This window comes from Patella vulgata, chromosome 7 (genome assembly GCF_932274485.2).
Source record: "Patella vulgata chromosome 7, xgPatVulg1.2, whole genome shotgun sequence".
NCBI lineage: Eukaryota > Metazoa > Mollusca > Gastropoda > Patellidae > Patella > Patella vulgata.
Genome location: NC_065885.2, coordinates 33312461 through 33560099, shown reverse-complemented (window position 1 = coordinate 33560099; position 247639 = coordinate 33312461). Strand labels below are relative to the sequence as shown.

Sequence of the window (247639 nt, the reverse complement as noted above, 5' to 3'; positions counted from 1 at the left end):
TCAGAAAATCATGAATGTATAGTGTGAGCAGGTTTAGTCAGGTTCAAGTGGATTGCCTCAAAGTCAACGAGATTTGACATTTCTTTGAAAACATATCAAAGAGTATCAGATATTTCCTCGCAGTTAGAATAAAATGTTCTAATAGCATGCTACAGAGATTAGCCATTCCAAATCTTTAATCTGAACACACACAGAGCATGTATACTTGACGGATCAAACACTGGTTAGCAGAGATGATCTCTTGTCGGGACCATCGGTTAATGGTCATTTCAGATGATAACGGGGTCATCCACATGTCTTGATAAACCCACCATAAGATACACATAACGATATCGCCATAACCGAAATCGAATTAATTTTATTCGTTTTCAAAGCTAAATAATATTTAGTATTTCGTGTAGACGTTCGCATGGTACGAAAAACCAAGGTGATCACGTGCACGTAGAAAAGCCTTGATAGTTGGAATTCGACAAAATATTATTTGGCGTTGATGGAATAGTATTACGTGTAGTCGTTCGCATGGGACGAAAGAACAGAGGTGTTCACGTGCACGTAGAAAAGCCTTGATAACTGGAATTCGATGAAGATTGTCCGACTTATTTCCATCGTAATTAGACCTGTTGGTGCAGAAAGGTCGACATTAAACGCAATTTCAATTTATTTCCTGTGCATTATCTATATTATCTTCATGTAACATCACACTTACCTTTATGATGTGAAGAGAAATCCAGTGGTATTGTAGAAACCTTCCTGTAAAACACATGTAGCAATTGCAGCTGTAACCAAACTAACTAAATCAGTGATTCCAATACTTCTAGCGGTTTATGCAATATCTCCGGCTTTAATTAACTACATCGATCAACACGCTAAAAATACTTTTAGTTTGTCGTCATTCCCGACCCCTTCACACAACAGAATGATGTGTATTCTAAAAAGATTTAGACACAATTTCTAAGAGTAATATGGTACGTGACTGTGATCACTGAAATAACCATTAAGCAAAACAAGTCCGTGCTCAGAGAACGGGGCACCAAGGTAAGGAGGGATCACCGTCACTGGATTACCGTTTAGCAAAACATCGACGCCGCAATAATGACAAAGTAAATCACTTCGAAAATGAGTTATTTTGAATCCATAGTGTTTCTTCTATTTTGTGAACTTGTTTTTATCCGACTCTATAGTGTTTTCTTCTATTTTGTGAACTTGTATGTGTTGCCAGAAAAGTCCATTAAATCTGAAAAGAAATTCACTAATTTATTTCTTTCTTATTTTTCTTTCTTTTTTTTTTTGTTTTTTTTTTTTTTTTTTTGTTTTTACTCTTGCCCCTGATTCAGAAAATGGCCCATCTGCTCTGTTGTTGTTTTGCGCAAAAGGATTTCGTCGGCACGATGAAGATTACGATTACGAATACCTATCGTTGCGCAACTTCTCCACATAAGTGGTATCAACAAATAATATCAATTTGTTGCCTCATTGTTTCGGGTTATTATTAGTAAAACTTGATCAAATTACTTCAATGCTCCATAAACATGTTAAATAATTTGTTTTACATCCGGGTAAAGTGGTTTTTATTATATTGGATTTTAAGATTAAAATTTTATCATTATTACCACCACTTAAAATGTTAGTATTGTCGAATGTTGGTTATTGCCGTAATCAGCCTAAATCATCTGCATAATATTCTTTAATGTGTGGTAATTAATTTGGGTCACCTTCAAGATAATAAGTGACAATCTCTGATTGATCATAACTTACTACGTTGATGTTATCGTATGTAAATGTCCCATCCATTTTTTATAATGTATCAGGCGTTAAATTTGTTATAAACAACATTTTCTTTTTTATAATTGTATCATTGTTGCTTTATAGAAAAAATAGAGAATCACTGTCGAAACTTTGCTTAGTAATGACGTAATGAATAGTATATAATTGTTCTCCATATTATGTTTCACTGTTTGGTATGTGCACTGCGCGGTTATTAATTGAGTCCGATATAAATCCCAGCCAAACTCTTAGATTACGAAACGCTGCCACGCGAATCTAGTTCTAGCGACCAAAGATTCGTCAGGTGTAACTATTTTGGGTCGAAAAGATGCCAAAACGAACAGGTGTGGATGTTTCAGTCTGTGCCATAGCAGTCTATGTTGTCAAAATAAATAGAATAGATTTGCAAATTAAGTAATTCTTTGTATTTGAATACTAGAACATCGTCAGATCCAGGGGCGGATCTAGGAATTTTGAAAAGGGGAGAGGGCACGCCGCTGAGGGTTTTTTTTGGGGGGGGGCCAAGAAAATTATCCGTCATTTCCTTGCATCTGTAGCCATTCCAAGAGCTATTTGGCTGATATTTTCGTCTAAGTAAACGTTCGGAAATCGTTGAAAAAGAGCCTTAAAATCGAGCAAAAAAGCCAGTTGAACATGCGACTCGAAAATTGTCCAGGCCAGCGAGGCGTTATGATGGGAAAAAGATGAATCTATTCCCTAGCCACTTCACTATTTAAGCCTTGTAACTTGTACTTTGTACTGTCCACACATGAAACAATGCTACATCAAGTTGCGCTCATGCGCGTCGGTGATGGGCATGAGTGTATACGCCGCCGATTCCACAAGATGTCTGTCTATAGTCACTCTATAGGATTAGGGCACCGTCAGCTAAACAACAAGAATTCGTTTGAAATTGGAAGCATTAATTAGACCAGATTGATGTGTTTGAATCGATGGTTTGAGTCATTTGGGATCCCTGCAACGGGTTGGGAACGGACATATTTGGGTCTGAGAAAAGACACTTTCAGCAGTAAAAAATGGCACTGTCGAAAATTAGGGGGGCGCGCGCCCATCGCCCCCCCCCCCCTTGAATCTGCCTCTGAGATCTAAATATTAATAGAATTTCATGAAATTGCTTGAAATATGGGTGCGAAAACTGCTACATGGGTTACGCCAAATCCCTTCTTACAAAGATTCCCTTATATATACATTGGAAAGTGAGCAGTAGATGGAAAACAAACAAATCCCTGGGAAAATTGTTCACAGTTAAGAATCAACTAAGAACCAAGAATAAGACAAACCTCACAGCAAAATTTCATTTCCGGTTCATTGACTTATGTTTTGTATTTATCTCTTAAGGTGATCATCTACTGGGGAGTTTTTTGACGACAATCGCTCTTGACATTAAGTATCAATGTATATATGGCCAAGATTTAATATCGTAAAATTGACAAACGGTGCCGAAATGATTTCCTAAAATATCATCGGAAGAAGACCCCCGATGATCAATGACTTGGTCGTTCAGATACGGGAACAACTCGGGATCCACAGTCATGTACATTACAAAAGCCTGGGCATGTGCAATTTGGTGAATGGTGTGTGTGGATGCCTCTATTCCGGTAATGTTCTATGTCATAGCAGTGCATACGTAGTTATAATCTATTTATAATTTAACCTAAACTGTTGTTTATATTCATAGAATTGTGACCTGTGTATACCTTATCTGACAGTAGTCATTTAACTTGACAGTCTTGCATATCATATTAATAGTAACCTGTCACTGGGTAATTGAATTTCAGATCCGACTGACTAAAAAATTAATTTACCTTTGGTTGAATTTTTTATCATTTTAATAGTTTTATTTTTTTAATACTTCTCTATGTTTATTTAATCGGCATTATGTGACCTACTGCAAATAAAATTACGTATTGAAAACCATCTTGTCGCTCTGGCTGGTTTTCTGTTTTACCTATGGTACTATTGTACTTAAAGACTAGATGTCAGCTTGGCTGTCAACAAGGCAAAACATCATTGTTCATTGTCAGTCTTTGAAATCAGCTCGCACGTGAGTTAAGATGAAAACATGTGATAAGTTATTGTTCTGGCTAATGATAAACCACACATTGGAGATCTATTGACTTAAAATTGTACATTGTATTGATTTTGTATTTTATTATGATTTGACATAATACAGTATTGGAACTTAAACTCTCTCTTCTGTTTTAATTCAGGAACACAAAATAAATGAAATGAAATGAAATGAAATGGGGTTTAACGTCCTACTGTTTTGCTTCGAACTGGGATAATGAAGACGGGCATACGCCATACAGTGTGCTATGAGGGAAATTTTGCCCGGGCAGCGGCACTATCGCCTACTCTTATATCGAATTCCAACTGCCAAGGGATCTTTTACGTGCATTCTAATGTATACACGGGACCTCGGTTTTTCGTCTCATCCGAAGGACTAGACAGCTGTCCTTTTCAGGCCCTCCGTCCTGCATCACTGACAAGGGGGACCTACGCCGGAAAGAACACAAAATAAGAAATGACTACAATGTATGACACGAATACGCCCCTTTAAAATATTATTACAACACAACTGGGTGGGAATTTTCCTTTTTGTAGATAGGATATCATTACAAAGCCCAACCATCGTATAAAGATCACAATAACTAAATACTATAAATAAGACGCGTTGACAACAACAACTAAAGAATATAAAACTAATTAAAAAGCTTCGCACTGTTATGTCCATGTACTCAGTGACCAATTAAATTCAAACTTCATGCATGGTTGTGTTGTGAACTTTACTGCAGTATTGGAATCTTTTCTCTCGGCAACTATTCATTCGAAATTGAGCATAATTGGATTATATGGAGTTAAACATAGACGATTTACTTATCCCTTTAAACGATGGACTGAATAAGTTGTGATATTATTATCACACTTCATCTTTTGGGAAAACCGATCCAATAGTTTGTTTAAGAAGTATACTACATGATTATTAAACCAATCACAACATGAGATGGTGTTGGGGAAGCATTCTGGAAATATTATCACATCTTTAACTTTTTGAAGGTCCCATAGAGCTTTTTGTCTCCATGTCACATATAAACCGACTAATTTAACAACTGTCAGAAATACATCAAGGGAATTTCGCAAGAATATCGTCTTTCTGTAGCCCGAGTTTATCAGCAAATTATTTTACCCGTTGGAAAATCAGAAAATCATGAATGTATAGTGTGAGCAGGTTTAGTCAGGTTCAAGTGGATTGCCTCAAAGTCAACGAGATTTGACATTTCTTTGAAAACATATCAAAGAGTATCAGATATTTCCTCGCAGTTAGAATAAAATGTTCTAATAGCATGCTACAGAGATTAGCCATTCCAAATCTTTAATCTGAACACACACAGAGCATGTATACTTGACGGATCAAACACTGGTTAGCAGAGATGATCTCTTGTCGGGACCATCGGTTAATGGTCATTTCAGATGATAACGGGGTCATCCACATGTCTTGATAAACCCACCATAAGATACACATAACGATATCGCCATAACCGAAATCGAATTAATTTTATTCGTTTTCAAAGCTAAATAATATTTAGTATTTCGTGTAGACGTTCGCATGGAACGAAAAACCAAGGTGATCACGTGCACGTAGAAAAGCCTTGATAGTTGGAATTCGACAAAATATTATTTGGCGTTGATGGAATAGTATTACGTGTAGTCGTTCGCATGGGACGAAAGAACAGAGGTGTTCACGTGCACGTAGAAAAGCCTTGATAACTGGAATTCGATGAAGATTGTCCGACTTATTTCCATCGTAATTAGACCTGTTGGTGCAGAAAGGTCGACATTAAACGCAATTTCAATTTATTTCCTGTGCATTATCTATATTATCTTCATGTAACATCACACTTACCTTTATGATGTGAAGAGAAATCCAGTGGTATTGTAGAAACCTTCCTGTAAAACACATGTAGCAATTGCAGCTGTAACCAAACTAACTAAATCAGTGATTCCAATACTTCTAGCGGTTTATGCAATATCTCCGGCTTTAATTAACTACATCGATCAACACGCTAAAAATACTTTTAGTTTGTCGTCATTCCCGACCCCTTCACACAACAGAATGATGTGTATTCTAAAAAGATTTAGACACAATTTCTAAGAGTAATATGGTACGTGACTGTGATCACTGAAATAACCATTAAGCAAAACAAGTCCGTGCTCAGAGAACGGGGCACCAAGGTAAGGAGGGATCACCGTCACTGGATTACCGTTTAGCAAAACATCGACGCCGCAATAATGACAAAGTAAATCACTTCGAAAATGAGTTATTTTGAATCCATAGTGTTTCTTCTATTTTGTGAACTTGTTTTTATCCGACTCTATAGTGTTTTCTTCTATTTTGTGAACTTGTATGTGTTGCCAGAAAAGTCCATTAAATCTGAAAAGAAATTCACTAATTTATTTCTTTCTTATTTTTCTTTCTTTTTTTTTTTGTTTTTTTTTTTTTTTTTTTGTTTTTACTCTTGCCCCTGATTCAGAAAATGGCCCATCTGCTCTGTTGTTGTTTTGCGCAAAAGGATTTCGTCGGCACGATGAAGATTACGATTACGAATACCTATCGTTGCGCAACTTCTCCACATAAGTGGTATCAACAAATAATATCAATTTGTTGCCTCATTGTTTCGGGTTGTTATTAGTAAAACTTGATCAAATTACTTCAATGCTCCATAAACATGTTAAATAATTTGTTTTACATCCGGGTAAAGTGGTTTTTATTATATTGGATTTTAAGATTAAAATTTTATCATTATTACCACCACTTAAAATGTTAGTATTGTCGAATGTTGGTTATTGCCGTAATCAGCCTAAATCATCTGCATAATATTCTTTAATGTGTGGTAATTAATTTGGGTCACCTTCAAGATAATAAGTGACAATCTCTGATTGATCATAACTTACTACGTTGATGTTATCGTATGTAAATGTCCCATCCATTTTTTATAATGTATCAGGCGTTAAATTTGTTATAAACAACATTTTCTTTTTTATAATTGTATCATTGTTGCTTTATAGAAAAAATAGAGAATCACTGTCGAAACTTTGCTTAGTAATGACGTAATGAATAGTATATAATTGTTCTCCATATTATGTTTCACTGTTTGGTATGTGCACTGCGCGGTTATTAATTGAGTCCGATATAAATCCCAGCCAAACTCTTAGATTACGAAACGCTGCCACGCGAATCTAGTTCTAGCGACCAAAGATTCGTCAGGTGTAACTATTTTGGGTCGAAAAGATGCCAAAACGAACAGGTGTGGATGTTTCAGTCTGTGCCATAGCAGTCTATGTTGTCAAAATAAATAGAATAGATTTGCAAATTAAGTAATTCTTTGTATTTGAATACTAGAACATCGTCAGATCCAGGGGCGGATCTAGGAATTTTGAAAAGGGGAGAGGGCACGCCGCTGAGGGTTTTTTTTTGGGGGGGCCAAGAAAATTATCCGTCATTTCCTTGCATCTGTAGCCATTCCAAGAGCTATTTGGCTGATATTTTCGTCTAAGTAAACGTTCGGAAATCGTTGAAAAAGAGCCTTAAAATCGAGCAAAAAAGCCAGTTGAACATGCGACTCGAAAATTGTCCAGGCCAGCGAGGCGTTATGATGGGAAAAAGATGAATCTATTCCCTAGCCACTTCACTATTTAAGCCTTGTAACTTGTACTTTGTACTGTCCACACATGAAACAATGCTACATCAAGTTGCGCTCATGCGCGTCGGTGATGGGCATGAGTGTATACGCCGCCGATTCCACAAGATGTCTGTCTATAGTCACTCTATAGGATTAGGGCACCGTCAGCTAAACAACAAGAATTCGTTTGAAATTGGAAGCATTAATTAGACCAGATTGGTGTGTTTGAATCGATGGTTTGAGTCATTTGGGATCCCTGCAACGGGTTGGGAACGGACATATTTGGGTCTGAGAAAAGACACTTTCAGCAGTAAAAAATGGCACTGTCGAAAATTAGGGGGGCGCGCGCCCATCGCCCCCCCCCCCCTTGAATCTGCCTCTGAGATCTAAATATTAATAGAATTTCATGAAATTGCTTGAAATATGGGTGCGAAAACTGCTACATGGGTTACGCCAAATCCCTTCTTACAAAGATTCCCTTATATATACATTGGAAAGTGAGCAGTAGATGGAAAACAAACAAATCCCTGGGAAAATTGTTCACAGTTAAGAATCAACTAAGAACCAAGAATAAGACAAACCTCACAGCAAAATTTCATTTCCGGTTCATTGACTTATGTTTTGTATTTATCTCTTAAGGTGATCATCTACTGGGGAGTTTTTTGACGACAATCGCTCTTGACATTAAGTATCAATGTATATATGGCCAAGATTTAATATCGTAAAATTGACAAACGGTGCCGAAATGATTTCCTAAAATATCATCGGAAGAAGACCCCCGATGATCAATGACTTGGTCGTTCAGATACGGGAACAACTCGGGATCCACAGTCATGTACATTACAAAAGCCTGGGCATGTGCAATTTGGTGAATGGTGTGTGTGGATGCCTCTATTCCGGTAATGTTCTATGTCATAGCAGTGCATACGTAGTTATAATCTATTTATAATTTAACCTAAACTGTTGTTTATATTCATAGAATTGTGACCTGTGTATACCTTATCTGACAGTAGTCATTTAACTTGACAGTCTTGCATATCATATTAATAGTAACCTGTCACTGGGTAATTGAATTTCAGATCCGACTGACTAAAAAATTAATTTACCTTTGGTTGAATTTTTTATCATTTTAATAGTTTTATTTTTTTAATACTTCTCTATGTTTATTTAATCGGCATTATGTGACCTACTGCAAATAAAATTACGTATTGAAAACCATCTTGTCGCTCTGGCTGGTTTTCTGTTTTACCTATGGTACTATTGTACTTAAAGACTAGATGTCAGCTTGGCTGTCAACAAGGCAAAACATCATTGTTCATTGTCAGTCTTTGAAATCAGCTCGCACGTGAGTTAAGATGAAAACATGTGATAAGTTATTGTTCTGGCTAATGATAAACCACACATTGGAGATGGTGTGAGAAATGGTGCCATTATTTTTAACTTGTAAGCCGTCAGACTTATTATCTCTTCCACCCGAAGACAGTACAATGGCATAACAAACCTTAAAATAGCTCAGGCAGCTAGAAACATTGTGAGAAATCCGCCAGAAATAAATATGTGCAAACAGTTATTTGTATCATTTACCTAACAGACACGATAGTGAGATAATTGCACAGAACAGATTTGGGTTTTTAACAGAATTCAGCTATAATAACTGGAAGATAAATATTATAATCTTTTTTTTTTTTAAAAAAAAAATACAGTTTTTAAAAAGATTGCGTTGTAAGCCAATTTTTTTGTGACAAAATATTTATTTCCAATGCTTAAATATGACTATGATTGATATTTTAGGATTAAATCAAAATTTGGATTCAGACAACTTAGAGTCTCTGTTAATCATTTACATGTAAGGGAAGTATAATCCCCATCAAATCGATAACTATAAGGAAAAGAAACATCAGTCCAAAAATGGACCAGTACCAATTACAATCTTCCTGAATACAGTCAAAGTATCACAGCTAGTGACTGACCTTAAGTGTTAATCGTACGCTACCCAGAGATATTGACACAGTACACCATTACTCTCCCCAATCAACATGTTAATTCTCTGTTTGACCGGCACTAACTTTTTCCAAAATGTTCTTAGGGTCGAACGCTTTCCACCATAAAAATATTGAGATACACGTACTGGAAGTAGCATACTAGTAGACGTGAAACTGTCGTCCCTACACATGCAGTTCAACGTAACCAACCTCTTAACTATCTTATTCTTCTATCTCAAAATTATCAATATTCACTTAAACCTGGCAGAAAATATATATTCATATGGTGTTATATTCGATTCAAAATTCTAACATGCTATCGTCTAATTTCTAACTTGTATTCATGCAATTTCTAAATTAAGACAATGTATAATCCAACTTCTTTATTTGTTCAGTGTAAATTTTAATTCTGTTTCATATTATTTCTATTATTAAGACGAAAACTGTCTACTTCAATGTCGTTTTACATGTTTAGCGTGAACGTCGAACGATAGCACGTTAGAATTCTGTATCAAATATACCGCCATATATCTGACAATTCAATAAAGTAATTGAATGTCATTAGATAAGAGAACACGAGAAAAATAGAAACAGTCCGTACATTCCCTTGTTTTTATTCATTCTATACCTTATAAAAACATGGTAATGCACGGACTTTTTCAATTGTCAGTCAATTCTTTTTATGAATTGTCAGATATCCTCCCAGTTGCACACAACAGCTTTTGGTCTTCGAAGGATTTATTAGTGAGCAGAAATTCGCCCATATATCTGTTATCACTCGTCACTTCAGTAGGTTATACAGAGGGATAACTCGTGTTTTCCTTTTGCGTTCGTCACTTCCGAAAATTATATTTGGAACGTGTTTTAACCAGTTCTATCACATATGTGATAATGACTGATACCAATATTATTGTCCTTTAACAAAGCGAACCAACTGTGTGTACTTATCCAAGTTCCTAATAAGGGCTTATTCACTATAAACGTGGAGTATATTTTGAAATACATCTCAACTGTGAGCTTCAATATTACAAATCAAATCAAAATGCAAATACTATTCGGTGCCTGTGGAATAAGAATACTTATCTGATTTCCCTCTTGTAAAACATTCATATCATAACATGGTCTAGGTGTATCTCCCCCGCTTACCGTAAAGATCAATTTGTTGTCGGACTGATTTTAAAACCCGAATTTAATGAATATAATGTCGAATCCAAGGAGTCTGGAGAAGATATCGCGATTTGTCTCGGTACCCAGTTCGTTGTTCAACATGACCCAAGTGAAAAAGTATTAATTTTGTGTTTTTCTTCTTTCATATGGTGAGGGGGCGGGGGCGAATTGTTAGAGCGTACGTGTTGTATAAGGTCTGTCGTTGAGTCAGCTGGCGTGGTTTCGATTCCCCGGTTGTACGTGACAAGGGTCGCCTGTCCAACGTCGTGGGTTTTCACCGGCTCCTCCGGTTTCATCCCACTGCCAAAGACCCCTACGCGCAAGCGAATTATTGAAAGAACCATATTATGTTGGTCTCGATATGACCTATTTTGTGTCGAGTGGACGTTAAACCTCTCTCTCTATCTCTTTCTTTCTCTCTCTCTCTCTCTCTCTCTCTCTCTCTCTCTCTCTCTTTGAATTGGGGTTGTACTGTTATTATGTCTACCCATTGACTACTCATTTGACATTATGCCACGTCTAAGTTCGCAGTTTTTGTAATAAAATGCAATTTAAAAAACAATTCAATATGCAATTAAGCAAGTGAAATCGTGTATTGAGCCGAACGAAATATCTACCAGGATCCTCGAAATCATTGCAAAACATGACTACTCTATCGACAATAATTCAAATAGAAGGACTGTTTATAATGCACCTTATTTAGCCCATTCATATTACAAAAACAACTACACAGATCAAGATATGTTTAAAGTTTGTATTATGCGGTTTTTAGATTGTACTGTGAAATTTAAAATTAAGAAAATACAGATCTTGATGATTTACGTCGAAAAACATTAAACGTTCCTCCTCCATCCAAGGTACTATTACTTTTGCTTTGTCTGTGATATCACTTTTGTGGAAGCAGAACTTACACGACCAAGGTACTAATAATAGCCGAACACCTAAGAAATTAAGGGAGTCATTAATACTCTAGATAGTTAACTCTATCAAAAATCTCGTCGGACTCTGGGACATTCCTGTCGGTGTCTCTCAGAGCAGTCTACTAAGGCCTTTATTGTCTTTATTATATATCAACGACACTGTGAATCATATAAAATCAAACATATAGACATAAATTACTGTACATAAAAATAAATGCTCCAGAGTCATGCTTGTTCACCTTTGATAATAAATAAATGGGAGAAAACATGGCTCATAACCTTTAATCTCCCCGATCAAGACCGAAACTTTAACCCTACAACAAATAAATATTGGAAAACCATCCCTTTTAAGAATATAAATAAAAAACGTTACTGAACATAAACACCTTGGACTTATTTTTTAAATTAGCATTAGTATACAAGTATTCAAATTAATAAATTGCTTCCGTTCTTTGAAATATGACTTAAATATAAAATCCTTAAAGACACATTAATGCAGATCTTTCGTTTGGTCTCAAATGTTAAATAATTAAATAGATTTAAACACGATTGGCAGTTAATAATTTAATCAAAAAGTAATGGACTTTGATTATTGTCGCAACAAAGATAGCAATGACAATCGAGACTACACTGTTCTCCAAACGGCCATAACTTCTCTCAGAATGGAGTAATTTGACTGAAATTTTTAAAATGTTCCCTTTTCATTATCAATTTTTTAATATTAAAGCGAGAACTGTCTCTTTATCTAACTCTTACATAATACAATACAATATATCTTTCTTTGGTTCTTCCGCACTTTGATTATGTCGGTTTTATTTGGGACGGGCGCAGTAACTACTTATGAAATTATCTTGAATAACTACACCTTGACGCACACCGCACAATTTGTGGGACAGTTGAGGGTGTCAGCTAGTTTCTCCCTCTCTGTAGCAACTGGGTTTATTACTTTCAAAGAAAGACAGAATGGGGGGGGGGGGCGAATGGTTAGCAAGTGCGCGCTGTATCATAAGGTCTGTCATTGAGCCAACTGGCGTGGTTTCGATTCCCCCGTTGTACGCGTTCAACCTCGTGGGGTTTTTCCGGGTCCTCCGGTTTCCTCCCACTGCTTAAGGCCCCTAAGCGCAAGCGAATTATTGAAATAAAATTGAAGCATATGTTAGTCCCGAAATGACCTAGTGTTTGTCGAGTGGGCGTTAAACCCCATTTCTCTCTCTCTCTCGCTCTTCAAAGAAAGACGCAAACTGATCAGCAGTAAATAATCGCTACTATCACTGAGAGGGTTGACATGGGGGAGAGTTAATTAGGTCTTAATATTAACTTTATTTTCTTCTACAAATTAAATTATAAAACACTTTTTTTAAATTATTAAGAAAAATATTTAAAGCTGTTGGGAGTATATCTGGGTAAAACATATTTCATATTTGCGTACCAATTCTGCCCGGACCAGTTTGTGTTACAACGTATGATGTGACGTCACGAAGACAAGCTAAAATTACTTTACAAAATTATTAATTATTTAACTCCACCGGGTCTTAAGAATCTCATAAATCTTGAATATAAAGATAAATTTAAACAATTTCCATGCCGCACTGGTCTTATTTTGTAAATCATTTTTATCCCATCCAGTAAAATAAAGTAGAATAAACTCCGTACACTTGTCCTAATCTCAATAACTCTTGAAATATTCTCTGACCATCTCTCGAAACCAATCTAAACATAACTCTCGCACTTAGTCGTTTTTCAGTGTATCCGATTCAAGATTTCCGTGGTCTAGTGAACATTTGATAATGTCTGTAAAAACATTATCTTTACAGTTGAAATCCAAATAAATTAGGCGGAAACACTGTTGTCCGGGTTTTATTGCATCCCGGTATATTGGTAACGGTAAATAAAAATCATGTCTCAGATTTACCAAGTATTGTATTAATGATATTAAACTCATTTAAACCCCTTCCCGCCGCGTAAGTTAAATGCTAATTTTGTGGATCGCTAGACACTTTTAGATTGCATTTAATATTATTAAGTTATGCTATTTTGGTACTTGTTTGCTTAATTTCGGCAATAAAACAAACCATTTTCACCGAGAAAAACAAATGATTTATCTTTCACCCTACATGATAGACTATTACTTATCTTTTTGATATCTAAAAAACATCAAGAAACAACTTAAATTGGATGCTTAACACAGTTCTTGTCAGATTACTTTTCCAGAGTTCCTCCTAGGTCAAATGTAAATCTGTGCGTTTTACAAATATAGAAATATGGTAATTATGGCCGCTGACACGAATCGGGCACAGAACCATACATCATGTGTTTGATATATGAGTAATAAATTACTTAACATAAACAATGGTGCTATATTTACTATCTACATACATACAGGGTGAAATACGAAAAGAATAAAGGAAATAACGCTTGGGTTAGTTTTCATACAGTATAATATAGCTACCACTAAAGGGACAATCAACCACAAATCTATAACTGTTTTAAAGATCGAAATATGTACTATTTTATGTAAAGCCGTTGGTCGTCATTTTCATTTTTCGGACAATATGTAATACATTTTAATCCACGTTAAAATGTATTCAAATTGATTATTTTCTGGCTTGAATTCGTTTAGCAAAATTTAAGGTGGTGCTGGCTTTCTTTGACCATTTCCCGTTAATATCGTCCGCTGAAATGAAATGAAATGGAGTTTAACGTCCTACTGTTCTACTCCGAACTGGGCTAATGAAGACGGGCATACGCCAAACAGTGTACTATAATGGGAAATTTTGCCCGGACAGCGGCATAACGGCCTACTCTTATATCTAATTCCAACCGTCAAGGGATCTTTTACGTGCACGCCAATGTGTACACGGGACCTCGGTTTTTCGTCTCAACCGAATGACTAGACAGCTGTCCTTGTCAGGCCCTCCATCACTGACAAAGAGGAACCACGCCGGAAAATCTGGATGAACTTTCTCGGCCAATGCAGGGATCGAACACCCGACCTCCAGGCCAGCGATCCTGCGTCTTACCCACTTAGCCAGCGAGATCCCAAACATCGTCCGCTGATGATGTCCATTATTTTAATTAGTTATATCTGTGTAAATACTGAACGGATTTAAAACAATTTTAGAATCAGGTCCCTTTTACAGATTCAATTTGTACATTATTGTAATTTGCGATTTTAATAGACTTCTATTTTTTAAGAACATAGAGGTACACAAAATCTTCCATAGCATAATTTTTGATATTATTGTTTAAGAACTTAGGCGCAGAAAGATTTCGGCTTTAAATGAATATATGTATAGAGAACTAATGTCAGCTAGAAATTGACGAATTCAGAATTTAAGTCTTGTAAACTTGTAATACTAGGCCTTTAACTGATATTCTGGCATATTGTCCCATTAAGCTTGGTACGTAATCTGTATTCTTTTTCCAACCTTTGATGATAAATTGTCTATTCATTAACGGGTGAAGAACGAATTTTAAGATAATAACAGTTGATATTTTATCCTTTGCCCCTTCAGTTCTACTTTTGCTTTATGGTGACTAAAGCAATAGGTTCGCCTAAACCTAGAAACAAACATGTATAAGCGGGGAAGTCAAAGTCTCCTAAATTATACTTAAGTCTATTTTAAACCTCTTAAAGCAAAAACATGTGATTATAATGCAGACATTTAATGGTTTCCAGATTTAGAATAATTTGTTACGTCGTTTAGGGTATTTTACGAGTATATCTTAGGCTGCATTAAGGAGATGTTACTTTTCAAGATATTTTTTTTTTCAAATTAAAGACACGACCCCCGTCTGCGCATGGTGACCATTTAAGGATTGAAATGATATGAAATGAAATGAAATGAGGTTTAACGTCCTACTGTTCTGCTCCTATACTGGGCTAATGAAGACGGGCATAAGCCATACAGTGTGCTATGAGGGAAGTTTTTCCCGGGCAGCGGCACTACTCTTATATCGAATTCCAACTGCCAAGGGATCTTTTACGTGCATTCCAATGTTTACACGGGACCACCCGAAGGACTAGACAGCTGTCCTTGTCAGGCCCTCCGTCCTGCATCACTGACAAGGGGAAACCACGTCGGAAAATCGGGATGAACTTTCTCGGCCAATGCAGGGATCGAACACCCGACCTCCAAGCTAGCGAGCCAGCGCCTTACCCATCTAGCCACCGTGGCTCCCCCATTTAAGGATTGATTAAAAAATAATAAGGCGTTGTATTCATGTACTGTATGTTCAGTGCTCTTGTTTAACATTTTAGCGGCATTAAAATGTCTATTAAATCAGCCAGTTATCAATATACTGACAATTATAACTTGACAAGGGTTCTGAAATGAAATGAAATAAAATGGGTTATTACCCTTGTTTACTTTTTTTTTAAATGCTTGTGGTAGTTCTATTTAAAATTGATGTAACATTTACAAGCTTTGTTTATGATAGTGTCAGAAAGAATCCGATCAAATTGTGAAGCTTATTTGTAATTTCTTGTGTCGAATACTACATTTGATCTCGTTCCCGTGGTATATTATTTGTATTCCATTCTAGACCGTATGAAGTACACACGGACGTATATTATTCATACTTTATTTCGTTTTAATTTCGTTTCAAACTATCACATAAACCTTGTCATGCTAAGGACTGAACAAAGTTATATAAAATTATTAATAAGCTTGTAAAATTTCAAAAGAAATGGCAAACTATGTGTATGTGCATTTGGGTGGTTAGAAATGATAATAGTAAAGCTGTAAGCCTACTCAGTATTTTTATCCATTTTATTATTTGGTAAACCACATTTCATTTCATTTAATCTGTTTTTAATTAAACATGCTTAATGAATCAAACTAGGAAAGATAGACTTTTGTTCTGCAATCGTCTGTAAAAATGCTAATTATGTCTATTAGACGGGATGGGGGGGGGGGGGTATGAAATTTGTGTTGCGCATTGTAATACGTGTGTGAATAAATTGGCGCATGGTATGTAAAAATGTTGGACACCCCCGGATTAGAGCATCCCCGGTGGAGCCTTATGTGCTGCTCACGGAAAAGTATCAAGAGCGGCTTGTTGGTTAATTTTTTAATATCCCCGTCGATGATTTTATTTCCACTGCTGTGATCCAGTCTGTGAAAACAAAAGATAAAAAAAATGATATCATACAGGGCCAATATAAATAACGATATCTCGAAATACGTGTGGGTTAGCGAAGATGTGCATTTGGCATATATGTAACCAGATGTAATTACCGTTTCAGTTTCTGTCATAATAGACGTTTTGTGTGACAGTTAATGTTTATTATAGTTGCATGATAAATTGATAGTTCTGGTTCAAATTCTCTGTAGTATTAAATTATACATGTGAGTATAAAGACAAACAGCCTGATGTTTTAGTTTTTTTGCGGAGTGATTTAACACCCCAACCATCTCCTGGATAAAACTTTAGACAGAGAATAAATATGGCTCATGTTAAATACATGTATACATAAATAAATATACAAAGGAAGATATACCCACAATGCCTTGTCTTTCAAGATTTGGCGTTGAAACCCTAAAAATGATTCCTTTGAAACCAAATCTGGTTTGCAAGAATACATCTTCGACAGTAAGTAAGTTTTCAAGTTTTGAGATTTTGATTATGATTCTGAAAAGAATTTCTAGATGCCGTTTTCAGCCAAATAAGAAATCAAAATAGGTATCCAGGTGCAGAGTTCGAAACAAAATTTAACATCGTTATTGCTCGTCAAAAATGTTATTTGGAGTCCACAGATGACAGGATCCAGCTTACAAACATGTGACTGGTACCCCCAACCCATTACTGAACCTCCGCCATACGTGATCGTAGGTCTTATATGTTCCCGAGTGTGTATACCGTATTTTTATGCCTCCAAACTCTCATTCGGCCATATGTGACATGAAACCGGAAGTGGCTTTCGTCGGACAAATGGATTCTTCGCCAGGTCCTCAGTTTCCAACCTTTCCGGGTGCTCCTATGATGATTAGCAAGAGTGGGACGCTTAATTACACTTCTGGCCTTTAATCTCGTCAATTTGAGACGATTCCTCATGAATCAGGTTAACACCCGTCTATTGAGAAACCGTTTCCTCTTCAAAACAGTAGACGCTGCAAAGAATTGACGACGTACGGGTGGAAGCTCAGAAAGATATGGTGGGGTCAATGTTACACAAGTAACACTATTTTGTATTGTATTCTGTAGGCTATTGGTAGCCGGTGTATAGAGTTTATGCCAGGGGTGATATGTAATTGGTATTTTGTTCCAGAAATTAATCGTGTCGCTGAGTTTTGGACCTTTTGAAGATTATCAATAAGTTTAAGTGGAAAGCCTGTGAGTAGGGGGTTACAATAAAAAAAAAATACCAAGCTTTGAAGTTATGAATTAACTGACTGAAGATATTGTTGCATCTGGAGAGATGAACTTTCTGATTTTGCCAAGACAGCGTATATGATAATGGCAACTTTTACAAGGGTTATTGACATGGACTTCAATATTCATGTTAGAATCAAATATAATTGCGCCGATATTACGTGCTGATTTGGATGGGGATGCTAGGCAGGTTCCCACTGAAATTGAATTGTCGTTAACATTGGGTAATTGAGTTTTCGAGCCAATAATAAGATATTCGTTTTTCCATCGATCAATTTTTGTCAAATTTAGTGACATGCAGCATCTAATTAATATCAGCAATACAATTTTCAACATTAGATTTGGTGTGGTTAAAATCCCCATTTGATGTAGGTTTAAATGAACATTATAACTAAGAGTCCTGGGCCTATAAATGGAATGACAAACCATAGTTCTTTACAGTAGCCATCCTATATTTCAGCCTCTGATAACCGTCGACGTACCACATTCAACTATCACCCTTCAACACTGCAAGACAGTGGCCACTATTACAGTGTACTGATACTGCAGTTGGAAAAAAACACGTGGCATGATGCAGTTGCACCTCGTTCTGTTGTTTGACATCTGGCAGTTCTGTCTTGCCATTTCGCAGTTTTTACGGATAAATGCGGTGCTTTTTTTTAAACGTTTGCTTAATATTTCTTATTCTCAGCTAATTGACTCGATTATATATATATGTTTACAGAATATGTCATTTTACAGCTAGTAATTAAACCGGCACATTAAATGGCAAAGTAATATGCCATGTTTCTTGTACGTTCAACCCTATATATAAATACATCTTCCATCTAAACTGAAATTTTACGCCACTAATTCAGAAAAAAAATGGCGATGTGTTTCAACAAAGCGTCAAAATGCTGTTACAGCGCATCAATTATTGGAAATGGCATGATAGCAGTAAATTATTCTTTCTCGTCCGAGGCGAAAATCCTGTCATAAATCTGTCAAATGCAATGGTGCGATATTGACAAGGGCTATAATATGATAGTTAATTTGGCACCGGTTTCACGGGTTGATTTGGTACCCGATTTGGTTTGGATCCTTGTGAATGGCACGACTATAAAATCGCCTCAGTTACGTTTTAATTTCATACGGTACCTATTTTAATCGGTGACGATTCATCCTGTTGCTTCATATCTTTTCATTTTTTTTTTTAAATTTTTGTATGTAACTCCCTAATGGATGGCTTTTAAATGCCTCGACTGTAAATAAACCTTTGCTTTGGTGGGCTGATAAGTAATGTGGGTCTTATCGTTTAGATGAAACGAAAACCGGGCTCCACTTGTGTTTACGCTTGCGTGCACGTAAAAGAAACCCTGATAGTTGGAAGTTGATGAAAAGTGGGTGGAAACGCTTCTATAGGCAAATTTCACCACCCTAGCATTATACAGGTAAACATAGAAAAACAACCGTTTAAAAATGACGATTCCATTCGATTCCCTTTCCTCTTTCGTTTTTCCTTATAAAGATTAAACATACATTATTAAGCAAGAGCTAAATCTGCCTATTGCAGCTCTTTCTTTGGGCCTGAAATGTTTTCTAAATCATTAATTAGACATTAATTAACTGATCCAGGCCATAATCAACTCTCGATGGCATCGGATTTTTCCCATATTAAATAGATTAGTAAGGTTCAGCCATATTTTAATTTAATTTGAAAATGGAGGAGCGAGACTTAGCTTCGAGCAACCAGTACGGTGGTTGCAATTATTGCACACGTCTTGTCAAACCTTCAAAGGCTAATATCTTCGCTCGCCATAGAGTAATTGGAATGAAATTTTCAAATTATTCATTTTTCATTATCTATTTTTGAACTATTATAGCAAGAATGGCTAGCTCTTTATCTAAAGCTTACATAATGTATCTTTAAGTAAACTGAGTATTGCATTGCATATTATGTAAGCCTACAATTATATTAGCGAAAACGCATCTTATATTATAAATTCAAAAAGCAAGGTACCGTACTAAACTGGGTACCGTGCCACACCGATTGCACTGGTAAAAATTATACAATACTAAATGTAACACGAAGCTAATATTGATCGTTATCCACACAGACAATTTTCCGTGCTAATAACCCTGGTCACAATTTGACACCTACAACCCATTTCACCTTTCTTAATTATTGCACTGACGAGTTTCCTTAAATTATGTGCTATTTATTAGTACGATAGATTCCTCCGCGATTTAAAGGGTTGTAAGTAGGAGAATGGAATGGGGTTTAAAGTCTCGACAAAACAACACTTTGTTCATTTTGAGACTAATCTATAAAAATAATTTTCTTTACAATACTGACGTGTACAATGCGAGGGGTGGGTATTTTTTTCCGGAGACTGGAGTATCAACAAATTCTTCTTCGAATTACAAATTCCAGGCGTTCGCTTATGTGCACACCGATTTATACACGGATGGACCTTGGTTTTTGTATCATCCCACATTGACGTGCACGTAAAAGATCCCTTGGTGGTTGGAATTCGATATAAGAGTAGGCCGCGCCGCTTTCCAGGCGAAATTTCCCTCGTGGCACGCTGTATGGCGTATGCCCGTCTTCATTAGCCCAGTCCGAACCTTGGTTTACACCCCGAAGATAATAGTCTAGAGGCCAATGTCCTACCGCTCAACCACCGCGGTCTCTATAATAAGTAGATTATATAAATCGGGTTTTGATAATCTTCTCCGATTTCAATGTTAAAGGTGTTTAAATTTACATGAGTACAATCTTTGAAGCTTAAGGTCCAACAAATCAGACTAAAAGTAAAATAAAGATATGAAGACTATACACAATAAAATGTACTTGTATTTTTTAAAATTCCAAACCAAATATTAACTTACGTTATAGCCATTTAAGTTCTCATTGGTTTCTATTGATTTCACCTCGTCATTTTAATTTGTCTTAGATAATTAAAGACATACAAATTTTGGTATCATTTTCATACAAGTCAGCCCTTTCGTCATACGCGGATGTGGTTCATTACATAACAACACACGGGCGTAGCGTGGCAACTGGGACTCAAAGCAGGATTTACAACAAACAACTTACTTTATCGTTGAGAATCTGGACACAAATTTACTTTAATACCAAGTGGAAACGCGACTATTCACAACAGTACAACAATACGGCTAATTGAAGTGATGGAAATGATCGCGATATCGGGACAATGAAAATATTGCTTAACAACAATTACCTAATTTTAAACACTATTATACTTTTTATCTCAATTATGTATCAAATTCTCTCCTCAGCTGACTGTCTGTAATTGGTTTCTATAATAGAAAGTATCAGAATTGAGAACAAAAACTTGCGATAACATTATGAGCCAATAAAAATTGGGTACAGTAGTATTTTTTACATTAACAAAAGCTTGTGTATTAAATAACTCCAATTTCGTCCCACATTCCAAATACAATCTAATATAATTGATCTGAATATTCTATTGTGTGACTTCCAACCAGTAAATCTATCGTCTTATGCTTTATGAACACACTAAAAAAAGACACTGTATAATCTATCATCTTGTGTTTTTAAACACACTAAAAAGGACACTGTATAAGATATTAAAAAAAGCATGTGTATTAAATAACTCCAATTTCGTCCCACATTCCAAACACAATCTATTATAATTGATCAATAAATTCTATCGTCTGATGCTTTTAGAACACGCTAAAAAAGGACACTGTATAAGATATGGAAGTAGTTTAAATTATGGTAAAAAAATTGCCAACTTGGTTTTTTTCAGTCTTCATATCAAGTTTAAAACAAAAAATGCAAATTATATTAAATCAGAATCATTACTCTACATGAAATTTGTCGAACAATAAAAAGATAAATTAAATATTAGGATTATTTGAATTTATCATGAATGGTATATTTTCGACCAACATTTACCAGTAGAGGTATACATAAAACATTCTTATATAAAGAATATCCAAGTTGCAGTCCTAGATATGACATAAAAGTAACATTAAGTCTATCTGGAAATAATTAGTAGTCTTTCTCCATACACCGGTTATTACGTCACCAGACTCTTTCAATAACGATTAAAATATTAAGATATACAACGACTATGCTTCTCCTTATGTGTTTCGTGTTGTGAATTGGTTGAAATGATGTCAATACTACATGTACATGTATATATATAATAGATAACAAATAATTTCTTCAGAATCTTCAACGACTTGACTATTCCTTTACTTTTTTTGTACTTGATGTTGAGCATTAGCTCAACTATTTCAGTACTAGATAACCAATAAAATATTAAGAATCTTTAACGTGCTGTAGTGGACAAATGTTATGCGTTAGAAATGGGTGCTATCAATGGCACTATTACATCATAAACAACAGTCATCAATTTGGTGGAAAATGGGAAACGGAAATTGATAAAAGCTCGTCTTGCAGGAAGCTTTGATTGCGGAAGCCTTTTAGCAATGTTTTAAAGCATCAACTTTTTGATATAATCAATAAGAACATGATGTATCGCTAGTTAAGTTGAATCCCCCGAAAAAGCAAACAATTTTAACTTTTTTTAGCTTAAAGGGAAGATTTCTCATTTGGAGTAAGTTTGCCTACTTTCTTATTCAAATATCAGTTTTAAAAATTCAAGCACAAAAACAAATATAAAACCTTGATGTAAATGGATTAAGTTTAAAGGAAAGGCTTCTCATATTATTTTAGATCACTCTAACTGTTTTCTTATTTTGTGTGATTTGAAATACAACAGTACAGAGATAAAATGATCCAATATTCTAATATACTGAGTAATTCAACCTATTTTCCAATGTTTCTCTCTTAGAATAATAGGGTTTTTTTTATAATTTTGAGGACAAAAAAAGCGAAGTAATGCGGAATTTTTCCTTTTTCGGATGTTTACATTCTTGTTAAACATGATATTTAAATAAATAGGAAAAAATATCAAACCTTGATGAAAATAGATATATGAACGAAATTGATAGAGATTGATGGACGTAAACCGGTTGTGTTCAGCTTAACTTTTGGACATACTTTTTTCTAGATTAAATGATATGATCTTGCGTATTCTGGGGCGTTAAACTTTTAAATATAGATTCCTCCATGGTTCATTAGGACATTTCTAATGTTCTGAAACCTCATCTCTATTTTATCTATAATAATACCGGAATTTCTCATGATTAAGAAAAATATATTACCGGCATGATAAACTGGCACAAGGAAGCCAACCAATACATTAGACAAGCACATTTTGAGTGTCTTGGCAAATTGTCACAGCCGGTAATCAGTTCTTTACAGATTTGAGTCACAAACATGGTTTTTCGAATCCTAATTTGATTTCATTAGGCTAGTTTTTTTAAAGATGCGTTGTGTAAGATCTGCACAAAGACCTGGTCGTTCTTGTAATAATAGTTCAAATATAGATAATGAGAAATGAATATAGTCACAAATTCCATTTAAATTACTTTATTCTGAGCAAAGTTATGGGTGTTTTGGATCCTAACAAGATAGTCATTTACCGTTAAATTATTAAATGACGAAGTTTTCTAATCCATTCCATGCCTAAGCCATGGGCTGGGGGGTGGATGGCCGAATGGTTAGCACATGCGCGCTGTATCATAAGGCCTGTCATTGAGACAACTGACGTGGTTTCGAATCCCCGGTTGTACGTGACAAGGAGTATGGTCGCCTGTCAAACCTCGTGAGTTTTCTCCGGGTCCTCCGGTTTCCTCCCACTGCTAAAGACCCCTACGCGCAAGCGAATTATTGAAATAAAAATAAACCATATGTTAGTCCCGAGATTACCTAGTTTGTGTCGAGTGGACGTTAAACCCTCTCTCTCTCTCTCTCTCTCTCTCTCTCTCACACACACACACACACATGGTCTCTCTCTCTCTCACATGGGCTAAGCCTGTTCACCAATAATATTCTATCCCGAATAAAAGGATTGTTTAAAAAAGAACACAGAAATGTCATGACCGCTATTTTGAATTCGATGCATCCGCGCCACTAGACGGATCTAAAGATTCGTGTATCTGCGTGCATCCGGATTTTTAAAAAACAAAATCAGGAAACAAACAGAATAGTATTGAATCTGAAAAGAAACTAGATTAGAAATGTAAACGAACATGTCTATAGTATTGTCCATTGCCGCTTTGTTGATCTTCATTATTTCATAATCATATTGAACATAATGTCAAACATATACCTTGGTCCAGATATGCTACAAATCGAATCCAGCATGTTCCTTACACCCCAAAATGTCTCGGGGAGGACAACTCAAAACGTAATAAATATTCCATATCATGCCCCACTGAGCCTGCTTCCTCATTCCCCATCACGTCCGTGTATTGAAACTCTGTACATGTATGACCTATATTATTAACGGCGTAATTTCACATTTGTAATAGAAAGGATTTCCCTGCAAACATAATTCGTAACATTATTACTCTTAACAATTTTATTCCCGAGAGGTTTGGATAAATTCCCGAGTCGACGATTACATAATTAGAAACTAAATTATGGTAACAATAAAAAAAAAAGTTTATTGACAGCAAATAATAAAATCTCTACGTCACATAAAAAAATGGCAATCCATTCCAATATTATAACCGGCTGTCAATCATTGTCACCTGACTCGTTTTTCTTTGAATAATTAATGTGTCAATCAAAGTCAGGAAATGGGGGCGTTTTTTCTTTAAAACCACTTAGTAAATTACTTTCACGTTGACATTATATTTTAGCATACTGGTAATAATAACCATGAATGATATATAGATAACAATTTCAGACCTTCCCTTCAATTTCTGCAGTTAAGAATGCTAAAACAGATTTTACATTTGTCGCTTTAAATTATACTTTCAGTTTCAGAACACACTTCGTGTTATGCTAGGTTCCCACTGCCGTGCGATCCGCTGCGAACGCGAAGATTGACCATTCTTAGCTGATAGAGGGATTTTTATTTACTTCTCCGAAATTTCATGGCTGGATATAGGCTACGTTCTGGTACGATTTGGTGCGCTTAGATGCGATATTGCAGTGCATCTTAAACATGCATTATATTGCAGACCTACCCTTTCCATCACCTGCAATGGTGTGGTAAAGTTGATAGATTGAACCTGCTTAGTTCGGGAAAATAGATTTCTTGATTGACAACACGATAAGGTTTAAATAAGTTTATATAATCCACAAATGACACATGATACAGTTTAAAACAATTAAATGAAACGCGTAAGCGCGTAGTCGATGTTGGTCGATCTAGATGTATTTCAATTCACCATAACCATTAAACACCATTTCTGTTGGTACTACACATAACTATAACACAAAATACATTTATGCTCGACAAGTTGGCCCTGAAAATACAATAGTTGCCATTATCCATATATTCGTAACCAACAGTTCTATTGGCTACACATCCTACAATTTTTACCTTACAGTATTTGAATTACATATATAATTATATATCAAACACTCATGAAACTCACAGTCCACTTGCAGTCATCTATTACAAGAAAGTTAAATTAAATAGCTTACCCATTTGTGGAAAAGAGCCGGTATTGACCTTCACTAAATCTGTAACATGTGGTACTGATGCATGCGTGTAATTTAGTTTTATCCCAGCTAAACTTCTGAATAACCAACCAGGACAAAGAATTACTAATCACCTGATAAACAATATTTCAGAAAGAGACCACCTTCAGAACTATAAAGAGTCCAACGAGTTATCCTTTCAACTATACCAAAAAAATATTAAAAGTAAACCCATATAAGAACTAAGACATTTCAACCACTAAAATAAAACACCATAATCCGGACAATACAATTCCAGACCCATACAACTGAAAATCCATCCCCCAAAACATTTTAATGAATTTACATTATCTCACAACCAAAACTATAAACTCACTTATTAAAAACTTCCAACAATCAAGACACTGATCAGGACATTCTTCACCAACATTAATTGACAGAGTCCCAAAATATGACCCTGTTACATACTTCCCCCCACCGTAAAAATGACGTCCCGTCATTTACTTACCAGTAATTAACGACAACAATGCCGTACTAACCTCTGGAGCCATTTTGCTTAAAGAACCTGAAAGATGTAATGAATGAATATAGTTAGCTTTCTCATACCAATCTGACGGATTATTAATTTGAGCCATAACAAAATCACCACTCTGCATCCATTGAGGTTGGTTACATGTTCGGCGAGGTCTTGTTTCAATAGATACATCTGCCGGTAGAGGACTTGGATTATTATCTACGGCGTCACCTGAAACATTAACTTCAATTGATTTTACCTCAGTATTTTCATTACTTACAGATGCGTCATTAGATGCCCCATGAAATATCTCGGTATTGTGATCCCCCTCAACAATATCCTCGATAATTTCATGATCACCTTCCCCTCCTCCCGTAAGAATAACCTCCGGGTAATTCTCATTTACAGGATCATTGGCTTCCACATAACTAAATTCTTCATCAGAACTTGAATCTAATTCAACACATTTTTCCGCAGCTACTTTAGACTCAATTACTATTTTTCGCTTTCTCGGTTTTGGAGTCGGAAAATACACGGGTTCAACGCTATTGATTGATAACAAATTATTTCGATGTAAAGTACGCGATCGTCCACGCCCAGACTCTGGTCTGACCACAAAAACAGGAATTTCCAAATTAGGTTGATCCTCAACAATGTAAACGCCAGGTTCCCATCGATCAGCTAATTTGTGTTTTCCCTGAAACGCTAAAGTACGTACTAAAACACGATCACCAATATCAAGACGAATACCTTTAACTTTCCGATCATATTTTGTCTTCTGTTTTTCTTTACAATTCTCTGATGATTTAATCGCTAATTCATAAGAACGTTGTAACCGTTCCTTTAACGCTTTTACATACGAATGTAATGACACATTAGACACTTCTCGACTCACTCCAAACGCTAAATCTATTGGAAGACGAGGGTGGCGTCCAAACATTAAATAGAAAGGTGAAAATCCAGTGGTTTCATGTCGTGTGCAATTATATGCATGTACAAGAGGTGCTACTTGTATTTTCCAATCATTTTTCTTCTCCGGCGTAAGTGTACCCAGCATATTCAAAAGTGTCCGATTAAATCTTTCACACTGCCCATTACCCATCGGGTGATAAGCTGTGGTGCGGGATTTATCCATACCTACTAAACTACATAATTCTTTAATAATTTTACTCTCAAAATTAGCTCCTTGATCAGAATGTATCCGACTTGGTAAACCATAATGAACTATAAAATTATTGAAAAATACTTCAGCCGTTGTGCGAGCTGTCATATTCCGTGTAGGTATTGCTTGAGCATATTTTGTGAACAGATCTGTAATAACTAGAATATACTGATAATTACCTTTAGATGGTTCTAGTGTTAGAAAATCCATCGCAACAACTTCAAGGGGGTGAGTAGTTTCTATATTCACCAAAGGGGCTCGGATATTTGTAGGAGATTTTCGTCTCAAACAACGTTCACAATTCTTGATCCAAAGTTCAACATCACTTGCCATACCAGGCCAATAAAATCGTTCCCTCATTAATACCATAGTTCTATCTCTACCCATGTGACCAAGATCATCGTGAAGAGCCTGAAATGCTAATTTCCTATAATGACCTGGAAGTACGAGTTGTTCAATTATCTCCCCTTCATGTTCCACAGATCGATATAAAACTCCCTGTTTCAGCTTTAAGTGTTCTAAACGACGACATAATACTTGGACCTCTTTGTTGAACTCCTTGTCAAATGGCTTTATTCCCGACCTTAAATATTTAAGAATAGACAATATAGAGGCATCTTTTGCTTGTTCCTTTCTCCAATCACGTGGTGTCATACCATTTAGACCTAAATTTACCTCCGGCACTAATTCTGGTGATATACTTAAACATTCGGCATAATTACTCGGCTGAATAGAATTACAAATTACATGTACCTGTTCATGTGAAATATATTCCGATTCTTTATGTAATCTTGACAATAAATCGGCGTCCAAATTATTTTTCCCGGGTCTGTATTTTATTTCAAAATCATACGCAGAAAGAGCGGCGAGCCATCTATGACCTGTTGCATCTAATTTAGCGGAAGTCAAAATATAGGTTAATGGATTATTGTCGGTATACACCACAAACTTGTTCCCATACAAATAATCATGAAACTTTTCTGTAACGGCCCATTTTAACCCTAAAAATTCCAATTTATGAGCAGAATAATTTTGTTCCGATTTATTCACACTTCTGCTCGCGTAAGCCACAACTTTCAATAAATTATCTCGTTTCTGATAAAGAACTGCACCCAGACCAGTTTGACAAGCGTCAATATGTAAAACGAATGGTAACGTATAGTCACAGCTTGTAAGAATTGGAGAACTACACAAATGATCCTTTAATTCACAGAATGCATTTTCCTGCTCAATATCCCACTTCCACTTGACGGAAACATTACTTTTATTTTTCTTACCCGTTGTGGGCATCAAAATAGATAAAGGTTTTGATATTTTCGAAAAATCTTTCACAAAACGACGATAATAACCAGCAAATCCAAGAAATTTTCTTACCTCGACAGAATTCAATGGGCGTGGCCATTTTTGGATCACCTCAATTTTCTCTGGATCTGGTTCAATACCCGCTTCGGAGATAACATGTCCAACATAGTTTACACGTCTTTTAAAGAAACTACATTTATCAGGTGCTAATTTTAAATTACACTGACGTAAACGCTCTAAAACCTTATTTAAGCGCTGTAGATGCTCCTCGAATGAATCTGCAAAAATAATCAAATCATCAATATACACTACACATATCGTCAAATGAAGATCTCCTAAGCAATCTTCTAAAAGCCTCTGAAACGTCGCGGGAGAATTACAAAGACCAAAAGGAAGTCTGTTATACTCATAAAAACCAAGCGGACCAATTGTGAAAGCGGTACGCTCCTTATGTTCTTCGGCAACTTCGACCTGGTAATATCCGGACTTCATATCTAACTTTGAATAAAATTTGTTACCTGCTAAATGATCCAATAACTCATCAATTCTGGGAAGAGCGTACGAATCCTTGATCGTTCTATTATTCAATTGTCTGAAATCAGTGCACATGCGTAATTTACCGTTCTTTCTACGACAAAGTACCACGTTTGATGCCCATGGACTATGTGAATTTCTTATAACACCACATGCTAACAACTGCTTTAAATGATCTTTTACTTCAGTAAACATCGATGGAGGTATACGGCGGTGCCGTTGCTTAAACGGTTGTTCATCTATAAGTTCAATTCTGTGTTGTACTCTGGATGTATGTCCCAAGTCCAGATCATTATGTGCGAAAATATCGTCAAAACTTAACAACAGGTTCTTACCTTGAATTATCTCTTCCTCTGATAAATCGCTTTCGTCAATTTCTACTTTATTTAAGACCGAGACATTGGATCCATCTGAAGTAACTTCGTTATCTTCAATATTTACCGGCTGTAGTTCACACACAATAGCTTTGGGTGAAATAACAATAGTATTTGTAGACACATTTGAAACGTTAACTGAAATATAATCTGTATTATTGTAATCATACATCATTATGGATGGAGAAACATCTAAATCAGATGAAATACTGGAACGTTGACATGGGTGTACCATCACCGACACCTTCGGGTATCGTAACTTTTTATCAACATAACATGGTAACGTTATACGAGAATTTGGACGAACTAGTATCCTATTGACTGAGGCACTTTTCACTATTCCTAAACTGAAATCTCGTTTGACTAATTCTTTTTCTGATAAATCCATACTACGAAAAGATAAATACCAAGAAGTGGTTAATTTCGCTTTTTGGAGAAAAGATTTCCCATGTTCATCTTTACATTGTTTCATCAGAAGAGTCAATACATTTGTTCCAAGTAAAACCGGAACCAATGAATTATATCTACTCACCGGAACTACTAATAAAATACAAGTTATTGTTTCATCTGTCAATTCTGAAAACTGTAAATCTGCTTCAATATATCCTTTATACGGCAATGGTTTACCATCAGCACATTCTATATCCAACATAGTTTTAAGCGGTTGTAAAGGTAAATGTTTTAATTTAGAATTATATAACTCTTCACTTACAGTAGACACAGTTGATCCAGTATCTAAAAGTGCAGTACAACAATTTCCCTCAACTTTAACATTGGCTTCATTAGGTTCACCAACTACAAAATTCGATTTCAACGTCGCTCTGGGAAGTCTCTGCGTGGAGTACCCCAGGGCGCTTCCCTTGGCCTGAGGTTGTGAACGTTTAAAGAACGATTCTGGTTAAATGCTGCTCTGCAACCCAACCTAATATGACCGTACTGACCACAAGCCCAACACTTGGGTCCCGGTCCTTGACTACTACGCCGATTATCCCGGTTATTACTACTAAAATTATTTGACATCTCACCTCTTGAATCATTTCCTTGTGACTGCCATCGTGGAACCTTAGGTCTGTCAACTTTATAAGCTAATTGCGAAACTTGATCCTTCAATCCACTAACTTGTGAAGAAATACTGTGAACTATCCCTTTAAGTTCCTGAAATTCAGAATTAGAAGACTTTGTATGTATCATGTTAAAAGGATTTGGCTTCGAAGTAGCGGTACTCGCTGATAAGTTTCGTTGGTTAACATCATGCTCTATACGGCGAAGTTGAACACGTAGTGTGTCGAAACTTGTTGATTTATCATATTTGTGAGCAGACAAATCACGTAAGTGTGGCAACAATCCACGCCAAAATACATTCCTTAATGTCTCATCGGATTCTTTAGGATCTGGACTACCCTCTCGAGTTACTCTTGCGAATATATCTTCTAACCGGCATGCCCAATCTGTAACCGTTTCAGATGGATATTGTTTAGCACTGTAAAAGAGTCCGATTAAAGATTCTGCTTCTTCACATGTACCGTAAACACTATGCAATTTGGCTAAGACAGTTTTAACATCAACATGCGGACCTAACCGCATTATAACCTTACCGGCCTCCCCTTTAAGTGATCGGCGAATAGCCAACAGTATTACATGGTTATCATATACACCTTCTGAAATTAAACAATCTACTTCGTATCTCCAAAGGTCGTAACTAACTTCACCTTTTCCTGGTTCACCATAAAACATTGACAACTTCGGCATCGGATTAACTGGTGGTCTTGATTTAGTAGACGACTCTGTTTCATCATCCGATTTAACCGGCCACTTACCTTTAGATTTCAAAACATCTTCCATCCACTCAGCAACGTCATCTTCAGTCTTACCTATACGCTTTGGAAAAAGACCCAACTTTCTTAGTGTGTTACCCAAGACCACAACTTCTTCCTCCGACATATTCAAACCAATCAACTGACCAAACTACTCTAAACTCTACATAAAAAAAACTCCACTGTTGATAAAATAAAGACAATACAAGTTATAGTGTTACTGGGATAACTGTTATATATTTTAGTATAATGCAATGTGTATTGAATGATGTTCTAAGATTATCAATAGTTACGGAATTTTATGCCCTAACTTATTTAAACTTGACCTATTTATTTATTAGTGCTGTCAACATCCATACTTACAACCATACATACCAGGTTTACCGACACTAAAAATAAATGAAAACAAACAAATTAACACTAAATTAATCAAATTAACACTAAATTAATCAATAGTTCATAATATTAATGTTCAATATTCACTGTTACACAGTTCCAATCTTCATCCAGAATCTGTTATAATTTCAGTTCCAGTGGTTAAACACTGTCACAAAGTCACGAGAATTCAAGCTTGATGATAATGTGCATATAAATTTGAATGTCAGTAATTAAACGCCATCGGATTCACTTTAAAGTCTAACGATAAGTTAATTGAAAACTAAACAGTTCAACTTGTTACTGGTACAACCAAGAAAATCTACTCCTCCCTGGGGGCTCCATTATTGCAGACCTACCCTTTCCATCACCTGCAATGGTGTGGTAAAGTTGATAGATTGAACCTGCTTAGTTCGGGAAAATAGATTTCTTGATTGACAACACGATAAGGTTTAAATAAGTTTATATAATCCACAAATGACACATGATACAGTTTAAAACAATTAAATGAAACGCGTAAGCGCGTAGTCGATGTTGGTCGATCTAGATGTATTTCAATTCACCATAACCATTAAACACCATTTCTGTTGGTACTACACATAACTATAACACAAAATACATTTATGCTCGACAAGTTGGCCCTGAAAATACAATAGTTGCCATTATCCATATATTCGTAACCAACAGTTCTATTGGCTACACATCCTACAATTTTTACCTTACAGTATTTGAATTACATATATAATTATATATCAAACACTCATGAAACTCACAGTCCACTTGCAGTCATCTATTACAAGAAAGTTAAATTAAATAGCTTACCCATTTGTGGAAAAGAGCCGGTATTGACCTTCACTAAATCTGTAACATGTGGTACTGATGCATGCGTGTAATTTAGTTTTATCCCAGCTAAACTTCTGAATAACCAACCAGGACAAAGAATTACTAATCACCTGATAAACAATATTTCAGAAAGAGACCACCTTCAGAACTATAAAGAGTCCAACGAGTTATCCTTTCAACTATACCAAAAAAATATTAAAAGTAAACCCATATAAGAACTAAGACATTTCAACCACTAAAATAAAACACCATAATCCGGACAATACAATTCCAGACCCATACAACTGAAAATCCATCCCCCAAAACATTTTAATGAATTTACATTATCTCACAACCAAAACTATAAACTCACTTATTAAAAACTTCCAACAATCAAGACACTGATCAGGACATTCTTCACCAACATTAATTGACAGAGTCCCAAAATATGACCCTGTTACATACTTCCCCCCACCGTAAAAATGACGTCCCGTCATTTACTTACCAGTAATTAACGACAACAATGCCGTACTAACCTCTGGAGCCATTTTGCTTAAAGAACCTGAAAGATGTAATGAATGAATATAGTTAGCTTTCTCATACCAATCTGACGGATTATTAATTTGAGCCATAACAAAATCACCACTCTGCATCCATTGAGGTTGGTTACATGTTCGGCGAGGTCTTGTTTCAATAGATACATCTGCCGGTAGAGGACTTGGATTATTATCTACGGCGTCACCTGAAACATTAACTTCAATTGATTTTACCTCAGTATTTTCATTACTTACAGATGCGTCATTAGATGCCCCATGAAATATCTCGGTATTGTGATCCCCCTCAACAATATCCTCGATAATTTCATGATCACCTTCCCCTCCTCCCGTAAGAATAACCTCCGGGTAATTCTCATTTACAGGATCATTGGCTTCCACATAACTAAATTCTTCATCAGAACTTGAATCTAATTCAACACATTTTTCCGCAGCTACTTTAGACTCAATTACTATTTTTCGCTTTCTCGGTTTTGGAGTCGGAAAATACACGGGTTCAACGCTATTGATTGATAACAAATTATTTCGATGTAAAGTACGCGATCGTCCACGCCCAGACTCTGGTCTGACCACAAAAACAGGAATTTCCAAATTAGGTTGATCCTCAACAATGTAAACGCCAGGTTCCCATCGATCAGCTAATTTGTGTTTTCCCTGAAACGCTAAAGTACGTACTAAAACACGATCACCAATATCAAGACGAATACCTTTAACTTTCCGATCATATTTTGTCTTCTGTTTTTCTTTACAATTCTCTGATGATTTAATCGCTAATTCATAAGAACGTTGTAACCGTTCCTTTAACGCTTTTACATACGAATGTAATGACACATTAGACACTTCTCGACTCACTCCAAACGCTAAATCTATTGGAAGACGAGGGTGGCGTCCAAACATTAAATAGAAAGGTGAAAATCCAGTGGTTTCATGTCGTGTGCAATTATATGCATGTACAAGAGGTGCTACTTGTATTTTCCAATCATTTTTCTTCTCCGGCGTAAGTGTACCCAGCATATTCAAAAGTGTCCGATTAAATCTTTCACACTGCCCATTACCCATCGGGTGATAAGCTGTGGTGCGGGATTTATCCATACCTACTAAACTACATAATTCTTTAATAATTTTACTCTCAAAATTAGCTCCTTGATCAGAATGTATCCGACTTGGTAAACCATAATGAACTATAAAATTATTGAAAAATACTTCAGCCGTTGTGCGAGCTGTCATATTCCGTGTAGGTATTGCTTGAGCATATTTTGTGAACAGATCTGTAATAACTAGAATATACTGATAATTACCTTTAGATGGTTCTAGTGTTAGAAAATCCATCGCAACAACTTCAAGGGGGTGAGTAGTTTCTATATTCACCAAAGGGGCTCGGATATTTGTAGGAGATTTTCGTCTCAAACAACGTTCACAATTCTTGACGATTACATAATTAGAAACTAAATTATGGTAACAATAAAAAAAAAAGTTTATTGACAGCAAATAATAAAATCTCTACGTCACATAAAAAAATGGCAATCCATTCCAATATTATAACCGGCTGTCAATCATTGTCACCTGACTCGTTTTTCTTTGAATAATTAATGTGTCAATCAAAGTCAGGAAATGGGGGCGTTTTTTCTTTAAAACCACTTAGTAAATTACTTTCACGTTGACATTATATTTTAGCATACTGGTAATAATAACCATGAATGATATATAGATAACAATTTCAGACCTTCCCTTCAATTTCTGCAGTTAAGAATGCTAAAACAGATTTTACATTTGTCGCTTTAAATTATACTTTCAGTTTCAGAACACACTTCGTGTTATGCTAGGTTCCCACTGCCGTGCGATCCGCTGCGAACGCGAAGATTGACCATTCTTAGCTGATAGAGGGATTTTTATTTACTTCTCCGAAATTTCATGGCTGGATATAGGCTACGTTCTGGTACGATTTGGTGCGCTTAGATGCGATATTGCAGTGCATCTTAAACATGCATTATGCAAGAGCTAAATCGGCCTATCGCAGGTCTTTCCTTGGGTCTGAAATGTTATCACAATTGGACATTGATTAAATTATCCAGTATCCAGCCATAATCAATTCTCGATCCCATCGTTAGCCTGCGATATTTAGTGGATTTGAATACATTTTGTGATGGATAATTTAACGTAAAAATGGATAATCGAGACTTTGTTTATTACCGTACCAACATTAGTAACGACGATCGAGGCTAGCCTAAAATTAAATCACTAATATCTCGGTTCAGAATATAGCAATTTTACAAAAAAATTCAGCATATTGTCCAAGGCTGACCCCGATCACCACGATCTGGAAGCACGATTAAGTGCGATATGTCGCCTTTTGTTATGTTCCAATACGATCTGAAGCGATGATCACGATTGATAATTAATCGTGCGTTGATCGCAGAAACTTTTTGAACCGGCCAAACTTTTTTACGATCAAAAGGATTGCTACGACTGACCTCAAGATATGATAAGTCCTGATAAGATCAACACGATTACACCACAATTAAAACCACGATTTCAATCATAACGCGAATCGTGATAGTGGGAATCTAGAATTAGCAAGTCAGCGTCTTACACAGTGAGCCAACGCGACCCCAGTTACTACGGGTTACAACCTAACTATTTTAAAGATACATTATGTAAAAATTAGATAAAGAGCTAGCCATCCGTGCAAAAATAGATAACACAAATTGAATATATTGAGCGACAATATTAGACTTGAAAGGTTTGACAAGATGTGTGCATGTAACCACCGCACTGGTTGTTTGAAGCTTAGCCTCGCTTCTCCATTAAATGACCGAACCGTTGTAATCTATTTAATATCCAAGATATCCGATGGCACCGAGAGTTAATTATGGTTTTGCCATGTTAATAAATGTCTAATTAATAGTTTATATAACATATAAGGCATAAAGAAAGACCTGCAATAGGTACATTTAGCTCTTGCAATGCCTTTTTATACATGATGACAGATTAAACACGTTTTCCTCATTCCGAAAGTTCTGCTCGACTTACAGCTTGAAAAGGGCAGTCGGTTAAATTCATACCTTTTAGAATATTCAGTACGAATTGGTGAAAGTCTATGGTCAATCATTTCTAAGATTCCCAACATTTTTAATCTAACAGAGAGAACAAATCACTAGAGAGTTCGATGACAGCATCATTAAATCATTAAATTAAACAAGTCGTGTATTTTTTTAGGGAGGCATGATGTTATTAAACTCAGCGGGGTGTAAGTAATATCGTGTACAATCAATGTTCGCTTATTTGAAATCTGATGGTCATCCCATTTATTTGGAATGACTTTAACTATTTATTTCACAGAAAATCACATCTCTGTTTAATGAAGTACAAATCTTTCAGCGATTTCTTGTTCTTGTTTTTGTGTGATTCCAATCTTTGTTAATGCTTTCTCAACTCATAAAATATATTAATTTTAAATCTCTAGAATCACAAGTCATTCACACCAGAGAAGATTACGGTGGTTTTTCAATTTTTTGAACACATTGTAATTTGCAGAGTGTTTATTTTTTATTAATCGTTTTCTTCAAAATACGCATTTATGTATTAATTGTCATGTTGGTATATTTTTAATACACCGATTCGTGCTATGTCGATCAAATTGAAAAATCTGTAGTCCGGAAATTGCTTTTTACGTGAACTATCATAATTGTCTTCGGTTTGTACATCAGAAGAAATGGAGACTCTTTTGTAAGTGGAAGAACAAAGACGTTCTTGTATCCCAGCTACATGTAGCGAATACCAGTATAGATAGGGATAAGGGATTAACGCCCAGCTAACACTAAATAAGTCATTTCTAATCGTATATTTATTTCAATAATTCGGTTTGCTCTTTTAAGCAGTTGTTGTATCTGGGCCCTGTTTCACAAAAACTTAAAATCGCTAAAATAGATTTTAACTAAAATCAAAATGAAATTTTAAATTTTATACGTTTCACGAAGATCGATTGTAACTTAAAATGCAATTTTAATAGATTTTAGTAAAAATTGTGTGCGCCCGCGCAGTGCACATTTCCTGTGCGGGCACTGAGGGTGTAAGCAAGTACGTTTCGAAACTGAAAACTGTTGACAGGTTGAATTAACGGTTATAATATCAATGGGGAGAGTTTCATACGTTGTAGATATTTTGCACATGACCAGACAATCGTAGAGAGGTGAAATAAATGAGTTTATTGCGTATTATTTGTTTCGAAATGTATCGATGGGTTGGCCTTGAAATTGCAATTGAATTCGTGACCTTGGCATTTGATTTACTCGCAGGCTTCACTGGAAATAATGTCTATCGATAAACTAAATCGCTTGAATTTCGTAGTTTTATGTTATGTTGGATCACAGAAACTATTGAGAATTGTCACAAACATATGATATTTGTCACTCAAACGACTAATCTAGGCTGTAAATTGTTGTCGAATTTTACAAGTATTTAACAACTTTGAAACTAATCCAACTAGCCAATGTTCCGATGCCTAGATTTGAAATATCATCCCCATATATACTTTGAAATTACCAATGGCCAAGTGATAGTTCTTCAGGGTTGATTTGTAATTAATAACGCTGTAGAATGACAAATTTAATTACATTGGAAGCTGTATAGGGATCAAATGAAACCCCGTTGGCAATAAAAAGGACGGGAAGTGCTATAACTAGGGAGTATTGTGAGATGATAGCATACGAAATATCGTTAACAGGTCAAAACAAAATGGCAGGTGATAAACTTTGTTAATACTGTAATATATAGTCAAACAGTAGTAAGAAATTTTATTGTAATCCCTTCAAGTGCCTGTGTTTGCATATGGCATGTCTAGTATTATAGGCCTTTAAAGTTTAGGCCTTCTAATACCAAGAAGCTGGCCATTTTAAACGAAGATTTTTTTATATATAAGAGTGCCTTTCCTTCTATGACATTAATTAGATATGAAGTGCGTTCAGATTTTCTTTTAGTAATTATTTGAAAATAGTATAATTTATACTTGAATCATATGGTAATATATAAACAGTAACAAAGGACTTTGTTTACTGGGGTTTTGGGTGGTTTTTTTTTTTGGTTGGTTTTTTTTCTTTGAGGTTTCAATTTTGGGCGTCATCTAATTGTTTAAATTGCCTTACAATAAAATAAACGGGTGGAGATTTAAGTTTTTGTGAAACAGGGCCCTGAAGAATAACAGTCGGATTAACAACCAACCTACTACAATAATCTTTGAATGACATTCAGCAATTGAACATAATATAGCACAGCACAGTTCTATGGAACTGTGTTGTGTTGTAATAGATTTATAACACAACACAGTTCTATATTTGTTCTTCCTTAAGTATGTGTCATAGTCTATTGTTCTATAAATCTATTACAACATTACGGTATTAACCAGGGGCCTGTTTCACGAAATTTTAACTAAAGATAAAATCCAAATTTTAGTAGATATTTCAATTTTGATTGGCTTAGCACTAAAATCAATCTAATATTATCCAATCAAATTACTAAATTTGGATTTTATCTTAGTTAAAATTTCGTGAAACAGGTCTCAGAGCTCTAAATGTTAACGTTAAAGTGTATAATGACAATCGCAACTAAATTATGTCACAACCCGCGAAATTCATTATGAGTGATTAACGATTGTTTCAGGAATATGAGTGGGAGTGTGACTTGAAAGAGAATTTCGTCATCTACTATCAAATTTTAAGGATTTTTTAAATCGATACTACGCTATATGACATTATGCAGAAGATAATTTGAACGTAATATATACTAGTATGGAATAAAAGTCTTATAGAACCACGTTGTTTTATTTGGAATTAAACGGAATAATGTTATATAGTGCAACAAGTCATTTAACCCAGATTCTGTTACCAATTTATGAGACCAAGTTTTTGAGGGGTGTTTTCGAGATATGGAGGGTCCAATGTCTACAATTGGGGGAAAATGTGATTATGTTGACATAAATGATGACCATGTCATATATTAATAAAACATAAATTTCTAAGACTGCCCATCTCTAAATAAGTGTTTATGGTGGGGAGGGGGGGTAAAATTGGCGGGAAATGAATTCAAGTCGATTTAAAAGATGATTTTCTTAGAGCTTGATGAAACATCTCTAAATATGTTTATAAGATTCCATTGCGGTTTCTCGTTAGCTTTTTCGTTCAGTACCTATTTCGTCATTCAATATATTAAATTATAATGGCACTTTTCAAGCGATCTCGAAATGTACATAAAATACACAGTAAAGAGAGAGAGAGAAATGGGGTTTAACGTCCACTCGACACAAACTAGGTCATTTCGGGACTAACATATGGTTTAATTTTATTTCAGTGTACCATACATACACTGGGAATCTTACACACGTATTTAGAGATGTGCAGCGGAACTAAAAAGTAATGTTTTTACCAAGCTCCAAGAAAATCATCATTTAAATCAACATGAACTTATTCCTGTCGGAGCCACGGTGGCTAGGTGGTTAAGACGCTGGCTCACTAGCCTGGAGGTCGGGTGTTCGATCCCTGCATTGGCCGAGAAAGTTTATCTGGATTTTCCGACGTGGTTTCCGACGGAGGGCCTGACAAGGGCAACTGTCTAGTCCTTCGAATGAGACGAAAAACCGAGGTCCCGTATATACATTGGAATGCGCGTAAAAGATCCCTTGGCAGTTGGAATTCGATATAAGAGTAGGCGATAGTGCCGCTGCCCGGGCAAAATTTCCCTCACAGCACACTGTACACGCTCACCTGCTACCCCCACCCTACCTCCCCACAAATAAAACTAGTTGTCCAGGGGACAGTCCTAGAAATTTATGTTTTATTAATATATAACATGATAATCAGTTATGTTAACATAGTGACATATACCCGGATTCGGAATCTACGCAAAAAACTGGTCTAGAAAAACTTGGTCTCATAAATTCACAGCTCGGGTAGCCAGATCCCCCACACCCCTTTAGCCACCGGACTAAGGCGGCGTCGACTGCAAATGGTGAAAGAGTGTTGTTTTTGGTTTCTACAACCGTTTTTCTAAGGATTTAGCGGTAAGTTACCATTTGTAAGTTTCTTTAGACATTTTATACGCCTGCATTTTCATGTGGACGCATTATGCCGTCGTCATGTCCGTCCGTTCATAATTTGTTTGTGGCCACAAATATCGGCCTTTCTCCCAAAGATCTCGGTTTCTTTCGATATTGGCATGTATCGGACCATAACTTCATGGATTATGGCCCCTGATTGTACGAAAAATTACGTTTTTAGCTTGTGTACACTCTAGAGGTCACTATTTTCATCCGATTTGGATGAATCTTGGCCTATGATTGTACGAAAAATCGCGTTTTTAGCTTGTGGTCCCTCTAAAGGTCACAATTATTATCCGATTTAAAAAAAAAAAACGTTTGAATATGTCACCATTACACCGTAGTGTCGGTTGAGTTCGAATTTCGTGAAAATCTTACAAAAACTGCCGGACAAAACGGCAGCCCCACGTACGCAAATAGTGTAAAAAAAATATGGTATATCAAGGTTGTGGACCCTCCAGAGGTCACAATTTTGACTCGATTTGGATGAAACTTAAACTACGTGTTTATAACCCAAAGATCTTGGTTCCTTTCGATGTTCGCGCATATCGGATCGTAACGTCCAGAATTATGGCCCTTGATTGTACGAAAAATCGTGTTTTTAGCTTGTGGTCCCTCTAGAGATCACAATTTTTACCCGATTTAAAAAAAGACATTCTAATATATCACCGTTACACCGTAATGAAGGTTGAGTTCGAACTTCGTGAAAATCGGACCAAAACTGCCGGACAAAATGGCCGCCCCTCATTGGAAATAGTGTAAAATTTTGAGCCGATGTTGATAAAACTTGAAATACGTGTCAAAGATCTTGGTTCCTTTCGATATTCGCACATATCAGGTCGTAACGTCCTGGATTTTGGCCCCTGATTGTACGAAAAAACGCTTATGTTTTTAGCTTGTTCTCTATCCATCTCTTGCAAATGTGGGCGTATCTTACCTGGCAACCGCTGGAATTTTATAATATACATTTGTTAGGCTGCAAATAACTGACGAAAATACGTCCGAAGTAAAATAAACACGATCTAACCATTCTAGGCCTATAATATGCTTTTTTCTAATAATAACAATAACATGTCAATCAACATCATGTTTTTATCTTCATTACTCTTGCTTTATTTGGATTTAATACTTATAAATGTTATTGACATCAATTATCAGTGGCGGTTCTAGTTGGAGGCCTTGGCATCTGATCCCCTCATGTCGGTATAATAGTTTAAAAACTCACCTACTGTCTGTTCCAGGCGACACTACGACTCGAAAATTGCTTGCTATTTCTTCAATTTTTAATTAAAATGGTTAAAATTTAACGACCTACCTGAAATTGTCACCCCTTTACTTTCTACCGCACGTTAACTAATTTCAGACCAAGCTATATAACCTTTCTGTCTTGAAAAATCGTTGTTTATTTCTTTCGCGGTAATGAAGACAGCCATGCTTGACCTAGTTATTTGGAATAAACCAAATCGAACAGGGGTGTGGATTTGACTTGGGGTTGTTTCGTCCTACTTGCATGTTTAAATAGTTGTTTAGGCTCAGTAGAATATAATTTGCTTTATGAGCTATTTACGGGAGGTAATATAAATTTGCTATTTGGTTTCAGACCACCGTTGTTTACTCCACTGCCATAGATATTTAATTGGCGGCCCCAGTCCTGTGGCTTTTGGAAATTGATATAAACTACATACAAAGTTTGACTCCATATTGTAGTGACACGTCATGGAAATTTGGAAGTAGGCTAAATGACAATTCAAACGAATTGTCTATCTGGCTTTAGAATAATAGATATATAACTGTCGATTTTATTTGGCTTTGTACGACTTTTAATACTATTTTCAGACCGCCAAATCGTGGTCTTGTAGCACTTTTAAGAAAGATATATACCTTGGTGGACCACCATAGTTGGCAATATATTGATAGAGTTTTCTTTTCTTTTTTAAAAGTTTTAATCCAATTGTAAGGGGGCGCTCCTAAGGTATTTTTATACCATGGAAAACGCATCACTTAGTTTTTCGTATAACAAAATGATCCTGTAAACATATCTTATTTATTTTGCTTCTTATTGTGAACAATATTCAAATGGGAACACATCAATAACAACACATTTGTACACTTATGGATGTTTAATCTGTAATCAACGGTACAAAGTACGACACAGATGTGTGTCCTCCACGTGCTCTTACGCACTCTGTGCAGCAACGTCCCATGGAATTTACCAATGTTTGAAAGAAGGCCTTGGGCAAATTGCTCCATGCTTGGACAAGAGCAGCTTCTAAAGCAGCAATGGTGTGCATCTGTGGTCTCCGATACAGACGGCGTCCAATCTCATCCCAGACATGTTCTATCGGTGCCATGTCCGGAGACATGGCTGGCCAGTCCAAGACATTGATGTTGTTAGCAGCCAGGTAGTCCATACTAAAACGGGCGGTATGCGGACGTGCATTATCCTATTGGAAGTGCTGACATTGTGGGTGCGCTCGAAACATCGGAACAACAATTGGTTGCAAGACATCATCACGGTAGGCTACAGCATTAACGCGACCCCTGCAAATGTGTAGGGCGGTTCGGTGATGAAATGTGAAGCCTCCCCACACTATTACACTTCCCCCATCCCATCGATTCGTTTAGAAGACGCAGCAGTCTGCAAGACGTTCCCCAAGACGTCTCCACACACGTTGACGGCCATCAGCGTGATAAAGATGAAAGCGACTCTCATCACTGAAGAGCACACTTTGCCAGTCTACTCTTCTCCATGTCTGGTGTCCTTGAGCCCATATCAAACGCCCATATTAGGTCGTCGTGCACAGAGTCCTACTTCTCTTAGACGACGTCTTGCGGTGTTGGCACTAACTGGTCCTTGTCTTCCGACGACTGCTGCACCTGTTCGAGTCGCTGGGCGGAATCTGTCACGCAGATGAGTGACCCGGATGTAGCGGTCTTGAGCCTGGGTTGTAACGCTTGTGAACCAGGACTTACACACAATGCTGCATGTGAATATTTTTTTTTTATGTGCATCTCGTGCAATTGTTTGTGCACACGGGCCGATATTTTTTGCGTTTGGGAGCATTGTGTGAAACAATAGTTCATAGTATTGCATAATATTATACATACAAAACCACCTAGTAATAAAATATTTGGGAAAAAAAGTGATGCGTTTTCCATAGCGCTCAGTATATATAGCCTACTCTTTTTCTTGTTTGATTTTGTGAAATGTCCCTAAGCAAGTGATAATATGACAGAAAACGGAACGGCGTGTCAACTCCTGATAGATCAAGGGCACGTAAATGCGTGTGTTCAGACCACGGGTGTTTTTTTTTTGTTTTACATTTTATGTATTCTTTTTGATTCATCTTGAACTCAATTCAATTTCTGCAAGTCTACCTTTTAAACAAGAAAACGGAAAATAAACTGTTTTACACAAATTCACAGAAAATTCCCCGACTATATATACAATATATATTACAGAAGTTGTCTGGCCTACATTCACGCTATATCTATCAGATAATTTATGCACAATATCTACACACTTCACCACACTTGCGCTTACTTCAATCTCTTTCCCTGTACTTTCACATGCATCCACCTTTCACACAAATCACAGCCCACCCAATCCACAATCGCATCCGATTCACTTCCCGGTGGGTTCTCATAATCTCATACACTACACAGTTTATATCATCATCACTCGAATCTTCATTCGCAACAACACAGCCATCAATATTCTCACCAACATTTTCACTATCACACTCTCCACTGAAATTGTCGCCCAAATCCTCACTCTTACACTCATACTCGCTGTCACTCCCGAACGAAATCACGACTGGTGGTACTTCCTCATTCAATCTTCTAGCTTCCCAAAACCGATCCTCCACCTTGTCTATGACGTGTTGACATTACTTAGCCCAGTCTAGTTGTCACACTAACCTTGGCCTCCAGAAACAGACGCTTAACGTCTTTGATTTTAAAATTGGTGTTTCTTCGGGCGACAAAGGCCTTTTCTTGTGCTAAAATTAAAGTACCCACCTTCTTATATACACACAGCATCGTCAACTTCCAAATGCATGTGATGAAAGGATGATCCATTATTCAAGGAATTATATTTTCTACGATTCATTTTTTTCTATCTGCTCTACGACAATATCTGAAACAAATCTTGTGTGCCTTTGGAACGCAAATATAAATAAAAATAGATACCGTTAATCAAAACTATTTTAAGTCCATAAAATTATAAGATATCGTACAAATTTACACTTTATCAGAAAGGTTACCATGCCATCTAATGCTGAAAATAAGTGTTCTGTGAGGAATATTTTAGGAGACATGCAATACTATGAATATCTCTAAGGAATATTAAAATACCGGTAACCAAATAAACCTACACACACACACACACACTTACGCACACCAACACCCCTTGCATTGCCGCAAAACAAACGGGCGAATCCTCCCGCATAAATATTATTAACCGAATGCACCCGATTTGTGGAATACTTTATACCCCTACCTGATATACGAGTGACCCAACTTACGCAAGCGCAGTGATAATGTTTATGTTCTGAGAAATTGATTAGTGTCGAAAAATGTGAAATTTACAAGAGAATAAAGGATTTTATCGAATTTATAAACGTTAAGGTTCGACGAAGAAAGTAATGGGGTGACAATTCAAGGTAGGTCGTGAAGTTTTAACCATTTTAATTAAAAATTGAAGAAATAGTAAGCAATTTTCGAGTCGTAGTGTCGCCTGGAACAGACAGTAACCCTCGATCAATACTAGTGAGTTTTAATCGTCTAAAGGATAGAGACTTGGTTTTGGGTACTGGTCGTAAATATGTGAAGTCAGCTGTGAATTCTCAGATTGGAATAGGGGAAGATTTTTCCAGTCGGGTGAGAAGCATTCGTAGGGCTCTAATACCAAAGTTAAAAGAAGCCAAAAGCAACCTTGTTTATCATCGGTAAATCGGCACAGTACAGAAATCATTTAGGACCATCCAGTTTAAAGGTAGTTTCTTAGAATATAGAAGGCATGCATTCTAAATTAAGGAGTAATATAGACGATTGCAGTAAAGTGGTTTTATTTAATTTATGGGTATTTTAATATCGTCACAATGCTAATTTACACATCACTGCATCTTTAAACTATCCTGTTCTATACACTCTTCTGAAAGGTATCCAGTTAGTTCGAGTTCACTGATAGTTTATTTCAACTTTGACCTGAACTGTTCTTAGTTTTGTTACATCATCACCATGGTCACTCTTAGTACTGATTTCATGAAGGACAGGGACTATTTTCATTCTCCTTTTAAAGTTTGGTCTGTCTTTAGTTTTATAGTTTTGATAGTTGAATATTCTTCAATTTGATATAATTGTGACATTTGATATGATCTGGTGCAGTTGTTTTCAGTAAAGTTGGAGTAGTAGAATTCAGAGGTGTGTGTTAACTTTCAGATGTTTTATATTTCCTAAGTCTTTGTTAAAGTGGCGGCCATGTTAGTTTTTAGTAAAGTTGCCATAGAAGTTTATATTAATCTGGTTTTGTTAAATGCATTCTCCAAATACATCGCATATAGTTAATAATTTTAACGCTATTTAAAGCATTTCGCTTTAAATATACATTTATTACCTTTTCACACAACTTATATTTCGTTTTAAATATACATTTATTACTTTTTCACACAACTTATATTTTATTACAGACTTTATAAATGTACTTCACCTTTTTGCAAGTCTGATTAGCCAGGAAAAACCCTTTTCGGGGTAAGATGTTATTGTATTTTATAAATTAGCTTTATAACAATTAAGAGTAGCCTACTAGTATGTACAATTCATACAGGGTATTGAGAACTGCTTATCAGAATCAATGTAACAGTTTACTAGCTTTTAAATTAAATATGTAATATATTATTTTACATCATAACTATGTGTATATGCTTTTATATTACTTGTATAGCCTTGTTACTCACTGTTTCTATTTGTATACTTTCAGCAGGGCCGTAACTAGCTCAGAGCAACGAAGGGGTGTGGAAGTGTTCTCGGGGGTGCTGTAAAATTGACGGACAATGTATATCTATTGTTTTTATGGTCGACAAATCTTTCACAGGGTGGGGGGGGTGCGAAACTTTTTGCAGCCCTCCCCCACCCCTAGTTACAGACCTGACTTTCAAGGATTTGTTTTACTATCATAGAATAAATAAATCATTAGAACTGAACCCTTGTGTGGTCATCTTTGCTACAATAACTTGACCCCCTACAAAACTTTTCATAAACCGCAAGATGATTTTAGTGAACTATTTACCGATTACTTTAGCGTATCTTTGCTTTAGTGTGTTACGTTTAATTTTCAATGTACGTGACAAGGGGTAGGGTCGCCTGACCAACCTCGTGGGTTTTCTCCGGGTCCTCCGGTTTCCTCCCACTGCTAAAGACCCCTACGCACAAGCGAATTATTGAAATAAAAGCCCAAGCGAATTATTGAAAAAAAAGCGCATGCGAATTATTGAAATAAAAGCGCAAGCGAATTATTGAAATAAAAGCGCAAGCGAATTATTGAAATAAAAATGAACCGTGTGTTAGTCCGGAAATGACCTAGTTTTTGTCGAGTGGACGTTAAACCCCATTTCCCTCTCTTTTAATTTGCAATGAGACGTCTTCAACATGATGAACGTCTACGTGCTATTGGCATTCTTAATGTGTCACAGTCTGTGATCAGCAGACTGTAGAACCGGTACCAAACACACACAATGTTGATGATAGACCTCGTTCAGGTCGTCCTGGAGCCACTACACAAGCCCAGGATCGATACATTCGTAAACGGGTCCTGCGAAATCGAGGACAACGGCCAATCAGCTTTCTGTAAACTTGTACCAAGTTACAGGAATTCGAGTTACACCCCAAACGATTAGAAATCGGCTACATGCAGCTCATTTGCATGCGCGAAGACCGCGTGTTGGCAAACAGGCGTCAATGGTGTAGACAGCGTAGAAATTGGGGTAATTGTCGATGAGCGCGTCTAATGTTCTCAGATGAGTCCAGATTTACTCTGGATTTCACCGATAGGCGTGCTCGCGTTTGGGGGCGTGCAAATGAGCGTCATGCTAACGTTAATGTCAGACGTGTACTGGCAGAACGGACTTGCATATTGTTCAAGGAAGGGTCACTGGTGTGTACTACCGTGACCACATCCTGGCACCGATAGTTCTGCCCTTTGCTCAACGTGCAAGTCGACGTTTCATCTTTCAAGATCATAATGCCCGTGCCCACCGCGCTCGTGTCGTAAATGACTACCTCCAGTGTCACCATATTGTCCATATGCCTTGGCCAGCCATGAGTCCTGACCTTTCCCCTATAGAGCATGTCTAGGACATGATCGGGAGACGTGTTCGTCAACGTCAACCGACAACACTGCAAGAATTGGCCGTGGCACTGCAAGATGAGTGGGTCAGATTGTCCCAAATCGTGATTGGACGGTTGATTAGGTGAATGCCTCTTTGCGAGTGAAATGGGGCCGTCAGATAAGCCGTCCATATGAACTGTTTATGTTCATGTGTAGGCAATTGACCTGTTATTAACATACACTGGTTACCTCTAATAAAAACAGCAGTGGATTTCCGCAGTTTTGTATTGTTTCTGAATATCCCCCCTTTTTTTAAAGAGTATATATGGTTAAAAATATCTAACAAATCTTGGATGCGAAAAAAATCTGATTATTGGTGCTGTGTTCATTCCACCAGAGAGGTCAGTTTACTACAATAATAAAGATGTGCACTGTGGTATTGAATTAGTCGAAGCTGTTGTTTATGAGATTAAAAATAAGTAGCCAGTTAGTGATGTTGTGGTTATTGGAGATTTTAACGATCGGACAGGCGAACTCGGCTTTATTCGAAGTGAAGATACTGATCATGTTCCGAAACTCAGGACATGCTATGACTTTGGGAGTGAAACGATTGTGGTTATAGACATACGCACAAGTAAAGATAAAATTAATAATTTCGGAAAGGTACTCGTAAACCTTTGAAAATCGCCTTATTGCACACAGTAGCTATAGCACTAATCGTATCCCAAAGACGAGACTATTATCTTGCATAGATTTTGAGAATTAAATTTTCCAAGACCTCATAAAATGGGTAACAAAATAAGTATACTGTGTAGAAAAAAGCAAGTTAAAAGTTTGATATACCTATATACAGGGTGACACAAAAAAACGTTCATCAATAAAAATCGAATAACTTCCAAAATTTTATTTGATTAACACAAAAATTCAGCTATATTAGGTTAAGTCTATGCAGCAGACATCTCTAAAGTTTCAAGTCTGTACCACAAAAACTTTGTTTAACTGGTGCTAAAAAAATGTGCTCTAAATTAGCTCCCCGGTGCTGCAAGCACATTTGGATCCGACGGGAAAAGTTCTCGATGACCCTCACACATTCTTCCCTTGGGATCGCTTTTATTGCTGCTGTGATTGCTGCCTTCAGATCAGGGATAGTCTGGGGGTTGTTGCCATACACCCTGTCCTTAAGGTATCCCAACAGATAAAAATCTGGGGTGTTCAAGTCCGGTGAATGCGGCGACCACTCGGGGTCACACCTGCGGCTGATCAGTCGGTCAGGGAAACGCTGCTGTAGCCATGCCAATGATTCGTTTGAGGTGTGGGGGGTGGCACCATCCTGCTGGAACCACTGGAGGTCCCTGACGACCCCTCTTCGTTATTCAAGTTTAGGTGATGAACGCTTTTTTTTGTGTCACCCGGTAAATGACCAAATATTTAACAATATACAATATAAAGGCTGGACACGACAAATTTTGACTATATTGTGTAATTTTAGCTGATTTCAAAATTTGACAGATCAATTTATACAGTGTTTTATAAGGTAGTGTCCTGCCTTAAATGTAGTTTAGCATCAAAAATACGTGGAATCTGTAAATATTATGATTTTATGCGCTCGCAAATCACCAAAAGTTAAAAAAAAAACCGCCAAAACATTGACTGCCATTCACCACCATTCTATAGCCGCAAGTTTGTTTCTACTGAGCGAGGCCATTCTATTAATAGACTCGTATAGGCTGAGCACTTTCTAGTATTAAAGTATCAATCTATGTTAGTGCCCAACGTGTGATGTTGTTTGTACTTCCAATTAACTCGTAAGGGGAACTTAACGAACAACCCACGGTAAGTCGTTTCATTACAGAAGAACGTGACTTTAAGTAATTTTAATATGAAGTGTGTGTTCTATTCAACCGTTATGCGAAATCAAGCGCGTTGAGAACTTGGATATTTTTTTTAAGAATTCGTCATTTTGTCTAGTTTATCAATGTCTATACCCAATATAAATACCCGACTTCCGGTTAGCAATGCCAGCAAAGTAAACTTGGCGTCCCGTTTCGGTGGTACGTTTTGTTCCAAGACAGTATATAATAGTAAAAAAAAAAGAAAAAAGGTCAACGAGTATAATTTTGAATGTTTGATTTGTAAGTGTTGTAATAGCATAAATGGCGTTAATATGTATAAATGTGTTGGTGTTATGTGTACACTAATGAGAAATGTGGGCGAATAGTAGTGAATGTTAAAAAACCAAGATTTTAATCTTAGTTCATTAGTTACAATTCGCTACGAATAATCTTTCATTCTCGTTTCAAATGGATTTCTTGGGTGGATATTGCTTAAATAACCAACTTTTAACAATTAAGGAAGCAGTAGCGGTAAAGTAAAGGGGTGTTACAAACATTCAGAATTTAAATGTAGAGTTTTACATTAAAAGTGCCCACTAGCCATCCGGGTATTTATGTACTTAATAATCGAATCCCTATAGTATCCGGATAATCGTGTTTTTAAGCATGCAGTATGCAGTGTCATGTTTATCATATCACTCATGACCTGTATTGAATCACTCGTCTGGAAAATGGCGCATGTCTTTACTTTATATCGTTTAATTTGCATCTGATATATACGTTTGTTGTTTGTGGTGTCTGTATATTGTATCTTGTCCGTAGATATGTCTTGTATATTTGTGTGTGTGTGTGGCGCTTGCGCGTAGGGGTCTTTAACAGTGGGAGGAAACCGGAGGACCCGGAGAAAACCCACGAAGTTGGACCTTGTCACGTACAACCGGGATTCGAAACCACGCCAGTTGACTCAATGACAGACCTTATGATACAGCGCGCACGTGCTAACCATTCAGCCATCCACCCCCCGAAGAATATAGAAAGCTTGATCTCGCTTTAACTCAGTACATTTGATCAAGTCCTTCGCGTAATACCCTGCATAATTTAACACGAAGTCTTGCGCATTCCAGCTAAAATATCTACCTGTGATAATCGAGTTGCAAAGTTCAGGGTTCGTTCAATGTCAAAGTTTCCGTGGGGGTCGCCATGTTTGATTTGATCGTGTTTGTGTCACCTCTGATTGGACGCTATCGTTCACGTGTCTGCGTTAAAGGGAGGTAACGTAGCTATAAGTTCGGGAATTGCAGATCATTCTAGCAACGTCTAGATGTTGTAAAATCCCGCGGTCGTTACTTTAGGAACATGTATTCATATAAGCTCTATTGATACATGTATTGGTATGCATAAAAAAGCGATGCTTTGAATTCTAGAGATTTAATATTCCATTGAGAGCCACCCGGTTAATACAATGGATATAAAATGGTAATATTTATCGTTCTTCTTGCCTGTATATAGCATTATATCACATCCAATTACAATGTATATAAAATAAATAACAAATTTCATTTTTGACAAATTAATCTATAGCTAGCAGTGCTTTGAATAATGTGACGTAAAAGGGCATAGTAAGATAAACATCTCATCCGTCCACATGTTACAGATTACCTGTAGACATTTATTCACAGAAACTGTATTTGAGAACACCTTCTCCATAAAAATACAATACATGACATGTACATAAACCACAATCAAAAGTTTAGCATTTCATTCATTCATTCAGAATCTCTTAGAATCTTTGGGAGATGTCGAGGAAGTTATGGACTACAGAAAAAATATTCTTCAGAATTTTTTTAGGTCTTCAGTTTCAGATAATAGATTTCGAGGATTTTGATAAAATGTGGAAGTTTGGTTATTGTTCCAGATTGTATATCAGAATGTAAGGGGCAGTTTATAAGAGTCTTCAAAGGCGTGACCACAATTGCAAGTAGGGCTGTCAGAAATGTGTCTGAGAAAAAGATGTCCGTTCAAATCACTGCAAGAGAGTCGAAGGCGAGAATGGTGAATTTGATTTTTCCTGCTGCCAGAGTAGTAAGTTTATAAAGGTAGCCGAGTTGAGATTTAAAAGAGAATATACAGTAGTAGGTAAATTTCTGGTAGAAATACCGAGTTGATTCCATTGATCCATTCTCTAATTGTATAGATGGGATCAAAGAAGAAGTAGGCTAAATAAAGAAGTTCTGGGGCATTATGTGGCTGAAATAATATCATACAACCCAAGGTTAAAACAATGAAACATTAAGTTTGGTATGCTATAATGTTGCTAATTTTGCAACTAGTGCCTATAGCTTCCCTTTTAACGGATTTAACCAACAAACGTAAACTAGCTAAAATTCTTTGCTTTCTGAACGTGTAAGCACCCATATTGACAACAAGATCCATTCACAAACAGGTGTGTGTGGGAGGGGGGTGGGTGGGCATGCGATTATCTGAAAATCATGTTTTTTGTTTGATGTCGGTTATATAAGTTGGATGTTATAAATCTGTGAGTTACCCTGAAGTTTAGTGTGGCGCAAGCGATATGTCTGATATCTACATTTGGGCGCGAGTGTTTGACTCGGTGTTTGTCGAGAAAGCTCATCGAGATTTTCAGGCGTGGTCCCCACTTGTCATTGGTGTAGGACGGAGGACCTGGTAAGGGAAACATAGTAATTCGAATGGGTCAAAAACCGGGGCCGTGTGTGCAAATTGGCGCGCACGTAAAAGAACCCTTGACAGTTGGAATTTGAAATAAGAGTAATACATAACACAGCTGTCCGTGCCGTTTTTTTTTGTTTTTTTTGGAATATAAAAATGTTTATATAAAATCTGTAATTGGATTAAGCCGATAGCCTGTATCGTTTTAATACAGTCCCGCAATATACGTAAAGAAACCTTGCAAGAATTGTGAATTTAATAAATGAAATTGTCGAATTAAAACCCACGCAAGGATGCAGACATGCCGATTTATATTTTGTTGACGAATACCAGAAGATAAGATTTATACATAAGGGGATTTCCATTTTGTTTTGGAGGGTTATGGTATTAAAAATTAATTATCTTATTTTATTAAAAATAATCTTAAGCTGGTTGTGCTTAATCTCGCTTAGACATCAAACAACATAAAGATTTTTACATTGTCGGTTAATCACTTTTGTAAAGCAGATCATATATATTAGACTATTTGTAAATGTATGTTATAATCTGTAATCACCTTACTTTGAGTAAAAATAAACTAATTTAAATGAATTGTCCTCGGAGTGAACTGTTTCTTTGATAGCCTTCTTACTTATTTAATATTTCCATCAAACACAAATTCAGCGCATATATAAAATTATATTGGGAATTGATGTGAGTTATATTCTTTTAATAATTTCAAATATCTATTTTAATAAAAAAAAATTACAAATTAAGTTCATACTATATTTAAAGCAGGCCCAGACACTCTGGACATGTCCCCGGACACATTCACTATTATATTTCTACCATGGTTTGGAATTACTTTGACGTCTGCAAGATTGTTTCACGGGTATTTGTGGGGTATTTTTTTCGTTATGTCTAGGACATGACACGATTCGGAAGTTGTAGATGAGAGTTGGGGACTTTTGCGTACGGAAACACTTCACTAATTAATATCCAGATCAAATTGTGAAATTAGTAATCCCAGCATTAGAAAATGAAATGGGGTTTAACGTCCTATTTTTTTTTTCCTGCACACGGACTGGACTAATGGTAAAAAAGTGAAAGCATGCTTGCTATCATCTTGTAACTTCTTGATGTTTTCCTTTAATGCCCATGTCTCCCTTATGATTTTAAGTGTAGCAGCCTGATCACCCCATGCCAGTGCGCCTGTTACAAACTACTGAGCGGCCTGAGCCCTACCAGTAAATTATGTCCATGTGTGAAGTTAATCAATCAGTTTTTGTCAATTAAAGTTCCCTTTTCCCTGGTTTTCTACAAGTTGGGCCACCCTGTAGAAAATACGTGGAATTACATGTGTCATTCTAGAGAGGTCTGTCAGTGGTATCCCACTGCAGAAATGAAATGGGGTTTAACGTCCTATTTTTTTTCCTGCACACGGACTGGACTAATAAAGTGTAAATGCCATACAGTGTGCTAAGAGGGAAATTTTGCCCGTGCAGTGGCACTAAGCCTAATCTTTTATTGAATTCCAACTGTCAAGTGTTCTTTTACGCGCACACTAACGATTACACGGGACCTTGGTGTTTGTCCCACCGGAACGACTAGACACAGACCTCCCAGCATTAGGGCTAAGTATGATATTATACAACACGAACTCCCCTTCGCTGTTTTTGTTACTTTCATTTTTATTTCCATCAGTGGGTAATTGTATGGACCTCAGACCTCTCAAACAATCTATATTAATAAATATATGAAACTGTCTTAACATGTTTATATAGTTATTAAATCACAGGATATTACACGCCTGCTCTACCAAACAGAACATTTTATTCTGGAACTTCATTCGAAAATGACAGGTGCGTTAGAGAAGAAATCTGATTAAAACACAGATCCTATTTCGTTTCGTTTTTTATAGTTCAAAGTTTCGTTTTACTTGTCTTTACTACACTAGGATCTGGAAGAGTTGCCATAGTGTCAAAAGCCGCTCGTACGACCCTGACGCCACCTTCCATTACAACCGGTCAGATCTTCATGTACTGTCAGCCATCGAAAGTATAAAAAAACAAACGAAATATATATCTGTATTTCAATCAGATTGTCAGAGAAGGGTCTGGCCTCGATCGCTGCAGCCTAAACCAATTTTGACACTATGCGTTGTCGTGGAAGTGCTATCTGATTAAAATACAAATCTATCTTTCGTTAGCTTTTTATACTCTCCATAGCACCTACTAGATAAAGATCTGACCGATAGTCTAACTAAATTTTATGCTTTAAAAAACGAAACGAAATACGATATGTGGGGTTTTTTTTTAATCAGATTGGTCAAAGCTGGGAGACTGGTATGATCAAGACTAAGAATACTCCCACAACATTTGATATAGACGTAGGGTTACAGATATTATTATAAAACACAATTGTAATCTATATTTTTGTTATTAACTTAAACTTTTATTGGCGATATATGTGACAAGAGAAGAAATAAAGAATCACCCTTCTACATCATCAATAACAATATTGTTCAAACATTGTCAGTAAATGAATGTTTATCGAGAATAAGACTCCCTGGAGTAATCATAATTACTGTCTTGGATAAAAGATGTCCCTGGTTCTTAAGATTCTGCAAGGTAGAATATATCTAATCAAGAACAGAATAACATGCAATATCAGTTTATCTTTAAGTCTATTCTAGTTAACGTTTTTATAATTTGAATAATAGAATGACATTTATTGTGATTGAATTACGGTATGTATATGTAGCCCAATCTTACTGTCTACAATGAATCTCCCGATCAATCCGACTAGCTCTATATCATGAGAGCTTATTATTTTAACAATACTCGATATAATAATGCATTATTATATCGAGTATTGTTAAAATAATAAGCTCTATATCATGAGAGCTTATTATTTTAACAATACTCGATATAATAATGCATTATTATATCGAGTATTGTTAAAATAATAAGCTCTCATGATATAGAGCTAGTCGGATTGACAGATTGGTTTTGATATACAAATGTTAATTCAGAAATGGTGTTGAACGTCGTATGCATCATCCTACCGATTGAATTCAATTTAGTACACTTTGCTATCTGAAAGATGTTGGTTTGTGGAAAACATGTCGACGAACACTGAAATGGTGAAGAAGTACGTTTTAGTGGCGGATAGGGGCAGATATTTTTCAACCGAAAAAAAATCGAAATCATTTATAATTAGTCTGACAGGCCTGGCAGACCCTACATAATAAGTATATTAGAGATGGTTTATATGACTAATTAGTACATAACGAATATATTAGAGATTTTCATATTGGTTATGGTGACGCAACATGCACAATGCAGCAAATAACAATATAGTATAGTACGGTTGATATGCGCGCTGTCCATTGGTGCCTGTTCTCTGGACAGTGGCATGAGTGGAATAGTTGTTCCCGTTAAGCTACGTAAGTTTAGACACCCATGGATGTCCCACTATTCCACAAATTGAAACGCGCCACACTGGTTGCACGGAACTAGCAGAAGTGAAGGTTATTCACATCCAAGAGTATACTAGGAGAGATCACAACTGTATACATATAATGTTTCATTCCTAGTAAAAAAGTGAAAGCATGCTTGCTATCATCTTGTAACTTCTTGATGTTTTCCTTTAATGCCCATGTCTCCCTTATGATTTTAAGTGTAGCAGCCTGATCACCCCATGCTAGTGCGCCTGTTACAAACTACTGAGCGGCCTGAGCCCTACCAGTAAATTATGTCCATGTGTGAAGTTAATCAATCAGTTTTTGTCAATTAAAGTTACTTTTTCCCTGGTTTTCTACAAGTTGGGCCACCCTGTACAAAATACGTGGAATTACATGTGTCATTCTAGAGAGGTCTGTCAGTGGTATCCCACTGCAGAAACTGTCTGACAGCGGTCATTCATGATTCCTGGGGCACTGCTGAACAATTTACAATCAGTTTAGGTGGGACAGACTTCAGCTTATCTAGGCTAGTTTGGGAGGCGTGGAATACCACAACTTACATTCTGATGATGCCAGATATGTATGCATTAATACCATACAGGAGAAAATTGGTACACGTCCGGAGTTGGCCTGCCCCACCCCTGAGGTCTAGGGGTTAAATGATCAGCCGTGATCTGAACACACGATATCTTTATAATTGGATTTTTAACTGGTTATGTTATTGCAGGCCATACCGATATGTAGGCCATACCCCAACTGATTGCAGAATATTGGCCCAATCAGAAAACACACACGTTTCTCACCAAGCGATAAAACGGAAGTAGAAGTGAACATGCGCACAAAGTTATTTGTTTCCGGTAAACCCGATGATCTGAATCAAAAAATATACCGACTCATTATTTCACATTCAATTGTACACATTGGTTTGCACATTTAAAGGACAATCTTGGTGTCAGTCATTATAAAATATGTGATAGAGCTCGTTAAATACATCCGAAATATAATTTTAACACAGAGATCATTGCAACGGGAGTTGTGTAACAAGCACGTGAAGAAACGGGAAGTGATGTCAAACATGACAAACATAAGTTGTCCTTCTATATAACTGACTGAAGTAACGAGCGGTAACAGACAAACGATCGAATTTCATTTCACTGATAATTCCGTTGAAGATAAAAAGTTGTTATATGAGACGATGAGAGGATATCTGACAATTCAAAAAAAAAATTGGCTGTCAGTAGATAAAAGATAACGAACAAATTAGAAAAAGTTCGTGCATTACCATGTTTTTATTAAGAACAGAATGAATAAAAACGGGGGAATGCACGGGATTTTTTCTACTTTTTCTCGTGTCCCTTATCTAGTGACAGCCAATTCTATTCACCGTCCCATATAATAACTTTTCAACTTCAACGGAATTATCAGTGAAATGAAAATCGATCGTTTGTCCCATTACTTCAGTCTGTTATATAGAAGGACAACTCGTGTTTGTCATGTTTGGCGTCACTTCCCGTTTCTTCACGTACTTCTTACACGTCTCCCGTAGCAATGATCTCTGTGTTAAAATTATATTTGGAATGTATTTAACCAGTTCTATCACATATGTAATAATGACTGGCACCAATATTGTCCTTTAAGAACCCTTCGCCCTTGAAATTCGTGCATTTTGCACACTTATAAACCTGTAACGGTAAATCTCTTTGATCTTTGGGGTATATTCTTTGCCCAGAATAACTTGCGGTCTGAAAGTCAGGGGTGGTTTTGGATATATACAGGGAAATTTGGAGTTATTCTTCTGAAAGTTTTTATTTAAACCTGTAACAGGTTATTCTTCCAGGGTAGGTTTTTTTCCATAAGAAAACGTGATATAAGGTTTTTCTTGTGGGAATTCTGGGATATTTTCATCTTGCGTACAATGAAACACGTAACCATTGAACTGAAAGATTACCTTGTCTCAAAATGGCCGAGGTATTGTGTCGATAAGACGTTAAACCTCATTCCAAATCAATGATCATTGTTTTGGATTGTTTACAACTTGTATCGTGAAGCATTCTTTAAGAAAATCTTAGCTACGAAGTTTTAAACCTGTCACGATACAGGTCTCCTTTAATAATGGAAAAAGATCACATCTCGTGAACCGATGTTATTTTTCGTTTGGAATAACTGAATCATATAAGATGGAAAACGATTTTCAGATATTATTATACTAAAAAAAATAATATTGTTGATAGCTGTAGCATTAAAAAATATAATGTAGTCAGAAAAGTATTATGTTTACCCGTTGTCATGTATAATATGAACTATCGAGATTGTTTAACATGCCTTGTGTAATAAAATGTCAAACGCTTGGATTCTGAATTAATAAATGACGTTTACGGTGGCAGCAAAAATATAAATATCACATTTCATTTGTTTTCCATTTTTGTGTCAGTCAAGTTGAAAATTTTTTTTGAACGAATTTAAGTATGCTTTTAAACAACTCAATTTAGATCTATGAACATCATGATATATCTCATAATTTATTCTGTTCACACGATTCATATAATCTAACAAAAATTGGTTTAATCAGAGGATTGTAATACGGAAATAACATCGACAGACATCTAGAAAGGGGAATAGCAAACGATCACAGGGGCTGGTCCAGGATTTTTTGCAGAGGGGGGTTTGGCAGGTTCGTGTTAAGGAAATTTGACAATAAAACAATGCATGATGTCGTCATCGTCTCCAAATTACGTAGACATACATACCCCTTTTAACATCAATTTTTATTATGAATTTATAGGATAACATTGTTATTCAATTTTAAGTCGATTTTTCAAAATTTAAATTATCAATAATTTTGGTAATCTTATCATTTGGATATAATGTGTGGAATGTGCATATATCTATAGAATATCGGTCACTGTTTGCAGTACTTTGAGGGCTATTGACAAAAAAAGTTTAGTCGGTTCTTGTCGTTGACTATTTGGACCGGATTTAATGATGTATAATAAAAGAGGTTACTTTATAATTAAGTCAGAAGTAATGTGACCGCTATTTCGTTTGTGGGGCTTAACTTCCGCTTCCACTGGGGGTGACCTCACAGAAAGCCAAATATTAGTGTTATAAATAGATCCGCGTCGAAGTAGCGCCTTTAATGGAGGGAATGAGTGTGACATTTTTTTTGTTTCGCCTACCTTTCCCACCGCATATCCTCTCAACCATCAAGATCGGTCTGCCAAGCAAGTGTTTTAATACACGTGTGTCCGTGATATCAGTTTAGATGGAAGTTAGTGTAAAGTCACACAAGAAGAGGACGATGGAATCGTGTTGCGTGACTAACCAACATATAGGATTTCGATTCAGAATATCAAACTAAAGTAAACGATAGAAATTAAAGCTCTTCCAGATTTCAGATACCATAATTCTAAAGTCGATTGACCCCTCCGTTTTCGTAGGTTAAATCCGCGATTTTGTTATCAGAAATAAAATGTATACATGTACCAGATTAAAAGAAAAAAGGAAGATTAAAAAACACTTTCTTCCCTATTCCTTTCCATATCATTTCCGTTTTGTCTGGTCACAAATGACATTAATTCCAATAAGATTTCCTAAATAAGCTCCATTGATTCCTGGTAGGCTCTCAAGCTGTCAGAACCTAGATAATCAAGAGAACGGTAAACAGGGTTGCTTTGACTCCCATTTCAAGCCGCCTGTAAAATTTTGTTAGCTGCCTTTGATAGAAAGCGTGTTCGTGCGTTACGTAAATAACTTTGTAATTACTTTGAAATGTATTCCCCAGAAGCCGTTGATTCAAGATTTACTGTGTGAGTTAACATTTTGGAAATATTTGCGGAAGGGGCTACAAATAGGTCAGCTCAAATGTCATATTCTCTTCAAAAGATTGTCTTCAATTCGGTGTCAATTAGGGAAACTTGTTAGTGGGATGGGCGTTGAGGCGTGGGACATATTCTTTGTTTTCTAATGAGACTCTCTTGGTTCATCGTCACATCATAAGGTCTGTCATTGAGTCAACTGGCGTGGTTTCGATTCCCTGGTTGTACGTGACAAGGAGTAGGGTTGCTTGTCTAACCTCGTGGGTTTTCTCCGGGTCCTCCGGTTTCCTCCCACTGCTAAAGACCCCTACGCACAAGCGAATTATAGAAATAAAATTGAACCATATGTTAGTCCCCAAATTACATGGTTTGTGTCGAGTGGACGTTAAACTCTCTCTCTCTCTCTCTCTCTCTCTCTCTCTCAGTTCATCGTCACAGATTGTACCAAGTGGGCAGAAACCAGATCCTCGTCGGTATTTGTCCATAATGATTGACATCTAAAACACGTCACTTATTGAATTGAAATGACGATTCAAGTCAGATAAAATGTACTAACAATAAGCAACAGATGTTTTCTCTATGTCAGTAATAAAAAAAATCAACCAAATACTTATTTTCGACCAGATCTGTGTGGTAAATCCCACCACAGCACTAAAGAAACTTCTGTTTTAGTTCTATTCTGGGTTAGAGCTCTCTCACTTGGTGAGTAAGGCGCTGGATCACTAAACAGAAGTTCCCGGATTCGATCCCTTGGCAGTTAGAATTAGAAGAATAAGCGGAAACGCCGCTATCCAGGCAACATTTTCATGGCATACTGCAAGACCTGTGCCCGTCTCCATTTGTCCGATTGGTGCAAACTAGTAGGACGTAAGATCCTATTTCATTTAATTTCATTTTTTTTTTATTCTAGACATCTTACTTTGAATTACATAACATGTTTGGCAGGTCTTCTTCCGAATCTGACCTCTTTGTATACGCCCACAATATTCGCGCATATCATACCGTAGATTCGTGGATTATGGCCCATGATTGTACGAAAGTCGCTGGTTTGTTTGTTTTGTTTTTTTGTTGTTTTTTTTTTTGGGGGGGGGGTTGTAGCTTGTTTCTGTCCCTCTTGCAAAATGTAAGCGTATCTTGCATGGCAACCGCTTGTTTACAAGATGTTTCGTCTTCGAATTCGTCATTTTTGTAATTCAGCATTATCCATAACCATAATATTCATAATGTGTAGCATCGGCGTTTCGATTTCAAATTTGACCGGAAGAAAATAAGTAGAAAATACGTCCGCTAAACACAAGCTGGGTTATTTCTGCATTAATATGATAAATCTTTATTCATTAATACGTCTGCACGTAGCACTTAATCGGGAGTGGGGGTGTTGCACTGGATACAGACAACCGTCACATACAAGCATAGGGTCGCATCCACAAAATCTGATTAAGTGACAGACTCAACGCGTTAAACCACTCAGCGGTTCTACTCTTGTTAGTTGAAAATGTGATGCATTGATCAGTCATTTATGGTTATCACATATGCGCGCAAAAAAGTAGGAAGTTAAACCCCATTATATTTCATTTCATTTTATTATTTCCCAGTAAAGTTTATAGGCCTACGCAGATATCATTTCGTGATAAGTCTAACTTGTCTTACTTCAGTCCAAATCACTAAACAAAGGAGATGTAGGGAGAAAGTTTGAAATGTTTATGGTCTGCAATCTACTTTCTATTTAAGAAAAGGGGGGTTATGTACATTTAATGTACAAAGGCAATCTTTTTCTGTAATCCGGTCAAAATAGTGAGTGGTTCGCTTGAGCACATAGAGATCGGCGTCAGAGCTCCAGTGCTGAGGAAAGATAAACTCGGGGTAAATATTAAGTAACAGAATACACGAGAACATTATCACGCGAGCTTTTTTTCTTGTCAGAATTTATCTGTTTATCAGACACAAAGTTCCCAACTCCATGGACTAACTGGTTCATTAAGTAACCTCATACACTTTCCAAGATCTTTGTCGGAAAGGTGGATAGATGTCCAGATTTTGCATGTAAGGGACATAACTCCATTTAGATGTATATATATGTGGATGCAGACCACCATTAATTTCCCCATTGACTTCAATGTTAATTCTGGCCTCTTTGCCCACCTCCAACCTTTTCCCCAAATTTTCGTTGGGCTGAATGCTTTTCTCTACAGACAGAGGAACAAATGGTCATGTCTTTGCACTAAATTTGTATGAGGTTGATCACCAAAATTTTGAGATACACAAACTTGAAGAAGCATACTAAAAACATGTAACTAGTTGCCGTACATATCACCTTAACCAACCTGATAACTCTGTTATCCTTCCGCCTCAAAATGATGTATATTCACCAAAACCTGTCAGAAAATGTTAATTCTAGACCAAAAAATCAACAAAAATGGGCATCCAAAAGGGGAGAAAAGAGACAGAGAGAGAATTACTATAAATAGACGAACTACAATTGGTGAAATTTAGTGGTGGTCTGGTAATATGAATGTAGGGTGAGCATAGTGTTATAAATCTACAGTATATCTCAAGGGGGAAGGGGGTCATTTCACCAACCGGGTACGAAGTTCCCGAGCAGTTATTAAATGGTTTTAAACACTTTATAAGTATGCGTTTAGAGAATAAATGAAATAAATAAAATAAGTGTGGTTAAGAAACTATAGAAAAACAACTAGTGGTGCTATAAAATGGTTGTCATTGTCAAGTCATGTGTGTATGGTGACCTATCCTTATCATTCAGGAACTTAACAAAAAAATTAAAAAACTAAATAAAAGGAAATGAAAATGAAAGATAGGCTTTCAGGCAACGAAGCATACGCCTACGGCATGTAAAACGTCCGGGGAGTCAACAAGGGTTGTGGCATATCTATTCTTTTATAGGTAATTGGGGGCATTTACAAGACAATTTCATACAGATCAGATTATAATTTTCGTCGTTTTAGGGTTCACAAGGTTCTACAAACTAAAACAAGGCTCTTATCTCTGGAAGTAATTGGCGGATATTGATGAAATTCAATAGACCTCTTCGTTTCACTAATTTAAATGATGTGTGTAATTGGCGGAAATTGATGAAATTCAATAGGATTCTTATTTTCACTAATTTAAATGAGTTCACAAGGTTCAACAGTGAACCGAAGGCCATAACTCTAGATTTTAAACTCTAGATGTAATTAACCGAAATTAAATAGGCTTCTTTATCTCACTGATGTAAACGAGGGCGACGGCAATATACGACCACATTTCCATGTGGGCGTAGAAACACAGGGTCAAAATCAAAAGTAAAATAGAAACAAAATACTTATTCATTTTTATTTCGTTTTAATTAGGTTTTTAAAGAAATTTCGTTAAATTCACGAATGATAACGATAGATCACCATATAGATGTGTAATCCTATTCCTACAAAGTTCTGTGTTATTCTATTGAAAACTAGTATACCCCTACAGAAAACTGTAGTGGGCCAAAACTATACCTAAAGACCTACTACAGTAATCCTTTCAACAGAAAATTCAGTTGATATCTATAGAATACTACCGGTATACCGTATTTTCTCCATAGGAAAAGTGTTCCATAAATCTGTAGATATCAAATTCTGTAGAATAGGCTACTGTAGATTTTTATACGCTCACATTTTCATGTCGACGTATATTGTCGTCGCCCCTTGAAATGTATGTTTATAACCCAAAGATCTTGGTTCCTTTAGATATTTGCGCATATCGGATCGTAACTCCCTATAATTGCACGAAAAATCGCGTAATGAGCTTGTTGTCCCTATAGAGGTCACAATTTTATCAGATTTAAAAAAAAAAAACGTGTGAATATATCACAGTTATACGCTAATGGTGGTTGAGTTCGAATTTCGTGAAAATCGGACAAAAATTGTACGCAAATAGTGTAAAAATATGGTATATCAAGGTTATGGAACCTCTAGAGGCCACAGTTTTTATCCGATTTGGATGAAACTTTACATATATGTTTTTATCATAAAGATCTCGGTTCGTGTTGATAATCACACGTATCCTAACGTAATTTCCTGGATTGTGGCCCTTGATTGGTCGAAAAATCGCATTTTTCGCTTGTGGATTCTCTAGATGTCACAATTTTTTTTTTCCGATTTTAAAAACCGGCCCCATTTGAAATTGAATACAAAGTTCTGTAAAATCTACAATGTGACTAAAATCATTGTAAATAATTTATTATAGATTTTACAAAACTTTGTATTCCAATGGGGCCTATTCCTAGACTACATTCTCGAATTATTATTACAAATCATTGTTAATTTTGCAAATAAATAGAGATTTATTTTTTTTTTATTTTTTTATTTTTTTTTGGTTGTTTTGGGGTTTTTTTTAAAGTTTAGAACTGCTGGTTAAAAACTGTGTGTGTAATGAACGGTCCCTTTGTCTTTTCAACCAACCGGATATATTGCAGTCTTGCTGTTTATTTTTGTCATACGTTATCATGTCGTTTTCGGAAAAGCCATCCAATCCAAATAACCCGATAGTTTTCTTTGATATAAAGATTGGAACTGTGGTAATTATCTCATCTTTATTGTTTTAAGTATTAAAAGAAGTAATTTAAATGGAAAGTATGTTTCAAGAAGCAAATCAAATGAACATATCTAGCGCCGGCACAAGGGAGCATTCATTATTATCAAACTTCACAAAGCATTTCTGAAATGATATTTTCGTTTTCAATTTAATTGTATTACAGACACTGTGAAATAAATTCAATTCCACGGAATGATGTTTATCTGAGAATACGCCTGCTGTCTTAATGCAGTGATCGTAATGCCAAAAGAAAACGTTTATCTTGAGATTAAAGGGGAGTAACTCCAGACATTGTGACATGAAATTTAATAATAACTTAATTTCAAGTAGGCCTATATAATAATATAAGTTTACATTTAAAATCTATTTCAGGAAGCTGGGCGTATGAAATTTGAATTATTTGCAGACACAGTAGCAAAGTCTGCAGAGAATTTCAGGTGATCAAAATTTTCATTTTAAATTTAAACTGCACACCTGACCTGTCATACTCATTCTGAGTGGAAACTAATCATTTATTTCATTTATAGTTTACTCCAAGCATTAATTTTCGAAAGGTAGATTTCATTTCAAGTATAGTTCTCAAGCAGCTGGTCCCTTTATCCGATGGTTGGGATAACCCTAATTAATAGAGTGACCACCTTTGCTTGATCATATTGCGGGAAATTTCAGAAGAATAGGGCCTATAGGCTACATGTATGTTGCTTTTTTCTGTGGAGCAGTGGGCGACAGAGCTGCTCACCCCGAACGCCGTAATTTTGAAAACTAGAACCCCGGAAACGCCATTCCCAGCAATCTGAGACACGAAATATGGTAGGCCTAATAAAATACTCTGATTTTGTAGTGATAACTTGTGATTTTCTCCAGAATGCATTACAACTCCAGAAAGTTTAACTTTAATGAGTTTATGATTTATGATGAAGCAAAGACAACAGACATTGAAAGATATGCAAATGATACATCGAATAATTTTCCATCGGTGAAAATATGCACTCAACATAAGCATTGCAAACTGGCATGGAATGAACCAAGGAAACTATGATTTTATTCAATTTGCTGGTGTAGCGCACAACACATTAAATGAAGGATTAATCACTTTCATCATGAACATTATATTATAAAGTCCTGTTTTCATCCATTTCTTGCCCACATTTAAGAGATCAGAAGCCATGTCATTTGTAAAACAAGTCTGTTTCTCAAAACTACACGCAAGTCGTAAGTTTACACGTAAATATAAAATATTTAAGAAGGAATTTTCCTTTATGTACAGTACTTTATACTTACAAATGCTATGACACATACATAAACTTACTAATCATGTTGCATTTGCAGAATGTTTGAGAAACAAAATTATAAGTTGTATATTAAGTCTAAAATGCTTGTACGAATTTTTGAAAAAAGTTAATGTTACACTCAAATAGACAATCATCGCGAGACTAGATTAAACACATATTACTGTATATAAATCTTGCATGTGAGCAATTGCAGGACATTTTGGCTGCTTTTCAGGACCCGGGACTGTCCCGCGAAATGTGGGACGGGTGGCCACCCTACAAATTAAGGTGACTCAGTAATTAATCTAAGGTGCTATAACTAAGCTTGTTAACCAGGAGTTAGGTGAGAACACTGCTGTGTGCGCAAAATTTCTTCTATAGCACAACACCTGGGGTTATACCTATCTTTCAATAAATCAATCAGTGCAGAAAAGTAGGATGTAATTCCTATTTCATGCCTTGGTGTACATGCTCTATTCTAGGATTCATGCTAGGATTCCTAACTGGTAGATAAAAAATATGCCTCTATATATTTTAATATATATATATATTATGTCTAACATTTTATGATATTGTTTGTTATAGACAATTCTGCACTGGTGAACACAGACGAGATGGGGTACCAATAGGGTATAAAGGAGCTGTATTTCACAGGTAAGTCTCTGTAACTGCTCTAGAACTGCATCCCATTCGATATGGATTCAATCTTTGGTTAGACATATCAAATGTAACATGCAGTCATCATGTGTGAATATCACATACATCTGATTTGTCTTATTGACACACAAACAAATTGTTGCAAAGATAGAGCCAGGAAAAGGGTTCTAGAATTCAGTTAGTATTCTTATAGTGGATGGATGGTAGTAGTATTGCCAAGAAATGTTGTTGCCTTTTATTATAAATTGTTCTATTAATTTAACAGATTTCCTGCATATCAAAGTAAAACAACTTGTATTGCACTGAAAAACTCTGTCATGACAGTATATAATAATAAATAATAATATTCAATTTCTATAGCGCTGAGTGTTCCAGCTAATAAGCTGCTCCAGGGTGCTATGTTAACAGAGTATCCATGTCCTGCCATAAAAACATTTATTTATTCAATATCGTGACTAAGGACAAAATATCAGTCACTATAAGAAAACAGATTCTGAATTATTCGACTTGACTTACAGTATTCATTTTAAAGGTCATACATGTAATAGAAATCTCATATAAATTTCACATACCAGATATCTCAAAGGTTAAAAGTACTATTTTAATGTAAAGGCTGATCATATTTTATGTAAGTAAGCACACCCAAGTAGCATGGACTGGCTTGTACAAAAAATGGTAGTGTAAATCAATGTAAACTTAAAATGTTAATAACTTATGTAAGAATTATCTATTTTTCGACCAAAACGTTTTTTTTTTTAATAAATGGTTTTATGGCATAAAGCTCGCAAACGTTTTCCTGGCATGTTGGTTGTAATAGTACTAGTAAATTTATGGCCAATATTTATTTACTTAAATAACATTAGAAGTTTGAGTTAGATCATATTTGAACATTTGTAAATTTTCTCTGCTCAACAACACAAACTGACTTAACAGCTCATATTTAATTGGAGCAGCAGTGACTTAGTGGTCAGTGAGTATGTCCCTGACTCACTATCTTAGTATCTAGTAGGTCTCGAGTTCGCTCCCGCAGTGTTGACCAAGAAAGTTCCTCTGGATTTGCTAGCATGGTTTCCCATGTCAGTGGTGCAGGGTCTTACAAGGACAGCAGTCCAGTCATTTGGATGGGACAAAAATGCAAGATCTTGTGTACACATTGGGGTGCAGGTAAAAGAACTCATGTTGGAATTGGATATAAGAGTAGGCCGTAGCGCCATAGTCTGTGCAAAATTTCCTTCATATCACACTGTATGGGGTATGCCCTTCTTCATTTCATCTTTAATTTGCTTATTTCAGAGTTATAAAAGATTTCATGGTACAAGGTGGTGATTTTGTTAAGGTATTGTAATCTTACTTATGATACATCATAATGTTGCACATTGTCATAAAATTCCTTCACTTGATGTCCTGATTGACTGCACATCTATGAAATCTGCCAGTCCCTGAAAGTCCTGTGTCCACATTTGTGGCACGGAAAAGGTCTTTTGGCAGTTAGAATTCGATATATGGCTTATACCCATCATCATTAGAACAGTAGAACGTTAAACCCCTTGTCATTTCATTTTTATATGCCCACATGGAAACGTGGTCATATATTGTCGTCGCCCCTGTCCATACGTACGCCAGTCTGTTTAATTTTTTGTGAACACTCTACAGGCTACATTTATCGTCTGATTGTTTTGAAATATTTTGTTTACATTAGTGAGATGAAGGAGCCTATTTAATTTCAATAATTTCCAATAATTTCGTTTGGAGTTATGGTTCTTGTTTCACTTTGTTGAACCTTGTGAACGCTCTAATGACAAAAGTTATCATCCGATCTGTATGGAATTTATATGCATCATTTAAATTAGTGAAACAAAGAAGCCTATTGAATTTCAGCAATTTACGTTAATTAAGCCTAGAGTTGTGGCCCTTTTTATACGCCCACATGGAAATGTGGACGGATTTTGCCGTCGCCCCCGTCCGTCCGCTCTAACGCCAAAAGTTATGATCCGATTGTTTTAAAATTGATGTATGTTGATGACATTAGTGAGATGAATAAGAATATTTAATTTCAATAATTTCCGTTTATTACGTCTCTAGAGTTATGGCGCTTGTTTCACTTTGTTGGACCTTGTGAACGCTCTAATGCCAAAAGTTATCATCCGATCTTTGTGAAATTTGTATGCATTATTTAGATTAGTGAAACGAAGAATCATATTGAATTTTAGACACAATAACTTTAGTTCTAATTAAGTGAGAGTGATGAAACTTGGTGTGTAGTTCCATTACATCAGGACCTTGACTAAGTTCGATAATGAGCATTTTCTGCTCAGTGTTAGCAGAGCGATAAGCAATTTGATTTGCCAAGACTTTGGAACTCAATAACTCTCCTTTTAATTGGACTAGAAGTAGAAAATTCAAACTTGGCGTAGGTGTTAATTAGGTCAATGCCTTGATGGAGTTTGAAGATGAGCATTTTATGCTTAGGAAAAGCATAAATAAGCAATTTCATTGGTCGATGCTTTAGGACATAATAACTTTAGTTCTAATTAGGTGAGAGTGGGGACACTTGGTGTATAGTTTTATCACATTAATACCTTGACTAAGTTCGATAATGAGCATTTTCTGCTCAGGGTAAGCAGAGCGATAAGCTATTTGATTGTTCGTAACTTTAGAACACAATAATTCTCCCTCTAATTGAGGTAGAATGTTCAAACTTGGTGTAGGTGTTCATTAGGTGAATGCCTTGTGCCTTGATGGAGTTCGATGATGAACATTGTCTGCTTACGGTAAGCAGAGATAAGCAATCTGATTGGTTGATGCTTTGGGGCACGATAACTTTGGTTATAATGAAGTGAGAGCGATGAAACTCCGAATATATGTAGACTAAGTGCGATGGTGAGAATTTTCTGCTTAGGCTCAGGAGCGATAAGCAATTTGATTGGTCAAGACTTTGGAACATAAAAACTCTGCTTTTAATTGAGGTAGAATGTTTAAACTTGATGTAGATGTTCATTAGGGGAATGTCTTGACTGAGTTCAATGATTAACATTTCAAACTGAAGCTAAGCAGAGCTAATCAATTTCATTGGTCGATGCTTTGGGACAAGATAATCTTGATTCTATCTGATAAGAGAGTGATGAAACTTAGTGTTTAGTTTAATTGCTCGATACTTTTGATAAAAATAAATGTGCAATTAATGTGTCGTCTATTTATTTTGGAATTTCGGCAGGGGACATCAGCCTCACTGTTGGCTTGTTATTATATCTTTTACTATAAATTTGTATTTTTAGGGTGATGGAACTGGTATGACTAGTATATATGGAGGACCCTTTGCAGATGAAAATTTTAAAATAAAACATACTGGTCCAGGTATTTTGAGTATGGTAAGGACAAATGTTTATGTCTCACGTTTTGGTTAAAACGCACTGCAGTGTAAGTAAGACTACGTATAAATTCTATTCGCACATGATTAGTCAAAGACAACATTAATTTTATTTGACAGGTAAGAATTAGTTAGAAAATATAAAAGTATTATTCTTTAAATTTTATCTTGGCATGAAATGAAACTATGTTGAGTGACTGGTGATTTTCTTTAATAAGCTTACTAGATAAGGAATGTCTACATACACAATAATTGTTGATTTTGTGCCATTATTTTATTAACAGGCTAACAGTGGAAAAGACACAAATGGATGTCAGTTTTTTATTACTTGTGCTAAATGTGATTTCCTTGATAATAAACATGTAGTATTTGGTAAGTATGACTGATTGATTATTAATATTACAATATAACCACATTCTACATGGCTAGTTATCTGCTCTTGATCGCGGATTGGCCAATCTTCGGCAAAGAAGTTTCTATATTTATCAAGGGTAGTAAACAAATCAATGAAAAATGTTCCGATATATTATGGTTCCTGTATAAATCACACCAGTCATCAACATCCATTCCCTTGGGCATGTTTTGGAAGATACAGGTGATTCAGCTCCATCCTATATCACAGATCTTATGCAGACTTATGTACCAAACCGACCACTCCGTTCACCGAATAATCTATCACTTGTTGTACCTTCAACTAAATTAAAATCTTTTGGTGATAAAGCCTTCAGTGTATATGGTCCACGACTATGGAATGACTTACCTGACAAAATAAAGTGTTCAGAAACAGTTGCTCAATTTCGATCTAGACTTAAGATGTATATGTTCACGATGTATTTTCCACAGGAGCTATTAACTTACAGCGCTTAGAGCATGCTCATGGATGGATTAAGCGCTATATAAATGTACATTATTATTATTATTATTAAATAATCTTTGTGTTATTGGTAAACAACAACCAGTACTAGTTACAGAGAGGGGGAGAAAAATGGAGTTTAGCGTCCACTCGACACAAACTAGGTCATTTCAGAACTAACATGGTTAAATTTTATTTAATTATTTCGCTTGCGTGTAGGCTTTAGCAGTGGGAGGAATCCGATGGAAGGTTGGAAAGGCGACCCTACTCCTTGTGAATCAAAACCACGCCACTTGACTCAATGACATGACACAACTTTTGATTCAACACGCACCCAATACTAGTTATAAGATGTATTGCAAATAGTATCAGGCATCCCAATTGGTTTGAATTGATGAAACAGTCCGCCATGTAAAACCACTATATGCCTAAGAGCTCTCATTTCAGGAGTAACAGGCATTGGTACTTAGTCAAGATATTATTACATTCCTTTTTATTTTTCAGGAAAAATTATAGATGGACATCTTGTGTTAAGAAAAATAGAAAATGTTCCAACAGGGCCTAATAACAAACCTAAAATACCGGTGACTATTTCACAATGTGGAGAAATGTGATGTGACATAAATGTTTTGTGCATTCTCACGTTTTTAAATTTCATGGAAAGTGACAATACAATATAGTGAACTTATCTGACACATAAAGAAAAATGATTTAACATGCAATGATTTTCATATACAAGATGTAGATGAAAGAAATATCAACCAGTGATTGTTTGAAATTGAATATATTTGAGAAGCCTGCCTGCTGTTAGATTCTTGTGGCATGTAAACTAACTCAATTTCAATACTGATCATTCGTGATTGCCAAAAAATGGTAAAAACACAAGCCCTGATATATTGTGTAGAGAGAGACTGATATTTTCAAGGAAAATAAAACAAAATACATAAATATTTCTGATGTCATTTTGTTCTCTTCTACATTTCTTAATCGAGTATTATCAATTACATCACTCAATATCAATGAAAAAATTATCAAGTATACATTAATATCACAGCAACAAAATAAATGACGACTGTAATTTTATTAATATTGATCAATTATTTACATTCTTTAGTGTTGCTTCAAATTTATTATCAAATTAACCATATAAACTACCAGTAAAAAGCCTTTGACATGAAGTAGCCTACAACAATGTACTCATAATAATAAATGTCCATTTGGAATGTGCTAGATTCTACAAAGCATGTTCAAAGTGCCAAACTTACAAGGGTTTGTACATTAGAGTTTATGCTAATATTTAATAATAGGGTTCAAACATATGTGTTTTGACCAGATTTGAATGAATGAATCAAAGTTCATCTGGTAGAGAGTCCCATTTTTAAGATGCAACCGTACAAAAGGAACTAGCATTGAAAACTTTCAATTTCCAATTTGGTTTATTTCTTTATAAGAATGCATGACAGCAACTTGCAATAACAATTATTAATAATACAGTTCTACTGTCATAAATAAAACAATTTTCTCTGATTTATGCGTGGTATATGTGATTAATACCAATGAGCAGAATAGACTACATTAATATAATGAGCATTACCAGCAACACTTGTGCATTCTATATGAATGACCAAGCTGAATATTTTTGTAAGGATTTTGTGCAGTTAAATACAAATATGTAGTTTGTCATGATTCTCTTTATCAACTTAAGATAAAATATTTTAACAATCATCTATTCATTATTAAATTGATGAAACTGATAAAATTATACATTGTTATAAAACTAAAGTCTTCAATAAATCTATTAAGAAAATAAATATTCATGGAAGATAAAAGAAACAAAAAAACTAAAAGTAGTTATTTACAGGATCTTGTCACAAATAATGATGAAATTAACTAAATACTTTTCTTGTCTGAAAAGAATTGCACACAGGCCCATTAACAATATCATAGAATACCTGTATTTACATATTCTCATGCCAAAGAGATACAAATATGATTTATCCTGACTAGGTATATGTGTACAACAATAAACAAAGGTTAAAGGACAATATTGGTGTCAACCATTATTACATATGTGATAGAACTGGTTAAACACATTCCAAATATAGAGATCACTGCTACAGTAAATGCGCAACGAACATTTGAAAAAACGGGAAGTGACGCAAAAAATGACAAACATTAGTTATCCTTCTATATGATTGACTGAAGCAACGAGCAATAACAGACACATGGTCGAATTTCATGTCACTGATAATTCCGTTGAAGACGAAAAGTTGATATGCAAGACTATGACTAGAGGATATCTGACAAGTCAAAAAAATTTGACTCACTTGATAGAGAAAACGAACAAATTAGAAAAGTCTGTGCAGTACCATGTTTATTTTAAGTACAGAATGAATAAAAACAAGGGAATGCATGGGTCTTTTCTATTTTTTTTATTTCCTCTTATCCAGTGACCAGCAATTCTTTTTTTTAATTGTCATTTTTTTTGCGTCACTTCCTGTTTCTTCAAATGTTCGTTACATATCTACCATAGCAGTGATCTCTGTGCTAAAAGTATATTTGGAATGTGTTTAACCAGTTCTATCACATAATGGCTGACATATTGTCATTTAACATTATCCTGATAAATATAGTTAATATTTTTGAAGTCATCTATTAGACGAGTCATTTCAAAGTTACCCAAGTCATTAATTCTGTAGTAAACAATTAAATACATGTATATGGGTATTATTTGTTAGGGGGAACCAGACTTTGCTTCTTGATTTGCTTATGTATGAAGATTATGATTCTTACATTGTGAATTCAAAATAAAAGAATTATGCCAACAAAAATCTATTACACATGAAGTTGTGATTGAACTTTGACCCCATATCGATTGCATAATCTGGTCTTTACTAGTCTGGAAATTAATCAAAAAATAATGATATAATAATTGTCCGTTTATGTAAGGATGCCAAAGGAAGAGGACCATAATCTTGTTTTTCATAAAAGAAAATAAAAAAAATTGAATATGCATGCATGTCGGTTATCAAAATGAATAAATTTACAAACATTAACAGTATAATAGGCAAATACAAAAAATGAAAGCAGTAGGTAGTTGGTTATATACCAATAATATTTATACATCAATATTTACATTCTAAAAATTAATCATAAAGCTGCTGATCATCGTAAACCAAAAGTTACAAAATTCACTTTGTTCAAAATAATTCATGTAAATATGTATCACTGGATCCATAATAACACCAATTTAATTGGTTGTATTTTTTTAGGACCGTAGTGATCAATCTCTGATCATTTTTACTAAAAGCTGTGGCTCTCTTGACCAAATCTTTGGGCTGTTTTGATTTAGGCTGTTTGGTTTATAACACATATAACAATTCAGAGTCAACTTTTAATCCTTGTTATATTCTTTTGATGGGCCTCTTCTTAATCCAACTGAATCTAAGCCAGGAGATTATCTGCCATTGATATTTTGATATTGTTTTTAACTACATGTAAATGTCAAGTGATAAATCTGAGTAATTTTAGCATTGATTAAGCTGTAAAAAATCAGATATTGTCCGAAAAATACAATGATCAGCAGCTTTCAATAGTCATCATAATAGATCAATTTACATAGTATATTTTTTAATATCGGTATTTCATTAATTATTGAAAAATACCATATAGGACATCAAGCCTCCATAAATCACAAGTCTCATATTTCTCCCTCCTTTGATGATACATTTATAATGAAAGACAACATAATCCATATTTTATTTCTAAACACAAATACCCAATTTGTACCATGTTACAGGAATATAGCTTCCCAATATCTTTTTTACTCAACTAAATTAAACGGGCATTATGCAAGAGCTAAATCTGCCCAATTCAGGTCTGCTATATAAATTATTAATTAGACATAAATAACATACCAAGACCATAATCAACTCTCAATGCCATCGGATTTCTTCAATATTAAATGCATCTCGTGGTTGATGCGGTTACCGTAAAAATGGATAATCGAGACTTTGTTTATTATTGTAACAACGATAGCAATGACAATCAAGGCTAGACTATAGTTGTATCACGGATAGCTAGGCTCAGAGTGAAGTAATTTGACTGAAATTTTCAATATATTCCCTTTTTATTAACTATTATGGCAAGAACTGTCAACGCTTTATCTAATCTTACCTAATGCCGCTTTAACTGTTTTGTATTCAGTTTTATGTTGCAATTATGCAAGTGAAGAAAAATCGTTTACATAAATCTCATAACTGTATTCCAAATAAGCGTCACAATATCTCTTAAAGTTATTCATGTTCAAGACATAACATTAGACTTGTTTGTACACATGTCAAACTGCCATCCTCGGAATCCCCAGTGGTCTCATTCCGTTCCACTCCACAAACCCCTGGGTTCATCCATGGGAGACATGTATTCAAATTAAATGCCCTTGATGACTGTGCTATTTTTATAGACAAATCGAAAAAATTGTTGAATACAAAGGAAGTTGGCGAAAGGGAGTAACTCTTGTCTTGTTGCCAGGCAACGAAACATACGCCCACAGCAGCTAAATCGTCCAGGCAGTCAACAAGAGTTGTCGCATAGTTTTACTTTTGTCAATAATGAAACATTTATACTGATTAAGAGTAACGTCTCATTAAGTAATTATCAAAAAATCATTAGAATTTGTTTGACCAATACTAACGTTTAGTATACAAAACGTTTAATATCATGGATTTAGCTGTTCAAGTTATCAAAAATCATTGAAAATCAATATACTTGTTCGTCTCAGGACCTTAAACTCTGTGTATCAATCTAAAGTCGATCAAAACGATTATATGCAGGCGTAAACATGGTGTATAAATATAAAATCAATCAGATGATAACTATGGTCTCTAATTAAAGCATCCACAAGATTTTTCAAAGTGATCAAGGGCCATAACTCTGGCATTAATTATCGGAAATCGTTGAAAATCAATAGGCTTCGTCTGATGTCCACAAGATTTATCAAAGTGATCAAGGGCTATAACACTGGCAGTAATCATGAGAAATCGTTGAACAATAGGTTTCTTTGTCTCATGACCTTTCAACACTGTGTATAACTTTAGCCTCTAGAGCATCCACACAATTTTTCAAAGTGATCAAGGGCCATACCTCTGACAGTAATTATCGGAAATAGTTGAAAATCAATAAGCTTCTTCGTCTCATGACCTTAAACACTGTGTATAAATGTATAGTCAATCAGATATTAACTTTGGCCTCTAGAGCATCCACAAGAATTTGTGGACGCCGGACAGATGGGGGCCACGACAATAAACAACCAAATTTCAATGTGGGGGTATAAAAGGCTGCCATATTGATTGAATGTAAGCAATGAGGCTAAGACTGGTTTGTACACTGTTTTTTGATTGGTTCGTAGAATCAAGCTACGATCAAGGGCAGGTAATTTGAATATGTGAATACCCCATGGATGAACCCAGGGTTTAGTGGAGTGGAACGGAATGAGACCACTGGGGATACCATGGATAGCGACTGCCAGATTAGTAATTATATGATTTTGATTTGTATAGATAATTGTTTATGAAACCGATATAAAAAAAGGTTCTCAATGTCAATACATGTACATTTTATAAAACTAATAGAAAAAAAATCTCAATACATATACATTTACATCATACAAAAACATTATTTTAGCTCAATTTTATGACAACGAAGACCTCAGAACCCTGGCTAAGCTAAGCTTTAGTTTGGCAAATAATTTTAACATCTACATAATTTATTAATTTAAAGCTAATAAATTAGATCTCAAATCCATAGAACCGGGCTGAATTAAATTATAAAGAACTCCATGTTCTTAAGATAAGAGTTATTCCAATTATTAAAGTTACCTGGGTGATGGCCAACACCACGCTTTAAAATGATCTGGTGGTCTTAAAAAACTGGATTCTATTGAGCAATCCTTCACATACAATTTGAAGGAAGTAACAAATAGATACTGTGTTGATCTGAAGGGTGTATAAGTGGAGTTCCTACCCACCCAGGTAATTCTAAACAGAATAGCCCTAAAATATGACAATATGAAAAGAGCACGATTACAGTAGAACTGTATGAATACTGTAAGTGTACTAAATAGTTTGACAAGGTCTGGAAAGTTGTGCAAGTTCCGAAAAATAGTTCCAGCCAGAAAATCTGGATTTATTAATCTATGTCATGGAAAATTCACGAAATTGGGACTATTCATCTATATGTTATTGAACCAAAACCTCAACAAAATACCAATAATATTATCATTTCTTGAATGTTAACCTTGCAATGGCTTTGTTCAAATCTACTAAACCTAAGACACGATGACCTTTGTGACTGCTAGATAGATAATAAACATTATTTTGGCTGAATTGTAAGATGTTACTTTTTTATACTGCGATAAAATAAAAACATAGCACTTTTATAAATGGATGATTGTAAATCTTAATTGAGTGATAAACTTTAAACTATAACATGTGAGGAGGATGTTTTCACAATCGACAAAAGGTTTGGATGCCATCCCACTATAATGATGAGACTGACCGATCATGTCCAGGAGTCAGGATCCACTAGAGATAGGCCAAAGTCTGATATGGGTGTGACAACATTATCTCACAACATCTGCAGAGAAAGACCAAATTTTTTTTCCAGTCAAATTTTCAAGTTTTTTTCGCAATTAATAATCCCAGATTCTTAAATGACAGTCATGTACTTTAGAATTTATGAAGTTGAGTTGTTATACTAGTGGGCCTATTTTATCTAATCTCGCATTCCTTCAAAATTTAAGCGAACACGCACGTTTCTAAACCTTCAAAAATATGTTTAGGAACTAAATCTAAAGTGATATTAAAATTTTAAAAACATATTTCAAAATTCCATTAAATACCTATATACTTTTTTAATCAAAATAATCCAGACCATTTTAGTATTTTGTATTTTGATTTTACACCCACTATTAATAAATGCCCTTATCCATTATGCTAGGTAAAGATAAAACTTGGAAAAGGAACTTTTTATCAGATAAAAGGCAGGTTGATGCGTAGAATTAATCGGTTGACTACCGAGTTTGGATCAGATCACAAGAGTCTATATTCATAGTGTACAGTTTTAAAACTGATATCACGTTGAAGCGTATGTGGTTTTTGTTGGAAATTTGAGAATTTTAGTACTATAATATGAGGGAATTTCTGAGTATCTTAGCAGTTTCTTGACAGCGTTTTTCTAGAGTTATATTATCAAAACTATTAATGGGGAGTTCAACTTGAAACTGTCTTGTCCAACACACGGATACAGCTTGACAGAATTTCTTCTTTTCTTTTGGTGAATTAAAATATAGAACCCATTCTTCACTACTTATAGTATCATCTTGAGAGTCAAATTCCTGGAAATCACAAAATTATGAGGTAGAGAACAGCACATTTATCTGCAAGGTTGGTAGAAAATAGTTTTTCGATTTATATACAGTCACATCAGGGATGTACGCAAAATTTGGGACAAACTTTAAAGTGAAATGGGCATTTTAACAAACAGTTTACAAGTCGTTAAACATTTTTCAGTGGTTGTTAAGGAGTTTAATGAACAATTATTGTTAAAAATGACAAGATGTCTGTGCTGAGATTTTCAACAATAAGGCGAGTCGAAGTTTTTCTAGATACAATATTTCTCAAAGTTGTGTTGGGTGCCAAATATTGTTAATCTGCATCTAATATCAAGCATACAGTTGAGATACAATCATTTTATCACAATTTTCACACAAACTCTTCCTCCCCAATACAATTAACAAATTTTTAGACTTGGTTGAGAAATATGTCCAGCGTAATAAATTGATGTTAATTCAAACAAAATTCCATACAATTGTGACAGCTATTCTGTGTAAAGTGCCATAGGTATATAGCAATTATAGCATAGAGCTCAGATATTGAAAAGAACATAATCTTTTATGATTAGTATATATGTTATGCCTAGAGGTCAATTATACAACAAATAAACTCACCACCACACAGTATGCATCATTTTCCTGATCTTGTGTAATTCCTGTAACTTCTTCTATATTGGCACTACCCAAGGTTCTAAAGAAACTAGTTTGAACATCTTCATGACACATCAATATTTTTTGATTGGTGACTACAGCACAACATGGTAAACAACTAAAGGGCGTTCCATCAGGCTGTATTAAAAAAAAATAAAAAAATCGATACTGATGCCATATTATCTTTTCTGTTACTGATGATAAACATGCCATGTTAAGGCCACATTTTAAAAAATTCTGGTTGTCAGCACTGCTTCACTTAAAAAAACCAAAAGCATTCTCCTAACTACCTCACATTAAACAACATGTAAAAACAGCTGCTCCCTCATCAGATTTTTTGGAATTATTGTCTGATAATCAGAATATAATCCATTCCTCAAAACTATCACCATCTTCCAATGGATGCAAGGTAGTTGTTTAAAAAGTGGGCGTGGCTTACAATAAATATATAACAACTGGTCCAAAGGGGAATTCCACGTTGCAGTCACTGACATGCATGGTATTCGTGCAAGTCAATTGGGTAGCAATATTAACTTTCTATTGTTTAAATTAAATTTCAAAACAATGTAATTAATTAGTAAAATCAATGAATAAGTTTGAGTTGTGACTGGAGCAAAAATAAAACATAGAAAATTTCATCACTGCAGAGAAATTTGAAACAATATTATTATTTACAAACCTGCATTCCTTCAGAAACGGCGCGACACATACAGAGAAGCCACATAGATAAATCTGTATGATCATCTGATGAAAGTGTCCAACTATCACCACTAGCTAATACTATCTCTAAACTATTTGCTCTCTCACTACTCTGTGATCTTCTACATCCTACACACTGGTCTCCACCCATACGTAAATAGGACTGAGGTTTACTGTCGCTTTTATTGTTAAATATACACAATATACCATCTCTGTAATATAAATATACACAATATACCATCTCTGTAATATAAATAATATACACAATATACCATCTCTGTACTATAAATATACAGTCTTTGTACTATAAATATATACAGTCTCTGTACTATAAATATATACAGTCTCTGTACTATAAATATATACAGTCTCTGTACTATAAGTATAAATAATATCCATATATTTACTGTCCCTGTTACATATCGGTAAATATGCAATTACTAATATAAATATACACAATTTACAACCATTGTAATATAAATATACAATTAAAATCACCATAACAATAAATTTGTATACAATAATGTACAACAAACTATGCAATACTGTGTGACTATTCCCCAGTACATGTACATGTACATCTTTTCTAATTAATTTCAACTACTTCAAATTCAAAGAGAATTCCTACCCTGATGGCCTGATTAAATGCCTAAGCCAGGTTTGATTCTCGTTAAGACTGCCCAGCCATAGGCTACATTTGAATTCTGACAAAAATCATGTACATGTACATTATAAATAAATGTGTCAGGAAACTAATTAAATTCTATTGGCTATCAATATAAATGTGCATTTAAATCAAACCAACCCATTGTTTCGTAACCATTCTAAACTAAGTGATGTGTTGTAAATCTAACACATATACCAGATAATGACATTATTGTTGTGTTTTAATGACATACTATAACACATAAGCTTCTTCATGGATGAACTATTACTTATTTATTTGGGCGACAGCATACATATGCCTTTGACAAGCTGCTTGTGGGGCTTTTTTCGACTCATGTTACAATGTTGTTTCCAGTTACTAAGATTATTTTATGTAGCTGAACAAAATGAATAAGATTAGATTTTTTCTCGCATTAATTTTGTGTTTTACTGTATATCAAATATTCCTACCTTAAAATCACATAAACTGGTCTCCATGTTGTCCCTTTAAACGAATCATGTTCTCTTTGATATAACTTTCCTTCTCTAGAACAACTTTCTGATTTGGACTCTCCAGAATGTGGATCTTCCCAATACACCAAGGAATAGATTTCTGCTATTGCATCTGATTCCTATAAGTTTTAAACAGAGCAAAATAACAGTTACACTTAAAAATACTTTTCAGTATACTATTTGGCACATATATTACCTATGTAATATAAAAAAAATCAAATAATAGACATTTTCAAAAAAATGTGCACCTACAATATTTTAAACAATATGAATAAACTATGGCAAGTACAATCACAGAGGTTTACGTTAAATATGCACATAGCTGTTCTCTGTTCATATATCCTTCTATTTTATTGAGATACTTTAACATTAAACTGTACACAGCACACATCTTTATGATCTAACAAAATATCTAAATGAGTTAAATGTTTTTAGAGGACACATCTTTATGATCAAAGGATAAAGCTAAGTGAGTTAAATATTATATAATGACACATTTTTTCATAATCAAAGAATAAACTTAAATGAGTTAAAGGGACAATAACACTCTTGCTGGCTTGAAAGCTCCAGAGAATAAATAATATCTCTATCTAAGTACTAGATGTTTAAGTGTCCTGCCTGTTGTGTAAATTATCCATTACATCCTATTTTACTTGTCCAAAGGGTTCGAAAATATTTTTAAATCGAAGTTTCATTTAAAAAGGTTTACGTTAGACGTTTCAAACCATTATGTTGAATTTTTCAAAATTTTTAAATAAGGTGTGTTAAGATGAAATTTGTATTATCAATTAATTGAAATATTCTAAAATAGTACAATTTGTTGACCAGAATAAAAATTTGGACATATTATTCCGTTACAACAAGAGTGGTATTGAGCCTTTAAAGATACTTTCCCATAAAAGTATTTATCGGGTGGTTCTTTCCAATAAAAGTATGTCAAATTTGGTATATAGGAACGTATAGACACTCAATCTTACTAGAAAAATACTGGATCACCCGAAAAATACCCATGCAGCAAGCACTAGGCAAAATTGTCAGGAACGTATAGACACTCAATATTACTAGAAAAATACTGGATCCCCCGAAAAACGCCTATGCAGCAAGCACTAGGTAAAATTGTCAGGGTATCACTAACTGGCAACCCGACTGTTATCTGCCAGCTTACTGTGTGCCAGCTTAAGTGAGGGAGCGGTTGTTATTTCTTGATCAAATGGTTAGGCGTTTTGGGAACATTGAGGGGTGTCAACGTACAAAAGATTGCAAATAAATGGCGGAAAAAGAAGTTGACACAAATAATTAAGAATTTACTTAAGCCTCAATATGTACATGTATGGTAAATGCACAGTAAGGAATGATAAATACATTCTGAAAAATGGACCCTCCCACAATAAAGCTAAGTTGACAGACATTGCAACTCACAACAGCTTACTTGTAGCTATAGGTATCCCCGGCGAACACAAAGTTTTGGGAGGGAATTGAAGCAAATTTTTGATAGATTGGTTACTTTGAATATGTTTTTAGTCCAAATATATCATCAAATCACAAAGTTTGTACCCCGGAATGTATCTTTAAATATTATATAGGGCACATCTTTATGATCAAACAATAAACCTATCATATATATGTATATATATGAGTTAAATATTTCATATGGTACATCATTCTGATGTAGCAATAATTATCTACTTCATCAAAAACCTCTGTTTGTTTATATACAAACACTGTGCATGGAAGACAGACAAATGGACAGAGGTGATGATAATATATGCCTACTTTCAGAGTAGCCATAAAAATATAATAAGTTTCTTACCTCACAGTGACATTCCTGTCTAATATATTTCTTGAGACATATTTTTTGAGCTGTAGCATCATCAAATACAGCCAGTTTTTTAATCTTGAGATCACTAGAATCTATGATATCACACATTGTCTGTACTATTAATCTGTATAAAAAAAAGTACAACATGACGTCATCACCAGCATCTTGGAATTGTGACGTCATATCAAAAATCGAAGTCAAATTGTTCAAGGAACAATCAAGCCAAGTTTCATGTTAATCAATCTTAAATTGGCGAAGCCCTAGGCTTTTTTTGAAGAGTGTCGTCCCCAAAAAGAAGAAAATGATGAGTAGTGTAGTAAGGATTTTTGCTGTTTAAATTAATAATAGCATTAAATTAATATTATGTCCTTGACTTGTAATTGGTCCCATATCCATAGACAAGGCATGCATCTCATGCACTCAAATGAATGAGTGATGGGTTGACACATAAAAAAGTCATAATTTGGTAAACATAGCTGGTTCTGTGCGAATACAAAATATCACCTGATCACTAATGATAGGAAAGTTCCTACTGTCCTTTTAAGGGTAGAACTCACGTCATTAAGCTTGGGAGCCAATAATTATAATTAATTACGTCATATTTGACCAATTAGATAATTGAAAGCTGAAACCCAAGCATAGAAAACCATCAGAGATCTGGGCGATCGGTAGACATCATGTAGATTCTTAGATAGAAGACACACATTAGACTCTTAGAGGGGAGACACCCGCCAGATTCTTTAGGAAGAAGATGTAGCAAGTTCTATCAGCAGATTCACTCTGGCGAGTTTGGATGGGAGTGGGATTGAGAGAATGACGATATTGTAATATATAGATAGAACTCAATGACCATTGAATACCGCTCGGGTTATTCAATGGTTCAAGAGAGTGTATACACTCGAGTTAACCATTGAATAACCCAAGCGGTATTCAATGGTCATTGAGTTCTGTTTTTATTCTATAACTACATGCAAATCTCAAAATACACTGTACTATCCAGATTATCAAAAACAAAATTATCAATACCGTTAATATTCATCATAGGTTCCACACTTTTTTCTTTCTTTTTTACAAAAATTGTGGGTGCCTAGTTGTGACGTCATTACAGTTTGACGTAGTTCGGTAAGTGACGTCATTCTGGACAAAAGTAGTACGTTTTCAAGCCATGGAATACAACTATAGGTTATTCAATGGCTGTATTCAATGGCCGTATTCAATGATATTTGCTTGTATTTGCATGTAGTTATAGAATAAATGCTTGTAACCTATGTATCCAGTGGTTGATATAAAATGTTTAAACAAACAGTTGCATAGCTGTTCCTGGTAGATAAGCATCTTAGCGCCTGAGATAAAAACGAATACACAACGTGAGTCCTAGCCAAAAGAAGAGAATTACAAATATAACCAGAGACAATACTAGACAATCAAAAGGCTAATAAAATGTGTAGCAGGGAGAGAGTATGCATCACATGTTGGATGTGGGGAGTTTTTGAGGCTATTTGGCTTTCCACATCTAACTAGCAACGCATATTGCTACAGAAGTGCTTGGGACCCAGCTCCTGGCCCAAAAAGAACAATGTTTTTTTACATTTATCTGTCATTTGCGCAACTAATTTTGCACAGTTCAATCCATGATAAAGTACACTGAAATTTATTATATAACATTCAATTAAGAAAACAAAATATCATTAGAAAACAATCCTTCAGATTGGATTCGATCAGATTAAAGAGGTCCATCAAAATATTTTTGTGCTGACTTATTTTGACCGTATTCCGTTCATATTGTCACAGAGGATACCAAATGTTGACAGATTTAACTTTTTAGATCTTTGTAAATACTGAAAGGAATTGAATCATTTTTGAACTTATCTTTTTTAGATTCAACTTTCAGTTTCACAATATTGTAGTTCGCAGAGGATTAGAAATGCCTCAAATGACGATCGTACGTATTTGAAGTGATGATAGGTTTTGACAAATGATGCAAGTCTGCAACTTTGAGAGGTTAAAGGTTAGAGATCTAAGATTAAAACATTATGGAATAAAATATACCACACATCAATGGAATGTATCTGATAAAATAATTGATATACACTTACCTTGAAAGAGTTTCATCTCCTGTAGTTAACCAAAACTGTTTTCTTTTATTAGCACAGACAACATTTATAACTTGATAATTTATACTATGCTGAAAGTTAATTCATAACAAAACATGAACAATCTTTGTTTTAAAAAAAAAATACAGAAATATGGTGGTTTTTACATCAAAACAAAATCCTTTCACTGTAAGTATGGTCTGTACCTTTACTCCTTTTACTAGACTAGTAGTTTTATAAATATATTTAACTTACCACTATAAAATCTATATCGTTATAAGCGACAAATGTATCTAATATAAATTTTTAAACACCAATGTTTTTTAATATTAACTTACCACTATAAAATCTATATCTTTATAAGCTACAGATGTATCTACTATAAATCGTTTACTAGCGTTTTTATAATGTAATACATATAATCTTCTATCTGTTATCAGTATAAATACAACTATTACATCTCCTTCAGTCTGACCTTGACGACAACTTAATAACTGAAATTATAAATAAAAAGTCAATTAAATACTATATATATCTTTATTATCTGTTATTCATCTATATGTCGCCATGAAAACTCACAGCTTGTTGTATTGTCTTTTATTTTCAAACCCTAAAATTTAAAATCAACTGAAATATTCTTTTACCTTTTTAAAGTTTTCATCTTTTTCTTGAAATATTTCTAACATCACATGTAACATGGTATTATTATCAATACTGAAAATATAAGTAATCCCACCATGTACAGACAGTAAATACCAATAAAAGTTTTAAAACTAATGCTGAGTTTACACTATTGGCAAAAAGTGTTTGTGCCTTTGTGGGCACTCAATTAAAATGGGTACAAATTCTATCCCCTATACGGTCATCAACTCAGACAAATCAGTCCCCTAAGTCATCTACTCAGACAAATTTACACACAAAATCTTGACAGAATTAGAATTAACAGAGTGTTATAGAAACCATATATTATCATATTCCTGAAGCAATGGTCTGAGAAATCCCATTGCTGGATGACTTCTGATACTTGAGCTTTTGAGGGAGTGTGTCTATTCTTCACATTCAATCAAATCTAGCCTCCAAAGTACAGCAGCATAACAGCCCATCGTTTAATCTAGGGTCTTCCCTAAAACAGTATTTTTTACATTGAAGCTGTTTTGATAGTCTCGTTTGTCACGCAATTAGTTTTTCTGCAATATTCTGCTACACATTAAATTTTGTGAGTCACGACATAACGTTATGTAAACATATTTGAAGCTCTGTTTAAACCCAAATGATATTGTTACGCAGTTAGGTATTGGTTGTTAATTGGACTATTGACCGATATTTGTGGTGAGTACAGCAGTGTTTGAGTGGGATTGGGACTAATCAAACGAAACACTGTGAGGAGTATGCATATTATAATCTTGATCAATAAGCGTTTTTTGCCCTTATCTCAAGAGTTTGTTCAGTCTAATGATAACTCAACCCACAGCCACAAAAATATAAACAGGAAGTAATTCAAACAAACAGGTCACTAAACCGACCTGGTTTTAAAAAAAAATATATATACATGTACATAGCAATAATTGTTTTAACACTAACAGGACTATTAACATCATAATTTCTTGTTGTCTTTTGATCAGATACTACATGATGTATTACCTAACAATTCACAGAAACACATTTTCAACACGGAGTTCCTCCTAGCAAATGAGGGAGCCATGTTGGTTCAGCAGTAAGACGTTGGCTCGCTAACCTGAAGGTTGCATGTTCGATCCCTGCATTGACAGAGAAAGTTCATCAGGATTTTCCGGCGTGGTTGCTCCCTTGTCAGTGGTACAGGACAGAGGGTCTGACAAGGGACAACGTATAGTCATTCAGATAGGACGAAAAACCTAGGTCCTGCGTACACATTAATTGGTGTGTACGTAAAAGATCCCATGGCAGATTGGCAGTTGGAATTGGATATAAGAGTAGAACATAGTGCTGCTGTCTGGGCAAAAATTCCCTGATAGCACAGTGTATGGCATATACCTATCTTCATTAGCCCAGTCGGAGCAGAACAGTAGGACATTAAACCCCATTTCATCATGAATAACGTGTCATAGAATAGTGGTCAACTTACTTTATATTATAATCAATATCTTCATTAATAGAAGACGTATCACAGTCTTCATTACCTACACGATCAGATTCACCAAAACCTGAAGTATCAATACCATCTACTACTGATTCACTATTTTCACCCGATATAAATTTGACATAGTCTTCCAGTGCCGATTTTCTTTGTTGACTAGTACTAGGCAGATATTCATCATTGGATTCGTCAGTTGATTTATGATACAGTTCGTACACATCCTCTTCTACCTCAAAATCGGTAGATTTGGCATTATTAACAGGTAATTCTTCTATAGATTCAGCACCTGCTTGTTTGCCATGCTCCACAGAAGTTAAACTATTTAGAGAATCCTCCTGATCACTTGGAGAAGTTTTATTTTGAACATCGGGGCTAATCGCATTGTGTATCTGATCCTGATCTGAAGGAATGTTGTGGTTATTTTCACTATTATTTTCAAAAATTTGACTATCAACTATATCACTGTTAGAAGTTGAGTCATTTTCACTATTTTCTTCAATGATTGATATATTTGTGCCGTTTGGAATATCATGAAAATCAGATATATGCACGTCTTTAATTTTAGTTGCATCGTCTAACGAATCATTCTGTGCTGTCAACACTCCATTCATTAAATCTTTGACCTCAGCCTGGCCTTTCACAGTAATATCATTGGTATGATGTACAGAAAAATTGTTATTCTCTTCTGCTTTTGACACAATGTCGACAGTAGTACTTTGAGCCGCTAATACTTTAGAAATTTTCTTTCTTTTAGTACTTTTCGTTTTTGAATTCTTTGATTTCACTCGAATAATTTCAAAATCATTTTGAAGTTCATCAACATCTTCTGCTACTGGTATAGACTCTATGCGCTTTAATCGGGACTCTTGCTCTCCTTGACTAGAATTGGAAATGGCATCTGTAGGCGGTGTTGCACTAGTTTGTCGACTTCTTATACCCAAGTTATCAAGATGGCAGCCGGAGTCGTATGATATTGAACACTGTCTTGATTTATCCGTGCTACCATTTGTTGTATCTAAGCTACTTAGACTGGCAGTATCACTATCAGATAGAATCTTAGAGGAATCAGTTGTGGATGTCTGTCAAAGAAAAGAATAAATTCACAGTTGTGGTATATATCACACAAAACTATTAATCTTTTCAAAAGGGAACTTTAGTCACATTGGGGAATTAATCTGAGAAAGTCTCAGAGTAATCCAAAAGTCCAATGTATAGCAGGTGGGTGGAACAATTCCTTGAACAGTGCAAGCAAGCCTGGCATTCAGTGAAGCAGTTGTTGTAGCATAGCAAAAAATTTTGTTTATGTATGCAGTATGAGTCGATAGCCCATTAAAAGGGTTAAAATTGAGTATGAAAAGATTATGTACATGATTATATTATCAAATGTGTTTCACCTGTGGTGATGATTGGTGGCGTAGTGTGCTTAATGCGATTGTGCATACCTTTTTCACTCCCTAAATCGCTGTTTACACATTTATCACATGATATTATTTGAAGCTAAATAAACTGTTTCTAACTAACCTCTAAAGCGCTATTTCTAGAAGATGTTATACTGTCCATACTGTGTAGTGATACTCTATCATCTTGTGAACTTCGTCTATCAGATGCAGGCTTAGGTGGGCATGTTCCAAGATCCAGATATGGACAATTCTTAAATTGGAAAGACAACATCAAAATCAATACAAATAACTGAAATTTTAAATGTCACTTTTAAAAAAATATATTCTTATCTGTCACCTGTAGGCTACCTGTATTCATTTTATGTGGATGAGCAGTAGTTGATTGGTTAGGACACTGGATTCCTAACTGTTGTGTCTACAGGAAAGATTCATTGGAAGCCAGGTATTGCAAAATAATTATATTTTGCTAACAGGACATTTTTTTCATTCATATTAAAAATATAAGCTTACCGGTTCCAACTGAAATGTAACGAAATCTAGCCCAGACGTTAAAGTCAATAACACATTCATTCTCTGAAAAATACAATCAAAAGTGTGAACACAAAATGCATAATGATTATCTATCAAATTTAAATATGCAATGACAAATCTACATAAATTTAGTTAACTGATGGTCATTAAAAGCTATTTTTCGATGGACGTTGTGCCTTCTAGGGTCTAGATGATCTGATGAATAGACACTATCATCCAGTAATTTGGTATTTATAAAACAACCATTCCCTTGTTTCGTACTGTCATAAAGATTTAACTACCTGTTGATCGAGCACAAGTGCTTCTTTAACATAATATTTCTTCATCTGTTTCTCATTATCTGTTAAACATCTAATATAACTCTCTAATAAACATTCATTTAGAGAATAATACAGCCAGGCTCTACCTATAAAATATAACAACAAACCAACAGTGAGGCTGATGTCCCCTGCCGAAATCCCAAAATAAATAGATGACACATATTAATTAACAGCACATTTATTTTTTTCAAAAGTATCAAGCAATCAAACTGATTATCAACTATACACCAAGTTTCATCATTCTCTCTAGATTCAAAGTTATCTTGTCCCAAAGCATCGACCAATGAAATTGCTTAGCTCTGCTTAGCTTTAGCTCAAAATGTTAATCACCTAATGAACATCTACATCAAGTTTAAACATTATACATCAATTAAAAACAGAGTTGTTTAATGTTCCAAATTCTTGACCAATCAAATTGCTTATCGCTCCTTAGCCTAAGCAGAAAATTCTTACCATCGAACTTAGTCAAGGTAATGATATAATGAATCAATACTTGGAATTTGGCCACTCTCACCTAATTAAAACCAAAGTTATCGTGTCCCAAAGCATCAACCAATCAGATTGCTTATCTCTGCTTACCATAAGCAAACATAAAACTCCATCAAGGCATTCACCTAATGAACGCCTAGACCAAGTTTGAACATTCTACCTCAACTAGAAGGAGAGTTATTGTGTTCCAAAGTCTTGACCAATCAAATTGCTTATCGCTCTGCTTACCCTGAGCAGAAAATGTTCATTATCGAACTTAGTCATGGTATTGATGTGATAAAACTATACACTAAGTGTCCTCACTCTCACTTAATTAGAACTAAAGTTATCGTGTCCCAAAGCACCAACCAATCAAATTGCTTATCTCTGCTTACCCTAAGCAGAAAATTCTCATCTTCGAACTCTATCAAGGAATTAACCTAATAAACACCTACACCGAGTGAGAACATTCTAGCTCAATTAGAATAAAAGTTATTGTGTTCCAAAGTCTCGACCAATCAAATTGCTTATCGCTCTGCTTACCCTGAGCAGAAAATGCTCATTATCGAACTTAGTCAAGGTATTGATGTAATAAAACTATACACCAAAGTTCATCACTCTCACTTCATTAGAACTAATGGTATCAAATCCTAAATGCTCATCTTCGAACTCCATCAAGACATTGACCTAATAAACACCTACACCACGTTTGAACATTCTAGCTCAATTAGAAGGAGAGTTATTGTGTTCCAAAGTCTTGGCCAATCATATTGCTTATCGCTCTGCTCAGTATCAAACTTAGTCAAGGTATTGATGTAATGAAACTATACACCAAGTTTCAGCACTCTCACTTAATAAGAAGAACTAAAGTTATGGTGTCCCAAAGCATCAACCAATCAAATTTCATATATCCGCCCATCTTCAAACTCCATCAAGGCATTGACCTAATAAACACCTACACCAAGTCTGAACATTCTAGCTCAATTAGAAGGACAGTTATTGTGTCCCAAAAAGTGTGACGGACAGACAGACAGACAAACACTTCGAAAGACTGGGGACAATTAATAAATCAGTAATCACTACTAGTATACTATATATATTCACAGTTAATTAACTATTACTACTGCTACATGTGTAGCAATCTAAGTACATTTTGTTTATGCAAAGATATCATTATTATTATTATTAACAAAGCATCTTGAACAATGCTTGAAAAGAAATTAAGAAAATCAATCCGTCAATAATCCGACAACCTTCAAATTTGTTTTTAAGGTTGTCCCATAATGTGTCAATAATTTTTTTTTTTTTTTTTTAGGTTGTTGGTTGTCAATTTCCATAGTTTTTCTGTAAACGCAAGTGACAAAAGAGCGTCGTATAATACCGACATCCAAACTCTTATTTTAACCACAACAAACATAATATCAAGGCCGTATATATCGAACTTTCAATCAAATTGCCTGACATGCGGCTTTGCTCAACAGCGGCAGCAGCCTCGCTTTGTACACTCTATCATTTAGCCTTGATCTAAAATTTCCGGGAGTATGACGTCAACGTAACGGTTAATCTCCGCTTACGACGCCATTTAAAAATTTAACCAATCAATGAAATCCAGTTTAAATCCAAGCCATCCGTGGGTCTACAGAGTTGATTTTGTGCTTGTTGTGTAAATAAAGATCTAATTTATAATTTCTATGACATCTGAAGCCTAAATAAAGACTTGCGATAATCAGATTTAGCTCTTGCATAATGTATGTTTAAACCATGGTCAGTAAATAGTGTCATTTTGTAAAGATAATCATAATTGCCAATACAATATAGATTACAGAACAATATTTTGAATAATTATAAATTTGAAATCAGTAAATTGTCACTGACCTCGACCTAAATCTGTTGTCACTTTATTTAATCTTTCTATCTCTTTAATAGTTCCCTTTCTTGTATACTCTGTAATGACTCTCCAATACCCATTAGTAATATGGCGTAACCTAGAACAATAAAAGTGGGATTGCATTTTACATGTTTATCTGTTTTGAGAAAAGAAAATTTGTCTTCGTCCAAAAGTTTACATTCCTGAATAAAGCTAATGCGGTGATATAACTGATTCTGTGTTCAAAATGTTTTTGGGCTAATATAGTCTGACTAAATATTAGATCTGGCTTTTATTGTACTCTAGTTGGTTGTCTAATGCATGTTTCCACAATGGTTACATCACAGTCAACCTTTTATTCTGGCATGTTTACCATTTAGCACAAGATCTCTTACATACAACTTTTACTACCTTGTTAATTAAAATTATTATTATGCAATTAATGATCTTCATAGATCGATGTCAGATTGCCATATCAAATAATTAATGGTGATGATATATTCAGTAGTAATAATATACAAGGTAAGCAATATTATGTAACCATTATATCCTAATGCCTCAAGTAATAATAATAATTAACAACACACGAAGTGTCACATAAATTAGTTTGTTTAAATGATTTGTCTGCTTTTATTATAGTTCATAATGCAAAATGGACATTTTTGTCAATCAATCATCTTTTATGAGTAAATCTTAGAAATTTTATTATAGTTCATAATGCAAAATGGACATTTTTGTCAATCAATCATCTTCATGAGTAAATCTTAGAAATAAAGTTAGAAATAAAGATTTACTCATGACGATGATTGATTGAAAAAAATGCTCCTTTTGCAAAAGCAGAAAAAAACCATATTGCTGTTGAATAGTTTTATAAATTAAATAACAATAACAATTTGAAATGTGGGGAGGGGGGATCTTGAAACTTTAACCAAAGGTCTTTCTTTTTTCAGACTTTGTTTTATTGAGTCAAATACAAATTACCAGTAAATGGTAAAAGGTAATGGAATTAACCTAACTTATAAATAAATAATGTTTTACTCACCCATGTAATAGAGCATGATCTAGGTTTTCACACAGTTTATGACACTGCCAATCTGTATTAGTCAACACTAGTCCTTCTTCACCATAGGAATACTGATACTGTTGAATCTATACATCAAACAAATCAATAACAATCACAACATGAAATTTGAGGAAGATCAATATTTTCTAGCATAGTAACTGTAACTTGTGTAAGTAAATGATGCCAATGGTTTTATTAAGTTAAGAGTATTAGAGCAGGAGCCCAGGGGGTTAACCTAGCTGAAAAGTGTACCAATTTTCTCCTATATGGTATCAATGTATGTGTATCTGGTATCATCAGAATGTAAGTCTGCCGGGTTTCTGGTGGTGATGTAGTATTCCATGCCCAAAATGCCTTGCCCCACAACTAGTCTAGATTAGCTCAAAAGTGTACCACATCATAATCGCACAGCAATGTACCGTACATCTTCAGGTATTACAAAAACACTCTGACAGACATTTCTAGTGGTGGGGTACCCCTGACAGAGCTATGTAATTGCCAGACATTTGTAGTGATGGAGTATCCCTGACAAGGGTTATCTAATTTCCAGACCAAAGCTAGGCTAGATTAGCTCAAATCTGTACCACCTAAAACAGCTTTGGAGTTGTTCAGTACCACCACAGGAATCATGAATGACCACTGCCAGAGAGAGAGAGATAAGGTTTAACCTCCACTCGACACAAACTAGGTCATTTCGGGACTAACATGTGGTTGAATTTTATTTCAATAATTCACTTGCACATAGGGCTCTTTAACAGTCGGAGGAAACCGGAGGATTCGGAGAAAATCCACGTGGCTGGAGTAAGTAGCTTAGTACTTGGACTTTCAATAATAAGACAAATCTAAGTTTATTTTCAAAATGATATAATTCAAATATAATTACATTTCTTGATGAGAGTGTACATCAAGAAGGGATATTAAGGACATGTAATAATAGGCAAAAGCGAAGCAGAACGCCTGTTCCTGGGCCTGGTTCCAAGAAAATTGTTAAAGTAATCACAAAGTCATGCTTCACTTTTTCTTACGTAAGAAACTTATAAAAATACCGTTCCTAGAAAATTCTCAGGACCATTCTTACGAAAGTACAAGTCAAGTATAAGTCTAAGCACATTGTGAATGGTAAAGTTTACCATAAACTGAGACTACGATGCTCTTTAACGTCATAAAAACAACTTTGGTATGCGAATTACGTCTTAAATTTGTCGTCTGCTTCATTGACGTCATATATCGTTCATTTCGATGCATTTGACATGTTCCCTATTCACATATAAAATGTGCCACAAGATAAAAAAAACGCAGACACATACAAACTAACTGAATAATTGTTAGAGCGCCTGATCTTAAAGTAGCCTGTGTGTTTGTAGCCTATTGTTTACTAATTGGCAAATAAATAAAATGGTTTCAGGGTAGGCCTATAGAAGCGAAATTTTCTATAGCATTCTTAATTTGAAATTTCTTCTGGAGAAGGATTTTCTCTGTCTTGTAATTGTCTCTTTGGTATCAAAAAGTGTCGGAAATGCCGTCGAATAACTCTACGGTCAGCCATCTTTTTGAAGCAGAAACAGACTTAAGGTTGGTAAGCAAGCCGTATACCTTGCTTAGATTGACTATGTTTAAAAACGAAGTTGTGCTTAAGTTTTTTCTTGGAACGCATAATAACGTTCTTGTGCTTACAATGAAGTCTACTTAAAATCTAAGCACAAGAACGTTCTTAAGAGTTTTCTGGGAACACAAAATAAGGTAAGTTTACTTAAATGCAAAGTCTACTTAAATCTAAGCACAAGAACGTGCTTCAGAATTTTCTAGGAATCAGGCCCCGATACATCTTAAGTCAAAGATGATTCTCAAGAGATTGTAGGAATGAATTCATATGACATTTAGGCACTATTTATAATGACATGTATGATAAATTTATAAGATCTTACAATTGAACTTTCATTGATGAAAGTAATAAGCTTAATGACCATTTAGAAATCAGGTATTCATTGCTTCACCAGTCATCAATAAAATAAAAAAAATGATGAAATCAGACCAAATATATAGAGAGAGAGAGAAATGGGGTTTAAAGTCCACTCGACACAAACTAGGTCATTTCGGGACTAACATATGGTTTAATTTTATTTACATAATTCGCTTGCGCGTAGGGGTCTTTAGCAGTGGGAGGAAACCGGAGGCCCCCGGAGAAAACCCACGAGGTTGGACAGGCGACTCTACTCCATGCCACGTACAAACCGGGGATTCGAAACCACGCCAGTCGACTCAATGACAGACTTTATGATACAGCGCGCTCACGCTAACCATTCAGCCATCCAACCCCCCAGGCCAAATATAACATTACCAGTGGTCTAATTATGCAAGACAACATTTATATTAAAGGCTCAATACCACTCTTGTTGTAACTGAATGATATGTCCCAATCTTTATTCTGGTCAACAAATTGTACTATTTTACAATATTCCAATTAATTGACGATACAAATTTCATCTTAACACACCTAATTTAAAAAATTGGAAAAATTCAACTAAATGATTAGAAAAGCCTGATGTAAAGCTTTTCAAATGTTACTTGGATTTAAAAATATTTTTGAACCCTCTGGACAAGTAAAATAGGATTTAATGGATAATTTACACAACAGGTAGGACACTAAAAAGTGACTAACACATCTAGTAGTACTTAGAATAGGGCTTTTTTTTATTTTCTGGAGCTGTTAACCCAGCAAGAGTGTTATTGTCCCTTTAAAGTTATCGACTAATACTACAGTATATTATACTGTATAAGCTTACTCTAGACATCTCTCTCAGTTCTGCAATGTCATTCATATGATATAATTTAAAATCAAAATTGATTTGCCATCATGTTTAAACTATAATAATAATATGATAACATTGGCCGAATACATGTATGGTATGTTACAAAGGTTTGGGACATTGTGTACTACAAGTTCAAAGATAAAGTGGTCACACAAGGGTCATGTGACATTTGTATTGTAATAATTATTTTACGTCTGACGTAAAAAATTGTTCAGTTTTGTATCATAAAACCTACTTACTGCTTTTATTGCTTTTGCCACATTCGACACAATCTTATCTTTGAGACGAAGACGGTCTGCTGTGTGTGACATTATGTCATAAAAATCGTCAGACATTTAGGCGGATAAAGGGTTTCATATCGTTCTGTTACTGTAATAAACTTTACTGTTAGTGTTATCATCTCACTCAGCTGTCATAATGATCTGTTACTCCGTTAGATGGCGTATTGTTAATGTAACTCTTCGGCTACGGCAAAAGACTTGTGTCACTGTGGCCCTAAATGAACGGAGATAAAATACCGGTAAAAGAGAATGAGAATTTAAATGAAGTGAGGGTAATCTCGGAGGCTATTTAGAAGGCTCGTCTTTGTTTAATAGCTGTTTCCGTCGGTCCCCATTTTTGTCATAAATAGTATATGGTATATCAGACTTTGGATTATTGTCAGATGAACCAGATCCAATATTCAGTTTGCTAACACCCATATCACATTACATTAACGATACTACTACTAGGCCTAAAGATGTGTCTAGTCAGATCCTGGACATGGTCATCCTCGGTTACCCAGTGTACTCATTCCGTTCTACTCCACTATACCCTGGGTTAATCTATGAGTGAGACACGTTTTCAAGTTATCCGCCCTTGATAATTGTGCTATTTTTATCGACCAATCCCATAAATTGTTATATGAAAAGGAAGTTGGCAAAGGGGAGTAACTCTCATCGGACAATGTTAGTAGTTGGCCTATTCTAAATGCGTAATTATTAACAACACATTATATATTATGTTAATGAATACCAGACGTTCACATAATAATGTAGGGTCATTAGTTTTATTTAGAACCGTTTGTTCGTTCCCGGAATTTTATGTCTACGTGATATCGATATCGTAGACAAGTGATGGTGAATCAAATTGCCAAGTATAAGTTCAATAATAATAAACATAACAGAATGACATATTTCAGACAAAGAACGAATAGTAATAATAATAACAAAAGTCAAACATATAGATGTTATACATAGTTGAAATCAACAACACATACTACAGATTTTGATAATACAATTAAATATAAATAAATTATAAATATATACATTATTTACATATATCATTCAGTAAATGAACATGAATATAGTTATCTACCCTTATAAAAACGAAGGCGAAACGATTGGTTTGTAAACTGTTTTCTGATTGGTTCGTAGACTGTAGCTACATTATAGGCCAGGGCAGATAATTTGAAATCGTGGAAACCCCATGGATTAACCCAGGGTGTAGTGGAGTAGAACGGAATGAGTACACTGGGTAACCGAGCATGGGACATGGTGTAATTATGCATGATATAAGAACGGTTCATCCTTAACACATAGTTTAAGTTTCATCTCATGAATCGGACAAAAATTGTAGCCTCGGGAAGGTCCACAAACTTCATTCATATTTCACATTTTGCGTAATTTAAAAGGCGTGGGGGGGGGACAAATAAATGCGCACCAACTTGTCTGCGATATCACTTCGGTGGAAGCGGGCGTTAAATAAAGCTATTTCACACGCGCACCAAAATTGAACTCACCCAAGGGCTAGTGATACTCGTTTTAAGTTCATCTAAATCGGATAAAAAGTCTGACCTCTAGATATGGTCAACAACCTTGGCATTACATGCTTATACTATTAAGATAAGATAAGATAAGATTATATTCTATCGAAACATCCATTGTGGACAGCATACAAAATACATAATTATGTACATGTCATAAATAACAATATGCGATATTTGACAAAGAAAACAAAAACAAAAACAAAAAAAAAACAAACGCGGGTGCATTTCCAAGAATGAAATAAAAGTAAGATATTTCAACGGTTTTGAAAATAAGATAAACATGGTGACCTCAAAGAGGGTCCACAAACTAAAAACGTGATATTTTGTACAATCAGGGATCATAATCCTGAAAGTTACGGTCCAATACACGCCATTATCGAAAGGAACCCAGACTTTTGGGATATATCAAAATTGGATGAAAATTCGAACATCTGGATGGCGGATGGCACACAACTATGGGTATTACATGGGTAGCGACCATTTTGTCGGGCATTTTCGGTCCGATTTTCACGAAATTTGAACTCACCCGTAATTATGGTGTAACGGTGATATTTTTGAACGGAATTGTGACAATAAAATAAAAAAATGTGAGGTCCGGAAAGTCCACAAGCTAAAAATGTCGAGATCTTTCGGTTATACATTGTCAATTTCATCAAAATCGTATAAAAATTGTGACCTCTAGAATGTCCACAACCTTGGATCCTCTCCTAAAGTCCTAGGGTGGTAGCCCCCCCCCCCCCAAATCAATAATTGCTTCCACCGGCCCTAGTTGTTACCGGGAGAGGCGCTGCAAATAAATAAAAAAAAAATTGGGACATTTTTCTTACCATTTTTCACAGATTAAACCAACGGCAAGCGAACTAAAAAGTCAATTTGTTAAATGTTACATTTAAACAATTTGGGACATTCTTATTTCCGAAATTCCCGACAAAGCGATGAGAAAAGAAAGTTGACCCAGGCAAATAAATTCTTTCTAGCACTTTGAAGCTTGATAATACTCTTTACGTTTTTATGTTGATTGTGCCTTTTCAGATTTATAACATTAAGATTTCATAAAAAAAAATAATATAATGACAAATCAGTAGTAAGTTAACTAACACAAATTTTGGGACATTTTCTTGCAATTTATTAGCGGAATTTGTAACTAACTTAATGTTACATTTAAACAGTTTGTCACATTTTTATTTCCGTTTCATGTATTCGCACAATAGTGTCCGTACAGCGAAGTTTTGAATTCTTACCAATATGTGGAATCATCATTCCCTGCAATAGAATTATTATTTAAAGTGATATAAGAAAAGAAAGAAACCTCGAGAAGACCCGCCAAATATTTTTTTTTTTTTTTTTTTTCCTACGTTTTTATACGATAATAGACATGTTGATTGTGCCTTTTGAGATTTTATAACATTTTATATAATAGTATTGGCAAATCAGCTAGTCCCAACAGGTCAACCAAAGTTAGAATATAAAAAAAAACACTGTATGATGGTTGGGCCGATGCTAAACAATAACAATTTTCCAATTTAGAATCTTAGTTTGGTAAACGTAGTATTACGAGAATCCTATATAAGGATAAATAGATGTAGAATATGCCATTGTAAATTAATAGAGAATTGACAAATAAATTGACGAGAATAATATCGGAAGCAGTATTAAACACGAGCAACACCAACAGAAATATCAAGAAAAGTTCAAAATGTGTTATAGTGACTTCGTTTTATACAAATGCAAACTGCTAGTTTTGACCGAGTTTTGAATGGTTATTACAATTTTAGGAACTGTATAAAAGAAGTCTACATTGTAAAATTTATTTAGAAATATCTATTAAACTATAAAGGTAACCTTTGTTATTGTTAAATTCACAAACGAACCTAATGTACATACTTATATCTCAATTTGTTTTTTTAAAAGATAAACTGTTATAGAAAATGTAGCGGATTTCGTTTCGTAAAATTAAAGATTGTGCATTATATAGAAAACTTGACTTGTCAACATGGCAGACTTGAGTAAAAACTTAAAAGATTATTTATCACGATCGTCTAATACACAGCCTTTAATCGATGGATCGTCAAATAAATCTAAGTATAAAATACCTGGAATGGGTTTCCTACGAAGGCCAACGGAAGACGAGGATATGGTGTCCAATGATTCCGCAAATGGTTGGTTCCAACAAGCTCAAAAGGACCCTCTCCTTCCAAGTTTGGTAAGTTTGTACGAGAATCTCAATGCAAGCCTACCTACAGTTCGTCCCAAATTTTTTGGCTAAAATCTGTAGATACGGTGTGTTAATTACCAGGGGTGAGTTTTATAAAAGTGTAATAAAAAATAAATTAGCTGTGACACAGCCATGTTTGAATTTCACATGAAAGCAGTTCTTGAGTTCTTGGATTAATTTGTTAAATTATTAACTTTCAATGACTGTAAGTCAAATAATTTGCATGTACTGTAGAAACAAACATTAATGTTATTAGAAATACATGTATATTTATCGCTTATAACCTTACAACTATTTTTGTTTTTCAGAGCAAAAAGCAAAGAATTATTGGATTTATTATTTGTCTGTTAATGGGTACCTTTTGTTTCTCATTGGTAAGTAAGTTTGTATAGGAAAAATATTCTCGCTCTTATTTTATACATAATAAACTTCCCTCCGGCATGAGATCTTTTTGTAGAATTGTCTGTCCGTCACACTTTTTGGTGAATGCTTTAACTGAATGAGTATTTTCTGCTTAGGCTACGCAATTTGATTGGTCGATGCTTTGGGACACAATAACTTTGCTTCTAATTAAGTCAGACTGATGGAACTTGGTTATGGTTTTCATTTCAGTTCCTCCCAAATTGTTTGGACCAAAATCACGGCGACGCAGTGAAAAAAACCACTCCGAATTCTCTTAGATTCCGCAGTGAATTTCTCAAGGAATTCACCGTGTTTCTCTAGGAATTCACTGTGTTTCTCTAGGAATCCACTGTGTTTCGCTAAGCATACACCGTGCCTTGCCATGATTTCCGCCAGGAATTTGCAAGCCTACCATAAGCTAGGGTCGAACTAATATTGTCTATAATAAATTGAAGGAGTTGTAATATAGTAAAGCTGCCGTGAAAACGTGTACATGCATAATGTACAGGCAGGTTTGAAAAACAACAAAATGAGTTAGGTATTCCCGGGAAAACGTTTACCGGCATTCTGTATCAGTTAGAATTTTTCTCTAACGCATTGTACATGCATTACGTGGGTGGGGCCAAAATGTATGCAAACTATGAACAATTTACAATTTTTTAAACGTATCATTTCATCTTCGTCTATAACTTAGATGTAATCCATCAATTATTGTCTGCTATCAAATCCAAACTTTAAATTATATACGATGATCTTTTTCACATTACTCCATTACTCGCAGCTTCAGTTAATCTAAATCAACCATCCGTAACGCACAGCGCCATAAATCACTCCGCAGTGCGCTTAACGGTAATTCGCTTGGTCGGAAACGCGCTAAAAGATTAGAACTGTATTCTAACGCGGTGTTACTCGGCGAAAAGTATTTAGCAAATCTTGACTGTCACTGGTATATGATATTATATAATAATGTATTGTTACACATTAAAACGATATGGGTGGGAGGACTAAGTTTGATAATGAGCATTTTCGGCTAAGGGTGATATGCAATTTGATTGGTCGAGACTTTGGAGCTCGAAAACTTTGATTCCAATTCACTAAGTTCGATAATGTGCATTTCCTATAGTTTCAATTCATCAATAACTTGACTAAGTTGTTTTGGGACATGGTAACCATGTTTCTAATGGTTTGAGAGTGGTGAAACTTTGGGTATAGTTTCAAGACTTTGGAGCTCAACAATTTTAATTCTAATTGAGTGAAAATGCTCACATTTAGCACTGATAAGCAAAATTATGGATTCTTTATAAAAAGATAAAATGCTATTAAAAAATGTGTGTCATATAAATACTTTTTCAATTTTGCGGGGCACATCAGCCTCACTTGTTGTCGTGTTTATATGACGTAATACATGTGGTACATGTAGTAATTAATGAGTTAAATGATCTCTTTATTCTTACAAAGTTTATTTTTAATGAATATATTAGATAATTTCTTCAATATAAGTACATGTACACCTTCATTGTTTTACTGGTATTATTTTCAGGCTTCACTTTACCTTCCTATGTTAGTTTTCAAATCCAGGAAATTTGCAGCATTGTATACTATGGGAAGTTTGTTTGTTATATCATGGTATGTTGTTTGTATATTCTGTCAGCATTGTAGTAAAAGTTGCAAGTGCCAGGGATCAAAACATACTCATCAGCTCACTTTGTCATTCACAACCTCATGAAATGCATAAAAGATGGCATAGAGTTACAAAAACAGTTTAGGCTGAAAGTATTAGGAAAGCAAAAAAACAACAAGACATAGAAAATCAAAATAATTTCTCAAGTGTGAGAAGGCTGGTGCAATACTACACAAACAATATTCTACTTTGAATTTGTCAGATTGCTAAGTTATTAATATTTTAGGATAGGTGACATCTCTGATTTGTTTTTATCTGCCATAGGCTGACATCAAGGGGTTAAAATGTCGAACAAAGGAGAAATTGGAATTGTTTTCAGCCAAAAAATAAAAGGGTAGTGTATAACACTGTAAAATGTACCGGTAATTGGTTTGAACAATTAAAGATATTTGAGATTAGTTATATTTTTGGAATTTTAAGTTTGATTCACCGTATTTTGAGGTTTGATTCACCCTATTTGCGACTAAAATTCTGCCAATCTAGATGGAAATGTCTGGCATATGCATGGCATGTACATGTACATACAAAACAGAGTCACTGTGATTCCAACTTATATAGTAAGTCGGAAATTAATGCCAGCAAGTCTTTTAAAAGTCTCAAATGCTTCCCATTGACATGTGTTATAAGGTCGATGGTAAAATTCAAATATTAGTTCATCTATTTTACGTATCATTTAAACAACATTTTAAAATGACTAGACCCCGTTGGTTTGGGTCAAAATCAAAATTGTCCATTTGTTTTGTGGGATGATGGATGTCAAAATAAGTACAACAAGCCTACTTCTGCTTTATCTTTCACAACAAAAACTTAATCATAAAGAGCTTGCCCTATCACCGAAATAACACATCAGATTCAATACTTTATTTTGATCTAAACTGAAAAGTTTGAGTTTCAGAGATTGTCAATATTTCTTAAGTTATTCCTGACTAAGGAAAATAATTAAACTTTGTCCATTTCAGTTTTTCATTTTTATGGGGTCCTGTTCATCATGTGAAACACCTACTTTCTGGACCAAGGATACCATTTACATTAGCATATTTTGGATCAATGTTTGCAACTTTATATTTTGCATTATGGGTTAGTATGTTACATTAGATCCTTTTCAATGGAATAATATATAAACAAAAGTGATTTTTCGTACAATCAGGGACCACAATCTACGAAGTTATGGTCTGATATGTGCGAATATTGAAAGGAACCAAGATCTTTGGATTTTAATCTTACATCTCAAGTTTCATCAAAATCAAATAAAAATTGTGACCTCTAGTGTGTCCATAACCTTCGTATTACATACTTTTAGTACACTGCTGTTTGTGTACAAAGAGTATCCATAATTTTTGTCAGGCATTAATTTCGATTTTCCCAGAATTCGAATTCAACCTTCATTATGGTAGAATGGTGATATATATGTATTTAAATGGTATTTAAAATCAGATAAAATATTGTAACTTCTAGAGAATCCACAAACTAAAAAACATGATTTTTCGCACAATCAGTGGCTGTAATCCAGGAAGTTAAGGACCAATATGCGCAAACAGCACAAGGAACCGACTTCTTTGGGACATAAACATAGATTTTAAGTTTCATCAAAATCAGATAAAAATGTGACTTCTAGAGAGTCCACAGTCCACAACCTTGGTATGACACACTTTTACACTATTTGCGTACAAGGAGCCGCCATTTTGTCATGCAGTTTTAGTCTGATTTTCACGAAATTGAAATTCAACCATCGTTAGGATGTAACGGTGATATATTCACCATTTTAAATCGGATAAAAATTGTAACCTCTAGAGGGACCACAAGCTAAAAATGCGAGTTTTCGTACAAGCAAGGCCCATAATTTAGGAAGTTACAATCCGATATGCACGAATATCGAAAGGAACCAAGATCTTTGGGTTATAAACGTGTATTTCAAGTTTCATCAAAATCAAATAAAAATTGAGACCTCTAGAGTGTCCACAAGCTAGAAACGTAATTATTCGTACAATCAGAGGTCATAATCCATGAAGTTATGGTCCAATACATGCCAACAGCAAAAGGAACCGAGATCTTTGGGATTAAGATAGGATAAAAATTGTGACCTGTAGAGTGTCCACAAACAAACTGTGGACATACAGACGGGCAGGGGTGACGGTATAATACGTCAACATGAAAATGTGGGTGTATAAAAAGGGAAGAACTTGTTTTCCCTCTGATGCTATCTTTGATTATTCCATGCACAGATTCAGAAACATCTTTATTGTTATCCTATGGTTTGTTGTCCCTGCGTTCCTTACAAAGCTAGTGATCAATAAAAATGGCTTATGTCTGGTTTTCACATGTTTTGAAATGCAACAACTCTGCTTCTGATTGAGGGAGAATTTCAAACTTTGTGTAGATGCTCGATCATGAAGTGAATATCTTGACTGATGCTTTGGACTCTGATTTTAATCGAGTGAGAGAGATGAATATGCATGTAGTTTCATTGCATCAACAGTGGAAAGTATTTTGTTTGCCCAATGCTTTATAAAAATATTTATAATTTATAAATGTAATCTATTATTTTGGGATTCATGCGGGGAACATCAGTCTGACTGTTAGCTTTTTGAAATATAGATGTTTTGAAATGTATTCATGCCATATATATATTGTATTCTTTATTAGGTTCACAGAACTGTATTAACAATAGTGTTTGCTTCTGCTCAAATAACAGCTTTAATATGGTTAGTATTTGTTCTTTATGATTTATTTAGTTAATGTAATGACAGCTTTTGTTAAATTTTAGTATAAACAACTTGACCAGTTTCTTGCCTGGTTAAGGTTTACTTTCTATAATAGTTTCTGAAATTCAAGTACATTTTGCTCCGATTAAGTTGTAAATAGTGATAGGTTACTTTACTGTCACTGGAAAAAATGAGGGTTAGGCCCTGGGAGCCGAAGTCGCAGTGGATCAAATTTGAGTTGTGTAAAAATACACAGACATTCCAAAATTTTGCGTTTTTGCCCTCTATATTTGCGTGACTTAGAAACTATCAAAATACTCAATAGAAGCAATAAAGAATCATTGTGAGACCAACCCTATTTTAAGCATCCTTATTTTATTGTTTCACCGCCTTTCAAAAAAAGCAGGGGACTATTAAAATGGGTCTGTCTGTCTGTTCGTCACACTTTTTGGGACACAATAACTCTCCTTCTAATTGAGCTAGAATGTTCAAACTTGGTGTAGATGTTTATTAGGTCAATGCCTTGATGGAGTTCAAAGATGAGCATTTTTGCTTAGGGTAAGCAGAGATAAGCAATTTGATTGGTTGATGCTTTGGGACACGATAGCTTTAGTTCTAATTAAACGAGAGTGATGAAACTTGGTGTATAGTTCGATTACATCATTACCTTGACTAAGTTCGATAATGAGCATTTTTTTGCTCAGGGTAAGCAGAGCGATAAGCAGTTTGATTGGCAGAGACTTTGGAACACAATAACTCTCCTAATTGAGCTAGAATGTTCATTAAGTGAATGCCTTGATGGAGTTTGATGATAAACATTGTCTGCTTTCTGATTGGTTGATGCTTTGGGGCACGATAACTTTAGTTTTATTAAGTGAGAGTGATGAAACTCCGAGTATAGATTCATTATATCATTACATTGACTAAGTTCGATGATGAGAATTTTCTGCTTAGACTGAAGCGCGATAAGCAATTTGATTGGTCAAGACTTTGGAACATAACAACTCTGCTTTTAACTGACGTAGAATGTTTAAACTTGATGTAGATGTTCATTAGGTGAATGTCTTGACTGATTTCAATGATTAACATTTCGAGCTAAAGCTAAGCAGAGCTAAGCAATTTCATTGGTCGATGCTTTTGGACAAGATAACTTTGATTCTATCTGATAGAGAGTGATGAAACTTAGTGTATAGTTGATAATCTGTTTGATTGCTTAATACTTTTGAAAAAAATGAATGTGCTTTTAATTAATATGTGTCATCTATTTATTTTGGGATTTCGGTGGGGGACATCAGCCTCACTGTTAGCTTGTTGATACTGTATTGATACTGTCATTTCAATCTTTCACTTCGACAGGAAGTAATGAGCAAACTGTATCTATGTGGAAGCCAGTATTTAATTGGCTGAATGTAAACAGTTTATTGTGTACTAGCCAATCCAAAGTCTTCTATGAAATGTGCATTATTGTTTCCATTGTGGCAAATGAGGGGGTGTCTCAGGCTTACTTGCCATGAACTTAAAGATTATTAATGAAATAAAGGGAAATATGTTTTAATGAATTTTAATATTCATGTCCACGTATTAATATGGTTTATTTCAATATTTATGACCATATATTCAAATGATTTACATGTATTTACAACTAACTTACTACCAAAAAAGCCACGGCACAATCGTAAGCTAGCAGACAGCTAATTGAGGCAATAGAAAACTTATCAATGATGAGAATTTTCTGCTTAGGCTAAGTAGCAATAAACAATTTGATTGGTCAAGACTTTGGAACATAACAATTCTGCTTTTAATTGAGGTAGAATGTTTAAACTTGATGTAGATGTTCATTGGGCGAATGTCTTGACTGTGTTCAATGATTAATAATATTTCCCGTTAAAGCTAAGCAGAGCTAAGCAATTTCTTTGGTCGATGCTTTGGGACAAGATAACTTTGATTCTAACTGATGGAGAGTGATAAAACTTAGTGTATACCAGTAGTTTTACTCACTACCAGATACTTCAAAATCTGGGTTTCATGGTGAACAATGAACATTTTATGCTTAGACTAAGCATAGATAATCAGTTTGATTTCTCAATACTTTTGAAAAAGATAAATGATTAATTAATTGATATGTGTCATCTGTTTTTGAGGGGTTTTTTTTATTTCGGCGAAGGACATCAGCCTCACTGTTGGCTTGTTTTTTGTATTATTCACTTCAAACATATTTTTATTTTATTTACCAGGTATATTGTCAGTTATATCCCCGGAGGACAGACAGGATTAAAGTTTTTCTCCAAAGTTTTTTACGCTGCAGCATCTAAAACAGCAGGAGCTACATTACCAATTTGATGACTGTATGCAATTGAACATTTTCACATAATAACAAAGATTTTTTTTTACCACAGAGAGGCAATATGTACATTGGACTTTTTAAGACATTATTTTGTGATAAGTTGCCAAAACATGCGGTGTGAGAAGTTTTCTTTACAAAAACTTTTCCTAAAATCAAATGGTGATTCAATGATATTTAAAGATACTTTATGTAAGATTTAGATAAAGAGCTGGCCATTCTTGTTATAATAGTTTAAAAATAAATAATGCAAAATGAATATATTGAAAATGCAATTCAAATTACTTTATTCTGTTTGACAAGATGTGGGCACTGATTTAACCACCGTACTGGTTGTTCAAGGCTTAGCCTCACTTCACCATCTTTAAATTAAATCATTAAATGGCCGAACCATTCTAATCTGCTTTATTATGTGCTTGCCATGTTAATAAATGTATAATTCATAGTTTATATAACATTTAAGGCCTAAAGAAAGACCTGCAATAGGCAGATTTAGATCTGTTTAAGTAAATCTGAGCCAGCAAACATTTTTTTTTTTTACTTAACTAAAGACATTTCTTGGGTTTTAAGTAACCCCATGCCCATCATAACTTCATCTTCAATGCATATTTTGGATTATGTGTAATATTTTACTATATCGAATATTCCACATTTTTCACTTTGCAGCCTAGAATTGTACTGCAATACATATTTCAGTGTAATTTGAAATCCATTTTTATTAGATCAGGTATCAATGGGAACCTTTCTGCATATATTTATGGACTTTATAAATAACATTTTTGGATTAGAAACAAATTTCAATACAGCCAAAATAAAATCTTAATGAAGTTAGTAAAACGAAATTTGTTGACACAATTGAATTTGATAAAGAGTGAAAATATTATACCTGAAACTTTGTTTTGCAGAAATGTTTATCAATGTTTTATTTACAGCCCTAGTGATTAAAATTTGAGCACGACTTGAGTTGAGCAAAAATACATTTATGGCCCCGGACTTGATAATTTCAGTTAACAATGGTGCTTAACATGGACAGAAGACCAATTATGTACATTATTTAAATTATAGGCAAATACCAAGTATTCTTTATATTGTAATATAACAAGATCTTAAAAAATATGTAGATTATATAATATCTTGACATTGATGTAAGCAGGTGGCATTCTAATTCCATCACATAGACTTATATTGTGTTTACATAGTTAATCCTTAACAAAGTTAAATGGACAGGACCGCCTTCATTTGAATCCCAAAAAATAAGTTGTAATTTAATTACTTTTTATATGCTGGGTTTGAATATTTCACATCTATCTTCAAAACATTTTCTAGAAAAATAGGTGGTTGGATTTTTGTACAGCTTTTTGGGATTCATTTTATAATGCATACAGGAAGGTTCTTGTTATCTTTAGTTTTTATCAAGCAGTTAATACTGCTAAAGTTCCATTAAAGTGTATGAATGGTTGACTTGAGGGTAACGGTATCATGGGACTTATTATTTTAGACAATTGTATATATAACATGTATTTATTGTTAATTTGTTAATGATTGATGAATGAGCTCTACAGATATATATATAGTATGAATGAAGAGTACAAATGATGAATAATGAGCACATGTAAGATAAAATTATTATATTTGTTTTTCCAAGTTGTTTTCTTTATCAAATACACCCACAGTCGATTTAGACATGAACAGTCTCTTTAATCTTAATCTCGTAACCCTACAGTTATGTTATGTAACCTAACATGCATAAAGCAACACAAGACAAATCCATTGTTCAGAGCAGCTAAATAGCATGAGTTGTCTGGATGATTTCATTTAATTTTACCCTTTTTATAAATTTGATGTTATAAAGGCCAGTCATCTAAGACAGAGCAAAGATAATATTGTATTATTTATGGACGATTTGCAGTTAAGCTGACAAGACATGTGTCTGGTCTCTCTCCTTAGACTGAGTATTATATGGCGTGTTATTGTGTTTTAGTTATGCATCTCTGCCACTGAATCCTTAACTAATCTGCAATATAGATTAATATCTGGATTACACACTCTGTCCATGGCATCACTCAAACTAAACTAAATTGTGTTACCTTCACTATTATGGCCTCTTGGCCAACATGGCCAACCCTTGTTTGAATAGTGTCATCCAAATCACCTACGCTTGTGTGTCAGTTTAAAATCAAAGAGCAAAAAAAACAAAAAAAAAACATTTGAGTTTTTATATATTAACATTTAGTATTGATGACTGCCTATTTTGTTACAATGAGCTCCATCAAAAATGACAATAAACACAAATGAGACCAGTGCCTATATTTTATCATTCGTCAAGAAAATAGCCTACTAAATCTACTAAAATATATAAAATTCCCAAATTACATCTTAAATTGGGTAACAATTTTGTTTAATAACTTGAATAGTAAAGTCCAAGTAAATGGATCCTTTTTTTCAAAACATAAGATTCGGAGGGGGGGGGGGCCAAACAACACTTTTATGAAAAAAGTGTCACGGTCGTGTGCTTTATTATCAGATAGTCGAATGGTATAGGCATTCAAAGCGCGAGATAATGATATACACATATGTTATATCACAATTAAAGCTTTGCATCAATGAATGGAATCACAATGTGATCGTATTAATTCATAATAAAAATTGGCATCAAACAGGGTGTTAGATTTCTCCCTTTAAAAAGCTCAATGCGTATGTATGCCTACGTCATTTGGAGACGATGATGGCATCATGCATTGTCAACAGTCAAATTTCCTTATCAGGAACCTGGAAAAAAAACCTCCTACAAAAATTCCTGGATCCGCCCCAGATGTCCATTATCCATGATCCTTTATTCCATATGTATCAATCCCCATATACACCAGCGATTGCCAGGCAAGACACGCCCAATTTTGCAAGAGATGGGTAGAGAACAAGCTTTAAAAATCGACTTATTGGTACAATCAGGGGCTATAATCGAGAAAATTACATGCACAAATATCGAAAGGAACCAAGATCTGAGGTTATAAACATATATTCTAAGTTTCGTCAAGACGGATAAAAATGGTGACTTTTAGAGGGTCCACAACATTGGTAATACATACTTTTACACTATTTGCGTACAAGTAGCAGCTATTTTGTTGGGCAGTTTCGGTCCGATTTTCACGAAAATTAAACTTAATCAGATAAAAATTGTGACCTTTAAAGAGGTTCCATTATAAGCTAAGATTAAGAACGCGATTTTCCAGGAACTTATATGGTCCGAGATGCACGAATGTTGGAAGGAACCGAGATCTTTGGGTTATTTCAAGTCTCATCAAAATAGGATAAAAAATGTGTTTTCTAGAGGGTCCACAACCTTGGCATTACATACTTTTAGACTATTTGCATAAGGAGCAGCCATTTTCGGTCTGGTATTTACGAAATTCAAACCTAGCTGTAATCTTCATTTGGGTTTAACGGTGATATATTTAAACGGTTTTTAAAATAAGATAAACATTGTGACCTCTAGAGGGCCCACAAGCTAAAATCGGTGGGGGGGGGGGGGTCGTACAATCAGGGTCCATAATCTAGGAAGTTACGGTCTGTTATCCACGATTATCGATAGGTACCGAGATTTTTGGGTTAATACATTTGTTAAGTTTCACCACAATTGGATAAAAATTGTGACCTCTAGGGGGTCCACAACCTTAATTGATGTATTTGGGCGTGTTTTTAAATCGGATAAGTTCTTACCACGCGCTAAAAACGCGATTTTTCGTTCAATCACGAGATAATTCAGGAGGTTTCGGTCCGATGTGCGTGAATATCGGAAGGAACCGAGATTGTTGGATTATAAACATCAAGTTTCATCAAAACGGACCAAAATTGTGACCCCTAGAGTGTCCACAAGGTAAAAACGTGATTTTCTGTACAATCACCATCATGAAGCCACGATCCGATACATCATGATGTCAATATCGAAATAAGGACCCTAAATCTTTGGGAGATATAACTATATTTCAGGTTTCGTCAATATATATCGGATAAAATATGTGACCTATAGTGTAGTGTCAACAAACAAATTGTGGACGGACAGACGGATCGACAGGAGCGATGACAATAATATACGTCCACAAGAAAATGTGGGCGCACCGCTTGTTCAAATAATCAGATCAACACTGGCCACGGTCTTATATAGTTATACGCAGTATAATTTATCTTGTCTCTCACATTATGTTTCCCCTGAATATTTAATTAATAATAATATGTATAAATATAATTGACTTACATAATATTATGGTCCGAGTTAGATGTTAATAAATGTAGCCTAAATGTAATAATGAGACTCCTGGTCATTGATGGTTGGTAAACCATTTAAAATATAAAAAAGGGCATTTTTTTGTTGTTTGTATCTTATTTATCTGTGTAGGCGTAGCCTATTTATATTTATGTTATTTGTAATAAACTTTTAGAAAGAAAAAAAAGAGGTATAAGAAGGCTTTCACAATACATTTATGAAACATAATATACTGCCTTTATTGTATGGTAAGTAAGCAGAATTTATTGTATGATGACTAAATTGTATACCGGGTTGATCTCGGCGGTCTGCCTCCAACTTATTGTAAAAGAGTTGTCTCCAATGTTTCAAAATGGCGCATGTAACTAACAACAATGATGAAAATGCCACAGATGGAAACAAATCGGGACAAAACCAAGAAACTGAAATACCTTCAATTCCACAAGTTATTACAGCATCAAAACCCAAGGCAAAAAAAGCACCAGAGCTGCCAGTTAATGAAAGAAGAAACTGGTTGATACATCTTCATTATGTACAAAAAGACTTCGAAACATGTAAGGTTCTTATCAAAGAGCAATTGACAGAAAGTGGTGGAATGTGTGAATATGCCGTTTATGTCCAAGCACTTATCCACAGACAAGAAGGGAAAATCCAGGAATCTTTGGAACTCTTTCAGACATGCACACTTCTAAATCCTAATAGTGGAGAAAACCTTAAACAAGTGGCCAGGTCTTTGTTTTTACTTGCAAGACATAAAGCAGCAATAGATGTATATAATGAAGCATCCAACATCAACACAAAAGATTGGGAAATATCACACAATCTAGGTGTATGCTACATGTATCTTAGAGACAGAGCTAAGGCCAAGGAATGTTTTAAACAAGCTATAGATATAAGACGTCATGATGTATCTTATGTTATGCTGGGAAAACTATTTTTGTTGGAAGGTGATTTGAACTCAGCTGTTGATATCTGTAAAAATGCTGTAGAGTTTTATCCAGAATCACCAGATCTACTAACAACTTTAGGACTTTTATATATGCAAGTTGGGCAGTATCAAAAAGCCTTTGAAAATTTAGGAAATGCTCTTACATTTAATCCTCAACATACTAAAGCCATAATGGCAGCTGGTAGCATGATGCAAGGACATTGTGACTGGGATGTTGCTTTAACTAAATATAGAATAGCTGCTGTAAATACACCTGAAAATCCATCATTATGGAATAACATTGGAATGTGTTTCTTTGGAAAAAAGAAATATGTAGCAGCTATTAGCTGTTTAAAGCGAGCCAACTACTTGGCACCCTTTGATTGGAAGATTCTGTATAATCTAGGCTTAGTTCATCTTTCCATGCAACAGTTTGCTTCAGCTTTTCACTTTCTTAGTGCCGCCATTAATTTTAAACCTAAGATGGCACAGTTGTTCATGCTATTGGCAGTGGCATTAACTAATTTAGAAGATCCAGATAATGCTAAACAAGCATATGAGCAAGCTATATCTCTAGATAATAAAGACCCGTCCATACCATTGAATTTTGCTGTGTTGCTGTATAACAATGGCGATAGAAGAGCTTCTAGTAAATATCTATCTATATTTACACAAAACATCAAATCTGTGTCTAATGTTGATCAAGAATTGCTTGACATGGCTTCAAAACTTGGGCCATTATTACATGTTGGTGATAATTTGGTATGGAAAGATAACAACAAAGAAAGACATTCTTCGGCATCAATGGCAAATAAACCAGATCTGGTTGCAGCACCTTTCACAAGACCCACCACATCCTCAGCTGTAGAGACGGACATACCTTCTACTCCTGATATTCTTACAGAAACGATCCTTCCCTCTGACTTACTTATGGGAACAAGCTCCGACACAGCAAGCACTAAGCTATCAAGAACACAAACAGATATGTCTGAATTTCCAGAAGTTTCTGATATGCATTTATCAAAACCTACCACTTTAGATCCCTTACCCAAGATAGAATCTGGAAAGCCATCACAACTACCTATTCTTGAGCAGTCATCAAAGAACGTACCTGCATCAACTGATTTAAAAAGGTCTCCAATATCTGATCTATAGTATAATTGTTAGTAATGTTGTAATGTTCTGGCGAGAATTAAAGTGTCAAGACTATTTCGCCTACCAAACAAAAATTGGTGTTGTTAGTGTGTAGTTAACTGTTCATTTTTACCTCACACCACACCCTACACATCCCTTCATATTCACTGTCTGGCTAGACATCTATTTATTAAGGAATTGTTAGTTGTTAAATATTGTTAGGGCCATATATGAGCTCTAGTGTATAAATGTTGAACTTATTTCAGAGATTGTCCAACAAAAAAATGACAATTTCTTGTCTAAAGTGATTGCGTAATGGGTAATATTATCTGTACATCACTGTGCTGTTATGAACCATGCGTTGTAATGATGTATTACAGACCATACTGTTATAAAAAGATTAGCTGCATGTAGTACTAAACTTTGTATTTCACCACACTGCGTGCATTAAATATTATCCAAATATTAGTTCTCTAACTAATAGTACTTCTTTGTGCATATGGACTACAGTCCTATCTGTGTATTATCTTTGTACATTTTTAGCCCATAGAGGCTACTTCTGAGTATGTCGTGCAGCTGACATTAATGATTACTCATGGTTTTTGTTTTCTCTGTACCATTGGATGGATTTTATGAAATTTGGTACCAGTGTTTTATTTGAATGATGTCTGCCTCTGTATGGGATAGACAGGCACAGTTTAGGTAAACTTCAATACTTCTCTTTAGATGACCATGAATAAAGTTTGTTAAAATGATATAGCTTGACTTATTTATGCAAAGTGAGACTAACACATATGGTTTGTGAGTGGGAGGACCGGGAAACCCACAAGGTTAGGCAGGCAACCTTACTCCTTAGCATATACGAGCGTGGAATTGAAAGTTGCAACATCACTCAAATGTCAGACCTTGTGATCTATTAAAGTGCATACGTTGGACCATTAGGTCATCCAATCCCCCTTTGTGACACTGTGTTTTAGCCTTGGCAGTTGAAATTCGATATAAGAGTAGGCCTTAGCGACGCTGCCCGGGCAAAATTTCCCTCATAGCACACTGTATGGCGTATGCCCGTCTTCATTAGCCCAGGTTAGGAGCAGAACAGTAGGACGTTAAACCCCATTTCATTTCATTTCTGTGTTTTTGTCTGTATAAACCAGTCTTATCGCAATGTAACCATGAAGGCAGTTTCAGTGGCGGAGTGACTTAATTTAACTGGAAGGTGACAAAAGTTTGGCTGTGGCGTACGCCCAAGTAAAGTTTGATGAAACTTAAAATGTATGTTTATATTCCATAGATCTCGGTTCCTTTTGATATTTGCGACAAGATTGTACAAAAAATCCCTTTTTTAAACATCCACATTAAAGTGTGGTTGTATATTGCTGTCACCTTTGTCTACAATTGCTTGTGTACGCTGCTCTAGAGGTAATTTCTGATTGACTTTAAATTTATACACATTGTTTAATGTCATGAGAGAAAGAAGTCTAATTGCTTTTCAGCGATTTCCGATAGTTGCTGCCAGAGTTATGGCCCTTGATCACTTTGAAATATCTTGGACGCTAAAGTTAATATCCAATATTGAAATTTATACAGTGTTAGGGTCATGAGATAAGAAGCCTATTTATTTCCAACGATTTCTGATAATTATTACAAGAGTTATGGCCCTTGATAACTTTGACAAACTTTGTAGAGGCAGAAGTTAATATCCGATTGACTTTAAATTCATACACATTAAAATAAATTTAGGAAATCCTGCACAACAGACTTGGTTTAGAGTAGAGATTTTTTAATGATACGTTTCGGGTCGTAATACCCTTCTTCAAATATAGCTACTCTGTCAAGGGAGTGTTGCCATTCCTCTTCTCGTATCTATACACAAGCGTTTACAGTCATGAGACGACAAAGTCTTGCTTTTCAACAATTTCCAATAATTACTACCAGAGATATGGCCCTTGATCACTTTGAAATATTTTGTTGGTACTGTGCATGTAGATGCTGAAGTTAATATCTGACTGACTTTAAATTTATAGTGTTTACGCCATGAAAATTTGGGCGTATAAAAATCATGCAAAAAATATATTGACACAAAAGAATTTAACCAATATAAAACATTTATTCATATACAATTTGATTTAAAAACTTACATGTAAGTATTTCATTTTAAAAATTAACATAACACAAGAAATAACATTTACAAAAAATAACACATTACTAAAATTGCACTGTCTTCAAACATTTCAAACACCAAATAATACCTTTTGATCTATTTAAATATTTTCCATAATTCCTTTCTTTTTAAGTAATGCACACAAGAGCGGACTGATTTTCTTGGTTTCTCCTCCGTGACATGAGAAAACGAAAGTAGATGATTCAACTTTTTTAAGTGGATGTGTAAAAAAATTATATTTATTTTGAAAAGAAAAGAACATTTTCAACCTAGGACAATGGACATCTGACTACTCTGGCCCAGTCTGCCCCTGAATGCACAAAACATTTAAAGGTGGCACAAGGATAAAACAAATTAAATCAATCTTAAAAGTCATCCTTTGATAGGAAAATAAACAACTTGTAAAATATCAAATTAACTGATCATCTCCATCACAGAAAGCCAATGATGTCCACTTTGATAAATTTGCTTGAGAATAACACTGTTGATTAAAACAGATGTTTCCAGGCAACATGCACGGCTATATTTACCACAACACTGAACATCACTACAACACCACTTGATAAGATGATAAACTGAGTGGAAAAACCTGAAAATAAACAATATGCATCATAAATATCCAATTTAAATAATTTGAAGACTGTTCCAAGTTAATCTCTTTTCATATTATTTATGTCCATGCTGTATCAACTTCAGAACAATATAAGATTCTTAATTAATGCTTCATTTGACAATTTCTACACTTTATAATGTGTATAAAAATTGACACGTGTAAATATCTATCTCTGAACTATTGATCTGGGAATCATTTAAGTGACAGCCATATTTGATCAGCTGGAGAGTCAATACTGTTATCCATTAAGTTTGTACTTTAATTTACGTTTAATTAAATTTCAACCATGTCTGATTTGTTCCAATAAAAGTCTCAAAATAAAATAATATGCTTCTTAACTTTTATATGGTGAATACGGTTGCTATATTTAGTTTCATATTTACTGAATAATGTTTACCTTTATGCTCATTCATATGTGTTGTACATGTGCTCTCACGTGACATTGACACCTCTTGTTCTATTTCTGGATTAGTTGTGCTATCTACAGCACACTGTGCCGGAATGAAATCAGTTTTATATGAGTAAGAACTGCTTTGCACTGGGTGTGAACTTACATCTACGGAGGGATTGCGATTTAGATACTGGTGATTTTCAAACATTTTTGGTCTGATTAGCGACTGCTGAAGATTAAACATTGAAAGTTTCTCTGTTGTTAATTGTGTGTCGTCTGCAAATTCGGATATATCCGTCTGCTCTGATGTTAATTTTGTCTGCTGCAACACACTATAAGGAGCAGGGGGGCTTATGACAGAGTTCATATTCTGAAATAATGAAGGTGCTTTTATTCCCTTCATAGTGTTAACAGATTCTGGAAGCCTAGAAGAAACTGTTGTATTGCCAAATAAACTCTGTTTCTCCTCACAGTATGTTGCACCATTAGAGAAAAGTGATATTGATGACGCACTCATTGTATGGCCTAAAAAAAGAAAAAGATTAATATTTCAAGATAAAGATATCATTTTTTAATATTTCAAACAGATTATCATTAAAAGAATCTAACAGAAATGCATTTAGTAATTTAAAGAAAAACGAAGAAGTCCCAACACACTACAAATGTATGTGCACCAGCAACAAAACCATTGTTGGTGTCTATTACTATGGAACAAATTTGAAGGCATTTAATTTAAGAATCTTAACAAATGATTTTTTAATATTTCAAACAGATTATCATTAAAAGAATCTAACAGAAATACATTTAGTAATTTAAAGAAAAACGAAGAAGTCCTAACACACTACAAATGTATGTGCACCAGAACAAATTTGGTGTTGGTGTCTATTACTATGGAACAAATTTGAAGGCATTTAATTTAAGAATCTTACCAAACGATTTTTCTTTGGAAGCATTAAAGTGTAATTTAGCTGGACTAATTAAAGGTCTTCTCTGTCTGGTAGTAGATGATATATGTGGTAAACTGGAAATAGTGTCAATACTACATGCTGATCCAGTCCATGAAAACATACCTGTAATAACATTAATTAAAATACAAATGTGCCAAGTGTACATTATTTATACTAGTTGAAATTTTGAACGTGCGAGTGTCTGTATTTTAAGTTGTTTAATGGTCTTGACATTAAGACATTGCGTAATACAGCGGACTCTTGTCACTTCAGACATCTGAATACGACGGCATTCTGTGAAATCCGTCATCATTTTCATGTCCTGATTTATTTCCTTATAACTTCAACCCAAAAAATTTTGAGTAGTCCGGATTCAATCAGAGGTCCGGTCACATGATTTGCGGTCAATTTAACATTGAATAATCCAGCCTTCAATCAGTGGGTGTTAACCGACAGGCAATCACCAATCAATTATCTGTGAACATAAACCATGTGTCGGTCTTTGTTGATTACCTTGATTATTTTATTATCTCTTGTAGGAGAGCGCTTGGTATTTGATTTGCGTTTCTCACTCAAATACAGCGACATATAGAAATTGCCAAGATGAAGAATCACTATAATATTGTGTTCATAATGTGTGTGATCGTCCTGAAAAGTGTGCCCGTACAGATTGCCATTGGATGTCAAGCAGGAAATTATAGCAGATTTTGAGAAAAGAGAAAGAGAAAATGGGGTTTAATGTCCACTCGACACAAACTAAGTCATTTCGGAACTAATGTCTGGTTCAATTTTATTTCAATAATTCGCTTGCGTCTAGGGATCTTTCGCAGTGGGAGGAAACCGGAGGACCCAGAGAAAGGCCACGAGGTTTAACAGGTGACCCTACTCCTCGTCACGTACATACGGGGAATCAAAACCAAGCCAGATGACTCAATGACACAACCTTATGACACAGCGCACACGTGCTAACCATTCGGTCCATCCAACCCCCCAGATTGAAAGTTACGTGACCTACACAAAAGGAATTAGCCGTTAAACATGCATTATGCAAGAGCAAAATCTGCTTGTTACAAGTCTTTCTTTAGGCCTGAAATGTTATCTAACTTATCAATTAGACATTAATTAACTTATCCAGACCATAATAAACTCTTGATGTCAAGGCTAGCCTTCGATGTTGGCTGGATTAGATTCCTATATGCCGCTAACAGCCATTGATAATTAAATTAAAAAAAGTGGATATTCGAGACTATGCTGTTTATATTAATGATTTTAGTAATGATGACCGAGACTATGCAAAAATTTCACCCGCTTCTTTCTCGGCTCATAGTGGATCAATTTGACTGAAATTTTCAGCAAATTACCTTTACACTATCTAGTTTTTAACTATTATAGCGAGAACTGCCATCTCTTTATCTTATCTCCCATAATGTATCTTTAAGTATCCAATTGGCCGTACTACAGTATCCGATATTCCCCCAGCGGAAAGATGAATTCAAACATGTTTGACGATAATTTTAACATCAGTAAGAAACGATATTACTCACAGGTGGTTTAAGGGCGTGGACAAAAACAACCTGTCCGTCAATTGGTCGGTCAATCATAAGACTTGGTTGACAAGTACTACTTATTCGGGTTATTAATATTCAAAGTAAATTGCTATGTACATGTTATGTTATTGTGTCTTGTTATGCAATTGTTTGATGAAATGCAATGAATTTTGAATGTACAGAAAGCTTTATCATATTTTAAGTTCTGGGTATTCGAGGCTGCAATATAATAATACATCCGGTATTCGAAGGTACGATAATACTTCCGATATTGAGTAATCCGACATGCTGTGTAATCTGGCATATTGCATTGATCCCATATGATGAGTCCACTGTATATTGAAACATACTCCACCCAAACACAGAATATACAAGTACTCAATTGACTGAAAGTTTGCGAAAAAGACTAACCAGAATCTTTGGAAGCTATTGGTTTAGAGCCTATAGAGCAGACATTAAAATCCAAACCATCAAGTTCTTGAATAGGGTTATATTGTTTGACTTGATGTGTTTCTGCTATGTCTACAGCCTTGCGACTTGTACTAACAGATGATACAGCTGTACTGCTTTCACTAGAATTACTTTTATCTAAAGATAATCTGAAATAATTAATTTAAGTATTCCTTCAATTGAATGATCCAATTTTCATCAAAACCATTTTCTAAATCGGGTTAGATATACCCCGGTGATTAAAAAGACTCTTAGAATCCATTCTACTAACAAACAACTATTGACAAAGATATACCAATATCCAGTTGTCAGACTGAGTTACCAACAACCTTCTTGACTAAGAATCACCCTGTCCTTTTGTCCTTTTCCAGCAGGTAATAAAATATTGTAGATTCATGTCAAATTGTATCTAATAGTTTAACAGGTCACTATTTAATCTATCTTTAAATAAAAGTACGCATTAATATAAATATTTTACTAGTTCAATGGGGAGAAGATTATCTAATGATTAAAGTCTCTGAATGTTATTTGAGGGTTAGCTTATATCCAAAAGTAATATCAGTCCAAAATTGTTCAGTTCTGTTCAATATTTACTTACGAAGATATGATGAATTGGAAATTTGTCAACATTTTGTATCCTCTAAAGACACTATACGATATCAACACAAGCCATCATCACCCTATGTGTTTCGGTGTCACCTATGGGTCTCATTTTAATTTGCTCATTTTAATTTGATTGAATCCACCCCAGAAGAATATGTTCTGTTGAAATTGGTCTATTTTTTAAGTCAAATTGAAAGTTCAACGATGAGATAACGATGAGGTCTTTTAGAGGTGGGGAGTTACAGAACTGATTCAAACGCCAAATTCATAACTTACTCACCTTTTAAATGTTGCTGTTGTTGCATTTGATAATGGTCTAGATCTTATGAGACAACAGATAGCAGTTATTAATGAAATACTATGTATTAATAAGACTGGAAGATCGGGAAACATCCAGTATGGAACATATTGTGATTTACTGAGTAACAATATCAAGCAAGTAAAAGAGTGTATATTATCTACCATATATAATCTGAAAAAAAAAATTCTAATCTCTTAACATGGATTACAGGTACTTTCTTGGTTTCATTATTTCTTTCTGACAAAATCTTTAAATGGACTGGAATTCCTGAATTAAAATTCATTAGCCGTCAAGATATTACAAAAGTATTTGGTCTATTGTATTACGAAAATTTGATTCATCTTATATTTTATATCTGCCACATGCCCATCAAAGGTCCCCAAGGCATCTGTCATGGGTAACATAATACCAATGTTTTTTTTTATTATGAAGTGATGCTGCCAAAGATGTGATTGCATCTGGTATTCTCAGTGCTCTACATTTTTAAAAACCCAACAAAGTTTATTTTGTTCCATAAGATTGTAGGCAAAAAACATACAATTTTAAAAATTATGCCTTGCACCTCATATTTTTTTTTTTAATGGAACAGCTGTAGAAGGTGGGTAATGCCCATTAAATCCATAATATATGGTGACACTTACCTATTTTTACCTATTATTAATTTTGAGAGTAAAGTTAAGAATGTTGTAAGAACTATTAAAGGAAAGGCATGTGGTTGAACTGTATGATATGTAACATCTAATATAATTGATGGTATATGACGACTTATTACAGCTGTATATAAACTCATATTACACACTAGTATAACTGACAAAAACACCACTAGTCCAGAACAAACAGTAAATAGTCTTTGACACAATGGACTCATGGCTTCTGTTTCTTCTATATCATTCTGAAATATATACAACATTATTTAAGACACTGATACATTTAGTCAGAGTGAATTTCCCAATACCTAAGAACAGGAGGTGGTATCTAGTGTTTTGGAAATAGCAAGCGTACCTAGTTTATTAATAACCAATCGGTTTCACAGGACATAGAAAGTAAAAGGGTAGTGTAAGTACACAAGTAAAATGTCAATGTGACAATACAATGATTTACCTTGTCAGCAAAAGTACTCATCAAAATATTGAGTTGCTCAGAAATAATTGTTAAAATTGCTTAATGGTTAATGTATTTCATTAAAGGAATCACAATAATTACAATTATAACTTCAGCAAGTAAAGAGACATAGTTATCTCGGCACTTACACATCATGTAAAATGGGGATCAATGGTCGACTCATTCAAAGATAGGTTGCCAGGCAATGAAACATAACGTTCACAGCAGCTAAATCGTCCAAGCGGTCAACAGGGGTTGTCGCATACTTATTCTTTTGTAGATAATTGGGTGCATTTACAAGACAATTTCAAACAGGTCAGATTATATTTTTTGTCGTTTGAGGGTGCACATGGTTCTACAAACAAGGGTCTTAACTCTGGAAGTAATTTACAGAAAATTTTGAAATTGGATAGGATTTTTCTTTTTACCAATTTAAATAATGCATATAAATTTCATACAAATCTGATGATAACTTTTGTTTACAAGGTTCACAAAGTAAAACAAGGGTCATAACTCTAGAAATAATTGATGAAAATGGCTGAAATTCAATAGACCTCGGTTTCATAAATTTAAATGATGCATATAAATTTCATACATTTTGGATGACAACTTTCATCAACCAAGCATTAACAAGGTTGAACAAAGTGAAACAAGGGCTATAACTCTAGAAGTAATTATTGTAAATTGCTGAAATTCAATAGGGTTTGTGGTTTCACTAATCTAAATTCATGATGCATATAAATTTCATACAGACTGGATGGTAATGTTGGCATTCACAAGGTTCAATAAAGTGAAACAAGGACAATAACTCTAGACATAATAAATGGAAATTGCTGAAATTCAAAAGGCTTCTTCGTTTCACTAATTCAAATAATACTTATAAATTTCACAAAAATTGTATGATAACTTTTACCGTTAGAACGTTCACAAAGTTCAACACAGTGAAACAAGAGCAATAACTCTTAGACGTAACAAACAGAAATTATTGAAATTAAATAGGATTCTTCATCTCACTAATGTAAACAACATATATTAATTTTAAAACAATCGGACGATGGACCGAAAGACAAGAGGCTACGGCAATCTACGTCCCCATTTCCATGTGGGTGAATAAAAAGTATCACCAAGCTGCAGACAGTTATGGGACTTGAATAAAGTTGTTCACACCGATATAATAAGTTTTATTCATATTAAGGAACTAAGGAGGCTGCATTCCAATCTGTGCGATCAACATTAGCATAATGGTACTATTGACATCATTGAATGGAATGGAGTTTAACATCTCATTCAGAGACTAACATATATCAATTTTTTATAGCTACATGTGCAATGTGGGAGATAGATGAATGTGCTTGGACAACACTTTTTTCAAACCTATGCTACTGAAGCTACCAGGTAGAAGATGATCTCAAGTCAAAGGTTATCAGCATAATTAGCTGCCCATTAGTTTTAAATTAAATGTATCTGTATTACATTTCATTACATAAAACAAAAGAGGGTTATTTTCAAAGAAGGATATATTATACTTACTGTTGAGCATACAGTTTCATCTAAATTGGAACACTCATCAAATTTTGTGCCTATTAATTTTTTATAAAGTGTTTTGTTCTGTTTAGCTAGTTCATTATCTACACGTGTTTGACACTCTACACATAGTTTATAATTTCTTTCTAACTGGGTTTTATATTCTTCAACTTCTATGTCATAATTTTCCTATAAATAAGGTTATAGAAAATAGTTACATGTAAAAATTTTGATTCCCTTTTTTCAATAATATAACAAAATATTTTTACAAAGTTGCACAAAGTTGTAAATGGAACTAGGGCTCAACTCATTTTGTCAGATGATTCAAGAGAAATTTTTACTATGACCAGATATAATGCTAACTGTGCTCTGGCATCGATATTTCCGGGCACATGCGCTCAGGCACATTTGCTTTAAAATATTTTTTTGCAGGCACATTTTTAAAAATTATTACTGTCACGTAAATCATGTAAAATAAAGAATACTATTTATTTTTATTGTTTTTTTTTGTTTTTTGGTTTACTTTGATTACCGTATAATAATTTACTAGAATAAGCTAGTCGATGATAAAAACATCAGCACGCGACGTTAGCGATTCCACCTGTGACTTATGACCTATCACCTCTGCTTAATTTAGTGACAATTCTAGTAGAATGCCAGTCGATGATTAAAAGAATAGCACGCGACGTATGAACTATCACCTGTGACCTCGGCGACCCCTAAACACCAGTACCATGTAGTAATCAGCACACTATTGGAAAATAATTCAGGCCTCATCAGAACAACAGTTATTTTAGTTACGGTACATGAATATCTTGTCATCGTCAAGGGAAACAACTCTTGTTAGTATCCGAATTATACCGGAAGTTAAGTTTATACATGTAGAATGACAACCTGGCTGCGCAAAGGGATTTAATGAACTTGTTTGAAGCCGGTAGGCATCTGTTCTATGTTTATATCAACCCCAAACAACAACAATATGCACATCAAACATAATCTTTATTAAAGGTATTAAAAATTATTTATAATTTCTTCTTCTGCCGAGTCCAACCAAAGAAGCTTTCGTAAGCCCCCCCCCCCCACAATCATACTATATACCTGGCAATTGAATACTCTCCTTTTGAGTATGACCCTGCAGGCACATTTTCAAGTGTGGGCACAGGCACACTCAACTTTTATAGAGTCCTGACTGTGCTGCAGCTGACATCAAGCTCTCTCAGCTTTTAACATGACCTTTCCTGCAGTGGATTTCAAGGTCTGATTATGGACTTAAGACAGGTAAATAAGTATTTGTTTATGCTGTTTTCAACTGTTTAAGATTTGATGTAGTGAATCACACAGTGGGTCACTTTATTTTATTTCCAGTCTATTATAATTGAGCACTTACTTCTATTAATGGTTCAAAAATAGATAGCTGTCGTATTTTTAATTGCTGATTTTGTTGACATGTTGCACATAAGGTAGAGGTAGCTCCAAGGTATTCTTTAGCTTGACACGTCATTACATGGTTCATATCTTCATAAAACTGTGCTGGTATAGTTTTATTATAGCCTCCATCCTGAATATAAACAATACAATACTTCAGTTTCTTTCAGACAAAATATACTAAGCGGAGATGGGATTTTGCCCGTATATTCCGGACATGTCCGACGCCATTTTCCAAACGTCCTAAATTGTCCGACCAGGAATATGCCCAATCGGACATCAAGACATGGTAAATAATATTCAAAATTCCAAAATTAATATAGTGTACTGAACGTATAACTACCACTCAACCCGATTATCGTTGATAATAGGCTGGACTGATTAGGTAATTAAGTGATCAACGTATTTATCGTTTTATACCGTCTATACACCTACCTTGATTAACTACTTAATCTGCCTTAATTGGCTAACTTAATTCTTTGTCGGACAATTCATCAATTCAATCCTGAACAGAAGTCATTGCTTCTCCTTTGTCGGACTATATATCAATCCAATAAACTTAATACGTGATTAACCCGTGATTTCTCCATTGTCTCACGTTTTAATCTCATTGATGTCGGCCGTAGACATTAGTCATATATGTCACATATCCTAATAGTATACATATACATTGTGTCCGATAACGTGTATGTGATATTTCTTCAGTGGAAGCCGAAGTTTAATAAAGCTATTCATACACACGCAAAATGAAAGTAGAAATCTTGCGAGACACATGGAATTAAGAGGTGTAAACGTGCCAAATCTAATACGTCTGATGTCGGGAGAAAAGATTCTATTTTGATGGCATATTGTCGGATTTATGATCATATTTTGAATGGGGTTTATGTTTTTAAATAAATAAATAAACAAGCCAAGAAAGGTTGACGAATACTTCGATTGGAATAACGTAAGTAGTTACGGTAATTGTTTTAGACGATAGCGCGTGCTTAGAGTCAAATGGGATTATTTAGCAGTTGGTGTCACTCGCTCGTTGTATTAGAGCGACGTTTACTACGATTTACGGCCAAATAAATTTCGGGATGTCATTTTTTTACCCAGAAACTATTTCAATTGCGAAGGATTAAAAAATATCTATCTAAATCCTTCCAGCTACTATATTACAAGTCACATTTCTGGCCATATATAGATTACTGCTCTCCAATTTGGGATAACTTTAGCAATTTAAAACTACATATTTACTCCTTCGGTGTCAACAAAATCGTGCCTTCAAACTCATTTTTGATCATAAACATTCTAATGACTTGCCCCCTTTTCTAAGGAAATGCAAGCTGCTGAATATAGAGTCAAGACATAAGTTAAACAAACTTATTTTCATATATAAAATACTTAACAATGTTTGTCCCAAGTTATTTATCTAATCTATTGTTTAATTATAAGACTCCTTATAGCAGTATTAATTCTCGACTGACCCTTTTCAGACCGAATTTAGATATTATTAAGAATAGTTTGCGTTATAAAGGTGCACAATTGTGGAATGATTTACCTGAAACCATAAAAAAAAATTACGGTAAATTTGGGTGAATTTGAAACCGTTACTGATGGGCAGTAGTCGGCACGCTTTCATTCTATGGTATTACGATGTCATGTAATTTTGTAGGAATATTATTGACATAAATTTGAATACCGTACGGGAATTAAATATGAAAAATAACGAGGTGCACCCATTTTTTTCATTAAGTATGAATTTGAATATTTTGTTGACACATGATTCTTAATTGTGGTTTGAAAATGCCTGCTTAAATAACGATAAGAGTTATGTCCCTTTATTTTGGGGAAGAAAATGTCCGACAACTAAAATTTTGAAATCCCATCACTGATACTAAGTGTTATTTTCTATTGCTATATGATCTGTGAGCTTCCATAGTCCACTGCTCTAAGCCAAATGCACGAACACCAAGTACTCGTTTTGTTTAACTCTTTATGTATATAAAGGGGCATCTGAAGAGAAATCTACAAATACAGATTTACATACATAAATTAAAAAGATGCACAATTTATTACTTTACCTTTTCAAAGCCATTATATTGTTCGCAATGTGGGCAATCAAAACAATTCACATTACCATAAGGTACAACAGTTTTATTATTGCAGAACCAACAGTTGACAGTTCTATCTCCATACCTACAAATACAGTACGAGTCAAGTGGGGTTAAAACATCTCTCCACATCCTTATTTCTCTTTTCCGTCTTCATCAACCTAGTTCGGAGCAGAACAGGACGTTAAAACCCCATTTCATTTTATTTCATTTATGTCTCTTTTTTTCGATATCCCGGTTTCTCTCCCGCCTGCTCTGCTGAGTGCATGAAATGAATCCTAGCGTATTCAATACCAGGCTAATTCATTACCGGTAAAATCGGCGTATTCAAGACCAGTATATTATAGGGTTGGTTGATCGGTATATAAAGGTGCTAAGTAGTACTCATCAGTGTGGATAGAAGCCGATTCGATAATTATTATAGATGATTTTGATGATTGGTGTTTGATGTATTAAAATTGTTTTTTTTTTATTATTGAGTTGTTGTTTAAATTATTTAATCTTAAGCTTGAGATTGTACATCCCGGCTTTGTTATTTTGATTGGTCGGTGTATAAAGGTGCTAATTAGTACTCATCAGTGTGGATAGAAGCCTATACGATACTTATTAATTAATGATTGGTGTTTGATGTATTAAAATTGTTTGTTTTATTATTGAGTTGTTGTTCAAATTATTTAATCTTAAGCTTGAGATTGTAAATCCCGGCTTTGTTATTTTGTATTTTAAACATCAAACCAATTCCGATGCAAGCTTGGAATTTGTATATATTTCGAATAAAATATGAAACTTTCACCATTTGATATCGGTATCTCAGATACATATCAAGTTAAGTATAGCCTAATCATAATGGATCCTAGTTTATGTTCAAAGTTGAATACGAAACTATGGCTATTATTAATCGCATCAACTGAATACGATGTTTTATATGTAAATATTGTCTTCGAATGTTAAATATTTCAACTCTTGTTTGTATTATGATTATTTAAAATATATAATATTAATAGTAACGTCAAGTTAACACAATACTCAGTTCAAAGTTGAATACGAAACTATGGCTATTATTAATCGCATACGATGTTTTATATGTAAATATTGTCTTCGAATATTAAATATTTCAACTCTTGTTTGTATTATGACTATTTAAAATATATAATAAATACCTTGTTAATCCTTCTATTGTCTTGTCTTAATTGATCAATTAACACCCATAGACAGAGTACTACTTAGCACCTTTATATACCGATCAACCAACCCTATAATATACTGGTCTTGAATACGCCGATTTTACCGGTAATGAATTAGCCTGGTATTGAATACGCCTGATACCCATGAGATGCATACTTTTGGATTTGTGTAATAATGAGAGCAAATGTTTAAAAGAAACAAATAACAAACAACTATCAAATTCAAGCCAAACCCTCTTCATTGATAACCACTTATTCTGCAAAAGGTTAATCTTATTTTTTCTGTTACTTCAGTTAGTTATATAGCCATAGGGGATACACTCTCTTGAACCATTGAAGAACCCGAGCGGTATTCAATGGTCATTGACTTGAGTTCTATCTATATATTTTTGGGTCTAAATGTAGAGGAAAAAAAACAAACTTGTAACCTGTATTTATGTACTAATAGTGCCGACCCAACCAAGCCAGCGCTTACAGCACCAACAGCAGACAACCAACTTTCCATGTTTCCCGCCGTATAGTTCTTTGCAAACTAAATTTTATTTCCCAGGTTTTCTCAGCACGCGTGAAGGTTTCATCCGGAAGTAGCTTGTGGCCAATGATGAATGGCTTCGTCTAAAACCTAACATGGACGCTTGATATATCTTTTAGTTATTTTATATTTCCTCATTAGCTTTTTTTTATTCCGTTGAACCTGTTGAATTGTAATAGTACTTTTATTTAATTGAATTTTCAGATTATTACACATGCATAAGTTTTATTCCGAAATTGTAATCGAAGCTATTATTTTAGACGGACCTTAATATTTAACCTTTAACCCGGAAGTCCATTTTTATAAACATCAGAGACGTAGATCTAATTTTTTAACAAGATGACAGAAGTTGTCAAAGAAATGAGTAATATATTTTTTTTTAATTCAATGATTAAATTAATATCATTTGCAGCGTATTTCGGATTACCAACACACTGTTTCTGTTTTATTGGGACTGGAAAACACATGGCTTAGAACTACTAATTTCCATATGGCCCACTTCTAGGACTACTACTACTACTACTAGTACTAGGCAACCTTCAGATGTGGACTATGGTTGCGACTAAAGTCTGGGCGACCTTCGGATGTAGACTATAGTTGTGACTACATACACAGTCTGAACTAGCCTGACCGTGCTCTATCGTATGGTATGGCTGGTCACTACTGCATGTTGAACTATAGTTACTTTAGTAACTAGTTGAACTATAATACGAAAATCTGTGCAACTGTGGGAGCACTGGTACCACATGACATAATAAAGTAAACGCGAGTGTTTGGACACTCCATAGACCAGAGGCTGACTGAATTATCTAAGGACTCCTGCTTGTGTATTTCACTCGGGTTCGCCGGGCCTTCGCCTTGTTATCTCACATTGTTAGTATCAACATGGTAAAAGCCGACGCAAACCATGTCTACCACGGCATAATTTATTTAAATGTGCTGTAGTAGACCCTATCATCCCAAATTAGTTTAAAGAAAGAAGTATTGGTATTTTGTTTATTTATATTTAGAAGTTGTGTAGGTCTATTCATTTTACAATTCTACTGTCTTTAAAGGGACAATAACACTCTTGCTGGCTTGACAGCTCCATAAAATAAAAAATAGCCTTATTCTAAGTACTAGATGTGTTAGTGTCTTACCTGTTGTGTAAATTATCCATTAAATCCTATTTTACTTGTCCAGAGGGTTCAAAAATATTTTTAAATCCAAGTCACATTTGAAAAGCTTTACGTCAGGCTTTTCAAATCATTTAGTTGAATTTTTCCAATTTTTTAAATTAGGTGTGTTAAGATGAAATTTGTATCATCAATTAATTGGAATATTGTAAAATAGTACAATTTGTTGACCAGAATAAAAATTAGGACATATTATTCAGTTACAACAAGAGTGGTATTGAGTCTTTAAATTTGTATATTTGCCGTGAATAGGTCACCCAGACCAATTTACGGCACTCCAGTGTTAAAGGTTTGGATGTCGTAAATGGTGTCTTACTTTCGGTTTTACGATCAATTTTTAATGTACTCATTCTACCGTTAATTCTAGCGAATCTAAACTAAATCCTAGAGACCATTTTATTTACACCTACCACAAAAAAATAAATTAGGCGGCAAGGCGAGTGTACTGTTTTACTTGTTCACTAATCACTAATAAGTACGAGAGGCTTTTGACTTTGAAACAGTTCTTTTTTTTTTTTAGTAAATTAATTTGCAGTATATAGTAAACTATAGTAATAATAACTATAGTGGTATATGTAATACCACTTACATTTACAGTTTTGTTTAGCATAAGAGTTGAATTTTCATAAAAGACCACGCCCCCCTCCCAAAAAATCCTGGGCACATCCCTGGATGTAGGCTACCTCATCAGCACCATCCAAGCAATCGATTTTGTTAATTAATAAAGGAGGCAAGTCGCTAACTCAATATCATCTATAGACTTCAACATTGCAAACACGACTTATTGATCAATTTAAATCAACATTGATAGTGTTATACTACTATGAAAAGATGGGCTTCTGATATCCAATATTTAAGACAAAATGAAAAATTTAAAGTTGGCACATGAATCGAGTGCCAGAATGCTTTTGAATGCCATTTGTAATGAAGTGATTCGATGAAACAGGCTAAACATACCCCAAAGGAGAATACTACCAGTGTAGGCTGGAATAACCGGACGCTTTAGACTGCCATTCAATTTGTTACTTCTACACTTTGTGTATTTGCATTGTGACCCATTTGTGTCCATTTCTAGGTGCCAAAGAATAGCAATTTAGCTCCTTTAAAATGATAACCTAAATCATTTAATATTGTCCACACACATGTGATGGCACTGAGACCAAATGTATCTTAATATTTGTTGAATTAGTGTCTTTTTGAATCTCTAGACTGGGTTAAGTTCATATCACCAAAATCTGTTCTACTCTCTAGTCTAGTACTTTGGTAAGTGGGGGGTTGGATGGCCGAATGGTTAGCGCATGTACGCTCTACCATAATGTCTGTGATTGAGTCAACTGGCGTGGTTTCAATTCCCCGGCAGTATGTGGCAAGGAGTAGGGTCGCCTGTCCAACCTCCTGGATCCTCCGGTTTCCTCCCACGGCGAAAGACTCCTACTCGCAAGCAAATTATTATAATGTTAGTGCCGAAATGACCTAGTTGTGTCGAGTGGACGTTAAACCAGCCCATTTCGCTCTCTCTCACTTTGGTAAGCTGCTGGTATGCCTACATGTGTGTAATCCATTTACTTGAAAGGTTTGTCAGACTGATTCTTATTCAAAGTGCAGAATAAAATAAAACAATTATGATGGCAGTTTTATTTTTGAGTCTGTTTAGAATTTGTGATGATTAAATGTGCAATAACCAAGACAGTTTTCATGCGATGATCAATCTGTTTTCAAAAGGGATTAAAAAGTGTTTTCGGGCATGTAACATATAATCAGTCATATATTCATTTTGCCCCACTCTGTTGGCATTGGAACACAAAATTGGTTTGGTTACATCTCAACACTGGCTTTATAGGTCATGTAAAATTTTCAACAGAAGCAGATTGTAACCCAACATTTTTGTTTTTTATTTCAAATCGAAGCTTCTATGTAAAATTTTCAACAGAAGCAGATTGTAACCCAACATTTTTGTTTTTGGTCTCACATCCAAGCGTTACTTTGTTTACATCTTCAAATTGTAGAGGCAAAAATTATACAGAAGATGAATATTTTTTTTTTTCACTTTTAGAAGCTGAAGCTTTACCACATTTTATGGAGCTCTCAGATGCTGGCCAGTTTTCACTTGGAGCTCTGTGTGCAATTTCACTTAAGATGCTATTTGAAGAAGACTTCAATGAGTAAGTTAAAACCTATTTTTAGATATTAATCAGCTATAAATGTTGGTGACTGAAAACTGTCTTAACATTAACAAACAGTTTGTATAAATTATTAAAAGGAATTATAAACAGAAACAGGACGACTATAAATTTGTATAATTTATTAAAAGGAATTATAAACAGAAACAGGACGACTATAAGATCTCAAGTGTGTAACACATTTGATGCACGGACAGGTTCTGAAAACCTTGTGACAGCTAATAAGATGATTTTTCTGGTATATTCTTGTATCAGTACAGTACTTCGGTACCAGTAGAATAGTGCATGATAGCATTAACAATATGTAGCAAAACAGTTAAATTTACTTCAAGGTAATACAAGTACATCACAATATGTTTTGTGTTGAGCCGTATGTAATCTTTCATTGCTGAGCAACGGCTGAAAGGACTACACAATTAAATTATATTGGATTTTTGTTCTATTTTTCAGTCAGTTTAAAAAGAATACTTTGTCCATGATTTTACAATACATGAAACAACCAGAACAGGTACATGAAGATACTATTGAATCTTTTAAGAGCAAATTCTCTATTCTTATCTTATCTACAGTATTATGAATAATTAATGTGATTAGAGATAATGTCTAGACATTCTTTGTTTCTTTTGAATTTCCTTTTACAATACATGAAACAACCAGAACAGGTACATGAAGATACTATTGAATCTTTTAAGAGCAAATTCTCTATTCTTATCTTATCTACAGTATTATGAATAATTAATGTGATTAGAGATAATGTCTAGACATTCTTTGTTTCTTTTGAATTTCCTTTTGTTTTCTAGTCTTCACTTTGTCATACAACTTTAGGACAAAGGTATGACTTTGCATCTAGATCTAGTTGTAATTGAGCTGCTGGGATATCACCTGGGGTCTATCACAAATCATAGCTTAGCAAAAGAGTCTCTTTTCACTGGTTTAAATTGGTGGGTTAGGTCATGGCTGTTAGTGATATGGCGTTGTTAATTATAGAAAGTTCAGTCAAAGATCTAATTTCTTCTCCCTCCATCCACTCTATGTAAAAAAAATGCACCATGAACTGGTCACAAGGTTTATAACTAGTAGACTTGTAGTCTGTCTAATACAGGTTCCTGGATTAGTTTTTGTCTGTTTGTATATTAACAAGTCTTAAAAATAAAATTTGCCATGATATAATCAGTATCACAGATAATTAAATTTATATTTTGTTTTATTTTAAGATGTTTGATTCAATACAATCTCAAGTTTCAAATGACAATCTGCGAAAATTTGGGATTTTAATCCATTTGTTGTGATATCTCCATCTGAAATGCTGTTTCTAAATAAGGCAAAATATTATCACATGATTGAAGATCCTCTACCTGTAAACACTTGCGAATTACTAACAAAAATATTCTCAGGGAGACTGGCCCTTTAAGTTATTTTAACTGAATGAACACTAGCAGGTTCCACATAGATAGAACAAATTTCAGATTTATAACTTTTGGAGGCCACCTGATATACTTTGATATTAATTATATTATGTTACAAATATAGGTTGAAGAAGCTATAAAAGCTATATTAGATGGTCAGGGTATTGACGATTCTGATCCATATGTAGATATTCTACTAAAAGAGGAGATCCTTCCTAAAACCAAAAGTGCTGAACCGTTAGTGACAGACTTCATTACCATGGCAATCCAGAAAGGCAACTATGATGCTAGATTTCGTGTTTTAATTAAACATGTGTCATGGCAACTACGTGTTACATGGGATACAATGGAGGAAATTGAAGGAAGCCTTGCTGAGATACTAGAAGCTGAACAGTATGAGGTGTCAGAGTACGTAAAAACAAATTATTTTGGAAAGCATTTTCTGTTTTCAAAGAATGTGATTGTAATAAATGATATTGTTTAACACTTAATGAATATTATGATTCCTGTGGCATTGTTCCGTGTATAATCCCACTCCACATTTCCATGTCTTACTTCAGATTTGTGTTGCATGATAATGCATACTACATTGTATTAGTGTAAAATAGCAACATAAATATTAATCTATCAGTCTAACATGATTTGCAGTGATGTTTTATACTCACGATAGTCACCTATTCTACCAAACTTCGTTAAGTCATTGTGTGACCTAACAGTCTTTACAGTTTTTCACAATAAAACTGACTTGATCTGGTAAACCTTATATTGAAGTTTCTAAGAAAATAAAATTGGATCCAGATCGGAAGATATTACGATGAAGCATGAGGAAACATTTATATGCTCTCGCATAGGATTTTCATTATGGATCTATATATATTAATATAACATTTTTTAAGACCCTTAGTTCTAATAAGCTATTTATACAACTGAAATTTTATTTCAGAGATGAAGCAAAGGAAAAAGCAAAGAAAGCACGAAATAGTAAATTTAAACGCTATGCTCTCATTGGCTTGGCTACAATTGGTGGAGGAACTATTATAGGTAAGTTGTTAACTTTGACTGAAGTCTGTGATATATTTGTCTTTAATATGTCTCTTATTGTTGTGGGTGTACAAAATCCTCAGATAAAAGCTTAAAAAGAGAGCTTAAATAGTTTACAACAATCTTTTAATTTTGTTTCTATGGAATTTTGTTTTTATGATTATGAGGATTTTTTTTGTAGGATTAACAGGAGGATTAGCAGCTCCACTTGTAGCTGCTGGTGCTGGTGCTATTATTGGTGGTGCTGGAGCAGCAGCACTAGGTACAACAGCAGGTGTAGCTGTCATTGGTTCCTTATTTGGTGTGGCTGGAGCAGGACTTGCAGGTATTGTTAGTTATGTATTTTTCACATAACCTGCCTTCCGCACTTATACGGTAGATTGAATTTATGGGATTATGCAATCCTTGATAAATTCCAGTATTCTCCACATACTTGGAATATATTTTCGACCATCATGTTGGCAGAACTTTTAAGCCATTAAGTAGCAGAGGTTTTGCCAATTTCAGTAAGATTTAAGGATAGACTACTTCATGTCTGTATGTACTTTATCAGTTCACTCAATTGGACATAGAATCGTTCTTTTATACACCGATAGAGACATTGTCATAAGCCCCTGTCTACCAATTTATCAGTCTTATGTTCTAAGCTTTTTTATAACTGCTTTTTAAAGTTACTGCCTTTGATGATATTGAAGAATTATATGAAAACTCTTAGAGGCTGAACTGAACTATATAGGAGGAAAATCCTATTGATTGTCAATGATTCCCAATGTTATTTGTTATTTGCAGGTCATAAGATGAAAAGACGAGTTGGTGCTATAGAAGAATTCATGTTTGAACCATTAATATGTGGTCACGCTTTACAAACAACCGGTGTATCTAAACAACTTCATATAACTATAGCCGTTACTGGTTGGCTCACATCAAAAGTTCAAGGTAACTTGAGTAAAAACACATTTCAAGAAAATACCCATATTTTGACTTTTTACAGCAGATCAGAGCACTACCTTTTTATTTACCTATCATATCAACCACAATTTTTTTTGCCCATTCCACAAGGTAGGGTTCCTGTTGGACTTTATAAATTTGCAGGGCTGCTGCTTTGTGGTCATATAGAAAAATCCTATTGAAATTCAAACCTTTGCAATCACAAATATCAGAGTAATTTCCCTATTTACATTCAGAAATGAAATGAAATGAGGTTTAACGTCCTACTGTTCTGCTCATATACTGGGCTAATGAAGACGAGCATACGCCATACAGTGTGCTATGAGGGAAATTTTGCCTGGGCAGCGGCACTATCGCCTACTCTTATATCGAATTCCAACTGCCAAGGGATCTTTGACGTGCATTCCAATGTATACAAGGGACCTCGGTTTTTCGTCTAATCCACTTAGCCACGTGATCCCCCTTATTTACATTCAGGCTTACGAAATCTTCTGAAGTCATTATAGTTCTAGAGGTCTAGATGAAAATTTAATAAAACTAGTGAGACCCTATCAAATTTCATAATTAAATGATCTTAAATTTAAAAAATCGTTTTACATAATTATCTTTTTGGTCATTATTAACTTTTTAAAACTTGTAAACATTATACAGGACAAAGTTTTATGATGGATTTTTTAAAAACTTATAATCAAGATAGAGTTCAAACAATTCAAAAACCATTTTCCACTGATCTAAAGCTTGAATAAATAGAGAATCTCCTGCCAGTCTTTTTTGATATCAAAAAATATCAACACAAGTTGATAAAGTAACAAAAAACAAGGCTCTGCCGAGTTTTTTTTACTTTATCAACGAGTGTTGATATTTTTTGATATCAAAAAAGATGAGTAGGAGATTTTATTTATCACCCAATCCCTTCTTACATACACAAATAGATAAATATAATTCTTTGCTGTAGATTTCACTTTTACTGAACATTACGGCGTAGTGATACATCATTTTTTGACAGCAATTCAACCATTGCAAAGTCCTTTATATTGACCCAGTGTTTCCATCAAGGTCAATTGAATAACAATAGTTCATTTTTAATAAAAAAAAATTTACTTTTAATAAGAAATGAACTGTTCTTTGAAAATAAAAAAAAAGTAGTTCCTTTTCAACTGACCAATCAAATTCATGTAAAGCGATATCTATATATCTCCTAAGGAGATATCGCAGTAGATTATGAAATATATCACATAAGCGATATCTACTGTAGAATGTATTATTGGGTGATAAAATGCTGATAAACTAGATGTGTAGACTGAGATTTTTGCCAAAATTTGGTCTGTTTATTTCATTTCCAAGAAAAACAACAAACCGGTGATCATTGATTGAAACAGGTCGAGTGTTTCTTAATTACCAGCATAGTTCTTCAGGTGTTAAAATTCCATGATTCTTTTCATTTTCAGATTTTCGACAACCTTGGCCATCACTAGCAGAATCAAGGGAACAATACAGTTTAAAATGGGAATCAAAATATTTGTTGGAGCTAGGAAAATCTTTTGAATATATAACGAGTATAGCTGTTTCTATGGCAGCACAAGAAGCCTTAAAATTTACTGTTCTTTCAGGTATGTTGGACTCTGTTATTGCTATTAATGACAATGAAATATAAATTAAGTTGTTCTGCTATGTCATGTAGATTTTGATACATGATGTCATTGAATTTGGGAGGTTGGGTGGTCAAATGGTCTTATGTGTGCACTTTAAATCATAAGTTATGTGACTGAGTCAAGTGGCATGGTTTTGATACCAAGCTTGTATGTGACCACCTTGTGTGTTTTCCCTGGGTTATTGGGTAACCTAGTTATTGAAATAAAATTATAACATAAAATTTTATTGTAGGTATATTAGCAGCTATAGCATGGCCAGCAGCTCTTGTATCAGCTGCTAATGTTATAGACAATCCATGGAGTGTTTGTTTAAACAGATCTAATGCTGCTGGTAAACAATTAGCAGAAGTTTTGTTGTCAAGGGAACAGGTACTACAGCTTATTATCATTTAAATTCATGTGACAGTTTTTTTCCCTATTAAAACTAGTCAATTAATGAGTCATTTCACATCTTGGAGAAGACTCCAAAATGGCTTCATCTTCTACAATTTTGGTTGAGGAGGAAGAGCCCCCTTTTCCAAAATGCTTAAATTTCTTTGAAAATACTGGAAGACCTATCAAGGAACAGTGTCTAGTCATTTGGACTATACAAAAAAAACAACCAAGGACCTGTGTACACATTGACATGCACATAAGTGTAGGCTGTAGCACCACTGTCTGGGCAAAATTCCCATTATAGCACACTGAAGGACATATGCCCGTCTCCATTATCTCAGTCTTCATTAGCCCAGTCAGTGCAGACAAGTAGGATATTAAAATCTTATTTCATTTCATTTAATAAATGCAAAAACAACAAAAAACATTGAGAGAATACTTTAATATATCTAGTTACTAAATGCCATTTAAAAATTATTAATATATACAATTAGTTAATGTGATAGTTTAGCATTTCAGCCCAGAGCAATAAAGTTACTGATGATTGTATGCTCCATTGTCTCACAACCAATGTTTTAAGTTACTTTCCCACAAAAATATTTATCTGGTGGTTATTTCCAATAAAAGTATGGCAATTTTGGTATAAATGGAAAGTAGAAACATCCAATCTTACTAGAAATAAACTGGATTCCCTGAAAAACACCCATGGAGCGCATACAGGACAAAAATGTAAGGGTTTCCCTAACTGGCAACCCGACGCTTAGGGATGTCTGCTCAAGTGACAGGTTGCACGCACAGATTGTCTGATTTTTCAGTGTTATTGAGTGCTTGATGTATATGTTGATAAACTTGGTAGTGAGCTTAATCGTACAATAGTTTCTGAGATAAAAACCACGGAAAAAGACGTAGGCAGTGGATAATCCGAGAATTTAATTAGGTTCAATATTTATGATAAATGGACAGCGATTAAAGACAACATCGTCTTGTATATGCAATGAATTCTTCTCTGGCTTTGCACCCGTTGCTAGGTACTGTGTCAGCCAAGTCACGTGACACAAACATGACTTCTTTTATTGGATTTTTTATAGTAGGGGTATTCACTCTTGAATACAATGTTTCGGGAAGGATTTGAAGCAAAATTTGATAGATTAGTTTGAATATGTTTTAAGTCCAAATATATCATCAAATCACCCAGCCAGCTTGTACTTGGGAAGGTAACTTTAAGCTTCACTAGAGAAAAGATAGGTTGCCAGACAACGAAACATACGCCCACAGCAGCTAAATCGCCTGGGCAGTCAACAAGATTTGACGCATGTTTTTACTTTTTTCAGTAATGAAACATTTATAATAGTAATAATACACTAAAATCTGATTAAGAGTAACAACTCATTAAGTAATTATCAGAAAATCATTAGAATTTGTATGTTTTTTTATAAAGTTCTGCCCCATGCTAACGTTTAGTATACGAAACATTTAATATCATGGATTTAGCTGTTCAAGTTTTCAAAATTCATTGAAAATCAAATATACTTGTTGGTCTCAAGACCTTAAACTCTGCGTATCAATCTGAAGTCAATCGGATGATAACTTGAGCCTCTGGAGCGTCACAAGATTTTTCAAAGTAATCAAGGGCCATAACTTTGGCAGTAATTATCGGAAATCGTAGAAAATCAATAGGATTCTTCGTCTCATGACCTCAAACACTGCGTATAAATTTAATCGCATATGCGCTTTAGCCTCAAGAGCGTCCACAAGATATTTTGAAGTGATCAAGGGCCATAACTCTGACTAATTATCCGTAATCGCTGAAAATCAATAGGACAGACGGACGGGGGCGACGAAAATATACGACCACATTTCAGTGTGGACTTATAAAAAGGTAGCTATTAACATTTCAATTTTAAATTATTTTCTAGGGTAAAAGGCCGGTAACTTTGATTGGTTATAGTCTGGGTGCTAGAGTTATCTTCTCTTGTTTAGAAGAATTGGCTAAAAGAAAGGGTAGTGAGGGTATTGTAGAAGATGTTATATTACTGGGTGCACCAGTATCTGGTGATCCTAAATACTGGCAGGTCTTGACAAAAGTCGTAGCTGGTAAAATTGTTAATGGATATTGCAGGTAACCACATCTTTATTGTTTTGAATATATTATAATCATCCTATTTTCTGTCGTCAGCTTTCAATTCTGTAAAATTACAGTTGGGGCGTTTATAGCTTTAAACCTAAAGGGAGAGTTTGACCACTTAAAAATTATTATTCTATTACAACAATAATATTCTGATGTATAGCATTTTTCTTACTTGAAAATTTTTGGAAACTCGTCAATTTTTACCCCATAGTTCTAGCACCATATGGCATCCAGTTATTGCTGATGTTCTCTTTTCTCTCCCTTTTTATTGGCTGTTCATTGAGGCAGAAATCAGCGGTTTATGACTGCAACTTGATAAACCTCATTGGAAACCATAGGATTGTTCTAGATGGTTAGATAAACTTGTTTTATAAACCATAAAATCCTTGACAGAAGTTTTTTTTTTAAGAACAGATAATTATTGCTATAAGTGTAACCCTGTTTGTGAATTATTATGAAAGCAAATTATTTTTTTTGATCTGATACAAAATCTTGACAGCTGGATGGAAGGACTTGTATAATGCCCATACTCTTTATGTTATAGTTTATAAATAATATTAATGTTTTATATTTATAAGGGGAGATTGGCTGCTCAAGTTTCTATACAGAACTTCATCAGTACAGCTTCGTATAGCTGGACTTCGTCCAGTGAAGTGGGAGAATCGTAGAATGCACAATATAGATCTCAGTGATGTGGTAAGAAATTGTTATAACAATATACAATAAGAAGGTTGGGTGGCCTTGCGAACTAACTTTTCACTTTAGACCCTAAGATCCATTATTGAGTCAAGTGGCATGGTTTCGATCCCACACTTGTGTGTTGAAAGGCGTATGGTTGCCTGCCTAAACCCATGGCTTTTTTCCGGGTCCTCCAGTTTTTCTCCACTGCTAAAGACCTCTATGCGCAAGCAAATTATTGAAATAAAATTATACCATGTTATTCCCAAAATGAATTAGTTTGTTGAGTGGACATAATATGCCATCTCTTTATCTCTCTCTCTCTCACACGTAAATTCATATTTTTGGAGACTACAATGTATGTATGTCATTATTTTGGAGACTATGTAATGAAATTAAAGTTAAATCCAACAGAAATGCTAATAGGAAAATTGATTTACAAATAATAAATATTTTCCCCAATTTTAGGTGAGTGGGCACATGGACTATCAGAATCAGCTGACAACTATTATGAAAGCTGTTGGTGTTCGAACAAGAGATGAAATAAGTATGCCTAAAAAAACACAGAGTGCTCCTGTCACACCTAGCAGCAGCAAGCATCTTTTACAGGATCCCAAATCACAATCACAGAGTGCCCCAGTTTCAAGAAGCACCACAGTTCAAAATATTAACCTTGCATCAATTTCTGAACAAGGACATTCAGTGCCAGGAACTAAGGAACCAAAGACTGAAGAATCGAAAGGATCACCATCTACATTTAAAAGTAAAGAAGATGTATTAAATGAATTGTCTAGAAGTATTTCTAATGAATCATATGCTGGTACTTATCATACTGAAGATAAATCACAGAGAGAATCGGTCGATAAAGAGACAGTAGTTGATGATATTGCTATCAAGGAAGGTGTTAAATCTCTCCGTCTAGATGAACAAAAATAGTTAGATGTATCAAGAATTGTTCAATATCAAAATACAATTATATCCCTCCATTAATGCTCCTTTTAAGTTTTAAACAACTTTGCTAAGATGTAATTTATGGTCAGATATTTATTTGACAGGCTCATTTCCATTAACTAAACATGCATTATGCAAGAGCCAAATCTTATTGCATGTCTTTTATCTAGCTTCAAATGTTATATAAAGTATTATTTAGACATTTATTCACACAATAAGCCCATAATCAATTCTCTAGGCCATTGGATGGCTTGTATTTTTAATGGATTAGAATATCTTTGCTATTTAATAATTGAACAATAAGATGAATAATCATGACTTTGTTTATTATCGTAGCATTCTACACTATCCTTGTCAAAACTTCAAACATTCACAGCTTCGCTCAGAATAAAATAAAGTAAATTGACTGAAATTTCCAATATAATGCATCTTTAACAGGTTAATGTCTATTAATTAATTAATTAATATATTTGCTTGAGTGCTCAAGCTTATTATTAATGTTTTGGTTAATAATAGCAATTAAAACTTTGTTGTTATTCTCTTATTAATTGTTAATATTTTATTTGTTAATTATATTACTATGAATGTGATCTTAACAGTATTTTGTACATACTAACTTTTATGTAAATATATATATTTTACTCATGTATTGTAAATTTCGTACTATACATGCAATAATTGTTGAAATTATATCTGAAGAGCTATGTTTCCAAATTTCATGCCTTAATTGAGTGGAACTGTTAAACAGGATGTTTTTTTGATAGTATATAAGGTGAAATAATTAAATTATGTATCAATATTTCAATGATTTTAAAACAATATTACATTTGTGCTTTTAAAAAGTAGGCCTACTATTTGACTTAAAGCCACTGATTATTATTTTTCACACAAAATCTAATTTATCAAAATGTACTCAAATCAGCTTAAACCATGCTCAAATATACTGAAATTAATTATTTAAAATTAAATTACTAAAATAAAATCAAAATATGAAATGTTAAATAATCTCAGGGTGTTGATTCAACCAGATTAAAGAGATTTTGGTGAAGATTACCAGTATAGGTGATGCTGACTTGTGCTGACAATATCACGTTTATGTAGTCTGCAGAGGATGCTGAATGTTGACGCATTTACAGTTCACCAATCTCTCAACTATGTAAACAGTGAATGACATTGAACCATTTTGACTAATATTAATTTTAGAGATTCAACTGTCACAATATTGTAGTTTGCAAGGGATTAGTAATCCCTCAAATGCCAATCAGAGACATTAAGCAGGAAAGGATAAAGAAATAAAAATAAATTGTACATTAACATAAACGTACTGTATACATCAATCTGATTGAAACACAGATCCAATTTCATTTTGTTTTTATAGTTCAAAATTTCGATTTTACTTGTCTTTACTACACTTGGATCTGGAAGCGTTGTTATTTAACTCGTGTTCTGCTAGAAATGTGGGGTCAACCAATCAAATGGTCTGTCGAATTGAGCGTTTGACCTTTTTTTGCGCGGAACTGTGGGTAGACATTAGCATCAATAGAAATCAAAACAAAGCAAAAGTAGATAAAAAATACTTGGCGGTCGCTAATTGGTTAATCGAATGACTGACGTAATCGGGTCAAATGTCGCTTGCTTGGTACCTGACGTCATAGAACGTGAACTCCCACTATAACTTGTTAGATCTACATGTAGTGTAGGCCATCGAAAGTATAAAAAACAAAACGAAATATAGATCTATCTTTTAATTAGATTGTGTATACATTTTCTAGAATTAGTCTAGCATTGTATAATTATTTTTTCTGAGAATAGCATTTTTTTATATTTGAGGTGCTTTAAAATCAGTTTTACCCAAATGCCAGTTTTTATTTTTTACTATGAATTAAATAATTTTGAATAATATATATATATTTCAATCTATTTTCATAAAACACCTTACAATTCAATTTCTTTTTATATGATTGATCAGGGAGAAACCTGTTGCTAGCCATCAGGATATACTGAACAGAAAACTTAATATAAAGAAGGATCATTACAGGGACCAATAGGGTTATAATATATTTTTATTGAATTTTGTTATTGAATTAGGATTTTTTTTAATATCAAATTTTACGTTTTAGAATATATAATATGTATATATATTTATGTCCATGAAAATTTGAAATCAGACCACCTGTTATTAGAATAACTCAAATTTGTTTTCAGACCAGTGTTTTTCCTTCTTCCAATAAGTAAGTCATGCATATATGTACCCTGTATATCTTTAGCAATAACATAACTGTAAAATGTATATTGCCTTAATTGCTTGCCTTTTTGTGTGTACTGTTTTCTTTAATTCCCCTTATATTAACATACAAATTTTTTTTGTCATATACCTAAAAAGAAAACTAAACACAATATCTATTGTAATATGGACTATGATTTAAACTTTGGGAAATGTAAATCCATGTTCCATTAAGCACTAACATGACAGATACCAGTAGATGCAAATATACTATTAAAAAAAAGTAGGGGATATTTGATTTTTAAGTGTTATTAAAGTCACCTAATGAAACTGACGAAGAAACAAATGACAAAATGAAATGAAGTTCACATTCATCGATTTATTCCAAATGATCGTTAGACTAAGTAAGGCACAGACTGACCATTATAAGGGTAAAATGATACCCGGGGTCAAACAGCAAAGTTACCACAGCATCACAACCAAGTCAGTAACGGGTAAATCCTCCTCTGTTTGTCAAACAAGCATTGATCCGACGTGGCATACTCCTAATGAGACGTCTAAGGTCATTTTGGTCCAGATTGTCCCATTCCTGTTGCAACGCAGCAGCAAGTTCTTGGACATTGGCAGGACGTAGTTGACGTTGACGTAACCTCTGTCCAAGCATGTCCCAGACATGCTCGATGGGGGAGAGGTCGGGACTCAGTGCTGGCCAAGGTAATGTGGTGATGTTCTGTTGTTGGAGGTAACCTGTAACGATCCTGGCCCTGCGACATCTTGCGTTGTCATCCTGGAAGATGAAACGGCGGCCATGACGTCGTGCGAACGGCACAACATGGACTGCCAAGATGTTGTCCCGGTAGTACTGGCCTGTAACACGCCCTGCAACAACATGTAAAGCCGTTCTTCCAGCAACAGTGATGCCTCCCCACACCATAACAGAACCACCCCCAAATCGATCATGTCTGATGACGTTAACGTCTTGGAAGCGCTCGTTTCGACGACGCCACACCCTCCTACGTCTGTCCAAAAAATCAACAGTGAACCTTGAGCAACATCACATTGCTCCAGCGTCGATTATCCCAGTGTTGACGATCCCTACACCAACGACGTCTTGCCTGAATGTGATGACCTCTCAAACAAGGGATCACGCGAGGACGTCGGGCGCGAAGGTGACCCCTATGCAGTCAATTCCGAATCGTCTGGCCACTCACTCTCACACCAGTGTCTGTTTGAAGACGAGCGCTGATCTGATTTGCTGTGATGACACGATTTCTCAAGGCCAAGGTACGGATAAATCGATCCTGGGCTTGAGTTGTCGCCCTTGGTCGACCTGAGCGTGGTCTGTCCTGTACAGATTGTGTATCACGGTATCTGGACTATAGCCTGCTTATGACAGACTGAGAAACATTCATCGTCCGCGCCACAACCGCCTGTGTTGTGCCGATCTGTAGCATGCCAAGGGCACGTAACCTTTCATTTTGGGTAAGCCGACGCATATCAAAATTTGTTTTCTGGTCACTAAAACAATTAAACTGATGTTTCCACCCTGGAATTCAATGCCACAATGACTGTAACATTCAAAGTCAGAGTCGTGCAAATCTTGGGTTGGACCCCCATGATGATCCCAAGCATCACCTGCATTCCATGCGGTAGCTATTGGTGCGTTTGGGCGTCACATGTAACTGGAAATGTTTCTTCTGTTAGGTTCTATAGTGACTTTTTTCGTAGTCATTTGCATATTTTAGTATTATGCCCCCAAAATCAAATATCCCCTACTTTTTTTGAATAGTATATTTTGGGGTCGCAACATCGAGCAATTAAGGAATTGGACTCTTTAACTAGAATATCCTGTGGTCAGAATTTTTCTGGCCTATTTATTTCCCACTTGTTAGCAGTAGCACCCGCAGGGCTGACAAATAAAATGTTTGGATAGGACGAAAAACTCAGATCAACCTGTGCATCATACCTAAAAGAACACTTGATATCTGGAATATGCCTGACCATAAATATAAACAAGCAGTTGCCAGGCAAGATACACCCACATTGTGCAAGAGATGGATAGAAAAAACAAGCTAAAAAAAAACAAACGTGATTTTTCGTACAATCAGGGGCCATATTCCAGTAAATAATGGTCTGAAATGATCGAATATTGAAAGAAACTGAGATCGTTAAGATATAAACATATATTTTAAGTTTCATCAAAATCGGACAAAAATTGTGACCTCTAGAGGTTCCACAACCTTGGTATTACATACTTTTACACTATTTGCTTCATTCAAGGAGAGGCCATTTTGTTGGACAGTTTCTGTCCGATTTTTATACGCCCACATGGAACGCTCTTATGCCAAAAGTTAGCATCCGATCTTTCTGAAATTAATATGCATTTCAGCAATTTCCGTTCATTACGTCTAGACGATGGCCCTTGTTTCACTTTATTGAACCTTGTGAACTAACGCTTAAAGTTATCATCCGATCTTTGTGAAATTTATATGTATTATTTAAATTAGTGAAACCATGAAGCCCATTGAATTTTAGCAATTTACAATAATTACTTCTAGAGTTATGGCCCTTGTTTCACTTTGTTATCATCCGATATGTATGAAATTTATATGCATCATTTAAATTTGTGAAACGGAGGTCTATTGAATTTCAGCAATTTCCGTTAATACTTTCTAGAGCCATGGCCCTTGTTTTACTTTGTGAACCATGTGAACGATCAAATGACAAGTGATCATCCGATCTGTATGAAATTTATATGCATTATTTAAATTAGTAAAATGAAAAATCCTGTCAAATTTCAACAATTTTTGTAGACTACTTCCAGAGGGGAGGCCATTGTTTCAGTTTGTAGAACCTTGTGAACCCTCAAACGACAAAAGTTATAAACTGATCTGTATGGAACTGTCTTGTAAAGGCCCCCAATTACCTACAAAGGAATAAATATGCGACAACCCTTGTCGACTGCTCAAAAGATTTACAGCTGCTGTGGGCGTATGTTTCATTGCCTTGCAACCTATCTTTATGAATTTTGAACTCGACCATCATCAGGGTGTAACGATGGTATATTTAAATGTTTTGTTATACGCCCACATTGAAATGTGGTTGTATAAATATTGTCATAGCAACCGTCTGTCGGTCCGGCGTCCACAATTGCTTGTGGATGCTCTAGAGGCTAGTTAATATTCGACTGACTTTAAATTTATACACATTATTTAAGGTCATGAGACAAAGAAAGAAGCCTATGGATTTTCAACAATTTCCGATTACTGTCAGAGTTATGGCCCTTGATCACTTTGAAAAATCTTGTGGACGCTCTGGAGACCAAAGTTAATATCCGATTGACATTAAATTTATACACAGTGTTTATGGTCATCAGACGAAGAAACCTATTGATTTTCAACAATTTCCAATAATTACTGCCTGAGTTATCGCAGTGTAACGGTGATATATTGAAATGTTTTTCTAAATCGGATCAAAATTGTGACCTCTAGTGGGACCACAAGCTAAAAACACGATTTTTCTACAATCAGGGACCATAATTCAGGAAGTTACAATCCTATATTTGCAAATATTGAAAGTAACCAAGATCTTTGGGTTACAAACGTATGCATTCCAAGTTTCATCAATTCAAAATCAGATGAAAATTGTGACCTCTAGAGTGTACACAAGCTAAAAATGTGATTTTTCGTACAATCGGGGGCCATGATCAATGAAGTTGATCCGATAATTGCCAATATCAAAAGAAAAAAAAAAATTTGGGGGGGATAAACCTATATTTCAAGTTCCGTCAAATTCATCTAAGAATTGTGACGTAGAGTGTCCACAAACAAATTGTGGATGGACGGACAGGGGCGACAACAATATACATCCACATGAAAATGTGGCGGTATACAAATGTGTTATATTTTACTTTAAGAACTGGGGGATCATGGCTTTGGTATACTCAGCACTTAAAATAAATCAACTCTGTACCAGAATGTCTTGGGTAAAATTACTAAATTTTATTCTGGCATGTTCAGGCTTTAAATGTAATACAAATTATCCATATTTGAAATTTAATATATTAATAAACATTCTATCCATAATAATCTTATGTCTTTTGTTTTAAGATATACACACTCTTATGAAATGGAAGAGGAAATAAAAATAAACATTTGTACAAACAAATGAAATGAAATGGGGTTTAACATCTATTGTACAAACAAAGTAAGGATTTATAAAAAGATATTTGGTTGATGTTGCAATGGAACAGTGCAACAGGAACATCATAGAATTGGATTAATGAAATAATGTTGGAGTTATTGGATCAGGGCATCTAATACCAGCAACACACTTTACAACTAAATCTATATAGAAATCTGTATTACCAATTACCATTTTTTTTTTTTTTTTTTTGGATGAAATGACAGTCATTTATTTAATAACCAAATTAGAATGAAACGATGTTGTAAATGAAATTCCAAAATTAATGAAAAATATATGCAAAGCATAATGGAAAATAATAATACTGAATGAGAGTAGGGCTTAACAAAACAATCATGAAATGGCCAAACACATCTCCAATGAGGAGATGTTGTGCCCAACAGAATTTGCTTTCTTCATAATAAAATGTTAAATAAACATTTTGGGGGCCACGGTGACTCACTAAGTAAGGAACCAGGATGTCCAGGGTTCGAGTTCGATGTTGGCCAAGAAAGTTCCCCATGATTTTCCAGTGTGGTTTCCCCTTGTCACTAGTGCACAACTGAGGGCCTGACAGGGAACATCATCTAGTCGTTCGAATGGGATGACAAACTGAGGTGACGAGGTCCCATATATGTACTGTTAGGCGTGGACGTAAAAGGACCCTTGATATTTGGAATTAAATTGCTGTTCAGGCAAAATTGAACTCATAGGACACTGCATGGCATATGTGCGTCTTCATTATCCTGGTTGGTGCAAAAAATTAGGATGTTAAACCCCATTATATTCATTCATTCATTTTTGCATGGATTAAGCCATGCAAAATTATATTTTCCAAAAAGTTTGCATTAAATATTTGTAATAAAATAATCCTTCATACAATTTATAGCAGTTGGATGACAAACCTAAATTATAAACACTATATAATATTTACCATACAAAAGATAAAGATGCAAGTATCTTCAAACATGAAGACCTAAACACAGATCAATAGCTCTTTCCAATTTTACCAATAAAAAGAATTGGATAAAAATGAAGCTGCTGCACTAAGCCAGCTATGTTCTTGTTTAGGGTAACCTCCCCTAGCTACTGCCTTACTGGAAGCAACTGGACTATCAATATCGTCAGGTAAATATTCCGGTTCACTTAAGTTTTCTTTTTCCGCACTAGGTAGTACCTCCATACCAAAGGATTGTAATGTCTCGTTACCATTTTCATGTTTTATCACTTGTTGAGCAATAAATGTCTGGGAGTTTGATATAACTTTTACCAATGTCTCTGGTTTAACACTAGATTTTGTTCTCACAATACATCTTTTACTCTCCATATCAAACGTTATACTAATAACTCCTTTCACTTCAATTAGTAATTTTATACATAAATCAGCATCACACTTATTTGTTATCCCTTTAATCAATAGTACAATTGCTTTTGCATGATATCCAGGTGAATTTTTAGATTTCAAAGAATTCTTATCATCTTTGTCATTATATTTCCTGTTGGAATCTCTTAGTGGAGTTCTGGTGTCTTTACGACCATTACATAATATATTATAGAATTCTTCTGCTTTAACTCTCACACTGTTCTTCTCTTTTTCTCTTTTCATAATAGTCTTCAGTGATTTGATTAGACCTGGAGTATATCCTAACCATTTAATTTCTTCTGCTGATTTACCTAGCATCATCAATGTCTCCAAGACAACAGAAATGATGTCTTCATCAGTATTAGATAACAATGATACTAGTCCACTCATACATGTATTATCCTTTATTATTAGTAAACGTTTCCTAGAATCACTAGCCATTGTTTGTACCATTTTAATTGCATTGGCATCCATTTTTATTCTCAATTAGCTGCAAATGTTCCTAATCTTTTAAATGTGTCATTACCGTACAGAATATAGGCTTGTCCTAAAACTACTTTTGTGAATTTTGTCCACACCAGAATCACCAACAAACACTACTTTATTAAATATTCTTTCTGGTCCTTTGGGTTTTACAAAATATACTGTATCTGTATTATTACTTGCATTAGCTGCTCCTACTGTTTAATTTCGTAGACTCTTGCTAATTCATAACCCAATGAGTGACCCAAATTCAAATTGGCCGCCAAAGTAGCAGAGCTCACACTAGAAGTTAATGTTCCGGTACAATCTCCCAAACGGGTTGTCTTCCCTTGCGGTTCAGACTAACGCTCTGCTAACGGCTCATTTGACAACGCCACCAAGATTCTTGGTATCGATAAACAATGATAAACAATACAATAGAAACTAAATAAATGATAATATATTTATTTCTATTACTATAATAAAATAGAAATGGGGGTCATACCTATCATAATATAATAAGATATTTACAAATATACAGGGAACTCTTTCGCGAAATATTACGGGTCGTAAACACAAACTGCGTTTGTCATCGTGCTTATTTTAGAATATATACACGTGGATATGTTTACCTTTATAACGCGATCGTAAGGCCCAAGAAGCTTTAACGACGTTCATTAAAGGGACAATAACACTCTTGCTGGCTTGACAGCTCCAGAAAATAAAATAAAATAGCCTTATTCTAAGTACTAGATATGCTGTTGTGTAAATTATCCATTAAATCCTATTTTACTTGTCCAGAGGGTTCAAAAATATTTTTAAATCCAAGTCATATTTGAAAAGGTTTACGTCAGGCTTTTCAAATCATTTTGTTGAATTTTTCCAATTTTTTAAATTAGGTGTGTTAAGATGAAATTTGTATCGTCAATTAATTGGAATATTGTAAAATAGTACAATTTGTTGACCAGAATAAAGATTGGGACATATTATTCAGTTACAACAAGAGTGCAGGTATTGTGCTTTAAAGGTTCTTCGTAATGCCTAGGCCTAATACATTTACACACGACAAAACGTGCAAATTTAGACTTTTTTTGTGGGGGGGGGGGGGGGGTCGGAGGGATAGTAATTGGTGACATTTTCTCCTAAAACTGACTAAAACTCATAAACTTCTATTAAGTGTTTATAACGACAGGAACCTTTCTGATTGATTTAGATGTCACTTTCATCATGTAGCTAATCATGTGACCAATGGCCTCTGGGTCAACCAGTGTAATGCGCGAGCCGACGGTAGAGTCGAATGCTGGATAGCGAGACTTGTACCGTGTGGAGAATGGTTCCGGTATCGGTATTGAAAAAACGGAAATCAATATTCCTTGTTCTCCCGGTCGAATTCCACAGGCAGGGTTCTTTGCGGAAGCATAGATCGTACAGTTCTATAGTGGAAGCATAGCACACGGCTAAATCTATTTGTTAAGGCCAGCTGAATTTTCGTCAAGGTCGCTTCAAGATGCACGTGATTGTTGGCGAGATTGTAGGTTAGAGAGGGAGAAATGGGGTTTAACGTCCACTCGACACAAACTATGCCATTTCGGGACTAACATAATATATATATGGTTCATGATTTTTATTTCAATAATTGAGCAGTGGGGGGAAACCGAAGGACCTGGAGCAAACCCACGAGGTTGGACAGGCGACCCTACTCCTTGTCACGTAGACGTAGGCCTACAACCTGGGTCTATAAGCGTCTGGGTTTTATTAGGGTTAGATTAGCGCTGTTTACATCTCGTGACCTTTGACCAAACTTGAAGTTGACCTTATCAAATAGATCAAATCATAGCACACAGATCAGTAGTGAATATTCGGTAGGCCGCTAAAATCACTGAGAGAGATGACATCAATGACCACACTGATTAGCAGTGATTATTCGCTAGGCCGCGACAATCACTGATAAGGATGACATCGATGCGACTTAATTAGCCACAAATATTATAACTTTTTTCCTCCGACAAATTAAATTCTAAAGCATTTTTTTTATGTATTAGAAAAATAAATAAAAACGTTTGACGTATTTGTAGGTAAAAATTATTTCCTATTTAGTGTAATTGGGTATTAAAATGAGTAAAAGGCTCCATTCCGCCCGAACCATTATAAGGTCTTATGTAAACAAAGCACGCGCCATTTAGCCAATGATTGACGACGTGTGATGAGACGTCACGTGTTGCTGTAGTCATCTTTTACAGAGATAGGCCTATTAGAAGACTTTCGTAATCCTCTGTAAAACAGATTGATCAATGACGTATTAACTATATCACGCGCATGTCCAATCCACTGATATCATCGACAGGTGCGTAAATGTGATGGGGGTAGGAGTAACCCCCCCCCCCCCCTCCCGTGAAAAAAAAATAATCGGTCGCAAAATCAGTGCAGTCGGTCGCAAAATAAGTGCAGTCGATCTCAAAATAAGTGCCCACATACGTCACGTTACTCACACAAAACTTTAGTATAAATAAATAACCCTGTGAACTTATCATGTTTGAAAACATGTTGTGCTTCACTCTTATTCTGTTGTGAGTATGTTGGTCTAAGAACAAAATTTACCCCAGGGAGAAAAATAGTCGGTCTCAAAATAAGTGCAGTTACTGCAGTCGGTCTCAAATACTTAATATATGCATTTGCGTGAATCCGTGAGCCTAAATTGCATGTCACACAAAACTATAGTATAAAATAACCATGTCTACATGTCAATATGTCATGTTTCAAAAAATATTTTTAACTCTTATTCTGTTTTGAGTATGTTGTTCTACTAAGAAATGTTTTCCCCCAAGGGAAAAAATAGTCTGTTCAAAAAAAGTCAACCGCAGTCGGTCTCAGACTAAATAAATTTATGAGGTAAACAAACAATGCCAAAATAGAAGGGAATAATTTTGTGTGAATCCGTGCACCTAAATTGCAACTGTATAGTATAAAATAACCTAGTCAACTTGTCATGTTTGAAAAAAAAAATCCCTGTTATGGTTGTTTGTCTAAGAAATTGAGAGAACTTGTTACAAAGATTTCGATATTTCAAAATATATTCTTGTTTGTCATACGAATAATATTAATCGAACAGTTGGTAAGAAGTTATCGGAAGCATAGTTTGTTTCAGAAATACGTAAAAGAATTTTTACTTGTTGCATATTCAATCCCAAGAGTGGGGCGCCTCGTACAGCGAAAATTTTCCCTACAAAAAGTTGAACTCGACACGGCGAATGTGCACGCTTCAGTGCCTTGTCTCGAAGTGATTTCTGGCTAATCGGGCAGTGCAATAACACTCAGCACAAGAGTCTATGAGTCTATAAATAGCCATCGCACGGGAAATTCCCGTACAAATCTATCAACTATTACAGTCGTAAAAAAAATCTATTGTGGACGATTCTGAATAGTACGGAGCTCCTTAAGCGCAATTTTCGATACTTTTTTTTAATTATTTCGTTTAAACGAAATAATTAATTCGTTTAAACGAAATAATATCATGTATTTCGTTTAAACGAATTAATTATTTCGTTTAAACGAAATATTATTTCGTTTAAACGAATTACTACGGAGCTCCGTAGAATAGCAGTAATATTTAGCTTTTTAGTTATTACAGCGGCTTTAGAAATTACGTTCGTTTTACTTTTTAAATTGCTTTATCATTAACTTTACCGTTAGGAGTGACATCTTTTGGTTTAGTACAAATAATATCTCTGAAACACTCAGTAGTTTCATTTTACTTTTACAAGGTTCTTAAAACAATGTTGAGTTGCCTAAAGTGCGTGTTTTTTAATTCAATTTCTTGTTCCAGCTTGCTGTTATGTTTCGTAAAAAAGCAATCGATTAAAATACAAATCTATATTTCATTTCGATGGCCTACACTACATGAAGATCTGACAAGTTGTATTCGAAGGTCGTGTCAGGGGTCGTACGAGCGGCTTTTGACCCTATGACGTCATACATTTATTAATCAATCTGCGTTGACGTTTCTAGTGGTTTACCCACAGTTCCGTGCATGGCACCCCAAGAAGTCGTCGTAACACATTGTTTTATTGGCTAATCCCTCACTTAAACAAAAACGCCGGTAATATACTCTTCAAAAAAAGTAGGGGATATTGAAATGCAAATACCTATGCAGGTTGTGATATGATAAATAGTCATGGACACTTGACATGCTTTGAGAGTATGTTCACAAATGAAGAACTTATCGCCCCAACAGAACCACTGAGCAGCACATGCGACACGCAATAGCGACATACACGTGGGAGGGGTTCATTGACAAATTTGACACTTCAAGGAAGGGTTGATGAAAACTGCCCCGTGCTGGTTTATCCTATCCATGTATGCTTTCCTATCGGTTCTTGCATAAGATTTACTGTTTAGCGTATCTTTGCTTTAGTGTGTTACGTTTAATTTGCAATGAGACGTCTTCAACATGATGAACGTCTACATGCTAGTGGCATATAATAGGTTCTACACAGCGAGCAGTAACCAACATGCTTAATGTATCACAGTCTGTGATCAGCAAACTGTGGAACCGGTACCAACAAACACAATGTTGATGATAGACCCCGTTCAGGTCGTCCTAGAGCCACTACACAAGCCCAGGGTCGATACATTCGTACACAGTTCCTGCAAAATCGAGGACAAACGGCCAGTCAGCTTTCTGTAAACTTGTACCAAGTTACAGGAATTCGAGTTCCTACCCAAACGATTAGAAATCGGCTACATGCAACCTTTTTGTATGCTCGACGATCCCGTGTTGTGCCTCCATTAACTCACCAGCACATGGCAAACAGGCGTCAGTGGTGTAGGCAGCGTAGAAATTGGGGCAATCGTCAATGGGCGCGTTTAATGTTCTCAGATGAGTCAATATTTACTCTGGATTTCACCGATTGGCGTGCTCGTGTTTGGAGGCGTGTAAAGTATTAGAGTGTCATGCTAACGTTAACGTCAGACAGCATGACAGATTCGGGCGTGGGTCTGTTATGGTGTGGGGAGGAATCACCATGACTGGCAGAACGGACTTGCATATTGTTCAAGGAAGGGTCATAATACCGTGACCGATAGTTTTGCCCTTTGCTCAACGTGCAGGTCGACGTTTCATCTTTTAAGATGATAATGCCCGTGCCCACCGCGCCCGTGTCGTGAATGATTACCTCCAGCGTCACCATATTATTCTCTATATGCCTTGGCCAGCCATGAGTCCTGACCTTTCCCCTATCTGGGACATGATCGGGAGACGTGTTCGTCGACGTCAACGTCAACCGACAACAGTGCAAGAATTGGCCGTGGCACTGCAAGAGGGGTGGGGCAGATTACCCAAAATCGTGATTGGAAGGATGAATAGGAGCATGCCACGCTGAATTGCTGAATGTCTGATGATTGGTGGAACAATTACTCATTATTAAGACAAAAATCAAAAACACTCATTTTCACTTTTGACAGTATATCTCTTTGCGAGTGAAATGGGGCCGTCGGATAAGCCGCCCATATGAACTTTATGTTCATGTGTAGGCAATTGTGTAGGCAACATTCACTGGTTACAGCAGTGCATTTCCGCAATTTTGTATTGTTTCTGAATATCCCCTACTTTTTTTGAAAAGTATATAACAACACTTCCAGATCCTAGTATTGTAAAAACAAGTAAAACGAAATTGTGAACTATAAAAAAAACGAAATAGGATCTGTGGTTTTAAAAAAAGTAGTCTTGATTATCCAGGCCTGTCAATCAGACGTAGAATGGTCGGTAGACTGGTTAAGCGAGACTGATTTCAAAACAAGGACACGTAACCGGCACTCGTGACCATTTTTCAGTCTATTATTTATGGATGGTTAAATGGTCATAGCTTATTAAGTACAATATGACCGTTTATTTAGTGACTTTAAATGTGCGAAACTGATTTAAGGCCTGGTATATTATATAAATATTGTGGTGTAATTGTCGAGATATTTGGAGATATTTATTTATGGTGGGGCACCCTACCAGGAGAAATTAAAACGTATTTTACTCATGTTGTAAGTGTTTTCTGACCATCAGAATTCTGCAAAATCTTCCACCAAAGTCCAGGAAATGGTATTTCAGAGACCAAATAAGCGCCCCATTAAGATAAATTCCCCTCAGGCCCAGTCCTCAAAAATAAAAAGCTCAGTTACATATCAGCGCTCAATTCCATTATGTCACCATTCTTCAAAACCTCTCTCTTATGTTATCTCATCACTATCATATTCACAGTTACAGTAAATCGCCATGTTAGTAGTACCGTGAGTGGGTCGTGGGCGAAATTGACAGATAGGCCTTAAGCTTCTTTCCCATTTCTTATCCTCTCGTTAACGAGAATTTGGTTTCATTTGCCATGACAAAAAATTAGAAGCTCAGTTACATATCTGAAATTTTTTCGCACCTGCGGCGCTCGATTCCATTATAACATCATTCTTCCACTCCTCGGTTATCTTATACTGTCTCAGCACAGTGAGAAAATGAAATGAAATGAAATGGAGTTTAACGTCCTACTGTTCTGTTCCTAACCTGGGCTAATGAAGACGGGCATACGCCATACAGTGTGCTATGAGGGAAATTTTGCCCGGACAGCGGCACTACGGCCTACTCTTATATCGAATTCCAACTGCCAAGGGATCTTTTACGTGCACGCCAATGTGTACAAGGGACCTCGGGGCTGACAAGGACAGCTGTCTAGTCTTTCGAATGGGACGGAAAGCCGAGATCCCGTGTACAGTCCACTCCTCGGTTGTCTTATACTGTCTTAGCACGGTGAGACACGGTGGTCACGGTGGCTAAGTGGGCAAGACGCTGGCTCGCTAGCCTGGAGGTCGGGTGTTCGATCTCTGCATTGACCGAGAAAGTTCATCCAGATTTTCCGGGGTGGTTCTCCCTTGTCAGTGATGCAGGACAGCTGACAAGGACAGCTGTCTAGTCTTTCGAATGGGACGAAAAACCGAGATCCCGTGTACACATTGGCGTGCACATAAAATATCCCTTGACAGTTGGAATTCGATATAAGAGTAGGCGTATAGTGAACTGCCCAGTACCACTGGTGTGTGGGTCGTGGGGCGTGGGACTGTACAAATGTTCTGTCAACTCTTGCAAATCAGGCGGAATTGACAGGGGCGGATCTCGAGATTCTGTTCCATTGACTCACATTTCTAGTCCCAATTTTTCTCAGGTTGCTCAGTGATATAGCCACAATCATCAATAAACTTTATGGCAGCTTAAATAAAATACTTTCCGGCGAGACAACGATCGGCGAACAACTATATAATTATACAATACTATCTATGTTCTACCGGGACGCTCAATGTTATATATAGCCAGTATTTTGTTGACATTCATTGTGAGGTGGGATTGTGGATGGCGCCCTAGATTTTGAACCGCCCCTCCCCCAACCCCTATTCCTAGATTCAAGATCTGCTACAGCACATGGCCCCTAGAAAACTCGCATCTCTGGTGCTCGGCTCCTGACTGCGTCACTCGAACTAGGGGCATGTGCATCAGTCGGTCGCACTTTGGCTAAACACCCAACCATGTGCAAACAAAATCGTTATGTACGCTCCTGATCATCGAGATTTATATAGTTCTAATATAGATCAGCATTCCTGAAATCATTAATCAGATTGTAGAAACATTAATAATATAACTTTATTTATAATTTTAATTTTGCTCTTTACCTGCAGGAGTGCATTTTCTTGAAACTAGAACACCTTTAAACATTGTGTATTTAAAACATACGTTATATTGTTATGTTTTTTCATCGTGATTCATTGGTGAATATGACGGAATACACACAAGACAAATTTGCTAAATATTAAAAAGCATATACGTTTTATGTATATTCACCGTGAGTTTTAGCGAAATATACTTGTAATACACACAAGATAGATGTGCTCAATGTTAGAGAGCATGGGTTATGTATGTATTCACCGTGAGATATTGATAAATCTTCGTGTTATACACGAAAGACCAATGTGCTAAATATTAAAAACCATTGGTAATGCGCATATTAACCGTGAGTTATTGCTGAACAGACTTGTAATACACACAAGACCAATGTGGTAAATATTAAAATGGTTATGTGTATTTGGTTATTGCTGAATATTCTCGGATGGCTTTACTTTTTTGATTGAAATATTGACGTGATTCCGCTTTACTAATTAATACTAAACCCAACACCGCATGGGAAATGTTAAAGTGCACATAAGATGGGGGGAAAAAACTTTTTAATGCGTGTAGCCAGTGGTTACTATATCCACTTTACGGCAAGTTCACGCCAATTATCGAAAACACTCTTAATCCCCTCAGACGCCAGTGACGTCACAGTGACCGAATGCATATTCGGAATGTTTATTCCTTAATTACCTATATACAGCCGGCGTGTGTATTCTTTAACGCCTGAAGGATTCCTTAATCCCCCTAATTAAATAAAACAATTGACTACGGAATAACTTGTTTTGTAATTCATTTTAATTTAAGATCCAATTTAGAGTGCCTACAACTTCTAAACTTTGAAGTCTTTAACTCTTAATTATTTTTTTACAATATGGAACTTATTGGACGAACACTTTTAATATGTAAATAATATACGGGTTTAGCTATGTGTTTTTTACTGCGAGCACTTCGCTTTTCCACATAAAGTGTAGTGTCGTTAATATCTGTCATTAATAAATCAATCCGACTATAAAAGTTATACAGGCATGGGTCATAAATTAATTTACACGTTGGTGTTAGCAGTGAGTGTTAGTGGGATTAAGAATGTTGATTAGGTAATTATCTTTTTTAACGCCGGCCAGATCAAAGACATCACTCTAAGTGGAACGTGTGCGTACTACCTCACGAACGAACTAATGGTAGAATCGTACACACACACATTAATTGTATAAAATAATTAAGTTGTTTATAATTACTATTTAACCAATAATTATTGCTCACCGGTGTTTTTGTAATCAAGTAGCCTCGTATTATTTGTTGATTGGCGTTCGTTTAAACAACATTTAATTGATGGATGGATAAAGTTTTTTCATACGATTAGGTTATAATGTCTAACATCGTTTATCTTCTTTATAATAAAAGTATTTTACAATTGCATTGAAAGTTAAATCACTCACCAAACGGCACCAGAAACTCCACGTATGATCCCGTGCAATTTTGGCGCCGAAGTTTAACCTCATTTACTACACCCGTAGTACATGGAACGGTACATATAAGATTCCCAGCGTTGATTGGCAGAGAAATGAGTGCGATCTATTGTACATGTTATGCATAGTCATCGGAAAATTCCATATTCACTGTAAATTTCAAATGGAGTTACGATAAAAGTTGTTCTTTATGTATAGAAATGGTTATTATTATTATATATAGCAAATAATGAATATATCCACAAATGACTGGCACCATTTGTATTTCTGTACTTAAGTTTGGGATATCAAGTATTACGGGGTTATCCAAATTACCGGTAAATGCAGTAATTTGTATACGCCCAAATTGAAACATTGAAATGCGGTCCTATATTGCCATCGCCCCCCCCCCCCCCGTCTGTCGGGGCGTCCATTAATGCTTGTGCACGCCCCAGAGGCTAAAGTTGATATCCGATTGATGTTATTTTGTGGTTAAAGGTAATATCCGTATTGACTTTAAATTTATACACACTGTTTAATGTCATGAGGCGAAGAATCTTATTGATTTTCACCGATTTCCGATAATTACTACCAGAGCTATGACCCTCGCTCATTTTGAACAATCCTGTGGATGCTCTAGAGGCTAAAGTTAATATCCGATTGACTTTAAATTTATACACAGTGTTCAAGCTTATGAGACGAAGAGGCCTATTAATTGCCCTTGATCACTTGATCACTAGATGCTAATGTTAATATAAATTCATACACAGTGTTTAAGATCACGAGACAAATAATCGAAACAAATTCTTATGATTTCTGGGTTGTTACTCGTAATCAGATTTTAGTGTGTTGTAAATGTTTTCATTACTGACAAAAAAAACCCCAACAAATATGCGACAACCCTTGTTGACTGTCCGGACGACTTAGCTCCTGTGGACGTATGTTTCGTTGCCTGCTGGCAATCTATCTTCTGCTGGCAATCTATCTTTTTATACGCCACCATTTTGATGTGTAGGGCCTATACGTATTATACCGTCGCCTCTGTCCGTCAGATTTTTGTGGACCCTCAATTATACAGATCACAATTTTCATTCCATTCTAAAGAACTTAAAATATATGTAATATATGTTTATATCACGAAGATCACGGATGGGTTCTATTTTGGCACATATCGGACCGTAACTTACTAGAATATTTACCGTGATTGTACGGAAATAGCGTACATAGCTTGTGAACCGTCTAGAGGCCACTATTGTTATTCGATTTTAAATAACGTCCAAACATGTTTATTGTACAGCAATCGCGGAAGAGTCCGATTTTAGTGGAAACCTGGTCTTTAGTTCCAGTTAAAATTGGTTGTGGACCCTTTAGAGGCCACGACTTTTGTCTGAATTAGATGAAATATCAAGTGATCTCGGATAAGTTCGAAGTATTGGTTGCATGATGCATGCATGAAACCTATTCAGCAGCCCGAAACTTGCCGTTGCGTGCCCCCCACACCCACACACAATGTTTGAACTGAATAAGCAAATCTCAAAATATTTGTATTGAAACATCTGACTTCTACATGCCGCTATAGTATTGTACAGTTTCGTTACGTCAACGCGAATGATTCACGCTCATAGCACAGCAGCTTTTATAGCAGACGATGTTTTATATTGATTATATATAGATATAGGGAGAATTCCTTGACTTATATCTAGTGTATATTTATAATGCGCACCCAAAATTATATAATTGTTCAATGTTATTTTAGGGATATACTATATACCGGAAAACACCGGAAAACAACCGGAAAACACCGGAAAACACACTAAATGCCAGAAAACACCCATAATAGATAACCCGGAGAAGGGCAAAACTATAAACCGGAAACTAACCCTAACCCTAACCCTAACCCAGGCACACATAGGACCAGACTCCCGGTTACCTATTTAGGGTGCCAGTCCCCGGGTTACCTATTTAGGGTATTTTCCGGTATTTAGTGTGTTTTCCGGTATTTAGTGTTTTTACGGTGTTTTCCGGTATTCAGTATAAAATGGTGTTTTCCGGTATATAGTATTGCCGGTTATTTTACTAAATGCCTTACAAACAATAATTTGATTGAAGTTTAATATCTAACATTATGAATTTCTAACCATTGCGCTTGCAGAGATTTGAAATAAGTACTTTTCTGTTTAATCAACATTGTTTATTCAAGTAAAAAAAATAACCAATAATATTTTTATTTATTTCAATTTTAGGATAAACTTAACCTATTTTTGGGAGGGTGGGAGGCTTGGTTGGGACCACCATTTACTCCCGGATATCCCATGCTTCGTAATCCGGGGGGGTTGTATGGCCGAATGGTTAGCACGTGCGCGATGTATCATAAGACCTGTCATTGAGTCAACGCGTGATTTCGATTCCCCGGTTGTACGTGACAAGGAGTAGGATCGCCTGTCCAACCTCGTGGGTTTTCTCCGGGTCCTCGGTTTCCTCCCACTGCTAAAGACCCCTACGCGCAAGCGAATTATTGAAATAAAACAAGCCAACGGTGAGGCTGATGTCCCCCGCCGAAATCCCAAAATAAATAGATGACACATACTAATTAATAGCACATTTATTTTTTTCAAAAGTATCAAGCAATCAAACTGATTATCAACTATACACTAAGTTTCATCACTCTCTCTAGATTCAAAGTTATCTTGTCCCAAAGCATCGACCAATGAAATTGCTTAGCTCTGCTTAGCTTTGGCTTGAAATGTTTTCACCTAATGAACATCTACATCAAGTTTAAACATTCTACTTCAATTAAAAGCAGAGTTGTTATGTTACAAAGTCTTGACCAATCAAAATGCTTATCGCTCCTTAGCCTAAGCAGAAATATCTCATTATCGAACTTGGTCAAGGTAATGATATAATCAATCTATACTCGGGAGTTTCATCACTCTCACTTAAAGGAGCTAAATCGCTAATATTTTGGGCCTAGAAATTGGCACAAATGGGTCGCAACACATACAATAATGTAATATGAATTTATATAAACTGTTTTGCATTCAATCGTTTCCATTTTACTGTGAATTGTCATCAGTTATGTTCGGCGAAATACGCCAGAAGTCTCAACCGAAAGACAGTTTCTAGCGTCTGGTTATTCCAGTCAACACCGACAGTATATATTGCGCATGCTCTCCAAATAAGAATATGGCATCACCGTTTGACATGACTTGTGGAATATGTCTAGCCTCATTCTTTGAGCACCTTGTTACAAATGGCGCTGAAACGCATTATGGTACACGATTCAATGGTAAAATGTTTATTTTGTCTTAAATATTGGATATCAGAAGCCCATCTTTTCCAGGTAAGACCACAACACCAATGCTGATTTAAATTGCAAAAACACTCGTGTTTTCAATGTCGAAGATTTTGGATGATATTGAATTATGGACTTAGCTACTTTAATTAAAGTTGTCGGACCCCAAAGCATCAACCAATCAGAATGCTTATCTCTGCTTACCGTAAGCAGACAATGTTTATCATCGAACTCCATCAAGGCATCATGAACGCCTACATCAAGTTTGAACATTCTACCTCAATTAGAAGGAGGGTTATTGTGCTCCAAAGTCTCGTCCAATCAAATATTAGATAATATGTTTGACTCCCACAACTTGCCAAAGACATTAATTAATTCAATGTAATGCCATCATTTTTCTCTACCTCTTGTCTATAAATTTGAAAACAGTGTCGTCTCAATGACAATATTTCTACACGTGATTAAATCATGAATGGAAATCGAGCAGGCTAGCGATGACTTCGAGATTCTGGATAACTTAATTAATGTCTAACTAATAATTTAGATAACATTTCGGGCCTAAAGAAAGACCTGCAATAAGCAGATTTAGCTTTTCCATAATGTATGTTTAAATTTCGTGTTTTGTATGTCAATGTCTAAAGGCGTGCTAGTCAGGGGTCCAGCGTGCCCCCCCCCCACCACCCCCTAACTTTCGGGCAATCCGACTTTTCGGGCAGACGGGTAAAGTGAAAACAAAAATTATTATTTCATTTAGTTGGCAAAATAGAGTGCCGAAATCTAATAAAACACTAATTTTACCTTTCTTTTAATTGAATACCACGAATATGGATTAAATCATTTTGTCTGGAGCCACTTTGCTTTGTCGTGCGACATTTTTCGGCCATCGATTATTATTTGTGAATGCAGCTGCAACAGTTCGATTGGATGGTTGGAATTCAGGTCGGCATAGAGTGGGATTTCGGTTACAAAACGACTGGAAACTTAAAATAGCAGAAAAACGCACATCATGCGGCGGTTAAATTTTCAAAATTTTCTCGGGGAGCCCGAAGCCCCCATACCCCGCGATGATTGATTGGTTGTTTGGGATTCAGGTAAGCCAGCAGGTAGGCTGTATTGGACCACATTTGAGTTGCTGTATTTACGGGCTGGAATAGCAGGAAAACACCTTTGCGGCAGTTAAATTTTCAAAAATTTCTCCCTGCGGTCCCGTCTCCGTGAACTAAACGATTGATTAGTTGAATGGAATTTGAGTCAGCCACCGAAGTTTAGCTATATCAGACCATTTGCTGTATTCAGGGACTGGAATAGCAAGTAAACGCGTTTGTGGCCGTCACATTTTCCAAATTTTCTTGGGGTGGGGGGGGGGGCCTCTGTAACCCGCAATTTTTCCGGGCATTTCAGGTTCTGCCCCCCTAACATTCATCGAGCCCGTACGCCTATGGGCGGCCTCATCAATAACAAGATCAGCAATATCCAGCACTTAATTACATGATTGTGCGTTAAGTAGGGATACAGCTATAGCTTTCATTACACGACTTCGCAAATTGTCTTCTTCCACGTTTATTACCACGTATACGGGGCGGTGATTTGCCTCGTTGGACAGTATATAGAAAAATAACGGTCAGTAAAGTTGGGTTCGTCTTATGTATTCTAAAATATAGTTGTATTGGTAAATAAATTGCGCCCGTTAAAAACATCTGACGAGCCTTCTGAATTTCTCAATATTTTGATTTTAAATTGTCAGACACTGCAGTAATTAATAGGCTTATTTTATACCCTATACCCTTAAAATTTGCCCCTGATCCATTCAAATGCGATATACGTGCTCCTTATTCTCTGTATATGGGGTAGTTTAGACACGCATAATTATTTTTCTATATATAACATCAGATTTAAGGAAAAGTAACTATTAATATGCACTAAAATTTTATACGAGTATAGGCATAGTGCACATTAAATAATAAAATGAAACTCAAGCTCAAGTAAAAAAGAACTTGTATCAAAAGATGTTTTTTTATTAAATTTTTATTGGGTTGGTATATAAAACCCGGAGAAATAACATTTTGTGCTATATTATAGTACAAAATGTTATTTCTCCAATTATTTTGTTTGCTCCTATCCATAATTTCTCTGTTTTAAAATGCATACAATGAAAAAACGACTATTTCGCATTTTAATTTAACAAAATTAAGGGCAGAAAAGGTGTTTTTGGAGTAGTAATATTGACGAGGAAATCGAAAACATGTTATAGGTTAGATGCTATCGTATTATGATATGAAATTAATAGAATTTAATTGGAACTTTAGACAGAAATCGATTTTTATTTTTGCACCTTTTGCTTTTCGATAAGGCGACGTTTTAATGTATGGTCTGGAAATTTAATTTGTCTTCATATATGTTCAACGGTTTTAAGATATTATATACTAATAAGGAATAAAGTGATCACGAAATAATATGAAAACAGACCTTGATTCAATCAAAGTAAAATATGAAAGCTGCCATTGACTAATGACATAATATATCATCTATTTTCCTACATAAAGTCAGTGACAGAAATATGTCATGCGTGTCAGATTTTCTATTGCTAGTCATAACAATAAAAATAAGTATCGTATATGTATTTTCTCGATTATAATGAATCCTATAGAAATGTACTGCTTTTCTAATACAGAACAATAACCGGTCCCTCCGGCTGATTGACAGCTGACTGATTGACAGGTTACAGGGGGTCATTCAACACGTCTTATGTTTTAAGGCATAAAACTGATTCATAAAAATTTCAGGTGTGAGATTTGCTTCGTTTTATTTATGAAAAGGGAGATATTTACATGAAATAAGACCTTAGCCCAACGTGAGAGCTAGTGACTAGCTGCTCTCGCGCTTGTGAAAACAACTACTTGAAAACGTGAATGCAGACGATACTTTTTAGCGTGGAATAATTTAGTTGGCTTATCGTGCTGGTATTTGCAGTGTTTATGTCGATCGAGGGAAATTGTACTTCAAGCAGTTTGATAAGGTTGTTTGTTGTACAATTTGCAAACGCCGTTTAAAAGTGAAGTGAATTTGGAAGTGATTTGCCAGAAAGCTTTATTTGATTACCGAGTAACAATGAATCGATACAGTAGTTTTTGCTCCATCAGACGGGAATCGATGCCGTCATCAGCCATCTCTTCTGCTAGAGTATCAAAAAGTGATAGTTGTATTCAGCTAGAGAGTGTCGAGCTTCAGAAAGCAAATTCAAATGAAAACCTGCCACTGTTGCCACATGAAAAATGGCTAAGACGCCTGATGTCCATATTCTGTGGAACATTGGCCAAATCGTATGACCCTGAAACAAACACATCTCAAGACTTCAAGCGAAGATTAGGTGCTTTTGCGGGAGTATTCGCACCTGTTGCCCTCAGCCAATTTGGAAATAATTTATTTCTTCGTACGGGTGAGTAATTTTCTCTATTGGATATTTTTATTTTGTAGAAAATTGTCTACTCACGTATACTTGATTTCGAATCTTTTAATGATTATGATATTTTCTTCCGAACACCTAATTTGAGGAGTAAACAGATTTTTGTTCTGTATTATTATTGTGACAGTTGTAATAATTACAATGTATGTGCCCCGTTCCAAATGAATAGTGTTACTAAATTATTACTTTTACCGTATCATTTTTCACGAATTTACGATTATATAACAAAACAAAAACAACAAACAATCTGTAAAGGGCGTTTCTATTCACCTTGGCATAAATTGTATTGGTAAGCCTATCCTAGAGCTATTCGTTCTCAGTTTTTCTCTTTTAGGGGGGAGAGGTTAATTGAAGTGGAAAGTTGAAATTCGTCGTCTATTAACAAAACAGACTGGAAATTAAAACGGAATTAACCAAGATGAAACGCGGGAAATGAAAGTAGCAATATGTTGCGACAAGAAACGGAGCTTGCATGGATAATCCATGTTGTATTGGTCTGAATAGTACAGGCTTATAGATGAGAACTGGGGTTTAATGCCCAATCGACAGAAACTAGGTCATTTCGGGACTAACATATGGTCAGTTTTATTTCAATAATTCGCTTGCGCGTATAGGGGTCTTTAGCTGATGTGGGAGGGAAACCGGAGAAAACCCACGAGGCTGGACAGGCGACTCTACGCCTTGTCACGTACAACCGGGGAATCGACACACCGCCAGTTGACTCAATGACAGAACGTATGATACAGCGCCCACGCTAACCATTCGCCCAATCCCTTCCTTCCCTCCTTCCCTCCCACCCCTCCCACATCAGAAAATGAAACTGCGCTTGGAAGTTATGAGTATTCTATACAATACTTTTTGGGCTGACCTTAAAAATATCTTTGTTTCGCCAAACCCGACCCACAATCGAGGAGAAGGGTCGGTAGGTCGGGGTTTTTTTTCAGATTTTTTTTTAAAGAGCTAATTTGACAGCTTGATAATTTTCTGGGGGGGGGGGGAAACATTCGTCTTCTTTTATTGTCAAACAAATCAATGAGTATGACATCGGGATTTTTCGTGATGCACGACTCCGAGACTCGCACACGATTTGCCACGAACTCTAAGTGTGAAACCCCTTCAACACGTTTTTAACGATCGTGCGGGTTGTGCCTTCATTTTTCTCGAAAACGGATATTGAAAATATCTTCGTCATTTTTAAAACGACGCCCCACAGACATAGAGGCAGAATCATTTCGTGGGAATAGACGTGCTTTCGTCTGCAACCATTTTGTTGAGAAGCGACACCTATAACGCTTTCGTCTTGATCAACCAGTTTCAATAATGAATCAAACTATAGCCATAGTAAAGGGAAATAACTCTCGTGATATATTTCAGGTTGACACACAAAATAAAATAAAAAGATCGCGGAAAAGTGCAATAAAATAATTTAAGTCGGGGGTGGTTTTAGTTAGTCGGTCGCGTTAGGCGAAACAAAGATATTTTTAAGGTCAGCCTTGGTCATGGAAAAATGCGAATCAAAATTAAATATATGACTCTTTTAGCTTGACGCTCGGATGTAACATACGGTTATGATCTGGGAACACATCGGCTGACGAGGAGCAGTCAAAGCAACATTTCTTTCAATTTTAAAAAAAAAATTGGGGTATATTAAATTAATAATGGATTGTAGGTATTGAATAACGAAACAAATATCCACAGCCGTGTAGCCCCATAATTCGCATGTAAAAATACCCGTTGTTATGTTAATAGGGAGTGGCAGGTTTATTCATACTATTTTCTCAACTCATGCAGGTTAAAGTTATCTAAATAGATGACATAGGCGCACTATTGATTACTTAGCTTTATGTGTTTAAGGTTTTCAATTATGGTTTGGTTATAAATAGATAAAATTTGAACCACCTAAATAGCAATATAGATTTTTTGTATAACCGTATAATATAATTGTTTTGTGTATATCGAACCAGTTGGTGACATATTTTGTAACCTTTAAGAATCATTTACCATTTTTGCTTATTAATCTAAATTATTTAATTATTGGAAAATAAACAACCAAAATAGCAATATAAATTTTAGGTATAACCTACCCCGTATTCTCCAGTTCGTGACATGATGATAATGTAGTATTGGGGGGGGGGGGGGTCAACCCATTTTTATCTATTAATCTATAATAAAATACCGACGCTAGATACATTCCCGCGTACACACTTAGTGATTTGATGATATATTTGGCCTAAAAACATATTCAAATTAATTAATTTATCATAAATTTGCTTCAATTCCTTCTCAAAACATTGTAATTGTCAAGGAATATCCTTGCTATAAAAAATCGATCAAAAGAGGTCATGTTTGTGTCACCTGACTTACGGGTGCGAAGTCGGAGGAGAATTCATTGCATACACAAGACGATGTTGTCTTTAATCGCCGACTATTTATAACAAATATCAAATCCTAATTAAATTCTCGGATTATCCACTACCGGCGTCTTTTTTCGTGATTTTTATCTCAGAAAGTGTTGTACGTCTAACTCTTCATGAAGTTTATCAACATGTCTAGGGGCCTACATCAAGCGCTCAATCTCCGCGTGCAACCTATGACGTCACGCGTGCAGATATTCCTAATTGTCGGGATGTCGATTAGGTGAACCCTGACATTTTTGTCCTGTAAACGCTCAATGAATGTTTTTAAGGGAATCCTGTATTTTTCTAGTAAGATTGGGTATCTCTACTTTCCATATATACCAAAATTACCATATCATTATTGGAAAAACCACCCGATAAATATTTTTCTGGGAACCTATCTTTACCGTGCTTTTCTAAAAAAAAATTAACAGTTATGTTTTAAAAATAATCAAATCTAATCCACCCGAATTTTACCTCAATATGAACGCCCGAATTTCTCCAGAAATACGCATGAACAGAGCGATGATTCATGTCATGTGCTTTCCGGTTCAGCTGAACAGACGAAAACAAATTGCACTGATTTCAATACTAGGCTAAGTTTCATGTATGGAACAGTTACAATCAGTACCGAACATGTCAGAAGACAGACGTCCGATTTTAGGTGACGAAATCGAAGATCATTATGACTATGGGTCTTCGACTCCAGGAGCTGAAAGCAGCGATTCTGCACAGGAAAATCACCAAGGATTAGGAATACATAGACAGAGTCTTGCAGGTCGGACACAACCACTGACTTTTCGAGTCCCGCGAAGTTTGAGTACAGCAGCAGGGGACAAAAGCCGTCAAAATGAATCAGGAGCCCGGAGAACATTGGGAACATTCTCTGGTGTATTTTGTCCGATTGCATTATCCATGTTCAGTACTCTATTATTTTTGCGAGGAGGTAATGATGATAATATTTTTTTATTATAATAAATATAAGCTTTCTTATTATAGTAAGTTATACTATAGATTTAATATTGATGTGGCCAGTGGAGTGGTAGAGTGGTCCTCGATCACCTCGAGAGCTAGACTGAATAATCCAGGCCCTGTTACTTAAAGTAATCGTTGAGTTGCCTCACAAGTTACTAAATTAGATTTCTTGTTCTACCTTTCTGTAGTTCCATTATTCTGTATAAAATAAACGATTATCCAGGCATGTCAATCAGCCAGAAAAAGATCAGTAGACTAATTACAGACAGGCATGTAGTGACTAATCTATTTTGCACTCTACAATGCCAAATGTGATGTCCGCTTGTAGTTTCCATTTCCAGTCTATTTTTTTATTGCACTTTGAAATTGTTATATAACAACATGACGGTTTATTTAGTTACGATCAATGGGAAAAAATTAAGTAGGCTATGTTACATGAATATTGTGGTCAGGCCCTGATTGTGGTAGTATAATTATCAGTATATTTCATTTGGAAATATTTTTTATTATTGGGCATCATAGCAATGAGAGTTAGGCATCAATATTCAAAGTCTGACAATTTTGACGTACATATTGAAAAATTAATGTTTAGAGCATTAATTAATATCCATATTTCTTTTTTTTACATTTTTTACCCAACTCAGTGTCTTTACATCATGCTACGTCAGGGCATCATTTCTGTAAAACATGCAGGAGTCACCAAAAGCTCTTGCACTTAAATTTCTGGGAGCACATAAAAACGCACCCGCAAATTTGCTCGCAAGAGCTTTTTTTATTTCTATTGATTGTATCCAAATTCTAGCAGACGAATACGCTCATTGAACATGCCATATTTTTGTTGTCAAGTACTCGATTTACCGGTCTTATGCTTACAACAGAAAACACTACCTTGGACGTTCGAGTAAATCTCTGGTTCAATGCCAAAGGCGGGAAAGGAATGTATTTATAAGGTGATTATCCAGACGCTTTCTGATATTATATATGACCACAACAGAAATTCATAACGTTATATTTATTCAAATTTCACATTCAAAAACTCTTACAAAACTAACGCCGTAACACGGAAAGCATTTAATTTAAAAACGATCAATCGTTTATTACTAATGTAATACTATCACTAATAAATAATAATCTATCGTGAATGCAAACGTCATGGAGAGACTTGACAACCGAGCTAATAATCTTCAACCCAAATATCTCGATACCATAACAAAACTACCCTTCACGATTTTCGGATACAATAATGTTTTATTTAACTTTTCAAGCTCGACTTTCTTGATAAAACTGTCGAAATTGTCTGAATTTTTAGCAGGAGCTATAACCTGCGCTTGTGTTTTCAAGATTACAGGCGCAGACGGGCGCGAGCACGCAAACGCCCGTCAAAAATAATGCCCTGCTACGTTGGATTTTGATTGAATTGGTTGACCTATTTTTCTAATTGCATTTTCGCTTTGAAATGGCAGACTCATAAAAACTTGATAAAATTGGGTGCCAGGTGGGAACAAATGGTCAATTCCTACAAGGGGACCCGGAAATGGTTACAGATAAAAAATTATTGTGTTGTAAATAATTATTGAGCTTGTATATTTACAGGATTATCAAAATTACTGCTTGTACTACATGTATTTAGGCCTACTAAGATCGTGAACTGAATGACTGTTAAAAGTTAGCTTAAAAGTTTATTGACTAATCTTTGACTACTCACTCATAATTAATCTCGTCTACCGACATATAAAGAATTAAATTTTCCAACAAAGGAGAAACCACAAAATGTTTTCAGGATTGAGAAATAAAGGAAATTACGTAGATTAAGAAAGTCAATCAAGGCAGATTAAGTAGTTAATCAATTAATGTAGGTGTTTAACACCATAAAAGGGTTGATGTTATAATTAACTAATCAATCCTGCCTATCAATAATAACTGAGATGAATTTTGGATATTATTCACCATATCTTGATGTCCGATTGGGCATATTCCTTGTCAGACATTTGGAAATCGCACAGTACATGTCCGAAATATTTGAGCAAAGTAGCATTTAACTTTTTTTTATAAACAGAGCTACTTTGAAGTTGTACGTATGTGACATGTATTCAGTACATTCATTTGGTTGCCTGGAATGCGTGTTTGTGAAATCCAAAAATATGCCATCTTAAAGTAGCTAAGTCATCTAACTCAATATCAACTAAATTCTTCGAAATTGAAAACACAAATAATTTGTCGATTTAAATCCACATTGATACTGTGATCTTATCGGGTAAAGATATATAATATTTAAGACAAAATAAACATTTAACCATTGGTACACGAATCGTGTACCATAGTGCGTTTCAACCCAATTTGTAACAAGGGACTCGAAGAATGAGGTTAGACAAATTCCACCAGTCATGTCAAACGGTGACCACATATTCTTATCTGGAGAGCATGCACAATAAATACTTTCGTTGTAGACTGGAATAACCGGACGCTAGAGATTACTATTCGATTGAGACTTGTGGCGTATTTCGCCACACAGAACTGATTTAAAATTATAGTAAAATGGAAACGATTGAATGTAAATCAGTTCCTATACATTCATATTACATTTTTATATGCGTTGCTACCTATTTGTGTCAATTTCTAGGTCCCAAATATTAGCGATTTAGCTCCTTTAAAATTTGCATGGGTGCACACTATTTGAAAAAAATGTTAGTATGTTGTACTTTTAACTATGAAGTACATGTGAATAGCTACAAAATTTGATGAATGAAGATCTATTATTTACGAGTAGATCGAAATTGCATTTTGTCATCCATGGTATGCAGACTATAATTTTACTATGTCTACATTCTACTTGTTTCTCAGTACCAACGGTGCCAGTTTTGGCTCCCATCCAAATGGCTTTGTATTCTATTTGTTTTTAATTCAAAATCAAATTTTTTTACTTGTCATGGGATTGTTAAAAGTCGGGCGACCAACTGAATGATACTAATTCAACCAGTCACGTACCATAGTTGAAACTTTTGATTACCTCGATTCAATGATTCTATTCACTCAACAAATTATTGGCTTATCATGCATGATTAGTCACAAATCAGCCCAGCTGTTTTAATTGTACATTGAAGTTTGATTTCCTTAAACATTAACTTCATATTATTGAATATTTTATGTGAATTAAAAATAGATGTTCCTGTTTGAATTTACATTTGATATATGAAAGGGAAATGAAGAACATAAAACAACATTTGGTGGATGTGCTAGTCTTTATTACACATTTTTCATTACCCGTATTTAGGCCGTAGGGTCATACTCATATTCACTACAATAACTAATGTTATATTATTCACTGCATAGGACCTCAGTGCTGTTTCTCTTGGTTGTCTAAATGTCATATATAATTTGTAAATTGAGACCAATCCTCAACTGTTATTTACATTTATGAGTTTTATAAGCCCAATAGCCCATCCACCCAAAGTGATTTATATTGTCACTTCTGGTCCGTCATCGATCCAGCATAAACAATTAGTTGTTTTCGACTTCTTCCTGTAAACTGATTGATGCATGTCTGCGAAATTTGGTAGGCTTAATGTTCAGAATAACACCGCCTTGTGAATTTTCTACTCAGGACTTTATTTTATGCTTTGGTTGAAAAAGGTACTCCGAAGAGTGAAGAGTCTTGAAATGTTGCATGAAATAAAGTTCTTTATGAAAGAGGTTTTATGTAAAAGCTAAATCTGCCTATTGCAGATCTGTTTTCTATCTTCAAATGTTATATAAATTATTATTTAGATATTTATACACATAACAAGCCCATAATCAACCCTCTAGATTATTGGATGTCTGAATTATTGAGTGGATTAGACGTTAGTATGGCTGCCCACTCACGGAAACTGCTGATTGAAGGACTGAAACTGGCGTCTTTATTATTGTGGCAATGATATACATGTACCGGTATGACAAAAGAGAATATGAATTGTCAATCGGGCAATTTATGGCTTTGGATATCAATCTCAAATCTTCAAGCATTCATAACTTCACTCATATTTTCATTATCTATTTTTAAACTATAATAGCGAGAACTGTAAGCTCTTTATCTGAGCAGGTCAGAGGTATCACTGATGGGTGATTAAGGCACTAGGGCCTCTTCTACAGGGGGGTGGGGGGTGGATGGCCAAATGGTTAGCATGTGCGTGCTGTATTTGAAGGCCTGTCATTGAGTCAACTGGTGTGGTTTCGATTCCCCAGTTGTACTTGACAAGGAGTAGGGTTGCCTGTCAAACCTTGTGTGTTTTCTCTGGTTTCCTCCCACTGCTAAAGACCCCAATGCGCAAGCGAATTATTGAAATAAAACTAAATCAGGTGTTAGTCCTGAAATGACCTGATTTGTGTCAAGTGGACGTTTAACCCATTTCTATCTATCTCTTGTACATGGTCATACCGGTAATTATATCTCCCACATTCAGCATTATCTTGATTAGAACTTATCTTAATGCGTATTTGAACTAGATATTTTTAGATCACTTTATAAAGCTACTTCAGCATATATTAATGTCACTTTGCGTTTGTACATTTTCGGTTGATTAAATGTAGCTGCTACATAGTTTATGTCTTTATTGTCAGATTACAGTATCTTCAGAAAATTGAATGAATTTTTAAAACAGAATTGAAGGTCATTTTGCATAATATATTTGTTTTGTTACTTCACTGGAAAACCTGATCGTATTCATATTGTAATGCATGGGTAGTTGGACAACTTTAAAACTAAAGGGGATACAAATTACAATGTTATTTCAAATCTAGATACAAACTGCTGTTGGTTCCGTAATAAATAAGCCTTGTGGCTCAGTGAGTAAAGCACTAGCTCACTAACACTAATCAGAAAATCCGGGGTTCAATCCCACTGTTGGTCGAGAAAGTTCCCCAGAATTTTTCAGTACAGTTCCCCTTGTCAGTCGGTGTAGGACGGAGTGCCTGGCAAGTACAGTGTCTAGTCGTTTGGATGCTACGAAAAACCATAGTCCTGTGTACATAAAAAATAACCCTTGACATTTGGAATTTGAATTAAGAGTAGGCCGCAGCAACTCAGTGTAAATGTCCCTATCTTCAAACCTTACAAAAGATCTTTAGGTCAGGTTTTCACAAGGAGGAATATTGGTAGGGTTGTTTTGATGATCATTTTGAAGAAAGCTATCGAAAATTCTGCCTTACCCATCTATTTTATGTGTAGTTATTGCCTCTGACCCTTAAAACTTGAAAGCCACCTGTCAGAAAGCTGCTGGTGGGCGTATATTCATTTCCTGGCACCAGTATGTTTTGAAAATATTTAATTTAATTCTCTATTTCATGTGTGTAGGTGAGAAACTGACATATTATTTTCATACTAGTTATAAAAAAAAGGAAAAAGAAGTGTCTTAATTCTGCATTTACAATATGGAAATTTTTTAAACTAAAAGCTTCCGCATATTTGATAAAGCATATCAAATTAGATTTATTTGTCCTGATACGGAAACATTTCTGTTCAATGACTCGGATAACAGATAATAGTTCTATGATAGTTTTCAAATGTTTAAATTTAGTAAGTCAATGTTTATGATAAGATAATTTAATCGTTATAAGATAATTTGTATTTAACAGAGCAAGGACCTTATTGTGTTAGGTCATTGTATTGATCATTTCATTGTTGATGTTCTTACATGATCCGAAGATTGTACAAAATTTTATGAGACGTTGTCAAAATAAAAATCAAACCTTAAACGCTGTAATTACACTGTAATAAAATTTTGATGAATAAGCATAAATTTTTTAGTCCTTTCCAATCTTGATAAATAAATGTTCACTAGAGTCCTGTGAACAATTTTTGGGTTTTAAATTTCAAAACATAAAAATGTGGAATGGAAAGCCTTTGGGAAGAACAAACAAGTAGTTTTTTCATTATTTTACTCATAAAGAAATAAGAAACACAATTGTAATAGTTTGTTCAAATTGGTTTGACCTCTAATTGGCAATTAAAGTTGGGCAGGTGTTTACTATCATGTGACTTATCAGTGCTCAGAAAATGTCCAACCACTGACTAATTATGAAAAGCCCTTTACCGTTAAATTTTAACTTTGTCGGAGTAGGAAGAATTGGTTTGTTGAATTTATACTGACAATTGTCTTCAAGTTCATTCCCACAAAAGTATTTATTGGGTAGTTATTTCCAATAAAATTATGGCAATTTTGGTACATATGGCAAGTAGAGACAACCAGTCTTACTAGAAAATTACTTAATTCCTTTAAAAAAACACACAATGGGGCGGGCGGCACAAAGCAAAATGTTAGGGTGTCCCAATCGTCGAGTAATGTATGGAGCTTCTTATGTGTTGATCTAATGACTAAGGGTTGTGAGAACATTGAGAGAATTAAATATCTCAAAGACTGCGATTAAGAATTTGTCAGATTATAACCCAGGAATTTACTTAGGCTTCGATAATAATGTTAAAGCAACAGCGACTAACGACAAATGCAAGGTAAAAATGGATTCTGCCTCAATCAAGCGATAAACAAGGGTAATCTAAATCTTACTCATGGGGTAGTTTTCTTCTGATTAAAATGTTTCAATATCCTTTAATCCAAATATATCATCAAATCTTTAATATAATACTGATCAGTTTTTTTTAAGTTGCGCACGTACTACATAATTGTAGCATTGTGGATTGTAAAAAAAAGCTGCACTTAAACAAGATGTTTTTGACTACAAATATATTTTTCCTGATAATATAGATATGGTTTCTATTTGATTGTTGCGTATTTAGATCTCAATTAAAATATATGGAAAAATTATGTAATATAATTTTGGTATTTTTCAGGTTTTGTGGTAGGACAAGCTGGTATTTTAGAAGCTATAGCTCAACTACTTATTGCATATATTATACTGGTATTAACAGTTTTATCAATATGTGCTATATCTACAAATGGTGCTGTGGAAGGCGGTGGGGCATACTGTATCCTTTCTTATTAGATCACAATTGTAAAAGAGATTTAATGTAGATATTAAAAGTGCTACTAATACAACCCTCACAGTTTGTGAATGTTGATAGTTGTTAATTAATGATGCATTAGTTAAGAGTTTAATAAAGAGTAGGTAATTCTTGCTATAATAATTCAAAAATAGACGATAAGAAAATATTGAAATTTCCATTCAAATTACTTCATTCTGCGCCAAATTATCACTGTGTTTAGTTTTGACAAGATGTGTGCATAGTGGTAACCAGGGCACTGGTATATTTGAGTCTAAGACTCGCTTTCCCATTTTTAAATGGCGAACTGTTCTAATCTAGTTAAAATCTTGAGTATCTGATGCCATCGAGAGTTGATTATGGTCTTGTTGTGTTAATAATGTCTAATTAATAGTTTATATAACATTATATAACAATAGGCAGATTTAGCTCTTGCATAATGTATGTTCAAGAGAGGTCTCCCATATTTCACAGGTTGTCTGTTTATAAAAGTCACTATATATGTAAGCATGGACAGCTCAAATGCCAAAATAGGAAGATATAGACCAATTACTTTCAAACATAGTTGGGTAACCAGTTTTATTCATTGCACGTTTACGTGATTATCACGGTACAATATGATACAAATACATGTATATCTTTACGTTTAAAAACACCATTAAAACCATCGTTCAGTCAGTATTTACCTAGTGATAATGTCTAGCATGCAGTGTGTGCATACCCTTTCTAGAGAACATCATATACTACATGTATTATAAATTTATTTGGAAAATTCACACATACGTTTATGTATAATTATAATGACATTAAAAGGTGATTTGTATATAGCAGACAGAGAGAGAGAAATGGGGTTTATTTATGTCCACTCAACACAAACTGGGTCATTTATGGACTAACAATGGAATTTAACAATGGAAGGGAATCACAAGAACAAAAAAACCCACAAGGTTAGGCAGGTGAATCTACTCCTTGTCAAGTACAATTGTAATGTAGGATCGAAACTACACCACCTGACCTAATGACAGACATCATGATCTAAAGCGTGCACGTTAGACCATTCGCCCACCATCCCCACTCCACCCCCTTTTTAACACAGCTTGATATGTGAGTGATCAATAAAAAAGTTATGATATGAAGGAGCTTTCTTTTCCTGCAATAATTGATGTGTTGACATAATGTGGAATTTGACATTATGGTGAACGATGTGGTTATTAATATTATTGACAGTGATGACATAGATAGGTATCAAGATCAATAAATCAATAATATACCTACATGTACATAGTTTTAATAATCTACACTAGATATTGGCTACATAGAATAATTGTGTTTTGCATATCTGTTTTATTATACTATTCAAAAAAAGTAGGGGATATTTGATTTTGGGGGCATAATACTAAAATATGCAAATGACTACGAAAAAAGTCACTATAGAACCTAACAGAAGAAACATTTCCAGTTACATGTGACGCCCAAACGCACCAATAGCTACCGCATGGAATGCAGGTGATGCTTGGGATCATCATGGGGGTCCAACCCAAGTTTTGCACGACTCTGACTTTGAATGTTACAGTCATTGTGGCATTGAATTCCAGGGTGGAAACATCAGTTTAATTGTTTTAGTGACCAGAAAACAAATTTTGATATGCGTCGGCTTACCCAAAATGAAAGGTTACGTGCCCTTGGCATGCTACAGATCGGCACAACACAGGCGGTTGTGGCGCGGACGATGAATGTTTCTCAGTCTGTCATAAGCAGGCTATGGTCCAGATACCGTGATACACAATCTGTACAGGACAGACCAAGCTCAGGTCGACCAAGGGCGACAACTCAAGCCCAGGATCGATTTATCCGTACCTTGGCCTTGAGAAATCGTGTCATCACAGCAAATCAGATCAGCGCTCGTCTTCAAACAGACACTGGTGTGAGAGTGAGTGGCCAGACGATTCGGAATCGACTGCATAGGGGTCACCTTCGCGCCCGACGTCCTCGCGTGATCCCTTGTTTGAGAGATCATCACATTCAGGCAAGACGTCGTTGGTGTAGGGATCGTCAACACTGGGATAATCGACGCTGGAGCAATGTGATGTTTTCAGATGAGTCAAGGTTCACTGTTGATTTTTTGGACAGACGTAGGAGGGTGTGGCGTCGTCGAAACGAGCGCTTCCAAGACGTTAACGTCATCAGACATGATCGATTTGGGGGTGGTTCTGTTATGGTGTGGGGAGGCATCACTGTTGCTGGAAGAACGGCTTTACATGTTGTTGCAGGGCGTGTTACAGGCCAGTACTACCGGGACAACATCTTGGCAGTCCATGTTGTGCCGTTTGCACGACGTCATGGCCGCCGTTTCATCTTCCAGGATGACAACGCAAGATGTCACAGGGCCAGGATCGTTACAGGTTACCTCCAACAACAGAACATCACCACATTACCTTGGCCAGCACTGAGTCCCGACCTCTCCCCCATCGAGCATGTCTGGGACATGCTTGGACAGAGGTTACGTCAACGTCAATAACGTCCTGCCAATGTCCAAGAACTTGCTGCTGCATTGCAACAGGAATGGGACAATCTGGACCAAAATGACCTTAGACGTTTCATTAGGAGTATGCCACGTCGGATCAATGCTTGTTTGGCAAACAGAGGAGGATTTACCCGTTACTGACTTGGTTGTGATGCTGTGGTAACTTTGCTGTTTGACCCCGGGTATCATTTTACCCTTATAATGGTCAGTCTGTGCCTTACTTAGTCTAACGATCATTTGGAATAAATCGATGAATGTGAACTTCATTTCATTTTGTCATTTGTTTCTTCGTCAGTTTCATTAGGTGACTTTAATAACACTTAAAAATCAAATATCCCCTACTTTTTTTGAATAGTATATAAAATTTATACATGAATAATCTATGATTGATATCAAATGTAATTTACATTATATTATGTGTTTTATGAATATTGAGAATCAACTGTGCATGATTATAAAACACACGAAGGAAATCTCTGGAGGGTTTATGCATAATTTTAAATATTTTCACATTTCAACATCATTATTATAATTTATTTTATGTTGAAAGAATTTACAGTATAGAAAATCAGTCATGTGAAAAATAATGAAACCAACCCAGTATATATTTCAGTGTATCAAATGGGTAAACAATTGAAAACCTTTGCCCTAGTCCTGTACGACTATCTGAATCAAGGCTTATGTTAAATTTATATTTGCTTCGTATAATCACTTTGAAATATAGGGCTATTGCTGAAAATTGTTATATTCTTTGGCTATTAAATCTAAGCAAAAACAAAATGCATGAAATAGTTGACCGCCTGACAAGTGCCTGGATAACCATGTCCACATGATGGCAAGGGATTATCATGATCATCACACCACTGGAATGCCTTAGATGTCCTATCTAACCCTGTTAAAGCAAATCTAGCCATCACTTCCATGAGGCTCAAGCTGGAACTTTTCGAAAAAACAATGTTGTGCTTCATCGATTTCTACTTGAGAGTATTACTGCAAGGCTGATGTATTTGCCTTTTAAGTTGCACTGCAGTTTAACAAATATACAGCAAGATACTTCATTCATTTTTGATAAAACGACCAGAACAGAGTAACTAGAGTTAGTCAACTTTGGGAAATATCCTCAATAAGTTTTTATTCCCTTTAATATTAACAGGCTTCAACAGAAAATATTTCTTGTTAATTTGTTATGCAGTTAATCATATTCTGAATAATATTTATGAATACTACAAAAAATACATACATTTACTCCATATTTTCCATATTTAATTCACATATCAGCTTTAAGTTCACATCAATAATATTTCTGAATAATTGCCTAATACTGCTAAAGCAAATCCTTTGTGATATTATACACAGCAAAAAATATCAAGTGCTATTTGAAATTGTAGCTTCCATTATTTAAAAGATATTGGATATTCTATAAAGAATAAAGAAGCTCTTTGTTATTATGTAGGATACTATTTTTGAAATTAAAAAAAACAAACATTGAAGGAGTAGTTTTTATGATATCCTATGAAATGTGATGAACTAAGTATTTTTCATTTTATCTAGTTTTCTTTAACCTTGTATAAGACATGATAAGTCGAGCTCTAGGTCCAGAGTTTGGTGGAAGTATTGGATTCTTGTTTTATGTTGCTAATGTTCTAGCTTGTGCTCTTTATATTAGTGGTTTTGTGGAAGGAATACTACAGAATTTTGGACCGGGTGGTATGTATTACATATTCTCAACTAAAGAAACCAAAATGATAATACTTTTTAACAAACCTGATTTTGTTATGTCAACAAATTATGTGGGAGCGTATTGTCATTACCCCTGTCCACAATTCATGTAAATGCACTACAGGTAAAAAAAAAGAAATGAGATTTTTATTTCCAAGGAAGCCTATCAAGTTAATGTTACACAAAGTTAATTCATCTGTCATCTAAACCTAGTAACATTCAATTGTTAACTGCACAAAGTTTTATAATAAAAGAATATAGTTGATGTCCGCACAAATGAAAGTGAAAAAAAAAAAAGCGTCTGACCGTGACAGAATAGAATTGGAATGACCCAATTTTACCCCATTATATGATGTCGAACTAGCGGAATCAAATCGCTCCAAAGGATAAAGTGGGACCCAAAATTATTTTGTTTCACGGTTGGCCTGCTAAAGCAGTTTCTTTTAAATATTATTTAAGAGGAATTAAAAAAATAATAATTAGGAAACAAATAAATTTTTATCGTAACTGAAATTCAATGCATGAATACAAATGTAAATGGAGTTGCACCGTTACAATACAGATTCCTTTCGGTGCTCTACTTCTACAAGACGTTGAGTCGTGATCGTGGAATTTTCCATACAATTCATTGCATAACATAAACACAAAAGCAAAAGACAACGGCCAGCCAGAAACTCCTCAAAATTATAAGTTAGAAGTAAGCTGTAAAAGAAAAACACAACAAATATTTTATTATACATATAGTATTCTATAAAGGAAGTCATACAAATTTGATTCAAAACATCCTGACTGACATTCAATAGTCGGACTCAACAATTCTCCGAGATTTTTTTTTTATTATTTACAAAATTTTACGCGAATCCATGTAGATTGGCAGCGTAAGCTCTTGTGAGAATCCTTGCTCGAATTAGATTCAGAGATTCGCGTGAATTTCTAGCCCTGCTGGAGTGATTGCTTCATTGACTGAGCAGTATCCTTCACAAAGCTGCTATTGGGGCATATTTTCATAGTTTATAAATACTGTGTTTACAATTGAAAAGATTAATATATAATTGCAGGTACTTATGTAAGTGAGGGAGGGGGTCTACCGGATGGATCGGATTGGTGGAAGTATCTTTACGCAACTGTGGTTCTTTTCTTTTGTTTAATTGTTTGTATCATAGGAGGAGCCATGTTTGCAAGAACTTCAGCATTTATTCTTTTGGTAAGTTTATCATTTAATGTAAGTGTGCGCAGAATTACCAATACCTAACAAAAACTGTTCGTATCATTCTACCAATTCCTGTTTCTATACTGTAAAGCTATGCTCAAATTAAAAAATAAACATGATTATTTCTGTTTACTTTTATGATTAAATTGAAGCAATTTATACTAAGAATTGCCCAGTTTGAAGGATTCTGGGAGCCATGGTAACTCATTGTGTAAGATGTTGAATCCCTAACTTGGAGGTCCTGTGTCTGATCATGGTGTTGAACAAGAAAGTTTATCATGATTATCAGACTTGGTTCCCTCTTGTGAATCGTTTGGATGATAAACCAAGGTCCTGTGTACACATTGGCGAGCACTTTAAAGAACCCTTGACAGTAGGAATTGATGTAAGAGTAGTCCATAGCGTCGCTTTCTGGATGAAATTTCCTTCATAGCACACTGTAAATGAATTTATTTAGATGATTTCTACCCCCAGACCCCATTATAAGGAGCTATAAGAAGCAAAATTTTCACAATACTTTAAATTTAAATTGCTGTGGCCTAATAGATTTAGTTTACATCAGATGTATATTCTTTTAGTAAATGTTCTAAAATGCAAAATTCTATTTATTCTTAGAAATACTCAACAATGACTACTGTTCAAGAATTCAGAATAAATAAATATGTTGGCATGATTAGGATGGGTCTAGAACAAAAAGCAACTGTTTAGTGAGATACTTGTACTGGGCTGACATTATTCCTGATAATTATCAGAAACAGAAATATAAAACGGCCAAGGAATCAATTAGAATGGTTTTAAAAAATTTATGTGTGTGTGTTAAAATGTAATTTAATGAATAAAGAAGGCTAAACTACTGGAGTAAATCAAAACATTAGATAAGCAGATATAACAAATTTCTCTTATCTAAACTTTGCATAAAGACATAGCTTGTTATAATTCAGTTTTATGAATAAAAAGGATATAATGAGAAATACAGATGGTAGTGATAAATATTTATCAGGCTTATTTATAGAAATCATCATAATAAATTACCATGTAGGTCCATAAGATAATGATTGAATTTTTATTCAAATGGGATTAATTTTTATTCCAAATCCAAAGCAGTTTTCTGGTTTGATTTTGGAATCAAAGGTATAAATATTTAGTCTTACAGTAAAAGATGTTTAATGTTGATTTAAATTAAAAAGTGAGACGTTTCGAAATGAAATGAAATAGAAGGCATTTTTTTTAAATAAACCAAACATGAGGAATTTGTCACAAAACACAGATGGAACAAACAAACCAACAATATATATTTGATAACTTGTCTACAAGTTTATTTATTAATTTAAGAAAAACTAGAATTCCGAAGGAGTACTGTGTTTCGGTATGTCACGTCACGTCAGGCCAGATCACGTCAACAATCAAGTTACACCATGAATTATTGAGTATAGTTACATCCAATACCTATTATTAAAGTGAAAAAACCTGTCATTTACTACTGACCAAACTTTTTGATATTAACTGTTAGTTGACATCAGGGTCATCATATATACAAAGGTCAAGGGTCATTGAAAGGTTAGGTCACCAGATACAAGGTCAAAAGTAAAAAAAAAAAATCAAAGTGAAACCGGAAGTAAACAAAATCGAAATTAAAAAATCGGCTCACTAACAATTGTTGCCCTTTGGAGTAGGTTCAAAACAAAAAAAAGGTTTTCGAAAATCAAAATCAAAGTGTCCCTGAATATTGATTTGAGAGTTTTGTGGAAAATCCAATATGGCAGCCAAACGGTTGAAAATATTATCAAACATGTTCTCTGAAAGATAATATCTTGGGCTAACACCACCATATGTCATTTTTAGTCTGTTTTTAAAACGGAGAGAACTATTCATGTTCGGGAAAAATCGGAAGGCCTCGGTAATTCATGTTCTGAAAAAATCAGAAGGCCTCAGTAATTTCCAGAAGTTTCCAATTAAGCCGCAACAAAAATAAATAAAAACACTTACAGAAACAATATGTGATTCAACTAAAGGTCCGAAACACCTAAAAAGTATTTATTTTTGAAGTTAATATCCATAGTTAGGACATTGTTAGATTAAATGATTTCAAACTCCCCAATTTATTTTAATTTTTGGTATGGCATTGCGATCACGATGACTTGAGCAATGTGACAATAATTAGTGTGGTTTTTGCAATGGTTAATTTTTAAATTCTGTTTATTTTCAGATTGTTGTGATATGTTTGTTATCAGTTATTATTAGTATTTTTGCCATCAATCACGATATACTCGTTAAAATACCTATAACCAATCATATTGTCTATTCTGGTAACTTATCTGAAGCAGCTAATATAACCGGTAATTATACAGGACTACATGAAAAAACTTTTAGAGATAATCTTTATGGTATGTATTGTAATATTCTAACAATCTGATTTCATTTCTTGTTTTTATACTGTTGATGGTCTCAAAGATAGGTCACTTTATGGGTCACATACTGTTAAACTGTATGGTTGGTATGGATTAGCGTGCACGTAAAAGATCCCTTGGCAGTTGGAATTCGATATAAGAGTAGGCCATAGCGCCGCTGCCCGGGCAAAATTTCCCCTTAGCACACTGTATGGCGTATGCCCGTCTTCATTAGCCCAGGTTAGAAGTAGAACAATAGGACGTTAAACCCCATTTCATTTCATTTCATTTGGTATGGGTTATTGAAGATTGTTGATGTATTATTCAGATGTATGGGGTTTATTGTAGAACCTTCACACAACGCTTTGTTCACACTGGATCCTTCGTCAAACTCCTAGAAAACCACTTTAAAAAAATATTTTCTGACCATTTATTGAAATATTCAAATGTATATAATCTAATTTTAAAAAGGCAAATCTTGTCAAATCAAAACTTATTTGTACCTTAGCGAAAGTTCTGGCAAGGACCTCCAGTGTGTTAATCTCTCTTTAAATCCCTCTTTAAAGTGACAATTTATTCAGTTGAATATATAAACAGGGTGAATAATTTATAGTTTTCATTTGAATGTAAATAATGTATTTTTATTTTGTTTATAGAGAGTTATACTAAAGATTATAATACTGGAGATGAGATGAATTTTGCAACTGTTTTTGCTATCTTGTTTAGTAGTGTTACTGGTATATTAAATGGTGCTAATATGTCAGGTTTGTATTGATTACTTTCATTCCAACAACAAATATATTGTAATAAATAAAGACAAAAAGCATGGCACACACAACACACAGACATAGTAAGTAATAACTAATAAAAGTACTATGAAATCAAGTGAACGGATCAGGATGCTGTGGGTGTCCATTGTATGTGCTGTACATATATTACAGACCACAGGTAATGATTTGTTCATGCTTCAAGCATTTCTGTCAGTGATGTTGAGTAAAGGGAATTATAAAACTATACATAACTGAGTGAAAAAAAGCAAAAATTAATTTAAAATGGTTGTTGCTTATGTCTTAGTCTTAGATTATTAAATATTATATTTTCTAGGTGAATTAAAGGATCCAAGTAAATCTATACCTAAAGGTACTCTAGCAGCTGTTGGTTTTACGTTTGTTAGTTATCTTGTTATCTCTATATTGATTGGTGGATCCTGTTCAAGGTAAGGGTTTATAAAAATATGACCAATCAGTTAACAGAGCACACGCAATTAGATTTTTCCAAAATCAGTTCTCCAAATTAGGAGATTTCTTATGTTCAATCTTAACAAAATCATTTCTCCAGTTAGGAGATGTCTCATGTTCAGTCTAACAAAATCTTTTCTCAGATTAGCTGATTTCTCATGTTCAGTCTAACAAAATCAGTTCTCCAGATTAGGTAATGTCTCATGTTCAGTCTAACAAAATCAATTCCCCAGATCAGGAGATTTTTCATGTTCAGTCTAATTGATTATGGTTGTGTTTATTGGCACAATAGTCATTCATTCCATTGTGTTTAATTTTTTGGTTGGTTACCCCACTTCATTTTTGATCTAAAGCCATTTCTTTATAGTGCCATCCGATAATATGATTGATAGACTCCAGATCATTTTACAAATCAAAATACTTGATTGCCTTGATTATTCAGACAGCCAAAAATAAGACTCAGAATTTGAATGTACCATTCAGGCTTATTAAAAAACAAAGGACACAATCAGATCCTGTAGGCTTGTAAAATTGGGTAAAATAACCATGGGTGATAGATATTTTCATCATTCCGTCAAAATGTTATCGTGCCAACCAAAGCATTTTAGATCCCAGTTTACAAATTAAACCATTTTTTTTCTCTTTTTTTTCAGATTTCTATTAACAAATGATTATGTATTTCTGCAACAAATAAATCTGTGGGGTCCATTTGTGGTTATTGGTATTTTTGCTGCCACGTTAAGTGCAGCACTTGGTAATTTAATTGGAGCTTCACGTATTCTTGAAGCTTTGGGTGTTGATGAATTATTTTGTAAGTAGATATTTTATTAACTCTAGAAAACTTAGTGTTGTTATTGTGGAGTGCAGATTTGACATTTACTCTTAAACTGTAAAATACGAGTGCTGGGTGGTCAAATGATCTAACATATGCGCTATAAATGAAAAGGTGTGTTATTGAGTAAAGTGTTGTGGTTTTGACCCTGCACTTCAACGTGACAAGGAGTTGGGTTGCCTCTCTAACCTCGTGGGTTTTCTCTGGGTCCTCGGGTTTTCTCCTACCAAATATGAAAACGATTTAGTGTTCTTAATTGATGTTTAAATAAATAATTTTTTAATTTTTTTTCAGGGATATTTTTGAAACCAGCAACAAAAACATCAAAAGGAGGAAATCCTTATATGGCTGTCATCATATCCTGGGCACTTGTGCAGGTAAATATATCAATAACGTAATGTAAACGTCTTTTATACGACTCGAACAGTTGTTTGATGTCTTGCCTTTTATTAGCCCCCATCTCTTATTTGGACATAGATCATACTTAGGTTCCTTGAAAGATTATTTCATGACACTGTACAGATATTTTATGCTACATTAAATTTACCTTGTACTATCCTAAAGGTACCCAGTTACTCCAGGGCAGAGAGAGAGATAAAGTGTTTTAGTCAAGGAGACAAGGATTCAGTAATGATCTGACCATACAAACATGAGGTTGCAGATATAGCTAACTTCCTGCTCTGCCATTTCCCTTCACATAAAGGAGATGATTTATTTTAAGTTCTTAGTTATTGCCCTTGGTCATGTCATAGATAATCTTGCCAGCATGCATATGTTATTATACAGTTTAATAACAAGTTTGCTATTTATTTATAATGTGACATATGTGGGCATATATTTTATTGTCCAGCAACCACTGGTTTTATCAATGCAAGAAATATGGCCATATCCAATAATTGATGAATTACAAAATTAGCTATATAGCCATCAAGCCTCCATATTGGGATAATTCCCTTTGAGAGAGAGAGATGATAAGGTTTTTACATAGAGGTAATTATGTTATTAATTGGAAGTGATAGAACTAAATAAAGATCAATATATTTCACTGTTGATTTTCACAATAGAAATAGTATTTCAACTGAATGATTTATTAATTTTCGATTTTTTTTCTCTTTTCAGTTAGTATTATTAGTGGGCTCTTTAAATGCTATTGCCCCAGCTACCTCTGTTTTCTTTCTTCTGTCATATGCGGCTGTTAATTTAGCCTGTCTCGCTTTAGAATTGGCCTCAGCTCCTAATTTTAGGTGAGTTATAAAAAATATATCATGTAGCAACCTGATGCTAGAAATGAAAAATGGCAAGAAACTGTGTAGTCATTTGGATGGTACAAAAAAAAATGGTCTGCCTACACATATGGCATACATATAAAAGAACCCTTAACAGTTGGAAGTCGAATTAAGTGTATCATGTAGCTCTTCTGTACGAGCATAATATCCCTCATAGCACATTGCGTGGGCGAACACCTGTTTTCATAGCCTAGTGTTAAACACCGTTTCATACCAGTTCATTTAAACATACTGTCAAACAGTGTATTTTGAAACGTTTTATTATACGCCCACATTGAAATGTGGTCGTATATTGTTGTCGCACCCGTCCGTCCATCAGTCCCTCCGGCGGTCTTTCGGTCCGGCGTCCATAATTGCTTGTGGACGCTCTATAGGCTAAAGTTAATATCCGATTGACTTTAAATTTATACACAGTGTTTAAGGTCATGAGACGAAGAAGCCTATTGATTTTCAACGATTTCGATAATTACTGCCAGAGTTATGGCCCTTGATCACTTCAAAAAATCTTGTGGACGCTCTAGAGGTCAAAGTTAATATCTGATTGACTTCAAATTTACACACAGTGTTTAAGGTCATGAGACGAAGAATCCTATTGATTTTCAGCGATTTCCGATAATTACTGTCAGAGTTACGGCCCTTGATCACTTTGAAAAATCTTGTAGCCACTCTAGAGGCTAAAGTTAAAATCCGATTGACTTTAAATTTACACACAGTGTTTAAGGTCATGAGACAAAGAAATCTATTGATTTTCAGCGATTTCCGATAATTACTGCCAGAGTTATGGCCCTTGATCACTTTGAAAAATCTTGTGGACACTCTAGAGGCTAAAGTTAATATCCGATTGACTTGAAATTTATACACAGTGTTTGGGGCCTTGAGATGAAGAATCATATTGATTTTCAACGATTTCGGATAATTACTGCCTAAGTTATGGCCTTTGATCACTTTGAAAAATCTTTTGACGCTCTAGAGGCTAAAGTTATCATCCGATTGACTTCAGATTGATACAGAGTTTAAGGTCTTGAGACGAACAAGTATATTGATTTTCAATGAATCTTTATGACTTGAACAGCTAAATCCATGATGTTAAAAGTTTCGTATACTAAACGTTAGCATGGGGCAGAAATTAATAAAAACCAAACAAATTCTAATGGTTTTCTGATAATTACTTAATGAGTTGTTACTCTTAATCAGATTTTAATGTATTATAAATGTTTCATTACCGAAAAAAGTAAAAATATGCGACAACTCTTGTTGACTGCCCGGACGATATAGCTGCTGTGGGCGTATGTTTCGTTGCCTGGCAACCTATCTTTATTTAATTAAGATAAATCAATAGAAACAGCCACAATATTGTATAATAGAACAAGAATATCACATCAGTGCTTTAGACTTCATTGAAATATTTTTCTTTTCTTTTTCAGGCCAACATTTCGTTATTTTACATGGTATACATGTGTTCTAGCATTATTAGGTTGTATGATCATGTGTTTTCTTATTAGTGCCGTATATACATCTATAGCTCTAGTTATTATGTTACTACTTGTTATCCTTCTGCATTTCCGTTCATTACCAACATCCTGGGGGTCAATTAGTCAAGCACTCATCTTTCATCAAGTACGCAAATATTTACTCATGTTGGATTCACGTAAAGCTCACGTTAAGTACTGGAGGCCGCAAATCCTTCTCATGGTGGCGAATCCTCGACAGTCATGCGAATTAATTGACTTTATTAATGACATAAAGAAAAGTGGATTATATGTCTTAGGACATGTTAAAATCGGTAAATTGGAAGATTATCCATCTGATCCCATTCTGGATGTATATCCTCACTGGTTATCTCTGGTCGACCATCTGAAAATTAAGGCTTTCGTTGAGATAACTCTTTCTAGAAGTGTTAACGAAGGATTACAGCATTTAGTAAGAGTATCGGGAATTGGTGGGATGAAGCCAAATACCGTCTGTCTTGGGTTCTATGATAATGCTGAACCATCTGATAGTCTTGTCAAAACGAAAGTACGCAAAAGGAAATTGCTTGGTGATGTTGAAAATGGTAGTTACAGGAAAGTGGATTCTTATTTTGACGCCATTCGAGATGATGATCCAAAGAAGTTAACAGGGTTTGAATATGTGAAGCTTATTCAGGACTGTCTCAAGTTACAAAAAAATGTCTGTCTTTGTCGAAACTTTAACCATTTGAACAAACAGAAGATAAGTGAAGAAGATGGGATGTATTATATTGACGTCTGGCCCGTTAACCTCTTCCGACCCGAAACGGCCAGTTTCTTTGACAACACCTGTCTGTTTATGCTACAACTGGCTTGTGTATTAAATATGGTTCCTAAATGGCGAGGCAAAACCACTCTGAGAGTATTTCTGTGCATAAACGCCCAATCAGACAATACTATACAAAAAGAACAGAAACTGGAGATGTTTTTGCGCCAGTTACGAATTCTGGCCAAAATCCAGATCGTATCTTGGGATCATCTACAGCACTATATAACCAATAAGTCTTTAGAGGAGGATTCTGACGGTTCTCACATGCATGAATTTCAGGAGGTTTCAGAGGAGTTTATTAAATCCATCAACGAACTGATTCAAGCCAACTCTAGTCGCACGGCAGTGAGTTTCTTCTATCTACCTAAACCCCCAACAGATTCTACACAGTTTGGTACATATCTATCCCATCTTGATGCTTTAACAGCTAATCTTCAACCCTCTGTTATGATACATGGTCTTCATCCTGTCACCTCTACCACATTATAATTATAATCTTCTTTAATGCTGAATTCAGAAATTCTAGAAAATGGTGTTTCCAAGTTCAAAGTCATGAATATGCATTTAGGACCGAGTTGCAATTACGTTGATTTTCAAATATTTCCGATAATGACTTTTTGAAAAATCTTGATGCTAAACTGAATTGAAATTTATACATAGTGTTTAAGTTCATAGACTAAGATACCTATTGGTATTTAATGATTTCTAATAATTTTCAGCAGTCCCAAATATAGCATTAAAAACATATTCACTCCACTTTATTATTAATGTGTTTTGTTGTAGGTTTGTATATATATTTTTTAATGTTAACTAGGTTTTTATCTATCATATGTCTTTCTTCATCATTTCATATTTTATAGTAAGTTGTGTAGTAACAGATCTTAAGCTTCAACAAAGTGATATCTAATTTTAACCTGTTTATTGTATATATCCCGCAATAAATCTGTTTTGTTGTATTATATAGATGTCTGAGAATCTTGATGTTCGTTGTAGAAATAACATCTGTAGTTATTTATTTTTCAAGATATTAATATGTGTTCTTGACTGATGATACTCCTTTAGACAGAAACTATGCTTATGTTTATGGTTACCCGACTGGCCCTATTGTTTTGAGCCCAGATTGACACCACTAAACATTTTTTTCTCATTTCCCAGGTGCCATAAATCGGTCTTGGCATGGTTTTCTGCACACATGAAATTTTGGTATTTACTTAGTAATTAAGCTAGAAATGCTAGGAAATAAATAACATCATTAAAAGATTAATTTATTACTTCTTTTAGTTCCATCCAATCTTACCACACAAACCCCACTGAGAAAAAAACCGAGAACAAATAAACAAACCAAATTCCAATCAACTGACCCTATTTTGGGGGGTCAGGTAACTGTAAACACAGGTAATATTTTTGTATGACCTACAAATGTAAATATGTAGTTATTTATGGGTTTACCGGTACATACTTTTCACTTGTAATCAACTTGTGTGTAAAATCAAACAAAACATTGTATCAAACCACAAATATCTTTATAAAAAGATTAAAATATTACCAAAATAACATACTGTAAAAAGTGTATATAAATGGATTTTATATTGTTTTGATATGTAACTAGTGAAAGCATGACAAACAGTGCTGACAAATAAAACTGAGTTGAATATTTCCTAAAGTTATATGTTGTGATTTTGTTACATTTTATTGTCCACATCATTCTTTACCATAGTGTACAGTTCCTTTGAAAGCTATAAATGATCTTTAAAATGGGGAAAAATGAAAAAACAATTAAAATGTTTACATATTTATCTTATTTCATAATTTTGGGAATTTTGAGGTCATGATTTATAAAATATGTAATCTTATGGTGCTACATTATCATAAACAGTTTTAAATTATTCTTGTATGACAATAGTGGCAACTAGCCATATGTATTGTGATGTATTGGTGTTTTCTATGTATCATTGTGGTTATTTATTTTTATACGCCCCCATTTTCATGTGGACGTATATTGTCGTCGCCCCTGTCCGTCCGTCCGTCCACAATTGTTTGTGAACAGTCTACAGGTCACAATTTTTAGCCGATTTCAATGAATCTTGAAATATAGGTTTATCACCCTAAGATCTCGGTTCCTTTCGATATTGGCATCTATCGGACCGTAACTTCATGGATTATGGCCCCTGATTGTACGAAAAATCACGTTTTTGGCTTGTGAACACTGTAGAGGTCACAATTTTTATCCGATTTTGTTGAAACTTGAAATGTAAGTTTATAAACCAAAGATCTCGGTTCCTTTTGATATTCGCGCATATCGGACCGTAACTTCCTGAATTATGGACCCTGATTGTACGTAAAAACGCATTTTTAGGCTTGTGGACCCTATAGAGGTCATAATTTTTATCCGATTTAAAAAAACGTATTATTATATCACCGTTAAACCCTACAGACGGTTGAGTTCAAATTTCGTGAAAATCGGCCTAAAACTGACAGACAAAATGGCCGCCCTTCGTTCTCAAATAGCGTAAAAATATGGTATATCAAGACTGTGGACCCTATAGAGGTCTCAATTTTAATCTGATTTTGTTGAAACTTGAAATGTAAGTTTATAACACAAAGTTCTCGGTTCCTTTCGATATTTGCGCATATTGAATTGTAATTTCCTGAATTATGGCCCTTGATTGTAGGAAAAATCACTTTTTTTTTAAGCTTGTTCTCTATCCATCTCTCGAAAATGTGGGCGTATCCTGCCTGGCAGCCGCTGGTTTATATTATTAAACAATAGTACTGTACAGGTGTTGTACTTAAAGGAGACAGACCACCAGACTTATTTCTATATTCTAACAATAGGTAGATAACAATGACAGCTACTAGAATCAACTTTTTAAATATCTTCAGACACCGCTGCAACGACACCCTTAATCAAAACTTGCAGTTTTTGGGATCCCAGGCAGAACCAGAACTAGCAATTGGAAAGGCTACCGTTAACATTTAATTTAAATAATTTCAACAAGATAAACAAATTTGACTGATTTACTAGAAACATTTTCATTATAAACTTGCAGATTTCATATTGAAAGATCTAATAGTATTGATAATTGATATTTTTGTCAACACATTCATTATTTAAGCTGAGAAGTTAAACTGGAGGGGATCTAGAATTTGCTTCAAGTTTAGCTGTAATCATTATCTATCTTTTATTTATGATATAAAAACTGTAGTATATTAGCATGCTATGTCTTTTATATATATATCTCGTAATTAAAGATTAAAATCTATATTTAAATCCTGTTTATATAAACATAGATAATTATATATTTATTAATAAGAATAAGAGGTTACTAAAGAGGTCAACAAAGATAATTACTCAGTGCTTCAGTTTAATAAAATTTTATGTGAGATCATTATTTATTATTGTATTTTTATTTACCTGATTAGTTAATTACAGATTATAAATATTGATGACGATTTAATGGGACAATAAACCATTCCAATACCAACAGAATTAGAATTCTTTAATTACATTCAATCAAGTTTATTGACTTCCTAAATATATACCTCTCTAATATAATGTCAGATTGTTCCAGTCAGTTGCTTGAGCCAATTTTTATTAAATAATGCTCAGAATATATTTTATCAAAGCTAGAAATTGGGCTTGCTTTTTACAGAATGTGTGTGCTATCGTTTCTTGACACAAGACAGATATAGATGTTTTAGGAGTTGTAATTGCAAAGCACTTGTAAACATCTCTGTTAGCCAGGGCTTGGATTTTCATTAATAGAAATGAAATGAAATGAAATGGGGTTTAAGGTCCTACTGTTCTGCTCCTATACTGGGCTAATGAAGACGGGCATACGCCATACAGTGTGCTATGAGGGAAATTTTGCCCGGGCAGCGGCACTATCGCCTACTCTTATATCGAATTCCAACTGCCAAGGGATCTTTTACGTGCATTCTAATGTATACACGGGACCTCGGTTTTTCGTCTCATCCAAAGGACTAGACAGCTGTCCTTGTCAGGCCCTCCGTCCTGCATCACTGACAAGGAGAAACCACGTCGGAAAATCGGGATTAACTGCACCACTGACAAGGGGAAACGTCGGAAAATCAGGATGAACTTTCTCGGCCAATGCAGGGATCGAACACCCGACCTCTAGGCTAGTGAGCCAGCGTCTTAACCACCTAGCCACTTTCATTAATAATATTTACTTTCTTATTAAAAGTGATAATGTGTACAATTATAGCTCTTTGATTGCACAGTGGCACAACCAAGCCAGCTTGCTCCCAGTCGCAACAAATGAAATGGGGATGAATGTCCTACTCCACGGGGCTAATGCAGTGTTTTATGAGGGAAATTTCGCCAGGACAGCAGCGCTAGGGCCTAGTCTTATATTGAATTCCAACTGCCGAGGGATCTTTTACATGCACATGCATGCAAATGTGTAGTGGTCCCATCTGAAGGACTAGACAGCTGTCCTTGTCAAGCCCTCTGTCCTGCACCACTGACAAGGGGAAACCACACTGGGAAATCGTGATGAACTTTATCGGCCAACAACTGGGAGCCAACGTCTTCCTCACTTAGCCACAGGTAATGATAATATTCTTTATAAACCTGTAACATAAATCTCTTTGATCTTTCCAAGTTTTTATTTTCGGTAATAATTGGCGATCTGAGAGTTGGGGGAATAGTTGCTATACTCAACTTCACACAACAAAACAATGCCCTGATTACAATTCACTGTCACTGATGATGGGTCATTAGTATAATTTATTAAAGAGTTATTGCCCAGTCATCAACCACTTGTAAATGCTCTGCAATTTCGAGTTTTTGAGATTGTTTTTTAAACTTGCTGGAATTGGTGCCTTACAATTATGGGTATCTAGAACCCCAGTGCAATCTATAGACTATTCCATAAGGGATTACTGGTTATATCCATATATAGTAATTTTATACTTTGTTTGGTTTCTATTCTATTTTTCTATCAGGATGGGTTTTCTGTTTAAGGGTCTTGGTTACTAATTGCATCGACAGTCATTATGGATCGGACTAGGTTATATCAAGACTATCAAAATCATCCATAAACTGCTTGCCACATAGGACTTTTACTAGGCAGCCACAAGCAATCCCTGTAAGAACATCTTACTTCTGTACTGGCAAAACTTAATTTTGATCTAGTCTACAAGAATTTCACAAATTTTAAAAATGAATCACCATGTAGATTTTACTGAAATATTTTATTACCAAATGCAATATCTCATATATAATCATTTTATTAATTTAAAGTCTAGTCATTTCATTGATGCATTTATCTACAGACTAGTCATTTAATTGATGAGTTTAACTATAGACTAGTCATTTAGATGTGATTAACTATATGTACAAATTATTACGTTCATATCATTTTTACATACCGAACATCATTTATACAGGGTGGTAGAATGAAGGGAGTTGACAACCTTATATATATTTATATAATAGAACCCAATATAATCCTATTATAATTTAAGTATATTTTGTGACCATCAAAATATATAACATGCTTTGTTATCTGTTGTCACTATTCAAATAAATGATATTGGGCAGTTTTAGAACAAGATTGAAACCTAATTTGAGTGCCTATGCTTACCTTATTTACTTCATCTTTGAAATTTTTAATGATGAAAATATTTCATTTTTGTTAAAAATCAACAATTTTATGTACAATATTTGAATATCTGTTAAACAATGCACAATTAGCACAATCTGTCATTTTAAACATAAACCCAAATACGGTCTTATGGAATGAGAAATACAAAACTCAAGCAGAGTTTCTACTCCCTTCATATCTACTCTCAGATTTACACAATCATAAAACAATAACAAAAACAGTAACAATAATACAAGTTAATAACTGTCTAGATAGATATGGCACAGACAAGATGGACATTTATTTAGAAAATCAAAGCAAAGTCTAAACAGACACTCTTGGCCATTATCACTGATCCATAATTTCTGTCAATGTCACTTGGTTTAACTTAACAGTTCAATCTGTCAATCCATTACCAACCAATAGGCATTTTAAGATTTGTTATATTTGTCATATACATTTCATACAGGTGTTTCGTTAGATGAGAGTTTATGGTTATTTTGAATATTATATTAAAATATGTTGCATTTAAAAATGCATTCACTGATACAATAGAACTTATTATATTACAATTTTCTCTAAGAAATAACAAATAAAGTTTTAATAAACATACAGGTAACTGAATAATCACATTTTTTCTGCCTTTAATAAAAGTAATTACTCAACCTGATAATAAAATTGTAACTGTTTTTAAATTGTAACAATAAATATATTTTAAAATTATATTCTATTAGAATATTTAGAGAGATATAAGTACTTTTTACATCTATTTAATATGGCTGATAGTCATGGTGAATGTTTCTATTTACCAGAAAGGACACCTGAAAAAATAATACAATATTACATTAATAAATAAATACACTTATAGATTTACTTTTGAATTTTCCTGCTATATCGGGTCATTTACTTCACCATCTCATGTGTTAAACACAATAAGATTATAAACACATTCTTTAATCAAATATAGTGCTTGAAATGAAATTTAATTCAGTGGTGAAGAAAGTGGTAGGCCGAACCAGAGTAGTAGTGGGGAGAGGGGGAAGCTTTGACAGTAAAGGAGACTACAGGTAGGTAAAAAAATAATAATGGGAGGGGAAAAGATAAGTTGACGAAGTGGAAAGTATAAATATAATTATTGGTTCTTACCAGCCAATATAACATTGGCATAAATTTTCATGTGTTGTAGCTTGTTTTATTAATGATTCAACTTGATTTTTAACATCTACTGGGTCATCAGTTCCAAAATCTCTTCCTGAAAATAGACATCGAATTAATCAAAAATCAACACACCATGATTTACTTATATAATCAGGGGTCTCACATTTAGGTCATATTTGCTTATCATAACCATTTTACTCCAATATTAAAATACAGATGTGACATCATCCTTTCATCTTGGCATTATATTTTTCAAATAATATATAGGCATCATGCCAATCGTACATTATTTATACCAGATGAAATATTGGGCTTGTGTGGCAATTTCAAGGAAATGCATGTGCAGAATACAGTATCTGTATTTTAAGTTGTTTAGTGGTCTCGAGAAAGACATTGCATAATATACTGCTACATGTTCCTGAAGCGAGTTTTACAACATCTGGATAAGATGTACGTAGTTAAAGCGCGATCAAGCCTTCTATTGAAAATGATACTGCTACAATACACAGGTTGAAGCCCTTGTGCTATTTCAATATATTACTTAATGTTTTGCTCTCGACTATCAAACCACAATAATATTTTGAGCTTTATACTGTCATATGCTTTTATAAATATCTCCTTAGTTGTTCTTAATGATTAACTTCCGCTTCCACTGAAGGTGATATCGCAGACAATTTGTCTTATTTTCATTTTTATTACCTTAGCGCATGCACAGGGGTCTTTCCTGTGGGAGGAAACCGGAGTACCCGGAGTAAACCCAGAGGTTGAGAAGGCGCCCCTATTTCCAAGCCACATACGCTCACACGGGGATCGAAACCACAACCGCAAGCTATAGGTGACCGTCCGGCTATGATTATCTCTAATATACTGCCATATGTTTTTATAACTACCTACCTGTAAGTTTATCTCTAACTCTGTTTATAATATCTATAGCTTTCTTATTTAATACTTCAGCTGGTACATTATCGCCACCTAACAATGTATATAACGCTAATTAAAAAACCTGTTTATATCTTACTTTTACAAAGCTATAGTTATTGTAATATCAATTCTAACTATCAACCATAAAAAAGATTTATTTTCTCAAAATCTAAAAGTAAATACAGGAGGACTGCACCACATACGACAATTAACCAGAAATTCACAGGACTAAATCAATAAAACTGTCAGATATAAGAAATCAAGTGAACTGTGACGAAAATTGAGACTATTCTTCTGTTTGAAAACAGATTTTATCAGCTCAAGAATTTGAAAAACAATTTTTGTAAACACCAAGAATATGTCAATACCACAATTTTCCAGTACAAGTCACAGGACTATGATGGCATTTTTAAATTTGTGTGTTATAGAGGATTTGCTGCAAAAATATAGGACTTGACAAGCTCTGTTCTATGTTACATACAAGTGGATGTTCACAACTTGTGATGATAGTTGTTGTTGTCTAGAACAGTGTATTGAATCTACCCTATTATACCTAAATAATTTCCCCTCCCTTGTGAATGATGATGGTAAAAATATTTACATGTAATGTCTTTACCTGCAGCCTCTGATGTTTCAGGTAGTGATTTTTTAGTTGAAGACTGAGTCAAATCTACAACACTTTCTAGTAGATCACCTGTAACAAATTCTCATATAATTACAAAAACACTAAAACAAATTATAAAAATTAAAATTTAGAGAATTTGATAAAGCTAAATCAACCAAAATATAAAATAAAATTTATCACAGCTGAGATACAGACAGTTGAAATTATGACTAGAGAGTAACAGCTGTTTTCATTTAAATCAGCAATATATCTTGCTGTAAATGGCTAGGTCAGCAATTAGAATCTTTTATACAAAATCAATTCAATTTACTGTAATGCTAAAGGGGATAAAACGTTCTTAATGTTACACCCAATAAATACTTTCATCAATAAAACTGATATTACATTTATAAAAGTTGAGTACAAACAGTAATTTAGTTTGAAAGAAATTTGGTAAAAGATGAATACAAACGGTCATTAAGTTTGGAAGACATTTTATAAATGATGAGTAAAAACAGTAATTGCTTTAGAAAGACATTTTATAAATGATGAGTAAAAACAGTAATAATGCTTAAGGAAGACATTTTATAAATGATGATTTATTTAATTTAAAGGTCACCAGAAAAGCATCAATTTTTTTTTAAATAATGAAAGTAATTATGTCAACATATCCTTTCCATAGGTATAACCCGAGCCCGAACGTCAATATTACCTGCAACAGGTAAATTTCAACATTAGTAATTTCCGCCGTTCTCCGTCGGTAGTCGGAACTTTCCGTCAATAAGCAATCCGTGACGTCATTTTAGTCCTTCTGCACATAGAAATATAGACTAGAATATGAGCAGAAGGACTAAAATGACCTCACATTTACGGAAAGTTACGACTATCCACGGAGAATGGTGGAAATTGCTAACGTTGAAATTTACCTGTTGCAGGTAATATTGACATTCGGGTTCGTGTTATACTTATGGAAAGTATATGTTGACATAATTACTTGCATTATTTAAAAAATTTATGAACCTTTTCTGGTGACCTTTAAAACTTTGGAAGATATTTTATAAATGATGATTTATTTAATTCAGTTTGGCAGACATCTGATAAATGATAATTTATTTAATTCAGTTTGGAAGACATTTTATGATATGTTTAAAGAATATGACATACCTTGTTCTTGACTTCCAGCATAAGAATCGGATCGATTGGCCTTTGTTTTAGGTTTTATTGTAGCTAGAAACAAATAGATAACATTAAAAGTTCACAAATACATTTATTCAATATTTTCTTTTTTAATTTTCTGATATTCACTGTAACACTGATATAATATATTATACCAGATAAATTTAGTACAATAAATATTCAATGATGTGATTGCTTACTGATGTTTAATAATGACATTTAAATAACGTTAAATTAATTCATATTTAAATATCTTACCATCTACAAGTCTCCAGTTAAGTAATGGATCATAAACAAAAGCTTCTAATACAGCCATTAAACTATCTTTATGTTCACGTAATACTTCCATTACACTCTGACATGTCATCTGATAATTACCTTCTATACCAGTTACCTATACAAACAACAGAAAATATCGAACTTCAAATTTCATTATAACTGAATTTCATATTGTAACATATTACCAGTCACAACTACACTGGTTTCAATATTAGGAATGATTAAAAATAATAGGTGCAGATTTTATTTACTTATTCACCATATTCTTGGTTTATTTCAAATAATAAATAACACTAATAAATGAACAGGACTACTGCTAGTACAATTTAGTACAATTTTTAGAACTAAACAAACTAAACACAAATTATAAACATAAATATGACATAAAAATGTCTCTAGTAACAACAGGTCAATATCATTGGAATACAAAAATTTATATAGGATTAGGATAATTACTGCTCCATAATTAATGTGGATTTATTTACTGAATACTCATAGAAAGTTATGTCAGACAACTGTTCCATGAAATTTTATAAGAGTGAGAATCTTCCAGGACTGTGAGGTGAGATCAATGTCTACTTAACTGTAAATGTTCACCTACCTCCATAGCATTTATCAACATTCTTGTTAATCGGAAAGGAATTTTCTCAGGAAATTTTTCCCGAACCATGGCTACTTCAAAACAATCACCAAAATCAATATGTATAATTTTGCCACTGAGTCTGTCTAACATCAGATTAGATGGATGTCTGTAATTCATCATAAATATTAAATATCATTTTATCATATCATTTTAAAACATTGCCAACATTTACAACATTCTTGAAAATGACTATCTTGATCATTTATTTCTAAATTTCAAAAAAATAAAATTTGATTTTACCATAAAAAGTCTAAGACTTTTTTGATATAATTGGCATGTAGACTGAATGGTAAGTTGATTTAACAGCCAAATATGTTCAATGCCAGACAGAGCATCAGGTTTTATCATTGGGATTATCTTGGGGTGTAACACTGGGATTTAGAAACCTAAAAAAAACTTTTGTGCACTATAGAACTTAGGCCATTTGGAAAATTGTTTCAGTTCCAAATAAATACATGAGCTATTAATATTCTCTATGAGGACTATTTGACGGACTATAGAACTCAGTGGGAAGAAGGAAGGAATTTGTTCTTGTATAGAAGAGTTTATTGTTAAAATCACTTATGCAGTATTAAGGCATAATAAAATAAACCAGCGGTTGCCAGGCAAGATATGCCCACATTTTGCAAGAGATGGATAGAGAACAAGATAAAATAAAAAAAAATATTTCGTACAATCAGGGGCCATAATCCAGGAAGTTATGGTCTGAAATGTGTGAATATTGAAATGGACTGAGATATTTGGAATATAAAGATATATTTTAAGTTTCATCAAAATCGGATCAAAATTGTGACCTCTAGAGAGTCCATAACCTTGGGTCCATAACCTTGGTATTAAATACTTTTACACTATTTGTGTACGAGGGGCGGCCATTTGGTCCGGCAGTTTTGGTCCGATTTTCACAAAATTCGAACTCAATCATCATTAGTGTGTAACGGTGATATATTCAAACGTTTTTTTTTAAATCAGATAAAAATTGTGACCTCTAGAGGGACCACAAGCTAAAAATGTGATTTTTCGTACAATCAAGGGCCATAATTCAGGAAGTTACAATCCGATATGCAAGAATATCGAAAAGAACCAAGATCTTTCGGAGATAAACCTATATTTGAAGTTTTGTCAAAATCAGATAAGAATTGTGATCTGTAGAGTGTCCACAAACAAATAATTGTGTACAGACCAGGGGCGACGACAATATACATGAAAATGTGGGCATATTAAAATTAACATACCTATCACCTAATCCTAAAACGTAACCAACCATAGACATAGTAGCTAGTGATCTGGTGTAATTAGTTCTTCTATCAAACCATACCTGCAAATACAATTCATAACAGTATCACAGTTAAAACTTTCACAAACAAAATATATTGGATTTCACAGAATAAAACACATTGACTTTCAAAGAAAAAATTTATTTAACTTCTCAAAGAACTTACATTTATTTTAACAGAAAACTTATTTACTGAAGAAAAAAATCTGTATGTGATCTTTTTCAAAACATATTAGTTAAACATGTCAAATTACCTCTGAACTTGGACTCTTGTTCCATAATATTCTAGCTAAATCATCACCTTGTGTATGTTCTAGAGCATGTTCAAAAACTTCCACTTTCTGCATTAATGTCAGATGATCATAATCAGGTGCCATCTAGAATATAAATGTCATAGGAGTTTGTAAACTAAATTACTTAGATATCAATAACAATAGATCAAGATAAAGTTTTAACTAAGCTGATGGGATAGCTATTATTTCAATAACAATAGATGAAGATAAAGTTTCAACTAAGCTGATGGGATAGCTATTATTTCAATAACAATAGATGAAGATAAAGTTTCAACTAAGCTGATGGGATAGCTATTACTTCAATAACAATAGATCAAGATAAAGTTTTAACTAAGCTGATGGGATAGCTATTATTTCAATAACAATAGATCAAGATAAAGTTTCAACTAAGCTGATGGGATAGCTATTATTTCAATAACAATAGATTAAGATAAAGTTTCAACTAAGCTGATGGGATAGCTATTATTTTAATAACAATAGATTAAGATAAAGTTTCAACTAAGCTGATGGGATAGCTATTATTTCAATAAAAATAGATCAAGATAAAGTTTTAACCAAGCTGATGGGATAGTTATCATTTCAATAACAATAGATGAAGATAAAGTTTTAACTATGTTGATCTGATGGTTCACCCATGTACATAATAGCGTACATGTGAAAGAATCCCATTCTGCACACAGAGATCCATATACTTCATTCCTCAAGAATAAATCTCTGCCCTAAGTGGCAGCCATATCAAAAAAATAGTATGCTGTTTTGTAATGCGTTTCTACTCCGTTTCACATCTGTCATACACACAAAGACTAAATAAACTTTTTCAATTTTATTAAATGGAAGCAGAACAAATATTCAACAAAATTCTCGAAGTATACTTAGTGTTTTCGACTAAGATCGAGATTTAGGACTTAAAATGTTGGTCAACTAGCTTAGTGTCTGTTCTCAAGCGGATAACTGTAGACAGACAGCCTATGTTTAGTATGAAAGAATCCTTGACAGTCGAAAATTCAAGAAGAGTAGGCAAAAACACCCACTGTCTAGGTAAAATTCTCCAACTTCATAGACATAGTATAAAAAGAAATTACCATACCATAATGCAAACCAGCGGCTGCCAGGCAGGATACGCCCACATTTTCGAGAGATGGATAGAGAACAAGCTAACAAGAAAGTGATTTTTCCTACAATCAAGGGTCATAATTCAGGAAATTACAATTCGATATGCGCAAATATCGAAAGGAACTGAACAAACGGCAGCCATTTTGTCTGTCAATTTTGGGCCGATTTTCACGAAATTCAAACTCAGTCATCCTTAGGGTGTAACGGTGACATAAATAGAACGTTTTTTTAAATCGGATAAAAATTATGACTTCTATAGGGTCCACAAGCTAAAAACGTGATTTTTCGTACATTCAGGGGCCATAATTCAGGAAGTTACGGTCCAATATGCACGAATATCGAAAGGAACCGAGATCTTTGGGTTATAAACTTACATTTCAAGTTTCAACAAAATCGGATAAAAATTGTGACCCCTATAGGGTCCACAACCTTGATATACCATATTCTTACGCTATTTGGGAACGAACGGCGGCCATTTTGTCTGTCTGTCCTTAGGGTGTAACGGTGATATAATAGAACGTTTTTTTAAATCGGATAAAAATTATGACTTCTATAGGGTCCACAAGCTAAAAACGTGATTTTTCGTACAATCAGGGGCCATAATTCAGGAAGTTACGGTCCGATATGCACGAATATCGAAAGGAACCGAGATCTTTGGGTTATAAACTTACATTTCAAGTTCAACAAAATCGGATAAAAATTGTGACCCCTATAGGGTCCACAACCTTGATATACCATATTCTTACGCTATTTGGGAACGAACGGCGGCCATTTTGTCTGTCAATTTTGGCCCGATTTTCACGAAATTCGAACTCAGTCATCCTTAGGGTGTAACGGTGATATAATAGAACGTTTTTTTAAATCGGATAAAAATTATGACTTCTATAGGGTCCACAAGCTAAAAACGTGATTTTTCGTACAATCAGGGGCCATAATTCAGGAAGTTACGGTCCGATATGCACGAATATCGAAAGAAACCGAGATCTTTGGGTTATAAACTTACATTTCACGTTTCAACAAAATCGGATAAAAATTGTGACCCCTATAGGGTCCACAACCTTGATATACCATATTCTTACGCTATTTGGGAACGAACGGCGGCCATTTTGTCTGTCAATTTTGGCCCGATTTTCACGAAATTCAAACTCAGTCATCCTTAGGGTGTAACGGTGATATAATTGAACGGTTTTTTAAATCGGATAAAAATTATGACTTCTATAGGGTCCACAAGCTAAAAACGTGATTTTTCGTACAATCAGGGGCCATAATTCAGGAAAAGTTACGGTCCGATATGCATGAATATCAAAAGGAACCGAGATCTTTGGGTTTTAAACTTACGTTTCAAGTTTCAACAAAATTGGATAAAAATTGTGACCCCTATAGGGTCCACAACCTTGATATACCATATTCTTACGCTATTTGGGAACAAACAGCGGCCATTTTGTCTGTCAATTTTAGCCCGATTTTCACGAAATTCGAACTAAGTCATCCTTAGGGTGTAACGGTGATATAATAGAACGGTTTTTTAAATTGGATAAAAATTATGACTTCTATAGGGTCCACAAGCTAAAAACGTGATTTTTCGTACAATCAGGGGCCATAATTCAGGAAGTTACTGTCCGATATGCGCGAATATCGAAAGGAACTGAGATCTTTGGGTTATAAACTTACATTTCATGTTTCAACAAAATCGGATCAAAATTGTGACCTCTATAGGGTCCACAAGCTAAAAACGTGATTTTTCGTACAAACAGGGGCCATAATCCATGAAGTTTCGATCCGATACATGCCAATATCGAAAGCAGCCGAGATCTTTTGGGGATACACCTATATTTCAAGTTTCGTCGAAATCGGATAAGAATTGTGACCTGTAGAGAGTCCACAAACAATTGTGGACGGACGTAAGGACAGGGGCGACGGCATAATAAGTCCATATGAAAATGTGGGCGTATAAAAAGGCTGACACTACAACTCAGGTATCATGTAGTTGTGATGTTTTAGCAGGAGTTTCTGTATTTAATGTTTAGTTTCCAACCATTGGGTTTCTACTGTCGCGTAGAAAATGGTTTATCTGGATTATAATTGTTTAGTTCCCGAGCAGTGTTGAGTAATTAATTTTAAGCTACAATGGTTTGAAACTAAACATTAAATACAGAAACTCCTGCAAAAACATCACAACTACATGATACGAGAGTTATAGTGTGAAGTATGATATTAAATTCCATTTCATTATACTTATTAGAGATGGGACAAGCTCTATGCAATTAAATCAATTACTGGTAGGTCAATCTCAACAACTGATTATAATTGTGGAAGATTCTCCACAGAAATCATAGTGCTATGTGTGAAATATAATAACATATAGATTTACCCGTAACATAAGTCTGTGTTCTATATTTAATAATATTCTTTTCTTTTCACGATAATCTCTAATTAATGAATGTAATGTATCACAGTGAGGTACCCAACCAATTAAACCAGAATTTGTTGATAGAGGAATAGCTGAGAAACGTGTTATTCTGTAAAACAAAATCAATTATAATAAAGTAAAATGTTCAAGTGGAAGTGTGACTATTCAGCAATAAAGATGCTTAAATCTAAACTAATCTAAATATAAATTATTTGAGTAACATTTATTATCGGGATGGGTTATTTATTAGATCTGGACATTCAGAATTTATAAAATTGAAAATGTGTGACACAGTTTAGAATTAAGACATAATCAGACACAACGAACATGTCAGATCAGGGGAAGATATTTATGTTTCAGTCAGCTCAAGCTTTGCAGATTATTTCCAATATACTTCATATATATATTACATTTTTGTAAACATGTCCCTCTACCTAGTTTAAATTAGCATTATAATAACTACATAATGATCGGCACCGATGGAAAATATATTACTTACGTTAGATTCCGTCTGAATGTATCTTGATTGTTACGTAATAAAGAATTAACAAGTCCGAACAACTGCATGACACGTTCATCTTGACGTAAATCTTCATGACCTTTCAGTAAAAACTGATATTCTTTACCATCACTACCTGTAAAGAAAACACCAAGATTAATCTCTGAAAGATTATTGAAACATTCTGACAAGTAAATGTAGCTCATCTTTTACTGTTTTATAGACTTTTTGGCTAATTTTTGCATTTAATATCCATGTAAAAAGCTTTGCTATTCACTCTGCCATTTCATGTCTAAAACAGGGGCCTTATTCATGACAACATATACTAAAAGATTTTTAGAATGTTAACACCTAAAATCACGGATGCCATTTCGTCAGACATTTTTAGTTTTGGATAACGGAGGCCAGAATTAGGTCACAAGAAGTCGTTTATAAGCTTCAGGAAATAAGGTCAATAAGCTTCTATTCCCTTTAATAGATTTCCAATACAAATATTTTTTTTATGTAATTAAGGGGTTGATAACTTAATTACTTACCAGTAATCAATTTCGTCTATTATCAATGACAAACAAGATTAGTAATAGTTATTACCCTCAGTAAAGTAAATATATTTTGGAATTTTTAATATGATTCACCATATGATTCAGATAGGGCATATTTCAGGGTTGGACGTTTGTCAACTGGACATGTCCGGCATATATGGGCGAAACAGCATCCATACCTAAAATGTGTATTACGATTTTAGTTTTCGGTCAATGTAGAAGCTATTATATCTTAGTTTTCGTGAATCAGGGCTGTTATCTATAACCGAGATACAGCCATTATAAAAAATGATATATAATGCTGAGAGATTCTTGACACTATTGTTTATATAGGACTATGTTTAGATATATTTTAATTCTATGTGTCTAATAAAGGTATTTGAAAATGATAGAAAATAAAGATTATGATTATTTAAGACAGACAATTATCTCTTCTTCAGAAATCACACAATCAAACTTACCATATATACTGAGTTTTCTGGGTCGTTGTTTTGATGTTATCACCTGTAGTGAACTCTTGACCCTATTAATTTTGACCACTGGTTGATTTGGTTGATACGTTCCAGGAACTGCTAGCTCTAAATCTTGACATTGTAATAATTTAGGTGAGACATACTGAAGTTCTAATGACGTCAACTACAATTACAATCAAAGTATACATAAGTCAATTTCTAAATGCAGGTATTTAAATAAAGTAATAGGTTGGAAATAGTTGCCTTATTCTTTGTTCAGTATATTTTACTTGAATTTGCTTAATTAGTTTGTAATAGCAGTTTGTATGTGGTCCCATTCAAATAAACTTACCTGTGGCAGTTGTTTTGATATTCTTCGAAATACATGATAATATAATTCCCACGCCTGAGTTAAATCTTTAACATTTCCCGATCTTTGATATTTCTTGCACCATTCTTGTGCTTGTAATAAATCATGACCATACGCCTGAAAAATTTACAATTAACATACATTTGTAGAGTTGTTGGGTTTTATAGGTGAAGCCATTGAGACAACCTATCACCAAAAATTGATTTAACAATGAATATTCATATACATACCTGTAACCTAATTATGTCTTTATTGTCATCCCTTCCAATGATTGTTACGATTGTGTAATACAATGGAGTTTAGAGTCTTGTCAACACAATACTTTGGCCATTTTGATGCAAACATATTATGGTGACTTCTATTTCTATGTTTATGTGTGCACTGTCTGTGGTGGGAGTATTTTACCCAGGCACCAGCTTACTGTCTACTCTCAATCGATTTATATCTACGACAGGTTCTTTTATGTGCATGTTAATGTGTAGACCAGTTTCAGGAGATTATCTACCTTTGTGTTGTTAATTTTGTTTATTTATTTTAGCCTTGTATTTCTTTCTTACCTGATTAAAAGACGTTTCTTTAAGTGTATGACAACCTTTATCTAACATTCCATGTAGAGGTTCTAAAGTAGCAAACATTCCTTTAACATTTCTCTCTCCAAAATATAACCTTGATGCATCTTCTAAACCTTCATGCCATAGTTCATGCCATAATATAGCTACTCGAATCAGTTCTTCTGAAACCTAAAATAAATTTAACCCCGTCCAAAAGGTTAATCTACAATAAAATATGGTTCAAAATCTAAACTTCATTCAAGAGTGTAAGTACTTCGCTGAGAAGATTGATCTACATAAGTCTGAAAATTTCTGGAACTGATCCCCAATAAAACTATTTTATCATATTTCGAATTTTATCACCTTTTCTTTTATTCTTTATTTAAGTGTGTTAAATTTGATCAAAGTCACTTCCTTAATATTATAAACTTGACTTACTAAGTTAGCTTGTTGTACTAGAGTGCTGTTTCTTTCACTCATAGATTTTAATATTTTATTAGCAGCTGACTGACGAGCTGGTACATTTGATTTAGCTGCTACAGTTAATGGATAAATCAAAGCCTGAAAATATACATATATACCATAATAGCATATCATAAAAAATATACATATACCATAATAACATATCATTTAAAAAAATATACATGAACCATAATAACATATAAACAAAATATACACATTCCATAATCTATAATAACAAATCCTTTTAAAAAATATACATGAACCATAATAACATATTCAACCCTAAAATTTGTTATAATATAATTGTGTTTACCTGTGGATGAGCTTTACTGATGTCAATTAATAATTGATGTATTAAACGTCCTACTAAGTTTCTAGGTGTATCTATTCTAGCTATTAACTGTGGTATTACCTACAATATAATTACAAGTATACTAAACACTTTTATCTCAGATTATTCGTCATCAACATAAATTTCAACAAAGAGTCAGCTAAACATATTTATTCAGGCAAAAGTAATGCACAATCATTTCTATTGCAAACTTTACACAAAGGTGTGCTTGCTCCTCAGCTTACTGAAAAGGGAGCTCACTCAAAATGGAAATAATTTTTAAATTCCAATGCACGAAACAAGTAAGCATAAGAATTTCTGGTGACATGAAATGAAATAAAATTGGGTTTTATGTCCTACTTTTCTGCACTGACTGGGCTAATGAGGGACAGTTTGTCTGGAAACTGGTGCTACGGCCTACTTCTATTACAAATTCTGTCATGGGTTCATTTACGTGCAAGCTAATGTGTACACAGGACCTCGTTTTTTTTATCTCCTCCAAACAGCTATATGTTGTCCCTTGCCAGACACTCCGTCCTACACCAGACAAGGGGGAACTACACTCGAAAATCCTGATGAACTTTCTCAGCCAACGTCTTACTGAGAAACTATGACTCCCATTCCTGGTTACAAGGCATGCACCAACTATATATGATCCTATTTTGACCTATCACTATACAGTGAAATGGTAGATTACATCAGAATTCTGTTCACACTACATCAGTTTTTTTGGTGGACAGAACTGATGCTGGACACGATTCTGTTTCATTTCGATTTCAAATCCACCAATTTGTAACTATCCAGACTGATAATTGAACACCGCCATAATGTTGAATAAACAGTGATGGGAGAAATCAAATTACCTGTAACCAGTTGTCTATTTGTATTGTTTTTATTCCTTCAACTAAACCTTCATGTACTTCAGTCCACTGACCAAAATCAAACCATAGAGTTAATAATCTGAAATAACATTTTACAAATTCTTACAAGTACGGTCAATCACCAAAATTTACACCAAAAAGAAGAAACCGAACTGAGAATAGGAAAGAAATATGCTATATTACTTACCGTAATGTATCCTGAAGACTGTTTTGTGAAGATAGAGCTATAGATTTAAAGAAACCGTGAACAGCTGGTATACAATATTTATGAATTTTAGCAGTATTCTGTAAGATACATAATACATTGTATATTTGACAATATTAAACAAATCATAGAGCAAACAGTATATGAATACAGTACAAACAAAGTTTCTCACTTACAAATTTTGTCAGCCAGTCAAATTTTGACTATTTTGGTTACATCAGATAAGCAAGACAAGATATTTTTCTGAATTCTATGGTATTTACTTCGGTCAATTCAACAAAACTGGCAATTATGATTGAAATGGGTGCTCTGGCACAGAAAATCAATGTTCTATATCCCAATAAGTACCCTACACTTATTAATGTAGTGTCTGAATTGTCACTATTATTAAAGCAATAATTTCAGTGCTCGGTTGCCCAGGTCTGTGGTTAAACGTTTTACTTTCAACAAGAAAATGATATTTTAGTCATTTCAACTGACACTAGTTAATGATAGGGTTAATAGGATTATTCTTTAACATGGTAGGACTGTGTATATATGCCATGTATTTTAAGGCTTTATTTTAAAAATATGACTTAAAAAAAAAAAACAGCCGCCGTGTCAATCAATTGTACAACTGAACAACGAGATTAGTCACCCTGTTAAACATATCTGGCAATCATTTCCATAAAGAAACCAGAATACTTCTTCACATAATGGCAGATGATTTACATACAAACATTTATCAAACAATGAGAGTAGACATTAATAGATATTTAAATATCCCCTCTTAACAGCAGTACAAAAACAGACTTAGTTAGAAATGAGGGGAAGATGAATAACCCACCTCAACCTAAGTCTGTTTTTGTACTGCTATTGAGCAGATGACTTACTGATTCTGGTTTAGGTGATACAACTAGTTCCATTAAAGGTCTAGATAGAGCTGTTGGATCAGCTGACATAGGTGTGGTACCAGAGTTGCCTAAACTTTGTTCTTTTTGTTTATAAAATAATACACACTCATAGTTCATTAACGCCCACGCATGCCACGCCTGAAATATCAACACACAATATATAACAATATATTCACAAATATTTTCAACTATTTAAGATTCAACTATACAATTAAATTAGATGACGATAATATGAAGAATTAAAAAACCTGCCAACATTTGGTATTTTCTGCAGACAATATAAACAAGATATTTTCCAAACAATTTGAGTACATTAAGCAATGTGGATTAAGCAAAGACAATTAAACACTGTAAGAAAAATGCAAATGGAAGTAAAATAAATGCTATTTGGAATAATATATTGATAAATAAAGACATCAATGAGTGGAAGTTTATTGTTGAATGTGAATGCTTACCTTATACCAGTTTTTATCATTTTGTGTAGCTAGATGATAATGATCTTGTATCTCGGGTATAGATTCTTCATTAATACCCATCAAATCTTTAGCCCAATCACCTAGATGACGATGACATCTGTCAAAACAAATAAGCACATATTTCAATTCATTAATTATATCAATGAAGAAAGAGGTGCAATACCAACATGAGGTTAAATGCCAAGATAATGCTAAACAGTGAAAGGGCTTGGCAGACCCCCTAATCTGCCCATTAACAGTATCATCAGCTATACCAGCTTTAAAATCATTGACACTTTGTCAAGCTTTAAAAGTCGAAATGACCAAAAGATAACTCTGGCAACACAAAAAATTAGGAACAATCAACAGGGTTCTACTGCAATGCCAATAACATTTTAAAAATTCTATAGAACATTAACAATGGAATAACTAGCAGGAATTTGGAATCCTAAAATTCTGAATTCTTAGTTAAATTACTTATAAACTTACTTGGCCTGTAATTTGATTCTTTCATTAGCTGTTATATTTAATGATTTTGCTTGTAGAGATTTTCTAGTGAAGAACTGAAGTTTTTCATATGCATCATTCTGTAAAACGACAAATTACAAAATATCACATAATAATATTTGTTATTCAGTATTTGTATATTAATCATTTCATTTCAATCTACTCCCAAAATTTATCTGGGTATTTCAAAAAGTATGACTCCAGTAAAATGTGGTTTCAGGTTAACACAAGTGGGAAATAAACCTAAACTAGGAAATATATCAGAAGATAAACCAGCAGTTGCCAGGCAAGATACGCCCACATTTTGCAAGAGATGGATAGAGAACAAGCAAAAATATAAAGTGATTTTTCGTACAATCAGGGGCCATAATCCAGGAAGTTATGGTCTGAAATGTGCAAATATCGAAAGGGACGGCGATATTTGGGATATATATAGATATATTTTAAGCTTCATCAAAATCGGATAAAAATTCTGACTTCTAGAGGGTCCACAACCTTGGTATTACATACTTTTACACTATTTGGGTAGGAAGGACAAGCAGTTTTGGTCAGATTTTGGTCCGAAATTTGAACTCAACCGACATTACGGTGTAACAGTGAGATATTTGAACGGTTTTTTTTAATCGGATAATAATTGTGACCTCTAAAGACACCACAAGCTAAAGACACGATTTTTCGTACAATCAGGGTCCATAATTCAGGAAGTTACGATACAATATTGTCAAATATTAAAAGGAACCAAGGTCTTTGGGTTATAAACATGCATTTCAAGTTTCATAAAAATCAGATGGAAATTTTAACCTCTAGACTGTCCACAAGCTAAAAATATGATTTTTTGACCAATCAGGGGCCATAATCCATGAAGTTATGGTCCGATACATGCCAATATCAAAAGGAACCAAGATCTTTGGGATATAGACCTGTATTTCAAGCTTCGTCAAAATCGGATAAAATTGTGACCTGTGGAGTGTCCACAAACAAATTATGGACTGACGTCCGGACGGACAGGGGCGACGCATAATATGTCCACATGAAAATGTGGGCGTATAAAAATACACAAGAGTTTATATTGAAAGGAAATAACATTGCCAGCACCAAGACATTACGATTACATAAATCTTTTAACTTACTCTCTGATTATTTTTCCACATATGTTTAAGATAAGCAAATGTAACATGGGGATATGTTGTTGGTAATGGTTGATTCGTATTAGCAGATGGATCTGTTCCCAGTAAGTTGACTAGAGTTTTGTGAGACAAAGCCTGAATAAAATTAAAGCAATTAAGTATATTTACAATCTGCATCATTGTATATAAAACAAGCAATGGAAATAGGATGGAATATGGTTTAACATCTTGGTGATACTTTACCTGGGGTCATTCTGAGACAAACATTTACTACAGCTAGGAAATGAAAGGTTTAACATTCTACTTTTATTTTTGCAATTATAGTTAGGCCAACCTAATTCTATATCTCGTTCTTCGGCTCTTAATGATTAAATATCCAGTCCAGTATTGTGAACAATGTTCTGTTTAAAAAATCAAACTTAAAAATTGAAAACTAAAATCTTTCGTGAAGAGCAACCAAGTACTTTTTGTTTTTTCCAAAGGAACAGGAAGCCAAATTATTAATAGGTCTTCAACAAAAAATCAAATTGGTGTGGCTTTATCTATTATGTAGAACAATTTATCCCTGGGGCTCTGAATAATCTTCAATCCAATTCCAATTGACAGAATCCACACTAACATGTATACTTAACAACACTTTCCAGATCCAGACAGTTCTTCTTGACACACAGCTAGTTTTAAACCTGGAGAAGTCTAGTAGAAGAGCCCAGTATTCTTACTACTTCCCAACCTAGACCCATTAAGCAATAGCCGACTAAAAAAACACGATTCCATCTTAAAATCGAAACTGTTCATTTTGAATAATATAAATTAATTTACATGACTTACCAGACGACCACTCTTACGACAAAGACTAGCATACTTTAACCAGGTCATACGATCTTCTGATGGTGTTATAACTAGAGATCTAACTTGCAATATTTTCTGCCAATCTTCTACATTTTGTTGACAACCCTGTAAAAATCAATTCAACAGTTAGGACTTTTGACATCAAGGGAATGTATCTTTCAGGATTTTGATCTGTACTTCATCCTGATGACATATTATTTACAGAATGATCACATGCATTCTAAATGCACTGCTATGCTGTAACATTAAAACTGGTATTCTTCTCATATAGTAAAGAATGGCTTGTTAACCTTTAATCTATTCCACCAGTTTGATCTAATGGCCTCTCGTCTTTCTGGTACCAGTTTATATTGTATTATTTCTTCTAATTCAGCTAACATCTGTACATTTACCATAGCCTGTAGTATAGAAATTATAATACAGACATAAACAAGAAGAGGATCAAAGGAAAGGAAGGAATGAACGAAATGGGGTTTAGTGTCTGGAGAGGGGTCAACATATTTCTAGTATCATATAGTGGTATGTTGAAGTTCGCTGTGGTCTGAAACCTTATGTTTAAGTATAAGTTGTCTCCCTTATGTTGTAGTTCTTCTGCCTTTTTGAGTAATAAAGATAGAGATTGGAATTCTAACATGGTAAATGGTTGTTTTTCACTTTCACCCACAAGTTTAGTGTAACACCCCAGGATCCAAGGATATGAATATAACACTAACCTGTTCCCCAATCCAATTTCAAATGAAATAAAATATTGCTTTAAAAATAAATCCAGGTCAATCTGGCATAAGATGCTGAGAATTGGTTGTCTCCATAATTTACTTGTATAGCCTATCAGAGTCATGCTCATTAGCAGTAGAAGAAAACAGGAGAAAGATGAACTCAATGAGGGTAGTCAAATCTGAGATCCCAACCACAACCAAATCAGTTAGATCCAAAATTTACAGTGCAATGTGCAACCCTAATTCAGTAAGAACATTTACAGACACGTCTTTACTCCTCTGTGAAATAATATATTGAAAGGCATTGTGTGCATAGATTCTGGCAAACATTTGTTTAGAGATAGAAATAAATAATTCCAATACTTACACCATATGCTCGATTATAACTTTCTCCTACCATAGCTGTTAAATCTGTATCCAATATATCTCTAGCTTTATCTATACACTATCACAAAATAATAATAATTAAATTATTAAATACTGGATCTGATCAAGTATTGCCAATAGATTTTAGGTATTAGCCTATCTTGAACATTGATGTTATTTTTTAAATATTTTCCACGTTACAGGTACCTGTGATCTTGAAATGTTCACATTTGTTCAAAAATGTTTAATGGAGCATTATGGGAGATTAGATAAAGAGCTCCCAGTTCTCACCATAATAGTTAAAAACTAGATAATGTAAAGGGAATATGCTGAAAATTTCAGTCAAATTGCTCCACTCTGAACCGAGATATTAGCATTTGAATTTTAGACCTAGCCTCAATCATCATTACTAAAGTCGGTATGATAAACAACATAGTCTTGATTATCCATTTTTGGATTAAATCATCAATGAGCATTGAGCAGCAAAGCGGATTCAAATTCAGTGAAAATCCGACAAATAAGATGGAATCAAGAGTTGATTAAGGTCTTTTCATGTTAATAAATGTCTAATTATTAATTTATATAACATTTCAGGCCTAAAGAAAGACCTATAATAGACAGATTTAGCTCTTGCATGAAGTATTTTCAATGTCTGTGTACTATAATAAATATGTGGACAAAAATTTCATTGTGTTTATAAATAAGGGTGTGCAAAAACATTGATGGTAGTAATACTACTATAATAGGTTGATGTTTGTACAAAGTTTTATAAAGACTTCCTGAACAGTTTATGAGATATGCTCTTGAAAAATAATTGTATTCCAAACATTCAGTCAAATTTGTTTCTGGGAAACATAAATCTGAGAAATTACTAATTAGCAAAACGGACAAACTATAATAGGTTTATGTGTGTACAAAATTTCATAAAGATTTCATATACAGAACATGGGCTAAGTTCCAGGAACAAAGTAGGATGAAGGACGGGCAAAGAGAGTCCATATCAATAATATCTCAGAGAATTTATGATTTGAATAGTAATACCTGTTGAGCTAACATAAAATTATCTGAATGTAAAGCAAACACAGCTCTATAGAAAGCACCATCATAACTTGTTCTGGGTATTAAACACATATATTGTTCCATACTATCCCAATGACCTGTAAAATACATATAACAATTTAACATAATTAACTTTCACCTATAGATAACATTGACCCATAAAACCCAAACACTAAAAACAAACAAATGATACATATTTTGAGATTATTTCTGTGATTCCAGTTGCAAGGTGAAATTATTTTTGTCTACTCTTATTTGAATTCCCACTGCTAATTTGTAGATGGATCTTGGTTTTTGTCCCATCCAAACTTTAAGAGATACTTTCTTGGTCAACTCCCCAGCTGCCATTCTTCACCATTGGAAACTTGACTGGAAAAATCCTGGATAGTTTTTTCATACCCAGATATATCAAAATGGCAGCTATGAGAAATATATACTTTGAAACTGTTGTATATACAACAAGAATACTATAAGAAGCTGTTACCTAGACCCCAAGCAGAGGCAGACGCCATCCTGGCCATCTTGGTTCGAGATTTATCATTAGCTGTTGCCCATTTGTCACATGCTAAGGTATGTAGCTGACCCCTGAAAATAGCAAAGTTACAATAAAGAAAAACATCAAGAACATACACTTATTGTTTATCATAAAGTTATATTTTATGACTAAATGTATTTTGTATGAAAAAGGACTTTTTCAATTCTATGCTGTGCCAATGTATCTACTGATCATTACTCAGAACATGATAGAGAGAGTGAAATGGGGTCAACATGTACCACACAAACTAGGTCATTTCGGGAACAGTATATGGTTCAATTTTATTTCAATAACAGACAGACGTCCTTACTCATTGTAGGGATTCGAAACAATGCCACCTGACCCAATGACAGACAATATGATCTAAAGCCACCTAATCCCCCTCAGAACTTGTTTTGTTTCTGAATCAAAGATTCAGCAACCTTGCAAAACATTAGACCTATATTATGATTATGACCAATTTATGCTGTTTTCATTAAAAATTACTGCTGTTTTCACCTTCCCGTTTTGACAAAAATTTTGATATGTGGTGGTTTAATGCTGTTTTGTCTATAAATCATATAATGTTATCTAAAATAAGTTTAATGGGCTTCTGGCTTCTCACTTTAATCAAATTGAGTGGGGTAAATTTTAATTTTATGATGAGAATAGAGAAATGTGGTTTAATGTCCATGATACAAACTAGGTCATTTCGGGACTAAAAGATGAGAATATAAAATATATACCATTCTCCTAGAGCTTCTAGACATCTCATTCTACCCAATAATATACCAACATCATCTGGTTGATGTTCTAACTTCTGTTCATATGCTTTTAAAGCTCGATCCCATTCATGTAACTTTTCATACCAATTTTCTCGCACTTTCTACAAATAACAAACAAATCAGGGTTTTCAATGTTCCATCAACATATTTGGAGAGAAAAAGAACAGAGTTTGGTTAAATGCAGTACTAGAGAGAAGAATTTTGTATGGACAATGATTGTTCATCAAATTCTAGGATTCAACTATGGGACATTCAGTGCCAACCTTCAATCAATTATCTTAAACAAAAATTCATAATTTAGAGAAAAATCAACAGAATCCTACGAAACATGAAACTGATCTGTAACTTTTCTATATAGAGCAGTGTATCAAACTACAACCAAATATGTTAAAAGTTCCGGACAGGGACAAATAAATGTATACATACCAAGTCATTATTAGGTTGTTTCATAGCATATCCTAACACACCAGCTGCTGCTTCAGATTGTTGTAATTTATTGTTTATACTGAAAATATTTATATATATCATTATTGATTATCAAAATATAATAGAAAAAAGAATATTATCCATATGTACAACTTAATCTTAATAAATTAGTTTGATTTGGTTCAAAAATAAAATACTCAACTGCATGGAAATTTTTATAGTTTTGGGGGTGATGACAATTCGTCTTCGTTGAGAATTTTACGACTATTTCTAAAGCCAGTGGTAAAATATAAGCCAACTCCTAAACGCTTCTTGCTTTATAAGGCCCCACCCACTACATGTATAAGCCGATAATGATAACAATCAGCTTTCACTTCACGATTCACAGATTAGTTAGAAAACATCTAGGCAGTTATGAACAAACTTCTTAGCTCCACATTAAGTCCAACACTCAATCAATTCAAATCTGACTGCATCAATTATATCATTAAACAAATAGTGTTTTATGTACCATAAGCACATTTTATGGATTTAGAGTTTTATATAGACCTATTACTACCACTACTAATATTTTTAAATACTTTACCTGATGAGAGCCTCCAATATTTCTGTTTTTTCCTCTTTATCATGGAATTGTTCTTCTTTATAATGTAAAGCTTTGGCATAAGCTCTGCAGGTCATAGCTCTATCACCTAATACACTACTATCTAATGGTAGTGGGCCCTGGTAAATACAAAAAAAAGATAGATTGCTAGGCAACAAAACAGCCAAGTCGTTCAAGTAGTCCATAAAGGACCTTACATTTTATTGTTTTGTAGGTAATGGGAGCATTTCTATGTTATAAAGGACCATAACACTCGGCAGTAATTATCAGAAATCTCTGAAATTCAATAGCCTTCTTTTGTCTCATAAACATAAACACTGCGTATAAATTCAATGCCTCTACTCGAGAGCCTCCACAAGAATTTCTTATGTCATAAAGGGCCATAACTCTTGACAGTAATTATCAGAAATTGTTGAAAATCAGTAGACTTCTAGGCATCATGAATATAATCACTGGGTATTAATTTCAAGTCAATGATTATAAATTTTTTAACTAATAATTGATATATAAAAGAGAGGTTACCTTATCACAGTGTTCCATAAACTCGGCTAGATTTAGTAATGTCTGGGTTATTTCAGTTATTTCTTGTGATGTTAAAGCTTGTTCTAAACTTTTAATCAACTCATCTTGTTGCATTTCTGTTAATTCAGTCCAACAAGATACAAACGCTGCATTAAATAAATCTCTGTAAAATAGATACATTTTATATGTATTACCTTACATTTGCAAAAAATAATCATTCCATAAATTTTAGTGCTAGGTACGTATCACAATATATCATCAATTTCATTTTTTTGTGTTTTCAAAGTGAAGTTCTGTTTGTAAGCCTAAAAATATACAACCAACAGTAGAAGGGTGGCTTTCCAGTATTAAATAATAAGGGCCATAACTTTGTACAACATTGAGAGCAACTCTGAATTTCGAAACGAGAAAAAATAATGCCAAAATTTTGATTAATAAATCACATTCAAGGTTCTGTTTGCATGACTCAATAGGGGGTTCCTCACAGAATGTTTGATCTCAAAAATTCTGACCTTTACAATGTTTATATGATTTCAGTGATGGATGGCAGTAACGCTGTACAAAATCAATTGACAACTTTAAATTTCTTTCAGATTTTTTTTATCAGAACTTAAACATGCATTATGCAAGAGCTAAATCTGATTATTGCAAGTCTTAATTTAGGCTTCAGATGTTATAGAAATTATAAATTATTTAAACAACAAGACCAAAATCAACTCTGTAGACCCACGGATGGCTCGGCTACAGCTCGGATTTAAATAGGATTTCACTAATTGATTAAATCAGATAAGGGGTAACCTGATGAAAATACGTCTGTTAGATCGAGGCTAAATGATAGAGTGTACTTAGCGAGGCCGCTGTAAAGCGTTTCCGTATGCCATTAAAAACTTTACTTGATAATCGAGATATGTAGGTGGAGTTAACGCCTGTCAATCAAACGATCAGCGAAGGTGAAGACACAATTCGCTACCATTTCTAGGCAAATATTACAACGATGATAACTATGTTCAGAATAAAGTAATTTGACTGAATTTTTCAATATATTCTTCTTTCATCATCTACTTTTGAACTGTTATAGCAAGAATGGCCAACTCTCTATAAAAATCTCCCATAATGTATCTTTAACAATGTCAATAAGATATCTAGTGTATAACTAAAGCAATATTTTCAGCTGATGCTCTATGTTAAAAAATAAAGAAATTCAAGATTCAAGGACTTTGGATCAGAACCATATTACAGCAGTGTGAGCCAACCCTATCACAAACACATTGGTAACAGCCCAAAGAACAACTATATACAACTAGAGGCTTAAGCCGCCCCCCCCCCCCACCCTCCAACAATACCTACCTAGCTAAAGGATTATAAGTTTGTGCCAGAGCCCAACATGATCTCAGTGCTGGAGATGAAGACTCTTTTAATAAGGCAATACTCAGTTTCCTTAACCATTCCATCCAATCTTCTTTAGATACACGTCTACCAGCAACTAGCGCCTATAAAAATACACATACATAAGACAAATTTGTTTGAGCCACATTCAAGAAAACTGACACTAGAATATTTTAAGAATACAGCCTCTTCACTGGTCAAGAGCTAAATTTGTGCTTTGGTTTTAGTGCTCAGCCAATGAAGAATCATTATTCTCAAATACATGTAGTTTAGTTTAAGATTTCCTGATAAGGTCCCGACCATAAAAAGAAATTAACACAATATCCTTGGCCTATTTCAATATTAGAGCATGTTTTGTTTTGAATTAACTGTGGATTGTTTGCCCTGTATTCATGTATAGTTTGTTCTAGGTATTTTTTAATTAGTTAGACTGTAACCTGCTGTATTTTAACAGAATAGTTCCAATAGCAAAACTGAAACAACATAAAAGAAGACAAAGCACCAAGCACTTACCTTCTGTAAATGATCAAACTTAACACTCATCTTCTTGATACTAGCTGTATCATTGGCAGTACTTTCAGGTAATTTACTATTTTTACTACGGTTTTTACGATGTTTTGCCGAATGAATATCTAAATCTTCATCTGCTATTGTTGTTCCCTAGAATACAAATATTTATATTTATCAAATCTCTGCCCATGAGTCTGTAAATCTCATCTTAAAATCATTTTCTTTTTTCGAACAATGGGTTACTAGCAAGCGTCCATAACAACAGTCTACCTAAATGACAATAATAATTAATTTCAGTTATGGGCTATATTAATTGCCAAGATTTTATCTTTTGTGCTATTCTCAGATTGCCTGACTGACACAAATTCACCTGTATTCTCACATAGCTTGATTGACACAAAACCTCCTCATTTCATCTACCTGTATTCTCACATAGCTTGATTGACACAAAACCTCCTCATCTACCTGTATTCTCACATAGCTTGATTGACACAAAACCTACTCATCTACCTGTATTCTCACATAGCTCGACTGACTCAAAACAACCTCATATAATCTACCTGTACCCTCAAATAGACTAAATAATAGCAATAACTTGAGGGCAATGCCAATAGGTGAAATGTTTTCTCCTGCACTTTTAAATTTTGTATCTCAGTTTCCAGAACTAATAAATTATACAGACTGGGTCGATGTTAAGAAAAATTTACATGCAATTTACAGGTGTGCAATACTGAGCCTGGAGACAAAATAATATGTAATGAAAACCTACCCGTAATAGTTTGGTCATTAAAACTGTGTATTTCTGATGAGAGATTTTGTTTTTAGCCAGCACTTTATTCATCATGGGTACAAATATCATAAACTTATGTCCCAGCTGTACGACCAGAGCACACATAGTATTCATAGCTGTATTCTGTAGCTGTGGTGTAGAATCTATTGTACGAGCTAGAGGATGGATTAATTTAGATGCATAATCTGTTAAATCCAAACTATCTGTTAATCTATCAATGGTCTCTAGGGCAAGTCTGAAAATAAAATTATTAATAAATATCTTAACAATACTCTACAAGTAACAACTTTATAGAAATAATAAATGCTAGTGCTAATTATCACAAGATGCATGAAATCTAAAGTTACATTTTGTTTCAAATTCACATACGACTATTATTTCTTTGAAGTAAATGTATGTACCTGAAAATAATTCAGATTTATTGAATGTCTTAAACACTTTGGGCTTGGGTGGCCAACTGTGTGCTTTCTGTTTCATGTGAAGAAAAATTTCGCAGAGACAGTGGCCTTTCTGACTACTCTTCAAATTTCAACTTCCATAGGATCTTTTAGTGCAATGAGAAATCTAAAAATTGATAGTACAATGTTGTACACCACTGTGCACATAATGATACCATTGAAAATAAATACATGGAATTCTATATCTACATACTTGCGAACAGTGAGAGGTATATCTGGCGAATCAAATAATTTAACTACTGGTGGCAGCAACAGATGTAAATAATCATCTAAATTAGCACCAAATAACTGTAGAGCATTTAATAACTGAAATACAATAATTTATTTTTTAATTTTTGGGGATAATATAATGACAATTTTCGACAAAAGTTTAATACTGAACAGTTTAAGCTTTTTTAAAATTTCTTAAAATTGCTACCTTTTCTGTTATTTAGCTTTTTAATCGCCTTGCCTTTATAAATGAGACTTAAAACAAAATTTATTGCATTGAATTATCATGGAAGGTTTTATTATCAGATAAAAGGCGAATGGAACACCATTATATATTGTTTATTAAATGTTAATCTACAAAGGATATTTTTTATATCTTGGTTTTCATCGAAAAACCTAAATATCCCCCCAGCACCGTATTATTGACAAAAGACTGTTGTATGATGATGATAATGAATTCTTTACCTCTGCTGTTACACCTCTATCAGAGCTATTATCATGCATAAATACACGTAATATCTGTGGTATAATCTGTGGTAAATAAACACGGAACTCTGTACCCAATGCTTCTACTATATGTTCTATAAGACGTATTATAGTACTCTGCATAGGACTAGTAGGTGTCCAAAATTCCTGAAAATAATAAGGATTTTCAAAAACCTCTTGAATTACTGTAAAAGCCTTTTTCTACAGAAAAACAATTCCTCAAAAACTTGCATAGCACATTTTAGAATTGTACATATATCAAAAACCAATTTAATTTACCAGGAAATTAGACAGATGTTCAGATTTTATAACACTGATTATGTTACTTATAATTAAAATATAGTACAAATGCTCCAAAAGGATGTCCAAATTCAACGTCCCATAAAAACAAAGCAATAAATTAGTCCAATAGTACATGGACATGTCCGGGAAATTTACTTCCTTTATTATGAAATGTCGGTCTGCGACATAGTTCACATGATAAAAGGCACAGACATTTTATACTTGCAGTTTAGTGTTAAAAAATATCCATATCTCAGTAATATTCCCTAGCTAGATAGCCTTCATAAAATGTGCATGCTCTAGCATAGTGTATTCACTAAGAAATATATACCCATTAAGCACATGAATTGAATATATGATTGCCCCTGTGTAACTCAGGTTATAAATGAACCCACCTTGACTATATCAAATATATCTTCTAGATAGTGTTTTATATGTTGTTTGACAACCGATATAATAACTCCCAACTGTTGAAACAAATACTGAAATAAAAAACAAAGTAGATAAAACATAAAAAATAGACAGTCACAAAAATCTCAACTATCATAAACTGGTTAAATAAAACACCAAAAATATAACTAAAATTATATTACAATTTATTTTTCAGATTTTGAAACACTAATCAGGTTTCTATCTCCGCTTTGTTGAATAAGATGTTATTAGTAATCATGTGACAAGTCATACATATTGTACTTTTTGTCCACCTCTCTACAAAACAAATTCTTAATTTAATATGTCAATTAGTCCATAAAATAACCAGATATTTACCTCTCTGAAACTTGGATCTGTAATATGTATAACAGTAAGATATGCAGGTATAACTTGTTGTATATATGGTACACATTTTATACGTAATGTTTTAAATATAAACGTTATGGCTTGAACAACCATCGTGTGGTGCTGCGATAAAGATGGCTCTCGTATAATTTTCATCAAATTAGCAATAGTTATAGCTGGGTAAAATTCCTCTAATGTTGCTGTAGCACTCATACTCGCCAACATTTCACTAGTATTCAAATCTACAAAAATTCAAAATAAATTAATTTAAGTACACATAGACATATTTAATTCACCCAAACCCAGTTTCTCAATAACATAAAAAAAACCTAGGTTTTTCAGTAACGAAAAACATATATTTTGTTACAAGGTTTTATGTTGCTCTCTTTCTTTTCATAATACACATTTTAAAATAAAACTTAAGTTTCATTTTATAAAACAAAAGAATAATGCTTAACATCAAAATCAATATGTGAAACTTATACTGAAGCAAAAGGCAGTGTTGCGTATAGAATGCTTTATCTTTTAAAAACTATTTGAATGGACATCATGTAAAGTAAATTCTTGTTTTTTTAATAGATAATCTTTTCAGTGATTGATTTAGAAAGATTAATAACAATATAACTAACTATTACCATTTTGGTTGGCATCTCCACTGTTTTTATGATCTGATTTACTGATGGCCGATTCTCGTTCCGATATTAAACCAATATTCATCTTATGTTTATGTGGATCTAATGCTCCTATTAACCCCAATACCCTAATAACCTAAACAAAAAACAACAAATACAGTAAGAGTTATAAAATGATCAGTTAGTTATTCTTAACCTGATTTTAATGAATCTATTTTCAAATATATACCAGACAGAGTATTCAAATGAATTTTATCAACAGCAATATCAAAGGAGGCATTATTCTTAAGCAGGTTGGAATTTTGTTTTTTAATCCTTTCTCTAGATGACTACTCTAATCTACAAATGATTTTTAAGATTTACCTCCCGCCTTATTCCTGGTGTCTGTTCTGTTTTTAGAAAGTGAAGCAAGACTTCTAATAATGTAGGATATTTCTGGTAAGGTACCACAACACAGCCTGTACTCTCAACCAATTGACCCAATGTCCATAATGATATCTGAAAAAGCCAAGTGATAAACAATCTATTACAAACAATTTAGCACTAGAGAAGTAAACTATTAAACTTTGTTTGTACTTGATTTATTGGTTTACATTTTGATTTTTTGAGAGAAAACTGGCAAAATTTAAAAGTTTATTTGATGCATTTTGTTTACGTTGAATCAGCAAGATACTTTTTACAGAGAATATGACAATTTTTACTATAAGTTATATATATTTATAGTGTGTGGTTTGTTAAGGTTAAACTTTTTGAAATTCTATGGCATCTAAATTGAATGACAAGTCAATTTTCTAGCCAGTCAATTTCATTGTCAGTCAGACTGAAAGGAGAGCCCTGATACAAAGTCAGTTCAATGAATAAAGCTAAACGTTTACCTCCCGTTTTTCAATAGATGAAGAATCTTGTAGCATTTCTAGAATTATTGGTAGAAGTTCATCCATCCATTTTCTCATTTCTGTACCGCTGACCTAGAAAACACAGAAAGCCTCGAACTTCAATAAATATATTAGATCAACCAATTTAATTTCTATGTTGATTAAAAAGAATTTCAACTGTATTAAAGATTTTAAAATTATTCATCAAAAATCATATGGATTAAATGGGATTTAACCATCTACTTTTAATCACCTACTGGGATAATGAGGATGGGTATACACCAAGGAAAAGGGATCTAATGGAATAAACAGGACCTCAGATTTTCCTTGCAAGAACCTCTGTCCTGAACCACTGAAAAGGGGAAACCAGACTAAAAAATCGCAAGGAACTGTCTCGGTGTTGGCTCCATGAACCAGCACAATACCCATCAACACACTATGGCTTACACAACTTTATGGAATTCATATATATCATCCAGTTGATTAAAAGAACTAACATTTTGAACTTACCAGAGCTTGTTCACCTATAGCGGCTAAAACACTAATAGTTACATTAGGATTTGGATCTGGATTTTTCAGTTTAGGTATCAAAACCTGTAACAAACCATATAGAAACATCATTTTCAAATCTTTAAAGCAATTCTTGCATAAAATAATTTTGTTATAATCAACAACACACGTGAATAAGTCAATCAGCAAATAATTTTTTCTTACCTTTAATATAGGTTCCATATAAGGTCGTATGAGACGAGCAGCATTAGCTACAAGATGACCTAACAATCTGGCAGCTTGCTCTTTATTCCGACCAATACCACTATATTCTAATTCTGTTAATATCTAAAATATCAAATCTTTATTATCAACAAAATTATCATTAATATCAAATTAGTTATTAAATAAGAGAGAAAGAGAAATGGGGTTTAACGCCCACTCGACACAAACTAGGTCATTTCGGGACTAACATATGTTTTTTTAAATTTTTATTTACATAATTCGCTTGCGCGTAGGGGTCTTTAGCAGTGGGAGGAAACTGGAGGACCCGGAGAAAACCCACGAGGTTGGACAGGCGACCCTACTCCTTGCCACGTACAACCGGGGATTCGAGTTATTAAATAAAAATAATAATAGTTTATATTAAATCAGTTATAACATCAATAAAATCATAGCTTATTTATAATAAATCAGTTACTACATCAAGAGTTTTAATGAAACATATTAATGTAAAATCCAGATTTGGTTGAAAACATAGCAAAGACAGCTAATGAAAATACACACGAAACAATGGCATAGTTATATAACATAAAAATAATTCATTGCTCAACTAATTCAAAGTACGCTCACATTCTAAATGCAACAATCACTGGCTGACTGCAAGCCGATCATCAAAAATAAATCATACAATCAACCATTGTTTTCGCCAATGTTTATTTACAAATATAATCTGCCTCATTACTGATATTGAAGGTTCTCATCAAACAAGCATCTGGTAATCACATTGGAATGTGGAATGTAGTAATTCTTTCAAATATATTTTGGATTTTTAAAGTATGATTTAAAGTATTGTCTTAACCCTAAATCCTACCTGTATTAAGACTTTCCTAAGAGAAGGCATCACATAGGCTGGATTCTTGCAACTTAATCTACCAATCATACAAATAGCTCGCTCACGAATCTCAAAAGCTTCATCATTTAACGCAACAAACAAAGCACTTAAATTCTCAGCTTGAGCCAAGTGGGGATCAAATCTTTCATCTAAAGAATCCAGTACACACAACCGAATATCTGAATCTAAACACAGAAACAACATACCATTTAAATAGTATAGATCATACATCATAAATATATCTATGACTTTATCAAGATGTTAAATTCTAAATTTATTAAACAATATGATAATTTTGGATGACATATTGAATCAGAGTAGTATTAAGAACATCAGTCATATAGAATTTTATCAGTATCGATGATCAACCTAAAAGGAGAACCTACCTGAATCAGTTATCCCAACCACCAAAAGTTTATTTAATACGTCTGCTACTGTTGTCATGGCGGCCATACTAACTTGTTCTTGATTTGTTGACAATAGCTAAAATCAAAATACAAACATAGAAACTTTGTGCCTGGATTGTGTTGCCAATATTTCATTTGTGAAAGGAGCACACTATTTCAAAGAATGATTAACAGGGCTTTATAACATTAATAATGGGTAAAAGGATGGCCAATAAATAGATTACATACTTTTAATAATGGTGTTAAAAGTCTAGCACATGTTTGTACAGCCTCCATTCTAATTTCTTTATGTTCGCTTGATAGATACTGATCTGCACAATGACGTACAAACTGAGTTAAAGAATGACCTGAAGAAAATAATCAATATATTTCATACATTAGCTTTTAATAGTGAGCTTGAAATCCTGAGGAATGGCAATTACAGTTTGGAAAACGACTAAATAATGTAGTTTCCATCATTTGCACAATCAAAGCCTTCACTTAAGTTGTCAAACAGTTATTGTGATTCAATACTACCCTTTAGATCAACAGAACAGAGTTTACTAAGGTGCATAACTGCATATATAATCTAGAGAGAAAGAAAGAGAGAAATGGGGTTTAACGCCCACTTGATACAAACTAGGTCATTTCGGGACTAACATATGGTCTAATTTTATTACGATGATTCTTTTGCGTGTAAGGGTCTTTAGCAGTGGGAGGATACCGGAAGACCTGGAGAAAACCCATGAGGTTGGACAGGTGATCCTACACCTTGGCATGTACAACTGGGGAATTGAAACCATGCCAGTTGACTCAATGACAGACCTTATGATGCAGCGGGCACACGCTAACCATTAGGCCATCCAACCCCCCTATATAATCTAGAGTTGTTAACTGATTAAATTGTCTCACCATTACAGACGATATTTTAAAAGAATTATCAGATAGCCAAGAGCTTAACACTGGTAACAGTCAAGTCATTTCTTTGCCTCCCCCATTTTGTTAACGGAAGAACTAAAAATCTATAACAAACCTTCAAAATCAAAACTACCAAGAGTTCTTAAAGCCAGAGTTATTCCTGTAACATCATGAGACTCTGGTAGAATAGCACCAGATGCTAAAAATATATAAAGATAAATCTTAGACAATAACAAAATGAATGCCTGGTAACAGAATGAATAACAGACACCTAGTCTTGAAATCGGATGTTTGTGATATATAATTTAGCTACAAAATCTTTTGACAAAATGAAAACACAAAAATAAATGCAGATCATGGTCTTCCAAATTGTTCTCATTTTCATGGGCATATTTCTAAACTATCAAGACTAAAATGATATTAACTTGAACCAACCTGTTGGAGGCAATGTTGATGTTGGTGTACGAGGTGCACCAGGATGTTTTAAAGGTCTACCCATTAATATCAATGATAAATTCTTTAATAAACCATCCTGTATTTCTTTCTTTAACTGGGGTATCTGCATCGCTAAATCACGTAATGCAGCAGTTAAAGCTGGACTACAACAGAAAATAACAGGATTTTAAACAGAAAATGATGGGGAATAATATCTGTTTCATCAATTACCATGGCCATATATGGTTATATATTCGTTGCCAAGGTTGGACACATTTGCCCACACAGCTTAATTTCCATGCATTCGTCTTTTACTTCTAGCAGTCAAAGGCACCGTTACCGGTTTGCCAAAATGTAAACCTCAGTTTTCTATCAGATCCTAACCAATGTTTTTTGATCCAACCTATAGGTGATGCTTAAGTTAAATGAGAATGAAAATTAATGGAAAGAAGTTCATACACAAAAAACCTACCTGAGACCAGTAGCTAGCATAGAGTCTAAGAGATCTCGTACATCACGAGTCATGTTCGGTCCTACAGCTTTAGCTAACATACTTATACAAGTAAATACAGCTGGATCGACAGTGAAGTTACGATGTTTTCTGAAAGACAAAAAGTATGATGTCTGTTGATTAACGTATAATTTCCACCTCTGAAACTTTATAGCAGAACCCTCTAAAGATGACTTCAAATTTTAATAATTCTTTATCATTGGAAATTAATCTACATTTATGAAGTTCTATGCAGACATCAATAAAGGAGCTTTGAAAAGTGATTAATATAAATCTAGACATTACTTTGCTGATAGATCTTTTGGTGGTAAAGATGTTCTTATAACCTCCATAATTCTAGGCAGTAAACGGAATATTTCTTCCTGTACTGCAATACCCAATAAACCAATGGCCTGAAATGCATGTGTTCTATCTTTCTCTCTTTTTAATATCAACAATAAAAAGTTAATAGTATCCACCAAATATCTAGTTAAAAAAAAGAAAATCAATTTAAACAGGACCATTTGGCTAAAATCTACCATTTTTGATTAGAGATATATGGCACAAATATGTCCATAAGATTTTCTAAATTCTGTATTGTAATTAAAGTAGCTAAGTCTGTAACTCAATATCATCCAAAGTCTTACACGTTGAAAATACGAATTACCAGGAAAAGGCAGGCTTCTGATATCCAATATTTAAGACAAAATAAACATTTTACCACTGGTACACAAATCGTGTACCATAGTACGTTTTAGCGTCATTTGCAACAAGTGACCAAAAAGAACGAGGCTAGACATATTCAACTGGAGAGCCTGCTTAATAGACTGGAATAACCAGACGCTAGAAATTGCTACAGGGTTGAGACACATGCTGTATTTTGCTGGACATAACTGATTTGAAATTAGAGTCAAAACGGAAACAATTGAATGTAAATCAGTTTATATACAATCAGATTACATTATTATATGTGTTTCGACCCATTTGGGTCAATTTTTAGGTCCCAAATATTAGCGATTTAGCTCCTTTAAGTGAAATACTTGTGGAATTATATTTTAGGCATGCTGTTTTTTGTTCTTCAGTTTGTCGATTGTTAAAACTGTGGTGTATGGAGAAGATCTGACACAAAATCCAGGAAAATAGTATTTACCAATATTCAAGAATGATATAACAAATTAAAAAAGATGGTACCGTATATATTACTTACGGAATAGGACTATCAATTTAAAAATATTGCCAATCATACTCAATAACTCTTATTAGCAAGATATTTTTCCAAACAATGTGACTATTTTAAGCATTATCCCAATTTCTATATACATTTCTATGTATATTATTAAATGCTTTTATGGCAAGTAAATTGACTGACAGTTAAGTTCTCCAGCAGGTATATTTCATTGCCAGTCAGCAGTCAGTTAAGACAAATAAATATTACTGAAAGGAGAGCCTTGTTACTTACATTCTAGAAAAGACTTGTGGATTAAAGGAAGCTAATCTTGGTAATACCATCAACATAGTATTTTGTATAAAACCACTTCTGCTACCTCGATGTCTTAACACTAAATTACACACCTACATGTAGAAATAAAAAAAAAAAATTAAAAAAATGTAATTGTATTTGAAAATCATTTTCATCTGAATTGTTGATTTGTATATTTCGAAAACATGAAAATATATTTTCAAATGAAGTATACTGAGGTCATAAAGATCCATTAAAGATCTAGATCCTTTTTATGTAGATTAATAATCCTCCATCAGATGTTCGAAATAAGTACTGTCGACAAGTAACAACCTCAAATATACTGTAGTAAAGTTTCTATACTGTTTCAAAATATTGATTTCTTTCTCACAAGTAATGATTTTTGACACTAATGCACACCATGTATAGTTAACAGTACTTGTTCAGAAAATCTGAGGGGAGGATTATTAATCTACATGAAAAGTTCTTCCAAATCCCCAAATTTGAAAAATATTATCTAACTAGAAGGAATAAAACCAGAACACAAAAATCGAGTCACAGAATAGTAGTTTCAAAGCATGCAAATGAGCACCCTGATTCAAAAGGCCATATCTCAGTCAATATTAATGCTAAAGTCGCATAAATTTACAGTTTGTATGTACTATAACATTTATTTTTTTCATAATATTCTGAGACCCGAAAACTTTCTTAGAATTTGGTCCACTTGACCCAGCTGTTACACATTAAATTATGCTAACATTCAGTAAAAACACTAATCTTGCTCAGTTCTTGCACACTGTGTTGTATAACAATCTAGAATATTATACCTTATCAAAGTTATTAGTCATCAACATTTTACAGGTTTTACTTTCAAAGAAGTGTGGTGTATTCTGTAGAATTCTGTACGAGCCTCCTCCCATCATCATCATCAAGGCTCGAGACTTATGTTGTATCTGATGAAAAGAGCTAAGACCTCCATGAGTTTTTGACTTGGTTGAGAATTCCTATAACAATATTAATGATAGAATTACATTTATATATTGACTCCATTTAAGGTAAAAATAATTTTCTAATCGCTCATTTAGCCTTGATCAGTCAAGTACAGTCTCCTCTTTGACTATAGCTAATATTAGTCTGTTACAAAAGTGTGAAAATGTTATAGATTTAATATTACAGAACAAAAGTGTGCCTTCATGTATACACTGTTTTTCAAAATGAGAGATAGCAAGTAGAGAGAGAGAGAAATGGGGTTTAACTTCCACTCGACACAAACTAGGTCATTTCAGGACTAACATATGGTTTAATTTTATTTCAACAACTCGCTTGCGCGTAGGGGTCTTTTAGCAGTGGGAGGAAACCGGAGGACCCGGAGAAAACCCACGAGGTTGGACAGGCGACCCTACTCCTTGTCACGTACAACCGGGGATTCGAAACCACACCAGTCGACTCAATGACAGACTTTATGATACAGCGCACGCACGCTAACCATTCAGCCATCCAACCCCCCAGATAGCAAGTAACATTACCAAGCTGTGTTTAATGTGAATAAACATTTCCATGTCAGTGAAAAGGCCAAATAGTCAAATCTAAAATATTACTGTGTAACGAACCTTAACATGTTTTTCATGTATATTCTGTTGAGCTGTTATATCTTCCATCTCTAGACGTAATCTCTGTTGGAAAATTAAATACAGATCATACCATAAATTTTATACAATTATCAAAAAAATATCTAAAAGACAATGCATAAAACCTGCTCAACTAGATGAGGTTTTATAAGATTTAAATATATACTAAGGCCCTAAGGGCTGTAATCCTTCAAGACATTTCTGATATTTCCATGAAGGAGAGGGGAATAATTCAGCAAACAAATTGATGAACATATCCAAATTCCAAATTCCAAATTCCAAAGTATGATTAAAATAAGATGAAAAATATAAAAGTTATGAAATCGATAATTTATTTTTTATGTATTTGTGCTATGTCCAACAACACAACCAATAAAAAAATCCACTGAATTGGTGACAATGTACATCCTTATTTAATGTGCTAGTATAAAACCAATACACCAAATACTAACACTAAAGCCTAATGTCAAAGCTAATCCAAAGTCTGAATTTTAGCACTGAACAGGGACAAATGAGGCCAGTGATTTAATATTATCTCATGCAAGATGGCCATTTATCTTTCTTCAAGAGAAGAAATCACACCATGGTTTTCCAATGAATTTATGAAAGTACAAAGATTGTGGTTAGAATTTCTCTTGAAGATCGTTCATCAAATTAATTAAAGAGAAAGGTGTTCTAGTTAAAGCATACCTCTCCTTCTACATTACTGCATCGTAATAATTCATTGATAATCAACAATGATCCATGCATCCAATCATCTTTAGTCATTTTTCTTTCTCTCAGTAAAGCATCATCTGCTACTTTCTGTGATTCATCATAACATTGCTATAAATAAACATATTTCAATTAAATCACTGATTCTATCAGCTGTGGACAAATTAATGTTGCTAAAATCAGTCACAATTGGTACTAGTATCTAAATAAAACCACAGGCGTATTAGCCTATTAGGCAGGGGGAGAGGGAGGCTGCAGGCCTTCCCAAATGGGCCCGCAGATGCAATTTAATGGCCCCATAAAGGCATATCTTCAGCAAAACTCAAAAGTACTATTTTTCGCCAATAAATCCGTGCACAAACTTTTATACTTTAGTGATCATATGCAGTCCTGTAAATCCAGGAATAAGATTATTGGTTTAAAAAAAAAAATTATAATCATATCTGTAAATTGTAATAAATGGTGAAATTCTGAACTATGAACCACATTAACAAATTAAATTTCAATGAATCTTACAAAATCTTATTGAGCACAGCTAAAACTACGTTAAAATGTACTCAAATTAATTATTTAATATTTAATTAAGAAAACATAATCAAAATATCAGCTGCATACAATATCTCAACACTAATAGATGGCTTGTTTATAGCATGTGAATAGGACATTTAATGTTGAAATTGCAAGGGATTCAAAATCCATCAAATCATTTAAAGCATTTTTTTCTTACCTTATACCATTGTGATCTTTGTGTTTCTTTAGTTTCTCTCTGTGATGTAACAGCTAAAGCAGCTTGAAGAGCTGACACTGCTGCTTCACGTACTGATGGCTGAAATATAGAAATTAAATTTTAAAATAACTATTCCGAACATTCATTACGACATCATCTAAATTAAGTCCATTTTCATCACATCCCTTAAGGTTTAGATGAAAGTTGCATACAAGTAAACCAAATTATGATTACTGCTTTTGGGAAAGTATCAAAAAAGTGATTATATACAACACAACCCAACAAGTTTCTAGTCTATATTACGGAAAAGGGGGAGGGGGGGGACTCATAAACGGAAGGTTGTAGATTGCAGAAAATCGATAAGTGTTAACAAGCCAATTGTTCACATACAGACAAATGGACAGGGGCAACGATATAATGCGTACATACAGAAATGTGAGCATATGATAAATTTGGGTCATGTGGCCAGCACTTTTAAGTGCCACTACAGTTTCTGAGAAGCAGAATATTTTGTTTACTCATGGCCTAAATACATACCTTTAAATCTCGTACAGCGTTAAATATAGTATCAAAGAACTGCTGAACTTGTTGAAAGAAGAATGTTGGTGTATTTACAGCTAATTCTTTTAGTACTAAAACCTGAAAATAAAACAACATATATAACAACAGTTAAAGATCTCATTTACAATGATTCTGTGTAAAATCTGAGAAATCACTTATTTGTAACTTAAAATTGTTAATTTAAACAATTGTTACTTTGAGTATAATCAGGTTACTCACTGGACCCACTAAACTTTTAATTTATCTGAAAAAATGACATTTCTAATGACCAGGCAAATCAAATTACCGATTGAAAAATTACATAATAATCCTGCAATAAATCAAATAAATTTATTATTTCATACTGTCAACAACTGTTTTGTCGCATGTTTATAAAACTGTGCTGTTGTCATAATCATACGGTGCATGGTAACTGTGGTCCGTATTAGAGAGATCATCCACAATTCCACATGCCAGACTAATGTGTCATTCATAATGGCGCGTGTGTTATGCATATAGGAGCTCAACTGCCGAAAAATATCTTATAAAAAGAAAGAAATCAATACTTACCGCAGCCATTCTCTTCATTTCATTGCGTTCAACAGTCAACCATTCTAGAGCTCTTTTCACTTCAAACTCTACATATTCAGCAGCATGTGTTCCTGATAGCAAAGCCAAATTACCTATTGCCATAGCTGCCATTTCCATGACACTGACATCATTGGATGGTAAAAGACTACGAAGGTAGTTGGTAAAACGAGTAACTCTTGTTGATGTGTTGCCAACATCAACTCCACTAAGACTAAGAGTGGCTGAAACAAAATGTCATGAATTGAAATATTATAATTTCATCCATGGAACATGAGAGATGGTGTTTTAGGCTTTGAAATCTAACTCTAATTAGCATGTGTATGGAACATCTTGTAAGAGACTGGTGGACAGTTTTTCTTTAACGAATGTGAAATATTTGTCGTGATTTTTTCGTGGCACAATCAATTTAACAATGAAAAAACACCTATAAGTTACCCGAGCCTAAGTGATATCAAATACTTTGTTGCAGTAAAGAAATGAAGTGGGGTTTCATATCCTAGTGTTCTGCTGTGGCAGGGCTAATGAAGATAGGTTGCAGTAAAGAACTGTTGTCTGTAAATTAAATACAGTTAAAAGACCAGGCATTTCATTTCCTTACCTATTGCTAAGATTCCTCCCTTTCTCTCATTCACATCACTACTAGACACCATCTCAAAAATATGATGGTTGAAGTTGTCCATGAATGAAGTGTGTTCTTCAGTTGGCATTTCTCGTAATTCTGTACTCACAAAGAGGTGCAAGTCATTGACAGTTTTATTCCTAATTTCTTCATTGCGGTTTTTAAGGCCAGTCACAAACTGGTACATTACTTGTGTAGTTGTCATCCTGTATTTATTTGTGTCAGACTTTTCAGATAAATGTAATACCAATGATTTACACCCTGGATTTGGCTTGGGTTATTCTACATGTTGTTCATTGTTGACTACACGTTTCACATCTAAAATAATTATCATTAATACAAAATCTGACTTAGATACCCCCAAAAATACAATTTTAAGGCATAAGCAAACTTCTTAATACAGCATATCACTTGCAACTTATAAGCCATTATATTTTAACAAAATGGAAAATCATGATTCTAGAATTTGAACACAATATGCTGAACAAATAAATACCAAATATCTCTGCATTGTATTGTTCATTGCCTTACCCTTTGACTGAAAGCCCCTCTCCCCCACCCCGAAGACGCCTAGGTCTCAAATCAAGTTACTTGCGAGAAGTATTTTCCATGAATGCTTCATATTCGGAATATTCCATGGCCAAGCAACATTTTTAAGGAAAATACAATATTAAAGTAATCGATTGAAAATTCCGGAAATGGAATTCTCCCAATCCCTTGAAAGATATCAATCTTGTAGGCCTATTCAGGTAGCATCTTGACCTATGGCTGCCATAACTACAAAAAAAAATCGGGAATCGCAGAAGAGAACTGGCAACGTTCAGGCGCCCGCGGACATACAACATACGCATCCCTCTAGAAAGAATTACAAAACGAAGTTATCTTTGACATCTAGGTATGCAACTGCAGGGTAGACAAAAAAATAGTTTAGGTTAGATCAAATATGATAAACAATCGGCAATTACATAAGTGATAGTTGGTTCTTGTATTAATTATTTTGATGTCCGTAAGTTTCGATAATTTTGCTGAGCATCCATTATGATCACGTGACTATCGAGGCCTTAAAATGGTTTATCTTTTCTAATGGAGTGGAAGCCACTGCTGTTTGGACAAATTTAAAATTAAATTATCAAAAGTGCAACTATATGAAGAAGAATTCTTTGTGAGTTGGTTAAAACCGAAAAAAATGTCCCTACCGCTACAAACAGTATCTATAACATCTATGCTACAAACGATTTACTCCACAAACTTTGTTATAATGAGGACAATCCAAGTCCATATTTTATATTTAATGGCAAATCGATGTTTCCGGTTCCGTCGAACTTCAGTTTTCACCATTAAAAATGTAATATTATTATGAATTTATATTAATAATATAGGAATTTGTAATATAGTATGTTTACTTCCTGATTTACGCATTTATATTTTGCACATACTGCCTCAATGTATATACATGTAAATGTACATTTCATTCACTTTTATGTATCTTTCATCTACTTTTTATATATTTTTCATCCATTTTTTTTTATGTTTTTTTCATCCACTTTATTATGTATTTAGCATATTGACTGTAATGTATAATTTACATGCTGCCCGAAAAGGGTGTTTTATGTAATAAAATCTATCTATTGGCGCTACTGCATTTTCGTACACCTAGCATAGCCTTTCCCGTTGTCGTTAATTGATATTGAAGGAATGAAGGAGATTGTAGGCCCTTATAGGTTTACAGTAACCGGGCCTTAGTTTAGACCTGAACTAGTAGGCCCTCTACAGCCATTTATCACCCATATTTTTAGATATTTTTACTTTAGGACTCTAGGCTACTTATATTGACTTTCGAATTCCGAAGATTTTTTTGTTTTGTTTTGTGTTTGTCCAATCCCATTGCAACTGTGTATAAAAGTCACCCGGTAAATAACCCCATTCCAGCTTGTTCGAACCATATTGGGTGGTAGTTCCTAAAGGAACTAATTGGGGAGCCACCTAGCAGTAATATGTTGGTTTAAACACCTGAATATCCCATGTTGGATCATGGTGTTGTCAGAGAAAGGTCATCATGATTTTTCTATGTGGCATAACAGTAGTGCTGAGTATTGCCACTGCAGTCATGATACGATACATATTGGGATTCAGGTACTATGATACAATTCGTAAGCTTATCCCAATTCATAATCAGGTCAATATTTAACAAGAAAACAAGAGGATAAATGAATAATTGATATAATATTCAGTCCCTACTGATCTCGACGAAATAAGACTGTTTTATATCACGATAAATGTGGATTGAAATAAGGACCAAAACCATTTAAGATTGTTTGTGTACCTATGGATAATGTGTGACGTGAATGGACTAGCACAGAACCAAAAACAGGAATAACAGATGAACAGTGCAAAACACAGACAAGGTCTTGAATTATCCAGAATATGATAATGTTTAGTATTTTTCCTTTTTCAAGATAAATTTTGTAAGTGTTTTGCACTTTAAAATTATAAAATTTATCTGTATTTAGTGTGAATTAAGGTTAAATTCTTTGAAATTCTGGTTTTATAACATTTAAATTGACTGACAGGCCATTTCTCCAGCTAGTCGCTCAATTTCACTATCGGTACATAAGTACTACTAGTCAGTCAAAAATAAGTTGGCAAACATGACTAAGTAAAACAAGAATCCTGGTGTTATTTTAAATGTATGTTTAGTGGTGAGTGGTGACTCATGAGTGGTTTGTTACTGTACATTGTAAATGATACACTTTATCGTATCTGGTCATATGATATTTTTTTTAGTGTAGTAACCAAGGTATGTGCAGCATTAATGGCTGATTAAAGGAAACATAACCTATTACATGTAGGTAAACACTTAATGCGTTATTGTTTTTACTGGCTTACTTCATCTTTTTCAGTATCATTCAGTCTTTTATTCATTATCTTAATAAATATATTGACCTGAAATAAATTATTATTTTCTCATTTTAGTTTCCATATGGTTATACTTACATGTTATACTAATATACTAGTGAAAAATGAATGAATTATTGAAGCTTTAGCAGCTATCACCAGCCAACAAGCACTAAGCACATGTAGATCAAATCAGTAATTTTCAAATAATTATATTCAAGGCAATGTTGCACAAAGCACAAGTAAAACCCACAAGTAAGAAATTTTTTATGTAGCTCTCTCTTTATTAACGTTTGTGCATACTTAAGCTTATAGCAGTTAATGTAATAGTCTATCTGCCTATTTGATTTATTAAATTATGTCTATTCCAATTATTAAACCTGTGTTTTGCTGGTAGAGCTCTGCATTATATTTGATGAAAGTCCCATAGGCTTTACTTTTGAAGCTCAACACTGTACTTAATAATTTTAAACATTTTTAGGAATTTCTCAAATTTTCTGACATTTTATTTTAGCTTCTAATTAGCTATTAGGCCACATCAGACTTCAGACTTGAAACAAAAATGGATTATGCTTTCTTAGACGCGGTTACCAATACCTCAGATGAGAGTGATGAGGAGACATCAGAAAATAAGAAGTTGTTCTTTATGGCCTCAGCTCTGGGGCATATCAATCGTCTTAAAGAATATTTGGATGATGGGATAGATATTGAAACAAAAGATTATGTATTTGGAGAAACAATATTTATTCGAGCTTGCAGGTTAGTGTTCTCTTATAATGAATAAATCTAATTTATTATAAAGTGATATGTGAATTTTTATAATTCAACTTATGTCTCTATGCTACATCAATTCTTCCCAAATATTGTTTTAGCCTTTCAAAGCTTCTAAAACACTTTATCATCTTGAAAATTTATCACCTGTCTCTTTCTAGTGTATTGTCTCTTGATATGATAATTCTCATGTATGCAGTGGCGGCGCCAGCCGTCGGTGATTGGGGGGTCAAAGCTGGGGCAAAGTCCAAGGTTAAGGGGGCAAAGGCACGAGCTTCAACTAGGCGTAGGGGGCCTCCCCCAGAAAATTTTGAAAAACAGGTTGCCGGAAATGCAGCCTGGCAGTATTTCAGGCACTGATCGATGAGGTAAAGTTTCAAACGAACGGACTTGCGAATCACGACGAAGCCAACTCACGAGCGTCAAAGTAGGGAGTCCTCCCCCAGTAAATTTTGAAAAATAGACTGCTGGAAATGCTGTCTTACAGTGTTCTTTCAGGCACCGATCGTCGAGATAAATATATCTGCCCAGATACCGTTCGTCGCCTGATCACTAGTTTATCCGACTAGAGAACAAAATGTCAAATGAACGAACTTGCGAACCTCAACGAATTCCCCTTGTGAGTGCCAAAGTAGTGAGTCCATTGGGGACCTCGCCAAGAAAATTTTGAAAAATAGACTGTCGGAAATGCTCTACAACATGCAAGTTTATGACTGAGTGGGGATGTGGGATTTATTCACCGTAGAAGGTATTGATTACCGAAACGTATCACAAATACTTTTTTTTATTTTCTAAAATAATTCGGGGGGGGGGGCAAACAGAGGGCAGACCAGATTAATGGGGGGGGGGCAAATGCCGCCACTGCACATATGTTATGAGCATCCACTTTTAGGTAAATACAGGTTAGGGCAGCGATGGCTAAATGTTTTGCCCAGCGTGGCGAAATTTAGATTTTTTTAATATTATATTTTTGTTAATGGCATGTCATATACATGTATATATGTCTATTTTAGTTTTAGCCAGTTTTAGGTATATGAAATAAAATATTATATTACGCATCTTTTGATTACTAATTAGGGCTTAACCAATAAACATACTGCATTCTTAAATATTTTATTGGACCAATCTTGCTGGTTTTCCCCTGGCCAATATCTGTTACAATATATATAGCAATCAAAACCGCAAGAGAGAGTCAAACATTCAGATTAAATTTGTGTAGTTCAAGATCACCATCCTAATAATGTTTTTATGTTTTGTGAATTTCAGACATGACCATGTTGACATATTGGAATTTGCACATTGTAGAGATGCCAATGTGAATGCTGCTTCAAATAGTGGAGAAACAGCTCTACACGTTGCCACCATGAACTCCAGTTACTTATGTTTGAAATATCTTCTTAGTATACCCCAAGTTGAAATAGACTTTCGAGATAAACTTGGACAAACTCCATTGATGGTAGCAGCATTTAAAAGTAGCGTACAGTGTGTGGAGCTGCTGCTCTCTGCCGACTGTGATGCCAATCTACAAGACTGTCATGGACGAACAGCATTACACCGGGCGTTAGATCCTTATGATAACTTTTTAGGGAAACAAAATGCCTGCCTGTGTGTTGAGTTATTAACTGAAACAGACTGTGATATTAATCATACAGATTTAAATGGAGACACTCCATTACATATGGCAATAAAGAAGTATAACTGGAAAGCAGTAAAATGGTTGATATCAGAAAACTGTGATATTGACAAGCAAATGCGCAGTGATAAAGATCTGGCCATTTTCTCCCAAACTAAATTACCGGCGGTTCCAACTTCCCCTTTCCTTCTAGCGCTCAATTTTCTCAATGGACGATTTATTAAATATTTAATATTATGTGGTTGTTCATATTATGAATATGCACACTTTATTACTTACTGTGATAAAAATGCCGTTATTTATGAATTTTTAGAAAATGCATTCAGTTCACCCAGAAGCCTAAAAGAAAACTGTAGAAAGGTTATTAGAAAAAGTCTTGGGAGGCCGATCTATGATAAAATTCATTCCTTACACATACCTGAAATCTTGCGAGACTTTTTGCTTTTGAAAGATTTGAATATTGACTGACTTTATCATATTAGCTGAACCTCTATGATTGATGTGAAAACAAAACAAACTATTAAATTGGGTTGTTCTGATATGTTATTTAAACGAGTGCTTGTAAAATTAAAAATCTCTTGTTTTAAGTATAATGTTTAAAGTTTATTACATTCATATTCATATAAGGGAGATAATCAAATTCAGGGATAAATCAGAATCCTCTTGTCAATATATCCTTAATTAAATAGTAAAGGCACGAAACAAAAATGAAATGAAATGGGGTTTAATATCCTACTGTTCTGCCCCGACTGGTCTATGGAAGACGGACATATGCCATACAGTGTGCTATGAGAGAAATTTTACTCAGACAGCAGCACTATGGCCATTCGTATGACTAGACAGCTGTTTTTTTTCAGACCCTCCGTCCTTCACCACTGACAAGCGGAAACCTTGATGAAAAATCATGATGAACTTTATCATCCAATGCAGGGGTCTTAGCCACTGTGGCTCTGGTAAGAAACAAAGATTCTATACCATGCCTATTTTTCTTTCTTTTACTCCAATAGCAACTCTTTATTATGGCCATCATAATATATATTTTGTAACAAGGCTGTTTCTGCCATAAAATATATGTTGAAGTGATGAAATAATTAAATTTTTTTTTATTTTTAACAGATCTGGACATTGGTCCTCTTTTCAAATAACTGTTGATTTCAGTGGATGAAAGTGCTTTACTATCTGTCAACAGGACGCAATACTCACTATATTATTACATAATCATGTCTACCATTTTGTTAATGAATACCATAGACTTAACTGTCTAATAATAACGTTGAGTGGTGTATATTACGACCTGTTGACAGAATGTATTGGCCCTGTCTATGTCACAACCATAATGACTATGGTATATCTTTTGCATAATGTTGGGTTTCGCCATCCAGATTTGGTCAATTGGGTGATGCTTGTCGAGATTTGTTCAAATAAAGTTACTTGGTCCGAATTTAGTTGTTTTCAACCTTTTTCCCTTAACCAACAAAATTGATAGTTATGTTGCCTGGGTTGTGTTTATTCAGATTTGTGCCGGGCAGAGGCATCTTAATTGAGAAAATTTATGTATTTGTGACTTCTTGTAAACTACTTGATGACTTTCAACAATATTTGGCAGGTATGTTTGTCCTGATTTGTTCTAATAAAGTTCCTTGGCCCCAGAGGGTCAGTGCAAGGCACTTGTAGAGTTAACTTCTTTAGAAATTCATTTACATGTAGATTGCTTTGCCAGGATATTTAAAATTGCCGTATGTTGTGGGCATTTGTATTCTGTGAAACTTTCATTGCCACCATTCTTTTTATCAATGGGTGATTAAAACCATCCACACTCTTGTTTAAATGAAATATATTTTTTCTGTATATTAAATAAATACAATTTATCTGTGAATTAAATAAATATAATTTATCTGTAAATTAAATAAATATAATTTATCTGTAAATTAAATAAATATAATTAAATAAATATTATTTACCATTGAAATTTACCACTGGTATATGGTGGAAAAAATAAGATGGGTACATCATTTTAGTTTTTAAATAGAAATGATGTGAGGTTTAACATCCTACCTTTCTGCACCAACAAGGAATACACCATGAAGTGTGCGATGGGGGAAATTTTGGACGGACAGCAGATCTTCTGTCTACACTTTATAAAATTCCAACTGACAATGGTTCTTTTATGTGTATGTCAAATTGTACACAGAACCTGGGGGGGGGGGGGGGTTATCCCATCTGAACGACCAGTGGCTGTTGCTGGTCAGACCCTCTGTCCCGAAAGCACTAACACAGGGGGAAACCAGACTGAAAACGCAAGAGGACCTTTAAAGCCAGAGGACCTTTATCCGTGAGATCAGTAAAATGTATTAAAATATTGCCAACAAGTGTATATTGGTAATATGCTGAGCCAAAGTTCTACCCAAAACTGACATAATGAAACCAATATAATGCTGTTTATAAAACATCCATTTCTTAAAAATGCAATATAAAAAAGATAAATCTGCATATTGTAGGTCTTACTTTAGGCCTGAAATGTTATCTAAATTATTAATTAGACATTAATTAACTTATCCAGACCATAATCAACTCGATGCCATCGTTAGCTTGCAATATGTAGTGGATTTGAATACATTTTGTGATGGATAATTTAACATAAAAATGGATTATCGAGACTTTGTTTAGACTTTGTGTTTATTATCCAACCTTAGGAATGACGATCGAAGCTAACCTAAAATTGACTTACTAATATCTTGGTTCAGAGTAAAGCAATTTGACTGAAATTTTCAGCATTTATTTTTTAACTATTATTGCGAGAACTGTCAGCTCTTTATCTAATCTTACCCAATGCCCCTTTAAATACTATTTTTTTTTTAAAATTGAAAATCACTTATTTTTTTACATTGAAGGAGATTATAGCAATTCGCAAAGCCAAAATTTCAGCATTATTTTCAAGAACCTATTTTTAGTAATTAAGCTAGGAAACAGATAATACAAACCACACGAGAAAAAAAAATGATTCTCTGTCCGACTCCGCCTTGTTTTTGTCCTTACCTATACTCATAAATGCAATCTAAACAGATGTGATTTTTGTTCCGTTTGTTCTGTTAGTCACTGCAATAGATCCTTTTGTACCTGTCATTTCTCGCCACATCTGACAAAGTTATTTAATCCAACACTACTTTAAATGGAATTTTGCCAGGCTGTAGTTATGTCCCTTGTCTTTTACGCAAAATGTGAACCCTCATCACAGTTTAATTTTGGTACGCAGCGGACCTTCCATAAAAACAATATTGAAAAAGAAGAATGAATAAATAATGTATATAGAAATCGTATAAAATAATTAAAAAGCAATTTATATAGATAGAAAACAAAAAATAATTAAAAAGTAATTTATATAGATAGAAAACAAAAATATAATTAAAAAGTAATTTATAATGATAGAAAGCAAGGCGATTGATTGCTTATTTGGAATTCAGTTAGGCTATATTGAACAACATTGAAGTTGTATTCACGAAAACGCGTTTAATATTTTTAAAATATTTAAAATCTATGGCTGGCGGAAGCAATTCTTGATTAGGGGAGCTACCGTCCTAGGACTTTAGGCGGGGATCACGTGGCTAAGTGGGTAAGACGCTGGCTCGCTAGCCTGGAGGTCGGGTGTTGGCCGAGAAAGTTCATCCAGATTTTCCCGCGTGGGTTCCCCTTGTCAGTGATGCAGGCAGGACGGAGGTCCTGACAAAGACAGCTGTCTAATCGTTCGGATGGTATGAAAAACCGAGGTCCCGTGTACATATTGGCGTGCACGTAAAAGATCCCTTGTTCCCTCATAGCTCACTGTATGGCGGGCGTATGCCCGTCTTCATTAGCCCAGTTTAGGAGCAGAACAGTAGGACGTTAAACTATGGTGGCTGAAAGCGTCCATTTAGATCGGCGGGTTTCTAGATACAACGCGAGAGTCGCCGTTAAGCCAGCACGACGAAAAAGGCGCCGATCGGCGACTTTTTCGTCGTACTAGCTTAACGTCGACCCGCGACATTCACAACACGAGAGTCACCGTTAAGCCACGCGACGAAAAAGTCGACGAAAAAATCGGCGACTTTTTCGTCGCTCTGGCTTAACGGTGACTCTCGCCTCGGAAGTTTACTTCTTGTATATAAAATCATTTTCAGTGACACTAGGGCAAATTAAAATTTATGAGTGTTACAGACACGTGTACTTTCAAAACCTGTTTAATTACACTGGAATTAGATTTAAAATGTACACGTCTTGATATCACTAAATATTTCCCCATTGATTTAATGTTAATTCTCGTATATTAGACCGGCTCTAACTTTTTCCCAAATTTTCGTTGGGTAGAACGCTTTCTGCCACAGATGGAGCAACATGTGGCAAACTCTTGCACAAAAGCATGTATGAGGTTCACCATGAAAAACTTGAAATACACAAGCTGGAAGTAGAGACAAGTCAACATGCAATTTTCGGCCCTACATTTCAACCTAACCGACCTCTCAAAATCATGAATATTCACCAAAACCTGGCAGAAAATGTATTTTCAAATCCCTTTCTTCGATTCTACACCAAAAAATCGCCATGCAAAAGGGGGAAAAGGGAAAGGGAGAGAAAGATTAAAAATAACTTTCGCTCTACATTGGTGGGTGACGGCGTAGAAATATTTGGTGATCTGTGTGCGTAAAATGTAGCCATTGCGCATGTAACTAACTATAAACTTCCGAGGCGAGAGTCGCCGTTAAGCCAGAGCGACGACGGGTTTCTAGAAGCAACGCTAGAGTCGCCGTTAAGCCAGCACGACGAAAAAGGCGCCGATCGGCGACTTTTTCGTCGCGTGGCTTAACGGCGACTCTCGTGTTGTCAAAGTCGCGGGTCGCCGTTAAGCTAGTACGACGAAAAAGTCGCCGATCGGCGCCTTTTTCGTCGTGCTGGCTTAACGGCGACTCTAGCGTTGCTTCTAGAAACCCGCCGATCTAAATGAACGCTTTCAGCCACCATATTAAATCTCATTTCATTAAATTTCATTTCAGGACTTTAGGCGAGGGTCTAGGGGCCGCCTAGTCTTCGGAAGCTCCCGGGGGTCTAGATCGTCGGAGACGCTTTCTAAGCGATTTCTGGCTAGTAAAATTAGCCAGTTATTTTAATCCCTTACCACGAAAGCACTGCAGACGATGGCGTTTTCCTGTGATGCTGAACTGGACAAATATTAGCTACGAGAACGTAGCTAAAAACGTTGAGATATACTGATGTGCTTGTGTTTAGCTACGATTCGGTGCCTTTATTTCCAAGCGGCAAACTCATTTTCTTTATAAATGCATGTAACATCTTAAAAATAAGATAATTTTATACTATTATGACTAATTAAACTGTAGTGACACAACTATCGCCGAACTCCAAATATTCGCGTTTAAATTAATGAAGCGTTGTTTTTGTCGGACATACACCGCCATACATCTCCCGTTTAAAATGGCGTTCCTAGTAACGGCTTTACGACTCGATTTTAAACACGATAACTTATACTCGTTTCAGTAGGATTATATGCTTAATTGTAGTTGGATGTGGCAGAAATATTGTAAATAACAATAATCAATCGTTGTTTTGATGAAAAATATTGTCAGTAAAAAGAATTTGTTTGTATAAATTAAGAAAAAATAAACACTGTTACTCGATCGTAAAGTAGAAAAAAAAATGGTGACTTTTCTGAATGTGGGTACGTAGTCGCGTGGACAGGATTAGAATCGAATTCCATCAGTTTACTTTTTTTGGAAAGATTAGTGAATTAAAAACTATAAGCTACTTGCCCGGGCCTTCGCGCCGTGGGGCCCCGACCGGCCCCGTTTCAATTCAACATGATCTTGGGTACTGAAAAAATTTTTATTGTGTTAAATCTTAGTGACCTCCAGTTACCCCAGATATACGCCAATATATACCATGTATCCTTCAAAAAATTTCGACCCAACCCCTTGCCGAGTTGCTTGTCCATAGGCCCTGTCGGGGAACCTGAGTATTACACAGCAAACAGATTTATATTTGTGTTTTATAATTAACTTATCTTACAATATGAGGATTCTAGCATGTATATTACCCGCGAGTTATTAATGAATACACCTGCAATACACAGTAGACTGGAGAATATTGATGTTATAACCATATTTAACCATGTATATATTTTAATGGTTGTTCATTTCAAGTTTCCTAAAGCTATGCAATAGCTTTGACCAAAAAGGACACTATTTTTAAAACTGTCAGCATCTGTATGACATACTAAATTATAACGGAAAATCTTGAATCAGTTTTTAACATATTTTTTTTTTGTCCCCCGCCTTTCAAAGAATGCAGGGGGCTATTAAAAAGGGTTCATCCGTCTGTCTGTCTGTCTGTCTGTTCGTCCGTCACACTTTTTGGGACAAAATAACTCTCTTTCTAATTGAGCTAGAATGTTCACACTTCTTGTAGGTGTTTTTTTAGGTCAATGGAGTTCGAAGATGAGCAATTTCTGCTTAGAGTAAGCAGAGATAAGCAATTTGATTTGTTGATGCTTTGGGACACGATTACTTAAGTGAGAGCGATGAAACTCCGAATATAGATTCATTATATCATTAACTTGATTAAGTTCGATGGTGAGAATTTTCTGCTTAGGCTAAGGAGCGATAAGCAATTTGATTGGTCGAGACTTTGGAACATAATAACTCTGCTTTTAATTGAGGTACAGTGTTTAAACTTGGTGTTCATTAGGTGAATGTCTTGATTGAGTTCAATGATTAACATTTCGAGCTGAAGCTAAGCAGAGCTAATCAATTCCATTGGTCGATGCTTTGGGACAAGATAATCTTGATTCTCTGTTAGATAGAGAGTGATGAAACTTAGTGTATAGTTTGATTGCTCGATACTTTTGAAAAAAAATAAATGTGCGATTAATTAATATGTGTCATCTATTTATTTTGAGATTTCGGCTTGTTTTGTTTTATTGGGTTTTTTTGGGGTTTTTTTTTTAAAAAAAAATTCGATGTGAATCATTGGGACAATGCGAGGATAAGCCCTGTCGATTTTCCCTGCTCTAGGTGTGGACGTAACGTGCATAGCAACCGCTTGTTGATTAGTATTTTGTTTAGAACCGACGAATCGAATCTGCAAAGTTCTGAACACAGTCTAAAAGAAATCTTTATAAAGTACGATAAACAGACCAATTTAAAACGGAAATTTGTTTTGGTGTAATTTTAATAAGACTGTCATAAACGACACGTAATTAAGGTCCTATGGCGCCCCTTATTTGAGTAGTGCTTTGTCTAACAATATACAGCAATATAGATAAGTCTATTAATACTGGCCATTAATGTAAGCCAATAAATTGCACATCTTGGAATAGTCATATACAGTTTGTAAAATACACTGCTATAAAAGAGACAATGTTGCATATATTGGCCAATATATTGTTTGTATGTATCATGTGTGGATTTTGTCATTGATATACTATAGGAGATATACTATGTAAACAACACAATAAGTAATTCAGATTAATAAATAGGCCAGTCACTATAAGCCAATTCAGTGTTTGTATATTGATATACAGAAGCTTTTCTAGTAGGTAAAATTATTCTGGGGTATAGAATAACGTTTTCCGTATTATATTATAACAGATCCATGAATAATATAATCTGTTACAATAAAAAGACGTCATTCACACGGAATTTATGAAGGAAAGTGGAACAACTTAAGTAAGTACCGGTATTCTGAATTAAGGAATTTTAAATACAAGATTCAGATGGGGGTGTTAATATATGTATGCACTGATCTTAATCAATGCTGACGAATGATCGACTGCATTGATATAGAGAGCACGGGTGGCATTAAGAGCACTAGATGGCACGGATAGCTGTAAAACTATCGTACACCGTGCTCCGAGAATTCCCGTGTGGGAATAATACGGCGTTTATTCCGATTTTCAGATATTACTGAGAAGGAATGGTGGGTCGTCCAGAAAAGATGAATGTGACGATTCGGGTCCCCGATATAATTTCTAATAATTACTTAGATTTTATTTTCCATTTTTAAGTCATATTTCGCGCATTCGACACTACTGGGAAACCTTCAAGGATTGATATATTTTTAATTCTTAGGTCAATAAAATTGAGCAACTTTTTGCACCAGCCAACCTTAGGAGGGGCCAATCACACAGAATAACTTATCTGGAACGATTTAAGGTTGTTCGTCTTTTGTATTGAAAAACAAATATATATTTCAGGTATGATAGTATTCTTTGCAAGGTCTTGCGTAGTAAGAAAATTGAACCACATATTAAATTACGTTGCACGCACTTGAATAGAGGATTTTGCTATAGATTACCTTAAAGTATCTAAGTCTCTAACTCAATATCATCCAAAATTTTGGATATAGATAACACGAATTATTTGTCAATTTAAATCAACATTGATGCTGTGATCTTACCGGGAAAGGATGGTCTTCTGATATCCAATATTTAAGACAAAATAAACATTTTACCATTGGTACACCAATCGTGTACCATAATACGTTTCAGCGCCATTTGTAAAAAGGGACTTGAAGAACGCGGCTAGACATATTCCACAAGTCATGTCAAACGGTGACCTCATATTCTTATCTGGAGAACATTCGCAATAAATACTATCGGTGTTAACTGGAATAACCAGATGCTAAGGATTGCCATTCGATTGAGACTCTGGCGTATTTCGCCGAACGTAACTGATTAGCTCCTTTAAATAAAAATATAATGTAATGTAAATTATAATATCATGTTTACTAGTATAGCCTATACATTTTAATTTTGAATATTAATGCTGCAATGCAAAATTATTATGTTGCATGATCTTGTGTTAAAACGGCACTCCTTCTCTGATCTTAGTAACAAATAAAATTGTCGATTTCATTGGATTGGATACGATTATATGCACGTAATACATATATAACCCTTGACAGTTGAAAAGAAAAGTAGACATAAATGTCGCTGTCCGGACAAAAGTCCCTCATACAACATTGCATGGTGTATGCCCATCTTCATTACACTGCCATGGTTGGTGCAAAAAAGTATGACGTTAAACACCATTTCATTTCAAAATTTTAGATACTTCCATTCCATTTTCAACTTGTATTTCAATAGATAAAGTCAATATTGAGATATTGGCGACTGTGTGTTCCTGTATCGACACAGCTAGCCAAAAATTAAACTAAAATTAACAAACACACGTCCCTTTTTAAACGGTGCATTTGAGAAATTTTGAGGTTTGTAAGATCCAAAAAGTTAGTATGTTTTAAATATACATGCAATGACTGCACTTGGTTAGTTGATTTTATAAATTAATATTTCAATCAAATAGGTTTAGTTCCTTTAACTTGATAGTCTTGAAATTACATGTGTAATATAACTGGTTCTAAAACTTATTGAACGATCTCAACATTACTCACTAATTATAATTAATGCATTATATATAACCACATTTTAATATCTGATAATAGCGCTTTAATGGCTTGAAAATTATAATAAAGTGTATCAGTGAACGAAATGAAATGAGGTTTAATGTCCTACTGTTCTGCTCCGTATCAGTGAATGATTGAATGAGGTTTAACTAACGTCCTATGTTTTTGTTCCAAACATAATAATGAAGTGGAGCATATCATATAGTTTGCTGCGTCACCTGCGTGAGGGAAATTTTACCAGATAGCGCTAGAATTAACGAGTTCTTTTATGTGCACGGCAAGGTGTACTTATACCTATAACGCTGTTCCTGCACCACAAACCGCAGAAAAATCCGTAGAACTTACTCAAATTCCGGACAGGTGAACCAATGCCTTACTTACTGAGCCACCGTGGCCCCTGTATCAGCGAAGTACAGGATATTTAAATTGTAATACTGATATAGTTTAAAGAATAAAATTGGTTAATTAGGGTTGAAAGACTCTTGTAAACCATTATCCTAGTCCTGGCTATTAATCTTATCTATAAAGTGTCACTCTCCTCATTCAAATTATATCATGTTAAATATAGAAGCATTTCAAAACTCTCATTATGTCGTTATTTCTTTCATGTAGGAGTATTTTTATTGATCAGGTGCGTCCATAACAACCATTTCTACAAACACAATATTATATATAGTTAAAGAGTGAATAGTTCTTCCTCTATGGCGATGTATCATAAAGCGCGAATATGTTATTGGATCAATGATAGGGATTAACGCTAT

General features: G+C 34.6%; 11 protein-coding genes and 1 long non-coding RNA gene across 19 annotated transcripts in view; 8 read left to right on the top strand and 4 right to left on the bottom strand.

The window, feature by feature from the left end:
* The first annotated feature begins 44527 nt into the window (after window positions 1-44527).
* LOC126827059 (uncharacterized) lies at window positions 44528-46140 on the top strand. Of its 2 annotated transcripts, none has more exons than XR_007682553.2 (3): window positions 44528-44649; window positions 45676-45736; window positions 45966-46140. It is a non-coding gene; the product is annotated as an uncharacterized LOC126827059 (long non-coding RNA). The 2 variants fall into 2 exon arrangements; XR_007682552.2 differs by lacking the exon at window positions 44528-44649 and adding an exon at window positions 45252-45409.
* A 17362-nt stretch (window positions 46141-63502) lies between these two features.
* Window positions 63503-70762, top strand: LOC126827058 (peptidyl-prolyl cis-trans isomerase H). Its single transcript, XM_050556238.1, has 7 exons — window positions 63503-63647; window positions 64037-64101; window positions 65521-65589; window positions 66886-66928; window positions 68868-68960; window positions 69244-69331; window positions 70317-70762. Exons 1-7 carry the CDS (start codon window positions 63576-63578, stop codon window positions 70424-70426), a joined length of 540 nt encoding a protein of 179 aa, XP_050412195.1. The 5' UTR covers window positions 63503-63575; the 3' UTR covers window positions 70427-70762.
* A 242-nt stretch (window positions 70763-71004) lies between these two features.
* LOC126827036 (pleckstrin homology domain-containing family M member 2) lies at window positions 71005-94613 on the bottom strand. The gene is made up of 15 exons (XM_050556192.2): window positions 94437-94613; window positions 91367-91473; window positions 90333-90442; window positions 87951-88075; window positions 87649-87711; window positions 87260-87388; window positions 85727-86817; window positions 84267-84336; window positions 83961-84116; window positions 83626-83714; window positions 81521-81653; window positions 79669-79829; window positions 78533-78764; window positions 77818-77991; window positions 71005-77205 (listed from the first exon to the last, which is right to left on the bottom strand). The coding sequence occupies exons 1-15, from the start codon at window positions 94530-94532 to the stop codon at window positions 76993-76995; spliced, it is 2949 nt and encodes a 982-aa protein (XP_050412149.1). The 5' UTR covers window positions 94533-94613; the 3' UTR covers window positions 71005-76992.
* A 3371-nt stretch (window positions 94614-97984) lies between these two features.
* LOC126827057 (uncharacterized) lies at window positions 97985-106984 on the top strand. The gene is made up of 6 exons (XM_050556237.2): window positions 97985-98207; window positions 98528-98593; window positions 100162-100247; window positions 101262-101379; window positions 102946-103004; window positions 105239-106984. The coding sequence occupies exons 1-6, from the start codon at window positions 97998-98000 to the stop codon at window positions 105342-105344; spliced, it is 645 nt and encodes a 214-aa protein (XP_050412194.1). The 5' UTR covers window positions 97985-97997; the 3' UTR covers window positions 105345-106984.
* A 2965-nt stretch (window positions 106985-109949) lies between these two features.
* Window positions 109950-112425, top strand: LOC126827045 (Bardet-Biedl syndrome 4 protein). Its single transcript, XM_050556209.2, has one exon. It carries the CDS (start codon window positions 109959-109961, stop codon window positions 111687-111689), a length of 1731 nt encoding a protein of 576 aa, XP_050412166.1. The 5' UTR covers window positions 109950-109958; the 3' UTR covers window positions 111690-112425.
* Window positions 112426-113755: 1330 nt separating this feature from the next.
* On the bottom strand, window positions 113756-126609 carry LOC126827043 (transmembrane protein 201). Its single transcript, XM_050556205.2, has 10 exons — window positions 126440-126609; window positions 124798-124912; window positions 122694-122864; window positions 121313-121495; window positions 119323-119573; window positions 118661-118852; window positions 117739-117926; window positions 115763-115903; window positions 114840-115358; window positions 113756-114418 (listed from the first exon to the last, which is right to left on the bottom strand). The coding sequence occupies exons 1-10, from the start codon at window positions 126514-126516 to the stop codon at window positions 114318-114320; spliced, it is 1938 nt and encodes a 645-aa protein (XP_050412162.1). The 5' UTR covers window positions 126517-126609; the 3' UTR covers window positions 113756-114317.
* Window positions 126610-126646: 37 nt separating this feature from the next.
* Window positions 126647-145389, top strand: LOC126827042 (transmembrane and coiled-coil domain-containing protein 4). Of its 2 annotated transcripts, XM_050556203.2 has the most exons (12): window positions 126647-126907; window positions 129772-129880; window positions 130349-130406; window positions 131429-131712; window positions 132248-132345; window positions 132527-132670; window positions 133135-133281; window positions 134742-134903; window positions 135178-135314; window positions 137237-137439; window positions 138027-138144; window positions 138595-145389. In XM_050556203.2, exons 1-12 carry the CDS (start codon window positions 126883-126885, stop codon window positions 139060-139062), a joined length of 1953 nt encoding a protein of 650 aa, XP_050412160.1. In that variant the 5' UTR covers window positions 126647-126882; the 3' UTR covers window positions 139063-145389. The 2 variants fall into 2 exon arrangements, with proteins under 2 accessions (XP_050412160.1, XP_050412161.1); XM_050556204.1 differs by lacking the exons at window positions 126647-126907; window positions 129772-129880; window positions 130349-130406 and adding an exon at window positions 130538-130560.
* LOC126827056 (armadillo repeat-containing protein 1) lies at window positions 144296-147656 on the bottom strand. Its single transcript, XM_050556236.2, has one exon. It carries the CDS (start codon window positions 147318-147320, stop codon window positions 146490-146492), a length of 831 nt encoding a protein of 276 aa, XP_050412193.1. The 5' UTR covers window positions 147321-147656; the 3' UTR covers window positions 144296-146489.
* Window positions 147657-162519: 14863 nt separating this feature from the next.
* Window positions 162520-190502, top strand: LOC126827037 (solute carrier family 12 member 9). 2 transcript variants are annotated; one of them, XM_050556195.2, is made up of 11 exons: window positions 162520-163177; window positions 173399-173533; window positions 177645-177779; window positions 178850-178995; window positions 181208-181385; window positions 182045-182152; window positions 182493-182604; window positions 183280-183437; window positions 183753-183835; window positions 184578-184702; window positions 186169-190502. In XM_050556195.2, exons 1-11 carry the CDS (start codon window positions 162850-162852, stop codon window positions 187508-187510), a joined length of 2850 nt encoding a protein of 949 aa, XP_050412152.1. In that variant the 5' UTR covers window positions 162520-162849; the 3' UTR covers window positions 187511-190502. The 2 variants fall into 2 exon arrangements, with proteins under 2 accessions (XP_050412152.1, XP_050412150.1); XM_050556193.1 differs by lacking the exon at window positions 162520-163177 and adding an exon at window positions 166156-166546.
* A 1217-nt stretch (window positions 190503-191719) lies between these two features.
* On the bottom strand, window positions 191720-233182 carry LOC126827035 (serine/threonine-protein kinase mTOR). Its single transcript, XM_050556191.2, has 59 exons — window positions 233101-233182; window positions 232115-232453; window positions 231496-231737; window positions 230923-231024; window positions 230386-230484; window positions 229635-229769; window positions 228927-228989; window positions 228144-228320; window positions 227317-227429; window positions 226164-226343; window positions 225840-225968; window positions 225368-225531; window positions 225048-225131; window positions 224264-224382; window positions 224015-224111; window positions 223608-223813; window positions 222740-222862; window positions 222536-222619; window positions 222026-222118; window positions 221514-221648; window positions 221154-221286; window positions 220510-220760; window positions 220137-220223; window positions 219439-219606; window positions 218957-219069; window positions 218285-218540; window positions 217519-217665; window positions 216967-217109; window positions 215620-215782; window positions 215080-215216; window positions 214494-214572; window positions 214029-214168; window positions 213253-213353; window positions 212751-212866; window positions 211711-211788; window positions 210918-211025; window positions 210607-210732; window positions 209782-209913; window positions 208634-208731; window positions 208145-208262; window positions 207669-207827; window positions 206779-206876; window positions 206574-206670; window positions 205693-205791; window positions 205356-205478; window positions 204924-205106; window positions 204349-204483; window positions 204006-204180; window positions 203003-203138; window positions 202465-202612; window positions 198942-199064; window positions 198647-198729; window positions 197373-197520; window positions 196751-196886; window positions 196481-196543; window positions 195329-195406; window positions 194686-194763; window positions 193780-193885; window positions 191720-193454 (listed from the first exon to the last, which is right to left on the bottom strand). Exons 2-59 carry the CDS (start codon window positions 232338-232340, stop codon window positions 193439-193441), a joined length of 7449 nt encoding a protein of 2482 aa, XP_050412148.1. The 5' UTR covers window positions 232341-232453; window positions 233101-233182; the 3' UTR covers window positions 191720-193438.
* A 249-nt stretch (window positions 233183-233431) lies between these two features.
* On the top strand, window positions 233432-239385 carry LOC126827052 (serine/threonine-protein phosphatase 6 regulatory ankyrin repeat subunit B). 4 transcript variants are annotated; one of them, XM_050556231.2, is made up of 5 exons: window positions 233460-233480; window positions 234920-234980; window positions 235109-235285; window positions 235545-235789; window positions 237068-239385. In XM_050556231.2, the coding sequence occupies exons 4-5, from the start codon at window positions 235593-235595 to the stop codon at window positions 237900-237902; spliced, it is 1032 nt and encodes a 343-aa protein (XP_050412188.1). In that variant the 5' UTR covers window positions 233460-233480; window positions 234920-234980; window positions 235109-235285; window positions 235545-235592; the 3' UTR covers window positions 237903-239385. The 4 variants fall into 4 exon arrangements, with proteins under 4 accessions (XP_050412187.1, XP_050412188.1, XP_050412186.1 ...); XM_050556230.2 differs by lacking the exon at window positions 234920-234980 and having other exon boundaries at window positions 233432-233480; XM_050556229.2 differs by lacking the exons at window positions 233460-233480; window positions 234920-234980 and adding an exon at window positions 233674-234567.
* A 5574-nt stretch (window positions 239386-244959) lies between these two features.
* LOC126827041 (myogenesis-regulating glycosidase) overlaps window positions 244960-247639 on the top strand; it is a 7268-nt gene continuing 4588 nt past the window's right edge. Inside the window, exon 1 of one of the 2 annotated variants that reach the window (XM_050556202.2) lies at window positions 244960-245143. The gene's annotated coding sequence lies outside the window, so the exon portion shown is untranslated. Of the gene's footprint in view, window positions 245144-247541 lie in introns of those variants that run through there. The other variant, XM_050556201.2, reaches the window with a different exon arrangement.

What these genes read in the sequence shown, in the direction of transcription:
- LOC126827045 (XM_050556209.2), top strand. Translation starts at nt 109,959, where the DNA reads ATGGCGCATGTAACTAACAACAATGATGAAAATGCCACAGATGGAAAC.
- LOC126827035 (XM_050556191.2), bottom strand. Translation starts at nt 232,340, where the DNA reads ATGACAACTACACAAGTAATGTACCAGTTTGTGACTGGCCTTAAAAAC. An exon ending in ATGCTAGCTACTGGTCTCAG is followed by an intron (nt 225,532 to 225,839) that starts GTAGGTTTTTTG and finishes TTTCTGTTGTAG; the next exon opens with TCCAGCTTTAACTGCTGCAT. An exon ending in AACAACCTAATAATGACTTG is followed by an intron (nt 214,169 to 214,493) that starts GTATGTATACAT and finishes TGTTATTTGTAG; the next exon opens with AAAGTGCGAGAAAATTGGTA.
- LOC126827056 (XM_050556236.2), bottom strand. Translation starts at nt 147,320, where the DNA reads ATGGATGCCAATGCAATTAAAATGGTACAAACAATGGCTAGTGATTCT.
- LOC126827057 (XM_050556237.2), top strand. Translation starts at nt 97,998, where the DNA reads ATGGCAGACTTGAGTAAAAACTTAAAAGATTATTTATCACGATCGTCT. An exon ending in ACCCTCTCCTTCCAAGTTTG is followed by an intron (nt 98,208 to 98,527) that starts GTAAGTTTGTAC and finishes TTTGTTTTTCAG; the next exon opens with AGCAAAAAGCAAAGAATTAT. An exon ending in AGTTTGTTTGTTATATCATG is followed by an intron (nt 100,248 to 101,261) that starts GTATGTTGTTTG and finishes TGTCCATTTCAG; the next exon opens with TTTTTCATTTTTATGGGGTC.
- LOC126827052 (XM_050556230.2), top strand. Translation starts at nt 235,593, where the DNA reads ATGGATTATGCTTTCTTAGACGCGGTTACCAATACCTCAGATGAGAGT. An exon ending in ATATTTATTCGAGCTTGCAG is followed by an intron (nt 235,790 to 237,067) that starts GTTAGTGTTCTC and finishes TGTGAATTTCAG; the next exon opens with ACATGACCATGTTGACATAT.
- LOC126827058 (XM_050556238.1), top strand. Translation starts at nt 63,576, where the DNA reads ATGTCGTTTTCGGAAAAGCCATCCAATCCAAATAACCCGATAGTTTTC. An exon ending in AAAGGAGCTGTATTTCACAG is followed by an intron (nt 65,590 to 66,885) that starts GTAAGTCTCTGT and finishes TGCTTATTTCAG; the next exon opens with AGTTATAAAAGATTTCATGG. An exon ending in GTCCAGGTATTTTGAGTATG is followed by an intron (nt 68,961 to 69,243) that starts GTAAGGACAAAT and finishes TTTTATTAACAG; the next exon opens with GCTAACAGTGGAAAAGACAC.
- LOC126827042 (XM_050556203.2), top strand. Translation starts at nt 126,883, where the DNA reads ATGACAGAAGTTGTCAAAGAAATGA. An exon ending in TGGTGGAGGAACTATTATAG is followed by an intron (nt 132,346 to 132,526) that starts GTAAGTTGTTAA and finishes TTTTTTTTGTAG; the next exon opens with GATTAACAGGAGGATTAGCA. An exon ending in TTTTGTTGTCAAGGGAACAG is followed by an intron (nt 135,315 to 137,236) that starts GTACTACAGCTT and finishes ATTATTTTCTAG; the next exon opens with GGTAAAAGGCCGGTAACTTT.
- LOC126827037 (XM_050556193.1), top strand. Translation starts at nt 166,210, where the DNA reads ATGGAACAGTTACAATCAGTACCGAACATGTCAGAAGACAGACGTCCG. An exon ending in ACAGAATTTTGGACCGGGTG is followed by an intron (nt 177,780 to 178,849) that starts GTATGTATTACA and finishes ATATAATTGCAG; the next exon opens with GTACTTATGTAAGTGAGGGA. An exon ending in GCCTCAGCTCCTAATTTTAG is followed by an intron (nt 184,703 to 186,168) that starts GTGAGTTATAAA and finishes TTTCTTTTTCAG; the next exon opens with GCCAACATTTCGTTATTTTA.
- LOC126827043 (XM_050556205.2), bottom strand. Translation starts at nt 126,516, where the DNA reads ATGGAAAGTTGGTTGTCTGCTGTTGGTGCTGTAAGCGCTGGCTTGGTT. An exon ending in CTATTAGTACATAAATACAG is followed by an intron (nt 124,913 to 126,439) that starts GTTACAAGTTTG and finishes CTGTATTTGTAG; the next exon opens with GTATGGAGATAGAACTGTCA. An exon ending in TTAATAATAGGTAAAAATAG is followed by an intron (nt 118,853 to 119,322) that starts GTAAGTGTCACC and finishes TTTTTTTTTCAG; the next exon opens with ATTATATATGGTAGATAATA.
- LOC126827036 (XM_050556192.2), bottom strand. Translation starts at nt 94,532, where the DNA reads ATGTCTGACGATTTTTATGACATAATGTCACACACAGCAGACCGTCTT. An exon ending in CACTTGTGCTCGATCAACAG is followed by an intron (nt 87,712 to 87,950) that starts GTAGTTAAATCT and finishes TGTATTTTTCAG; the next exon opens with AGAATGAATGTGTTATTGAC. An exon ending in CCGTTTCTGAAGGAATGCAG is followed by an intron (nt 77,992 to 78,532) that starts GTTTGTAAATAA and finishes TTTTTAATACAG; the next exon opens with CCTGATGGAACGCCCTTTAG.